The sequence below is a fragment of the Chionomys nivalis genome, chromosome 24 (genome assembly GCF_950005125.1).
Source record: "Chionomys nivalis chromosome 24, mChiNiv1.1, whole genome shotgun sequence".
NCBI lineage: Eukaryota > Metazoa > Chordata > Mammalia > Rodentia > Cricetidae > Chionomys > Chionomys nivalis.
This window is the reverse complement of record NC_080109.1, coordinates 15,601,713-15,890,070: the sequence shown is the minus strand read 5'-3', so window position 1 is coordinate 15,890,070 and position 288,358 is coordinate 15,601,713. Positions and strand designations below refer to the sequence as shown.

General features: G+C 41.9%; 2 protein-coding genes and 2 non-coding genes across 14 annotated transcripts; 2 read left to right on the top strand and 2 right to left on the bottom strand.

Annotated features, from left to right (window-relative positions):
- Positions 1–2,285: 2,285 nt before the first annotated feature.
- Positions 2,286–5,487, bottom strand: Strit1 (small transmembrane regulator of ion transport 1). 2 transcript variants are annotated; one of them, XM_057757390.1, is made up of 3 exons: positions 5,363–5,487; positions 2,470–2,565; positions 2,286–2,376 (listed from the first exon to the last, which is right to left on the bottom strand). In XM_057757390.1, the coding sequence occupies exons 1-2, from the start codon at positions 5,373–5,375 to the stop codon at positions 2,474–2,476; spliced, it is 105 nt and encodes a 34-aa protein (XP_057613373.1). In that variant the 5' UTR covers positions 5,376–5,487; the 3' UTR covers positions 2,286–2,376; positions 2,470–2,473. The 2 variants fall into 2 exon arrangements, with proteins under 2 accessions (XP_057613373.1, XP_057613372.1); XM_057757389.1 differs by having other exon boundaries at positions 2,470–2,568; positions 5,363–5,428.
- Positions 5,488–10,107: 4,620 nt separating this feature from the next.
- On the top strand, positions 10,108–10,213 carry LOC130866140 (U6 spliceosomal RNA). The gene has a single exon (XR_009056315.1). It is a non-coding gene; the product is annotated as a U6 spliceosomal RNA (small nuclear RNA).
- Positions 10,214–142,181: 131,968 nt separating this feature from the next.
- Plch1 (phospholipase C eta 1) lies at positions 142,182–286,766 on the bottom strand. 10 transcript variants are annotated; one of them, XM_057757014.1, is made up of 24 exons: positions 286,423–286,766; positions 226,377–226,523; positions 223,978–224,221; positions 214,901–215,030; positions 211,200–211,370; positions 197,310–197,403; positions 195,297–195,500; positions 188,805–188,925; positions 185,342–185,513; positions 180,042–180,149; positions 170,829–170,990; positions 168,718–168,789; positions 165,416–165,510; positions 160,215–160,312; positions 156,885–157,064; positions 156,681–156,788; positions 155,482–155,606; positions 153,227–153,311; positions 150,918–151,064; positions 150,220–150,299; positions 148,659–148,718; positions 147,838–148,195; positions 145,820–145,842; positions 145,338–145,515 (listed from the first exon to the last, which is right to left on the bottom strand). In XM_057757014.1, the coding sequence occupies exons 1-24, from the start codon at positions 286,463–286,465 to the stop codon at positions 145,471–145,473; spliced, it is 3,072 nt and encodes a 1,023-aa protein (XP_057612997.1). In that variant the 5' UTR covers positions 286,466–286,766; the 3' UTR covers positions 145,338–145,470. The 10 variants fall into 10 exon arrangements, with proteins under 10 accessions (XP_057612991.1, XP_057612993.1, XP_057612992.1 ...); XM_057757015.1 differs by having other exon boundaries at positions 145,338–145,512; XM_057757017.1 differs by having other exon boundaries at positions 145,404–145,512; positions 145,820–145,847.
- LOC130866137 (U6 spliceosomal RNA) lies at positions 212,830–212,936 on the top strand. The gene has a single exon (XR_009056312.1). It is a non-coding gene; the product is annotated as a U6 spliceosomal RNA (small nuclear RNA).
- Positions 286,767–288,358: the final 1,592 nt, after the last annotated feature.

Sequence of the window (288,358 nt, the reverse complement as noted above, 5' to 3'; positions counted from 1 at the left end):
GCCTTGCTGGAACACTGTCAGCGCTGTTACACTATCTGTGGACACTGACATCATCAAACAAGTCACTTTCGGGGTTTCCCAGCCAAACTAGGCAAGGGGTTCCTGACTCCTTTGAAGGAGGTAGTTCTCTCGGACACAGAGAAGTGCAGGAGTTCTTTCCTAGTAAGTTTCTCAGAGGTCAGAATTAGGGTAGTCATTTACTTTACAGAAGAAGGAAAACAAAGAGTGGATTCGTGCTAAGATTTTATATGCAATTTTAGTGTTACAAAGTGCATTTATTTGGCATTAGTACTGATGGTCTGGCTTTCAAACCAACAATATATGTATCATTACTTGAAAAAGATTCACTGCATGTGATTTTTTTGTTTTGTTTTGCTCAGGTTTGTTTTGGGTTGAGTTTTTTTTTTTTTTTTCATTTGCTTGTGTGAGGGCTGGCTGTTTTGTTTTTGTTTTGTTTTGTTGAGACAGGGTCTCTTTATCTCTGGCTGGTCTACACTCACAGGGATCTGCTTGCCTTTCCTTCCTAAGTGCTAAGATTAAAGGGGTTGCACCTCGCCCAGCTGATTGTGGTTTTAACTTACCTAACCCATAAGATACACATAGTAAAAACCATATATTGTGTTTTCAATCACTTGAAAGATTTATTCTCTCTTTTAGATTATATTGCTGCGGTGGTTTGGATAAGAATGGTCCCAAGACAGTCATACATTTGAATGTTTGGTCAGTTGGGAGTGGCGTTATTTGAAGATTACGAGTTACAAGTTCTGCCCTTGTTGGAGGAATAATATGTCACTGGGGGGTGGGCTTTGAGGTTTTCAAAAGCCCAAAGTCAGACCCAGTGTCTCTCTTTTCTTGCTGCTTGCAGATCCAAATGTAGAACTCTCAGCTACTTATCCATCACGATGCCTGCCTGCATCCTGCCATGCTCCTTGCCATGATGAGAACATAAGCAAGCCCCAATTAAATGCTTTCTGTTATAAGAGTTGCCTTGGTCACGGTATCTCTTCAAAGCAATATAACACTGACTAAGACAATTTCCAAACTGATGTTATTAGGTTACTTTCAGCTTGTTTTCAATTTGGGGAGATTATTAATATTTCTTTTTAATTTATAAAATATTCATATTATCCTAAAAATGAAACACTATAAAATAAAGTACATGCAAAAATATCTAGCCTCCCTGTTTGACTGTGTGTGTGGTAAATTAGTCACCTGAACATTGGTTAAACTCCTCCTTTGCTTATACAAATGGAAGTAGATATACCTGGCCTTTTTAAATATTTCGTTATTTTTATTTTATTTTACATGGTTGAGTATTTTGACTGCATATACATCTGTGTACCATTTGCTTGCCTGGCACCCTAGCAGGCTAGAAGAGGGTATTGGATTACCCAGGACTGGAGTTACAGATATTGTGAGCTGCCATGTGGGTGCTGGGAATTGAACCAGGGTCCTCTGTAAGAGCGGACAGTGCTATAAACTGCTGAGCCATCTATCCAGCCTAACTAACTTTTTCAGGTAATATCTTTATGGAAATTACATCACATCAATATTTCAAGACCTTTCTCATTCCTTTCTAAAGCTGCATTGCTCTAACACCATGTGTTGATTCTGACGCCTTTTGTATTTTTGGTGCTATCTTTGTGACATATTCTTGGAAAACAAACAACTGGTTCAAAATAAACATATGCCTTCTAGAACTTCCACATCACCCCAGAAAGTTATACCTAGCCGGGGGAAACAGTACGCATATCCTACTACTGCAGGAGCCTGAGGAAGGAGGATGTCTTAAATGCAATTTGGACAACAGAAAGATGGCCTCCAACAGGCAAACGACAATAAATATTCCCTTTGGAGTTTTCAAAGACAGTGTATGAAAGCGCTCCTCTACCACAGCCTTACCAACACAAGTGACGTCAAACATTTTTATCTGTTACACAATTGTAAGCAAAGGCCTTTCAGTATGGTTTAAATTACACTTCTTATTATGAACCAGAGCTAAGATGCAAGTTTTTCAGTTGTTCTTTATCTTCTGTTTATTTTTTGTTCTTTAGTCCATTTTTCCATTTTGGAAGGAGGCTACAAAACATTTTTAATCTAATTAAATTATCATACTCAACCCTGCTGCTTCATGTGTTTTCAGCCATAGTGAAGCATATATTTCCTACTTTCTTGACACAGAAAACTCCACCTGAATTTTCTTGTATTTTATATCTGTAATTGGATCATGTTCCTAAGATATTCTTAGGCAAACAAATTCTAGCTTCCAGAAGATACAAAACACTGCAGCTGTTTAATATGAGACACCTTTAATGATCAATCATGTTCATGTTTTTCTTAGTTCTTCTAAGTGGTATCAGCCTGAAGTCTTCTTGCCTGAATGACAGAACATTTCATTAGCAAAACAGAAACAATGAGTGCTAGAATAATTATGCCACAAAGAAAACCCTTCATTGCTACAACCCTTACTTTTCTAAGAGAAGACGATGTAAACCACGATGATGCAGCCTACAATCCATCCAACCAGGAGAAGAACGGGAACCAGAAGCTGTGGCGATGTTGACTCTGCTTAAAAGCAATGAAAACAGATTAAATAGATCTTTCCGGCATCAAACTTTATAAAGAAAAACAAAGAAAGATCTCTGGGGGAGCTAAGAAAAAGCGCATTCTGGTCAAGATCAGAGTTGAGTATTTTTTGTCCTGTTTTCTTCAGAAGACACCCCGCCACTGAATGATAAATACTGGATATTTGAAACAGAAGTCTCAGGTTCAAACCACAGATCACCTTTTTAAAGTTCCTTGACCTTGTGCAGTTTTGAATTTGAACTTTCCTGCTAGGTCGTGGAACTTGCAATATTTACCACCTGGTTGCTTCCTCAGTTAAGTGATAAGGTGTGTGCAAAGCTTTATAAAGTTAAACCACTCTGCCTGTGTTGACTGGATACAGAACCTACTCAGGAGTTTGTTTGGGGATGGGTCTATCAGCTGTTTACATAACAGCAATCCAATATAACTGTTAGTAATTCCCACTAAAATGAATTTCCCATAACATACAAGATTAAATTGTTTTGAGAATTGCTCTTGATCTCAATAACTGACTTTCATCTTAAATTTCACAGGAAAAGGAAAACATCAGACCTTACATAATCATTATCAGGGAAAAAAAAGGGAATTTATTTCTTTAAAGTCGTTCACTATCACCACGAGCACTGAGCTTGACTACGGGCAATAATAATCCAGCACACATCAAAGACACTTGTATAATGTCTCATTTCCGGCTTATACCTCATCTGGAGAAAAGCAATTTATAAACATAATTTTCTATAATACTTATCGCGCATATCCCATACAAAATACTGAAGAGCGGCACAGAAAAACATGTTATAGAATTAATGTCTCTGTGTTATGGACTAAGATATAGTCTCAGTTGGAGAATACAATGAGATCACACGCCGTTAGCTAAGAGAGTGGATTTTCTTAGCAATCGCAGTCCCGCTACAATTCCATCACTTCAAATATGAAGGGTGCTTAATGCTATTAAAATAAAGATATCAGGAGATGAGGTACTTCTAAAATTAGAAGATACTTTCAGAATAGACAACTTTCTGAAGCTTAAGTGAATTTTAATAGTTTCAATGTTCTTCATGAAATGTTGAAGCCTTCCTTATCTGACAAAAGGGGATTTTCTTGCTTCTCCTATTTGTGACCTTGAACAAGACATAATGCACAGAAGGGGGAACCTCCTCCTTACCTGCCATGTGGTGTGGCTTTAACAGTAAAGCAAAGATTATGAGACATACTTTAGTCTCATTTGGGAGAAAGCTTTTTTGTGAATTAAGATACCAATAGAATGAAACTATGTGACGGTATTTTTTTTAATTATTCATGTAAGTGATACAGTACTTCCGACAGCTTCAAAGAACTTGAAAATCAGTAGATATTCCAACAGAATATAAATGTTTAATGCAAGTGTACTTTAATAAAATTTTATACTACCTAATTTAATAAAATTTGCATTTCTAGCTCTAAGAATAAATAACCCTTTATTTACTATTCCTTGTAAAGCAGTACAAGTGAAATAACCCTTTATTTACTATTCCTTGTAAAGCAGTACAAGTGTCCAGACATTTTAACCAAGCATAACTGGTCATCTTCTAACTCCAATATTTTCAGCTCTACCATCATCTGATGCATAATTTGGAAAACGTATTACGTGAAACCCAATGTTCTTCCTAGATCACTTAGATCAATGGCACAAATAAAAATAAAAGTTCTCTTTAAACACAAGAGCCTTTTCAAAATGCTTTACTGTTTGTCCAGTTCCCAGCTTACCAAAGTGGCTACCGCTGGGAGCATTCTTAAGGGCACTTCACTGTGGAGCAACACTGCCCAGGCCCAAGGCCTGGTGCCACCACATCCTGGTGACCATGGACACATGCCAAATTTTGTTATGGCTCCGTTTCCTTAAGTGAAAAATTGGGATGATAATATGTCATGTCTCACAATGTTGATTGCTATCAGGGTTGAAAGCAAAGATTGCCAGGTGTGTATTTAAAAACTGCTTCTCAGAGCTAATGATAATGGCACTGGGATTTGTCTCTACTGCATGTACTGGCATTTTGGGATCCTATTCTATTTGGATGCTCACCTTCCTAAGCCTGGATATAGGGGAGAGGGCCTTGGACTTCCCACAGGACAGGGTACCCTGTCCTCTCTTAGGACTGGAGGGGGAGGGAGGGAGGGTAAGTGGGGGAGCAGGAGGGAAGTGGGAGAAGGGGGAGGAAGTGGAAATTTTGAATGGTATTTTTATAAAATAATAAAAAATTATTAGAGAAAAAACTCCTTCTCAGAAAAATATATATTCAGTCTGTCTAATCATATTGGAATCAAGTATTTTATAGAACCATATAAATATGAAGTAAAGTTTAAGAATTAGAAACAATAGTTCAGATAGGAAGCATGTCAGAGATGATTAATCTCAATATTCACATTTGACAGATAATACAGACTGGAAGATGTGGGAAGACACTCCAAATTCACACAGCCATCCTGCAGAAGACCTCATCTGCTCTTACTACTGGTCCCACCCCAAGATCTCAGACACAGTTCAACACTGAGAAACAAATAGTCTATAATTCACCTTTCCCCAAAAAAATCAGGTATGAAATTATTCTGTTTCACTGATCCTTTCAAAATTATTCATCTTACAAACATGGGCCAAAAACTGCATATTTAATAGCTTTTTGCAGCCACTGGTTCTTTAGCAGAGGAACTACCTTCCTCGGGATCAAAATGCCAAGAAACAAAGTAAAATAGGCGGGAAGCTATTTCTGCCAAGAAACCCCCTCGCCTTACAGCTTACCTTTTGCAGCCATTATTTCTATTGTTGGGTGGCTTAGTCAGGGCCACGCGGCTTCCTTCCTTATTGTTATCCTGTGCTTCTTTGAACTTTAAATAGAGAGAGATCTGCAGAGCGTGGCAGCTGCTGCGCTCCCGCTGCCAATTGTCTACAGGGTAACAGTAGTCATTGGAGAGCACAGCTCCTCTGTCTCCCATTTAACCTTTATTGTGGAGGAAAAAGGAGGCTATGTATTGTGTGTGTCCTAAACAAGTCAGTAAGCTGAGTTTTCCCGACGCACAGGTGTGCAGATTGCTTATTCACTTAATGCTTCAGACAAGAACAGAGTGTTCGGTGAAAAGGATATGCAAATTAAAAATGAAATTGACAGTGTACGTTCTATCCAAGAAGGAAGGGGGATGAAATATTAGTAAGAAAAGACTTGGCAGTTGGAGAGACTTGGGTTCAGATTATAACCCTACAACTTCTGTAGTGAAGTCCAGGCTCCTTAACCAAGGTACCAGCTTGATTTCAGTGGCAATAACAATAGTTACTGTAATGGCTATTCTTGGTTGTCTCACAAGCAAGTTACATGAAGAAATTGCCTAAATTCCTATGGTTTATACTCCAGTTACAACACTGTCTGCTGCCAAGTATGTGTCTATGGACTCCTGGTGTTTCCCTATGATTGGTTGACTGAGAAGAGACTAGGGACTGATTCATTGATGGTTCTGTATGTTATGCAGGCACCACCCAAAAATGGACAGCTACAGCATTACAACCCCTTTCTGGGACACCCCTGAAAGATATTAGAAAAGGGAAGTCTCACAGTGGGCAGAACCTTGGGCAGTACACATGGTATTACAGTTTGTTTGGAAGAAAAAAAAATGGCCAGATTACAATTGTTAACTGACTCATGAGCTGTAGCCAATAGATTGGCTTGATGGTCAGATTCTTGGAATGAGCATGACCAAAAAAAATGGTGAGAAAGACATCTGGAAAAGAAGTTTGTGGGTAGATCTCTCCAAATGGGCAAAAGATGTAAAGGTATTTGTGTCCCATGTAAAAAATGCTCATCCAAAGGTGACTTCAGCTGAGGAGGAGTTCAATAACCAAGTAGATGATGGGATGACCTGTTCTGTGGACAATCTGCCTGTTTCTCCAGCCATTCCTGCCTTTGTTCAATGGGCCCATGAACAAGGCGACCATGGTGACAGAGATGAGGGTTATACATGGGCTCATGTAAGGACATGGACAACATCCACTCGCCAAAGTTGACCTGGCTACAGCTGCTGCTGAGTGCCATATCTGCCAACAACAGAGATTAACAGTAAGCTCCAGATATGGCAGCATTCCCCAGGGTGACCAACCAGCAAGTGGCAGGTTGACTACATTGAGCCACTTCATCCATGGTCAGGACAACAGTTTGTCTTTACTGGAGTAGAAACGTTTTCTGGTTATAGATTTGCCTTTCCTGCATATAATGCTTCTGCCAAAATCAGCCCCTTTGGACTCACAGGATGCCTTATCCAATGTCGTGGTATATTACACTTCACAGCCAGAGAAGTGTAAGATTGAGCCCATGATCATGGAATCCACTGGTCTTACCTTGCTCCTCACTAAACCTGAAATAGCTGACTAGATAGAAAGATGAAATGGCCTTTTCAAGACCCAGTTACAGGACCAATTAGTTGGTGTCTGCCTGGAGGACTGTGGCAGGGTTTTCCAGAAAGCAGTCTATGCTTGGAGTCAGCCACCAATATATGGTCCAGTTTCTCCCATGGCCAAAATCCACAGGTCCAGTAATCAAGGACTAAAAAAAGGAATAGTGTCCCTCACTATTGCCCCTAATGACCCACTAGGAATATTTTTTGCTTCCTGTTCTCCCTACCTTAAGTCCTGCTGACCTAGAAGTTTTAGTTCCAGAGGAGGGAGTGCTCCTATCAGGAGCGACAACATTCCATTGCACTCGAAGCTCAGACTTCTCCTGGTCACTCTGGGCTTCAATCCCTTTAAACTAACAGGTTAAGAAAGGAATAACAGTGTTAGAAGAGGCGATTGATCCAGATTACAGTGGGGAACTGGTATTGCTTCTCCACGATGGAGGTAAGAAAGATTATGTCTAGAGTGCAGCTGATCATTTAGGGCATCCCTTGGTGCTACAGTGTCCTGCGATTAAAGTCAACAGAAAACTACAACAGTCTCATCCAGGCAGGATGACAAGGGGCAGAGATCCTTCAGGAATATAATTATGGCTCAATTCTCCAGGTAAATAGCTAAGACCTGTTGAAGTGATTGCTGAGGATGGGGGTAAACACAGAATGGGTAGTAGAGGAACATGGTTATAGACACCAGCTAAGGCAGTGTGACCAGTTACAGAAATGAGGGTTATAGTTGATATGAGTGTTTCTGTTATATTTTGTTAAGAACAAGTTTGTACAGATATTTGTGTCTTCTTACCTCAATTTCTTTATCATGTTATGTAACATCAATTATAAGAGAATGTCAATGGTTATCATCTTTAAGTTTGAAATACTAAAAGAATACCCACAAAGGGACATTCCCACCTATTCCAAATTTATAATGCATTTACAGTTGTGTGAGAGATAGTTATAATATATTAGGCATAACTTTGATCTAAATATATAACGTGTCTGCAATTGTACTTGGGATAGCTGCACAATGTTTTGGCATTATTATGACCTGGTTATTGTTCTCATTTGGCAATTACGACACAATTAATGATTGTGTGTCAAATTGTAATGGCTATTTTTATTTGTCAACTTGACTACATCTGGAACCAACTAAAACCCAGAAACAGAGGGGCAAATGTGTGTGTGGGGGGGATTTTTGCTTAATTTGAAATAGTAAGATCTACTTCTAATCCAGATCTTGAGTTGTGAAGACACATCTTTAATCCGAATCATATGTATTGGGAAAATCCCCTCTAGTGTGGTGTTCTGCTGGAAGCCTAGATAAGAACATGGAAGACGGAAGCTTTTATTTTTTGTCTGCTTGCTCTCATATTGCTAGCAAGTCCATTCCTTCATTGGCTTTAGACCCTGCTTCTTCAAGATTATAGCATTATAATTATAGCATTATACTGAAGACCAGCTGAGATACTCAGCCTTGGGAACTGAGCAAGCCAGAAAGCAGTACTTCTCCAAGAACTCTACCTCATCTCTGCCTCCAGGATTCTGCCCTGTTTAAGTTCCTGTCCTGAAACAGAAATATGGAAGTGTAAGCAAAATAAATCTTTTCCTCTCCAACTTGCTTTTTGGTCACGGTGTATCATTGCAACAATATAAACCCTAACAAACACATGCACCAAGGGAATTGCATAAAAGTGATGTAAAAATACTGTGAATATAAACAACTCTTTCTTACCATTGCAGAAGAATAAATCGAATGATTCCCTTTTTCTTTAAACCCCTCTAAAGCCATAAAGTGCTCATCTAAATGTACTAGGAGCTACAACACTATGCCAATGCCTAACATTTTCAGAAAGCAGTCACAAGCTTGATATTATTAGCAATGTATAAAAATAGGGCATTTCATTTTCCGAAATCCAACCTGGTTTATGTAATATGGCCCAGACCATCCTTGAGATTCTCATCAGAATCACTTTTGGAGTCCGGATGGAAAGTTTTTGCAAAGTGACCCTGTGGCTAATTCCCCCAATCTCCAGTATGAAATTAGAAAAGTTTTCATGTAAAGAGACAGGTCTTGCCTGACCAAATCCATTTCCACAGAGCTTTGAGAACCGTGTTTCCTTGCAAATGACAGGTGCAAGGCCTGCTGGGAATGCTGTGGTTCTCCACTTGGGAGAGAATGTGACCCAAATTCTCTGTTGCACACACTAGGGAAGCCCGATTCCTCTACTCTCAAACTTCCAGTGGGGGCTCTGTCATACTTCAGTCCTTGATGTTATGTAAATCCACACTTTTCCCACCTTGCCAAGAGTCATGGCTACTCAAGAAGATCAGACAGAAAAGGTGTAAGCTCGAGGGAAGCCTCATTTTAAAATAAAACATAAAGGGGCTGGACGATGTTATGTTAACCAGTGGTGGAGTCATGCCCTAACATAGATAAGGCCCTGGGTTGGACTCCCATTAACCCAGTAATAAAGCATGACACATATACTCCCATACATAGGCGATAAAAATGTTTGACTCTCTACTTTAAGCAATATATAGAATATGGAACCACAAGCATGTTTATGCCATTTAAACTAAATTTTCACATCTCTATGTCTCCAATTCAACACTGAAAAAAGCATCTGCCTATGTCAAATAATATATGTAATGAAAGGATTTTCTAATCAAGTAACCTCAGGAATATTTTTTCCAATACATTAAACAAAAGTGAAATCATGCTTAAAAAAAAGAAAAGCAGAAATGAAAGCCTGAAGAATGATCACTGAACTTTTATAAATATTATTTATTTATTCATTTTCATGAATAAAAGAACTATAGATATTTCAAAGGTAGACTATGATGTTCTTGTAAGTTAAGATACTGTGGCATAATCTATCCAGAATATTCAGATTATGCACAAATGTAAATATTTATAATTTCAAATGAAAACATGTTACAGAAAGGAAAATACAACATTCAAAAGAAATAATCAAGTTGCCTTTACCCAAAGGACACAGATAAACACATATGCAAGGACAAAGTAATTTGTTTTAGTTAGATAAAAAGAGGATTGTGAAAGTGTCCACATTTTAATTACCTATGCTTTCTTTTGGTACAAGAGATGGTGCTATTGTGTTCACTTTGGCAGCATATCTACTAAAATTGGAAAAACACACAGAAGTCTAGCATGGCCAGTGTGCAGGACGATTCATAAATCCCAGAATCAGATCATATAATTACATGAACTGAATGTATAGAAAGTTCATTCAACAAAATTATAGCAAAAAAGTCAATGATAGAGAAAGAAATGGGCATCCAAACCCAGAGGCATTTAGGACCCAAAAGTCTGACGAGAGAACCTCTATATGGCATGCTACATAATCAAAATAACAAAAACAAAAAAAAAATAAGCTCTATTCAAAGATATAAGGTAAGACACCTATGTAATTATAAATATAGGCACATAAAAATAGTATAAGATTTCTTGTCAGCAACCCTAAACACCAGGAAGCTATGTAAGGTATATAGCAAGTCCTTCAAGTAAACACTAGACATTGCTATGTTAAGCAAATCTATCTTTTAAACTTGGTAGAGAAGGATTGGAGAGATGATCTAACAAGTAAAAGCACACAGTGTTCTTGAAGAGTACCAGAGTTTGATCCCCAGCATCCACATCAGGCAGCTCACAGCTGCCTGTAGTTCAATCTCTGAGAGGATGTATCACTGCTGTCTCCTGAAGGCACCTGAACACGCACACACTCACACACATGCACACGCACACACATACAATTTAGAAATAATAAAAATAAATCTTTTTTAAATTGACAAAAAGTAAACTTATTTCGAATTAAGCACAAACTAAGGGAGTCCATGACTTCAACCCAGCCAGTCCTGCAGAAGAGTCTCTCAGGAATAAAATGTAAGGGAGGGAAAAGGCATTTCAATTACTCCAGCACAAGAAGGAACACATTTTGTCAGAGAAATAAATGAACAAGTGAGAACTGGAAGAAATCTGTCATGTTTATAATGCAATAAACCACTAAACCCCTTATATGAATTGAGGAGAAAGTAAAGATCAAGCAATAATCCAAACAACCAGAAAAAAAATCCTCAAAACCTCAAGAATTTGTATATCTCTCTCAACAATAACCTTAAATGTAAATGGCCTCAACTCATCAATCATCTGCATCTCTTCAGATGTAGCAACAGATTATGCTAAATTACAAAATCGAGATATTTGAAGTCTCCAAGAAACACACCTAAATCAGGCAGTGGTGGCTCACACCTTTAATCCCAGCACTCAGGAAGCAGAGGCAGGCGGATCTCTGTGAGTTCAAGGCCAGCCTGGTCTACAAGAGGTAGTTCCAGGACAGGCTCCAAAGCTACAGTGAAATCCTGCCTCAAAAAACAAACAAAAAAGAAAAAGAAGAAGGAAAAGCACACCTCTCTGATATAAAATGTCCATAGATAAAGGATCAAAAGATGAATGTCAATCTGTCAAGGAAATGGAAGTGAAAAGCAAACTGGAATAACGATTCTGCTGATAAAGCAAACTTAGAGCCAAAATTAGTCAGCAGAGATAAAGACTGCCACAACATATTAATAAGTGGAAAAAATCATCAAAAACATACAGTAACTATAAACATATATGCATTGAACATTGGAACACCACAAGATTAAATTCTAAAACGACCCTGAATTATCCAATCAGCAAAAGACCTAATGAGCTGAATGACAGTTCTCCAAAGAGAACATACAAGTGTCCACTAATATGCCAAAATGAGTTTAGCATCCTTCCTCAGTCATCAGCAAATGAAATTGCGGTGACCTTCCATTTTACCAGTCAGAATGGCTATGACCAAGAAAACAAATGACAACCATTTCTGGCAAGGATGAGAGGAAAGACGATTCTTTATATATTACTGGTGAAAATATGTTCATATGATTTGACCATTATAGAATTCTATGTGAAGGTTCTTTGAAAAACAAAAATAGAACTACCACATGACCCAGCTATAGCATTCCTGGGTATATATTCAAAGCACCTTGCTACCATACCACATAGATGCACACACATCCATAGTTGTTGCTGAGGTGTTCACAATAGCAAAAAAAAAAAAAAAAAAAAAAAAAAAAAGAGAGAGTCAGCCTTGAGATCTACCTACAGATGAGTAGATAAATAAATATAATATATATACATGGTGAATAATTTTCAACTCTAAGGAAAAATTAAATCGTACATGGATATTATGTTAAGGAAAATAAGCCAGACTCAGAAAAAAACATTTTCTCTCGTGTGTGTGTGTGTGTGTGTGTGTATGTATGTCTTGGTCTGTGTGTCTGTGTGTCTGTGTGTCTTTGTCTAAATCTTTGAATTTGAATGTATGTGTGATAAACTAAGAATGGGGCTCATAAGATGGGAAGAAAGGATCTTAAAGGAGGGAGGGAGAGAAGGAAAAGAAGCAGTTGAATGTCTGTGATATGAAAGCAGAAGACGGTTACTACCTCGGGGAAAGAAGAGGATCAGCAAATGGGTACAGAGCAATAGGAGTAGACCATGGGGGAGGGGACTGAATAAGAACAAAGTATTATAAGTGTATGAAAACGTCATAATGATACCTATTTTTTGTATGTTGACTTTAAAATTAATAAAGACAAATATACTTTTAACATTATTGCTATCCTTTTGGAGTTTGGAAGGGATTATTTTATAATTTATTATTTTTCTTACTTTGCTATCTAAACAGAGCATGGAGATGGGATAATAAAATAAACATAAATTGTCTAGACTTTCGAAAGAGCTCAGTCTAGAATCTCATTTCCTTGGAATCTCATATGTAATATCTTTTTTATTTCCAGAAAAAAATATTTTATTCATCAACAGACTGGTTTCATTTTGAGTTCATAAATTGAAGGGCCTGTATTTGATCACTTTCAAATCTTTTCTCCGGACATGCTATTTCAAAATATTTTCTGTTTCAACTTTACATACTCTACTAAATCTTTAACTATTAATACTTTTATTCTCTGACATTAGATTCTTCTAAGTTACATAAGCTAAAAAGCTCAAGGTATTTCATTCCTTATTCGAGATAAATCATAAACCCTTACTTTCAAATATTTTAACTACCAATCTATTTGATTTTATTAGATAAATCTGGATGTAGCAGATGACAAAAATATCTTGACTTGGTGAATGATTGATTGGCTGGATGGGGGTGCATGGGTGCATAGTTGCATGGGTAAAAGGATACATGTGTACATGGATGCATGAGTGCATAGGCGAATGGGTACACAGGTGCATGATTGCATTGGTGAATGGGGTGCATAAGTGAATGAGTCCACTGCTGCATGGTTGCAAGGGTGCATGGATGCGTAGGTGCATGAGTACAAAAACCAATAAGGTAGCTTATCTTACTCTGTACCAAAGGATTTATTTATGACAATACTTAAGGAAATAAGACAAAACTGGTTATTACAGCCACATAATATATGCTCTTGAAAATGATACTTTATCATCTACTTAATTAATGACAGCATTAGAAAAAATCCATAACTCAAGGTGTGATCAAAAGGAAGAGTGAAATCAGTAAAAAAAAAAAAAAAATGCCTTTCTAAAATATCTCTTCTTCATAAAGGCAACCAGAAAGCTTGCTAGAGTTTAGGTGTCATGTTTTTATAGAATTCTAGAAACTGGAGAAAGTTTTACTGCAGGTTGAGAAAATATTTCTTTAACGAACCTGCCTGAATCTCCGTAAGAACAGGCAGGCCTCGCAGTCATTTCATTTGGCCTACTCCTATCTCCAGCTCTGTAAGTAAACTTGAAAATGAAACCCAACATCCCACAGAGCTGTGAAACCAACAGAGCTGTGAAACCAACAGCCTGGCAGCCGCCACAGGGCACAGAGCAGGCACCTTCTGACTCATTCCCAGAAAACCATCATCTTTTAACCTGTCTAGTGATTGTCTAAAGACCCACTTGTAAGGTGTTTACTTGACCAGACTCGAAGCTTACCCAGTATGAAGCTCCTGAACAGAGCATTTGACGAAAACACATTAAGGACTGTAAACTGGGGTTCCCAGGAAGAAGCTGAACCCAGAAGCTGAGGACTGATAGACCTTCCATGACTGTAGAGAAATGCTGTCTCAGGTCCAGACTTAGATTCATGGACCACTTAACACCTTCCTAGCCATTGCCTGATCACCTCTGTGTCCGGTCTAACATCCTGCGACAACTGCATGAAGCATTTAAAGATATAGCAACTAAAGAGACCACTATTTTCCACCAACCCAAAAACTGAGAGGTCTTTAATGGCATTTGAGGCTTGCAGCCAAGGTTTCCCCAAGCTGAAAAAAGCCTCCCCTCTTGATGTTCACACCAATGTATTATTTTAAAGAATGAATTTTAAAATGAGGTTTTATTGATGACTCTCTTTGTTATGTTAATGTTAAAACTTTATGACATTAATGCTGTGTTAGAGCATAGAATTTAGGATAACTTAAATCCATGTTTACATGCCATGGCTCCTCATATTTAGCTTCAAGATAAACAAATTCTTAGTCCTTTTGAGGTGAGAGCTGTGTATCCTGAGATGTTGTCTTTTGTTTTTATTTTTTGTTTTGTGTGTGTGTGTAGTACTTTTATTATTGTTATTTACATTGTTAAAGCAATTATTTAACATCACAGCAAACCACAGGCCCATATAAAAAATTAAAAGAAGAAACTAATGAATAAGATATCTTTGGAGGCTTTGAAAGTACATATAACTATACTCAAGGAGGCTACAGGTATAATCCGACTTTACGGAATCACAGCTGTGAGTCTTCAGATAAAAGACCTGAGGAAGACTACAAGCTCTGCCCTATGGCAAACCTCAAAGCTCAAGGAAGAAAGGAAATGGCACAGCAGCCTTAAAGACCAGCGCATTCACAGAGCCCATTGTCAGAGTCTGGGTCTATCTGGTTCCAGGCATTTAACCTCTGTTCAATCATCAGCTGACAAGCCAAGTGAGCAGAAACTTCTGTGACTACATACAGATGGTATAAAAAAAGTTCAGAGCGTTACTAAGCAAACAACAGTAACAGCGACAACAAACTCTTTGAAGAATCTGATTAAGAGTTGCCAAATTAAATTACTCAAAATACCCAGGGTTTTTTGTTTTGTTTTGTTTTGTTTTGCTGTTGTTTTTGTTTTTCAAAGAAAAAGTTATGAGACATACAAAAGGACAAAACCGTTTGACCCAGGCCTAGAGGTAAAGACAATCAGAAGTTAAGTCACTCTTCAGATTCCAATGGGGTCATGTCCTAAATATCATTGTAAGTTGAAAAGTTGTCAAAAAAAAGCCAGGCAGTGATGGTGCATGCCTTTAATCTCAGCACTCTGAAGGCAGAGGCAGGCAGATCTCTGTGAGTTCGAGGCCAGTCTGGTCTACAAGAGCTAGTTCCAAGACAGGCTCCAAAGCTGCAGAGAAACCCTGTCTTGAAAAACCAAAAAAAAAAAAGGAAATTTGTCAAAAAATGTATTTAAGTCAATGGAACCATTGCACCATTGCAGATGAGCAGCATAGCTTACCTTAAACATACTCAGAACACTTAACAATAGCCTTGGGTAAAGACATATAGCACAATGTCTGTATTACAACAAACACTATCCCATCTATGGAATGCTCCACTGAAAGCCTATGGGTCATTGTCTCCCACTTCTGATGCGACTTGAGAATATCTGATAATAGGGATTGGGACACTGAAGCTTAACAAAGGTGTAATAGGCATAGTGTTCTTGAGGAAGGTATCAGGTTTTGACTACAGAGTTTTTCTCCTTTTTGTTTTGTTTCTTTACAGTGAACGAGAGCATCCCTTACCTGCCTGTTGGTTCCTGATAATCTGTCACTGGCATCCATTTTTTTTAGCAACCATATCCCCACTGTTGGTATCAGAAGATGCCAACCACGAGCTTCATTAGCTTGAACTTCTTCAATGCCTCAGATACATATTATCAATCCTCTGCCTCTCTTCTTTACTTCTTCCATCACTGGGTTTGATCTTCTCCTTATTGGAAAGATCTTTGGCCACTATAGGGAAAAAATCACGACTATCCTTTTTGTCAATGCCCAGCTCAAGTTGCTTCTTATATCAACTCCAATAATCTTGGTTAAAGCATCTGAATATGTCTTCAAAACTTTTATCAAATTGCATTTATGGGTGAATTTTGTGTGGTTCCTTCAATTCTGTGGTAACATTTTGGGTGGAATTTAGAACAATAAACCTGTCCAAAGTTCTCAGACCATTTCAATAACCCACAGAAACACTTGGCCTACATAGCATGTTTTGGATAATAAACTGACATTATTCAGCCTTAGACATTGTTTGACTGAATGTAGTTGTTTCCAGAAGCAAATACACATCTTAATGTGAGTACGTAGGTGATTGACATGCTGTGAAAGCCCAGATTCATTGTCAAAAGCCAAAATAATCTCAAAGAGGTGTCATTTGCCCACAGTATTTTCTTGCTTGTGGAAGGAAACAATTAAAGGCCAGTCTTCAATGTAGATATCACCTAAGCTTTTATGTTATGGAAATAATAAAGTAAGAATAGGTAAATGTCACATTTCTTGAAAGGTTTGTTCCCCCCAAGTGCTAAATTATTAAAAAGCTTTCATTTGAACCTTGTAACATTTTGACCCTAAAGCAGCATGGCATAGTCTTTGAATGCCTTCCAATTTAAAACTGTCTTGGACTATTGATGAATGTATAAATGCTGTAGCAAATGCTCCAAGAGAACGTGGGGGTTTTTCCTTAATATTAATTGTTTCTTCTGGCAGGTAGTTCTTATTTACATTTATCCTATGAGATCCTTCTCAAAGGCTTCTGCTCCTGCTTCCCCAACGACCTCTGTATTATAGACTAAGTGCCATTTGAAGCATTGAAGCCATTTATGAAGCTGTGAACATTAACATTTTTGTTAGATAATCAGTATGCTCTCCTAGTGCCTTCAAAGGCCCTGCCACAGCCTAAATTATCACCAGGATAAGTAATATTCATTATCTCTCTGACCTTCCATTCATATGACGAGGGATTATTTTCTCATCATCAGTTGGTACAGCTCTTCTCCACGACATATGACGAGGGATTATTTTCTCATCATCAGTTGGTACAGCTCTTCTCCACAACGACAGTAGTGGCACAGACGACTTTGCTGCACTGCTGATTCAGTTCTCATCCTTGAAGCAAAGCTCCCTAAAATATGGGTTGTAATCCCATACGGATTCATGTGCAGTTACAAACCTTGGCTGAAGGGGGGTGGGTCATAAAAATTGGTCATAATCATAACTTCATTCAAAACCCAATGCCTAAGTGGGATGAATCTCATGTTATTTCCAGCAGCACTCACCCACGATGTCTTCCAGGACTACACTGCAGTCATGGTTCTGTTCTCAGAGCATGCACACTCTGCGTTCATCATGTCCTCACACTGTCAACACCAACATGCTACCTAAGACAGCACAGTTCAGATTCTAAAAGACTGTAATGATTATTTATAATACATAGCAAGTTTTCTGCTCTTCTAGAAAATAACAGTAAAATTAGAGGAAACAAAGACTTGATGCTCTCCCACTATCGATCTTTGGTGTGTATCGAACTAGTTGATATTAGGATTGTATTATGTTAAAAGGTTACATTTAAAAAAAAATCACTGCTTGAAAAATTGAGAGGAAAGGCACAGGGCATCCCTTATGTCTCATTGCCCACTCCACTCCTCCACAAATCCCTGTGTTGTTAGCATCTTCCATGACTGGGTGTAATTTTAGAATTGATGAACCATCATTGATTTACTGTTATTAACTAAATCCCATCCGCTGTAGCAGAATTCACTCTTGTTGTTGTATATTTTACAGATCTTGACAAACACACGGTGGCATGTATCCATCATTATAATATAATATAAGGTCATTTCACTGCTGGAAATCTCAAGAAAATCATCCCTTTTACACTTCATCCCTCCCCCTCAAGCCCAGCCCAGCCCCCGGCAAATACTATTTGATTTTTTTTTTCTATTCCATAGTGCCATTTCCTGATTGTTCTGGGCAAAGCCTGACCTTCACTGACTTGCTGACCTGCATGGTGATATGTAATATGGTTCTTTTATATCTTTCCATACTTTGGTAGCCTTCCATCTCTCCTTCTAACATAATGATCTGCATTGTCTAGACCGGTGACTATTTGCTTATTCATTACTCGACTGAAGAGTACCTCAATTGTTTCTTTGCATTCATCATGATAAATAACTTTGTACAAAGAAAACAGGTGCTTGAGTTACTCACTTGGGTTTCTTCAACAATCCTTTCGTGAAGCCTGACTTTGGGTTACACAGAACGTATCTGCAATGGCCATAAACATGCCTCTGTCATTTTTCACTAACTGCATATGTATGCAAAGCAATGTTCTCAGCAATGATGATTAGAAAATCAAAATATCAGTCAACTCTGGAAAATGTTGACTATGTCTTGTGTTCTATAGTATTGAATATTTTTCCAAGATTTATTTTTACCCAAAGAAATAAATCTTATTGGTACACAGATTTCTTTTCACCTTTAGTGAAGGGCAAAAACAGGTGTGCCCCTAAATAATTATTTTAACTAAATGTCTTTATCATTTATGATCAGTAAATGCTTGGCTGACATATCTATTTTATATTCCTGGAGTCACACAAAACTTTCTTAGGCACAAAAGGAGTCATCAAAGGTAAGAATTGAAGAAGTCTTACTTTAGGTTGCTGGAGGCTGTGAACTGTAAAACTCTAGCTAGCGTTTGATGGCTGTTCTTGGCTCGATGCCTTCATGGCGGGCAATTATCTTGAGCTTCATCTCAAGAGTAATTGCCTCCCTCTTTTCCTTCCCACTCAAAGTAGGAAACACGGGTGAGCGTGATGGGATGTGAAAGCAGAGCACACAATATCTCCAAGCACTGGCGGTATTATAGGGTGTGGGTTGTTCTTGGTCATGCTTGCCTGGTTACCTGAGCACCTGTGGCTGCCCAACAGTGTAAGACAAAGCCATAAAGCAGACTGCCAGGCCAGGAAAAGATCAGAATTTAAAATACAATTTCTGCTTAATGCATCACTTCTGCATTATTGTGAAGTTTTAAATATCCTAATTCGGGAACCATCCATGACTGTTCCTGAGAAAATTCACAAGGCTGACCAAAGTTAACAGAATTACCTTGTGACTGAATAAATGCATTCCTAGATATATACTTAAAAGAACTGGAGATATTTTTTCAAAGAAAAACTGCTCGTAGCAACATGATTGAATGATGGATTCGTAACAGCAAACAAAAAGACACGAAACAAACAGAATGCCTACACATTAATAAATAGATATCCAAACTGTGGGATAGCCGTATAATACTTTAGCCCAGTCATGAAAAAGAATGAATTAGTTATACACTCCAAGCTGAGCCTTGAAAATATACTGAGAGGCATCCCATTACCTTGCATAATTCCGTTTGTATGAAATGCTGAGAGCAGACAAATCCATAGAAGTGGAAAGCAGTGGCTGTTGAGAGGTTGAGGAAGATGGAAACAGAAAGCTCAGGACTGCTCCCCTGGAGAGTGATGAAAATATTCTGCAGTTGATAACGATCACATAAACACCAGGATCCTATGCTGTGCCACGCTGAATATTATGCTGCATAAAGTTACATAACAAAACTTTAAAGTTCCAATAACTCTTGTAGAAATTTCTAGCCAAAGGCTTCTAAAATTTCAGACAATAAAACGAAGGGGCGTTGAACAGAACTAGAAGTACCTAGGAAAATAATAACAATGTTGAAGTCGGTCTTTTAAAGTATTTATTGAGCACCTGGTGTGTACTGAACGCCATCCAATGGATTTGAGATGCATTAACGAATAAAGTGCTCTGCCCTGAAGGAGTCAGGAAAGGGATCTGAGTCAGGAGAATAAGCACGGCCAGCTAAGGCTCCTAGGGAAGTTAATGCCAAGGCTTACTGTTTCTGGAAGAACTGGAGAAGAGAGAGAAGTCAGCCCTGTGCACTGAGAACACAAAGGGAAGAGGAGAGAAAGTTGAGCATAACAGGCATCATAAAGATGCTGTTTCTTCTGAGTAATTCCGGGTGAGAAGTGATATGATCTGACTTACTGGGGAAGGAAGGGATTTTTAACTCGTGGGGTTTTTTTTTTTTCCCAAGTTATGTATTTCCTCTGTTTTCAAGCTTGGGCTTTTATGATTTGTCTTTTATTTTTAAAGTGCCACCCAGCTCCTATGGCTAGCAGCAGGGAGAGAAACAGAGACCTGTTTGAAGACTCTTGTAATAGTTTCAGGGAGCTGCCAGGAATATGGCCTGGGATGGTGCTTCATTACCGTCAACAGGGAAACTATCCCTGAGACCAAAAGAGGAAGCCCATTTATGATGGTCTGACTAACGTAGTTTTGAAGGCTGGGCGGGCTTTTTCCCCATCTTAAGCTTTTGTTGAGAAAAGTGTAGAGAAATTTGTGTTCAGAGTGGGAGTTTAGCAAATTACCCTAAGGGTTTATTCATAATGTGGACAGCTGAGACGATTCAGCAGAGAGGCAGCTGCACACTGCAGACTGATTTTCCCTGATGACTCTGCTTTTACGGCACAGATGGGAGCAAGGGTCTCAAGGAAAAGGGCAGTGTTGTGATAGAGGAAGGAAAAGCAGGTCAGGATCAAGTTCGCAGAATCCACATCTTTTTCTTTATCAGAAAACGAAAGCAATCACTTTCAGAATTGTTGAAAAGTAAAAGATAAGCTGGTTGAGCACCAGCCTCAACCATAATAGATTCCTTGAAGAAGGTATTATCAGTAAGTATCAGGAAGGCATGAGAGATGGTTTGAATAGCAACAACTCCCTAGGTTCATAGATTTGAGGAACTGGTCACCAGGGAGCGGCACTAGTAGGGGGTAAGGCTTTGTGGCCTTGGTGGAGGAAGTGTGTCACTAGGGGTAGGCTTTGAGATTTCAATTGTTCAATCCAGGCCCAGTCTCTCTCTCTCTGTCTCTCTCTATCTGTCTCTGTCTCTCTCTCTCTCTCTGTCTCTGTCTCTCTCTCTCTCTCTGTCTCTGTCTCTCTCTATCTGTCTCTCTCTCTCTGTCTCTCTCTCTCTGTCTCTCTCTGTCTGTCTCTCTCTCTCTCTTTCTTCCTGCTGCCAGCCATCCAGATGTAGAACTCTCAGCTCCTTTCCCAGCACCGTGTCTACCTGCTTGCTGCCATGCTTTCTGCCATGACAATAATGGACTAAACCTGCAGACTTAAATAACATGGTCTGTGAAATTGCATCTGCAGTTGATTCTACTTTCAGTGAAAAAATTAAAAATGGAGTTGCTACTTCAAGACATTGTTAAACACAATGATGTCCTTAATAGCTGCTCAACTCATAAGAAAAAAGCAAAATAATGACAAATGAGATTATATCAATATAAAAAGATCTGCACAGCAAAGACCATAATAGCAAGGTGAAAAAAAAGTCTGTGATTGGACATAGAGTTAATATTCAGGTTCTATATGGAATTAAAATATTTTTAAAATGCTTTTTAAAAAAATTCAGATAATAAAATTTAAAAACAGGCAAAATACCTTTATCAAAAGCTGCTCGGTATCATTAGCCACTAAGGAAAAGTAAATAAATCCACTATGAAATCACATTCAATCCCAGTAACAGGGGCTATTCCAATGTTGGGGCAGATAGAGAAGAAAGAGAACTCCAATGTACTGTTAGTGTAGATGCAAATTCTTACAACTTTTGGGAGTACAGCATTTGAGTTCCTCAAATGAACTAAAAATGAATTTGCTGTGTCATGCAGCTATCCTTTTCCACATCCAGCTATCCCCATTTCCAAAGGAAATAAAAACCCAGAGCTGTCTGAATACCGCATCATTTGCTGCAGTGTCCACCAATCTAACCTACAGAATTTCCCTGTGTCCTCCTAAAGATGTGCATGTACACATGCGATGCATGTGTGCATAGTATATAAATGTTGTACATTATATAGTGCAACATTTTCAGTCAGAAAGAAGAATAAAATTCTTCCATTTGTCACAAAATTGATGGATGTAGATGTGTTTGTATTCAACGGAATGAAGCAAATACACAAAAAGACAAGAGCAGCATATTCACTCAAATATAAAAGCTAAAAAATGTTGAACTAAAAGTAGGATAATGACTATGAAAGAAGCAAAGGGTGTGGGAACAGTGGAAAAGAAGCTACTGAGTTTGATTAATTCTATATGGGAAATATCATATAACCTCCATGGTATATCTAGTTGAAACAACAATAAAAATCAATAAATGAAATAAAATTGCAAACCACAAAAATCAATAGTTAATCAAGATATTATTAATATAATAGTTAATCAATATTATTGCACATTTTTATAACTGAACTATAGTAAAATTATAACACCAACAATATTACTTCCTGAAACTAAGCTTATTTTCAGGTTTGGAGAATTCTGCCAGCTCTAACCTGCCTCACAAGTCACACAAACACTAGCTACTGCTACCAGGCATCAGGACCACAACTATGTTTTCTTAGGTAGTTAAATAGTTTCAAAGGAAAAAGTTTTATAATTTAGGATATTTAGTGTTATTTTCTTGTTTTTCCTTTTTGAGGAAAGCATGACAAATGTTTATTGTTTTTCCACTGAGTCCTGAAAATCATCTCTGATTTCTTCTTTAAGGGAGGAAGAGGAAGTGAGCAGGAAAGTTGAGCCCCCCCATGTCTCTTCCTCCTTAATGTCCTTAGTTACAGCTTCTTCCTTCCATTTCCATTAAATTTGGGGCTGGGGTGCTAAAGGAAAAATTTGGAAGCTTCCCATCCAGCTTAGCTACACATGGAAGAGAAATCAAATAAAGCACAAAACATGGAGTCACGTGTCTAATTTCATGGTCTGTCTCATGACTCCCAGCCTCCCAATACCATGCCACCTTCTCCTTATCATCATGGTAATATCATGTATCCTGAATTTAAATGTGATTGTGTTAGTTAGGATTTCTAATGTTCTGAAGAGACACAATGATCAGAGCAAATCTTTTAAAGGAAAACATTTAACTGGGGCCTGACTAAAAATCTCAAAGCCCACCCCCAGTGACACACTTCTCCCAACAAAGTCACAGCTATAACAACAAGGTCTCACCTCCTAGTAGCACTCCTCTCTAAGGGCCTATGGGGCTATTTTCATTCAGACCACCACAGTGATACATGACAGGATGCATCTAGTAATTGTGATTATATATAAGGCAGTATATCTTTAGAGTTTTTATGAAATGTGTGACATGATATATTTAAGAATTATATATAACATATGCCATGATATATTCAAAGTTTATACCATAAATCATTTTTATATAACTCAGTTTGGAAACATTATTATCCTATTTTAAAGCACAAAAATATTGAGAGAGGGTGACAGAGAAGAGACAAAATGTAAACATCTCCTTATTTCTTTTTCTAAGTGATGTTTCCTAAACTTCAAGGTATCACTACCAATATTCCTATTTTAGAAGGCAATTTAAAGAACGTGATTTTATCCTGGGCCTTCTGTTCCTCAATGCTCTAAACTGGATGAAATCAAAGGTAGAATACTGTGCCCCTTCATTGCCACTCTCAATGCAGTGCTGTGCTCTTCAAGTAAGTCTCCACCTCCATAATCTCCAGTGAAGCACAACAAAAGTTATATTGTTCAGATGACACTTATTGAATGAGTTGTTTGGTTTGCAATCCAGAGAATCCTCCGCTTCAAATATGCCTTGCCCAGAGGTGAGAACTGTCTGCAAAGACCTGATAGATTACAACATTTTTTTTTAATTGGTGTGGATTGGTGAGTGGGATATTGTTCCGTCAGTACGGTGTTTGCCAGCTCAAACATGATGGCCTGAGTTCAGTCCCTAGAGGCTGGAGATGTGACTTATAAACCAAGAGTACCAACTGGATGTTCTTCCAAAGGAGCTAGGTGTGATTCCAAGTGCCTACATGGTAGCTCACAACAATTTGTTACTCCAATTACAGAGGATTTGGCTTTCTCTTCTGGGCTCTCTGGGCACAAGGTACATACCTGGTAAACAGATATATAGAGAGGCAAAACATCTATATGTTAAAAAATGATAAAATCATAATATTATTATTTTTATCTCAGATGATCCATTTTATTTTCTCCCTTCCCTGCACAGTCTCATCTCCTTTCCTAACAAAAGTTTTAAGGTAATTTCAGATAGATCTTTAGAATGATTATTTGTCACGATCATTGGCACAAAAGAAACAAGACCAAAGACAATCAACCTCCTCTTCTATTTTTTTCTGAAATTAATATTCCTAAATCCAGGAATAGCAGTGACTCTCATAATCTCAGTGTGAGCAGGCAGACACAGGAGAATGCCTAAAGCTCACTAGCCAGTCAGTCTAGCTAAATTGGCAAGCTCCAGGTTAAATAAGAGAAGTTTTCTCAATAAAAAGGTGGGGAGTGACCGATGAAGATTATTAGTGTCAAGCTCTGGCCTCCACATGCAAATGCACATGTGTGTGTAATGCGCACACACACAAATAAAATATTAGAACAGAACAAAAAAGTTAATGTAGTGTCCATCACTGCTCCTCAGACATATTGTACATAGGGCAATTTTCTGTTGCTCTATAGAACTTTGTCCAGCAGAAATGTCAATAACTTTCATCCAGTAAGAACAACCCCCAAAGCCAATGCTTGCTGGCACAAACTCCGTCTTATATGTAATAAATTGCTGAGAACCACCCTGGCTTCTTAAATGCTCTTTGAAATGATCTTAAACTCGTTAGCTCAAGAACACAGTGAAACACTCCACAGGTATCCATTTTATATTTTACTAACAGTCCACAATATTTTCCTTTCCAAAATTATACTTTGGCATAACTTAACTCACTTTGCCTGTGGTCTTTTATTTGCAAAATGTAGACATATACTTTGCTGAGTTGTAAATATTGAGTCAAGGTGTGTGAAGGACTTCACGTGAACCGTAAGGCTGTGCGTGTGCAGTTAAGTGGGTGTCTCACACTTGAAACTAGGGCTGTGATTGATCAGTCCACAGCGGTAGGATTCAGCTCCTTCCTACTCACCTGTATATAACAGACTTCGCAAACTTGCCGGCAATGTCTTTTCAGCTGCTTCTATCACATTCTTTAAAATCCTTCCTGACCTGACTCCATTCTAATTATATATCTCCTACCTCATGGAAGTAGTGTGCAGTGGGAACTACATGTCAAAGTCCAAGCGAGGTGACCTTTGCCAACGGAAGTTTTCCGGTGCTTGTCTCCAGTAGGCTGCAGCAAACATAAGCTTTTAAACACCTCCAGCACTATCAAGTAAGCAAACTGACATCTAAAGATAAAGAAAGTCTTCCTGCTCGACCTGGTGGCAAAAGTCTTTAATCCTAGCCCTTGGATTGGGGCATAATTATCATTACATTACAGTTAAGATCCACTTTCAAGTGAGTACATACCATGTTTATCTTTCTGTGTATGAGTTACCTCACTCAGGATGATTTTTTACTAGTTCCATCCACTTGCCTATAAATTTCATGATGTTATTTTTTTTTTTGAAAGCTGAGTATTACTTCATTGTGCAAATTTACCACATTTTCTTTATCCATTCTTTGGTTGAGGGACATCTAGGCTCTTTCCAGTTTCTGACTATTATGAATAAAGCTACTCTGAACATAGATGAACAAGTGTCATGCAGGAGGATGGAGCGTCCTTTGGATTTATGCCAAGAGTAGCATAGCTGCTTTTTTAACTATGGATTTCTAATACAACTTGAAATCAAAAATGATGATAGCTCCAGCAGTTTTATTGTTCAGGATTGTTTTAACTATTCTGGGTTATTTCTTTTTCCATATGAAGTTGATTATTGTCCTTTCAAGGTCTATAAAAAAATTGCATTGGAATTTGTATAGGGATTTTATTGAATCTATAGATTGCTTTAGGTAGGATGACCATTTTGACTGTGTTGATCTTACCAATCTATGAGCACAGGAAATCTTTCCATCTTCTCATATGTTCTTTAATTTCTTTCTCCAAAGACTTGAAGATTTTAGCATATAAGTCTTTCACTTGCTTGATAATATTTACCCCAAAATGTTTCAAATTATTTGGGGCTATTGTGAATGTTGTTGTTTCCCTGACTGATCGTAATGACCAGTGATTCTTAATTCCTGATTCATTTTGTTTTTATTTTTATGGGGTATTTTGTTGTTGGTGGTGGTGGTGGTAGTGATGGTGGTGGTGGTGGTGTGTGTGTGTGTGTGTCTCTTTCTTTTGGTTTTGTTGCTATGATATTATTTTTTGTGTTTTCATGGGTGTGGTTAACAACTGTATGTTGGAGTTTTCCTTCTAGTCCCTTCTGTAGCACTAGATCTGTGAATATTGTTTAAATTTTACTGTATCATGGACTATCTTATCTTCTCCATCTATGGTGCTTGAAAGTTTGACTGGGTATAGTAGTCTTGGCTGTCATCTGTAATCTCTTGGAGTTTACAGAACATCTGTTCAGCCCTTCTAGATTTTAGAGTCTCCATTGAGAAGTTGGGTATAATTTTAATAGGTCTTTCTTTATACATTACTTGGACTTTTTCCTTGCAACTTTCTATATTCTTTCTTTGTTCTGTAAGTTTAGTGTTTTGGTTATTATGTGCTACAGAGACTTCCTTTTCTGGTCCAATCTGTTTGCTATTCTGTATGCTTTTTGTGCCTTTATAGGCATCTCCTTCTTTAGGTTAAGAAAATTTTCTTCTATGACTTTGTTGAAAATATTTTCTGGGCCTTTGAGGGATTCCTCTTCTTCTATTCCTATTATTCTTAGGTTTGATCTTTTCGTAGTGTCCAAGATTTCTTAGATGTTTTCTGTAAGGAATATTTTATATTTAACATTTTCTTTGACCTATGTATCTATTTCTCCTATCATATCTTCAATGCCTGAGATTCTCTCTTCCATCTCTCATATACTGTTGGTAAGGCTTGCATATGTAGTTCCTGTTCTCTTAGCTAGATTTTCCATCTCTAGGATTACTCAGTTTGTGATTTCTGTTTTGCTTCTATTTCCATTTTCAGATCTTGAACAGTTTTATTCACTTCCTTCCATTGTTTTTTTTGGGGGGGGTTGTTTGCTTAATTTGTTTGGTTGCTTGGTTGGTTTGGTTTTCTTGACTTTATTTAGGGGATTTATTCATTTCCTGTTTAAGGAACTCTATTGTCTTCATAAATTTGGTTTTAAGGTCTTTTTTCTTGTGCTTCAGCTGTGTTGGAATATTTAGGGTTTGCTGTAGTAGGATTACTGGATTCTGGAGGTAGCATGGTGTCTTGACTATTGTTGATTTTGTTCTTATGCTGGTATCTAGGCATCTAGGTTTGTGGTGATTATAGGTCTAGGTACTGATTTCTAAGTTTGCCTTTGTTGAATGGGTGTTTTCTTCCTTGGTTTCTGTGTGATCTCCAGTCTTCTAGTCTGAGTGCTCTGTGGTTGAACAGGGGCACTCCACCCAAGTTAGGGCTGGACTTCTGGTGGCCAACTTAGCCTTTGGTGGAGCAGGGTGTCTCTGCCAGAGTTGGGGGCTAGGACACAGCAACAAGGAAGGGAGGGGGATTAGGAGCAGGATAGGGGAGTTCCGCTGGCTGGTGGGTGGCTTCTGGACTAACAGCAGGCCTCCACCCAAGTTGGATCCCAAGGTGTTATTTTCAAAAAGAGATTGCTGAAGCAATATAAACATTCTGTACACTATTTTCTTTATTGTGTTGTTTTCTCTCAAAACCAGAGTTCTCATACATTTGAATTTAGTCTTTCCATTTTGCTAACCAAATATATTCACCCTAAATAAAAGGATCCTCAAGTTCACCTGTCAGTGTTTGGGTTCTTCTGAGAAGTTGAATAATTCTGGTTCATTTTCCCCACATGGCAGCCAAACTACTTCTGCAGGAAACCCCTGTGAGTATCCTGAAATCCCCAATCTTTGAAGAGAATATTAAAATAGCACTCTATCCCTATTCCCATTCCTTGCAGTTCTTGAGAAATACAAACACAGGGATGATTAACAGAAAACTAGCAACACAGTTAAGTGATAGCACTCGAAGAATGTCTCAGAACTCCTACATAAACTATCACAACTCCCAACATGGTTACCTACATGAGTGACCTAGTAGAAAACCCCAAGAAGGCAATATGAACTTTTGCTGGAAAAGCCACAGAAGCTTTGGTGGATTTTTCTCACAGTCCTAGGAATATGCACACTGTCCTAAGGACCTGTCCTCCACTCTTCTTCTGCTAGAGAATGCCACTCCCTCTAGGAGACTATTACCTTACACCGGAAAGATGCCCAAGTTCCCATGAGTCTCCTCCTTTAGACCACCCAGAGACACTCCAGGATCTGAGATATTCACCCCAGGGCCAACCCTATGCCATATGCCCAATCCTGCCATTCCAGTTCTTCGAAATTATCATGGTGGGGAGTCTTTCTTACTGTAGCTAAAGTTATAACTTAAAGATTTGCCCTTTCATCATTTTGGCAAAAAAAAATTTCTGTGTAATTGAATAGTTTTATCTAACATTTTATCATGGAAATTTCAAGCAGATGAAAAAATAATTTTACAAAGCTAAATAATTTTTATCTATATAATCTGCTAGCCCTCATCATTCCATCTTATCTTGCAGTATATTTAAAAATTAATTGCAGATGCTAGCATATTTCTCTTCAAATACTTCAGTATAGATACTACTGAACAAGAGCCCAAAAGAAATTCTTTCATTTTTCTTCAAGATAAACTTTATATGCAGTGAAACATATAAATTTAAACTATGCAGTCACTTATTCTCAGCAGGTGCATACTTTCATAACACAAACTCTTAACAACATAAGAAATAATTGATTTATCTGGCTTCTTGACCTTTAATTATCTGTCAACTCAAATGATAGTTATGTGTTTTAAAATCTATATGTTTATTTACAGTCTTGTGTTTTCAGAATTAGCTTTGCATGTTCTAATATATTCAGCTTTGCTCTTAGATTTCGGAGTGAGTGAAATGCAGTAAGGCTCAGGTCACCATAGTCAAATGGCTTCTACATTCGTCAGTTGTATATCAGAATCTTCCTCCTTAAATTCTTGTGTATTTCTTTACTTTATTCCCTTTTAAACATTTTGCTATTATAAATCAATTTTCCCAATTATATTTCATTTGTTTTTTTTTTTTTTTTTTTTTTTTTTTTTTTTTTTTGGTTTTTTTTTTTCGAGATAGGGTTTCTCTGTGGCTTTGGAGCCTGTCCTGGAACTAGCTCTTGTAGACCAGGCTGGTCTCGAACTCACAGAGATCCGCCTACCTCTGCCTCCCAAGTGCTGGGATTAAAGGCGTGCGCCACCACCGCCCGGCCAAAAATAATATATTTGTATTTTTATTGCATATATAATACAGTTTTTATTGCATATATAATACAATCATATCTAACCTCAGTTACTCCAGCAACTTTCTTTAGGCCCTACCAACATTTCTACCTCCCAACTTCATATTCTTCTGCTTTGTTTTTTATTTTGGGGGGTATGTTTGTTTGTATTAATAGTCTATTAATTCCAGTTAGTTCTGCTCATATGTACATGGCTGCAGGGCTATTGATTATAACCCTCCAGCAGCCACACCCTCCTCCAGCAGTCATCAACGGCCAATAATTTGTCAGCTAAGAGTAGGGCGCCCGAGAGCCCTGTTCCCATCCATGCTAGAGTTTTTATGGCTTAATCTGGTGCAGGTAAATACAGCTGCTGTGAGTTCAAGTATGCAATGGCTATAATATCTCTAGAAGACAGCATTTCCCAGCTCCCCCTCCCCAGCCTCCTTCCACCCTACCCCCCACACTCCCAATTTACTGAAGAGGTCTAGTCTAATTCCCTTTTCCAGGAGGATCCATGCATGTCTCTCTTAGGGTCTTCCTTGTTTCCTGGCTTCTCTGGGGTTGTGAACTGTAGATAATGGTGGGAAAACCCACAAAAACAGCTGACACAAGTTAATGGGAGCTCACTGACTCTGGACTGACATCTGGGGAGCCTGCATAGAACTGAACTAGGCCTTCTGAATGTGGGTGACAGTTGTGTGGCTTGGGCAGTTTGTGCGGCCACTGGCTGTGTGAACAGTATTTATCCCTAGTACAAGAACTGGCTTTTTGGAGCCCATTTCCTATGTAGGGATACCTTGCTCAGCCTAGATACAGGGAAAATGGTTTTGGTCCTGCCTCAAGTGATGTGACACACTTTGTTGACTCCCCGTGGTAGGCATCACTCTTTCTGAGGAATGAATGGGGAGTGGGGTGGGGGAAGGTCAGGGGAGTAGGAGGAGGGCAGGGAGAGGGAACTGGAATTGGTATGTAAAATGAAGAAAGGTTGTTTCAAAGAAATAAAATTTTAAAAGTTTTAAAAATTATTCTTTTACCTCAATATTATGTTGAATGAAAGCCATTTTTCCATTCCTCCCATATAATCATTATTTCCTCGGTCTCATTAATTACTTATGAAATTATATTTATCTCCAGTTAGCTAGCTTTGCAAAGTTATGTATCCCATGTTAGGGCAGCGTTTACACTGCCTCCTGTTTAATGTTTTATGTACGCACTTTTATCCATTATAGTACATTTTAAATTCATATATACATATTAACTACTAGGTACAAACACTGTAGTCACTATAAAATCATTTGGCTGACTCTTTTTTAAGATATCCTCCTTTATAAGAGAACTTGAAGTTTCAGAGAAATTAAACAAACATTAGGTCAGCATTGAAATCATAAATTCAACGTATCTGCCCAAGTTTGTGCTATTCCAAAGCCACATTATTTCTACCTCACCAAACAACATCATTAAAGCACTGCGAGAAAAGAAAGTACATATTATATGCAGTCAGCCCTCCAAAGCCATAGGGGATTGGTTCCACAAACCCTCATAGCTACAAATACTCAAGCTACTTATATAAAATGGCATTATATTTACTTACAACCTTCATCCATCCTCCTGCATACTTTACAGTCTGTAGATTGCTTATAATTAAGCAAACACAATGTACATGGTTGTTATACTGTGTTGCTTAGGTATTAAGAAAAAATATCTGTGCTCCTGCAGTAAAGATTGAATGCTTTTGGTATTTTCAATCCATGTTTGGCTTAACACATCAGACACCAAGAGCTGATATATATAATGCATAGATAATATATATAAAACATATTTTCAGAAAATTAATTTTGGATGTTTGAGGTGCCTAATGAGGAATATAAATATGTTGTTTCCTATTTCATAAAAATACAAGTATTTTGCAAGATTTCAGATATAGAGAATGTGCCAAGAGAATGATCACTCTGATTTGCCGGTTCCTTTGGTTTATAAGGTATTCCTCTAAGAGATCCCTTTTAATATTCCACCCTTACCATAAAGAAATCCCCTGTTATTTGCAACCTGGTTACCACATGCTGAGTTTTAAGCTGTCCTCCCCCGCCTTTGGACACGGAGAGCCCTTGGTTCCCACTTTCTGTATCATAAACTCTTATACTTGAATTCTACCATAGTGAGTATTAGTTCTGGGATAAATAACAGTAATTCTTAAATAATATAAGCCCTTTACTTTTTAAATGTTTTCTAAGAATGTGGCTGCCTTTATGCCTAGAAAGAAAGGCAATGTGCATGTTGCCCCATTCCTTCTAGAGGTGTTGACTGTTAGTTATGCCAGTACATCAAGTCAACGGAAGCCAAAGATGATCACTTTATGGTGTCCATACATCATTCACACTTCCTGAATCTTTAGGCTGAGGAATAAGATGCTGAACTTTTTGTTTTCTTCAAATTACATCAAAAGTAATTGCTTTCAAGGAAAATATGAAGAAAGTGTGTGAACAGCCAAGGAATTTGAAGGATTTTTAGTATTTTGTGCATAGTACATTTATTCTTATTCTAAAATTTATATGTTTTGGATAGCATAGAAAGACATAAAATTAACCCTTAAGATCTATAATAACACAATGAACATTTTTATAAAGCTAATTCATCAAAAGCTTTTCCTAGGGGCTGAAGAAATCACTAACCAGTTGAGTGCTTGTTGTTCTTTCAAAGGACACAGGCTCAATTCCCAATACCCACATTAATTGCCACCACTCATAACTCCAACTCCAGGGGATCTGGTGCCATATTCTAACCTCCTTTCAAGAACCCCCCCCCTCCCCACATACATACATGCTTTAAATCTTTTATTTTACTTATTTATTTGTTTATCCCACCACCACCACCAGTTATGTTTGGTTCTACACTAGGTCTCTAGACTATCCAGTTTCCGGTCCTTGGTCAGGCAGTGTCGGGCATGGGCTCCCTCTTGTGGTGCGGACCTCAAGTTAGTGTACTCATTGGTTTCTCACTCTCACAGACTCTGAACCACCATGGCCCAGCACATCTTCTAGGCAGGACAGGTTGTGGATTAAAGGTTTCATGACACCGTTGGTGCTCCAGTTTCACAACTGGAAGCCTTGCCTGGTTTCAGAAGGAGGCTGGTTCGACAGATTCTGTATCCTCCATTACTTGGAGTGCTCACAAGGGTCACTCTTATAGGTTCAAGAAGTTTCCACGGGGGCTGGAGAGATGGCTCAGTGGTTAAGAGTATTGCCTGCTCTTCCAAAGGTCCTGAGTTCAATTCCCAGCAACCACATGGTGGTTCACAACCATCTGTAATGAGGTCTGGTGCCCTCTTCTGGCCTTCGGCGTACACACAGATAGACTATTGTATACATAATAAATAATAAATAAATATTTTTTAAAAAAAGAGAAGTTTCCACGGAAGTGGTAATCATGAAGCCTACATGGGTCTGTACTAGGTCCTTTGCATACACATTGTGATTGTTTCATTTGGGGTTTTAATGAGAGTGGGGTGTCTCTTACTCTTTTGCCTGATTCTGGGACCCTTTTTCTCTTACTGGATTCCCTCATCCAACCTTGATAGGAAGATTTGTGACCAGTCTTACGGTATCTTGTTATGCAGTATTCCGTTGAGATTCTTGGGAGGCCTCCTCTTCTGAATGGAAATGGAGGAACAGTGGATATGGGGGTAGGAGAGGCAGAGTGGGGGTGAAGGGACTGGGAGGAGTGAAGAAAGAGGAAACTGTGGTGGAGATGGATTGTATGAGAGAAAAATAAATAAATAGTTTTTTTAAAAAATCTTTTTTCTTTGAAATACAGAATGAGTTCTGAACCATTGGCCTCATTAGAAACCCTGAGATAATGACAGAAATCTAATCACATGATAATAGCAGACCAAAAAGATGAAGGGATTTATTAAGGTTGAGTTACATTATGAAAGAAAGTATAATAAATATGAAAATAAGTTATATCAAGTATAAAATCATCAAAACCCATAGAAAACTGTGTAAAAGAATAAATTCTATGAGTGTTGAAAATATATATCATAAGAGAGCATGAATGTCAAGAATAATACTGATGTCAAGAATTGTCTGGATATAGCACACATTAGCTCATTTAATTTGTCCAACATCCTAGCAAATGGGGTGCGTTACCCTGGTTTAAATGCTAAGAAAACTGATGTTAAAGGAAATTAGCCTACAGGACATTCTCAAGATTTGTAGCACATTTTGAATTCTCAAAGAGGTAGACTGACCACAAAGTCTTTGCATTCTGATTAGTAGAACAAACGGTGTATTATCAAAAGATGATTTAACCAAGAACTGAACTGTTAAAGCTACTTAATCTTCAAAACTAACCATTCTTACAGGTTCAGAGACATGAATTTTAATTACAACCTTCTCTTGTTCTCCAGTCACAGGTATGATTGAGAGAGTGTGCTTGTGGGTGGATTTTACAAGAGGATCTTCTATCAGATAAGTGTGCCGGCTAGGATCAGAACGTTCTGGTAAGCCTCTCTGATCCAATGCACTCGGGTTCACATGCTCCTGCTGCACTGTTTGTTCTTTGCACTGATCATTGTTCCACTGTCCTCTTCCTTTCACAGACTTATTTGAAATATATTATTTATTCTTTGAGAATGTCATATACATGTACAACATATTTTGATCACATTCACCTCCCCACTCCAACTTTTCCTAGATCCCTCTTCCCATAGTCCTCTCCAAACTCCTGAATCTAATTAGTGCTGCCCACACATGTATGGGTGGAGGGCCATTGACTGGAGCCTAAAGAAATCTGATTCTGGGGACTGAGGAGATGGTTCAATGGTTAAAGTGCTTGTAAGCATGAGGACTGGAATTGGGGTCACTAGAACAATGATGACTGTGCTTCAAGACCCTCCTGTAATAATAACTTTAGAGAGGAGAAACAGGTGATTCCCAGAGCAAACTGATCAGAGAAACCAACCAGATTAGTGGGTCCTGGGTTTGAGTGAGAAACCCTGACTCAGTGAATAAAGTGGAAGAGCAATCTAGGATGCTATTTCCCCTATTATCAACCTTGGGGCTCAACATTTATATACTTACATTTATGTTTATACAAACACACATGCACCTGCCCACACATATGTCCCCCACACACAAACGTGCATACACATAAGGCACACGTGGAAAAAAAGAATATTGACTATCCCCAAACAGTTATCAGCTATCAATATCTCTTCAATGAGGGGCGGGACCCATCTTCCTTTATCTTTATATCACCAAGTATCCAAATCAGCAATGTTTTCCAACAAGCAGCAGCCAACAGAGGGTTTCTCCAAGCAAGTGTTCACCTAGGCCACGGAGCAGTGAAAAGTATCTTAGTCCTTTGCTAAGATCAGCCACCAGGAGCAACAGTGAATGCTAAGGTTGAAACCAAATAAGAAGTCCAAATAAACCAGGCAGTTGTGGCTCATGACTTAATCCCAGCACGGAGGAGGGAGAGACAGGTGACTCTCTTTGAGTTCAAGGCCAACCTGGTCTACAGAGTAAATTCCAGGAGATTCCGGAGTTTCAAAGAAAATTCTGACTTCTACACATCCAAAAGTGTATTTTGTACTATTCTTATAATAAAACCTTTTAAAAATAAATGTCTCCCATTTCTTGTCATTCCTATTGCCATCTCAACACAAATATTTGTTTAATTATGCAAATTATTCTAAGACTTTTTTTCTAGCTCTAAAAAGTGAATGTAAGCTTGATACAAAAAGCATAGACTTTTAAACTGTTCCGGAGATCGAAGTCATGCTGCATGCTGTCAGGTGAGGTCAAAAAGCCTGGGTTCAAGTTTGAAGAAAAATGCAAAGTATGTAAATATATAAAATTGCTATAGCAACATCTTGAGCCTTTGCTACTAAGTACAGAGGTAATTTACATCGGTAATCTTATGGTTCTTTGGACTACAGTGCTCCTCATGCAAACATTTTCTTCAACTTTCAGATAGTTAGCATTCAAAAGCATAGGGTATAAGAAGCTTATTGTATATTGTATAAAAATAAAAGTTGTATGATCTTTTGGTATTGTTAAATAAATTAGGGGACTCTGTGTAGAACATTCAAGAAAAAGAAATAATCCTGCCTTAGCCAGGGATCCTCAGTCAGGGGAACTTTCCCCCAAAGGATTTCTGAAATATCTGAACATTTTTTTTATTATGTTGATGGGACAAAGGGTGCTACTGGCACTGACGAATGGCCGTAGATGCTTCTAGAAATTCTAAAATGGACAGGTTAGCCCTGTAAAGGCTCATCTTGTTCACCACATAAACAATGCTAAACTTGAGAAAACCTCACTTAAGAGCTACTGTCTTGGGGTTTAACATACATAGCATGTGGTCCTTTGTGGGTTGCTGATGGTCGCTGTGCTGCCCGCACCTATTCAAAAATCCAAGTTTGATTTACCCACAAGCCCTGGGAAGCTCAAGGGCTTCTGAATCTTCCTCTAGATTTTCAAAGAAAACAAACAAAAACCTTTACGGAAATTTATTCCAGATGTTTGGGGCTTTCCCTGGCAACGGTATCAGTTTCATCTATATTCCGATGGCTGTAGCCAGTCAGAGGCCTGTATTGAATGCCAAGAAAGGCCAAGAAGTGAAGACTAGCAGTGATTTCAAAAACTACAGATGTATTCTCTGAATATCACGCAGTCCCAAGCCCCATGTCTTAGATATCCTTGTGACCAACAAAATATTTTTGTGGGTAGTTAATAAAAGTTGATAATCTCAATAAAAACAAAGTACTCTATAGCAATATCAAGCACGAGCTCCTTTAAAATAGGAATTATAAGAATGAGAAATCAACATTCAATACAAAACCTTCTACAAGTTGTATTGGGACCTAGCTCACCATAATTAAAATTTCCAGGTGGATAACTAGCTTTTTAGGCACCACTTCTAACTCACAGGTGTTTACATTGCTTAACAATGATTTCATATTTTTCAAACCCATCACATGTCTTATTAAAATAATTCTTTTCTAATTCAGTTTTAAGGTAATTTTAATTGCTTAAAATTTAAATTAAAATCCCATATTTTTATACAGGCAATGAAATCATTATTTGTATAAAATCAAACAATAGCTTATGAAACCAAATAGCATACAACATTCTTATAATGGAGGGATACAGAACAGCAACCAGGCAGATGATGCTAGCATTCTGGTCTTGTAGAATCTTTTAATAAATAGTCTAAAGCAAAAATTTCCATGTACTTTATTTTAAAACAGTGGAAGTGAGGGCAGCTGGCTTAAAAAAGAGATTACTTTTTTTTTCAAATATCTAATATCAAAGTTTTTCAGGATCAAATAAATTCCTGAAAGGGAGAAATAAATGCCTAGTGGCATCAGCGGATAACTCAATCAGTACGGAACCATATTGCCAGCAACCTACATTGGCCCTATGCTGAAAATAACGAGTGGTTAGATTTAGTGTAGCAATAGACAGCCTACTGTTCAAACCAGACTCAAAACCAATTCTTTCTTTCTCCTTTCCTGAATGCGAGAGTTCCTGTCACTAATGAGCTGGCTGGAATATGCTAAGCAGTTCATCAGCCGTACCTGTAGGCTATCGGGGGAGAGGGCGGCTGGAGGAAAATAGTGCACCGCATGGCAGAGGTGATAAAAATGCAGGGAGCCTCATAAATCTCTCCAACCCATTTACCGAGAGGGATGGAAGCTTCTGAAATCTCTCATTTAAAGGGCATTCCAGCTCAGTCTATTCTATTATGCTATCCAGTAGCCTTCTGTGGGCAAGTTATTACTGGGAAAATTGTCATTAGAACATTGGTATTAGAAATTTCCAGCCATCGAGCTAGACTATTTACAGAAGAACTAAGACAAATAAGCCAATTGTGTTCCCTCTGATATTCTATTCTAGTCAGAGTTTGTGTATGATCTTGGTCTTTGACATGCTGAGATTAGTAATGTCACAAATAGTCTAACGAGAGTTTGCTTTATTTAAAGCGATTTATTAAAAATATGACATAAAATTTTTCTAGACATACACAAGAGGTTTCCTGGAGGAACTGAATATATCTTAATTAGGTAGAACGTCACATTGTACCTCAAGAAAATGCCTCACGAGACACCCAGAGATATCCTCCCACCTTGAATACCTTTCATGGGTATGGTAGTAACACACTTTTGCTGATTTGTATGGGCGTTCAGAAACTTATAACACTATCATATATGTTTGGTGTGCATCTAAAGTGGGCTGCAAGCTTACCCACATAAATATATATTTGCATCTGTTAACATTTGGAACCAAATATCTTAGGTTATGATAATGACTCTAGCCTCAGGAGCTGTGTAGCCTTCAGCAAGCCACACAACAATTGTGTGTATATTCTCATGCTCTATTTTTAAAAAGAGACAATAAAAAATATCCACTTTGAAAAGATGAAATAAGCATTATAAGTAACATCCTGAAAACAGATCTGCCGTGAAATAAGTCCCCGGGAAATATTTGCTCTGACATTGTTGCTCTCATATTTTGTTCTCCCACAAACAGCATTTAGATGAATATTGGCGCCAGAGAAAGCAGTATGTGTAGATTTGTTGATAAAAGCTGCCATGGTATCTTTTCTGTTGTTCTAGAGACGTTCAGATGTAACATAGAACAGGAAGAGGAAGAAAGAAGTCAGAGAGGATAAAAATAAATCCAGTTAGGAACGAAATGTGATTTAAGTCCCAGTTTTCCCTTCTGTAAATGGTTCCAAGAAGATTCTTAAGTTATCATTACAAAAGTTGGGGCAAATATATGGGGAGCATTGGTGAAAAAGATGATTGGCACCCAACAATTGGTATGGATTGCCAATCTGTACAAGACAAGGCCTTCCAAGTGACACTGGCATACAGACCCGGTGACGCATCTACCCGGTGCACCCCACTGCCGGAGACGAGGGAGGAAATGGGACATGATTTCTCTTACTCACAGTGTGTGAATTACTAGGACTCTTAAAAGATGATGAATTTTATATAAAACACAAATTCTCAAAGGTGACCAAGAACAAATGGAAAAATAGAAACCGGGATTGATAACCAATTCATCTCAGACCTCACCCAGGCCTACTCCATCATAGCTTTGAGATACACACAGTGAGGAATTTAAAAACCAGATTAGCTGATGGGATACCATATAGGTATTGGGTGGCTTGACGGAGTGAAGTCTGACACAAAATTCTAAACTGAAACCCTAGAAGATATGCTAAGTGAACACAGTTTAAATAAATGTATACCATGTACCTTGTGTTCTGACATGAACTCACCCTCATCGCCCAGCAGAAGGAAACAGCACACTCTGATCGGAAGAGGGCTTCTCCAGCTCAACATAACTCTTCCCCCAAAGATCTACTGAGGCCATGAAATGAGAGTAAGTCCGTGTGAAGAACAAGGGCAGAGTTCAGAGTCTCAGTTTGTTAACCCCTCCATCCATCCTGGAATCCAAAAATCCCTGAGCAGAGCTATAAACCCACGAACACTTGTCCCAAGTCCCTGTTACCTCATGAGGCAGCCAAGCAAGCAAAGCGTTAATCCTACTTCAGAAAGTCGTGTGGCTGGCAACTTAACTGCTGTGGATCTTTAAACACAGGAACACTTGGTTGTCTTGCTTTCCTCACCACAGAAAAAATTTAAAGAGGTACAGATTGTCCCCACAAGGTAGCAACTTTCAAAGTGATGGATGGTGTTTTGTGTTTAGTTCACAAATAAATAAACTCTTTTCAAGATGTTATAACCAGCTGCAGCGGGAAGATTATCTTTTCTCCAAGAATAAGCCCTCCCAGGAATTTTCCTGATCTCACGTGGACAGTCCTAAACACCTGTGCACACAGACAACACTAACTAGACTCGGCAGGGTGTGAGTGTGTGTGTGTGCGCGCACGCGCAAAACGTGATATTATAAAAGTAGAGGTCATGAATTCAAGAGGGTGGAGACACAGAAGGGGGTGGAGACACAGAAGGAGGTGGAGACACAGAAGGGGGTGGAGGCACAGAAGGGGGTGGAGGCACAGAAGGGGGTGGAGGCACAGAAGGGGGTGGAGACACAGAAGGGGGTGGAGACACAAAAGGGGGTGGAGACACAGAGGGGGTGGAGGCACAGAAGGGGGTGGAGGCACAGAAGGGGGTGGAGACACAGAAGGGGGTGGAGACACAGAAGGGGGTGGAGACACAGAAGGGGGTGGAGAGAGGAAAAGGTGGATATGGATATGATGCAAATACAGACTAGACCTATATGAAATTCTAAAAAATTAGAATAAATTTTAAAAGAAAGTTATAAACAAAACCTAAACTGTAGGTCAGCATTTCTTTCACAGTGAAACTATGACCTATAAGCATCACTTGCTAACAGATATTAGTGAGTTATGAATTGTATGCAGAAAGGACTCTGATGAATAGCTTAAGCCAATGTTACATTTAGAACCTTTCCTGGAGACTCCTAATACATGTTGATGTACAAAGTGCAAAGATGTTCTAAATATATGAAGTAGTTTATCTCAGCAGTTCCCAAGATAATATTATAACCTAATAGTCTACAAATTAGGTTATGTTATGTTTTAATTTTATATTTGTGGTTCTCGTTCCTTTTTCGTAGCCCATAAACTTTGTTTTTTCAAGACAAGTTTTCTCTGTACAGCCTTGGCTGCCCTGAAACTCTCTCTGTAGACCAGGCTGGCCTCGAACTCAGAGATCCACCTGCCTCTGCCTCCCGATTCCTGGAACTAAAGGTGTGCACCACCACTGCCCGACACCCACAACTTTCTAAAAAACAACAACAAAACGATAAAATTATGAAACAGTAATAACCGTCTCAACACAGAAAACTCTCGAACCCTATGAAGACAGATTCGGACCACATGCCCAATGGCCAGATAAGAACGGTGCTTCGGCAGTGCTGCCCCAATCTGACAGACACTTGATTCTCCACATTCATTGCTTTGTTGTTCAGCTTTTTCAAAAGGTGGTTTACTCTTATCAGCGTTAGTACAATTTATATTACACCCCGCTCCCCCACCTCCGCCCCTGTTGGCTGTCAGACAGATGAGCTTTGGAACACCTGGAACTAGCCCAGGAGAAAGGAGTTCACCGACCGAGAGCAGAGGATAAACAATGAAATGATTTCCGGACATTCTAAATTCTGCCCCTTACCTCTGACATCCAAGCAGGAACACTGAGAAATAAACATGGTTCCAAGAAAAGTTTTAAGAACCCAGTAAAATGCGTTTACAAGGTCGTTCCCAGACTCTGTAAATAATACATGAGCCTCACACACAGTTTAGTCACTACCTCCTTTCCTCAGGCTACGGCCATGGTGCCTTCCGACTATATCAACAACAGCAGAGAGATGTTAGGTTAACGCCAGTGTCCTTGACCCATGGGAACTGTACTAGAACCTTGTCCTGTCACCTCATACAGACGGCTTGTGTCTCATAGACTATCCATTAAAACATACTAGTGAGTTTTGAACACTGTGCACTTGGAATAAGCCAAATTGAAAAATAAAAATGTCCAAGTGCTTCATTCAGTTCATAAAATCTGGGGAGCAGCAGGCAAAACAAATTTTAAAGTGCATGTTGATTTCAGTTCTGTTGAGCCATGATTTCTTTCCATAGAAAAATAACACAAAGCTTTGAATTCCATACTTACCAGGAAAATAGAAATGGTGTGTCATATATATATATATGCATTGCATCATAAGTATGTGTATGTCAGTCAAAATGTCTGAGCGTCTTTTTAACATAAAATCTATTTTGCTAAAAATAATTTCTAATTCATATAGGTCTTAGTGATAAAAATCTAAAATCTCCAAAAAGATATATCAACAACGTCAATCAAATACCTCTTTGGATATGATTAAAAATGGACAAAAGTTCACTGGTAAACAGAACTGGGGCATGGGTGCTTCAGTTGGGATTAACTAGGCAAGTCTAAGCTTCAATTGTTTCAGTTTCATTTTGTTTTGTTGTCATGGTCATGACCTAAATCATAGTAATATAGAATTAAATAATTTCATTACCCCCCAAAAATTCTAGTATGCATGTGTTCTGGACTGCCACAGTTTGTATATGAACTGTCCCCCACAGACTCACGTGTTTGAAGAGTTGGTTCCCAGATGGCAACACTGTGGGAAGTTTGTGGAAGATTTTGGACAACAAGCCTAGCTAGCAGACTCCATAGGACTACAGGGACAAGTCTTACAACTGACAGCCCAACCCTAGCCTCATCCCAAGCTCCCCCACCACCACCCCGCCCCCCCCCCCGCTTCCTAATTCTGCTTAAATGTGACAGGTAGCTGCTTCACCCTGCTGCTACCATGAAGTCATTTCTTCTCTCTTCCCTTGCATGGTGACCCTATGTAGACACTGGAGAATCTCATACCACGAAGTGGGAAATTGCCCTGCATTTTCTCTGTTCCTGGGAGATAGACTCTGAAGCTGAGATTAGCAAGTAGGAGGCTTACTGGAGAGGTAGCACCTATGAGGTAGTTAGGGAGTCAGGGTGAGAAGAAATAACCGTGATGTGATTCCGACCGTGATCATAACCAAACTTTAGTGACTCCTAACGGAGCCACTGAAGAGAGAAAACCCCTCCAAGTTGTTTGCACGTGTAGCAGGGGACCAGACCTTTATTCTGTAACAATGGCCTACTGCTGGACGTGGAGCACCCTTGGGAGTTGATGGAACCTGGGCCAAGAGCGATACCCGGAGGACTCAGCAGTGGTGTGTCAGAGGGCAACCCTCAAGGCAGCAGCGGGAATGAAGGAATGGCAGGTGGCGTTTAGAACACCCACTCACAGTCCCTGGAGTGGGGACTGTTGCTAATCAGAGATATTGAGCCGCAGGCGCTCCTGACATTAGGCAGATGCAATGAGAAATTCATTTCATGCTTTTCTGCTCAGGTAAAATCCAAAGAAATCCACCTTGACAAAAATAAAATAAAATCTGAGAACAAGCTTGGGGGAAAGTAATAAATGCAACTCGCTTGTGAGATAATGAACATCTGCAGATGTCTCTAAGTGTGAATTTAGATGTGCCCTCGTGCACATACGCACCTACCTTAGATGCTAAGACTTTGAAATTTAGGCTAGCAATATCTGGGGCCAGAGAAAGTGGCATCACCCTGATAAACACATATCAAATGAAGGATTTTCCATGCTGTCCCCTGCTTAAGACAAAATAAAAGGGATGCACTTGCAGAGAAGAAAAATGAATGCATAGGAAGTTTGGTTTGACAGTAACATTTTATTTCCTTCCTATTATAATGTGTTGACTGTGGAAAAGATCCTGTTCTAAACCCCCAATCTGAATAAAATGTAAAATATTCATCCCTTTTTCTGTATTTCTCATTATCTTCGCTGCATCTCAGCTGGAATATTTTGTCACCATCTCATATTGAAGATGACTCATGCCAGCTTCCTCACCGAATTCACTCCCAGCTTGTTGCCAGAGCCGTAGCTACTATAATACAGGCTTCACAGACACAACTGACTCTTGGGTATATTCCTTAAATACATCTAAAAAGCAGGACATTTTTATGATCTTTAAGTCAAAATTACAAAATGATAAAAACATTAAATGATTTTCATTCTGATTTTATTTGAGGTACACATGGCAAATAAACATGCATATATTTAAGGTAGGCAGCATAATTGCTTAGGATAAGACATGAATATAATAATATAAAATCTTATTCTAATCAAGCTAATTAAAGTATCCATCACATCATAGAATTGTCATTTGTGTGTAGTGAGAACCTTTGCCATCTCTTAGAATTTTCAAATACACAGTACCATACCAACTAAAGTCAGCATACTACATGCTTGAGCTGGAGAACTCCATCCCTCCTGAGACCTTGAAGCCATTAATTGACATTTCTCCATTCCCATATCCTGTCCCCTACTTCTAGCCCCCACCATTCTGCTTTCTGGTTTTGAAAACTTGTGGGACTGTTTCAGATTCCACTCACAAACTGTCATGGACTATTCCTGCAGCTGTGCTTGCATTATTTCTCTTAGCACACTGTCTACAAGTATCATCTGTATGGACATTAAAAAGAAAGAGAAAGAACATATGATAATTATTTTCACTTTATTGATTTTCACTGCTAGCAGCTCACTGCTCCCTGTACTTGTCCTGCAGAAGGCTCTCCTAAAATCCCATACTCAAACAGGGAAATTGATGTCACCAACAAAGGTGCTGTGTGGATTATGAATGGGAATGAAATCAGCTAGGAAGGCTTACCTTGCTAAAAATTTACCCATGTTGTCACATGTTTGTGTATTCCCTCACTCACCCAGAGAATGGCACTGGTTGACCCCATGGTTGGCCTATTGTGCACAGGGCTACAGTAACATTGAAAGTGCCACTATTGTTTCCAAGACACTAATTTTATTTTTTTAAAATATATACCCAGAGGTGGGCTTGCTGGGTCCATTCTTAAATTCGTTAGGGCCATCATACTGTTCTCCATAATGTTTGTATCCATTAACATTCTCAGCAATAGAATATAAGGGTTCACTGTTCTCTATATCCTCATTAACACTTGTTTTGCCTTTTTGATGTCTTCCTAATTGGACTGAAGTAAAATATCACTTTAGGTTTAATTTAGATTTCCATAGTGATTAGTGAAATGGACCACATTTCATAGACTTGATGGCTCTTTGTACATCTTTTTTTTATATAAATGTCCTTCTTCTTCTTCTTCTTCTTCTTCTTCTTCTTCTTCTTCTTCTTCTTCTTCTTCTTCTTCTTCTTCTTCTTCTTTCTCCTTCTCCTTCTCCTTCTCCTTCTTCTTCTTCTTCCTCTTCTTCTTCTTGTTGGTTTGGTTTTGTTTGGTTTAGTTTTCTTTCAAGACAGCATTTCATATCCCTGGTTGTCCTAGAATTCACTCTGTAAACCAGACTGGCCTTGAACTCACTCAGAGATCCATCTACCTGCTGGGATTAAAGGCAGGTGCTACCACTACTTGACTATTGCCCATTTCTTTAAAATGGCTGTTTTGTTATTGTTGTGTTGTTGTGGGGTCAGAAGGGGTGTTGGTTGGTTGGTTGGTTGGTTGGTTGGTTGGTTGGTTTGGGGGCATTGGCTGCGTGGTGAAGGTTGTTATGTTTAGTAAGGCAGAGTTTTTGATATATTGTTTACAAATATTTTCTCACTCTGTTGGTTGCCTTCCTATAGATTTTAAGTGGCACAATTTGGGGTTAGAAATGTCAACCAATTATAAATCGTGCATATTTTCCTCAAAAATCTAAGTCATACACTTAAAATACACTGAACAAGCTATCATAAATGAAACACATATTGAGAGAAAAGTCTCAAACCATCACTTCCAATCTACCCATTTTGTAGATAAGGAAAGTGAAGCAAGAAATGTGAAACCAATCAACAGAGCTCCTAGAACTTAATCAGTACCACAGCATCACAAGTATCTAGTTCCCAAAGCAGAGAACCTTATGTGTTCCTATTTTCTTCCTTAACCATAGCTAATAAATATTTACACCATTACAATTCTTCATGTCATTGCTAACATTGATGTTAAATGAGATTCCTGCTCTGGTGTTTTGTGCACGACACAATGCACTGTGGCCATTTTACATCTTTGACTGACCTGATTATATATTTATTTTCTGCAGCCCTTGAAACAGGTAGATGCAGTTACCTGCACACAAACATAAATGCATAGGAAGGATAAGCTCTTTCCTTGATCCATGAGCTGACTCCAGAAGAGCTGTGTGCAGAGGAAACGGGAGACTCAAACAACCCAGAAATATGCTGCCTAGAAAGAGGTTTCTAACTTGAGAGGATGCAAGGCCTAGAACCAGTTCTGATTGTCTGGGATAAAAAAATTAAAACCAAAATATGGTTTAAATCTGTAAAGCATTTTGATGTTTGGCTGACATAGCAATGCAATCTTCATTGTATTTTCCCTCATTTTCTTCAGAGCAGCATTTTGTATTAAGCTTTGAAAGAAAAAGAAATACAAAGCAAGAGAAATCTATAACCATGCCCCCTCCCGCACTGAAAGTGTTCTTTATTTGCCTCTTTTTTATTTTATTCTAGGTTTCACATGTAAAGATGTATATTTATTTCTTATTTCATATAACATATTTCACGTAATTTCATCCTCAATTCTAGGCATGATACACTGCTGCCTCACGTATTTGGCATGTTATTTATGGCAGATTAGCTCATTCTATAAGTATGAAGCCAAAGTGAAAAGTTCATTTGCAGTGAGAACCAATGTACTTTCCATTCTGATCTGAGGAGTGTTCTCAGATGTTATCACAAAACCTAACTACCCCTCCAGGAAATGAAAGTTTAAGACAAACAACTCAGATAATGCATGAGTTAAGGGCTCTCTGCTGGCAAGTCTCTTCTGACATACCTTTCAAGACAGGGCACCTTCTCCACCCACACAGGGCCTGTCCTGGCACTTCCTAAAGCCGACCACTCTGCACGCTGCTAAAAGAGGAATGTAAACACCAAACCAACCACAACCCTTTGTCTACAAAAGTGTCCTGCCTAGAGATACAGGGGTATAATAATGGCACAAAGTTTGTGGGAGTGGCCAACCATTATCTAGTTTGACTTAAGATCCATTTCACAAGATGAAACCCGTCCTCAACACTGCTTGGGTGACCAAGAATCTGAGACTAGACAGGCCAGGGACCTAGAGTAAACTCAAACACTGCTGTTCTAAAGGGGGTGGGGGAGTACCAAAAACTGACTCCTAAATTACATTCTGACATTCTGCTATGATCATTGAGTGCCTTGCTCAGTCATCATTAGAGACGCTTCCTCCTGAAGCAGATGGGAACAAACACAGAGACACAGAGAATGAGAGACGCTGGAACACCCAGTCCTAAATGGATGTCTACATCAAATCCCTCCCACCCAGAGCTCAGGGAGCCCTGTGGACATGGAGGTGTAGAGCCAAAATGACAGAGAGCAAGACAACAAAACCCTCTAAATCGACATGATCGAAGTTCATATGAACTTACAGATATGGAAGGAGCATGCACAGGGCCTGCTCAGGTCTACACCAGGTCCTCTGCATATATCATCATATATATATATGATGGTTTCCAGTTTAGTGTTTTTAAGTGATTCCTGAGTGTGTCTCTGATTCTTGTGCTTTTTCTTGGACTCTTTTCCTCCTCTTTGTCTCTTCCAACTCTGATGTGATGGTTTTTATTTTATCTTAATATGTTTTACTTTGTAATAAAACAAAGTAGTAAAATGTATTATTATTTTAAAAATGCAAAATGAGATTTGCATGGTGACATATGTCTACAATCTCAGCACTTGGGTAGCAGGAAAAGGAGGATGGGAATCAGGCAGGAGGAGGATTGCTATGAATTCAAGGCTAGTATGATCTGTAGAGCAAGGCTAGGCCAGCACAAGCTACACAGTGACACTCTCCCACAGTAGAAAAGTTTGTGTTCTATTTGGAAAATAAATAAAATATTACTCCCCCCCAAAAAAGGTGTAAAATAATTAAATTTTAAATGTTTATAGTGCCAAACAGTCAACCCTGAAAACATACATATAAGTAGCATTTGAACTGAGCAGGTTATATTTAGAAATATATATGTATACATATGTACATGCATGCCCGCAACAGCAATTGGTGAGAAAAAGAATTTGAAGAAGAACAGGGAGGGGTAAGTGGGAAGACTTGGTGGCAGAGGAAATAAAAAGGAGAAATATTGTAATTATAATCTCAAAATCAAAATTTTAAAAAATGTTCATAATTTTGTTTAAAATTATTTCATAAATAACATTATAATTGCAGAAGATATTTGGATATAACAATAAACTTCTTTCCTCAATTGTTTTATTTAAAACTTTTTTTTAAAACCGTCTCTACAGAGTTCAAATCTCTGTGTCCTAAGTGTACGTGCAGTATCTTTAAAAATAGGAACTTCAACCTCTGAGAGACAACCAAGGGCTATATCAATAATCTATATTGTTTTGGGAGACGATGAACTACTTTGTTGAAAGGAAGCTACTCCTGTCTGTTTAGGGTTATTCCTAACTTTATTTAGGGTGTGTGTGTGTGTGTGCATATATGTATTATTATAACTTTAGGCCAATTTAAGATAATGTGATTCCTTGAGGCTTTTATCAAGCAACTTTGGTGTTATTTGTCCCTCTTTCCTCCTTCTTAAAACTATTATTTTAATAAATCTGTGTTTCATTAGTGAAAAATAAATAAAACCATCTCGATTCCACTTACCCTTGCTTAAGAGATGTCAAAATGAGACAGCTGGACCTGCTCCTGCCGCCTTGGAACTGGTTTCTAAATTCTGCTTCTTCCAGGAACTTCGTGTGTCTCCACCAATCTTCATTCCTTCATTCTCTGAGCTCGTAGCACCAAGAATGGATCAATAACTGGCCAATATAGTCCCCTTTATGGTGGTAAACATCTACTTTCCTGCTATTCGCTGCTGCAACACTGGCAGTCTCGCTGCCCCAGCTGGATTACAAACGTCTTGAAATCAACTCGGTTTTTTAAGTTCTCCGTTGCAAGTAACACTTAACACAAGAGTGGTCTATTCCATCTTCTTGCTTTTCTGTTGCCCTTTGACAGCTGAAAATAACATTAAAAGGAAAGAAAACGACAAATTGAAATTCTATCAGGACTGAAGATGCTGACCAACACATGAACTACTCAGTACCACTGTTACCAGACTTAGCTCAGTTTGTCTGTCCCACATTCTGACGACCACTGAAACCACAAGTAATACAAAAGAAGAAATGTTTGTTTGCGAAGTGCCAAGTGTAGTGAGAAGGGAGAAAATCTCAAACCACCTCCTAGAGGACAGGATTTGTTGATACTGTGGGCTGAGGCATGAGGATGGTTGAATGGATGAAGCTTCAGCACTTCCCACAGATGGAGGCTTCGTCTCTCATCAACTAAAAGCAAGAAACTAGGAGCAGATGGAGGTAGATTCTGGAGCACTTGTTCTGAAACAAAAAGCAAGCCGGTTTTCCCTCCATTTTAACATATTCATACACAAATACTTAATTCACAGTTACTATATAATAACAAGTGAAAAGGCAAATCATCATTAGCATACATGCATAATATGATCTGGACACTTAAATATTGGTAATCCGTATGAAATCATGGGAGATACTGTCATTTCCTCAGTAATTTTCAATTTCCAATGAGTTCATATGGTTGAATGTAAATTAATCATTCTTGTCTGTCTATGGCCATACCACCCTCAACACACTGGCTCTCATCTGTCTAAATTAGTCCTGCTTGGTTCTATTCATGGATAATACTGGTACATTGATACTCTTCATGTTTAGTGGGCATTTCTCTATTTTCCTTTAGTGATTACTTTATTTGAAATTATAAAAATAGAAGCTATTCTGACCTTCTAAATATTTTAATAAGGAATCCTTTTGTAATGCTTATTAAAAAGATAGTTTAGCCACAGGATGCCTGTCTCCCTGCCTTCCAAAGACTCAATCAGCTGGCTGCAATCTGTACAGCTCTGCTGATCTCAAAACAGCAGCTCCTTAGCTCCTAGCCCCCTCTAGTGAGCAGTGTGCAAACTCATTCTTGAACACTCTTGAAGACAGAGGACCTCCGTAGCCACAGCCAACCCTCAATCAATAACAGCATTGCTCCAAATAGGTTTTAATTACACAAATAAGTTGCAAGCAAGCCTTCCTAAATGGGCTCCATTTTTATTTTTCCTGGACCAAATGACTCCAGTGTTTCTTCTACTCGTAAATCCAGCTCTTTAATTCAACTTAAATTACAAAAACACAAAGTAAAGAATGCAGTTCCGTGCTTACAGCATCAGGTGCTAATTATGTCTTCTGCCACCTTCCTAATTTCAACACAAGGAGTGTCCCCACTGAAGATGGCGTAGCCCAGACATACCTGCATGAAAGAGCCAGTGAGAATTAAATATTGGAAGGCTGAGGGTGACAATTCAGAGCCACAACAAGGGAGCTCAGGGCCTACACAATTGGCTCTCAGTGTTGACATGTATTCAGAAATTGAATAAATCTCAGTCCTTTACAGAATTTCAATATAGCCAGTTGGGACTTTACATTTTAATTAGATGTGACTCTTCTGTTGAACTTATGCCATAAGTTTTGACTTGCACAGTTTTCAATTTGGCAAATTGAATCAATAAATGAGCATCGAGTAATATGCATTCATTTTAAACTTATGCATTATTCATTTCCTAAATGTTTTCTGCATTTTAAGTGTCTCTGGAGGCTTGGTTGGCACTTTCAAAACTTACCTCCCCTTTGCCGGGAAGGTCTTCAGCAGCCATTCCACATGTCCCTTTCCCTAGACCCTGGGCTTTATCTGCTGGCTCTAAGCCTCAGTTAACACATTCTCAACCTTTCCTATGTTTGCTGGTTTGACAAATATTTACTATGTTCCTATTAGATGGTCACTGTGCTTTGTCCTGTATAAAGAACTTATCAAAGGGGGAACTCAAAATTTTAACAGATTATCCACCCAGGATAGCTGATGAGCTGGCCCTTCCTGTCTGCCCTCAACTCTGAACTGAGGCGGAATATGAAAAGCATTTCCAGCTCTGGTGTAAATGAAGCCTGTGAAGCCGGGCGGAACAGCTTTAAAAATGAGAGGACACTTGACCTGGGTGTTAACAGTCAACCCCAAAGCTTTTCTCTGCTCATCCCTACCCTCGGTTTCTTCTGTTACAACCTTCTCCTTCAAATGTTTTTCTTGTTTGTTTGTTTGTTTTGGTTTCTTATTCCCTGATATACACATTAAAGTAAGGTAAAGAACTCAGTCAGATGCAAAGAAAATGTTATACCTAGAAAATAGAGACATAAAAAAGCAAGAAACAAAAAAAAGGATGGAAAGACAAACACATTTCACAGGCACAGGATTCACATGGGAGCAACAGATGCCTACATCCTGCCCCTGTTGTAGAATGTTTGGTGCAGCCCAAGAGCAAAGATATCAGTTGTGTAAAAAGACATTCACATGCCAAGAGTGCAAGATAAAGACAGTCTTTCTTTCTACCAGGCTACGGGGTAGGAAAGAAGAGCTGCCTCTATGCCTTCTGCCTCCTGCCCAAAAAGAGCAGACCACACTCCCTAGAATCCCCCAGCAAACTGATAGGCACGTACTCACGGTCACTTGCTGCGTGTCATGGTGTCTCACACAGATTCGAAGACAAGGAAAAGATCCATCCTTCTTAAAACAAAATAAGATGGAATTTTCTTTAGTGTCTCTGATAATTTCTTGTTCGATTAAAAGCAAATTAAGGTAGAATAGATGGGAGCACACAGTCTTCTGGGGACATGAGCCCATCTTACATCCCTCATGTAACAGGGGAAACCTGAATGGATCAAAATACGTGGGGAGACAAGTGCTCGCAGATCTTTACAGCTAATCCCACCAACTCTTTTGAAGTCTTACTCAAAAGACATGACTTTCCCTTTTCTTATTTCTACCTCGCTTTTGTATTTTGGCCAAAAGCTTTGCCTGAAACCCTGGGCTTTCTTGGTGTTTTTCTGAAAACACTTGTTTGCTGACTTTTGTGCCTAACTCAAGAGGCACGACTTCCTCTCCTCTTCTCTATCCCCTTCTTCCCAATAACAACCAACACTGGCGGCTTCATCTGCACTGATGTTTTTCTCTCAAATTCTAACAAAAAAGAGAGAAGGTGAGGAAGAGGAAGAAAAGGGGGAGAGGGAGAAGAAGACAACAAAGTGGAGAATAAGCATCCTCTTCCCTTGTTGACACCCTCCTTTATTTCCTTGTTGACACCCTCCTTTCCTTCCTTGTTGACACCCTCCTTTCCTTCCTTGTTGGCACTCTCCTTTCCTCCCTTGCTCCTCTTTGACAGACACCTATCTCTTTTGCCCCTTGCCTCTCCAAACCTTCTGGAAAGGGTTGGACTTAATCCTTCTAATAGAATCCAGGTGCCATTTAATCTCAGCTTTCCAGTTCCCTCATCTATAGAGTGGAATAATAATGCAGCCGTGTATCTAGCAATGATGAGGACCTGTTAGGCAATTTTGTCATTGTGTGAACATCATAGGGTACACTTGATACACTTATACCACCCTGCATGATCTAGGTCATCTATGTTAGATAAAAGAAGAAAAACAGGACATGATCCTTATTTTCAGAAGAGCATTCAATTTTCTCTCTTTGTCTAAAAACAACATCTGAAGGTCAAATTTATTGATTCATTGACTCAAAACATCTTAAACATCTTCTGTTCTTGCTCTGAGCAGGACAAAGCAAGGTCTTCTGAAAGGGGACGCTGAGAGCATCCGTGTACGATATCACATAGTAGCCCACAAGACCAAAAATGTGCAGTTAGAGTATCCATGAAGGCCCCTCATAAAGGACTGCCAACCAAAACTGAAGCTGTGAAATTATGGAGGGTGCTGAACCAAATCTGCGATTCCAGAGCTGGCTGTGTATAAGTCCCTCGTCCAGATACTCTGATTTACTACACTAAGCAAAGGCCTGCGAAGTATGCCTTTCTAAGCTTCCCAGTGTGGATCTGATAAGCCTCATCTCAAGTTTTCAATTCTCTGACCATCTTTAATGCCCCCTTGGTTCCTCCTTTGCCTCCTCTTTACCATCCCCCTCCTTCCTTGGTGCTGTGAGCTGACCAGAGAACCTTGGGCTTGCCACACTAGGGTTCTATTACCAAGAGACCCCTCAAGCCTTTCAACACCAAAAGACCCACTGACTGAGAAAGACAACCAAGGGCAAGAGAGCCAGGACTTGCTACCTGGTTCTTGGTTCAACTGGACCCAGAGCTGAGTCTTGAAAATTTTGAAAATGTATGTGGTGTCTTCATTCTAAATATGGAATTTTAAAGATGTGTGTGTGCACAAATGAATACACGTATATATCGCATACGCATGCAAGCATTATAATGTCAAGTATTATAGACATGAGGACTTTAAAAATTATTTCCAAGCAGTATCTACTGTTCAGACTTTCAGAAAACAACACACAATGAATGATTGTTTTGAGAAACATCTCAACATTTATAGCTATTGAACAGAAAATAACATGTGGCTTAATATTACCATGATTTTGTTGAAAACACTAAAACTAAGCATTAGTATTCAGTCTCTTTGGGGGGAACCAGTTTAAGAGCCAAATGGATAGCAAAAAGCTTCACATTAGATGGAAATATTTATTATAACTGTCAAGAACAACAAGCACTTAAAAATGAAATTCATCAAATGTACTTCTTCTTGTCATTTGTTTATCCATATTTCTCTGGGATATGTGTGTGTCAATTCAGAACTAGCAATTTACTATGATATTTTGTTTTAAATAAAAATGTCTAAAATTCTTGAGGGGAATAGCCTATTTGTATCTGAAATAAAAAAAAAAAAAAGAACAGTGTGCTCCTGTTGATTACCTTCAGATCTCTCTTTTGTTTCATTTTGTTTTGTTTTTATTTAAATCCCCAAAAGAATCCAGGAATGTGCTGTTTGTACAAATTTCAGAATAGCAGTCTTTATGGTGGTTAATCTTGGCTGCCAGCAAGACTCAGAATCACTACGGAAATGGACTTCTGGGCATGTCTATGAGGAGTTTTCTAGATTAGATTAACTGAGGCAGAAAGACGCACCCTAAACACGGACGGGACCACATAGGCTAAACAAAGGGAGAATTAAACAGAGAAGAGAGTCAAGCAGCAGCTCTCCCCTCCCTGCTTCCTGGCTGAGGATTCAGTGGGACCTGCCACCTCGGGGTCTTCCTGCCATGAAGACCGTACCCTCAAAGTCAGAGCCAAAAAAAGCCTTCCCTTGCTTAAACTGCTTTTGCCAAAAATTTTGTCACAGTAATGATAAAAAAAAAAAAAAATGCAGACTTTAATCCCAATACTCTGCTGCTGGTCCTTGTAGCCTCCCCACCAATACCATTCCTGTGATACATGCTCTGTATTTTTATTATGTACTTACAGCCAACTCACTCAGCTTTCTGTCCTGTTTTGCTTTGTTTTGTTTAATTCTGTGTGAAATATTTTCTGATACACACAAGCACAAGATCAAAGTTGACATTTATTTTCAGATATAGGAACTATCATTCTGATCTTGGACAAATAGAAGAGAAGAATATTAGACAGAATCATCTGGGTTTTTGAATACCCTCAATGGGTCTAATCCATATGGAAATTGGTATAATTGGTTCAATTTCACTGTGTTTGGCACATACACTACCAGCTTTGAATCCTTGACTTGTGTGATGTGACATCATGGTAGAGCTGGTCAAATGGAAGCTTCTGGAGCTGATCCCAGCCAGAGGAAGAGAATAGCACCAAATGTATCAATACCGAGAGGAAGGGGGTAGCCAGAAGTGATGGCATTTTGAGGATGGATAAGATTCAAGGGTAACAGTCTCCATCACGTCTTTATTTAATCCCCCAATTTATCCTCTGCAGAAACCAAATAGATTCTAGAATACAATATTGAAAATCCATCCCCACAAAAGCCCCAGTTTCAGCTGTGGGATCAGATGCGACATTTTTCTCTACAGATTCACACAACCTCAGGCATATGGAACATGGCCACAGGTTTGTCAAATGTCATCTTTTTTACTCCAGCCAGAAAAGAGGATCAGAAACCATTTGCATTCTCATGAAATAGACAGCAGGTTCCATTTACCGTTCCCCAGAACTGTGTCAACTCCCCTGCTGCTGGCAAAATTCACTCCAAAGCCATATGAATTGGACATAACACATTGATTCATTAATCCTGTAACACTGCAGTGATTTGGGCTGAATGAATGAGAAACATTGCAGGCTGGAGACCTTGCTAAGCCTTACAAAGGCTTTTAAAGGCCATGTCAGAAATTTGAAACTCTAACAGGGAAAAGCATACCAAGTAATGCTCTCCAGAGGGGAAAAAACAAATTCTCACATCTTTTCTTCTATCCTCTTGTTAGAGAGCTTTGTATTGATACAACAAATACCTAGGATATTTTTTTTTTTTTTTTTTTTTTTTTTTTTTTTTTTTTTTGGTTTTTCAAGACAGGGTTTCTCTGAAGCTTTGGGACCTGTCCTGGAACTAACTCTTGTAAACCAGGCTGGTCTCGAACTCACGGAGATCTGCCTGCCTCTGCTTCCCAAGTGCTAGGATAATTTATATAGAGAAAATATCTCCAGCTGATTACACCACCGTCTTGATCTGTGGAGGGTGTAAGGCACACCTGTGCAAAAGACAGATTCACCACAAGCCCATAGGCAAACCAGGATTCACACAGTGCCCATCAGTTCACAGGGACAAAATCCAGATTCTCTTCCCATGTGAATAAAAACAACACAAGAGGGATCTAGCAACCCATTAAAGAATAAGCTCAAAAATGAGCCAAACATGACACACAACAAGTAGACCTTATTCCACTTTATAAAAGCTTCCATAGAAAAGGCATTTTGTCTTATGAAAATGAAGGCAAATGCACAGTCATTTTAATTAGGCCATATTCAGAAATCTATAACAGTCCTTATTTTTGTGCCACCACAGAAACTCAGTTCACTGCACGCTTGTCTACATTTTCCTGTCACATTTCAGGACTAATGACTTTTCCAGAACAACCATACTGACAGGGATCACACCACTTCGTGGCATGCTGTTGCTAGGCTGCAGAATTTCTTCCCATGTCTGACATGTGTTGCTTCCTCTGGCTTACTCATCTTACCTGAACCTGACAAGGACTACATGGAACTTTTCTGCTACCTGTCTGAGAGGGAACACACACCGTAAGGCTAGTTTAAGAGAAGCTTACGGGTGAACAAAAGTTGTAGCATTGACTCAGAACAATCTTTATATTCTAAAAATTGACAGTCTGTGTCAGAACTAGAATGTGAGGCTCCTGCAGGGACACCTAGCTAGAGGTCAGGAAATTATTAGGTGGAGTTTCATTATGACAATGTACTTTGCCCCCAAAGAAGTCATTAGCTATTTTAATCAGCTTGCCCTAGAAATATAAAATCCCAAGTCTCAGCTCTTCTCATGTTTACTGACCTTCTGTTCTCTTTGATACTTCTCTTGTTGTTTATGTTTGTTTCTTCTGGTACACAGCATCAGTTTGGGGTCTCATCCAAACAACAGCTGGAGCTTGGGAAACAGCAGAGCGAACCAAGAGCCTGCTGTGCCAGGGTGAAGACCTGACTTTGGATCCACAGAACCCACGTAAAGTCAAGTGTAGTAGCACACATTTGGAATCACAGTGCTCCTGCAGAGAGATGGCAGATGGTGGAGAGGAGAAACTATGGAAGCTGATAGGCCAGCCAGCCTGGCAAGCACAGCTACAAACAATAAGCAACCTGTCTCCAACAAGATGGAAGGCTAAAAATGAAACGTAGGGTATCCTGGCATACATGAGCACTCACCCATTCACTCACTCAGAGAAACACATGTGAGCACACTGAACAAACATGCACACATGCACGTGCACACACATACACACATCACATATATGCACAAAGTTTTTTAAAAGATGGCTAAGAATAGCAATTATGCTAGGTATTTAAAAATATAGTAACTCAAGGACTGGAACACCAAAATTAAATTAACACAGAAACAGGCAACTACAGTAACTAGTTCTGTGGATCTGGGTATAATAAGAAAGAAATGATGCCACCAGATGCCAGGCATTTAGAGAACTGCACCTCAAGAGGCAGGTGCTCCATCATCCATAACTGTAGCTTTCAGTTCATGCCTCATAGTTAAGCGGTGTCTCCAACTACAAAAGAACAGTCACATGGTTATTGCTAGTGATAACTCCTAAGAGGAGTTATTACTGCTAAAGAAACTAGCTCATTTAAAAAAAAAGAAGAAAAGAAAGAATGAAAGAAAGAAGAAAGAAAAAGAAAGAAAGAAAGAGAGAGAGAGAGAGAGAGAGAGAGAGAGAGAGAGAGAGAGAAAGAAAGAAAGAAAGAAAGAAAGAAAGAAAGAAAGAAAGAAAGAAAGAAAGAAAGAAAGAAAGAAAGCATTTAAAAGTATTGTAAGGAAGTTCAGGCTTCCTTCTGAAGGTTCAGAAACTGAGTTCAATGAAATGGTCAGCTGAGAAAGTCATAAAGACATCTCAGGAGACATCTCAGATATGAAGTCTGAAGAAGGGTCAGAGAGTTGAATATTAAACACTCTCCTAGAATAGGCTTTTTGCACAGCTATCTTCTCTGAACAGAAACATCCCAACAGTACCTCAAAACTCAGGAAGTAAACAAAACAGAACTTAAAAGTCTCAGGAAGGTCCTGAGATTTAGAGAGTTCCCAAGGCCCCTTCCTAAGGTTATGCGAGCAGTAACAATTGCTGGAGAAAGGAGGCTCTCAGTTGCACCCAGCTTTCTTCACATCATGCAAAGAGTTCCAGGGGTGAATTTTTCTTAAGTTGTTGTCCATGGTGGGATGGGCTTTGAGTGACTTTGAGACACCCGTGCTCCTCTCAGGGACACTCAGCCTTGCTCCTGTAACTACTGGTTCGGTAGTTGGACTTGGATCATCGTTTTCAGCTTTATATGGAGTGTATAGATATGTGATCCCTAGAAAACGTCACACAACAGAGACGAAAAGAAAGGATAAGGCAATTATAGAGGGTAGTAAATTCCTTTGGGTGAATTAAATGAGCTGCTGAACTAAAAAAAATCCTGAGACCTGGAGGTGAAGTGTGATGCTTGAATTTTCGGTAGGAGAATTGTGGGCAATTACAGAGTTCCTGCTTGGTGGATCTAGAGAGTGAAAAGAAGAAAGTTCTGGAGACAGGCCCTCCCTGTGCGTCAGAAAGGAGGTTCGAAGAGGAGTTCAGTTTGAGGAATGGCCAAAAAGACTCCGATTCTGAGACTGTTTTTCCAACTCAGTTTGTCAAATGTCATCTTTGGGATGTCATTTTTCTGTGCCCCAGGAAAAATACAAGCTATTTTTTATAAATTTACGATTTCAACCCTCAACATGGAACACTTGCAGCCACCAAAATGTATGGATGCTGTCAAACTCATACAATAGTCAGTGTCCACCTGGTGTCCTTCAACTAAATTCAATTCTAACACTAACTGGAATTAGCTCAGGAGCTGCAAGCTAAAAGTTGAGGTCAACTGACTTTCCTGACCTTAAGCACAAGTCACAAAAGTAGCTCTTTGGTTATCCACAACTTCTGTCTGCATACCAGTTTCCCAAAACCCCTTCCTAGGGTCTGATCATTTTCCAGACCAGTTCACAGAACTAAAGAAAGTTCTTCAATCCTGTTCCCCAGGTATTATAAAATAATACACCTGAGGGATAACCACAAGCATACTGGGCAAAATGTCATAACCTAGGTCTAATTGCGGCTTGTGACTAAACATAATAAAAGGTGGATCCTTTAGAAATATTCTGTAACTAAGATTGCTTACACAGACTTTTTCTCCATCCCAATTTGTCTCAATGACTAATGTCTAGAGCAATAAATCAAAACTATTATTATTGTATTGATTGTGCTCCACCTTGTCTATCACAAATATATAGCAGTTTAATCTGTAAATGGTTCTATTATCTCAAGTTTTATTATCTCCTGTTTATCAATTTATTTCAATATGAAGTAAGCTATAAAGTTCTCATTCGCATAACACAATTTATTTATGGTGTTAGGAATCATTATTCCCATTTTAGAGATTAAGTAGCTGTTCTGTAAATTTCTATGACTCATATCCACAGAAGATTCACACTATGGATTACAGTAGTCACCTCTGTCCTTTGTAGAGACAGAATGGAATAATGTTAAAATAATTAATCCCAAGCACACATGGCAACAAAAATTATTCAAAGTAGAGTGAAGGGAACATTTACATCACAGCTGTGGTAACATCTGTGTCTGCCACTCTCATTATCTCCACGGTGTGTGCATCTGTTTCTATTAGCTGACTTTTTTTCCCCGAATAGAGGACTGTTTTCCTACTCACCCACATGCCTATATTTTACTTTTTTACTTCACAAAAAGCTATGTTGAAGACAAAACACCTAGTACTCCAGAATGTAACCTTAATTGTGAAAACATAGAAGCTTGGGTTAAAAGGAAGCCATGTTGAAGCAAGTTGGGTCTTTATTCCAACGTGATTCTCCCTGTAAGAAGAGTGGAGAGAAACACACAAGAAGAGCATCATGGTGACAGCAGGTGCAAAGAACAGAGAGCTGAGACTACAAACCAAACAAATCCAAGGGTGAATAGGCACCACCTGCAGCTGAGCAGCGACAAGGAAGATGACTCAGAGGAAGCTTGACCTGACAGCTTCCATACTGTGGAAAGATGCACTGCTAATGCTTTACCACACCTACTCTGGGGCAGATTACAACCTCTCCAGGAAACTATAGACCTAGTCATTTGGATGAGATGATGAACATTGTGGATTTTATATTGGTATGTGGTGAGTTTCATAGCAGTACGGAAATTTGTTCTAGCATGTAACTAGACATTGTATTTTTTCTTTAACTTGTCTTTTATTTTCCTCAGGATGGACCAAAAGGAGATATTAGTCTCAGACTAGCAAAAATGTCTGACTGGGTAAAGACACCTGCCACCCATCCTGATGACCTGAGTTTGATCACTGGAATCAACATGAGGGAAGAACTGACTCTCACAAGTTATCTTCTGACTTCAACATACACACTGTGATACATGCGCACACACGCACACAAACACACACACACACACAAACTTTAAAGAAATAATTTTAAATTTTTAGGGAAAAAGGGAAGCTGTTAATCTGAAGCTGGAATGTCCTATGAAAGCAACACTTCTTGGAGCTCTACTCGGTGCTCAGATCTTACCAGTTTCCCCATCCCTGATGGAACTAGAGACACAGGACAGGGTGGGCTCCAGAAACAACTTGGATCAAGCTTTCTGAAGATCTTTCCATGGACTCTAGTACCTTCTCGTGGCTGTGCAGAGTCCTCAGCAGCAACTAGAGAAGGCTGTGCACATCTCTGGAGCCATGTGTTCCTGCTTCTCCTCTTGTGCTCTATCTCATGAGTTCTAGGCCTCTCCCCACATCCCGTCCTTTCCCTGTATCTCACCTTCTCCCTGTATCCCATCTTCTCCCCAAATCCTATCCTCTCCCCAAATCCTATCTTCTTCCCACATCCCTTCCTCTCCCCCACATCCTTTCCTCTCCCCACATTCCACCCTCTCTCTACATCAGTAAGACATCTGGGCCCTGTCCTGGAAGCTGCGTTTAGACCGTAAGCTCGATCAGCTAGAGGATTCATTTTATTGATTATCCTTTTCTAGATTACACTCACCTACTTTCTCTTATACAAAGTCTAGAAACCTCTATTGCATATAGTTTATGTATTTTGATGGCACCAATTGGTTTTTCTGTAATATCTCTGAGGGAAAAAAATACCAAGATTAAAAGAGAGGGCCTGGAAGATCAGACCCAAAGAACCCAATCTAATAACATCTTGTGTTACTGATGACTGCTGGATGCATACTGATGACAGGAACCGCATTCTGCTGTATAAGCAATTTCATCCGCCAAGCAGAATGACAGGCGCCCAAAAGAGTCAACAAGCACAAGTTTTTCTACTCCCTCCTCTACACAATTTTGATGTTCTCAGAACTGTAGTGAATTAGAGCCGAGTGAGGGAGACAGGAAGCCTTCAGATGACAATTGAAAGCAGATTTCTTCTGTGCTGTGGTTTGTGGTACAGTAATTAGAAGCCAGGAAATTCACAACAAATAAACTGGGCAAAAATTGTCCTTTGTACTAAGCATATGCTAAGCTACATATACTAAATAGCATGTCAAACTCTAATGGTTACGTTGTTTTTAGCAATTTGTAAATTATAAACCATTATCACATTTGTTTATTTCCTTTAAACTTGCTCTAGCCTGACACACACCCTCTCTTTTTCTCTCTGTCTCTCTCTCTGTCTCTCTCTCTCTCTGTTTCTCTCCTTTTCTCTGTATCTCTCTATCTCTCCTTCTCTCTATCTGTCTGTGTCTCTCTCACACCGACAGACAGACAGACACATCACACACACACACACACACACATATACACACACGCATTTGGTCTCTCTCTTGCAGAGACCCTAAGTTGTTAGCCAATCATTGAGAGTCTAAGTATAAAACTGAGCCAGATTCCACTCTTCTTCACTACTCTCTGCTCTGACAACCATACTTTGCATTCTAACCATCACCTCCTCTGAACATGTTTCTAAGTCCAGCACCACCAGAGGCTGTGGCTCACTTCAGGAGCCTCTGACTCACGCCGCTCAGGCACCTTTGCATAAACATCAAAACTAGCAGGCTCAAGCAAATGATATCACCTGTTCAGTAACAGATACCTTAAAGAGCAAGCACAAAGGAAGATGGAGGCTTACAGAAGCAGATGCTGGGTTTGCACCTCCACCCCTTCTTTTCATCACAAACTGCTCGAGTGGAGAGGTAATAAGCTATGGAACAGCCAGTCTGACAAAGCACATTTATCTACTTTGTATAACTCAAAGTTCTGGTACCCTGGATCTTTTAGATTTCCTAAAAGCTCCCTTCAGGCAAACATAATGATACGCCAGAGTATGATCTGTCAGCCTAAGAAGCAGTATCTACCAATCAGAATCTTATTAAACACATGGAACATTAGACCACTTAGGGACTGAGCTTGGGGATGGAGGAGGGCGCACTTTCCTACGTACATAAATTACAGGCTTTCCAAAGGTTTCTTTCTTATCTTATTCTCACAAGGGGTACAGCCTGTGATCATATCAATACTACCACAAGTTTCATTAGGAAGAGCCCATTTAACATTCATTATGTAGTCGGTGTGTCCCTGTTCTTCTCGCTTGTGGCATAGTACTGACATTGAGTCCTCTGTTTGTGACACCATTGGTGTGATCAACATAATAACAAACCGATAACAGCCCAGTCTTTCTGGGGCATGCCAGTGACTCATTGCCAACGTGCTGCTCAGCCTCCATTAGAACAAGATTTTAATGTGAAAAGGTACACATTATTTGACATGAAATTAATTTGACATGCTTTATCAACAGTGACCAGGACTCCTGAAGTAGATAGCAACCAGTTAACTGACACCTCCATTGAGGGGAAAAAAAATGTTGCCTCTCTTGTTTCCATTGTAGCAAGTGTCAAGACAGAGACTTTTCTTGGCAGAGTTTTCTTCCCCTTTTTGGGTCCTTTTCACAGTCATATTGTTGATCAGTCCTTGGTATCCTAGAGCAAAATATGTGGCAGACACTGAAAACTGACTTGCTAAGAAAGAATTGAAAATTCGGGTGCTATGGTTGGGATAAGCGTCCCCCAAAGCCGATTTGCTCTGAGGTTGTGTAGTATTTTTAGAAAGTGTTCTGATTTGTAAGTGGGGATCTAGTGAGAGCGAATAAGGCTGTTTCCTTGAAGGGGACACTGTACTCTGAGCATAATTAACTGCCTCCCTCAGGACTCCCCAACATAAGCCAGTCAACAGTGCTCTGAAACCTCCCAAACTTTGAACAAAAATAAACCTTCCTCTTTAGAAGCTGATTGTCTTGTGTATTTGTTACAGTGACAGAAAGCTGATCGACACAAAGAAAATAAATCAAAATTTCATGAATATGAGCAACTACCCTCTTGCCACTAACTCTTTGAGAAAAAAAGTTTTTGTTTTTTTTTTTAAAAAAAATGGTCTTTTATAAAACCAGAAAATTGGTAAGCTAGAACTTAATAGTAAGGGCAATACAAGTCCCATGTACCAGCTACTTACTCTTCTCACATACTTGGCAGGTGACTGATTACTATTTAAATGGTTCTATTATGAGTACAGAGTAATTGGAACCTGTTCCATAAAGCAATAATTAGTTTCTAGTAAAAAGGCTAGATTTAAAAGTCCTGCTCATCATACACCAGCATGTTTTTTTGTTTTATTTGTTGTTGCTATTTTTCTGGGTTTTTTTGTTTTGTTTTGTTTTTTAAGACATGTTTCTGAAGACAGACGCTAAAAAGAAATCCCTCAGTAGCTCAGAATTGAGTATAGTAAAGGGTTGTTTATTTAGGGGTAGACTCACAGATCACAGTCCTCTGCTCGAATGGGGAACAGCAACCCAGTCCCGCAGCTGGAAGAGAGAGCAACCACATGCTTTACATCGGCATTTATAGTATAAGAGGCCATACCCAAGTGGGCAGGTAACTTAAAGACTACTGGCTGTAGGAGTTTCTACAACACTTCCCTCCTTTTGTTTAAATAAGAGAGTTCTAAGCCTAATTAAAATTATAAACAATAAGAACAAATATCAGGTATAAAAATTAGAATTACAACCAGCATAAACAATATCAAGCAAGAAACAAGTGATAAATGTTTCAATAATTATCCTATCCTAAGGAGTTTAAGTCTTGTATTATAAATAACTTGGCAAAGTCATAAGAGAAAAGTAACTACAACTATCTAGTCTTTAACCCCATCGAAGACCTGAGAAGGGAAATAATATTACTTGAGTTAGCAGGAAGTACAATCTGGCAACTTCCAAAATGTGCAACAAATGACAGATGCTCCAACAAATGTTGGAGCAACCAAATTTGGCTAAGGCCTAGAGTAACTGACAGACCATTTTCAGAGGCAGAAAATTTTTTTTTAATGTCTTACCCTGTCTTGGCAAGATTTGACAGTCTTTTTTCCTGTATCCTGCCTGCCCCGTCCAAACATCATGCAATTTGCCAGTGGTGGATACACGGGTAGTTCCTTGTCCAAAGGCCAGTTTTGCCAAAAAGAAAATAAGCTCCAAGAAGAGTGTCTTCAGTGCTCAACATTCTCTGGGGAATAGATTGGTGATGCCAGGAACAATCATGTCTCATGTCAACAGAACCCTGTTATTTAAATGCCATGTTCTACAACTCTTTGAAGTGATTGAAGATTACCTATTTATGCAGAATACAATCTCTGTCTATCTAAAGAACCTGATTAGTCTACCAGAAGTATGACAAACATGGATGGCTATTGACCTATAATTCTTAATACCTATATAATTTAAAACTAAGACTTCATATTAGAATATTAAACAATCTTTAAACGACTATGCAAGAAATGAGAACAATGACCTCAAAATGTAAACAGTGTATAAGTATCTTGATCAGAGGTAGAAATGTATATTGCAATATGATAAATCTGTCCTAAGATTGTATCAATATACAAAATGTCTTAATCAGAGGTAGAAGTATGCATGCAAACATTGTGACAAAATAACTTTTCCTAGGTATATAAATATTGTAGATGAAAATAGGAACATATTCAATATAATTTAAGATTGTATCAATATTCAAGAAAGGTTTGCTAGTTGCTTTGTGTTCTTGTACAGCCTAAATGGCTGGTGACCTTTGTGTATAGTACCTTATAATATCCTTCCCAGAATTATGAGGAATGTTAATCTGGGTATTTCATTGCTGTAACAGGTCACAACCCCATAAAAAAATTCACTGCATTATTAGCCACATATGGCCTCAGCCTTCCTCTGTGTCCTTCTGGCCCTGTGCATTCAACTCTTCTCGTGCTTTGTTTCACTTGAGATAGGGTTCCAATTCCAAGGAATTGAACATCTGCCTCTTGAAGAGGCCAATTTAGATGCCAAGATTCTGAAATCACTATACCTCCGCACCCGTGTCTATCAAACCCACAATTACAATGCCATTTATACGCACTCTTGGCTTTTGTCTTTGATCATTTATAAAAGTCTGACAGAATATACGTTTTTTATTTCATATTGAAATTTTTTATTCATCCTCCAAGTTTATTCCATCATCCAGAACAGTATGGGTTTTTACAGAAGGCTCTGGATTTTTTAATTTCCCTGGTGAGACATGTCCTCCACAGTGACTGGAAATAACTGGACCACTTTTGACTTGGGGCCCTGTAAGAGCCCCCCCTCCCCGGGGAGTTTCCCAATGGTATTGGGTTGCCTTGTCTGTCTTTTGTTGATCTGCATTCATTGATCCAGTATTGGCCTTTACCACACCTTCTATATAATCCAGAAGATTGATACCTTTTATTTTTGCCATTCCCAGAGGAGACATTATTTCTGGGAATTCTTTGTCTACAATCCCTTCTCAGATGTCCTATCCTACCATAATTAAAACATTTGACATTTTGATGTCTCCTCCTACCTTTAGAAATTGCTTCTCCTATCCAAGATTTAATATTTTAGTCAAAAGTCTCAATGTTCATTGTATGCAGGATCCATTCATCTATTGGTGTTGATCAATGTTCTATGAAGCATGGTTTTTTCACAACTGCTTGAAGCAGTTGCTAGTGCTGAGGTTTATGGAAGAGAGGAGGTGTTTCAGAAGGTCAAGGCCAAGTTCATCAAAATACAGAGGAAATGTTATCAGATATTTCATTTAAAAATGTGATGCCCTTGCATTTGGAGGACAGATATCAAGAATTTGAAGTGTCACCTTAGTGGATTTTTCCTTTGATGAGTATTAATTCTCCTTCCCTGTCTCTTTTGATTAATTTTGGTTTGAAGTCTGCTGAGAGCTGCTGGTAGCATTGGCTTTACCACAGGCCACTGAAAATATACAGCAGATGACAACTGATATACCCACCAAACAAACAACTATCTGATGGAGAGAATTTCATGAAGCAAGGCTTACAAGATCATTGCCTATAAAGAACTGTTTGCCTCTGTCTGTAATTTTTCTCATGTGCACACATTCCTTCCCTAATAACAGCTATGGGTTATATAAAGAAAGCTTGCCAAAAGAAAAACAGGATGAGGAGGGGAAAAAGAAGAAGGGGAAGGAGACAGGGAAAGGGAGAGGGACGCAACAAGGCAGGGGCAGACACTGGAAGAAACAGTCAGTCTCCTTGCTTGTGAGGCCTTGCTGGTGAGTGAAAGGGGGTCTTAGAGAAATGAGAAATGTGTGTGGTGTTTGTTTGTTTGGAATCTGCTTCAGAAAATTGCTAAGCCTTTGCCTTCTGACTAAGCAGGTTTATATCCACTTCCTGAGGATGTGGATTATAATTGAATAAAATACATACTTGTCTTGAAAGGAAGAATGTAATAGCGAAACCTCTCATTGCTTCAAAACATACTTCATGAACAACTAACAGAAGGAACGGGTTGTTTTGTGGTTTTATCCACAGTCCTCAGCTCCATTGACTCTGTGCCTATGAGACATAATCAAAGTGGGATCATATAGTCTGTAGAAGCCACCTACTGCACCACAGGCAGGAGACACACAGAGACAAAAAAGGACATGACTCCTCTAGGTGTACCCACCTCTTAATGCTGCCCCTTCCTTGCTGCAGAATAATGCTTTTATGCACGGTAAAGATTTGTCACTCATGATAAAATGCTGATTGACCAGTAGCCAGAAAGAAAGTATAGGTGGGGCAAGAAGACTAAGAGAATTCTGAAAGGGGAAAGGCAGGGATGCAGTCGCCAGCCAGACACAGAGGAAGCAGCATGAGAATGTTTTACTGAGAAAAGGTACCAAGCCACGTGGCTAAACATAGACGAGAATTATGGTTTAATTTAAGTTGTAAGAGCTAGGTAATAATAATTCTGAGCAATAAGCAAACCAGTTAATATAAGCCTCTGTGTGTTTATTTGAGACTGGATGGCTGTGGGACTGAGTAGGACAAAAACTTCCATCTACACTTCCTCCAAAACGCACACCACCAGTTGATGCTGAGCCTGTGGGGGGACATTCTTATTCAAACCACAATGAGTAGAAGCACTTATATGTCCAGCAAACCTGACAACCTGAGTGTGATCACCAGGAAGCATATACAGGTGGGAGGAAAGAAAGAAATAACAGACTCCACAAGTTACCTTTTAAGATTCAGAGACACTCCATACTGTGCCTCTCTCTCTCTCTCTCTCTCTCTCTCTCTCTCTCTCTCTCTCTCTCTCACACACACACACACACACACACATCACACAATAATAATAATAATATAATCAAAAATTTTAAACCCTATGACTAAAAAAAATTAACGTCTTCTGAAACTTAGAAAAATCCTAGGAAGAGCATTTGAAGGGTCCCGTGCCAATATTACAGATGTTTAGTGGAAAATCCAATCCATGAGATTTTTATGCCTGCTACTCTTGAAGGAGTAAGAAGAAACTGCTCGAAAAAGCCAGGTACAGTCTTGCAAGTCTTCAATCTCAGCACAACAGAGGCAGGGGCAAGCAGACCCTTGTGAGTTCGATGCCAGACTGCTCTACAGAGCCGGGACAGCTAGGACATAATAGAGAGAATTTATCTTCAAAGGAAAGAAAAGGGGAAAGAAGAAGAAGGGACGAGGAGTGGAAAGGAGAGGAGAAGAAAGGGGAGGGGAGGGGAATGGAGGGGAGGGGAATGGAGGGGAGGGAAATGGAGGGGACGGGAAGAGAGGAAAGGAGAGGGGAAGAGAGGGGAGGGGAGGGGAGAGGAGGGGAGGGGAGGGGAGGGGAGGGGAGGGGAGGGGAGGAGAGGAGAGGAGAGGAGAGGAGAGGAGAGGAGAGGAGAGGAGAGGAGAGGAGAGGAGAGGAGAGGAGAGGAGAGGAGAGGAGAGGAGAGGAGAGGAGAGGAGAGGAGTCACTTGCATTTTTTAATTTATGCCACTAGATGGCACATGGATACCTATAAACCAAGGCATGCCTGTAAGGGTAACAATCACAGCATCTGAAATGGAGAAAGAGCCCTTGCAGAGGAACACCTCTGACTCCCAGGAAATCATCCCCTTGGCCATGATTCCTCAGGCTGTAACCCACCGGAGCAACAAATCAGCCTGTGCTGAGGGCATACCAGAGAAGACTGATGGGTGTGGGTTTACGTCTATAGGAAGTCGTTATTAGTTGGCCAGGGACTACAGTGGCTTTCAGAATCCAGTGTTGCCCCAATCCTTTCCCAGGGTGACCTTTTAAGCACAAAAACCATGTCCTGGATTGACATTCTTCAGTTAACAGGAAGAGTTAGCCAGAAGCAGAACTACAGAAATAAAAAAATAAGATTAGTGCATTTAGAGACTTCTCCAGAACTCCGGGCTTTGGTGGATTAGGCATTTGTTTTCATTTTGGCACATGGATCTGTCTAGATGGTGAGTTTTACAACCCAAATGGTACTTCCATCATGGAGTCTGTTGTGCTAAGGTATCAGGGCCTAACAAAGTACAAGGGCATTAACCCACAGTGCCATGCCCTCAGGGTTGTTTCATTCTTACCTATGGTGAGGGGTGGGACTAGCCCTCTTGCTGTAGTGGCCAGAGAGAGGTAAGTCCAGCTTTCCCAGGGTCAGTTAAGGGCAGGCCCAGTTCAGTACCGCCCTCTGATTTAATCTTGCATGGTTCCTAAGGCCACCTGAGGTGACACAGGCCACAGATATCAATACAGAGACCAACTGCAGCTGGACCACAGTCCCAGATATGGCTTCCATAGCAGCTTGGACCCAAATGACATCCTGGCTCTGGGTGGAAGCAACAGCCACTCAGGTCGGAATGGTCCTGATGGCCTCATGGCCACTGAATGATACCAAGGCCTCAGTTCGCAGCCTCAACCCTGGGTCTCTATGTGACCTTTGGTGCCAATATGGGACTCAGACTGAAGCACAGCCCCCAGCCATAGCAGGACCATGGGTCCAGACAAGGTCCTTGGCAGGAGCTGGCTCTGGGTATCACCACTGCCCCTCGGTGGCAATGTAGGTCACTCAGATTGGCACAGGCCCCAGAGGCAGTATGGCCCTCAAATACCAACATGGCCCTCCTTCTCAGGTGTCTGCATAGCCTTCATTGGCAACAGGAGCCTCGGACAGCAGCACAGACCCTGGCTGCAATAGGGTCATTGACCATGACATGGCCCTCAGCTGCAGCTCTGGCCCAGATGTCACCATGACATTGAATAACAGAGCAGGCCACTCAAATCTGCATGCATCCTTACCCTTGAACACCAACCTGGACTCAGGTGACTGATCTGACCCTGGGTGGCCTCATGGCCCTTACTGGCAACAGGAACCACATAGGTCAATCCAGACCCTGGCTGCTATAGGCCACAGACCCAGACATGGCACTGGCGAGCAGCCTGGGCCCAGATAATGCCAGGGCCCCAAGTGGCAACACAGGCCACCCATGTCTGTATGGCCCCTGATGTTGTGCAGCTCCCAGACTCCAACCAAGCTGTGGGCTCCAACCCATATCTCCAACCTCTGTGGCAATCTGGGCCACTGACTTCAACACAGACCTCAACTGCAGCTTGGCCACAGACCCAGACATGGCCCCAGGTAGCTCGACCTGATCAACATCCTAGCTCCAGGTGGTACCCCAGCCACTCAGCTCAGAATGCCTCTGAGAGCAGCATGGCTCCTGGACACCAATAAAGTCACAGGTTGCAGCCCACTCTCCAGGCTTCATGTGGCCTTTGGTGGCAGCGTGGGTCATGGACATCAACAAACATAGACCTCAGTTTCTGGAGGACCATAGACCCAGACATGATCCTGGGCAGCAGCCTGGGTCGAGTTGCCAGACCATAGCAACTCTTATGAAGGAAAACATTTCATTGGGTGGCTTACAATTCTTTGGTTCAGTTCATTAGCATCATGGTGTGACGTGGTGGTGTGCAGGCAGACATGGTGCTGGAGAAGCATCTGAGAGTTTTACATCCTGCAGGCAACAGGAAGTGAACGGAGACACTGGGTGTGGCTTGAACATATATGAGACCTCAAAGCCCATCACCACAGTGAATCACCTGCTCTAACAAGGCCACACCTCCTAACAGTACCACTCCCTTCGGGGATTATTTTCTTTCAAACCATCAAAGTGTGTGAGCAGTGACAAGCAGGTTTGGAATTGAGAAATACCAAGATGGCCACAGTGTCCCTAGGAGGTTAGTCTGGAAGTGTCTACAGCCTAAATTGTTCGTCGCCAGCTTTCTGGGCTACATATACTGGGATATTTCAGCTTTAAGATTAGCAAGCAAACCTCCATAAACATGGCAATCTTCTCAAACAAATCAGTGCTTCCCTTTAGGGATCTGGAAGACTGGAGAAACAGTGAGGGTGGCTTGATCACGTCTCTGGAACTGCTTGTAGTCAGTGAGCGCACAGACCTTTCATGTATATTTTATGTTAAGCAGCCTTTAGCAAACTAATAATTATACTCCAGGAAGATTCAGTTCAAAAAGAAATTTTTTTCTCTAAGCAAGCTTCTTGATTATTTTCTCCCCATATTACAAAAAGTGTTTATTTCCTTTTCTGCTAAAAATTCACGAAACTTTTCCTAACCTCACAGCCCCAATCCCCGACTGCTCATCATCTTCAAACCCAGAACCACATGGGAAACTCCTACGCATTACCAAGTGCAGCTGCCAACAGGAGGTACAGCCTTGGCAGCCTCAGGATCACTGCTTCTGTGTGTCGCCTTGAGAACATTTTCCAGGAGAGTTCACCTCAGTAACACTGGTCTCTTCTTAATCACCACTAACTTCTCAGCCCCAGTTGACCAGCATCGATTGTCCCAACAAAGCAAAGGTCTCACGTCAGTGATTCTGATTACAGCTGATTCTTTAGCTACAGCTGATCCAAACTACAGGTTTTTCTTTGGTTGGTTGATTGTTGCTTGGTTGGTTGGTTTTTCTGAGACAGGGTTTCTCTGTGTAGCTCTAGATGTCCTGGAACTCAATCTGTAGACCCAGCTGGCCTTGTACTTACAGAGATCCTCCTGCCTCTGCCTCCCAAGTGCTGGGATTGAAGGAGCACACTACCACCTCTTGACTCTAATCAGAGATTCTTAATTTAAAATACTGAACAGCCCAATAGAGTCTTTAAGGGGCTCTCAAATTTCTCTCTGAGACTTCACAAGCCAGACCACCATCATCTGCGCTGCTCTCGGGTTTATCTTCTTAGCTCTGGGGTGTGTGTGTGTGTGTGTATCTGTGTGTGTCTGTGTGTGTCTGTGTGTGTATGCGTGTGTGTCTGTGTGTATATCTGTGTGTGTGTCTGTGTGTGACTGTATGTGTGTGTATCTGTGTGTCTGTGTGTCTGTGTGTGCATTTGTGTGTGTCTGTTTGCATGTGCATACATGTATGTGGGTGTATTAGTGCTCCAGTGCACATGTGCAGACTGATCATAGTTGAAGTCCATCATCTCCTTCCACCACGCAAGCCCCAAGGATTAAACTCAGCTCCTCAGGCTTGGTAGCAAGTGCCTCTACCCACTGAGTCATACTATAAAAGACATTTCTGTTCCTGCACACACTTGCACGAAAATCATTAGCTACCCTCTACCAACCTTAGAGGTTGCCTCCTGACGCCCTGTATCCAGCAGTCATTTGTTGCTCTCAAGCACAGTTTGGAGCACATTTTCTGCAAATGCTACCTCTGAATTCAAGAACTGAAGGTCAAGATGTTATTTAAATACTTTAAAGGCTCAAATCGGGGGCCTGTAACTCCGAGTCTGTGGAGCCCCGTGTATTCGGACAGAGTTTTATTTGGTTGGTTGGTTGGTTGGTTGGTTTTGGGTTTTTGTTTTGTTTTTTGAGGCAGGGTTTCTCTGTAGCTTTGGAGCCTATCCTGAAACTAGCTCCTGTAGACCAGGTTGGCCTTGAACTCACAGGGATCCTCCTGCCTCTGCCTCCCAAGTGCTGGGATTAAAGGCATGTGCCACCATTGCCTAGCCCTTGGACAGAGTTTTAAAGTCGAGCCTTAGCCTTGCTGCTCCTGAGGCATAACCCTGTGAGAGGACTCAGTTTCCTTAGCTTTGGGGGTTAACATGAGTAACAAACGAGTTAAAAGGTATGTGGAAATAATGAAAATAGTATTTTCTGGGAATTTTTCCGAAGGATTAAAAGACACAAAACCTACGTAGTAAAGAAAACTATAGCTATGTATAATAAGAGAACAGTTAGAGAAAGTCCGTCATTTTGGCTCATTGGAAGATGAATTAAGTCCCTGATCCGTATGCATTGTCAGTGAACTGCACACTCTCAATGAGCCACCAGGGGTCACTGTTTGAGCTGTTTGGCAAAGAACCGAGAGGCTGATGCTAATGAAGGTTAAGTGGGACTTTTCCGGTTTCCAAGTGCGGTGGCGCAGGTCCAAAGCACAGGACAAAAGGCTCTCTTCTCAGTCTGCAGAGCTGACATCTGCCTGCAGCTGGTGAGGACAGCAGAGCCTAAAGGCTTGCTACAAGCCGGCACATCAAGCCCTGACCCCGAAACATATGCCAACCTCCATTAAGGGTAACGTATGGAAAGAAGGGATCTCGTTTAGGAGAGCGCATCATCAGAACGCACAGGGAAAGTCCAGGAAGGATGCAAAACCATCAATAGTGCACAGAACTAGACAAGCAGCACTCAATGCGCTGTAAAACTCGGACAAAAGGTACATGCGAGCCATGACTACATAGGGACCCACAAGAGACCACACCATCCTTACAGGGATGGGCCAAGCAAATGGTCTCTACCAGCTTGCATTCTTTCCTATGCACAGCAGTAAGTTCCGCTGGGTGATCTCGAGAATCGGTCCTTCATGGCCCTTTTATAATCATATTTACCCCACACTGAATCATGTTTTCTGTTCCTTCGTCTCTAAAAGCACACATAAATGGGTTAGAGTTTTAGTTCACAGGCGTGCGTGTGTGTGTGTGTGTGTGTATACTCCTTTCACCTCTACATTCCAAGCCTTTCCACAATCGCATCTTACAGTGTAAAATTTAAGTCTTTGCCATTTTCTCCCTTTAAAACTCGGGTGTCCTTTGTCCCTGACCATTAACAGACATCTCTTTGGGGTGGGGGAGAAGGGAGCCACTATTGCATGTATGTTCATAGAGTTGACATATACAAATAGAATTAGATCTGGGAAAACAAAATAGAAAAGTGTGTTCATGTAAACACAGGTCGAGTATTAAGATGATTCGTATTGTCAATGTGATGAGATCTAGGATCACCCAAGTGGCAAGCCTCTAGGAATGTCTGTGAAGGATTATCTTGGTTAGATTAACTGAGGTGGGAAGACTCACCCCAAATGTGGGCAGTGCTATGCCACAGGCTGAGGTCCCAAGGTGAGCAAAAGGAAAACGAGCTGAGCACTGCTGTTCAGAGCTCCACTTCCTAAGTACAGCTCTACTGACCAGCTACCCCAAGCTCCTACTGCTGCGGCTTCCCAGGCATGAGGAACGGCACCCTTGAAGACTGAAGTTGTTTCTGTCAGGTGATGAGGAAAGTAACTAATACAAGTACCTAACAGCAATCTACTGCAACTCTAGAAAAGACAAAATGTCTGAGGCTTATAAAAAAGCCAGGGAATCCACAGATACCGAGGCTCGCTGTATCTACGACACCAGTACAGTGCATCTCCTTTGTAAGACAAAATCAGTCATCTACAAGAGATAAAAGCCTACTAGTGCACCCTACAGGTCATTTTCTATATTAACAGGTTTTAGTTGTACCATCCTTGTGCCCTACAGGATAAATAAGTGATAATAACACCACAGCTCCCTGACTCTTCTCCCCCATGACCCTGCCATACACTCTTTTAAAAATTAAGATTTTATATCTTATGAAAACAGACACATTCATAAAATCTGAGTGCAAAAAATGCAAAGGAACAGTGACCAATGTTTCTTACACTTTCAATTGTCTAGACTTTTACATAAATACAGGATAAAATCACTCCATACAAACAATTGTATCTATTCTTTTGTTTTTATCTTTATACTGTATCACAAACGCTTTCCCAGCATGGCATTAGAATTTCTTTGGAAGCATCACCCACGAAGTTTGCATGACAGTCCATTTCATCATGATCAGGAAATGAATCTAGGCGTTCAACATCCAAATCGCCTGTTTTCCACCGCGGAAGCTTGCGCTGATCATTCGCCTCCCTGTTGTCACTGTACCACACCTGTCACTCATTTCCCTTCCTCCTTTGCCCAGTGATTCCCGCTTACCTGTCAAGGTCTGGCTAGAACGTCGTTTGTTCTGCATACTAAACCGTTCTCCAAGTAACTGCCCAGGGTGAGTTACGGTTGATTGGAAGTTTTCCCATCACAGGCCATTTTCACAATACATCTAGTCTCCCATGTTAAGATGTTTTAGCATCTCTTTCACTACTATATGAGCTCCAAAGCTTTTGATTTTCCTTACTGTAACACCTACAATGCTTGTCACAAAGTAGGTGGTTAGCAAATATTTGAACAGAATTTCATAGATTCAGCCAGATTTTTGAGATCCAATAGTACATTTTCCAAAACTTCAAACCTATGTAGCATTAAAACATTAAGTCCATTCAATCTTTTTTTCCCATCTATTCTAGCAGCAACATTAGCAAGAATAATATGGATGACTACAATTGTATCCCAGGGCTCTTCCAAATAAACCAAAATTTGTTCATCCAGACTGTATACCAACAGGAGATCAAATAAATAATTCCAATGTTCCTGCGTGAGTGCCTGCAAGCATGTGTGTGTGTGTGTGTGTGTGCCACATGTATTTCTGGTGGCCACAGAGGCCAGCAGTAGATGTCATATTCCCTAGAACTGGAGTTAGAGATGGCTATGAGCACCAGGTCGGTCCTGGGAACTGAACCCTAGCCCTCTTTCAAGAACATCAAATATTTTTTAACCACTCTTTTTTGATGCCATCTCTCAGCCCTGGGAGCTAAATCTTTAACGTGTAGGCGAATGTTCTTCCTTTTTTTTTTTTTTTTTTTCTTTTTTCTTTTTTGAGATAGGGTCTCCATATGGCTCAGGCTTGTCTTGAACTCTCCATCCTCCCTGCAGCTCATATGTGCTGGGATTACAGGATTGCACGCCACACCTCACTGCCTTTTGCCTTTCCGATGACCTGTATCACTAACCACCCCCTACCTCAAAAGAAGTAAAAGACAGCCCCAAATATGCATCATTTTCTCACCACGGTTAAATGTGACTCTGTTACTGGGGTGTCACCGTTTCTGGGCAATGACTTCCCAGCTTTATTGACGCCTCCTCTTCTCTTGGACTTACCTGGGAAACATGACTGTTCTCAGTTAAAAAGCTCCTGCTGTAACTATGACTCTTCAGAGCCCCAAAGGACCCGCTTGTCACCATTTGAGATAAGCTCACCTTGTGACCACCTAGAGAATAGACCAAGAACTTTCTCTCCAGGATTTGCCTGCTTAATTTAACATGACCTTCAAGCAAGTTCCACAGAAGAGACACCCCCCACACACACCTTGTTCTATTGCCTGATAGGAAAAAAATAGAAGTTTTCCATATTTCTTTAAAACAACACAAGCAGAATGTGGTTCAGTCAATCCATGGAGACTTTAATAAATATCGCACAAAAAGACTGAAGTGGATTAAAAATAAACCATAAAAATACTGCCTTTTTTCAGTCACACAGTATTATCTATGGGCACTTTCATTGTCACAGAATCTAGTGAAAACCCCACATAGAGGAACCACAAGGACAGTCACCTCTGGGTCCCAACATGGGTGCCCATAAACATAAGAAACAATGGTCATCTCTATTCCAGTCGAGTAGGCAACACAAATGTTCAAACTGTCGGCTTCTAGGTCAAAGTAAACTTAAATCCCTTCCTTAATAATCCTACCCACAGGATTTGCCCGTAAGAATAAAAGCTATTTAGTCAAGGCTAATTAAACAGTTAGTGGCATGGTGTTTATCTCATCGTTATTTGGAACGGTGTTCTGCATCATCTGGAAATGGAAAAGTGTCTAAGTGAGGCCAGTATGGTTAAGTGAATGAGAGTGAAAATTGGGATGTTTGCTGATTGGGAATAATTAGGAGGGGTGCCCTTGTTGGAATAGGTGTGTCACTTGGAATAGACTTTCAGGTTCTTGTCTCAAGATGCAAGCTCTCAGCTACTGCTCCTGTGCCATGTCTGCCTTCCTGCTATCTTGTACCCCAACATAATGGTCATGTACTCTAGCCTGCCAGAACCATGAGTCCCCAAATTAAATCCTTCTTTTATGTCCGTGGCGTTGTATCACAGCAACAGAAAGGGAACTATGACAGCCAGAAATGTACAAGTCTAGGATGTCACACACTAATTCCTGAAGTCACAGGGAGCCCAAGGTATGAGAATGTTTGATAGAATTTCCCACATATCTAGCAGGAAGAACGGGCTGTTGCATTAAACACTACTTGACCAGAAAAACACTCGTTTTTACACATGCGTTTGTAAGTGTTCATACTGTTTGTGGATATTTCTAGTTATTCTGAGAACTGAACTCAGGGCCTTGCACGTATTACATACAGGCTCTTTCACCAAGCTAACCCAAGCTAAGTCTTTCTGCGTGAATGATGAAAGCCTTGTCAGTTAAAAGCAGGACCTGGGAAAGGCCAGAGATAACGGTGGGTTGCCGGAAATCCATGAAACAAGGAAGTCGGAGGCCGAACAACAGGCACAAATATTTTCCATCAAGGCAGTGCCCTGGAAATGTAGGGCACTGAACAAAGAGGTCCAGAAGACACGCTGACTGCAGTGCTTAGCATCCAACGTGCGATCAGTCTGGCCAGGAAGCTGACACGTGATAAAAAGATCCAGCGAGGAGCAGGGAAAATAAGAATAACTGCTTGCTGGTATAATGAGATTGGCTTTTCTCCTTAGAATGCCTTCCCACATTGACATTATTGCATAATAAATATTTCAAAAGTATGCTACCAGACCTTTAAACCATGCTGTGCCCTGAATGATGAACAAACACGAGGTACTGTGCATTTATTTACGATGTGGATCAGAAAAAAGCTCCTAGCAGCAAGGACATTTCAAATGTGCAGTGGGCAGGAAAGAGAACCTTTTCTGTAATCAATGATTGCAATATCCCTGCCTCCCTCCCTTTCCACAACACAGCAGCAGGGGAAGTGTCTCTCATTCCTCATCCATTTCCTTGTATTATTGCCTTTTGCCCTCTACCCTAGTATGTCACAGATGGCCTTTGTAATGTGGTCCTTCGTCAAATCCAAATAATTATTTCGGAACACACTTAGGCCAAAGTACATAAGCAAAGTCCAAAGCACACCCAATGTTTCTGGGGATCCAATGTTGATTCTTTCAACACTTAGTCTTCTTCCCCTCTCTAAAACTACCTTGATGTGAAAATGAAGAATTCAATTTAGTTCCCATGGGTTTTATGGTAATATTGTGAACTCTAGGAAATAGCCATCCAGCAGAATGATCATTGAGCTAGAGCATTTGTTAATATTAAAATTCATTATGTATATGCAAGTTACTCATCCAATAAATATTCATTGAAGACCTGTCATAGGTGCTGAGCAGTGACAGAGTCAGGACTAGGACCTGGCTTCCTTGCTCAATAGCTTCTGTCCTTTCACCCAGGTGCCCTGTGCAAACTCAGACGGCACAGAGCTGCCCTTTAAAGTTAGAAGGATAAGCAGAGCTGCATTCTGCAAACTTAAGGTCAACTTTGACGCAGTTCTTCAAAATTGCAGCCTTCCCAGCCTCCCCCAAATTTCAGTACGACTACTCCTCCCCCTCCCACCCTCCACCACTTGCACCCACATCTCCGTTCTTAATTCCCTTGTGTTTGGCTACAGCTAAAAGGCTCCCTTTTGAGGAGGTGTTTGCAGCTATTGTGCTACGTACTTGGAACTTATTTTTGCTAAACCAGCAGTATGTCTCTCTTCCCTACTGAGAAATTGACTGAAAACAGCATGAACCTGACAGGCAGGTTTTTGTATAGTGACCAGACAGAGCTTTAAAAAAAAAAAAAAAAAACTGGCATTTTTCCCTTTTTTTAACGTAAGGCATCTTCCAATGCATCTTTATTATTGTCATTATCATTCTCATTATTCACCAGAAGCATTTGCTGTCCAAGAGGATAATTCAGAGCTGGAGGATTGTGTCCCCCAATTGTTCTTAAATGATGCTCTCCTGGGGAAGACTTACACTTTAAATTTAACATTAAAATTGCTTCTTGAAGGATAGAGTGAGAATAGATCTTCTTATTTTCTTTGCTCATTGAAGTCAGCTCAACCCAGAGCATTTGGGGTGTGGGGATGAGTACACCTGAGATGTGCTTTGCTCAGAAGGAGGTGTGCCTTGCTCAGAAGGAACAGAAAATGCAAGGCTGGACATGGAGCTTTAAAATAGCTTAAATAACAGAAGCAGACACAAACCCAATGCCGTCTTATACACGATGAAAGAAACATTATTTGTGACATTTATTGAAGACAGTAAGGCAAACTTGGCTGGGAACCATTGTGATCGGTATACAGAGTGCTGTCATGGGGTTTTGTGGCTGGGGAGATGCATTCAGCTCAATTATAGCAAGGAAGAAATGGGAGCTGACAGCCAAAAGCGGGGGCTAAGGGTCATCAGTGAATGGAAAAGTGCGAGAAGAAACAGCAGGGGAAGGGATTAAGGACTCTGTATAAAAGGCAGGCCAGCGTGATCAGCAGTGAGCCAAGAGGTGGTAGAAGATGGGCAACTAATCAGATACTGAAGATGAACAGACTGGGGGATTCTGGTGAAAATGATGCAGCAGGATGCTTTCTGCAATTGGACGGTGCAGTGGCAAAAATGGAAACAAAGTCAGAGCCAAATTGAGAAGAGGGCTCGAGGGGCCAGGTCAGAGTTTGTTTAAGGAGAGATTCACCGCCACGCTGAGTGTAGTAACTGCGACACGGGAGGGGCTCAGCACAAGTTTTCCCAGTAAAGGAATGCGTGAGTGATGTTACATGCAGCACCAGCTTCTCTGAACAGGCAGAAACACTCACTGGACATTATGACCACTCTCCTGACCCCGCCCAGCTGAGAGAGCAAAGACTGGCTTATGGATAAAACATCTCACCACAAGTTAACACCTCCTGGGGAGTCACCGCAAGAGGAATTGGGCTAGACATAAGAATCTTCAAAAAGCTATGTTCAAACACAGATCCCAGGTTCCCTCTAGAGTTTTAGAAGCCTGGAGTGGTCAGGCGTGCCACAGAGGTCTGATACAGAGCATTTTATACAAACCCCCAATTCAAGCCGTTGACCTTGCCAGAGGCATGCTTTACCCCTTGTTGGCCTCCATACCAGATTAACTGCCTGTGTTTCCAGGCGTACCCCACTCTCCCTCAGTGCTGAACACCCCTACTTCCTGAACAGCTTGATGCTTTTGTGAGTGCTGTGTCCTGTGGCCAGCATCTTTTACAGTGTTTTGGATGTGAAAACCACTCAGTCTCCAAGAACCTACTTAAATGCCATCTCTCCTGACAAGAAAGCAAACTCACCCAGAACAGGTGGAGTTCCAAAGAGCCCCGTGCAGGGCTTCAGGCAACACTCACAATTGATTTGTTGTTTTCTGTTACTTTGCAGACACTGCAGAATGCTGGGAGAAACTTCAAGATCCCTGGCTCCTACTGTATTGAGAGGAGACTCAAAGCAGGTTTCCAAATTTAGTTGCATCCCCTGGGAAATGGGCAGCAGAGTTGAACCCCATCCGCTATTCCAAAAAGCCTCAGCCAGGCCAAAGTCCACCCTGCCTGTATCCTAATTCCTGGAAAATTCTCTTTTGTCCCTTTGCAGATCTTCCTCTTGTCCTCCCTGTCCCTTCAGAGGCATATGTCTTATTTGTGGTTTCTATTGCTGTAAAGAGACACCATGACCATAGCAACTCTTATACAGGAAAACATTTAACATGACTACATGCAGGCAGACATGGTACTGGAGAAGGAACTGTGAGTTCTACATCTTGATCTGAAGGCAACAGGAAGTGAATGGTCTACCACACTGAGCATAGCTTGAGCAAAGGAGACCTCAAAACCCACCCACCCCACAGTGACAAACTTCCTCCAATAAGGCCACACCTACGCCAACAAAGTCACGCCTCCTCATGGAGCCACTCTGTATGTGTGTGGGGCATTTTCTTTCAAACCACCACAGCATATGAGCACAGGATTCCCCGAGCTCCAGCACAGCCATCTGCAGCACAGCCATCCCCAAGGCCTGGGCATTGCAGTACCTTTTCAGAGCAGGGCTGAACAGAGCTCTAAAGCCCTTATCCCATCGAAAGAGGCCCAACTGCCAAGAAACCTAATGAGATAACCCTGGGCAGGGAATCCAGCCAAACACAAAAACCTGTTTCAGAAGAGGAAACCTTTTGTGTTGGAGATGTCGGTGACTTGAGTCCTGCTGCACAGAGCGAGCAAAGCTTTGGCTCCTAGGAGACATTATCTGTTTCAGAGGCTTCCTGGCATCCCCTGCTGCCCCTCCTCCCGCCCTCGCCACCTCCTGGAAGCTTTCAGAGCCCCCACACTCTCTTTAAGAACCATTTGAATCCGTACTTCAAACCCAAGAACAGTTTCGATGTAAAAAGAAAAAATGTTTGATGTAATGTTATAGCCTTGGGCTTCACCCTCTAGAGAAGGAGGGTGGGGAAAGAGAAGAGACTGCACTTCCTCCTCACAGACAGCGGCATCTGCTAGTGGTGGGAAAATGCCCAGGGCTTCGCCTTTTCGCACAATTATTCCTAGGGAAGGAAAAGAAAATCAGCTCTCTCTTCCTCCCCAATCTGCCAGCCTTTTAACATCTCTGAAAATAAGCCCTGTGCAACCCGGCAACTTGACAGGCTGTCCTACTCCGGCATCACGGTCATAGTGCCGGGTGAAGGGAAGCCTCTAGGGCAAAGCAGGAGCGATCCGTACAGCTTGAAGTGGGCACCAGACGGACTCTGATAAGCTTGAGAGTGTCCTGCAGGTGGTTCTCCAGGGTAGGCATGTTTCAATGACTGTTTACCAGCATTAATGTCATGGGTGTTTTTTTGTTTGTTTATTTGTTTGTTTTCTAAATGCATGCATCATGCAATGACGAGGATAGGAGAAAACAAGGCCAAGTCAGTGTCACGGAAACTCTTCATCAACATGAAGTCCTAGAAATTCCAGCACCCTCCACGTGCCCAGCTGATATGGAGTGGAGTTGTGAAGAGGGCAGAGGAAGAGTCAAGGGACTCCTTTGTGTCACGGCAGACCACATAAATCACTGGAACCCCAGTCTTGAAGACCACAGTCTGCTGGAAAGATGAATCCCATGAGTCCGTTTGGCCTTCACCAAGTGAATCAGATCTCAAAGTGAAAGAATTCCTCATTGGCCTTCCCTGTGATTGGGAGCAAGTGCTTTGTGGTTGGGGTAGATATGGACACTAAATGGCTACCCCGGCTGACCACCAGGCCCACTGCTCCCCCAGGGGATTCCAACCACACTCACGCCACAACCCTCTTATCAGCTAGTTTGGCTAAAGTAACATGCTGGCCATAAGAGCTGTCTAGGAAGTGGTCTGGCCTAGGAACCCTTCCAATCAGGCACACTCACAACCTACCTGAGTTGATCCAACCTAACTGCTTAGATGGTGTGGAATCCCAGTATCCAAGGAAAGAATCAACAAGCTGTTAAAGGGAACACAAACATTCTGCATACCAAACAGCCGACAAAGCTCATGCCTTTGTGCCAAGGTACCATAAAACTACCTTTTGTCGTAGGACAAAAGTAAAACTTTCTTGATTCATTTCTGTATTTCCTTTATATTATTTACACTAGCTTTATCTCTGCTGAATATATTTTTAAAGTTTATGTTAATATAATAATATTTAACATGCATCTTAATTGAGTTTGCAGTGTACAGTACTTTCTTATTGTACTGTAGATCTCTAGAAGGGGCCATTGTCCCTCTTAGAAACTTTATCTTTACACAGCATTTATTTTGAAACTCAAGATAGATACAGATTTTCTGTCCTGAATACTTGGGAAAAGGTAAGGTCCTTTGCTGACGTTCACTAACCTATGGAGATCTGTGTCTGGGAGACCTGAGATTAGAGAACCTGAAAGAATGGGGCCGACTATAGTCTAATAATGTAGACAACCTTACTTCAGGACAAGTGTACTATACACAAATGTAACAGAAAGCAACAACCCAAGGAAGGTTGAGTTCAGAAAAAAACATGATCAGAAAAACATGTCAATAAATGTCAATGAGCACACACTAAATATTGACAGAGCAGCCTTTCCCAGAACTTTCTCAGGACAGACCAATTTAAACACAATTGCCTGGCACGGACTATAGATTCCATCTGGGAAAACACGAAGCAAGGCAGAAGGCCATATCCAGACTCAGAGTACACTGACCAGGCTGAGTGCTATAGCTGTATTCTGACATCTAACAAGAAAAAACTTGTCTTAGAAATTGAATGTCAGTGTTTGTCACAGAAGGCATGAAATTGCATCCAAGAGCAATCCAGGGAACAAAATGCACCTAAGGTGAAAATTTCTTGGTCTGTTTCCCTGGAGCCTCTCTCACAGTTCCTCAAGACCTTGTTCACCCCGTGTCATTCTTTTGTTCCAAGAGTCCTTACAGGAAGGCAGGAACGTTTAACTAAAGGAAGATGGTACCCTGCAGCCATCAAATGGGGTAGAGGTAGCTATAGATAAGACGCTTGTTTGATGCCCCAGGATTGTTTCTCTTTAAAACATTGAAAAGCAGATTGGCCACTTTAATAGACAGGAGAGGACTCTACAATGTTCTAGTCATGCGGTCTCAATTTAATTATCTATTCCATTTCTCTTCCATCTTTTCAAAAATTAAATTTATCACTTTCCTGGCAGTCAATTTTGTTTCTGAGTAACGAGATCACATTGACAAGCAAAACTAAGACTTAAACCAACAATTTCATTTCAGCCAAAGAGATCCAATTTCTCCAGCAAATCTTCAGTAGCTAGATCTTCTGGTGGACTAAATCAAAGGAAACTAGAGATTAAAGGAGACATAAAAAGATTCGAATTGTATTTGTCTGGGCTTTAGGCTCCCGTATAATAGAGTCAACCTTCTGGTTGGTCACTTTGCAATCAGATTAAATTGATTTACTCTAGCAGAGAAATTAAGAACCTCAACACCCCCGTGGCTGAACATGCTAACATTTTATTTTGCTACTAATACTAACTCCAAGGAGAGACTAGCTATTCCTCAGAAGGTGTTTCCAGGTTCTGATGACTAAAAAGGTCTCTCCATTGTGCACTGTAGAACACGGGAGATAGGACAAGCATGCAAAGACTCCCAGCTACTCAGAAACACCTCTTAGCAAACAAGCCACACAGCCCTTTTAATAGTCTGGATGCCTAATCAAAGCATGTGGCTTCCGTTAAGCTGGGGGAAATCTTGGACTATTTAAGGAGTATTGCTTCCTTTGCTGCAGATAGAGTATGTAATTTTACCCAAATCAGGCTTTTCTCTGATGCTTTTGAAGCCTAGCTTCTGATGGACGTAGATCCCCCAGCTTCCACATGCCAACATTCAAGAACTTTTGGGGGGATATGCTTAAACGACATGTCTCCCTTCTTTCTAAGAACACACACTGCTGTGTGTTGAACTGAATGCTGCAAACAAGTCAAGATCTCACTTATGCTGAAGGCATGCTTTTAAAAATGGCAGCAATACCAACACCGGTGACAATCATAGTCCTAGATGTAGAGAATGTCATGTACGACGGATAGGACTCTGGGTCTGTAAGCTTTCCCCTGGATTATATGCACAACAAAATATAAAGACTTTCTAATATACCACTGTTTCCCCTCCAAATCACAGCCTTAAAATCATCCATGACCTTGTGAAACTAGAAGACAGTCTACTTGTGGAGAGTTCATTTTCTTTTCCTTAACTAAGTGAACGGAACTTCAGAAAGAATCAGTCCTCGCCATGGAAGTATACTGAGTCAAACCTCCACACGAAGGGAACAAGGAAACCTGTCTCCTAGTAGTGTTGGTCTTGGGCAAGTCTTCATCCTTGGTTTACCTGCTGGAGGGCAGCACTCAGAGGAGAACTATAGGAAATGGTTTTGTCATCTCAGCAGCACCTACAGGCGCTACTTTGTCCCCTTCCCTCGTCCCCCTCCTCCTTCCCCCTCCTCCTCTACTTCTACCTGGCCCCCCTCCTCTTCTGCATCTTCCAGTTCTATGGATGAAGTTTTAAACTGAGAAGATGCCAGTCTTGCAGTTCAGTTTACTGTTCCCACAATACTCTCGCTCTATCCACCCCTGCGACCCATTTTTGGACATTGGTGTCTGCTGTGGAGGTAGTGAACTTGGTGTGTGTCTGCTGCTTTTTAAGAAGAGGCAAGAGGACTCTCTGTCACAGTGGCCATCTGCCAGACTGCTCTATCTTTTCGAGATACTTGGTCCCCCAAATGGAAGGGCTTTGCATTCTAAGACTTACTGGAACTATGATTTCAATACTCTGTTCTAGTAGCGGAGGAGAGCCAGGAAGGGTTTCTGACTGGTAGGACCAGAGTTCTAAATCTGTTACTAAATAATTACAAATTAATTGCATCTATACATACTGGGGGACATGTAGCATTGGATAAAGAAATCATATGAAAGTCTGAAGAGAGGGCTCAGTAATTTGAGAGTACAGACTGCAGAGGACCCAAGTTCATTTCCCAGAACCCATATTGGGAAGCTCATAACCACCTGTAACTCCTGTTCCAGGGGATCTGACGCTGTCTTCTGAACTCGACAGGAACCTGCACAATCATGTACATACAAACACATAAACATATATATATATATATACCTATATATATAGGTATATATAAATATATATTTATATATATTAAATTAGGTATATATAGGCATATATATACCTAATTTAAAAGAAAAAGTAAATTGTTAAAACTAAAATATTTAAAGAAATCAGTGATTAAATGCCAGTACCTTGCAAAAACAAACATAGTGGTACACAGAGTACATAGTGAGCACCCAAATTCATGTAGTACCTTTCTAGAGGGAAAGGGATGTTGGTAAAAATCCTCATAAGCCTTTCATTGCAATACTGGAAGACCTTGTCTTAAATATAAGGAAAACGAAAGGAAGAAAAAGAGGAAGTTGTAATCCATGTACTGTTGAGACTGTTTTAGGTTAAGAATTCCAGGACAATAGCATCAGCCTCAATCTAATCTGCAGAGATAGATTAGAATGTCCATAAATCCTAGAAGACTCAATTTACAGCAGATTCAATGAGAAGAATTTTATTAACTGCAGGAAGGATAGATAAATCATCCTAAGACTGAAATTTAAATGAACTCTTGAAGCACAGTGCACGGGAGAAACTGGCGACCAAAGTGAGCCGAGAGGCTCTTGCTCAGGCAATCTGCATTTATTTGTCTTGAGGATGTAAAGGTTGATGAGACGGAGGTGGAATCTGGGCTGGGTGGCATCATGTCAGCTTGACACGGGCTGTAGTAATCATCGGGGAGGAGGGAGTGCCAACCGAGAAAATACCCCCATGAGATCGGGCGTATGGCAACCTGTAGGACATTTTCTTAATTAGTGCTCCATGGAGAAGGGCCCAGCCCATTGTGGGCAGTGCCACCCCAGTTGGTCTTGGGTTCTATAGGAAAGCAGGCTGAGCAAGTCGGAGGAGCAAGCCGGTAAGCAGCTGTGGTAGTTTGAATGTAATTGATCGCTGTAGTCTCATAGGTAGTGGCGCTAGTCAGAGGTGTGGCTATGTTGGAGTGCGTATGGCCTTGTTGGAAGAAATGCATCACTGTGGGGGCAGGCTTTGAGGTTTCCTAGGCTCCGGATAACACCCAGCATCTCACTCAACATCCTGTTGTCTGTAAGATGTTGGATTCTCACCTACCCACATCTGCCTGCACACTGCCCATCATGGTGGTAATGGATTGAACCTCTGAAACTATAAGTGAGCCATCCCAATGAAATGTTTTCATTATGAGAGTTACTATGGGCATGGTGTCTCTTCATACTAATAGAAACCCTAAGACAGTAGCACCCCTCTGTGGCCTCTGCATCAGCTCCTGCCTCCAGGTTCCTTCCCTGCGTTAGTTCCTGGCCTGACTGTCTTTGATAATGAACTGTCAAATGGAACTGTGAGCGAAATCACTGCCTCCCCCTCCCCACATTGCTTTTGGTCATGGTGTTACACCACAGCAATAATAATTCTAACTAAGACAGAGTTGCTTATAGCAAACCTCAACAAAATGAAGGCAGAAGAAAGGGCTCTTGTCTACTGTAACCCAATAAAAACTTCACATCAACTAGCTGAAAACTACTTATAAAAAGGCCACCTCAGTCAGGACTATTCCACCACTGAACTGATATCATCCTCCTTAATCCTTGTACCCAGAAATAACTGTTTCCTAAGACTAATTTATGTTTGTTTACTGTCGCCTTAAAAACCTTGCTTTCCTTTGCTTCTGTGGGTGTTTTAGAGTCTACATGACCACAAATCCCAGATTTGTCTGCTGCTGTCCCCAACAAACTCTTGCTTTGGAGGGCCAGTGTCTTCGACATTCATTTTAGGCTGACTGTTATTATTCCATCGTCAAGGCAAAGCATCACCAGCTAACAACCTGTGTTTAGCCTTAACGGATCAAAATAAGCAGAGCTTGTGCCTGGGAGAGTTCCTAAGACCCTGGCTACTGATAAGGTCAGGATAAGAAGAGGCTCCTGAAATCTTAGTGAGGGGATTCTCACCTGACCATGGAATTAGTTTGTGTTTGATAATGGTACAGTCAGTTTGATTTTTTTCCACATTGATTTATTTTGTGTGTATGCATATGGTAGAGATGAACATGTCACAGTGTGAGAGTAGAGGCCTATGGAAGTTGGTTCTCTCTTCCACCGTGTGGAACCCAGAGCTGGAACTCAAGTCTTTAGGACTGAGAAGCACTCTGATGCCTTGAGTCAGTTCACCAGTCCACACGGTTAGCTGTCTCTTGGTTAAAAGCAGATCTGGGAGGCCCTTTCTTTTCAAGTTAAAGTGTAAAGTCAAACACCTCACTCAAGCTTTGGGAATGCGGTGCGCAGTGAGCTGGAGAACTGTCAGCAGTAGGCACAACAGACCCCCTAATTTTTACTCTGAAGCTGTGAAAACACAGCAGGGTGCCCTTCCATAGCTGCAAGTCCCTATAGGAAGAACCCCTTCCTTCTGACAAAAAATTGTGAGCAGAACTCCGCTATGGAACACCTTCAGGCCAGATCTGCTGTCTCAGGCCCAAGACCATCCTCATCTTTGTGAACATCTTTGGCTGAAAGCAAGAAGAGGAGTAGAAAATTAAAATTATTTCTTAGCATTTGAAATCAGGAAAGGCAGAAAATGAAGAATCCTGTAAGTATCCTCTTATCATTAAGAAAAGAACATGGTGAACGTCTAACCCTGGTTTCAGAACATGCTTTAGCTTCCAGAAACTCCCGTGACATTTCACTTGCCAATCAAATCTAATAACTGCTAATGTTCCTTGCAGTTCCAAAATGCATTCGTGCGTTGGCTTTATACATCTAGTTATTAAACAATAGCAAAAGCAAATGTTCAAAGAGTATGGAAGGAACTCAGTGGGAATAGCTTCAGCATCCAGGCAAAGGGGAAGCCTCAGACACTAGATGAATTTCTCCCCTTGTGAACTTTCCAGCAGGAATCCTAATAAGGACTTAATGGTTTCCAGCATTGCTTGGTGTTTATTGTCCCCTTCAAACCCTACGTGGACAACACTGTTGGCTAATCAAACCAGAAAGCAATTTGAAAAGTATCTCTGCTGTTTATAGGGCACAGAGCACCCCGCAGGTACAAAGCTGTCCAAACAAAAGAAAAAGGGGACAGAGGTGTCTGAAGTATTAGCTTTATTCAGCTCTATCCATTATGACTAAAACTTCTTCAAAAAAGTTATAAAAGAAAAAAGCCAGCTTCAAACTAATGTCAATGATCTTAGCCCTAAATAAGTTAGATTTTGAAAGAAAAAAACAACAAAATCACTAGCTTAAAAAGCAAAACAAACTTTAAAGAAGCTCAGGGAGCTACTTTGCATTTAAAGTGATAAAGCTTTGTCATTTAATATAAAGCAGTGTGATGTTTATACGAGCACCAGAGGTTGCCCGCCATCTAAGAAATTCTAAGAAAATTCATTACCACATACTGTATGATGGATTATACAAAATGTCTTCAGTAAAATAGCAGAGATGATGCAAATTTGATCCCTGAAACTAAAAGGGAAGAGGCACCTTTGAAAGAAGTGCTTTTAATAAGTCTCTACTGAAAATAACTCAACTGTTTAATTTTGGAACATTTGATCACTAAGAAACTCTAGGTTGAAGGGCATTTAGGTTGTTTCCAGGTTCTGGCTATGACAAACAATGCTGCTATGAACATAGTTGAGCACATGTCCTTGTGACACGATTGAGCATCCTTTGGATATGTACCCAAAAGTGGTATTACTGGGTCTTGAGGAAGGCTGTTTCCTAATTTTCTGAGAAATCACCACACTGACATCCAAAGAGGCTTGTACCAGCTTGCATTCCCACAAGCAATGGAGGAATGTTCCCTTTTCCCCACAACCTCTCCAGTATAAGTTATCAGTGTTTTTGATCTTGGCCATTCTTACAGATGTAAGATGGAATCTCAGAGTTGATTTGATTTGCATTTCTATGATGACTAAGGATGCTGAACAATTCCTTAAGTGTCTTTCAGTCATTTTAGATTCCTCTGTTGAGAGTTATCTGTTTAGGTCTGTACTCCATTTTTTTATTGGATTATTTGTTGTTTTGATGACCAATTTCTTGAGTTCTTTGTATATTTTGGAAATCAGACCTCTGTCTGACATGGGGTTAGTGAAGACTGAAGAATGGATAAGGAAAATGTGGTACACTTACACAATGGAGTACTACACAGCAGAAAAACTAACAACATCTTGAATTTTGCAGGCAAATGGATAGAGCTAGAAAACATCATTTTGAGTGAGATAACCCAGATACAGAAAGACAATTGTCACATGTACTCATTCATAAGTAGTTTTTAAACATAAATCAAAGAAAATCAGCCCACAAATCACAATCCTAGAGAACCTAGACAACAATGAGGACCCTAAGAGAGGCATATATAGATCTAATCTACATGGGAAATAGAAAAGGACAAGATCTGCTGAGTAAATTGGGAGCATAGGGACCTTGGGAGAGGGTTGGAGGGGAGGCGAGAGGTAGGGAGGGGAGCAGAGAAAAATGTAGAGCTCAATAAAAATAATAATAGTAAAAAGAAACTCTAGGTTGACAATATCAAGTAGCACAAGAATGGCGCCTGTCCCCATATTATGGCGTCCTGGCACCCAGCCCAATGGAGCTGCCTTGGCACCGCCTCTCTGGTACACCAGCCTGCTCTCCAAAGATTCTAGTGAACCACACTGGCACCGAATGACCTGGAAATGTCTAATCTAGCTTTTGTCAGAATAAATTACTGGAGTAGCCCCATGTCCCTTTAGGAACTAATTTATGACTGTGTGCCTTGTCCTCTGTAAAGCAGAGGGCCAAAGCTGATGCCATGTCACCTCTGCATGTCGCGGATGCTGTATGACGAGGCATCCATCCAAAGGTGGCAGGAAAAGGAGCGTGGGAAGTAAAATTGCGGGAGTCCTGGAGATGCTTGCCCTTCTCTCGGCTGGCTGCGCTCTGCTGTGTTGCTACTGAGCCCACACAATCACTGCAGGCAGGCAAGCACTAATATGGCACTTCTAATGCTTTGTAGCAAATGATTCTTATTGCATGCAGAATTCCCCAAGAAAGCTTGAAAATCAAGTTGGAGCTGACAACAAATTGTCTGCTGGGTCAGGCTCGGGAGTCCAAGCATCTCTCATCCTGAAAAGCCTGGGCGGCTTGCATTCAGACTGTCCCTGGGCTGCTCCAGCCATGGCGCGAAGACTATTGACTTGACTGGTCTTCTGCTGATGCTGGCTTCTTTGAAGGTTTCCTTTCTCTTTTGAACATTAGATGGAGCACATTGAGTACAACACCCTCCAGATTCAAGCTCTCTGTCACCAAGTACTAGCCTTCCCTTGTGTTTCTATGTTTTCCCACCATAACTGACATTTATTTTTTCCCCATGTTCCAAAGGTATTAATTCAAATATATTTACACTTGAAACTGCCACAGACTGGAAAATATATGAAAGCGATTTCTAATTATATTAATAATGTTGAGCTATAAATGTTGTTAACTATTTTCTTTTTACTCAAAACTAAAGTATTACACAGTCTTATATGTATATCTATATACATAGCCCGTTGTTTCAGTCTCTCTTGGGAACCCAGTAGAGGCAACACAGACTGGAAGTGTGTATCTCATTATACCAAGGTATCGAAGGTCAAAAGCAGGCTATGCTTCTCCTATGCTCAACCTATATCAATTTAAAAACTCATTCTATGGTGGACATTTTAATTATTTTGTTTGAGAGACATCTATAAGTGTAATTAATTTCACTATTGAACCTCTCCAAATATTGAACTCATTCGATTCAAAGCCCTCATGGTCAAGGTTTTGGTTTCAGTTGGAGTTTTCATTTCACACATGATTTCACTGGGTCATCACTTGGCTGTGACTGTTTTTGAAACCTTTTTTTACAACCAAAATCAAATATCTGGTACCGGTACAGAACTAGAACGAGGGAAATGAGGCACAATATTATGTGCTTTTTCTGGGTGTTCATAAATAAAAGAATGTATAAAAATGTTTGTGTCTTCAAAGCCTAAGACCTTTGCTCTTTCTTTAGGACATTTACTAATATTAGCCTGCTGTGCAAATTTCTCCACTGGACTCTGACCTCTTAGACACATTCATCCACCTAAAGGGCACTGCCCAGCCATCACCATGAGATACGTTCTTCCCCCACAGGGCTGCGACTTAAGATGAATTTTTGTGTGTACTTTGAGGAGATCTTCAAAAGCAATTTCTTATTGTGTTCTGTCAGTGTTTGATTTCTTCTCCTTGAAAAATTTGAGTGGATTAAAAAATTTTCGTTCATACTGAATCTGATAGTTCACTTGTGTAACTTCAACACTTGAGAGGGAAACACAGAAGGACTGCCATGATTTTGAGGCTAGCCTGAGCTACAGTATGAGATTTTGTTTCAGAAAAACTCAAAAAGTAGTTTTGTTCACTTAAGCCAAAGTACAGTTATTTTGTTTAGTCTTCTATGGGACTTAGTCCAAGTTGATCCAAAGATGTAGTGGCTATCAGGTGATTATCTAGTTCATTATCAAAACTAAAGGAGTTGATACTTTTTTTTTTTTTTTTTTTTTTTGATTTTTCGAGACAGGATCTCTCCGTAGCTTTTGGTTCCTGTCCTGGAACTAGCTCTTGTAGACCAGGCTGGTCTCAAACTCACAGAAATCCGCCTGCCTCTGCCTCCCGAGTGCTGGGATTAAAGGCGTGTGCCACCACCGCCCGGCAAAGAGTTGATACTTTACATGAGTATATTTTACTTCCTTTTTGGCTTTTTATTTATTTGTGTGTTTATTTTTGGTTTCTGCTGTTTAGTTTGAGATAGGATTGAGGCTGGCCTCCAATTCACCAGATATCCTTAGATGACCTTGAACTCCTGGTCTTCCTGCCTCCACATCTAGTGCTGGTGTGACAGGAAAGTCTTCCTTGCCACCAAAAATCACTAAAAATTGTTGTTAAAAGTCACTTATATAAGGTACTGTGTTATTATGCTTTCAGGAAAAATCAGAAAGACTTTTTTTTCTTTCTTTTAATCTAAGGGCTCCAAAGGTAATAGAATTTTTCAAGCAGGGTCCCAAGTCCACTCAGTAGCAGCCTCTATTCCCAGCGCAGGCTAGCTGCAGGAGACCCCTTTTAATTATGGCCTGCAGTACCTGCCAGCTCTGTGCTCCTAGCCAAGGAGCTGAGGGATAGGAGGAGAAGAAAGAGAAGAGGAAGACTGGCCCCCCAAACTTGAACCTGTCCGTTCACAAGGGGCTTGTTTCCTTCTCCAGAAATGTTTTTATCCCATGACCTACTTTTTCTGTGAGCACACTGCCAGCTATGAGGTTAGCCTCAACTGAGCCCACTTCATACTCATACTTCATCTTCATGCTTGGTGTGGGGAGGGAGCGGGGATGGGAGGCGAGATCAGCCATGCTTAACACTCTGTACTTTCCCAAAAAGGCACTGAAACACTTCACAAAATGTGAAGTCAAACCCTTGGAAACACATTTCAGCAGGTGAGACTCAAAATACTTCCCCATCCGTGGGAAGACTGAAGAGGGGGAAGGGCACTATCTGTTTACCCTGCAAAGCAAGCAAAAGCAGACATCCGGGGAGACAGGAGCTGGGGTGGAAATCATGCTGAACTGGAATTCAGAAGGCTGTGTGATAGCCTTAGCTCTCTCTGCTGTGATTTTAAGGAGAGCAGTCAAGTATCTCAGCGCCTGTTTCCTCAGGAGCCTATTCCAGCACTTCCAAATTCAAAAGACCTTTCTCTTGACCCCAGTTGACCTTTTCTGCTAAAGCCGACACCCTTGGAGCACTCTGTTCATAATAGAGATTCAAAAATCGACAGTAAATGTTCAAGGGCATCCTAATTAGGGAGGCAGTGGGGTTGTGGCTATTTCTGATATAGCTCCAAGGCCCTTGGAAAGGCCTTCTGTCTGCCTCGAGCTGTCAGTGTGCTAAACAGCCTTTGCTAACTGAATCAGCAGCAGCAGCAGCCATATGCCTGTCAAAACTCCAGTGACTCTCGCAGCAAGAGCAGTTACTGTAACAGGGCCCCAGACCTCAGTAAGCACTGAGACCTTAGCAAAACTGACTCTATGGTAGAAGTACCATTCAGGCTGTGAAACTCAGCATGTAGACAGCACCACCTGCCAAAACTAAAACAAAGACCTAATCCATCAAAAAGTCGCTAAATGTACTAACCTTGCTTTTTGGCTTCTGTAGTTCTGTTTCTCGTTAACTATTCTTGCTAACTGAAATGTGTCAGCCTGTATTTTTGTGCTTAAAAGCTGACCCTGAGAAAGACTCAGGGCTACACTGGTATTCTGAGCATCTAGTGCAGTCTGACTGATAAAGACTTTCTATTGACTTAAGCCCATGCCAGAGCAGTCTTCTCTAGTGAACACTCTCAAAATAGCTACTACATTTTATTCCACCTATAAAAGGTTTGGAGATTCAACCAGTTTCTTTATAAACTCCAATGGGTGCCCTTTCCAAAATTGTTTCCAACAACTTTTGGAATCCAAATCCAAATAAAAGCTGAGCCTAGAGGTTTGACACCAATGGCACAAGCAGCTAGACCCTCCACCTCATGAGACAGGGCTCATTTTAACACTTCTCTGTCCCTGGACTCCAGCACCACAAAAGTAAAACCACCCTCTTCCGAACAGGAAGGAACTAAGCCCTGTTAACTCCATGTCTTTTTAGAATTTATCTACCAAGAGAGGGCACAGCAACACAGGTCTGTAATCCCAGCACTAGGGAGACACAGACAGAACGGTCATTACTGGAAAGACAATCTGGACTATAAAGTAAAATCATGTCTTAAATAAAATAAAATAAAAATAAAAATCCCTACTCACTAAGGTATAACTCAATAGATTTTAAAACTACGATTAATTTCCAAAACAATACCTACTTTGACCCAAGTTAGAGTTCAGAAATTTTATGTATATCACAAAGAAACATGGATTGGTCCTGAGTTGTGATGTTGGGTTCATCTCATCTGCCAATGACAGGAATGGTTGGCACTGTAAGAACAATCCAATTTCTAAGTCACTGTAGCTCAATACGTGAAGTAGCATTGAAAAGCATTTGTTCATTTATTTTCAATGTAAAATTGCTGAGTGAAGTCAAACTGAAAATGAAGATCAGTTTGTCAGGCCGAGACCCTAGCTGACTAATGGAAGTGACCTGCTGAAGGAAGTCCCCGCTTAGAAGAGCACATGCCTCTTTTGAGCTTCTCTCTCTCCTTATAAATCCACAGACTCTTAAACTGGTATTCAGTCTACTTTAAAATGATATGAAAAAAATATCTTTTAATGTTATAAAAACCACTTATTTTATGAATGCTTATCACAAATGTTAAGATTTTCTTTCAAATATATTTTAAAGGTATTATGTGAGACTTTAAAAATAAAAATATATGTCTCTTTAAAAATTTAATTACATTTTACTTATTTAGTGTGTGCGTGTGCGTGTGTGTGTGTGTGTGTGTGTGTGTATAAGACTGAAGAGCAATTCCATGACTGGCACATGTATGGAGGTCAAAAACCAACAACAGTTCCCTCCTTCCACCATGTGGGTTCCAGGGATTGAACTCAGGTCATCAGACTCGGCAGGAAGGGCCTTCACCCACTGAGCTATCTCATAGGCCATTCCCCAGGCCACTCATTGATCTTTAAGACACATTTCTGACTTTGGATAGTTACTTATTGAAACAAGTATGTACTAGTATGGTTTTGTTTTCTTCATTGTGCTGAGTCTTAAAAATAGGCAATTTTATTAGTATAAAGTAACTTTGTAAGAGTCCTCAACTGTGGAGAGAAAGAATTCTAGCTTTTGATTAGTTTCACCAAAGCTTGGGTTGGTTTTCTACTTATTATCTCCATTTAAATTGTTCCCTGTGCAGACGTCAGAAGAACGTCAAGTCTGCTGGAATTATTTGTGTGGCTTGGATCTGCTTAAAATTCCTTACGCACCTGTGGCTCCAAAGGCATCTTCTGATTTGTCCCCGTGACACTTCCTGGTTCCTTCCCTGCTCTTGTAATTAAACGCCCTGAGAGAGGCCATTTAGGGGAGGAGGCACTTATTTGATTCACAGTTCAGGATACAGTCTATCACGGAAGGGTGTTCAAAGCAGCAGGAACTTGAAGTAACTGGTCACACCACAGTCACGGTTGACCAGAGAACAATAGACAAATGAACTCATGCTTGTACTCAGTTGACCTTCTCCATTTTATGGATAAATGCTCTGGAGTCCCTGCTCAGGGAATGGTCCCATCCATAACTAAACTGTGTCTTCTCACTTTAATTAACTGGATCAAGATAATCCATCACAGATATTTCCAGAGGCTCCAGTTAATCTAAACAGTTCCTTACAAGTTTGGCCAGAAGCCTGCCTCCTAGACGCCAAGTTGACAATGAATACCATCACAATATCTGTGGTTTACAGTTTGGCTTCCAGACTCAATAAGCGTGGATAGAGACCCTTATTCAATAGTTTATATGATGTGCAACTTTAGGGAGACTAAATGGCCTCTCTCAATCTGTTTCCTCATCTAAGTCCAGGACCAAGAGCACACTGCCTCAGGGAGGTGTAAATGGAGAGACCCGCTGTGGCACCAGGTCACAAAGCCCGAGTCAACACTAGTCTCCTTACTTCTCTTTTCTTTTTCAACTAATATCCTTTTTTCTTTATTATATTTCTAGTGTGGACAGCCCCCATTCTTTTATAACTGTTGAAAGATGACTGCCTCTTATTTAACAACGTATTGTATGCTAACAAAATCTAGCATGGTGTTTTATTCTTCTAGTTTATTTAGAACAGTGTGCGAAGTAGCAGCTGGTCTAGGGAGCAGCTTTCCTGGAGGTGTTGATATGAACATCACTGTTACCTCTGTTGATGCCACGTCTGTGCGCTTTGGATTATTTGCTTAAAATTTTAAAAATTGCAATGCTTTCAGACAACATAGCAACTGAGAAAACAGATGTCATGTCTTTGATGTAATAATTATACATAATTATAATAAATTTATCACCCTTTAAGAATATATTTGGAAATATGTTATTTTAAAAGTATTCATGTGTTATACAGTTCATGTATCAGTATTTAAATCATGCCCATGTTTAAAGAGGTCATAGATAAATTTATGTATATATATATGTCATGTATATAGTTGTATACATACTTAGTTTTTTTTATAATTTTGTTTGTCTAAATATTTTCCCCACTGGGTGAGTTGGCATAGACCTATAATGGCACCATTCAAGAAGCCAAATTGCAAAACAAGGGATAAATGTTCTATTTTTTGCAGTCAAATCTATACACTGAAGTACTGGAAGATTCATCATTCATGCATTTATTCATCCAGTGAGTATGTGTTGCATGCTAGGTACGATGCCAGGCACTAGAAATCAGTGGGGGACAAACTGGCTTGGTCTTTACCCTCAGCAGAGGTTCTATTCCATCAGAGGAAGCAGAGTTTCCTGCTCCTCCTTGGAGGCTGATATGGCACTGTCACAGAATGAGCTTTCTCTTTTACTTTCTCTACTGTGCAGGTTCTATCCCAAGGTACACGTGACTGTTCTGGGGCTGAAACAGATTGTGAAAACAGTCCTGGGGTTCCTCTCGGCCCAGATAAAGCATATTTCATCCAGTCTACCTGGAAGGGTTAAGCAGAGAACCTGTGGCCAGTCTCAGAGTGTTTACTCTGAGCTGTCTCTCTCTGTCTATGACTGAGACCTGAGGTCTGTGTCTTACTAAGGTACACAGCAATTATATTAGACTTTCAATGGCCTAGCAACTAGTTTTGCTTGTTTTTTTTTTTATTTGTTTTTTTTTTAAAATAAATCTATTTGTTTTACCATCCTGGCCATAGTTTCCTGATGTGGGATTTCCCTCTGTATACTGTGAATATGTTTTTATTACCAATAGTTAATAAAGAAGCTCCTTGGGCACAACTGCAATTTATATGCAGAATGCCTAGGTCAGCCACATGCAGGCTCCCTGGTTGTCAGGCCAATCTCTGCAATCCCCTGTGAGCCCATGTTAGTTGATTGTGTGAGCCTTCCTGTGATGTCCTTGAGCCCTCCAACTCCTTCAGAACTTTTCCTCCTATTTTGCAGGATTCCCTGAGCTCTGTCCAATGTTTGGCTGTGGGTCTGCATCTGTTTCCATCGGTTGCTAGATGACTCCTTATGGCATTTGGGCTAGGCACCAATCTGGTCAAAAGAGATGGCCAGTTCAGGCACCATATCTGCTATTGCTAGGAATCTTAACTGGGGTCATCCTTGTAGATGCTCCTCAGCTGATGAATGGAAATAGAAAACGTGGTACATTTACACTATGGAGCAAGTACTCAGCTGCTAAAAACAAGGACACCAGCAAATTGAAGGCAAATGGATGGAACTAGGAAAATCATCCTGAGTGAGGTAACGCTGACTGAAAAATACAAACATAGTATGTATTCACTCATAAGTAGATATTAACTGTAAAATAAAGGATAATTGTGTTACAATTCAGAGATCCAGAGAGAACAGGTAACAAAGAGGGTTTGTGGGGGGGACTCTGAGATCTTCCCAGGAAGGGAAGAGATTTCATGAGTAGACTTAGGATGGGTGGGGATGGGAACATGAGCAATCAGGTTGAGGGCTTGCTTATGGGAAGAATACCGGACGAGGCTACTGGAAACAGGGAGGGACATTTCAGGTACAGGCAAAAACCTGGCATAAGGGAATCTCCCAGGAATCTGCAACTAGCTTTTTGTTTGGTTTTATTTTTTAAATCAGCTGTAGATGCCGATACTTTAAGGTCACTCTCCTCTGCAGCTACATCAGAGAATAAAAGCATCAGTGTGCAGGCTCTTTCTGTGACTATAAAAGTGCTGTAAGCATTTAGACTCAGAGGCTCACTCCCCTCCATTATGCTCCTGGGCAGGAAATGGCACCCTAGAGAATCTCCTTCCCAGGGGATTTCTTGGGTTAAAAACAGGTGTATTGACTCAAAGTCCTGAAACAAAATTCCATAGGTACTATGTAACAAAAGACATTTCTTTCCCTTGGCTCTACAGGCTGATGAATTCAAGGCCCAGGAGCTGACCAGCAGTTCATTTCCTGGCGAAGTCTCCTTCCTGACCTAGAGAGCTCAAAAACAGCACTTCGCCAGACTGTGGTATCATAGCACATACTCTTGGGTGTTTGGCTCTCCAGTCGTGGTTCATGACTTGTGTGGCCTTGCTCTTTCTTAAATGGCTAGAGGTTAAAGTATTTGACCCTACTCCCTTAGTTCCAGAAGTGGCTTCAGAATAATAAAGATGGAAAAAGTCTTTTGTTATTATATTAAAGGTTTAGGCCACAGTAAACAAAATCTCTCCCTCTGACCCCTGTCCTCCTTTCACCCTTCCCAAAAATAGACTACAGAACTAATTCTTTCCCTTGCTCAAAGCATGCCATAAAACTAAAATTATTCTCTCCATCCCTTGTTTTTCTGGCTATAAAAAAAGTATCATAAAATATCCACCTCACAGAACCATCCCTCACCCCAGCCTCCCTCTGAAAGGGGCCTTGCTCCTCGCCTCATGGATCCCATAGCCTCCTCAGACAATAGCAAGAGGCAAATGTGGAAACATATGGCTTATTCATATGTGGGCATGGGAAATACCCTCATAGTACAGCAAGAAGCTCAGCAATGGGATTATCATGCTTTGGTACCCTAATCATAGCTACAGGAACTACAGGCTGGAGGAGTAGAGGCTTGCTGGTTGGAACAGGAGCTGTGACTCAACACACACACACACACACACACACACACACCTCCCCCCCCCAACACACATACTTCAAAAACGACTGACAATGTGGAGCTAACAGGTATGCTAATTAGCTCAAATGAGACATCATTTCAAAATATACACACTCTTTAAAACATCAAGTTACACACCTTAAATAAAATTTCATTATGTTAGAAATCTCTTAATAAAATTACAAGATCTCATTTCCTAGCCTAGAATCCAAAGCAGAATTTTAATCACATTTCTAAGGGAGTTTTCAAATGCACACTAAATCTAGAGAAGTGCCGGCGTAAGGCAATGATTTTTCAACTAGAGCAGGCACCAGAACCATCTGGAGGCTTTATTTAAGCATGTTTTCCTGGGCACTGCACAGATGGACTCAGTAAGTCTGGAGTGAGATCTGGGCAATGCTGGGGGCCAGGAGAGCCCTCACCAGCAATAACAGAAGACAGAAGTCTCGAAAGTGGAAGAAAGATGTCTGATGTTTGAGGTACCTGTCTATCTACTATTATGTGAGCTAAAATGGACTTCCTACCAAGGATCGACATGTTACTTTAACAAATGCTTAATAACATAGATGAAACTTTGTAACTGAGAGGCGGGCCAGAAAGGTTTTGAGGAACATTCTAGAAATAGCCTGCCTAGGATAGACCACTGTGGGGAATATTGGTGGGCTAAAGGTCATTCTTTTAAGATCTCAGGAGGAAGAAAACCAGGCTATTGGAAACTACGGGTAAGTCCATCTTTGTTGGAAGGAGGCAAAGCACATGGTGAACAGTGTTCAGGTTTTTTTGTTGAAGGTAGAATTTATAAGTAAGAAAATTAGATATTTAGCTGAGGAGATTTCTCAGCAATGTCAAAATGAGTGATTTGATTCCTAATGGCTACTTACAATAAAATATGAGAGTATAGAAATAATGAGGATTTTTAAGGAAAAAAAAGATCAAGAGCTTCTTTATAAAATATATATATATATGTATGTATGTATATACACACACACATAAATAAGCATGTGCTCAAGGCAAAGATGAAAGCACATCTGTTTGATGAAGAAGCCATGTGTGTATGACATAGTCATTTCAAAAGAAGCCAGAAACACATAAGGGGTCTTATCAACCGAGATGGTGAAAATAAAGTCTGGAATGGTAGGTGCCCTATTCTTGAACATTAGGCAGCAGAAATAGAGTTATCTAGATGTAAACATGCTTTATCATCCAAAGGAAAAATGAAAGAATAAAGAGTACTTGAAGATGCAGGTGATTTCTAGACCACGGGAATCACATCTAGAAATAGCCCAATGGACAAAGCTGATTCCTTCTTGGTTTGGGAGGTAGGACCTTCTCAGAAGACAAGAGTGGTTCCCTATGGAGCCCAAGTGAGAGCCAATCCACCAGCACTCAAGAAGACCAGAATACGGGTGGAAGATCACTAGAAGCCTTAAGAGCTGATGGAATTCCTCTTTGCTTGGGGCTTGGTCGGACCCATTACTCTTTTCTTCCTTCTAGATAATGCCTGCTCCCTGCTCATTCACCACTACACTTGGGAAGCATGGAACCTGTCTGGTTTCACAGGTTCATACCTAGAAAAGAATTTTACCTTGAGATGTATCGGACCTCAAGTCTCAACGGATTTGTATGACACTTCTTAAGACTTCAGATGTTAAACTTCAGAGCTGAGCTGATACTACAGTGTGTGGATGGGAAATGAAACATATGAGTAGAATGGATATATTTTGCACATAAGAAAAATCTGAATTTTAGAGTTCAGGGAGGAACTTAATGAAGGATATCTATGGTTCACAAAAATGTGTATTTCAAGGCCTCCCTGCCTCATATTTATACGATATATGTGATAGCATATTCAAATGAGGCCTTTGGGAGGTAATTAGAATTATATGAGGTCATGAGGGTAGATCAACATCTTTAGTTTTTTTTTGTTTTGTTTTGTTTTGGTTTGGTTTTGGTTTTTTCGAGACAGGGTTTCTCTGTGGTTTTGGAGCCTGTCCTGGAACTAGCTCTTGTAGACCAGGCTGGTCTCGAACTCACATAGATCCGCCTGCCTCTGCCTCCCGAGTGCTGGGATTAAAGGCGTGCGCCACCACCGCCCGGCCAATCAGCATCTTTATAAGAAGAGGAACAGAGAGCATGCATCTTCTCTCACCCTGCCTTCCACTACTGTTCCCATTCTCACTCTGGCTCAGCACCACAGCTACCACTATATGAGGAGAGAGTTAGGAGGCTGTTAACAGGGGGAAGATCTGGCATCTTGATCCTGAACTTCTGATTCGTGAGAATTGTAAGAAATTTAACTTCTGTTGCTTCAGTCCCGATCGATGGCGGGTTTGTTATGGCGGCCAGAGCGAAATAACACAAACATCTAAGGGGGGCTTAGGAGACAGTTCAGTGGGTACGAGTCCCCGTTGTAAAAGCATGAGGGCCCAGGTTCAAATTCCCAGCACCCGTGTGAAAAGCCGAGCACGGCCAAGGAGCATGTGTAATGCCAGATGTTAGGGGGAGACAGCAGGATCACTGAGACTGGCTGGCCACCAGCCTAGCTTCAGATTCAGTAGGAGACACAGTCTCAAGGAAATTAGGTAAAGAATGTCAGAGCAGGACTCCCAGCATCCTCTTCTGGCTTCTGCACATGGATGTGCACACCTGCGTGCACACACACACAGGTAAATCTCTAATATACACATATACACCACACACACATACACACACACACAATTAGAATAGGATACAATATAATATTTAATATAGTATAAAAATAAAAAAGAAATGTCCGGCCCCATGCCTCACCTCATACCCAGTGAATCAGAAGCTGTGTGACTGCAACCCCAGCAGTCTGTGTTTTAACAGCCCTTCAGGGTTCTCTTAAGTATGCGTCCAAAGCTCAGAACAGTTTTTATTCTTCCATGTTCTCCACCAGGAATAATTTGGGAGAGTGTTTTTTGTTGTTGTTGTTTTTTTTTTTTTTTTTTTTTTAATGAGAATTTAGCTTTGGCCTCCTTAGAACTGAAAATGCTCCTGCCTCCCTGAGCAGCAGGATCGCTGCTCTCCGTGTCTAGCTCATGAATACGAAATGAGACCACTGCCATAATGAATGCTAAATTGTTGCACCTGGTTAAAAACGCCAAGTCACTCAGTAGGCTTGCTGTAGCTGCAAGATTTTCAGATGCATCCTTTTGTTTCCATAAAATGTTTACTCTATTGTACTTCCATCTTGTTTTAAATTATAGGGGAAAGGTCTCAGAAAGGAGTTGCTAAAAATCACATTTAAGACCGGCACATCTCTGATTTATCAAATTTATATTCATGTCGGCATAAAATTCATAAGGCGATATGACAACAGCTTATTGCTTTAACCTTTTTTTCTTGGCTTCATGGGACAGTCAAGCTGTCTCCATAGTAATATTTAAATGACAAGACATGGGAAGGAGATGTTCTATAAAAATAATAGTCACAGCGCTCATTCCGTTATCTACAGCATGATGTGTTGCCTTGTATACACCGGAAGAAGAACAGCAAAGCGTTCGATGCCTTAGTATGTGTGCGGGCAACTCTTCACTTACCTTGCTTGCACTTAGCCACCACAGAAGTTTAAGGTTGGCATTGTTATCCCCCTTTGATGATGCTGTTTACATAGGGCACTCAGCTAGGCACTATGTGCATGGGAACTTCAGGACTTGAACCTAAGGTCACCTACATTAAGCGAACCTATTATTTCCCTTGAACACCTTTCCAAGACCTCCCAACACTTGGGAAACTGCATTGTGTCTTTACCATGTGGCCTTCTCTGGGTCAGTACTTGTGGTGTTGAAAATACTTAGACCAGGCTGTCATACTGTTTGCCGTATTTACCCAAGAACTTCCTAAGGCAGGGCAGCTCTCTAGCCCAAGTTTGACTAGGTTTCACCACTAGAATTAGTCCTCTGGAAAATACGATCAGCAGGGACACCACTCTCTCCACTAAACAGCTGCCTCTCAGCCTTCCTCTGTGTTCTCAAGTGCAAACTACACAACCACCTGCTCTTAGAAGCATCCCTGACTGTCTGGTCTGAGTGCATCCCTGCCATGTGTCCTGATTCTTCTGTCACAGCAGCTAGGTTGTGCTGGGTTTGTCACTTAACCAGAGGCTGTCTGGAGTCACATCAGCCCACAAAAACTAGACATGGTTTACTGGTGTGGTCCATTCCTGCATCTTCAAATTGCCGACCTGAATTCTGCTGAGGGCGCCAACTTAGCACATTTTCTCAGAAGCGCTTCTCTTCACCAGGCCAGCTGCTGAGACTGTTTCACTTTGCCCAGGGGAACTCCGAACTCCGTCCCTGCCCCTGCACAACCAGCGCCACCTTGCTGTTCCGCAACCATCACTTGATGCCTACTGCGCATAAAGAACGCCTGGTGTCCCACTCCAACCACCCATCAGCCTTCCTATGTGACCACAGCACTTTCTGTGACGCTTCATTTTTCACTGCCTGAGCACCAGCCAGTGGACATATAAGGACTGGACACTTTTCTTAAAGTCTCCCTTGTATTAACGATAGTGGCACCCTTTATACTGTCCCAAAGTGCATCTCTGTGGCAAATCTTAAAGGAGTTACTCAGAAACTGTAGACAGATTTTTTTTGAATGATGTTTTTACATGAAAGAATTTCCAATTATCTATATAAATAGAGCATTTTCTCTCTGGGAATCCTTTTTATCTCTATAAAATCTCAGGGTCAGTGGGATATTCAGTGGGTAAAGATGATTATGCCAAGTATGATAACCTGAGTTCCAATCTTGAAACCCACATGGTAGGGGAAGAGAATCGATTCCTGTCGCATGCCTACATGTGTACTTGGGCATGAGTGTGCTACCCCACCCTATATGAACGAAGGAAGGAAGGAAGGAAAGAAAGAAGGAAGAAAATTTTTTTAAATCTGGGGAAAATACAGGAAGGATTACTGAGCAATATTATCTGCATAATCAAGTAATATTTGTTGGCCTCACGTTTCTCTCTTCAGCCTCGCACAGCCCACAGCCTCCTTCCCCTTGAGGAGAGCCTAGCCTGTTGTTTTTGTTTTTTCTTGAACTCAGAGCAATCTACAAACCTCAGCCATCTGGACCTTCTTTAAGGCCCATGCTTTGTGCCTGTCTCTTATGCCCATAGACATAATAAATTGTCTGAATCTTTCTATCATGAGTTCATTTCCTAGACTTAAGTCTTACTTCATTGGAATTCCAGAGGAAAAAAGAAAAGATTTAAAACTTCCCTACCTGGCGGAGGTTATAAATCTAGGTCTAGCTTATCTTGACTCTTTATCCTTCAGGAGAAGTTCTTCAGTGGGGTTCTCATATCCACGCATTGATAAACTCCAGATTGCCCTGTCCTCCCAGCACTGGGCTTTCTCAGAAAGAGCCGGTTCCAATTTACTCACTATTCCTCACTCACAAGTTTAGCTATGGGATTGAAGCAATCATACAATACAGTCATTTTAACTCTAAACTAATGATGCTATCATAGTGGAAATTTGTTACAAAACAGAATATATATATATATATATATATATATATATATATATATATATCAACCCCTCCTCCCTCTCTCTCTCTCTCTCTCTCTCTCTCTCTCTCTCTCTCTCTCTCTCTGTGTGTGTGTGTGATTCTCTCTTGAGCTCAGTTTGTTCAAGGTTCTGTATAGGTGAGGGTTCTGGTCTTGGTTTTTGCTAAATTTAGGGAGGTAGTAAGGTGGCCAGTGGTTAAACCTACCTAGGGAAAAGAAAAAAAAACAGATGCTATCCTTTCCAGGAGCCCTCAGACAGCATAAAGTCTTCCTGGGACTAACTGCTCCCTCAGGGTGCATATTCCTTGGTAGAGATTCTATCTCCTAAAATAGAAAGATAAGAATTTGGCCAACAGTCTCCAAAATTATCTGCATTTTTAAGAAGGAGATCTAAATAGCCTTCTTTCCCTTCAATCTGGTATTTTGCTATATCAAGAACATATATTCTATCTTGATGAAGCAAAATCCTGAATAGAAAATTCTACTGAGTGTTCATAAACCACAGAACTTATCTGGCAAGGTAATTAGACAGTCTAGTTGTCTATTTGTCTGATTTACTAAGAGAAAGAAGTGGAAGGAAGGCTAGCGCCTAGTTTTTAGAAAAACAAGCACATCTCTAGTGTTGGAAGTGCAGCTGTTGCCATGGTATCCAGCCAGCCAAAGCTCGGATGTTGCAGAGGTTCCACAGAGACCAGAGCTTCAGAGATGAGGGCAGTCAAAAGATGCAGCCACTAATTATGTATTAAAGCAACATGAAACCCTCTCTGACATGCTGCAGAGGATGCTGTGCTCTCGGGTAGGCTTTTGGTGAGAACAGATCTGCCATGGCTAAATTCCATGTTTGCTCTTCAAAAAGGCATAATACAGGTCACGTCTGGGGCAGCAAGCCTAGCTTATGGAGCACTGAGAGTATCTTTCTCCTTTGGTGGCCCCTGCAGTGCACACTGTAATTCTACTACCACTTCAGTGTTCCTTAACTTCCAGCACATGAGGACGTGATCTGTGTTTCCAGTTTATAATCTTTGTATTTACTTACTTGATGTCATCATTTAACGGACAAGGGAATTCATATAATGTATATTATCTTTTCCTTGCCTACATGGCTAGCAAATGAGAGATCCAGAATCTGAACCTGATATTAACTGATTCTAAACAAAATCCAGGCTTTTCATCAGCCGTCTACATTGCTTCCCCTGGATGAATGTAAACTAAGTTAGGTCCTGTGTCAATTAGGATGATTTCTGGTTTTAAGTAACAACAAAAGCTAAGAGTGTCTTAGATGATAAAGAAATGAAACCTGGACCTAGACAGTTGCAAACTGATTTAAAAACCAGCTTAGAGTCGGGTTCTTTAATATCTTTGCAATTCTCCTGAACTTCCTGAGAACACAGACAGCTATGAAAATGTAAACAGCAGATCTATCTGAGCATGCCCAAAGTCAGCTCTGTGGTCACCTGCACATTCAAGGAGGAAGGTAGAGGAGTCACTGGTAGGCTGCTCTCTCTCCTCATTTCTGTACTCTCAGCCCACACACCTCCCTCTCTCCACTCATGACTTTCCTTTCTTTCCTCTCTTTTAAATGATCAATTAATATCTTAATTTGTTTACTTTGTAGCAGGGTATCTCTATATAGCACAAGGCGGCTCAGACTCATGATCCTCATGCCTCCCCCTACAAAGACTGAGATTATAGATGCGAGCCACCATGTGAGCTCACTTGACTCCCCGTAAGGCTCACTGGCAGAACCAGGTTCACAATCTAGCATACCTGGAAGAAAGGCTTACAATGTAAATGCCTGGCATTTGAGCCTCTACAGCAGTTGGAAAGTAGGAGAGGAGAAATAGGAACAGTCAGCACAAAGCTATCCCCCTCTTGTCCTCTCAGCCTCCCAGAGAACCATTTCTTTTTTTTTTTTTTTTTTTTTTTTTTTTATTTTTCGAGACAGGGTTTCTCGTGGTTTTGGAGCCTGTCCTGGGACTAGCTCTTGTAGACCAGGCTGGTCTCGAACTCACAGAGATCCGCCTGCCTCTGCCTCCCGAGTGCTGGGATTAAAGGCGTGCGCCACCACCGCCCGGCGAGAACCATTTCTTTACAACAGCTCTCTGGTTCCATAATCATAATCTTTTCCATAATCTTTTCCAGCATTACATTTAAAAGCCTCCTACCTGATGCCTTGGCCCTGATCTAGCCCAGTAGTGAAACGATTTGCCTGAGTCCCAAATTGTCTTATTCATACCCTGAAGCTTTTTGCATCGCAAGACTGAACTAACCATCCATGCAGGTAATACACAAGCACTTTCGCAAACTGCTGTTTAAATCTTCTGTTCTATGCGTAATTGGAAAATACTCCCAACAAAAACACAGCAGAGGAATCTGCTACGGTTTGGGTGTCACTCAGAGTCCCGTGTGTTAAAGCTTGATCCTGAGTTGCAGTGCTGCTGGAAGGTGGGAAAGTCTTTAAGAGGTGGGACCTAGGGGCTGGAGAGATGGCTCAGTAGAGATGAGCACTGACTGCTCTTCCAGAGGACCTGGGTTCAATTCCCAGCACCCACATGGTAGCTTACATCCCTCTGTACCTCCAGTTTCATCTATTCCTGCATCCTCTTTCATCCTCTGTGGGTGTGCAAGTGGCGCACATACATACACGCAGGCAAACACTCATACACATAAAATAAGAAAATGAATCTAATAAATCCTGACCATGAGGTGAATGACTTTGATTGGATGCTACTTTGCCGTAGACCCCAAACAATGGGTCTACTGGCTATGAACTGAAACCTCCAAAAGATGACCCACACTGACCCCGTTGTCTTACTTTTCCCCCTTCCTTTACTCCTACCATTCTTGTTCCAATTAAACATAGGCCGTTTCATCCAGGCAATGGTAGCACGCACCTTTAATTCCAGTACTTGGGAGACAGAGGCAGGTGGATCTCTCTATGAGTTCGAGACCAGCCTGGTCCACAGAGCGAGTTCTGGAACAGGCTCCAAAGCAAGACAAGAGAAACCTTGTCTTGAAAACACACACACATACACAAAGGCTGTTGCATGTGAACTTTTCACATCTCTTGCTGTGACAAAATACCAAAGAAAACAAGGGAGGGGGCTTTATTTTGGCTTGTGATTTGGAAGATGTCACTATACAACAACAACATTGCTTACTTCATGGCAACTAAGAATCTTAAGACCAAACAGAGAGGACAGAGAGGGTATCAGGACAAGGATGCGCTACCAGTGAACTGTTTCCTCCGACTTGGCCTTGCTTCTAAAAGTTCCCGTCACCATCAAACCCTGAACCCACCAGTGGTGAGCCGGGTCAGAGACGTCACGTTCCAACCACGTCTCAGTGGTCAGATCCATCATCTGGGGACAAAGTCTTCAACACATGAGTCTTTGCAAGGGACACTTAAACATGAACCAAATAGCAAACAAACTTGAAATTCTGTCTGGAAAATAATTATACATTCATGCACATGCACACACAGGTGTACACACACACACACACATACACACACACAAAACTAAAATAAAAGGGAAGATTTTAAATTACCTGAACATTTATGAATTGGCTACATAAGGACTTAGAGATTTTTTTCTTTATTTTTAATGTAATATTTTGATGTTGCTACTGGCTTTCAGATGTATTGCGATATTTTATGCTTATTACTTCATAAAAGCCCACACTTAGACAACTCCATTTTTAGAAGCCTGAGGACTTGATGATTTATTGTTTTATCTGCAAACAAGTTGGAATTATATACCGGTTAAAAAAAAAATTATACACCGCCCCCTCCGCAATTCAAACGTAGAAGGGAGCCATTCACACTGTCCTATGTAATGGAGCCCCTGGAGCGGTCCTGATGGTAGCTGCTCTGAGAAACAGCAGATGGCACATCGGTTAGCCTGAGTGCTAACTGTCTAAGCCCTCTGCTCACAGTCATAACCAGTCTGTTCAGCTTCTCCCAAGCACAGTGCAACGCCTAGAAATTGTTGCCACGCCCACATACAGCCCCAGGACTGCACCTGAGCAAGCAGAGCAATTCCTTCAGCTTTCCTGAAGTGGGCCTTGGCTTTTATTTTTAAATGTTTAAAAGGAAGTCAAGCCTGGTGCCGCGATTCCCCCTCCCACCCCACACCCCCGGTATAGAATAACAACATAGGATAGAATAGAGGAATACGATTCTGGAGAGGGACAAAATGCCAACCAAAGGCTGCATAAAACTCAGGGGCTAGAAGAGGTACATGCTGGGTTGCAGAGGAAAGATGTAGTCTTTTTTTTTTTTTTTTTAGGACAAATGGGGTAAAAAAAAAATAGTGCCAATTTGAGGGTAGCGTGCGTTAGCATTCAGAGACTGAAACTGCTGCATGAAGTCAGCCATTAGGGAGTCAGGTCTGAGAGGAAGGCAAATGGAATTTTGATCCTGATTTTCATTCATTTTAATCATTTATCAAATATGCATTGTGTGTTTACTGCCCCAAACTCTATGTCTGTATAGAACTGAGAGAGGCAGACATGACCCTTGGCCTTGGGAAGCTTACAATACCGAGGGTAAAGTATATATTAAACAAATAATACACACATCAGTGTAGAGTTAGAACTGTGCACGCATTACAAAGGCAAAATCCGGAGTAGCAGAGGGAGGGGAGGGAGGCATCCCTAGACTGAGGATTCTGCCTGTGTCTCCGGTGAAGTGATGCTTGGGCCTTGAAGGATGAATGAGCAGTCAACCCGTCTGAAAAGCAGACAGCATTCCAGGCAGAGGACTGCACACATGGAGGAAGTGGATGTTAGAGAACTCTGTTGGCTTACGGACAGACAAAAGAGCAGCCTAAGGGAGGCAGCTTCTCAGCTGAGGTTCCCTCTTCTGGGATGATTCTACTGGTGTCAAGCTGACAAACCACACACACACACACACACACACACACACACACAACCTAACCAGTACTCTTGACCCTTTGGACTTTCTTACTCACCGTCCCTCTACCAACCTCCACTGCTAAACATTTTCTTGGACCTTAACTCAGAAGACTTGCTCTCTTCCTCCTTTTCATCTCCCTCCTTCAGCAGCCGCCAGGGTTTTCAGTTTGCTGACCCTGATGTCTTTATTTTAAACCCTAATGAAACTATCCTCAAGCTTCCTTCTGAGTCGACGTGTAAATTACTTTATTAACAGGAATAAGAACCAAACTAGAACCCCAGTACTTAGTTAGTATTCCTGTGGCTGTGACGAAACACGAAGACCAAAAACAACTTGGGGAGGAAAGGGGTTTTTTTTTCCCCCTCACCGTTCCATGTAACAGTTTGTCATCAAAAGCAGTGAGGGAAGGAACTCACACAGGGAGGGAACCTGGAAGCAGGAGCTGATGCGAGGTCAAGGAAGGGTGCTTCTTACTGGTTTGCTCTTCATAGTTTGCTCAGCCTGCTTTCTCATAGAGCCCAGGCCCACCAGCCCAGGGATGGTACCACCTACAGTGAGCTAGACCCTTCCCTATCAATCACTAATTAAGAAAATACCTTATGGCCTATTGACTGAGGTTTTTCTGTCCCACCTGGTCCTACAGCTGTTAAGTCCCAAAGAATCACACAGAGGTCTACATTAGTTATAAACCATTTGGCCCATTAGCTCAGGCTTCTTATTTACTAATTCTTATAACTTACATGAGCCCATAATTCTTGTCTGAGTTAACCACGTGGCTTGATATCATTCTCAGCGAGGCAGTCACATCTTTCTTCTTCTGAGGCTGGGTTACAACTGCAGACTCAAACTTCCCTCTTCCAGAATCAACAACAGCCTGATCTTATAGAGTCATTTTCTCAATGGAGGTTCCCTCCTCTCTGATGACTCTAGCTTGTGTCAAGTTGACATAAAACTAGCTAGGACACCCAGTTTCCCCAGGGACAATATGATCAAGAATAATACAAGAGAGGTGTGCTGAGATTCAGAACACAGTGACAAAGAATGGCACTTTGACATGCTGAGAATGAAAGAAACTGGAAGCCTTCAGAGCTGCCTTAGAATCAAAGTTTCACTAACCTTCCCAGCTCCTCTCTCAAGCATGGCAACTAGGAGGGGTTTTCCTTGCAGTTCCCTTATCTGATAGAAGAAGGAAATCCCAAAATAAATGTAAGTGTTATAGATGCTTCCTTTAAACTCCCGTTAACAGGGTTAACGATAGATAGATAGATGATAGATAGATAGATAGATAGATAGATAGATAGATAGATAGATAAATAGATAGATGATAGATAGATAATAGATAGATAGATGATAGATAGATAGATAGATGATAGATAGATAGATAGATAGATAGATAGATAGATAGATAGATAGATGATAGATAGATAGATAATAGATAGATAGATGATAGATAGATAGATAGATGATAGATAGATAGATAGATAGATAGATAGATAGATAGATAGATAGATGATAGATAGATAATAGATAGATGATAGATAGATAGATGATAGATAGATAGATAGATAGATAGATGATAGATAGATAATAGATAGATAGATGATAGATAGATAGATAGATAGATAGATAGATAGATAGATAGATAGAGCCAGAAGCTCTCTCCCTATTTATAATGATACAATCTAGTCTTCTGAGGCTATTACAGAAAGACCTTGTCTTAGTAATTTTCTATTGCTGTGGCAAAACGTCATGCCCAAGGTAACTTATGAAAGAAAATATTAAATTAGGGCTCACGGCGCAGAGGTCCATGAGCATAACGGTGGGAGCATGGCACTAGAGCTTATACCCTAAGACAACTGCGTGTGCGCGCGCGTGCGTGCACGAAAGAGAGAGAGAGAGAGAGAGAGAGAGAGAGAGAGAGAGAGAGAACGCTAAAAGCTACCCTCCAGTGATATACCTCCTCCAATAAGACCACACCCCCTAATCTTTTCCAAACAGTTTCACCAGTTGGGGACCAAATATTCAAACTATAAGGGTACTTCTCATTCAGATATTTCTCATTCAAACCGTAGCTGAGAAATAAGGCAAATTCTTAGCAATGCCTGATCACCCATGCCTTAATTCCAGCTCAAGGAAGACCAGGCCTGGAGAATCTTGGGGTCTGAGGCAAATATGAACAGCAAGACCCTATCTCAATAAAGTTAAAAACAAAAAGACAACTTCATTTGTTAGTAGAGTTCTATTCTTCACCTTTCTCTAACTTATTACCATATTCCTCAAAGCTGAGAAGAATTTTGTCCCAGGCTACTATATATTCTTTGAGACCATTCACCAGCTCTAGAATTTATTTACTATCCCTTCTAAAAGTGTCTGCAATCCTTTCTACGATGTTTCTCTCTGTCTTATAAAGCTTGGAGGACAGAAAAACAGCAGAGTAGGTAGCGCCCTGACCAGTATATGTTGGTAACATAGGCAAACACCTTTGGGTCTTTATGTCATAATTTACTAAGTTTACAAACTGTCTGTAGGGGGTACTCTTGATTGCATTACTTGAAAGTGGAAGACCCACCCACTGTGGGTAGTACCATTCCCTATGAAGGAGATCCTAAACTTTATAAAAATGGAGAATGTGAGCTGACTATAAGCATGCCTGCATGCATTCACTGTTCTCTGTTTCTTGGCTAGGGATGCAATATAACCAGTTGGCTTCAAGCTCTTGTTGTTTTGACTTCCCCATTCCCACTATAATGACCTATGCTTGAACCTGGAACTAAAACTATCCTTTCCTCTGTTAAGTTCCCTTATCAGGGTATTTTTTTGCTGTAGCAAGAGAGGAAACTAATACCCAAGCTAAACCAATTTCACTGGCTGCTATTCACCAGGTACTCTTGACTTGCTTCTCATAACCATTGACCACACATGGTTTTTAATTCCACTATATTCTAATACTATATCAATAACTCTCAAATCACATGTTATGCTTCAAACTGTTATAGGTGTCAATCAAATTCCATGGGGCACTTTTTGAAATTTCCAGATTTTGGGGACTTGGGACAATGAATTGTACAAAGGGAGCATAATTAGTAATAAATACAGAGGCAGTTGATTAAGTATGGGAAAAGCACTCCCAAGAATAAGACTAAATCATCAGCCCTCTGGTGGCATGGGTGAGGAAAAGAATGCTCTCCCTCCCTTCACCCCTTGCCACCTGTGGCACAGAGAGTGCTGGCCCTGGAGCCATGAGGGTAGAAGAACTGGCCCTGCTCCCCAACTGCAGCACACAGGAATGGGGGCATGGCGTCTGTCTGGGCAGCACACTAGAGCCATGGGATAACAAAGGTAAGGGAAATATGCCCTCCCCCACCCCTTGCCACCTGTAACAGGTGGAGGAGCAGACCTTGGGGGCAGAAAATGGAAGAGTTGGCCCTGTCCATCACAGTAGAGCTGGCCCTGGTGGTGTGAGTGAGAGTGAGCTGGACCTAGGGTGTGAGAGCAGGAGAACTGGCTGTTCTCCTTCCTGTCTGCTACATTGGGTGAGCATGGCAGGGCAGTTCTGGAGAACTTGCCTGGGTGGTGACAATAAGGAAAAGTTGGCAGGCTGACCAACCCTGCTACCACTTAGGCCCAGAACCAGGAGCACGAGGTAGCCCACCCCAACAACCGCCTCATCTAGGAACTGCTGGAGCGTGTGAAGGGGCCAGACCTGCAAATCTAAAGCTACAGGAGCTCTGCAATGCAAGGCAACAATAGGATATCCAAGAGGCTTCGTAGTGAGGGCCCAGTATCAAGAGTGTAGCAAACATCAGAGGCCTCGAACCGGACCTTGAGCTAGACCTCAGCCAGAATTCATTGTAACGAACACTTAGAGGTCAAGAAGTATAGACTAAAGGGTATCCTGTGTGACTCAATGGGACTGCAGCTTCCATGCTGAGAATTTTTTATTATTCGTTTGGTTCAGTTTGGTTTGGTTTTACTATTAAATTGTGTTTTGGAAAAAGGTTGCAAGGGCAGAGGGCAGAAGCAAGGGAGTGGGGAGATGAGTAGGATCAGGAAACATGATGTAAAATCCACGAAGAATCAATAAAAAGGTTTTTTTTAAAAAAAAAAGAATAAGTAAACTTGTGGAATAGGTAATGGCATTCAAAAGCTTTTATCCACAGGAAAAGGAGTACCACAACCTTCTCTAGGTCATTTAGATAGTATTCATCTTCTCCTATATTTGTGAATCATGGTTTCTTTCCCTCCTTCTTTCTTTCTTTTCTTCCTTCCTTCCTTCCTTCCTTCCTTCCTTCCTTCCTTCCTTTTCCCTTGCCTATTCTGTTCTCTGTAGCCCAGGCTGGGAAAGAACTTCAATCTAGTACTGTTAATTTGCTTTTTTATGAATTAATCTTTTTTTAAAAAAAAAAGTTATTACATCTTATCTGTAGTGGGAGCACATGTGATTTAGCCCTCACTGGAGTGAAATGGAACAATAAAGTTGCCTCAAAGCTCCATATTGCAAGTTCTGATCTTTTATTGGTCATCTATATAGCACCCACCTTCTCTGAGAGATCTCACAGGCACACACACACACACACACACACACACACACACTGCTATGTGAAGCCCTTGCTTGGTGGGGAACTCCACTCCTTCTGTCTACTGGCTTATGTCATAGGATAATCCTGATGCTACCCACCCCATCTCCTGCCACATCAGCGCAGTGAAATCTCTAAGGCAAAAAGCCTTCTATACATCAAGCATGGGCACATTTGGAGCTGTATAGAGTGTAGAATGAGGGCAATGAAACTTTTATCCATTTCCTGAAAAAAAACATGACTATTCAAAATGTCAAAACTTTCCCCAGAAAATAAATGAATATTCAAAGTCTTGCCCATAAAACAAAATAGGCATGTCTGTTCCAAGATGTTCTCCCTAGGCAGTGGCCTGCTGTCCTTTTTGTAATAACCCTTAGCTTTGTTCTTTGCCCCAGAACTGGTTTACATCTGATTTACATCCTGATATAAACAAAGAATCCACATAGCCAATGACAAGGCTTTAGCGATCTGGCTCTTCTTTGAATTTTGTATTCTGTGTGGTTCCTGTATTCATGAACAGAATAATAAATTTATTTGCCTTCTTTCCTAAGATGTCTATCATCAGTTGATTTCAACAGATAACCAAGCTTTCAGGAGGAAATGTGATCTTCCTTCGTTTTGGATGGAAAACAAGGCATAGAGGCTTTTAGAGAAAAGAATCTTCTCTTCGAGTCTAAGGTTCAGTTTTGCAATAGTTTCCCACTGAACATTCATTGCCTTAAAACTTCAACTGAGTGAAATTTTTTACACCCTGAAGTAATCCAGGCATTGAGTGGGGCAGCTCAGAGCAGACCGTTGATCTAATTCCTTGTATTTGAGGTCGCTAGGGCCTTCCTTAAACCACACATTGGGAACTGCCAGTATCATCAAGTAGAAGACCTGTGGGGACTCTGCCAGGTTAGTTGCGCCCAAGTCGTTCCTCCACGGGGAACCTGTTTTTCTTGTTTTATCTTCTTGCAGCAGAAGCGCACAGTCTGAAGCAGCATGGCCTTGCATTTTTATATCTCTTTAGTTTTCTTTTCTCACATTTGGAAAAGGGAAGACATTTTTAGAATCTGAGTTTTCAGTCTTCTAATTGGTCAAGTTACTTGTTGCACTGTAAGCCCTCTTTAGGAGACAAAAGATGAAAAACGAAGGCTTTGAAAGAAAGCTGCAGTCTTGGGTGTTGCTTCCAAAGGCAGTTGATTACCCCCAAATAACAAGGAGGTCTCCTGCGAGCTCAAATTTGCATTACAAATTCCTCACCAATGTTGAGGAATGAGCAGTCAATTAAGGAACACAGGCCTGTGTGGTTGAAGTTGGCATTCATTAGGAAAATCAGGGGTGGTTGAAGTTGGCATTCATTAGGAAAATCGAGGTAAAGGATTCCTCACATTCTAAAATCTAGACTTGGCAGTTGATAGACGTCTTCCACCCAATGTTTTCCTAATACAAAGTGAAAGCAGAACAGAATAGAACTCTTCAAGTCTGTGTACTGTGCGACTCCTCCAGAGAGCTCTGGAGCATTTGACAGCAGAGGAATGTGAGTGATCGGCGCAGTTCTGATCTTCTTAAAAAAGAAACGAAAACCAAAACAAAACAGCACTCGGTGATGAAAGAAAAGTATACACAATGACAATTGTGGGGCCAGCCATGATAAGCTAAGTCTGGGCAGGTCACCCGAAAGAAGTTCTTTACTTCCAACCATTATCACCTGCCAGAGTAAGACTTGGCCATCAGTAAATTTAATAAGAGGCCTGAGTCTCAGTAGTTTACTCTGAGGCAACACCTGGTTGCAGAAAGAACTACAAACTGAGATTACCTGAGCACCACCCAAAAACAGACCATCCAAAGGAAATGCCTAACATTCCAACTGCTGTAGATATGACCACCTGTCAGTATGCACCCTTAGACAAATGTCAGCCAATCCGGAGTCCTAAATCTCAAAAACCCCTCACCCCCACCTTTACTGCTATAAAAACCCAATTCTAACTGAGCTCGGGGTTCTCCGTTTATTCCAATATGTTGGACATGCAGAGAGACCAAGTTTGCAAACTCGATTAAAATAAAGGCTCTTTGCTTTTACATATGGTACTCCATCTCCTTGTTGGTTTTTGAGGGGACTTCGCGGATTTGGGCATAACAACAACAGACAGATCATATAGAAAATAAAACTCTGACCCAGCTAGCAGTGAAAGACCCAGATAAATCCAGATCCCTCTAGCAGAAAGAATAGAGCCAAAAATCCAGCAGGAAAAATAGAGCCAAAAATCTAGGTTAGCCGGTTCAGTGACTCTGTTCCAGGAACTAGCTGACCATAAAGTTAGATTATAATCTTGAGAAAATCCCTTGTGATTATCACTGGTATTTTCAGAATTTTCCAATGACGCCCTCCTTACCCCCTTTGGCTTGTGGTTTCTTCCCCCTAAATAACCCCTCTCTCAGCTACTCGGGGTCGAACTCCTCTACCCCTGCGTGGGAAATGAGTTTGGGCCCCAGCATGATGGTTTCTGTCAATAAACCTCATGTGATTGCAGCAAAGATGGTCTCTCGTGAGTTCCTAGGGGGTCGTGTTGTGAGTTCCTGGGGGGTCATGTTATCCTTAGACTTGAGTGAGAGTCTCCCCACTCCGGGAGTCTTTCAGCAGCAGTCAGATGCAGACATTAACCTATAATCCACATTACCCAGCCCCAGAAGCCAGCCTGTTAACATATAAGTCAGACTTCTAAAAACTAGACAAATTTATCTACCAAAACCCAGGAAGCCAAGCAATAACACTTGAAATAACTAGTTTCTCTGAGATTTTGTTTCTGCTTCCAGTTTAGGGGCTGGGATGCCTGCTACTGCTTTCCTTAATCTTCACAACATGGCTGACTAGGAACCAGAGCACATCAGAAATTAGGGGCTAGGCATTAGCATCAGAGGCCTGCTTTTAGTGACCTACTTCCATCATGTAGGCCCTCCAGAAGTTGAGAGCTCTTTCAGAGGAACTGAGGTCAGTTCCCCGACCCCTAACCACCGGTAACTCCAATGCCCTCCTGTGGTCCCCGCAGGTACTCATGTGACAAACACACACCCCTAGAGACACATAAGTAAAAAAAAAAAAAAAAAAAAAAAATCTTCAGAAAATACAATACTGTCAGCTAGACAAATAACGGAATCGCTGAAACAAGTTTTCTTTTTCCCACAGTATAATGTTCCTGTTCTTCTGTCTGCCTATTATCCTGCTAAAATACACACCGTGGTGGCTGAGTTCTTTGCTCTAAGCAGCTCAGTCAATAGCCTCGGCTTGTTCTCATTTGGTTAGCCTTTATTTACTTACAAAGCAGGATCCCAACACTTCCTTGGATAATTAATGTATCCCTGATCCTCCCTGGTCTTCAGGTTCCTCTTCTAGTAAATGTGTCATCCCACCAACCCTTCCTTCCTTGCGGAATTGTAAAGAAGTGATTGCATAATGAACTGGAAAATCCTAATTGCATCATAAGTCCACACCGCTTTAACACAATAACCGCATTCGACCAGAACATGCTTCACTGGCTAAATTGGCAGTGACTGTATTTGACTCTAACAATTAAGGAGACAAATTAATTTTTGCTCATGGGTTCACAGGGCTTCAGTCCATCATGGTGGTGAAAGTCCGGTAGAATCGTTTGGTTCGTGACAATTGGAAAATGTGGTACAGACTGCTCACAACTTGACAAAGCCAGAGAGGGAAGCAAAGAGCAGGGAGAGTCAGGAGTTATGTACAACCTTCAAAGGTCTCCCCTAGTGACTCTGCCAGCTCCGAAACAGCACCTCCAGCTGGGGACCAAATATTCAAAATGTGATCTTGTAGGGGACATTTAATATTCAAACTGTAGCACTCTGCCTCTTATCCCCTAATGCTCATAGCCATCTCATCATACAGAGCATGTTCGGTCTCATTTCAAGAATCTCCACGCTCCTAACAACTACGTCATTTACATTTCTAAGGGCAAAATCTCTAAGACTTAAAAGACTGCCCCTTAGCTACAAATCCCTGAAAAATAGAAAAGAACATTACCTGCTTCTAATCTGCAGGAGCACAGGCTAAGCATTCCCACTTCAAGAGGCAGGAATGGGGACGTAGGAAGGAGAGATGGAACGAACGGAGGATTAGCCCAACAGAGCAAGTAGTACATGCTGAAGCTTCATGGACATCCCTTAAGCTGGCATGATGTAAGCTCCAAATGACTCAGGTGTCCCTGCCTCTACTGCGGGTGTCTTAGGGTTACTAGTGCTGTGATAAAACTCCAGACCAAACACTACTTGGAGAGACAAGGGTCTATTTCACTTCCTTATCATAGCTTATTACTGAAGGGAGCTGGCAGGAACCTAGAGACAGGAGCTGATGCAGAGGCCATAGAAGCATACTGCTTACTGGGTTGCCCCTCATGGATTGGTCAGTCTGCTTTCTTTTCTTTCTTTTTTTTTCTTTTTTGTTCCTTCCTTCATTTGTTTGTTTGTTTGAGACGGGGTTTTGCATAGCCCTGGCTGTTCTAGAACTCACTCTGTAGACCAAGCTGGTCTCAAACTCAGAGATCTGCCTGCCTCTGCCTCCAGAATGCTGGCGTTTAAGGTGTGTGCCACCATTACCTGTCCAGTCTGCTTTCTTAAAGAACCCAGGACCAGTCCAGGAGTGACCCCACCCACAAAAAAAGAGGCCTTCCCACAAAAATCGCTAATTTTTAAAACTGCCCTGCAGACATGCCTACAGTATGATCTTTCGGAGGCATTTTCTCATTTGAGGTTCCCTCTTCTCGATGACTCTAGCTTGTGTCAAGCTGACATAAATACTAGCCAGGACAGAGTTGCGTTTGGCATCCCACACAGCCACTTTCTTGAACTGGCTCCATCCAGTCAGTGCATAGAGCTTCCCTTGGGAGACACTCCCCTTATTTCCAGAGGATCTCCATTACAATTAGGCTGCATCCTCAGAACTTTACACAGAGCCCTCTCAGGGCCCCCTTCAGGGAGTCTGACCTGTTACATGTTGCCCAAATACTCATACTTTTTTTCTGGAATCTTGATGGAAGTCTTCCTGACTCCCTAACTCCTGCACTCTGTACGCCTGGAAACAAGTTTCACATGGATATGTTCACACCCCACTATTCGCTTGATTACTCAGTGACCCTCCTCTTGGATCACTGCAAATACTTTGTTTTTGAGACTGGGTATCTGATTGTTCTGGAACTGTAGGCTAGACTCACTGTCCAGTGAGGACATCTACCTGTCTCCACTTCTCTAAATGTGAGTTTTAGGGGTCAAACTCCTGTTATTTGTGTAACCATCCTAACAAGAACAAAGATACTGTAAAGCAACCTGTGTCCCCTTTTGGCTGTCAGACTGTTAAAATAATGGAACCCAAGAAATTGGGATTTCTCCATTGTCACACTTCAGCTACTGCTGCGGCCCCCTCTGCTCTGCTCTGCCTACCTATGCAGCTTTCTTTCCCACTATGGCTTTTGAAAGTTGAGCGTCTCTTCTCACTAATCTCTTTTTTTCTTTTCCTCCATGTTGATGGTCTTACTCTAAAGAATTTCAATGTTATAAAAGTTCTGTAAGCTTTACCTATTGGAGGACAAATGCCAGTGTGTTGGGACTGAGGACATTTGTTTTAAATATATAGATTCATTTCTTCCAGAGATGCCTTTATAGTGCTGGTTCAGAGAGGATGGGAAATGTGCTTTAATGGATCAGAATGATAATCAACCTATTCATTGCTTGGATGTGAATTCAGACTCACAAGAAGTGAGCATTTCCCTTGTTTATTCTCTTAATTCTGCTAGCAAATCTTATTTTCTTAAATGCATAAAATCCCATCACAAAGTAGTATCTATCTCCAAAATTAATCCCAGGGTCTCATATAATTGCAAATATTAATCCCTGGGACCAATGTGGTGCTCTGTTTATTTTCTACACATAATGACTGGAGACCTGTGTTGTCACAGCACAGGAGTATGTGTGACCTCCAGAGATGTTGCCAGCATGATGGTGCCAAAACAAGAACTGAGACAAGAATATTCCTTAGAACTCCTGGAGGACTCTGAAGCATGCACCCCCCCACACACACACACACATTGCACCTCTGAAGCATACCCCCACTGCACCTGGGCCTGAATCTCTGAACTGCGTGGGAAGGTGGGAGGCCTTTGCTTTTCTAAAAAGCTTTTGATTGTGCCAGTGCACAATCCGGAGACCAGGCAGCAAGAACACCTAATTTCAAGGACTGGAATAAACCAGAGCCCTGTCAAATCAGTCCTCACTAGCAAACACTGCCACATTAAGAGACTTAAAATGGGGACTAAGTTTCTCTTTCAAAAAAATAAATAGAAAAAAAAAAACCAGAAAGCTGGAAGATGTTAACACTCTTAGCAAAATTTCAGTCTACAAAATTAGCATTAAAACCTCAGCAGTTCTACTATAAACTAATAACAAAAATTCCAAGGAAGGGGGAATCAAAAAAAAAAACCACAACTCTATTCATACTGACAGTGACCTCAAAAATTAACTAATTTTAAAATACTGTGGAATGCATTTGACTAAGTAACTGAATGATTTCTATGCTGAAAACTTTAAAATACATGTGCACAAACACACATAAGCACACACACATACACACACAGAATCGGAGAAGACTCTAGAAGATGGGAAGATGTTACATGTATATGAATTAGAGGAATTAAAATGGGTATCCACCAAAAGCAATCAACAGATTTAATGTGATACCCATAAAAATATTCCAATATTATTCTTCACAGAAATAAGGGGAAATACTAAAATTCATATAAACACACACACACATACAAAAAAAAAAAAAAAAAAAAAAAACTCGGAGACCCAAAGCAAGGTTGAACAAAAAGAAAAACTCTGCTTCCTCAATGACTAAGAATCTCGAGTGTGTTTTCATGTCCTAACTGGATCTGTGAACATGTTCTCTGGGCAATGTGTACTCAGGCATTCAGCTTATTTTAAAATTAAGCTGTTTGTTGTTATTGCTTTGTATTGTTGGTCTTTAGTCTGAATCCCAGAACCTTATCAAATATGACTTGCAAATATTTTTTGGCAAACAAAAGACAGTGCTGGTGATATCAACACACTGCTAGAACACAGACCCTCTGAATGCCTATCTCAGAAACAGAACTCTACCCCTTGAAGTTCCCCTTTGATAGAGGAAGTGTCTCTCTTTCACAGACAGCTAAGAAGCTATGCTGTAGGTGTGGCCTTACAGCCCCTCCTCCTTGAAACTACAAGATCAGTTTATGAACCTACCCAATAGCTTGCTCCTTATATAGGCTGTGTTGACGACATCACACCATATGGAATTCCCCACCAGCTACCCCAAACTCAAGGCAGACATATTTTTGTTGACGGCATTTCTCTTTCAGACTCTCTGGTCATGTTGTTCATGATGGCACCGTCTCCTACTCTTTCACTTTAAGCCATCTCTTGCAATAAAGTTCTTCTCCAGGTTTTCAAGGACAGTCTTCCTTTCCCTTTAAGACCCTACCATTGACGTGATGTACTGTCTGTCTTACTGCTCTTCCACATCAAGGTCCAGTTATGGCCCTGTGGTCCTGAGACTCTCCTAATAAAGCTTATTCTGAATGGTCATTTGGCTCAGTTTTCTTTCTACCAAACCTGACTTCTGTTCTTTGTTGTAAGACATAAGCCAGTTTCCAGTTATATTACAGAGTCGTAGTAACAAAACAGCATGGAACTGGCACAAAAATAGACCCATAAGTTCACGGAATAGAGTAGGGATTCCCAATATACACCCATGCAGCTACCACCATCTGATTTTTAACGAAGGGACTAAAAATATGAATTGGAGAAAACAGTCTTTCAAACAGTGGTATCAAGGAAACAGGATATCTGCATGTAAAACAATAAAATTATGTCCCCATTTCTCACTCAGCAAAGAAATCAACTTTGAATGGGTTAAATATTTTATGACCAGAAACACTGAAACTGCAAGTAGGAAATGTAAGATAGGGGGACTTTTCCAAATAGAAGCAAAGAAAAAGAACTTCTCAATAGGACTCTCTATTTGTCCAGGAAATAACGCCAGCAATTTGCAAAAGGGATTTCAAGGAATTATAAAAATTTGTGTACCGGGTGGTGGTGGTGCATACCTTTAATCCCAGCACTCTGGAGGCAGAGGTAGACAGGTCTTTGAGAGCTCAAGGTCAGCCTGATCTACAGAGCTAATTCCAGGACAGCCAGGACTACACAGAGAAATCGTGTCTCAAAATACTAAAATAAAATAAACAAACAACAACTTACACTAAAAAATAGTTAATCAAATTAAAAAACAGCCTACAAAATTGTAAATATACATATAACAAAAGTTATTATCTATAACATAAACTCAACTCAATAACGAGAAACCAAACAACCCAATCAATGAATGTGCTAGCGAAATGAATAAACATTTCTCAAAAGATGAAAAACAAATGTCACAAAAACTATGGGGAAATAACATCATTAGCCAGCAGAGGGAGGCAAGTTTAATCTCCAATGAGATTCCTTCTCACCCTGTCAGAACCACAGTCACCAGGAAGATAAATAATACGCGTTGGTGCAGCTGTGGACAAAAAGGAACCCACAGAAACAGCTGTTAAAAATAAAGTTGTGTTACCACGAGGGCGATCAATATGGAGGCTACTCAGAAACCAAAAATAGATCTACCATATGGCCCAGCTATGTTACTTCTGGGCATTCACCCTAAGAACTTCAAATTGACATATTCGAGAGAGATTTACATATTAGTGTTTATTTCCGTTCTAGTTTCAATAAACTAGACCCAACTTAGGCGTCTATCAACAGAGAAATGGATAAGAAAATTTATATACTTGCCACGTTCTGATTGTAGGAAAATGAATGACATTGCAGTTAATTATATTAAGTGGATTAACTCAGTCTCGAGAAAACGAAGCACAGATGTTTCTCTCGTTTGTGGTTCTAAGGGTTTATGTAGATGCATAAAATCATGTATGCATATGTAAGAAAGGGCAATTGTGTAGGGAGCAAAGAGGACTGATGGGGAAATAGAGAGAAATAAATGGTGAGGGAGGATGGAGGAGTATGCTCAAGGTACATTATAATTTGTATAAGAACGTGATACGGTGTCACATACAATGAATACATGCTAATAGGAAAAAAAACCAAAACAAGCTCAGAAGATAATGAAGTGCTTGAGATCGTATAAGGGATGAGGGAGCCCACCCAAATAGTAAGACTAATGGTGGACGCAGGGATCTATGAGCAGGGAATCTTCCCTGCCATTTGATCTAGATACAACGTCTAAGACAGTCTCTCTCAGCAAGGGAAAGTCAGTCTCCAGCATCATTACTTAGAATGAAAGGGGAGCACAGACATCAGGGTGTGGCTAGAGTTCAGACCCTCAGCGCCCCAACCTACCAATCCATCAATTACCTCGTGGGCTGGGAGACTTCATTATTCTGCCTGTGCTTATCTTACCCAGAAATAATAGAACAAGGAATGGGGGAAGACTAATTTGAAAACCAAGTAAGCTTTTGTTTAAATGTTAAAAGTGAACTGGAAAAAATTTGCACTGGCTCACTTGACCTGGAGTTCTCTAAAAAGGCTTTGATTCCTAAGTATCATTCTGCAGAATACACTGAGCACAATAAGGCAGTAGAGCTGATTATAATTATGTTCTCACTTCTCTGAGCAGCCTACAGAATAAGTAAGAAAAAAAGTGCTGATGTAGTAAAAAGTGTTGATGTAGTAACTTCAGGTAGGAGGCCCTAAGAGGAGAAACATTAACAGGCTTGATGCAGAGTACGTGTGCTGGAGGGAGCCTTAGAGAGAAAGCTGAGTATCTATTGGCAGGCAAGCCCCTGTTCAGATGATGATATGATCTCAGGGAATGTTATTTAATGTTGAATAACAAACTGAGGGTCTTTTACTGGGTAAAATTATTTCTTCCACCCTAAGCATTCCCAAATTGCTTATACTTCTTTGTCTAGATTGAACCCCATCCAATGTTTGAAATCATGCCGCCTGCAGTGGTAAAACTGCCTCCAAAACTCACAGACTCCTAAAAAAAAAATTCCAAGCATATGGCGGTGCCTCCATTTCAGTTGTTGGTCAGAGAAGTCAAAGAGATTTCTCAGATAATATAGGCTATTGCTGTGGCTATTGGTTACCTCTCAGAACTTGAAGGTAAGACCCTATTGCTGAAGACACCGTACACTTGGGACATAATATTTTGAAAAAATTATCTAGAACTAACATGAAAAGCTTCTCCTTGAAGACTATCTGTCATAGTATACAAAGGTGCTGTACAAGCCTTCAAGAAAGGAAAGCAAACAGCAGTCCTACCCAGATGTAATGAATGATCCCCAGCAATAACCACCTGACAAGCTATCCCCAGGAATGCATTAGTGGTACTTTCTTTTGAGGAATACCCACAGCTGTCTAATTGGACCTAAGGTCTGCTCAGTAGGAGGGAATTCATGCATGATAATGTAAATCCAGCCAACCACCTATGGGTGGTGAGGTACTAGAAGAGAAGCCTCTTTATTAAACATTACATTCTAAATACTCATCCTTGTACCTTCAGGAAGGTGTAGCTCTCACAACCCATCAAGACATTTCTTTTTGCACTAGATGGGGACCATTACAGGAATCCACAACTGTCAAAATGCAGAGAACAACTGGCCACAAGGTGCCCAACCCCAACTGATACATCTACAATACAACCCCTACGCTGAAAGCTCAGGGACTATCACAGAAGTTTGGGGTAAAAAGATTGTAATAGCCAGAGGACCAAGATATCTATCTTCCAGGAGATCGTATCTTTTACATGACTGGGAAGCAGTACTCATGAAATCTCAAAACTATGGTCATATAAACAAGACTTGCACAATGACAGCACTTGTTGACAAGCCAACATGAATGGAGGAAATGTCACAGTGCCTTATCCCTGGATAAAAAATTACAGGCAATTGACGGCTGCTGAGAGAAAGCCAACCAGTCTTCTCCAGGGACAACCCTCCATCCCAGGTTACCTAAGCCCAAGTCCTCAGCCCAATACTCATACACATACAAGCAACACCAATTGGACTCCATAATTAAAGAAAAAGAGGTCATGAACTTGACAGGGAGGGGGCATGAGAAGATTTTGAGGAGAGAGAGGTAGAAATGATGTTAATATAGTACTCACATATGAAATTCTCAAAAAGTAAATTTTAAAAAGAAAGAAAAAATATTCACAAGGAACTTATTAAATATGTTCACAAATATAGATATTTTAGCACAAACTGGACGCCATGAAATGCAAATCTCTTTGTCTAACATAAGAAAGAATGACTACAGTCAATTTTTTTCTTCTGTGATGCTAAGGTTACTTCATTTTCTGTCTGCCCTACCGCAGCAGTCACAGGAGGTCGTCGCTATACCTCCTTTGTTCTTTGCAGCAATAAAGTAGCTACTTCAAGAATATTTTTCAAGACTAAAAAGAAAAGAATAGGATATTAAAGTTTGTAAATTGCACTTGGCAAAAGCAAAGCATAAATCAACATTTTTTTTGATAAAAGCCTGAAAATGCATTTAGTCCTTTATTAAATTCACTCAACATCCTGTATATGAATACACTCAGAAGAATAATACATTTTTAAAAGTGGCTCACTTGATAAAGATAATTAAATAAAGTGATTCCACAGGAACACAGGAAGCTCTCTACTTCAAAACTAATTAAAATTTCAACATAGGCATAAGGATCAGTTTCCCTAAAGCTGCCAAGGTGAAGCCAAATTTCTCTCTCTCTCTCTCTCTCTCTCTCTCTCTTACACACACACACACACACACACACACACACACACTACTGGTTTCTGGTGGGAAGGATTAGTGTGGATTCAAATTGCCACTCTTAACTCTTCAACCACACGCAATTCAGAAGCACATCTAATCGGCCTCTTTGCTCCTTTGTACTAGAGTGGACATTTGGGTCTTGGTTTTTGGCATAGGCACATGGCCCCCACCTTAGAGGCCACAGAGAAACTTTCTCTCACTCAGGTTCTTGACTCTATCTTGATCATTCCCAAGATTCCTTGACCCCTAATGGGGCTGCTCTTTTTCTGTACTGTTGGAACCATATATAATCTTTGTACAAATGGACATTTCTTCCCTCTGCCAGATACCATCTCATTAATTCTGGGACAGAATATTTTGGGAGGCAAAGCAGCCTTCACAAATAACCTTTTTGTTGTTGTTGTTGTTTTAGCTTTTGTTTTTTGAGACAGGATTTTACTGTAGCTTTGGAGACTGTCCTGGAGCTAGCTCTTGTAGACCAGGTTGGCCTCAAACTCACAGACATCCACCTGCCTCGGCCTCCCGAGTGCTGGGTTTAAAGGCGGGTGCCACCACCATGTTGTATTCTGCCATCTTTCCCACCTTGCTATCAAACATTCATTTATTAAAATGGCATTACCATCCGCTGTGTGTCACGTCATGTATTATTTTGCCCGAACAGCTTTACATGAAAATACTTGTTGCAGTGAGTCATTGATCTGGTTCAAGGTTTCTGGAGCACCGTAAGTAATGGAGTATCGCTGAGACCCAACTCAGATATTACCCAGAGTCAGGGTGATTCTACAGCTGGGCAGAGTGTCTGAGTGCAGTACACGTTGGAGCTCCAGGCCACTGTATACCAACTGCCCTGCTGTCAGCACAGGCTATCCCCCTGTCACCCTGGGCATGACCATCTTGATCACAGCTCAAGAGCAATGCCACAGTCCCACAGTCTCCTCCCTCAGCAGGGCAGGAGTGGGAGTGGTCATACCGTGGACTGGGACTGTGGGCCAAAGGGTAAGCCCACTTATCATGCAGGGTTAGGGCAAGGCAGGGCTGGTGGTGGTCTGAGCCTCCTGTTTACAGAGGACCAGACCTACTCAGCAACAACATGATCCTTTTCCGAAGCTGAGGCCCCTGTGGCTGTCCCCAACACTACGTCTTTAGTTCCCCTTCTCTTCGCTGATTGCTGGCTCCGTCAGCCATCTCTTCTTCCAATTCAAGAAATCACTCTTTAAAAGCATCTTCCCATAAGATCTGCCCTTTATACGTTGTTCTGGAGAGACTAAACTCTGCAGGTTCATCCTCTACCTGCCCATCTTCCCCCTTGAAACTTCCATGAGTCTCTCAGGCTCCTCAGAGTGGCCCTGAGACCACCCCTCCCCCATCTTGAATCTCTCACAATAATTGCTTTATATGCCCTCTCCATCACCTTATTCCTCAAGCCATAGCTGAAGCAGATGAAAAGCTGGGCGCACCGTTCATGCCTTCATTTGGCAGCTTTTGAGTGCTTTGTTCGATGGTTCACATACACAGGTGAACTCAATCTTTCTCAATCTGAGAGTCTCTGGCAATTACAGCCGTTGCCTCAGCTTTAGAGTGGCATTTTACTTCTCTTCATAGCCTTCTGTTGTGCTCTTTGTTTTTTAACATCTTTTTTCTCTATCTCCCCCCATTTTATTTTTTTCCTTTTATACTCTTCAGGTTTTGTTTAAGCATCAATTTCTTTTGTGTATTTGTTTGTTTGTTTGTTTGTTGTTTTTACATCCTGACGAGCCACATTTTCCCCTCCCTCCTCTCCTACCAGCCCTTCCCTGCCCCACCTCCCATTCATCCCCTATTCACTTCTCCACTTCTCTTCAGGAAAAGGCAGGCCTTCCTTGGATATAGCCATGGTATATCTATTTTAGTGAGTCCAGCCACCTCCTCGTCTAGTAAGACTGGACAAGGCAATCCAGTAGGTGTAAAGGTCCCACAGCAGGTAACAGAGTCAGAGACAGAAGCCTCTCTGATAACAACTAGGCTAGGCACCAACCTGTGAACTGCAGTGCCATTTCACTTGTATCTTAATAAATAAAATTTGCCTGAGGACCAGAAAAGTAAAACAGTCACACTGGCCAGCCTTACAGACCAGGCAGCAATGACACACACCTTTAATCCCAGTAGCCACACTAGTTTGCCATAGAAACTAGGCAGTAGTGGCACATGCCTTTAATACCAGAACTAGAGATTATTATAAAATGGGAGGAGACAGGTTTCAGGCTCAGTCCCATTTTGAGATTCCTGGAGGCAGGATCACCATTTCAGACTGAGGTCGAGGTAAGAGGCTGTAGCTGGCTGCTCTGCTTTTCTGACCTTCAGGTTGAACCCCAATATTTCTCTCTGAGTCTTTACTAATTGTGCTTCAATATGTATAGCAGAATATTATTAGAAATCCTTTCATTGACTTTTTTGCCTGTTATATTTGGTTCTGCTCCTGTAAACATACCCAACTGTGACAAAATCCCTTTTGATGAGCATGGGACTCAAACACCACCTGTTACCTAACCTATAAAAGCTGCAAGAAATTGCGGCAGATTGCTCTACCTTTCCAAAGCATTTGCCTGGGTTCCAGGGGGGTAGCAAATCAAGAGGAGTTCTTCCATCTCTCCAAGCTCAGGGCTGATTCTTTGCTGACTGGGATTACCATAACACCCCTAAGTTGACAAGCCTCATCTCTCATGAGTGAAGATGAAAATGTCACACGTTCCCTTGTAACCCAATTCTGACAAGTGGCACACAACAGAAAATCTGATGTCAGTGTTCTTGGAAAAGTTTTACTCCCAGGGAAGAGATAGGTGAGGGGAGAGAAGGAAGAGAGAAGGGTGGGGGAGGGAAGGGAGAGAGGACAAGAAAGTCCTATTCTACCTGGTAAAAGGCAAAGCAGCAGAGACCCCAATCTCCTCATCTAGACTTTGGGTACTGATGTAAGGGAAAGTGACACTGGGGTTGGTGCAGTGACTCTGTGACAAAAGGATGTTTCTGACAGATCAGAGATGCCAGATTGAAATGACGGTGGAGGATGGAAAGGGGTGAGCTCCGTCTTCCCCGTCACAAAGGTAAAATGAAACTCCCATGATAAGAGATACGTTCATAGAGAAAGTCAAAACACATTCATTTGATCATAGTTTTATGTGACACGGGGGAAAATATTTAGTTTATGCCTAAGTTCAACAAAGCAGGTGCAGCCACTTGGAAATATGATTGGACAAAAGGGATGCAGTTTAATGCTAATAGGAAGCCCAGCAAGGCCCTGTCCAGATCCTTCTGGACCTTTTTGAGTTGAGGCATCTATTCTTCTCAGCTCTGAGACAGGACCCCTTGGAGGTTCTTGTGACCTGTTACCAGGCAAGGACTGGTACTCTACGTAACCTTTATTGGCAATTTGATGGTATCTAGGATCTCCATGGGAACCATTCCTGGGCTTGTGGGTAAGGGATTAAGTATTAAAGGGATTATAAATTAACTGAGGTGGGAAGATCCATTGTAACTGTGATCAGTATCACTCCCCACATTGGGGGACTGGGCTAAACCAGAAGGAGAAAGCCAGCTACTGCAAGGATGGCCTGCTCTCTGCTTCCTAACTGTGGTGGCAATGTGACCAGCTGATTCATGCTTCTGTTGCCATGACTTTGCCCCCATGACCTCCCTACCAAGAGGGTCTGGATCCTTGCACTGGGAACCAAAACATACCTTCCATCCTTTAAATTGTTCCTTGACAGGTTTTGCCCACAGGCACATGAAATGTAGCTGATACAGTAAATAATTAATACAGTAAGTTATTCAGTAGGTATGTCAGAGGATTTCCTGTGGTCAGGGCTTAGAATGTTTAGTGATAATTATATTTATGACTGACTTTGGGGACGGTGGGCTCTAGATTTTTAACTGTCTTCAAAGAAAAAAGGAATTTTGCTTCAGGAAAGATTAGGAACCAACGATATGAGGTTAGGAGGGGACAGAGAGCTTCATTCTAATGCTGCTTTTGAGGCTTCTCAGGCCCCCAAGCTCAGAGCACTTAGCACGCCACTGTGCTTGTGCTCTGAGGCATTCTTTCCTGGCCCTCAACACTGCTGTCTGTGTCGGTATTGCTGAGTTATTGCAACAACCCTGGAAACATAGACCTCCAGACCTTCGGGGTATTGACTACCTCTGGGTGACGATATCCTGTCCCTCTAGACTGTTGAATGCCCTGAAACAAAGCATGTCTTTCTCGGCTACCTGACTTTAAGCAAACAAGGCTGTGATCCGCTGGACTCCCTACTGTTTTCTCCTGAAAAGGTAATCACAGGAACCTATGGCTGCTGACACTCATAAGTGAGAAATAAGATTCTGATATTGTTACCACAGAACATAGCCTGGCGGTACTTGATTCGATCTCTGTGCTTGAAAGACCCTCACTGATAGACCACAGCGACTTGTCATGAATGCTAGCTGCTTCTGTAAAACGAGAGCTGCGCTCAGGATGCAATGAGTATGATCTTTGCCTGCTCAGTCTCCAGTCTCCTTGCTATAGTTCAGCTTTGCTCAAGAAAACCATTCCCAGGGCCAGCAAGATGGCTTAGCAGCTAAAAGCACTTGCTTCCTAGCCTGGTGATTGAGTTGACTCTAATCACAGAGACTGCTCACTGAAAACTCCCATGATTCTCCTATGAGGACCTTTTGTCTGGCTGGGATGGCTGATCTCACACAGGCCTGAGTGTCGTAGGGCAAATGACCCAGAAGTCCTCAACACCTCCTATATGTGGTTGGAAAACAGTCTAGCCTCCATACCTGTCAAATGTTGGATGTAGGGGCTGGAGAGATGGCTCAGAGGTTAAGAGCACTGCCTGTTCTTCCAAAGGTCCTGAGTTCAATTCCCAGCAACCACATGATGGCTCACAACCATCTGTAATGGGGTCTGGTGCCCTCTTCTGGCCTTCGGGCATACACACAGACAGAATATTGTATACACAATAAATAAATAAATAAATATTTAAAAAAATGTTGGATGTATGTAACTGCACTAAGCAACTCCATCTAGAGTGGGAAATGCTTGGGGAAGCACATTATTTATTGACTGTTTGTCCATGCCTGCCTCTCTGATCCACTGCCTTACTGAAGCTTCTAGATATTTACTCCCACTTATTCTCTTCCTACAAAGCTCCATTTGATCTTTTTTGTCTGTTTTGATTTGAGACAGGGTATCACTATGCAGTTCTTGCCATCCTGGAACATGTTATGTATGTTAACCAAGTTGGTCTCAAACTCACAGAGATTCTCCTGTCTCTGCCCAAATAAGAGGTTACAAGGACAATACCAATGGGCATGCCAAAACAATAAGAACATAAACAAAAACTACATATCCTCAGCCCTACACAAAGAACTACAGGGAACCAAGGAATTCTGAGAGGAGGAGAAATAGTCTTCTCTAGGAAAGAACATACCAATTCCTTATCTAATACCAAACAGTCAGCTCTGAAAACATACATACAGTGACATTAGTGTTGTGTAACACTTTCCTCTGATATTGGAACTTTTCATCCTGTAGGGAAGCTCCTTAAACCAGAAGGTAAACAATTTAAAACAGCTTTGGAAACTCCCTGAAGCTGAGCAGATTATCTAGGTCTCTGCCTTCAATAGAAAGCAATAAAGATTGTTAGCTGAGTCACTCTCAGACAAGACAGGCTGCAAGGAAGACTTGAGTCAGACCAGCTGCCTGGAAGAAGCAGAAACCAGCCCAGCTGCTTGCAAGAGATTTAGACCAACTGAATCCTTGGCAAGGTCATTTTCCAACCTGTTGATCTGCCTATGGAGTGTACACTTTTGTGAGCTGTCACCCATGCTGGGGTGGGTTTTGGTGAGACAGCTGTCTTTGAGTCATTTCTGCTCTTGTAAATAGCTTCTCACTCATATTTCTGTAAGTACTCCAATAAAACTCATTGGTTCACCAAATTGAACTTTAGTGGTATCTAAACTCTGGTCTGTTGTGGGATCTCTACTTGTGGAGAAGAGACCTGTGTATTACATCCTCCCAAGAAAAGTCTTGTCACACAACCATTATACAGACTGGCCTGGTTATACCTAGGATTATATATGTCTATGATAAATAACAATCAATGAAAAAAGAGGCAATAAACTTGAAATAAAGCAAGGAGGGGCAATGGTGGGGGAAAGAAATGGAAAGAGGAGTGATGTAATTATTTTATAATCTCAAAAATAAAAGGAAAAAAAGTCTGGCTTCAAAACTGCTAGCTTCCCCCTTCAGCTTCCCTATTTCTGGGATTATTGTCATATAAATGTCCACTCCTGGTTTCTAAGTGAACCTAATCTTTTCATGGCTGTCAATCAAGGTCCACCACTTGTTTTGTCTTTGGTATTTGATTCCTGACTGGAGTCACACACTGATCACCTTCAGGGGCTTCTCAGAATCTGCTCGTTAGTCTCTCCTTGATGGGTCCATGCAGCCCCTTCTGAAGGATACCTGCCTTTTCTGAAGCAGATTTTTAGTTGTTCACCCTGTTCTATGGGTTACCACACATCCATAAAAGAAATTCATTTTGGAGTGAGAGAGCTAGAATCGCTTTCTGTGACTTGAAGTAAAAATAAAACCAATGAATATAGATGATATATTATATTCAGCTAGCAAGACTTGGTGATAAAATGAATGAGTTATAAAAAAGATGAGCTTTAAATGCTATATATTTGTTATTCATAAAATCAGTTCATAGAAGTTACTTTAAAATGTCAATATCTTCTGTTTTCTTCAAATTTTACTTTGAAATAGTTTCTCTGGGTGGTGAAAACGTCTTTAGGACATGGCAATCTAAGCCATAAGAGCTAATAATCCAAGTGGTTATTGATCCAAAGAGCAAAATAATTTGGTGATAAGAAGGAATAATTATGCCTGGTATTCTTATTTGTTTGTTTTTGATGCAGGGCATTCTGTTATAGCTATTAAATTATAATCATCAAATATAGCATCTTTAATTAAACTTTTTTCAAAGTAAAATGCTATTCCTTGCAAAGAAAGCTGTAATGTTGTAATCATAAAGAAATCTTGTTTATTTGCAATTATTTGTATAAAATAATATGAGAATTTATGAAGTAAAACTATTCAAATACAATTTTATACAATTTAAAGATGAACTCCTAGTCCCCAATCTAGGACAATTTGAACAACAAAATACACATGGTATGAGTTATAATCCAGGAAATAAAACATATCCATAATGATATGAACAATAAATAAAATAGTATAATCCCAAGTGAAGTATGGATGGAACTATTAAGTTATTATTTGGTGACAGAGTAATAATGATCTCACTCAGGCTAGAACAATCACTCCTGGCTCCTTATGCCTGGACAACTCAGCCTCCATAACCACATAAGTCAATCATTTATAATCTATCTATCTATCTATCTATCATCTATCTATCTATCCACCCATCTATCTAATCTATCTTTCTACTGACCACAGTTCTTTCAAGAAATATGGCAAATAATCGTCAACCAAGAATAATTGATTCAGACATTTCCAGGATTTTCTTTTTAGTGTATAGAGAACACTGACAGACCATGGCTTGTTCTGGTTGTAGAGATATCCTAAGTGTCTCCACTGGATAATCCTAGTTAAGCATGGTAAGAAGCAAGGAGCTGGGTGATCACATCTGGAAGTTTGGATATTTCTGGCAAGTGATGAATACAATGAAGTTGGCTGCTTGTTTCTAATGTCATAGGCCAGTGGTGAGAAAAGATAACAGCTCAGGCTTTATGCAAACTCCTACCTTGAATGCCTGATAAATGATCATAAGTCTAATATATGTGTCATAACACAAACTGGCAAAAATTAATGCAGAATCTTTCATTCTGCAATGAGCTCAGTTATGGCGCAAGCTGAGTTCCCAGACTCTTAGAGATGTACTTTAAAAGTTAGGGTATTGATTAGGAAATAACTGGATTCTGTAAACCAGAGTGGAAAAATCTGGGGTGAATGTGAGGATTTTGAGGCCCTAAAGAAGTCTGTCTTTGCCAATGAAAAGCCATCCTGTGACACTGTGTCAGATGTTCAAAATTTTGGCCCACAATGCACATCTTGAATTTGATTATGAAGAAGCAACTGGCAGCTGTATCAGTATCATTAAGGCCATGAAATGTAAGCAAAAGCGTTTGAACTTTCTCAGACTAGGGAAGACCCTGAAGACAGACATGTCAGTTAAATGCCCCATGGAATCCCAGATTAGAATCCGGTTTAGACAAAGGACAGTCGTGGGACAACTGGTGATAAGTTAGTTAACAAGACAATTTGAATCTTAGCTCCCTATTTTTGACTACCGTGTTACGGTTATGTACAATGTTAACATTTAGGAGAGACAGATGAAGGGTGTGTAGGAATTTGCTGGGCTTGTTTTAAACTGTTCTGCAAGTCTAAATTCATTTCCAAATGAAAACACTAAATGTACAAAATAAGCTCAGAGCACTATTTAGAGCAAATCACCCCAGCTCCAGGCACACAGCACACACAGCAGTATATATATATTCCTGTAGTCCCGGCTATATGGGCGGCTGAGCCAGAGAACTGTGAGCTTGAAGCCAGCTCATGCCACACAGGCAACAGCAGGATCCTGCCTTCAACAACAGAGCTAAGAAAACACAGAAAATCACACAAACATGCTGAGATAGCAACCAAACGTGGAAGCCATGTAAAGGAAGTATGTAAACTATCCAGAATAGTAATTATGTCTTCTTACATTGCACTGTGTTTAGAACAGGCCTTGCTATCATTGAGAAAAACAAAACAGAAAGAAAAAAAGAGATGTGAGAAAAAGAACCACAAGCCAGCATGAAAAACAGTGAAAAATGGCCACTTATTCAAAGGAACCTCAAGGTAAGGAACAGACCAGAGAAGAGGTTGGAAGTATTAAGAAACTTAAATGAAAGCAAGAGTTTGCACAAATGAGCAATTTCCTTTCTCTGTTAATCTAGCAAGAAAACACAGTACATGTTTGATGAACATAGATATTTTATTTCTCCTAAAGAATTATCACCTGTGACATATAAGTAGGAACTTCTTTCTCTTCTTACCACTAGGAAGGGAACGCTAAAGGGAACTGTTCACAAATCAGAAAAGTCTATAGAGAAAAATGAAATCATGCTCCAAAGAAAAATTGGGCATACACATGGATCCCAACTACTCAAGACGCTAGAGCTGGGGGATCACTTGAGCCCAGGCTTTCCTGGCCAGCCTGGGCAACACAGCAAGGCCCTTTCCTTGAAAATCAGAAAGAAACTAACGGCTGGTTACAGAGTAGCTAAGTGCAAAGGAGACTCAGAGTCCCATAAAACAGTAGTAAGGATGTTGGTGTGTAAGAACAGAGTGTGAGTACATGAAATTTTATTGGATATAAGAATTTCACATGTGAATCTATGTGGCACTCATCACATATGACATGGCAGTTGTGCTATTGTGAAAAACTGAAAGTAGCAAAACACAATTTGAATACAAGCACTTTGTTGTGTGTGGGGGGGGACTTTTAACCACAAGATTATTCTGCCTGGAATGTGCATGAAAAGATGGCTAAAGAAACCAAGGAGCTCCCCTCCCCCTTTGAGATGGTACTGCTAATTTATAGTGCTTCTATGTCTTAGTAAATGTAGCGCCTAACAATAGAATGTCTCTGGCATGAAGACAGAGAAAGCTAGGCAAGCTGAGACTCCCAGAGTGAAATTGGGGACAGAGAGGAGATGTGAAATCACCCACACCCCTTGTCACCAAAGCTGAGTGCAGCTCCCCCAAAACCAAGGCTCTTAAAGACATTGCACAATGATCCCTGCCATCCAGATACCACTTTATCCTCAGGAGGGACTCCTTCATGCAGGATGCTTGGAAAGTGATCTGTCAGGTGGAATGGGATTCTCTGCTCCAAATTGGCCACTGGGGAAAGTCTATGGAAGATGAGATGCAAATAAATGCTCCGAGTGTAGGTTTAGATATTTTAAACCATCTCTAGTTCATACAATCGGTGTTCAAAAAATAGAGACACTAGCATTCAGAACTCGCTGATATTAACTGAACAGGAAAAACAGTCAGATGGGAACATTGGAAATTTTTATTCTGGAAATAGAATTTGCAAATGAAAGTTGAGTAGGCTTAACTAGAGAGCCTACAGCAGACAGAGAAGTGAATTAATCCTAAAACAGGGTGTTGCCAATTGAGGAGTGAATTAATCCTAAAACAGGGTGTTGCCAATTGAGGAGCCTTTCCTTCCTTATATTAAACCCATAGAATAGTCTCTGCCTCAACTGGGGCTCTCTCCAATTCTGTTTAAAACACGGAGGCTATCTTTTGTTTTCTTAGCTTTGATGGAGAGAAAGAAGGACGAACAATGACATTCGATGGAACATGATGAAAAATGAGACCCCAAGCCCTAAACAAGAAGCAAAAAAAAAAAAAAAGTGAGAACACTGGAAGCTGGAGAAGGTTCTTAATATATGTCTTAGTCATTGTTCTTTTGCTGTGAAGAGACCCCATGACTGTGGCAATTCTTATAGAGAAAAGAATTTAATTGACACTTGCTTATAGTTTCAGAGGTGTTATCAGGAGGGGGAGTGTGCCAGCATGCAAGTGAATGTGGGTCTGGAGAAGCAGCTGAGAGTTCTCCATCCTGATCTGCAGGAAGAGAGAAAACTTTTGAAACCTCAAAGCCCATCCCCAGTGACATACTCCTTAACAAGGCACACCTTCTAATCCTTTCAAATAGTTCCACTCCCTAGTAACCGACCAATCAGATATATGAGCCTATGGGGGTCGTTCTCATCCAAAGTATCACACCAACCAAGTGAGCGAGACTCTGTGTACCTGCAATTTATTCCTGCCATTAGAATGTGGGCCACATTTCTTTTGTCCATTTATCTGTTGATGGATAGCTTGGCTGGTTATATTTCCTGGTGGTTGTGGTAGTATAGCTCTATGCATGGGTATGAGAGCATCTCTGTAGTATGGTCACACAGAGACTTATGAGGATATGCCCAAGAGTAGTGTACTTGGGTTACATGGTAGTTGCTTATTTAGGTTTTTCTTGTTGTTTTGAGGGCTCTCCATGCTGACTTCCATAACTATTGCACCAATTTATACTCACATCAGCATGCACACCTGTGAGCCCACCACCTGGGTCTCTTTTCCTTGGAGGACCCTTCATTAAAAAGTACACCTAACAATGAGGATAGAAGCATTACAAGGAACTTGCTCTTGACTGTCCACTCGAGCCAATGGTGGTACAGGAATAGCACAGGACTTCCTAATACCCTTGGGGAAGTAGGTATTCTAGCAAAACAGAAGCCTATTTGTGACCGTTACCACAATGAACAGTCAAGGTGCCTTGTCCCGTGGTCATCTCTCAAGATGACTAAAAGACAGTGCTTTCCTCAAAAGTACCACTAAAGTTCAAGACATTGAACCAAGGTTCTGCCTGATTTGTACAGCCAAAAATAACATTTCTGACGAGGAGGCTCCAGTCACTATAGTGAAAAGTGCAATTTCCAGTTACAAGATCTGGAACAGTTGATAAATCCTGAGCCCATGAATTGAAAGCGAAGCTTAGTTCCACAAGCCTGGCAAAGATTTTCCTACTATTGCTCAAGCTTGTCATGGAAGCATGCCCTTTAAAGGAACTCTGTAGAAGGCAGGCCGTTTTGTGTACTTTGCACAGTATACATGTAGAGACCTTGGACATTGGTCTATGCCTTCAGCCTTGTTAGAAGCAGGGTGTCTTTACCCCCTCATACACCAAGGTGACTGACCCACAAGATTCTCCTACCTCTACTTCTCACCTCCCTGTAGGAGCGCTGGGATAACTGAGGCTCATGCTACCATATCCAGTTTTTGCATCCCGGGAATCCAGAGTCACATCCTCGTGCTTACATGGCAAGTACTTTCCCTGATGGGCCACCTCCCATCCCCAGTCCATACTTTTGTTTTGGACAGACTATCACTATGTAGTCCAGGCTGGCCTAGAGCCTGTAGTCTTCCTGTCTCCTGAGTGATGTGTACAAACATCATGCCTAACATCTAGAAGTTAGTGAGAATGAGGTCACAACAGATACACATACTAGGGGTCCCAAAAGATCATTATAACCTCCTAGTTAGAAAGTACCTCTAACAGATCCCAGAGCATCAGAGAGGTTTCGGCTAAAGTCAATCTCACAATGGATCCAATGTACCTAAGGGTCCACCCTGTGGTTATTTTTCATATCTAGTTTTCCACACATAATAGGACAGATGTATTTCCAAGTTGGCTCTTGGTCTCCTGACATATGAATTAAATGACATTATGGTAGAAATGACTACTGTTAGTCTTTTAAAATATAATCCACTCTCCCTCCAGGCCAAGGCAGTGAAGCAGGAGCATTATCTCCTCCTAGGAAAGACTGCAGAATTTAGTACCGAGAGTAACTCAAAAGGATTTGGGGTGGTAATTCCCATGTCTCCCAGGTCATTCATCTGTCTAAGCTCTCCATGTAAAACATGGCTTATGGTCGAGATCCATGAACTATGTGATAACCAGAGGACTCCAGTTATAACTTCTGGACCAGATTAGAGTTTTATTGCAGCAAACCAACCAAACCTCTGGCACTTAGTTTGTGGCTATTATTTTGCCAAATCCTCTTTCATGGCTCCTATCAGTCGAGCGTACCCAAAGCAATTCATCTTTACATTTACAAGGCGGGCAGTATTCCCCACAGCTGTGCTGGTCCAGGATCTGTTTTTCTGCTACCCGGAAGGAGGCAATTGCAGCGAATGCAGCCATCTTCCTACTCCACAAAAATTCCACATATTCCACAATATAGTAGCCTTCTATATTGACTGACGTTCTTCTGTTTGGATTTAGTACAGAGACTATGGCACCTAGCCTCAAATGACCTGATAAGACTCTCAGTAGGTAGATGAGTGGGTACCTGATAATTAAGAGGACTGCGGCATCAATGACACTCTTAGGGGACAGTGGTCTCCATCATGCACAGACATCCTACAGAGCGAAGTCTGACAACCTATGGCATACCACGTAACTCTGCAGCTACAGCTGCCCGCAGTGAGTGTAGAATCAGTACGAATTGGTTGCGAAGTATAGGCATTCACAGATGGTTCAGCTGAGTAAACAAAGTGTGAACACCTACATTCTCATCCTGAGTGTATGTGGAAAGCCAGCTTCAGAGGTTGCACCTATAATCCCAGTGCCGGAAGACAGAAAGAGTAGGTTCACCGGGGCTGCCAAGCCAGGCAGCCTAGCCAATGGGTGAGCTCTAGGCTCAGGGAGGGACCCTGTGTCAAACCACAAAATGGAGTGTGTTAGATGAAGTCATGCCCCAGTGGCCTGACTTCCTTCTAATAGGCCCACTTCCTAAATCATCTTACCTTTTCTTAATAGTTCCCTAGGCCTGGGTACCACACCTTTAATATACAAGCTTGTGGGGAACATCCTAACCAGTGTATGGCAGGACTCATCCATATCAAGGATAAGGGACTGTGTTGAGCCACCAGATGGGAAAGTAAACAGGTAACAAGAGAAAGGCACCAACTCTGGCTATGGACCTGCTACAGTGGTAGGGATAACGGCTCAGTTTGATAATCTTGTTTTTGTTGTTGTTGTTTGTTTTGTTTTGTTGAGATAGGGTTTCTCTGTGTAATAGGTCTAGCAACTGTTCTGGAACTCACTGTGTAGACCAATGGACCTCGAACTCACAGAGATCCGCCTGCCTCTGCCTCCCGAGCGCTGAGATTAAAGGAGTGCACTGCCATGCCATCACCTGGCTCCATTTGCTAATCATAAAGGACCATCACCGTACTGCACTGGAGAACCAGCCTTTTACCTCTTCTCTTGAGATAGTGGAGGTCTCTTGTTTCCATATGAGAGCGAGTGCAGAAAATCCAGCCCGGGGAAGGGGATACACAGTAAACAAGAGCCAGGTGTGGTCACTAGCTCTTTTCATCCCATCCCTCTTGAGTGTTGGCACGGCTTTCAGCTAGTCAGCTGTTCCCACAGCTGTCGAGGCTGAATTACTGCAGCTGCCACCGTCATTGCCATCACTGAGCCGTCCGAGTTTGCAGCACCAGCTAAGATGGAGACTGGCACGCTAAGGGGCATCCAGCTCTGCAGGGGACGTCTGCAGGGGCTGCAAAGCGCAGGCTGGCCTCACACAAGTTAATGCCTCTTATGATCCCCTGAAAGTAATGGGAAGGATGCAGTGACAGATGTGAACTTGCCATCCTCCTTCCCACCTGTGTGCAGCTCTTAGGTGCCACCCATCACGTGACTTCTTTGGAGCCATCCTATAACCCTAACAGCTAGCGGGCTGACCTTTTGGTCAACTCAGTAACTTACGGCTTTGTATTTTCCTTCCCTGGCTCGGCATCTTTCCACCCCGTTCTCATTTCCCTGGGAATATTTCCTCAACTTTCAATAGTTCTAGCACGTTAGACTTTGATGGGGATTTTGAGATTAAGACGCTAGCTATTTTTGTTTCTAAAAACAACTTGTGGGCTGGGAAGATGGCTCAAAGGGTAAAGGGGATTGTCGTGCAAGCCTGGGACCCTCAGTTGGATTCCTGAAACCCACATAAAGGTGGAAGGAGAGAACTAATGACAAAGTTGTCCTCTACCTTCTGCAAAGGCAGTGACATGATCACACATACAAGGGACAAAATCAAATGGTTCAGATTCAGACATAGAGAGCATTATTGGCTTGTTTCCCTGGATCTTTAACTCCGACTCGTGCCGTTGTTAGTCGTATAGACACGAAACAGTACCGATCCATCTTATCACCTCAGCCAGCTGGCGGCACCATAAAGACAATCTTCATTCTCATTGACAGAAAACAAGAGCACTTGGAGCACCTAGAGTGGTTGCTACCCATGTGTCCGCTAAGGTCTTCTGAAAGGGCAATGTGCATGGGGAAGACGAATAATGCAAGAGATGGAACTCCCTGCTTAGCATCTTCCTACTCTACCAGGGCCTTGAGCAAATCACGAAATGAGACTCACTTTCTGAGCCCAGGAACTGGGGATAACATCACCTCTTCCCAGGACGACTGTGAGCACATCAGGTGCCTCAAATGTAAAAGTCCACTGAATGACATCGCTGTATGCTTTACAGAAAGCAACCAAGGAACCACTAAACTACAAGGGGACAAAAAGATGGGCTGGATAGGACCAGGGGAAAGTAAGCAACATGTCGAAAGATCAATGGTCATAACCACACAAAGCGTTTGGAACCAGGTCCTGTGCCCCCCGGGAAGGACAACAAGCAGATAGCACGCATGCTGTTTTCTTTCACACCTCCCTTAAGTTATCATCCGCCCATTTATCGAACATTTAATGGATGCATACGTGCTGGGTTCTAAACTAGGAACAGGTCCCAAGGCCTGGACACTGGCCCATGGCTAAGGGAGAAAAGAGAGGTGTGAGCATGTCAACCCAATACAGTGGGATCCGTGGTGCTTTGGAGCATCAATCATTCTAGAACTGAGCAAAGTTCTATGCAAAATTATGGAACCTTGTTTTGTGACAGGACCAGATAAAGGATTTTAAGTGGGAAACGTGGCTTGGTCAGATTCGTGTTAAGCCGTTTTGCTTCAGTCCTCTGAGGATGTTGTTACTGTTAACAGCTCGCCCAGCAGCCTCACCACCCAGACTTGAAACACGCAATGCAGCCTCTAACAAAAAGGTCGCAAGGACGCTTTGAGTTTCCGCAGGGTTTGTCCTAGGTCAGAGTGCAGAGACTAGCGGCTCCCCACACATTTGGTATTGGAAAGCTTGTGAATGTCCTGATTGAGACTTCCCTTGTGTGCTTTCCTTGGGATGAAGTCAGTCCTGTCTCTATCTGCTAAACAGGTGAAGTCTTAGTGAGCAGGGTCTGCACATCAGAGACTTTATGAACATGGAAGTTTTGCTACCTCTTCTTGGTTATCTCACAAGTCTCAAATGAATGCCATGCAACCGCTTTCCCTGATGTTCCTGTATTCTGTCGGTCGGTAGAAGATTATAGCACGTGTGTGGCCAAGAACGCAGACGCCAAGAGGACGCCTGCATTACCTAGCTGCTGGCCCCAAACATTCACGTCAGGACCAGACAGAGAATTTTTCTTTCCCATTTTTTTTCTTTTTGGACTAAAGATTCTTTAAATCATAAAAGGCAGCTAACGTCTATTCATAGCAATTTAATTTAAACAACTCTGTATTACATCACTGTCTTCTAAAATAAAAAGAACAACAAATGAGCCAAGATCTCAGGCTATAACAGTAGAGATTCGAAGATCCCGAGACAGAAAGAGTTCGAGCTCATTAAGGGCAAATGAATGGGTTTTGACCCCATTTAACTTGGTACTTCTGCCTCCAAAGATTTCGAGTGTGTGTGAAAAAAGACGACTCCCAGCATTAGGGAAAAGCTAAGAGTTGGCACTGATGACTCCCATACCACAAACATGCACACGCACACACATGCATGCACACATATACACATGCTCACACATGCACGTGCGTGCACACACACACATACACACACACACCAAACAGAACATCTCACTTATTTTCCCCATATGAGTTACAGCTACCACCACTGGACTAGTTGCCAGGAATTACTTTAAAACTTGTAAATCCATACCAAATGCACACAAATCATTCTTTTTGGTATCTATTTCAGTTACCTTACAAATATGCTCTTCAGTATAATGATGGGGCTTGAGAGATGGTTCATTGGTTAAGGGTACTTGCTGCTCTTCCAGAGGACCCAGGTTGTGTTCCTAGCATCCACATAGGGGCAGCTCACAACGGTCTGTTAATTCCAGTTCCAAAGGGCTTACCACCCTCTTCAGCCCTTCTCACGTGCCAGGCACACACATGCTGCATATATGCAAGCAAAACACTCATACACATAAAGCAAATATATCTAAAAATAAAAAAGCAAAAAATGGATATTTCTTCAATATAAAATACCCGGAGACATAAACTGTTGTATAAAGTCATCCCTGACAATGAACGTCCTCAATTCTGCTGTAAGAACATAGAAAGGAAGACATATCCAAGCACTCCTGGTCCCTCACTCGACAGTTAACACACAAATTCCTGCTTTGGTTCTTTTTAGACAGAGACAGAGACCAACATTGGAGCACTGGACTGAAGTCTCACGATCCAAAGGAGGAGCAGAAGGAGAGTGAGCACGAGCAAGGAACTCAGGACGGCGAGGGGTGCACCCACACACTGAGGCAATGGGGATGATCTATCGGGAACTCACCAAGGCCAGCTGGCCGGGGACTGAAAAAGCATGGGACAAAACCGGTCTCGCTGAACATAATGGACAATGAGGACTACTGAGAACTGAAGAACAATGGCAATGGGTTCTTGATCCTATTGCATGTAATGGCTTTGTGGGAGCCCAGGTAGTTTGGATGCTCACCTTAATAGACCTGGATGGAGGTGGGTGGTCCTTGGACCTCCCACAGGGCAGAGAAACCTGCTTGCTCTTTGGGCTGAGGAGGAAGGAAGACTTGATTGGGGGAGGGGGAGGGAACGGGAGGTGGTGGCGGGGAAGAGGCAGAAATCTTTAATAATTAAATTAATTAATTAATAAAAAAAATAAAATAAAAAAAAATAATAATAAATGAAACTACCAAGTGTTCAAAAATCTGTTTTAATTATATTTTATGAAGTCCAGGAAGAACATCATTGTAATTCATGGTACAAAATGCAAATGATACCTGAACATGCAATAAAAAATGGACTCACAATGAAAATAATATATGTCAGTACTAAAATATAGTTACTTGGTTCCCTAAAGGGAAAAAAGGTTTCTTTTAATCATCTATTCACTTGGATTATGAGAAAAATACCTTTTTTTTTTCCTTGAAATCTTGGGGGAAGTTTTCTGTTTGCACTACTCTGAGTTCTAAGTCTAATGTAAGTTTCTCTCTCTCTCTCTCTCTCTCTCTCTCTCTCTCTCTCTCTCTCTCTCTCTCTCCTTTTTAAAGGTCTTACTATGTAGATCTGCTTGATCTGAGCCTTGCCATGTAGATCAAGGTTGACCTCAAACTCAGAGATCCATCTGCCTGTCCTGGGATTTAAGACGTGAGCCACCATTCCTGGCTGAAGGTCTCTCATCCTGAAAGCCATTATTTTCAATCTATCACATCAGAGACACTTCAAAACCTCCTTCAAGAGTATGACAGAGAGCTTGGCAACTGGATTCTTGTTACATACAAAGCCATTAGCAAAAATATGTAACAATATTTATGCAAAAACAAACTATTTTCTCCTTATATACAGAAGTTCACTTTCTTCCTTACAGTCTATTCTAAAAGGGATTTGGGGACTGGGAGAGACAGTGTCCATTTTCATGGAATTCCCACTTTGGGTGGGGTGAGGAAATCATGAAGGACAAGGTAACTATTTTAAACACTGAGCTATAAAACTGAATCTGGGTCTTTCGTTTCAGAAGGAGAAGGTCGTTTCATATAAAGAATCCATTCCTTTATCTTTGGAAAAGTCTGCTCTTAATGAGCTCAACACTCAGTGAGTAAAAGTGACAGCCTCTGGGACTATGACCCAAGACACGAAAAAGAGCATTTTTGTGCAACATGCACACACTATGGCCCAAACTGCTGAGAAGTTTCACATCAAGGGCATGCACACATCTCATACTGACACAAGTTACAACACCTTGGGGAAAAGAGATCATGGGTTCCTGGGAAATGTCACAGATCTATATACAAACGCACGAAGTGAGAGAACGCGTGAAGTCAAAGGGAGACCAAAATACAAGTTCCAAAATACATTTGAAAATCATCTTAAAGCCAAGTATCATAGTCACTGACAATGGAAAAACTCTAACATCCTATAGAATATCGCGTAAACAATGAAAATGCAGCTTTGTATAGCTCACAGCCTCAAAAGAAAATAAATTTCTGGTTTATCATCACTGCTTGGCTCGGTCTGCAGAACTGAGTTATCTGAACAAAACTGGTCCACGTAGCCATACCGAAGGGCCGTGCATGCTCCCTCTGGGATGCCTCTGCCCTCCAGGCCACCAGCTTTCATGTTCCTCAGGTAGCTTGCAATGTATGAGCCCGTGGAGTGCCGGTTCACAGCCAGAGCGGGAGCCGAAGGTTTACTTCGAAGGACCACTCCTCCTCTAGCGCTGTGGGTCGTGGCTTTCTGCTTGCCAGCTTCCTGCTTCTCCTTGGCACGACTGGCAATGTTACGTACCCTGCTCTGACTTCTCGAGGACAGCTTTCTGACTAACGCCCTGGGATACTGACTGACATCCTGCTTTGAGTACAGCACTTGACAGCTGTCTTCTTGGTCAAAGGACACCAGCTTTCGGAGCTGTTCGGTTAGGGCATCTAAAGGCTCTAGTGACTTTGTCTTCATAGCCACACTCTTGTCCCTAATGCTGTTTGTCACAAAGCTCCTACTAATATATTGGTATTTGCTTTCAAAATTGCAGGCAATGTCCTCTGATGTTAAGTCCCCCAGACTTTTGGATTTGCATGGACTTGGCAGTTTCAAAGCAACCAAAGGAGCATGTGCTGATGGCATCGGTGTGGTGGCATGCATATCTGTAGCCCTAGGCTGCTGGGGCCCACAGATTTGGTTTGTTTTTGCATCTAAACTTGAGAAATGGTTATACACAAAGCCAGCACCCTGATAGGTTAGACAAGAAATACTTTGATTTTTGACACCTTGAATATTGTTGAATATTTCAGGGGCAGAAGGGAGGGGTGCCTCTTTACAGTAAACATTCCTCAAGCCTCTCGGGATGTGTTCCACCATCTCTTGGCTGTGCCTCAATTTTAGTGGAGAAACGATTTGAGTTAGACCCTCTCCCCTATGGTCACAGGTCGTTCGAGACAGGTTTTCTGATTCTCCATCGATTTCTACAAGGCTGCTTTCTTCAGAAGTTACACCAAGAGCAGGGTCTGCAATTAGATCTTCCAGGGCCAACTCAGTGGAAAGATCAGGGCTATTCATGACTCGTCTCTGGTCCTTTCCATGAGTGGGGCTTTTGGGAAAGTGGCCAGGAGAAGCATCGTGAGACCCAGGCAAGTTGCCTTCCATGACCCTTGTCTTGGTTTTATCAGAAGGGTCAGTACCTGGTTTGGACTTAGAGATGGGCAAGTCAGTCATTTCACAAACAAGTGTGTTATTTGCAGGCTTGGTGGTCTCTGCACTAGAGAGCTTGATCAGCTCAGGAGATGAGTACGAGGAGGCCTTGGGTTTCCCCTGGGAAAAACCACGCTTGGAGGGTGTTTGTAGGCCCAATGTCATAGGCAAAGGAGCACCTCCTGTGGTCACAGCGGTACCGAGGAGGTGAGAAACCACAGCAACGTTAGCCTGATGCTGGCTCTCTTCAAACTGGCCAATCAGTGCTGAGATCGAACTGCCCGGCTCATTCTCATTCGTTAAAGTAACATCATCAATGAGATTGGAAATCTCAGTATCCTGATGGATGGGCGTTGAGTGCAAATCCGGGATGTCAGAACAGAGCACAGAAACGTCGGACAGAGAGAAGGACGCTGCAGCTCGTCCTGTGGTCCTGCTGCCTTCCATGTTCTCCATCTCCAGGGCACTTGGAGAAAGAACACTCTCCGACAACATGCTTTTTCCTTCCCGTAAGCCCCCAGTACGACGCTTTTCAGTGGCTTTTACCCCAGGGAGATCTTGTGGTCCCTTCTTTGCAGGATCGAGTGCCAAATGGTGCCTCGGAGAGAGGAATTTGGGGGGGCACTGGTTTTCCTGGCTATCATTTGTCACATCTGGCTTGCTTCTCCCACCCTTTGGACCTGGTCCTCCACACTGTTCTGGCATTGATACACTAGAAGTTGAAATAGGGCAATCACCTCGGTCGGCATCTTTGCGAAGGAGGGCACTGGAGGAGAAGGAGAATGTTTTGTTGAAACTGGAAAACTGTGGGTCTTTTATAGTTGCCTCTCGCTGCTTTCTTCCGTCATCCTTGTCCTCTGCTAAATAAAACAAGAGCATTTTAGGTAAAGCACATCACTTGATGTAGGTGCTGCTGACACTCACGTTTGTCTCGACACAGACAAATGGAAAATGTAAAAATTTTTACGTTATGACACAATATAATTATGAATAAGCAGAAGTTTGCAACACAGTGTCTGTGTGATGGATAAATGGTAAAAAAAAAATAGATTTAGAGGAGCTTCACCGAGCTTCCTTTGGAATGTCTATTACATCAGCTAAGGATGTAATGTTCATCTTCCAGAAAATGTCAATGAGTTACTGTGCTTTCACGGTGAGGATTACCTTACGCTGCCTCCTATTCAGATCTGTACTACACAGAAGCATGGTGATAAAAACAGAACAAGACAGCTCTGTTAAACAATGCACTACGGTACCTGCAAACAAGACACTATCAGCTTGCAAAGTTATGCATGTATTAGCGACAGGTAAACCACAAACGATAGCATTTTTAAAGGCATTTTGGCAAAACATTTGATCTAGCCAATTAATTTCTAACACAGTTGGAAAGTACGACATACGTACAAAACTATTAATACCTATTGGCTTGGAGGGAAAAGATAACCAGTCATCAATCCAACATCACTATGTATAGTTAATATTCTGCTAATGATGTTTTTGGTTTCAGTAAAAAAAAAAATATATTACATTCTTCCCCATTTCACCTCCAATGTGGTTAAGATGGAACTTAAGGGAAAGTAAAAACATATAATTCCCAGTAACCTGGGATGATCATCCTATTTGATATAAGCTAAGGCAATGCCAAAGCTCAATTACTTAATTGTCTATTAACTCTTTCAAAGTCATGATATGTGGATAAAGACTGTTTTCACTAAAATATTTTCTCCTTGTTAAAAATTTAATCATCATAAAAAAATTTAAGCTTCCCAAATTGTATAGAATTAAATACCCCATGATATCACTTCAGAAACAGCCACTTTTGTAGAGAGACAGACTATTCAGAATTCTATATTCTGCCCTTCTCTACCTAATTTTTTTTCTATCAACTATCTGGGATCGCTGTAATGACTGGGTATCATTCCATATTTGCTATTTGTTTCTATGATTCATTCTTATATCTTTTCAAGTGTAGGAAAGAAACATTGTCTTGTGCTTACTGCTCAGCCCATCTTCTTGGCTTAGCATCTTCTGCAGTGAGGATCAGTTAGGACAGATTTCTATTAGACAGAGTTTTACTTTGCTGACACAGGCATTTAAGATAAATTTAGTGGCACATGTGTCCTCTCCTCTCTGATGTTACTCGTAGCAAAGCTTCAATCATTTTCCCAGTTCGGGGTAGACTCCAGGGTCTTGCAAACTAGGAATTTTCAAGGTTTGCTTTTCCTCTTCCTTCTAATAAAGTATTCAGAAACTGCCTTTTCTTTTCTCCCTAGAACATCTGATAATAGAAACCAATATATAAGCAAAACCACATTTGTGGGGAAATAAATCACTAAAATTATATTGTTTGGATAAAGACCAATTTTGCTAAGATTAAAAACAAGGTATTGCATTCTACTTGCTCGAGATAATTCCAGAAATCGTCAGAGGACACAGTTCTGGAATAAGAAGAGGAGTCACAGATTCAAGAGCTCTTTGTCACTCTGTGAAGTGCTCATTGCTCGTCATCAGGTTGCCCACATGAGCTCATCATACTCCCAGTGAAGGAAAAAGATGGCCCTGCAACCAAGCAAGAGCCATGGGCACAGCTCCTTCCCTGACACCGCACTAAGCAGGGAGTGAGATCGCGGGAGGAAAATGCTGCCTCGGCCACATCTTAAGAAAGAAAGTTTTTCAAGTGGAGTCAGCAACTTGCCTTTAACAGCAACCTTTCACCACAAACATTTCCAACCACACACAAAAAAAAATGTTTTAAATAGTGAAAAGTTATGGAACTGTATTCAGTCTCAGAAAAGCTAGGATGGGTATCTAACCTTGGGTCGATCTAAGAATGAGACTTCTTTAAAAACCCTTGCTCCTGATCTAGAAAGTTACCACTCAGAAAACCAACATACTATTTGTATATTGTAGGTTTCCTTTCCTTCTCAGATCTGCATGCCCGAGGTCACCACGCCTATGTTCCTCCACCTCCCCACAGAAAGAGATGTTATTTCAAGGCCACAGGAGAGGAGGAAATAGCTCACTTTTTACTTTCTTACCCAAAGTTTAAAATCTCCTTGCATAAACACTAGAAATTATTTATTTTTCAGAATATTTTAATTGCAGAATGGCAGTCATGTTGTCATGGAAACAAGGGACAAAAAAAAAAAACACGCAGCTGAGAAGAACTGAAAGCATCTTACCTGGAGAGTTTTCTTTTCCATCCGTGTCTTTCGCTGCTTCGCATATAGGCAGCGACAAAGCCCCCAGAAGACTCTTGTCAACAGGCATGGAGACAGGGCGTACTTGCAGGCTCCGTGTGGTCCTCCTAAGGACGCCGTCTTGATCTCTTGTGGCCTCAGAGACAGAATCTTTGATCTCAACCATTTCTTGGAAGCCCACTTTGCTTTTCTTCCTGCCTTTGGCTGGAGCACTGGCTGTACGTCGCAGAATTCTATCGCCAATCGATCGCTTTCTAATATAATGGGAGTTGTTGTTTTCTGAAGATCCGTGCCTGGGATTCTTATTGAACAGTCCCTTCAGACCTTGGAGCTGTCTATTCTGGGGAAAAAAAAAAAAAAAAAAAAAAAAAAAAAAAGGACCAACCACAAATTAAGCACATGCCGTCATACGAACAGCTTCAGTTTGAAATGGCAGCTGCATGAAGAGTGAATGTGAAGTGACATTTTGCAGCCACTGACTGGAGGACGTTCAGAATGCGAAAACAGCTCACAGTAGGGTCACACGATACAATGCACACGCCATCAACTTTATTCTGTGAGGAAGGCAGTCATTCAATTTCATGGCCAACCTTTCCAGAACTTTCCTACCCAGAGTTGATAAAATGATAGAAAAGTTTCCATGGGTAGAAAAGTTTCCACTGACAAAACTCCAACAGCCTTGAAGCAACAAATGTGTGTTTCAAAATGGTAAGCAGAAGATGGCGAGACACGAGGAGGCATGCTACCACAGCCGTGTGAAAAGATTATGCCAGTGAGAGGGCGGGGCCATGCGGAAAAACTACCTTTGTAGCTCCTAGAAAGTGCAATATGGTATAACTGGGGTTGAGGATTAAAGGGCTCCACTGCAAGGGAGAAAACAAAAACACAACAAAACATGATGTGGGCTCATTCAAGTAGCTGCCAGGAAACACAGAACAGAGTGCATACCTGGATAGCCCCTGCCTCCCACTTCTAATAACTCTTCATCTTCTGTTCATTCCTCATCCGACTCAACACTGTCATGTTATGGTAGGAGCATCCCAACCCAAACACACATTGAAAATAATAAATGTCTCCAAACTGGCCATTTATTTAGGAATGAAACAAAAGTTATATAAAATACTTTATTTGTATTTTATTTCTGGGCTAAGTTATAAGCAGACACTGTATGCCTTATTGTTTCCCACCACCTTGCTTCAAGTGAGAAAGGTTGTACAGTTAAACTGGCTTTCAAGAATTCAGGCATCATCTTAAAACCGTTTGTATTTAGGTTATTCCATTTAGGCTAACAGAAAGAGCCCAACAAGCTGTATGAATAGGGACTCAAGATTGAAAGTTTGTACCGTCAGCATTTTCAAAAGTGAAAAATCCTTCATTCCCTTCATTCTCCCTCCCGATACGAGGCTAAACCTACAGTCCCAGCTCAATGCCCAGCTGGACTGTGGCCACCATGATGCTGATATTTAACCAACAGTATGCTTGTTTGCTCCACCCCAGGCAGCTTTCAAAGAAAAACAAACTTACTTATGAGACCAGTACTATTTTTACTGCCCATTTACACATGGAGAGTGAGTTCACAGAGAATACCCGTACTGTGGAGATGCTCCAGGCAGCACAGACTATGGTAACAAGTAGTGCAGGGCAACCCTGGGCACTGTGCCCATCTATATACCCTCAGAGTCACATCTGGTCCTGAAAATCAGTAACAGGGGACAAGTCCCCAGCACTTGACATGACCAGAGGGTCACCCACTGGTTTGCAAAGCACCAGCCCATTCAACAGTGAAGGGAGAGACAGGCAGAACTAGATACCTCTTTGTGACATTGTGTCTCCCTTTCTTCCTACTTCACTTTCCCTATCTCTTCACCCCGTCTGTTTCCCCACTCTTTTCTGCTCTCCATTTCTTCTGTGGGTAGCTTTAAATCCATTCACACTTTTTCTTGATCTTCAATTTACAATTGTTCCACACGAATTCACCCTGCCTAGACCTGGCTGGAATCTTAGCTGGATTAGCATAGGCCATGCTTCAAAGCTCTGGGACACATTTCCTACTGTAGAAAATGGTCATTTTTAGAGTTACAATAAAATTCAGATTTTAACGGTCTTCATCATTTTCATAAAATAATTGCCTGAAAGTGTGATACTCTTCTCGATTCTATTAAACCTCAAGAGAACCTCTGGGAGGAAGAAATGAATTCAGCCCTGCATAGAGGTGGACGAGGACATCCCTGGAATGCTGTCTGAGCTTGCTGAGCGCCCCACAGACACCCACAAAAGAAAACTTTGTCAAATGTATGTTTCGTTAATGAAACCAATCACTTTTTTGAGGTCATACTATTGCCGTATGTCTATGATCCTGCTCACCTTTCCAAAGATCTCATTGATCGTTATGTGAACAAAAATGGATGCTTCTGTGAGTCCTTCCAGGTAGACATGCCGGTAGCCTGCAAAGGCAAAAAGAATTGGTTCTTTCAGTCAAATCTGCATTTGGCCTTCCTGAGAGTGCAAGAGAATTAGATCTCTGTCTTAATATCGTTCTTCACATTTTAAGCAGCATGCTACATCACATCTATTGTATAACACAATTTACAATAAGGGACTTGATAAGTAAATACCCTGGGTACCCCATGCCATGTATTAAATCTTCCAAAGAGAAACCATTAACCCAGCATATGCCAGACCCTCTATACTTCTCTACCACAAATTCGATCCTAATACATGAACTGGCTTTGTGGGAGCTTAGCCTGTTTTGATGCTCACCTTCCTGGGCCTGGATGGAAGTGGGAGGACCTTGGTCTTCCTGTAGGGCAGGGAATTTGGACTGCTCTTCAGTATCGAGAGGGAGGGGGAATGGACTGGGGGGAGGAGAAGAGGAGTGGGGATGGGGGAGGGGAGTGGGGGGAGGGGGCAATGTGTGGGAGGAGGGGAGGGAAATGGGAAACGGGGAGCAGTTGGAAATTTTAATTAAAAAAGAATAAAAAAAAAAAAGAAAAAAAAAAAGAAAACAAACAAAAACAAAAAGAAATAGTCAATCCGGAGAGGAAAGGTCAGCCTATACCTACCAGGTACTAGGCTGCTGAAGGTCACGGTTCTTTGGCCCACGAAGTCTCTTCCAATAGGATCATGATCCCACACCAGGAACCGGACTAAAGCTATTTCTGGCATGTGGACTGTAAATGTGAGGGTTTCTTCCCACACAGGGTTAAATCCTTAGAGAAACAGGAAAATGAAAAATCAGAAAAAGCAAAGGGCTTGGCTAAAAATGATTTAGCAGCAACGTCTGTAGAGCAGACAGTGAAAATTGCTTGTAATAGTCATTAAACTCAAGAAAATGCCTGAACCTCTCCAGGAAGCCCTGCTGAAGTAAAGCCTCCGAGTTTACCCCACTGCTCAAAAATAATTGGTAGGAAAATCGCCTGTAAATGATCACATCTATTTCTATTAATCTCTGATGCCCCATTGTATTAGGAAGCTTCTTAATTGTCATTAAAATGCTTCAATGAGCTTAAAAATTACAGTAGTGTTCCAAGAGTATCTTACCAGAAATATGACAGAAAGTTACCCCCTGAGGGAATCATATTTGTCATCTACCGAAGCTTTTCCTGTTGGAGTAACTAACCATATTTCATATGGTGCTCTGTAGCTTTCAGTTCTATCATGGACAAATAGTCATATATAATTCATATATAATTCCTACAGAAACCCTGTAAGACCTGTAGGAGTGACAGGGCAGGGACTTTGCTTGCTTGCTTTCTTTCTTTTTTTTTTTTTTTTTTTTTGAGACAGGGTTTCATTCACTAGTCCAGGTTGGCTTGGAACTCATGATCCTCCTGTCTCCACCTCCCATGTGCTGGGATTACAGACATGAGCCACCACACCCAGCTTGGTTTTATCTCAGCAAGAAAATCATCCGTATGTTATCAACTTTTCAAATTTAGACAAGTATCACATGCCTATACGTGTGAAAGTCCAAGATATCTGTTACTCATCATATAGTTTAGAGCATTGCTGTTCACAGAAATGTGCTTAAGGTCATACTGTGAGCAGGAGGGCCAAACTAGACTGCGCACTACACATTCTTAGTGGCTTCTCAGGAAGCAAGAACTTACTCTATTTCCATACACGTTGAACATGAATGACAAAACATAGGCCTTGGTTCAAATACCAATATGGTTTGTATGTAGTTTGGACCCTAATAATTTCCACTCTACTAAAAAAGGCCTCAAGCTCATTAAATAATGACAGGCTGAAAATCAGAGGCCCCAGTGCACAGAAGAGATGACCTTTTTTGTTGACTCTGTAATGACCCCTCAGTTACTTCTGCAACTAAGAAAAGAAGGGATAAGTTCTTGAGCCCTGAGAAAATCCAACATACGAAGGGCTTTCTTTAAGAATGTTATTTTCTCCCAGGTTCACTCTACTTATGAACAACTAACAATCCTTCAGGGACTCCCTATGAACCTCTGATTTCTCAAATGTTTAGATAACCATAATTTCAAATTACTCTAGACTATTAATTAATATAATTTAAGAAAATATGTATGAAATAATAGTTTTCAAAGATAGAACAAGCAAATATAATTTTATAAGATTATCCAGAAAAACATGCTAGACTTGGATAAAGGTAATAATGCCTTCCTGATACTATTGAAATGCTGGCCACTCACCATATTTAAGAAATGAATGGGCCAGAGCATTCTGGACTTATCCTTAAATATTTTTATCTTACAAACAAACAATAATAAAAGTCAAGAGTAGTTGACTAAACACATGGGTCTCACAAATGAAAGTTTCAAGAAGACTCATTTACGAGAACACATGAATCACATTACAAGCAACACACTAGGAAATATTTCCCTAGGTGAGTTTGGAGCCCAAGTCTTTAAATGTCTCCCACGCTTTTCAATAGAAAGATTTAGCAAGAGTCCCAGGGGTCTTGATTATAACAGCTTCATCAAAATATACCGGGTATCGATCCCAGTTCTTCAAAGGTTAGCCAAACCTTCTTTTCGTAGTTGCAGAAGTAACTAAGGGGTCATTATGGCATCAACAAAAAAGATAATCTCCTCTGTTCACTGTGGACCTCTCTGATTTTCAGCCTGTCATTATTTAATGGGCTTGCGGCATTTTATAGGGCACAGTTGTCGACTCTTCCTGAGTGCATGTGTTTGATAGAATTCCCTTTCCTTTTTCAGAAAGGAACCAGAAGCTTACAGAGTGGGTGAATCTTATCAGCGTGTTTGACACCCACGCGGACGGCAGCTAAGGAGCTCAGCCATCGGGTTCTTGTTAGCAGAACACTTTCCCTAGCCCATGCGCACCGCAGCTGCGGCGCATCTCAGGAGTGAGTGCCGCTGATCACCAAGCTTACCATTGTCATCCACCACACGAGTCTGATCCTTGCAACAGTCTACAGGCAGCCCAATAATTTCCACTTCGACGAAGGGGTCAATGATCTGTAGGAAAGGGAGGAAGTATGTCTGCTAATGTCACCTGCACCGGAGTGCTAATTATTCTGAGACTAAATGAGCCAAATGTTCACATTTCAATAATACGTGATGTTACTACATGCTTACTCAAAGATTCATAGAACCAGCTAAATCATATCTAGATATATGTGAAGAGTAGAATTAAAATGCTAAATTCTATTTGCCAGTATTTGTTAATTCAACACAGGTTTTTACTGAAAGAACATACAATTTCAGTTCCGGGTACATATCCAACTAAAGTATGAAGAGGGTCACCCAGGCACAGAAGCTCAGAGAAGCTGCGATATTATGGTCAAACACTGGAAACAACTTAAAGGTCTACCATGAGCAAGATGGCTACATGGTACCAATGTCATAAAATCAAAATAAAAAACCTGGAGAATGCCGGGCGGTGGTGGCGCATGCCTTTAATCCCAGCACTCGGGAGGCAGAGGCAGGCAGATCTCTGTGAGTTCAAGACCAGCCTGGTCTACAAGACTTAGTTCCAGGACAGGCTCCAAAACCACAGAGAAACCCTGTCTCGAAAAACCAAAAAAAAAAAAAAAAAAAAAAAAAACAAAACTGGAGAATTATTTTGTGCCTCAGAAGACTGAAGAAAATGGTAATAAAAAGTTGCATGTGATTCCATTGAAAAAGAAAAGATGATAGACAACTTGAGGATAACATAAAAAGATATAGACATTATGTTAGACAATATTGTATCTTGTAGTTTTGCAGGAGAATGCCTTTGTTCTTAATAAGCAAGTAGTGAGATGGTCACAAATGACTGCCAAGGAAAGCAAACCAATACCTCCAACATACATACTTACATACAACATACATACTTATAAAATCTGTATACATGAGAGGATGGCACAACGTGTGTTAGAAAACTTAATAATTGAATTAGTGAATTGAGGGGATCCATTGTACTATCCTTGCACCTTTTCTGGGGCTGAAGCCTTCTCAAATGAAAAACTTGAGAGAGACAAGAAATATGTATTCCTTTCTTCTTGTGATGGATGCTAAAGGCGTTCAATTAGATTGTTCCTCCGCGTCATGGCTGCCCTGCTGACACTGCTTTACAGTATCCCATGCTCTGGCCTTTGGGAACAGTGTAATGAAAACACAGCTACGGAAGTGTTGACAGCGAGTTCTGTCTTCAGACACAAAGAAATAAGCATAAACTTTCTGATGATCCAATTAACTACTGCTGCTGGTGAATGCAGAGCGGAAGGTAAAGGCGAGAAAGGGAAAGGGTTTGTGGGAGACAGCTGTAGCAGACACGAAGGCGATGGCCCTGGCTGATGCCTTCCTCTCTGATAATTGGGCACCGTGCTATCTGTTAACAAGTACAGAGAGGTTGGAAAGAGCCATTGTGAAGAGTGGGGCGACCCTAGGGAGCTGAGGGGTGGGTGCTACAGTGAGGCACTGCACCAGACTGCATACAGGTCAGGTCAAGTCACAGTGGTACGGACAGGCAGAGCTGGGTGGTCCTAACCACATATCAGATGTGAAGGTTGAGAAGGTGAAAGTGCCGAGAGCCTGGAGTGATGGGACAGCCCTGAGAGAAAGGTATGGACACAGGACTGACTGACCCATGGGGAGAAAATAAAAAGGCTGCTGCATCCTGCGACAGAAGTATAGCAGCAGGTGACGGCAGTCTGCATGTGGCCACAAAGCATGAGGCCAAGGAGCAGGCAGCAGTGAGGAAGGTTGCTGGACGTGTGGGATTTGGAAACTAAATACATGATTCGGGCCACGTTGCTGTCAATAATGCATTTAGCCTTTGTTCTTACCAGTATCATGCCTTCAAGCGTCCAAAACATGTGATAAAAAGCTCTGGAGGAGTAGGAGGGAAATGGGAGGATGGGAGGAGGTGGAAATTTTTAATAATAATAATAATAACAAAGCTCTGGAGAAAGTCTGTGTGACTGACAGGAAATCAGCTCATGTCTGATAAGCGGAAGTCAGCGCTCACTTAGAAACATACACATACACACACCATATGCATACACAGACACACAGACACACTCACATTCAAACATCTGTACCCCCCCCAACACACAGAAACATATATGCCCCTAAAGCCACTGAGATGAGTGTTTACATGCAATAAAATAATCGCATAATTGATAGACAGTAGGGTGTAGCTTACCTCGCCTCGGTCTCCAAACATGGAGTCAGGAGGTTTGGGAAGTTGTTGCCCGCTGATCACTTTCAGGATAAGCTGTTTTTTGGGGTTGGCAGGAAGTGGATCACCAGAGAAAGGGTTGAAAGTACCTAGGCCAAGTAAAGTAGAGGTCAGTAGCACAGGAACACACACACACGTGCGCGTGAACACACATGTACATACACACACATATAGACAGCTTAAGTTTGTCAAAGGAACAGTGGTGCTATTTACCACAGTGTTTGCTAGACCTAAGAAATTATCATGTAACCATCAACATAACTTTCAGCACTTCCATGCTTTGGACAATGGTCTTGTACTCTGTAAAGATTTGTCACTTGTATTATTTTTAATAAAAATCTGATTGGCCAGTAGCCAGGCAGAAAGTATAGGCAGGGTGACCAGGCAGGAAGTAGAGGAGGGGCAACAAGAATTCTGGGAAGAGGGAAGTTTCAGTCTACTGTAGTCCCTAGACAGAGAGGAAGCCAGACACAGAGCAAGCAAGATGTGACTGCCTCACTGATAAAAGGTACTAAGCCATGTGGCTAACACAGATAAGAATTATGGGTTGATGTAAGATACAAGAGTTAATAAGAAGCCTGAGCTAAGAGGCCAACCAGTTTATAATTAATGTAGGCCTCTGTGTGTTTCCTTGGGACTGAATGGCTGCAGGATGGGGGCGTGGGGCAGAAATCTCTGTCAACACTTCTATAGTTGTGTTTTCATTACACTGTTTCCAAAAGCCAGAGGAGGGGGTACTTTAAAGCAATGTCAACAGGGCAACCATGACACGGATGAACAATCTAATTGAACGCCTGTAGCATCACAACAAGGGCAGTTAGGTCAGAATCTGGTAATTTGCTAAGCTGTTTCGGGTCTAGAACAAATACAAGGGATGGAAAGAGAATCTGAAATTAAGAGAACGGAAACTCTACTGTCTAACTTCTACAAATCCAGTTCAATGAGTGGCATACTTGCCACAGAGCCTGAAGACCTGAGTCCTGAAGACCCTGGCACCCACTATGGTGGAAGGAGAGAACAGACTCAGCAGAGTAGTCCTCTGACCTCTACTAACATACATACAAACACACATGCCCACATTAATAACAATAACAATGAATTTAAACAACTTAAATAGCAGGGCACCACCTGCACTCAGACACAGCTAGGAAACTGGTACTTACCTTTGCACATTTGCTGAGGCTTGAGAATGTAGCCACAATTGCCGTTTGCCTTGAATTTTGCCCGATTTAACTGCATCATCCGTCCTTCCGACTGGTAGTTCAGAGCCACTGTGAACATTGGAGGTTTGAGAGGATTAGAAACAACTTACAGTTAGCAAGGTAGAGAGAGGAAGCAGAGGACCACTGCTCTCGGGCCATACAGACCTAGCTGGCAGCCTGCATTCCAATAGGGCAGAGGGTTGAAGTTACTGGAATCGATGCGGTAGGCAGAGGGGTAAATCCTTGTGAGTTGTTTTTGGTTGTAGATCATGAATTGCTCCGACTTCTGCTGGACCACTTGATGTGCTCTTGTTTCACTGAAGGACAACACGTTCCCTGTGGTCCCTAGCAGTCAAAGAAACAGGACACGTGACCAGTGTGCCAAAGCCAACACTCTCTTAAAAGGCTGGATAATGCCGGAGCCCACACATGGCCCACAGCAGAAGTAGATCCAGACTGTTAAACGAAAGACTCTAGACACAGCAAATCCAAGGACGTTTCACAAATAAAAGGTTCACCCCAGAACCAGAATGGGTTCAGAGGGGCTCACCCACTCTGTGGCAAGTTATACGTAGAATCGCAGAAAGGAAGTGTCAGAGACGCTCTGGTTGGTGGCGGCTCACGTGTGCTATCTGAACTCTCCTCAGAATGGGAGCCACCGTACCTGACTGAGATTCAGCTGCCGATCAGAACAAGAAGTTAAAGTATCTTTCCCTATCATTTCAGGCACAGTTTGTTAGAGACGCAGAAATATTTAGATAAAACATAAACAGGCATGAACAAAGTCATAGACCAAACTTGCCACTTAAGAAGCCGCAGTGTAAGCAGCTCCTGACCAAAAGAGACCCCGAGATTCCTTCCACTGTTGTCAATGCAAGGCTGAATAAGAACTTCATTTGCTAAGGTGTCCCATTGTGGGGTCCCATATTCTCCCAGAATTCAGCTGTTTCATTGATTGACGTCTGGTCAGCAGGAAGAGGCGGGAAGGAAAATTATTTGTAGTACATGACACAACAAGATCTTTGGCACAGACACAGGTGACAGGGAATGAATCGCACTGCATCCACAACTTACTCCTGACACCAGGAAGACAAACACTGATGATGCTTGTTAAAAATTCACATGTAGGGCAGGGGAGACAGCTCAGGGATTCTGCACTTGCCATGTAACTGTGAGGACCAGGGTTCAGATCCACAGAACCCATGTAAATGCCCAGCGGGTGTGGTGGTCTGCCTGTAATTCCCCCTTGGGGAGATGGAGACAAGGGAGCCCCACAGTATGCTAACTAGCAAGACTAATCATATTGCTGGGTTCTGGTTAGTCTGAGAGACACCACCCCATTGGCTAAGGTGGGAGAACAATGGAGGATTCTTTCTAACATAAGCCTCAGGCCTCTACATCCTCGGGACCCCATATGCATGCTCACCCCCACATGCGTGCTATACACATACAAACAAGCACATACATACAATAGCAACACATGCGCCTGAAAATGTAAAGGGTAAAAAGCACACGTGAAATACATGTGCTAGTGGACAATATTCACAGTCCAAGAAAATGAAGGAAAAATGCCACTTGGAAAAAAGAAAACTTGAGTTTGGAGGGTGATTTGATTGCTCATGAAGTCAGTCCAAACCTGTTTGGAAGAAAGGCAAGAGAGAGAGAGACAGTCCCCATGCAGTAGGCATGTAATGCCAGCAACTCAGGAGACCGAGAGGAAGATTCCAAGTTTAAAGGTTGTCTGCACTGTGAGTGACTTCATTGTCATCTCAGGCAATGCAGACACTGTCCTAAAATCAACATAAGGAAAGATGGTCTGGACTAATTCAGTAGTAGAGTACTTAACCAAACAGATACAAGGCCCTATGCCCAATCTCCAACAATACTAAGTAAACAGTAGTAAATATAGTACCAAATATTATACAAATATACATATATATATATAATAAGAGTACTAAAAATGTTTAAAGTAATGTTTTAGAAACAAGGAAGATTGTCCACCCAGCCAGGCTTATAAAGCAGAAAAGTGGAGAGCGCTCAACATGCATGGTGCCTGCACTTGGATTTCTACTTGGGCAACAAAATGTTGTCAGTCTAGAATCTATAGATTTTAGGGTCATGTGGAATAAAACTCCAAAGATCGAACATTGCCCATTTTGTCCCTATCCATCTCTTGACCCATCTCCACAATGCCACAGCTGTTATACACATTTACCAAAGCTCATATCCGGGAACCAAAGGTTTACTCGTATGTCCACAGGACCTGCTGGAAAAGGTCAGCGGGAAGGAAGAGCAGGCTTGCCTAGACTCTCACTCAGCATCTAACACTGAAGTTAGAGGTCAGTGTCTAAATCCATGGAGACAAAGAATGGAATAGAGGTGGCTGTGATCAGACCATGTCTGTCTGGCTTGCTTGTTGGCAATGTGGTCTGTCAGGGTACCTGTTGTCCTGGGAGCTACACTCCCTTGGGCATTAAAAGCTGGCTCAGTGACATTCCATAGCTGGAATTTGAACTCGTCATAGCTCAGGAGGAAAAGATGGGAGGACTATAGCTCTTAACCTAGTGATTTCTCTAGCATGGGCCTTTCCCTGAAAATAATTATTAATATATATTATTGACAGAATACATGAGCCGAGTTTATGCATCTCAACAAAACTAAAATTGAATGTAAGGGCAGGTTCTGATGGAGAATGTTTTGAACAGAGCTGGGGAAAATATACTTATTGACAAACCCAGTCATATGGAGTATCACTGCATTCAATATCTGGAGAGATGGCTCTGAGTTAACAGCACTTGCTGAGGACCTTGTTGGGTTCCCAGCACCCACATGGTGGCTAAAAGTCATCCGAAACTCCAGTTCCAGGGGACCTAACACCCACTTCTGGCCTCCGCAGGCACCAAGCACACATGTGGTACACGTATATACACGTAGGTAAGACACGCATAAACACACAATAAATAAATCCCCTTTCAGAAAGAAAAAAATAAAGGAAAATCCACGAGAACCGAGCTGTGCCTACTCCTTTTGTTAAAACTTCAGTCAGGAAAATAAACTACTTTAGTCAAAGCCAAAATGCTTAATGAGAAAAATGTGTTTTCTCCAGGGTATTGTCGTAGCTAATTAATCCACCCCTCCTGGTCCTTCGCACTCGAAATGGCCATCTGTGACCTGGTCATGAAGGTAGGCCAGGTCTCACAGTTTGAGTCCTGAAGTGAGACCTGACTCGGAAAAGCCTTTGTCATCTCATAATAATAGAAGACGTCTCCACCCTGTAGGAAACTTCTCTGACCCCGAGGCAATCAGGCACCTACAAATAATCAACACAGCCCCACATGTGAGCTCAGAATCACATTAGCTGTCATTTCCCTGACAAATGAGATGCCATACAGTCCCAGACATGGGTGGGAAAGATCCGATCAGTGGAAACATTAACTAGTAATGACCAAGAAAAGTCAAGAGTGTTGACAAGAACGAGAGACTCTTGGGTCTTACCGTCATCCACAATATCCTGGGCTGCCACGGAATTTGTGTATACCACCAAGTCCGAGAGCTCTCTGCAGAGTTTCATGGTCCTCCTTCGGCGGCCCAGCCTGAAGAACATACACTCAAATTAATGTGGCTCGGGCTGGAAGGGCTGGAAGCCTCTGGCTGCATCACCTCCCGTGGGGGTCCGTGGAGCCAGGGCTGGAACCCAGGTCTGGCTTTCCATTCAGCCCTTCTCCTGTGTCTATACCATCCTAAACCTTTGTTTTATTCAATCTCTGCAGGGTATCTGCCTTTCTTGTAGTTCCACAGCTGCTTAGCTAGGAAATAATCCCAAGAAACAGAGTTAGACTAAATAGGTATAGAAGCACGTAGACCACAAAACCTAAATACCTAAAAAATAAATGAGTCAAGAATTTCACAGTGATTTTTCTTTAGAAATATAATTACAAGTATTTTAGATAGTCTTTTAGTGACTATACATTGTATTGTGTAGAAGTTAGGTTTCCTGGGCACCGTCTGTTTTCTTACTACAATATTCTTATAGTCTTGACTATATCATTACATATTGAACCACTCTTCTTTACCACCGTAAAATCTCCACATGCCACCCCATTGCTGATACACACACACACACACACAGACACACACACACACACACACACACTTCTCCTCTAAGGAAAATTTAACATCAGACATCCAATGCTCATCACCACCACTCAAATGGCCAGTAAGCACACAGGATCATGCTCAGCCTCATCGGTCAACAGCAAAGTGCAAATGCACAGGAAGGCACCACGTCTCTTCTGCTAGGACAGCTATCACTGAAAAGGTGGGTGAGCGGAGATAAGGGGAAACTCACACACAACCTGGGAATATAAACAGTGCCGTTCCCATGGGAAATGGTTGGCAGTTGGTCAAGGGCAAGAGTTACATTGTTACCTCGTGTTTCTACATTGATGCAAAATCCTGCCTGTGCATATGCATGGCAATACTTTTTAACAACCATCGAAGAGAAAGCTACCAAAACATTCTCCAAGGACTGAAAGAATACATAAAATGTAGGATATTCATATGGTGGGCAGTTAAGCCATAAAATCGATTAGGGCATCCATATGCCACAATGTGAGTGAATCCTGAAAACACAAAATTGAATGAAAGAAGCTGGGTATTTTTAAAAGGTCAAATGTTGTCAAGTAAAAAGTCTACCCAGAGACAGAAAGGAGAGGAGGGTAGAGAGACTGCTGACGAGTAGAGATGTTTTCTTGGGATGATGAAAAGGTTTGAGAATTAGATATTAAAGATAAAAACTGAACAAATCAGTGTGAGAGCATGCTTAAAATTCACAAGTAAAACTCTGGAGACAGTCCATGGCACGGAGACATTATACATAAAGTTAGCTCTTTATATTTTTCATAACAGTAGTGAATTGGCTTAGTGAAGTCCCTAGGCAACCCAAGTTCCAGTGCTCAGGCTCTCAGAGGTATTAGGGGCAGATCTCTGACTCAAGAGCAGCATGTAACCTTATTACAGCATGTAATACCTGTAATGACATCTCATTTGCATGAATGAAGACTAATGTGTCTTTTTAAACGCTGTCCCTTCCCTGGCTATGCACCAGACACTTTGATTTAGAAATAGTTAGTAAAGGTCTTCTGAAAGGTGTCCCCATCTCTCTTGTATCTTGTAATGTAACTAATATTCAATTTTTCTGCACTTTTCTCTTCCACCCTCACTAACGAGTGTTTGATACATATGCATCCCATTAGGGCTTGAATAGAAAGTCTACCTGAGCACTAATGGAAAATTCCTATAAGGCCTCTATGACTTTCATTTCTGTGTTTAGTAAAGAGACAAAGTTGTGCATGTGCGTGCATGCGTGTGTGCATGCGTGTGTGTGTGTGTGTGTCCACCCACATCTATGTACCTACCCACGATATGGTTTATGTTCCTTTGTGACTCAGGAAGTCCTGATCACAGCAGGGGTCACAATCGGTTTCTGAAAACAGTCATCATGGATACTACACAGGCAAGAGCTTTAAACAGGGAAGCAGGGAACATTCCACGCCTAGTACCCTCCTCGATTTTCAGATCATGCTTTTTACTCTAGCCCCCTTTTTTGGTCTCCCCACCCCTAATCTCTGCACTCCTTTTTTGCTTCTTGGTCTCTACAGGTATTCAACACAATTTAAGTACAGAAATCTAAAACATTAAAGTGAGGCTCTGCCTATGAGAGAGAACACACAGTTTTGTCTCTCTGGGCCTAGGCTACCTCATCCATTGTAATATTTTCTAGCTACATCTGTTTTCCTATACATTTCCTAATTTCACATCTGTGTAGTGTTGAATTGTGTCTGAGCACCACATTTTCATTAACCACTCATGTGAGCCGATTCAATGTCCTAGCTATTGTGAATAGAGCAGCAACGAACATGGGTGTGTAGGTATCTCTATGACAGGCTACATGGAGTCCTTTGGGTATACGCCCAGGAGAAATGTGACCAAGTAATACGGAAGCTCTACCTCTAGTTTTCTGAGAAATCCCATACTGATCTCCACTGTGGCTGTACCACTTTAAATTCCCACCAACGGTGAATAAAGCTCTCCTCCTTGCCATCATTTGTTTCCTTGATAATAGCCATTCGGACTGGGGTGAGATGGGTCTCAAAATATGAAAATGTCTTCATCTGCATCTCCTGGGTGGCTAGTGATATCAAACACCAGTGTTTATTAGTCATCTCTATTTTTTTCCTTTGAGAACTCTGCTCGGTTTTTAAATTAGGGTATGTAACATTTAAATTTTTTCAGTGTCTATTATAAGTGTTAAACCTCTGTCCATTGTATATCTGGCAAAGGGAGAGAGGGGAATACTAGGTATAGAAATATTTAAAGAGAGATGGAATCGGGCATCAAGAGGAGGGAGAGGGTTGGTAATAGAGAAACCCACTGCTTTTGGCTGCCAGGCTCAGTGGGTAAAGGCATTTGCTACCATGTCTGACAACCTGAGTTGGAATGCCAGGATTGACATTGCGGAGAGAAAGAAGTAACTTGCACAAGCTGTTCTCTGACCTCCACATACAAGCTGTGACATGTGCATGCATGCGTGCATGTGCATGCACACACACACATACACACACACACAGAATAATTTTTAAATCGTTTTAAAGAAACCTATTTTATAAGTTAACTAAATAATTCTATTTTAAAAAGGAGTTAGTAGGGACATGGCCTAAATGGTAGATAATGTCATATCTAGAAGCCAAGAGTGTGTAGGCGAAAACGACAGTCCTGGCTGCGGGATGCCTTCATGTGAACTGTTGGCTAAGGGAGGCCCCAGAGACTTCCCACACAATACAGGCTCTTGGCGCTTCTCTTGGTTGTCTGCCCGGACTAGAGAATAAGACACCGTTGCTGAGGACACCATACACATTGGTTGCAAGAAACATACATAAAGCTGGAGTGGAGTAGGCATTTCCTCCCAGTCAGCTAGCTCTCTCAGTGCTGCAAGGGGCGCTGTACAGGTTGCTGGGGGAGAAAAGGTATCAACGGCCTTAGGGTTGTGAGCACTAAGAACTGTAATACCAACGTGCCTAGCTAGGTGCGCCCACTATGGGGGTAACCAACTGCCGTTTGGTTGAAGTTGGGACCCTCTCAACAGGAGAGAATCCATGCATGGTACTGTAAAACCAGCCCAAACCAGGCGGCTGGTGAAGTCATAGACCCTAGGGAAGAGTGTACTACTGTTTTTTAGATAAAATGACATAGCTCAAAACTGCCTTCTAATTATCTACATTTATACATAGACAGAGGCTATTCTCAGCCTTAACCTGAGACGCCTCTCTTTGCAGTGAATAATGAAGAATACAGAGACTCAAGGCTGCTCGAAGAGTTGAGAGTAAGTGATGGTTTGGTGCTCAGTCCTAAATAAGACATTTTGACCTCCCAGTCTAAGGTTCAGTGAACACTGCAGAAAAGGAAGAAACTGGAATGTAAGAGCCAGAAGATAGGGAGAAGACTGAGATGCCACCTTCTGAGTCTGACACAGCCCTTATCATCATCATCATCATCATCACCATCATCATCATCTTCATCATCAGCAGCAGCAGCAGCTGAGGGTATCTGCACTGAGCCTGCACAAGACTGGCCTGATCAACAGTCAATCATGGATGAGGGAGGGGCTTGTGGGGCCTTACTACTCCCTGTTGAACTATGGCTACTAATAGATTCTAGGAGAGGAGTCATTGTCTTCGGTCTGTACTCATTAGTGAGCCCACCGGGTTCTAATTGCTAGTTCTAAACCCTTGATGATCCGGATGGGCCTGTTTAAACTCAGCAGATCACCAAACAAAAGGATACAAATGTGGGAAAGAGATTTATAGGGAGAAGGGAGAGCAGATGGGGTGGAAGGAAAATAGGAGAGGGAGGGTAGGGAGCGAGAGCACAGAATTCATTATAGACGTGAATGGAATTGTTAGAGAACAGGTTTAATTAATAAAGAAATAAAGGTAAAATTCAAGTATTACAATTAATATAGATTTCTGTGTGATTATTTTAGGAGTCTGGGTGGCCGGGAACAAACAAGCAGCTTTCTACAACACTAACCCTAATTCATCTCAGTGGGTCCAAAACAAAGATGTGAAGGGATGTGGAGGAGGCCACGTTGGGAAGACATAAGTGAGCAGGATCAGGAAAGGAACAAGAGAGGGTAATAATGGGTAGATACAACCATGATACATTGTATATGTGCAAAGTTGTCAAAAATAATAAAATAGGAGCTAGTAGTTTTGATAATTTCTTTAATGGGGTTGGGACCTATCGTGCTAATATGCAATTTAATTCCTTTAATCCTTTCGTGACCCTACAAGATGGAAAGTTCAGTTTGCTCAGTATTTACGATGGCTGGTGGACTAGTAATAACTGTTGTCTGGCTCCAGCTACATGCTTATCCTGTCCTTCCAGCCCTCTGCCGGTCCGACATCTGCATAGCCCTCCCCTTCTCTGAAGACACCTTCACCTGACAACTCCTGCCACTAGCCTGTGTTCAGCCCCTCACTGACGCCATGTTCCCTCTATACAGTATCTCTACTTGGTCTTCACATTTCACTCCAGGATCCCTCCCAGTCTCCAGACACGCACAACTAAAATAGCTAGGACCACAGGATGGAGAGGCCGTGGGAGTCAGAGCAACAAACACGGAGATGCTTTCTTACCTGTACAGCTGGCCTCCCTCCTTGCCAGGATTCTGAAATATGTCTTCCTCGTCGTCGGTACTATAGGATTTAGAACGTGACTTTGTAGTTTTCTGCTGGAAGAGTCATAGTAAATTTATTAATTCACCACATTAGGCACATTCACAAAATAGAGAGATTGGGCTAGATTTTCATATGCGCGCGCACACACGCATACGCACAGGTGTCTGTGCACGTGTGAGCATGCATAGAAAGAATAATCAATAACAATCATTATATTACATTAGCAATGCAAAACTTAGTTTCATGCCTAAAATAAGCCACAGAAAACTGACATATTAGAAAAATTATATTAGTTGCATACTTTGAAGGTGTTCACAAGAGAAAGCCAAAATTAAAGTATCTGTTTAAATAATTATAAGGGAAAATGTCTTTTTGTATAGAAGCTTACTATTGATAAGGGATAAAAGGCAAATTTGGTTTTAAAAAAACCTAGCATTCTACCTTCCATCAACACATTCTCAAATAGTTATTATGTAAATCAAACTGCTGTTTTGAGTTTATAGCCCATTTTACATTCTAGAAGTAAAATAAAAATTGCTATTCATAGCACATGAGCTTAAAGTCTCCAGAATTAATCTAGCATCTTCTGGACAGATTTTTTTCTTGGGGGGGCGGAGTTCATTCTCACACTGGAGACTGCTCATTATTTAGGCAGCACAAAACCCAACATAACAAATGATGGAGCCCCCAGTCATTGCAGAAAAACTTGAGACCAAACATACAGCTCCTACCAAGGTTAGCCATCTAGACAGTATACTTTGGACATCGGAGGAAGGTGACCCTGGAAATGAACACTGTCCCCAAGTCATCACATCGTCACATCAACTTCCAGATTTTCTCATCCCCCCAAACTGAAGACCAGCTACAAGATGCCCACTGCACCAACGGTGATGAGTGACTTTGAACCTTCTCAGGAATTGCTTTCATCCTGAGAACTCAGACATGGAAACCCTACTGTTCAAACTCTCACTCTAGGTTAGCTTTTCACCAAGCAGGTCAAGTCGCAAGTCCCATCAGGTTTCCTGCCATACCTTAAACGTATTGTGTAAACACTACCATTCTACAGGGTTATTATTATTATTTCAATGATTAAATGAGAGACATACAAAGCCATTTTGTAATCCACTGACTTTAACTTTGTATGTAAATTATTAGTGGTACTTACTAAAATAATTCATAAACAACCTCACGGACAGCCTACTGTTATCACCAGATGTGTGAAAATGTTCACTCTTTGGTAGCTGAAATTCCTCTCAAATATTTTCCTCAGAAGATACATTTTTATTATAAGTTATAAAAAGAAGTTAATAGCTAAAGGCAGTGTTTTGGCGCACATCTGTAATCCAAGCTCTTGAGAGGAAGAGGCAGGAAGTTCAGTGGGTGTGTAAGGCCAGCCTGGGCTACACAGCAAGATGCTTCCTCAAAAACAAAACAAAACAAAGAATGATTAATGTTGATAATTTTTCTGACACAGTTTTGATACATGATATATATGAGGTTATAGCATTCACACCCAGACTCTATTTTCATCACACTGTTTTGTATGTTTAAGATCTTCAGAGATTAGCCCCCAGCGGCTTCACACCTGCCCACTATGCAAGTGAATCAAGGCTCGCTTAATCACTGTTTAGACTGAAGTTGGTTTATTTTTTATCGCTGTAACTAATGTCCCTAAATTATCCTACTTATGGACATGAAATTCCAGACAGACCATCCCTTACAATAGTAGAAAAGGTCTCTCACCGAAACCCTCAGATAGCATTACACTCATCACCTAATAACCAATCTCCTTTATTAATTTTTAAAATTACATTTAGTTCATGTGTGCATGTGTGTGTGGATGCACATTCACACACTTATGCCACGGTGCACAAGTGAATGTCAAAGGACAAACTGTCAGAGCAACTTGAACTTTTTCCACCAGGTAGGTCATGAGAAACCCAGGTCACCAGGCTTGAGACCACACACTGGATCCGCTGAGCCGTCTCACTGGCCCGGTGACTGATATCTTATATAAATTTTTCACTGCTTTATTGAGGTGGCACATACTTCTGCACAAGTACGCAGTTTTGTGTGTACCAAATGATGCCTTCCACAAACTGAAAGCACTCCAGTGAGGAAGTAGAATCCTGCCTGCTTTCTAGAATCCTCCACATCCTCCCATTGGTCCTTACTTTCCCCTCAAAGGTAACAATGACCCTTAATACCTACCCGGATTTCTACGCTATAGCATTTTTACAGGGTTTTAAATTTAAATACATAAAGATACTCTCACTGCATGCTCTCCAAGTTTCTTTAGCTCAGATCATGCTTGAAAGAAAATACCATGGCACATAGGTATAACTGTGTTCTTTCTGTGGCATGCTTGAAAGATAATATCATGGCACATAGGTATAACTGTGTTCTTTCTGTGGCTGTTCAACAGGCCAGATGTGAATTTGCCACATTTTAGTTGGTTCTATAGTTAAGGAGCATTTGGGCTGTTCACTACTTGTCCCATTGCAAATGCCACTGTTAAACTGTTGTTTCTGTCCTGGTCATAAACCCAACAGTGGAGCTGCTAAAGGTGAGATGGTCATACCGTGTGCCACGTTGGTTTCTGTACCTCGGCAGAAGGAGTACATGTTGCTCGGCACTGAAATGCTTGGTCTCTGTGTTCTTTTTATGCAATTTTCACTTCCAGATAACTCCAAAGGAGAACCTCACTTCCTTGCCAAGTGCCTCTTTCCTATGCTATCTGCTTTTGTAATGGGCGCATTTAAACTTTTGGTTGGTTTTGTTTTTTGGAAATTTGAACTGCCTGTCTTCTTACCTGTAGAAATGATTCAAGTATATAGAATATGAGTCCTTTGTTGGATATGTGTATTTAAAAAGCATCTAAAATGCAACTTGATTTTTGATCAAATTAACAGCGGTTCTAAATTTCAAAGTTGTTTAAATTTCGAACTTCTCAGCCAGGCGGTGGTGGTGCACGCCTTTAATCCCAGCACACGGGAGGCAGAGGCAGGCGGATCTCTGTGAGTTCAAGACCAGCCTGGTCTACAAGAGCTAGTTCCAGGACAGGCTCCAAAACCACAGAGAAACCCTGTCTCAAAAAACCAAAAAAAAAAAAAAAAAATTCAAACTTCTCTCCTTCAGAAGTCCTTTCAACAAAACCTTTAACCATCTCAAGGTTATTTCAATACAATGTTACCCTTTTACTTATAGAATCTTTAAATTAACTGAATACCACACATTAACGACCATCACTATGTACATACCTTGTGTTTCCCGAAGTTGCTCATCAGCGATCGCCCATGGGACTTCTTTCCACTTTCCTTCACGTCCAGGTTCTGCGTAAATAAAAAGCATAGTGTAATAATTTTTCTTTCTTTTCATCCTGCTTAGCTCTGGCAGGTGCCCTAGGGACCCTCTCTTCTCTTTCCCTGGCTCATTTCTTCCTACTTCACACCTCTGACATCTCAAATATGACTGTGTCTGTCTGATGCCAAAAGGGGGACACCGTCAGGGATGCCAGAATACAGCATCAGCCCATGGCTTCCATCCCTATTCACCGTGTGCCTAAGCCCAGGAAGCGGTGCTCTGAATGTCCCAAGCAGAGATGATCATTTCTGGTTAAGAGGAGTTTTAATTTTGGAAAATAGCCACTTAACCTTATCTGAGGGTTTCGGTGAGACCTCTTCTACTACTGTAAAGGATGCTCTGTCTGGAATTTCATGTCCATAATTAGGATAATTTAGGGACAGTAGTAACAGTGACAAGAAAAAAACCAACTGTTCAGTCTAAAGAGTGATTAAGCGAGCCATGGTTCACTTGCATAGTGGGCAGATGTGAAGCCACTGGGGACTAATCTCTGAAGATCTTAAACATATAAAACATGAAACAAAATAGCATGATGGAAGCAGATTCCAGGTGTGATAGCCATAGTTTCATGTATAACATGTGTCAAAACTGTGTCAGAAAAATTATCATCATTAATCATTTTTTGTTTTATTTTTGAAGTAGCATTTTGCTACTTTGTATCCCAAGCTGCTAAATATAGAAAATGCTCACACTGAACACTGTTGTTGGGGATTTTAAAATATTATAAATAAAAGCCAGTCATAACACTTTCATTCATTTAAGGAAATCATGTGATGCATATCTGTGCATTGAAAGCATTGCCCTGGTGGTTAGCACCAGGGAGTGGAATTTGAGCCTCTGAAGACTCCTCACGTGGGTTCATTTTTCAGGCAAAGGTGGTGAGCAAGTCTCCTCCTGTGTTAGCCCACATGTGGAGTGGGGGCAGAAATGTCCCCTGTTGAAAGGGTTATTGTCCCTGAAATTCATTGTGGGGAGACCTGCAGACCCCACCCACCAAGGATTCCAGCTAAACAGAGAGAAACTCACCAATAGAACAAAGCTAAGTAAGCAAGCCCCTTAAAATAAAGAAACTGCAAGAAGTGTCTGCTAAAGCCGTAGACGGATGATATCAAAAGTAATTCATAGAAGAGATGGCAAGGAAGAACCGGGAGATGACTGGTATAAAAACCCACCCAAAAATTGGTGAGGGGAAGCCGGGCGGTGGTGGCGCACGCCTTTAATCCCAGCACTTGGGAGGCAGAGGCAGGCGGATCTCTGTGAGTTCGAGACCAGCCTGGTCTACAAGAGCTAGTTCCAGGACAGGCTCCAAAACCACAGAGAAACCCTGTCTCGAAAAACCAAAAAAAAAAAAAAAATTGGTGAGGGGTAAGAACCAGGGGCTCATGGGGGGACGTTGACTCACCCTTGACTACTTTATGTGTGTACATTGCCTATGAAGACCTAGTAATCCTGACCACTAACTGTTCAAAGCGTATGGATTAGGAAGGTAGCTACACTGGATATTGGTCATAGAATTGAAACTACTTTATCCAAGCTAGGAGAAACAGTACTACTGCCAAAGCCATGGCTCTTCTCTTGGACTCCATTTTCTCATCCGATAAACAGGAGAATAGCGAGCCAGTTAACCTGTGAGTTCTTTGGTACTTCTAAGAGCCCATTAATTGGTAGGAGGACCCTGTCACTTATTGTCCCAACTAAGATGATTTAAGAGAGAAACTGGGCATATTTAGCTGGACACCAGGTCAACAGCACACAGCAAAGCTGTCTCGGGCAATCTGAGATCAAAGTCATTGACCTGAGTTGGTACTTTCTGTGCCCAGGACAATGCTAAGTGTGTTGCACACATCCTCACTTACTTTGCACAAGGATGTTTTTGCTCAAACTTTACAAAGATAGGCATAGACATCTGAGGAGCATTTCACAAAGGAAAGGTGCTTAGAAACCGAAGAGGAGGGTCCGTTTTTTTTTTTCCCTTGGCGAGGGGAGCATTCAAGAGGAGATTGTTTACCTGCTTCAGGTGGGTGTTTAAGCCTTCATGTGTGGCCTTGAGTAGAGCCCTCACTGTGAAACTGTCAGGATCTTCTTTGTCTCGAATTTGAGACTCCCTCAACAATGATTCCAGTTTTTTCCGTATGAAAGATTCTACCTGGTGCTCAGTGGTCCCATTACTCTGAAAAAAAGAATAATAATAATATAAACAATCCCCCGAGAAACAGACTCCTGTAGAAGATGCCTTCTGCCCAAGACAACACTGAGTTTATAATCTCATGATCTCTCGGTCACCTGTAAAATAGTAAGATACTCGTTGAACAATTTTGAAACCCCTCACCAAAAACCCCCGTCTCGGTCAGCTGCCCTTCATTGGCTGCACGTGTGTTCGGCACTGTTCACACAAAGTCTTATTCTAACTTTGTTTCAATGATGTGGATTCTGAGGCCTTGAGAAGTTAAGCAAGTTGTTGGAGGTTTACAGAGGTAGCCAGTAAGTGAGAAAAGATTTTAAACCATTCCCTCTTGATGCTCCACACTTTCCCCAGAGGGCAAGCCAGGAGAACCTTCAGGAAATGAAGCTTTCTAAACCTAACATAGTTACAATTGAGCAAAAGTACTATTTTTAAAATGGACTTCCTTCACTGAGAGGCAAAAAATTGCTAAGGGAGTTTCCAAGGTTGCTGACAATTCTGAGACAAAATTTCTTTCTGATCTCCAACACCTTGACATCATTAGTGGGTCCACAATATTGACTTGGGCTATGACCTTTGATTATGATTATTTTAAAAATCACAACCAATTTCAAGGCTTTCAGGGAAACAAAGCAATGCCAATACCTCACATGGAATCTCACACAGCCCCCGTGTCCTCTCACAGACCAGTGGCCCCAAGTTGTGTGCACTGCCCTCTGCTGTTTAACTGCCTTGGCCTCTCCCTTTGTCCAGATCTGCTCCACAGATTATTCAACGGGTTGCCAAAGACCAACCTGCCCCAGGCATGCAGGGGGTTGTACCATTCCACAAGAACAATTCCCACACTATTGTGGAATATTACTAGGAGGCCCATCTATCTGACCCCTGCGGAATAGATAGCCCTCAACTTCTGAATGCATTTCACAAAATCCTATAAGAGCAAGGCAAAATAAACATAGAAAATTAAAAAAAAAGAAAAAAAAGAACACCTTTGCCAGGATGGATTGCTACATTTCTCTGTACTTATAAAACCTACATTAATGTGTTTAAAATGTCCAATTAACAATGCATTCCACCCATGATAGAATCAGGCTCTGAAGGAGACACAAAGAGCTTGCACTGGAGTTCAGAAGTGAACAAGCATAGCCCGCCAGTCACAGGGATGCTAGGAAGGACACGCCATTCCTCCTGGGTAGCAGAGATGGTGCCAGAGACAAGGTCCGATCAGAGAGCTAAGTGTTCGACAGTGAGGAAGGGAAGGGCTTCCCTGTGGTACCCAGTCTAAACAAAGGATTTAAATGGATCAGTCATGGCCTAGAGCAGGAGAAGTTCAGAGGAAAGGCAAGGACTTTGGGGACTGAAGGGATTTGAAAGCCAGAAGATGGGGCAGTCAGAATTCTGCATAAATAGTACTTTAGGAATAACAGCAGTCGGTGAGCATACACCAAAGGGGGCCAGGAGTCTGCAGATGAAAATCCAGGCACAGAGGTTACCGTGGAATTAATTAGTACACAGGCAAGGGTGCTGGGGGCATAGATCACAGAGAGTTTAGGGGGGAAACTCATTTTGATTAAAACAGACTTGTACCGAATCTCTGCCATATGCTAGGTGACACATACTAATAAGGATCAACCCACTGTCACAGCCCTTGGTGCCATGGGGAACTATTCAAACAAGTCAGTAGAGTCAGGCCTATGGGGTACCACCGGGGCACAGAAGAGGACAGGCCACCTGCCTTGGGAATTCAGCTTCTTGGACTGAAGAAGCATGAAGCAATATATCTTAAAAGAAAAGACCATCGATTTCCTGTGATAGCTGTAGGAAATGACTCCAATTTAGCAGCTTGAAACAAATTCATTTTCTCATTAGTCTGGGGGACAAAAGTTTGGAGCAAAGTAGGGTCACGGTCCCTTTGGAGCTCTGGGTCCTGGCCTCTCCTCACTTACAGCAGCTCCCTGTATTCCCTGGCTTGTGAGAGCACAGCTCTCTCTACCTTTGTATTCACATCATCTTTGCCTATGTGTACCCATCTGTTGGCCTTCTCCTCTTCTGAGAACACTTAGCACTGAATTCAAGCCCACCAGAAGCCCAGGACATTCTCCTCTTAAGACCCTTAACAGAAGAGAGTTAGGACTTCACCCTTATTTGGGCTTCAGCATCCAGGAATGTTGAGGCTAGTTTATCTTTTATCCAGACCACTAAAGCCTTGTACGCTATCAGCTGTAGGTCGGCTTCACTTTTTCCCATTTGTGTGTTTACTGGAGTAGCACCTTTAATCTCCTTCACCTTTTCCTTTGTATTGACAATTTGGCCAATTGTTTAGCATGGGAGGCCTTGCCTTCAGCCGGCCAGTGTCTGTCTGCCTTTGTCCCTGAGAGTCATCCTCTCCAACGCTCCCTTTTGCCTGAGCAGCTGGGGGCTACTGTAAGGCCATTGATTAGCCTACTTTCAATACTGTTCTGAATCAGGGACTGGCAAAGACCAAGGGTAAAAAAGAAAAAAAAAAAAAAGAGCTGAGGAATGAATGGCAAATTAGTGAACAGATCAGAATACACATATTAACAGATTAGGTGAGTTTATGGAAGTTCCCCTCCCCAAACAATGAGAAAACTAACATCAAAAATCAGAGATCGCCACATATAATGACAATATAATCATAAAGCTTAACGTATTGGGGGAACACGAAACTGTGCCAGACACACAATATGAGCACATGTTGTGGAGAAAAATCGAGCTGATGTGCTTTTTCAGTTCAACACCGCAGCACACACACAGGCTGAAAACGCAGTATCTGTCAAATGTAATAAGTCAAAGCTCAAGCAACACGGTGCGCCTGTCTGGCAAGCACAAGCGTGTCTCTGTGCCAGGCCACCTTACAAAGCAGTGGCCTCCAGCAGCACGTTATCAGAACCACTCGACACCCTCTAAGGGACGTATGAGGACCTGTCAAGAACCACTCGTAATGACACAGACCGAGGAAAGACTCGGAAGCTCATCCAAGCACGGCCCTAGGAATCTGACACAGAGACGAGCCGGAGCACTTCTCCAACAATGCAGCAGCCATTCTTTCACACTGTGGCAGAAAGGGGTGAATTTTTGGCATCTGGCTGATGCTGAGTTGGCTCGCATTCTAAACAACCGCCATTCCTATTGTAAAACGTGGAAAATAGTCTGAAATCTCTCTGCAGGAAACTTGAGTATGTTTCACTTAAGGCCATGAGTGGAGCCCACAAAAGAGCTGTAAGATCTCTTACTCCTAGCTTTTTTGATCAGTTGCTCCTGGGCGTGGAGGGGAGGACCTGTGGAGACGGAAAGAGAAAGTTTGCAAGAGAAAGCTTGCTAGAACACCTAGAAGGCCAGAGCCAAGCACAGAGCCTCCCTACACCACTTCTTTTCCTTGCCCAGGGCCTCGCAGGAAGCGGAACACGATGAAGAGCTGAACTGTGGGCACATCAGAAGAGCAGGGCTAACACTACGAAGTCCAGGATGGCTGGGGCTGGTGGAAAAACAAGCGCCTGACACAGGACTTAGTATTCCCGTCACATCCTCTAAAAGTGGGGATTTGCCAAAGGAATGAGAGCCCTGCCTGGTGATCTCTTCCTTCCCTTTCTCTGATTTTCATTGCGACAAGATTTGCAGCCACAAAGAACAAAGGAGCCCGCAGCTGAGGTTTCATTCCTGTGTTAGCATTCAGTTCCAGACTCCAATAGCACTCACTGAAAGACAGTTCAGACAGGCGGCTGACCTCAAGACCTATCTGCCACGTGCGGCTGCACTAGAGACAGGAGCTGAGAGTCCTGTGTGTCTCGTCCTTTCGTTCCCTAGGCCGGAGGGAGGGGGCTGCTGTGGGAAGAGGAGAATCATCATTTAACATGGTCAGCAGCGGTTTCTCCCTGATTCGGTTTTCTGAGAGAATGAGTGAGATCTAGGAAGCTCTGTCATCCATCCATCAATCAATCAATCAATAAATTACAAACACATTCTCATCCCCCCCCCCCCAGCACATTTTCACTATAGCACCATTCAGAAAAAAGGCTGCCCCACACCAGTCTAGAAAGGAGCTGAAGACACTAGACATTGGAGTCACCAGAGCAGTGGGCAAGACTCCCAGGCAACACCGGGACCAGTGTCACAATCTCTGAAGGTGTTAGCACCCCTGAAAGCTCCTTGCCATACTACTATGCAGCTGAAGTTGGGGGCCTTCTCTTTGAAAACAAAGCCAGAAAACAAGATACGGGGCCATCTCTACATCCCTCAATGTCTTTTCTTCCCTGTTTAGTACTGGACTTTGGCAACAGGAAGAAAATATATTAGCTGCCCCTTCGATTGCCTTATATAGCTTCAAGCCTATTTCCTGAAGGCATGGGGTGAAGGACGCCTGCTTTTCAGCTGAGTCTGCATTCACTTCGCCCTTCTCCTGCAACTTCATTTACTTCTCATTGAATGTTCTTCTGTTCAAGAATCGTATCACAGTGTAGAAAGAACTGGAATCTCGCACGCCACCTCATCTAGTCCTTGTAATTTGTTGCTAGGATATGACCTGCTGCTTGGCACATGTCATTTCATCTCAGAGTGGACAGAGGAGTAGCAAGACCCCAGAGCCCCAAGAGGTAGCTCATCCGTTCTGTGAATGCTGTTATGTTTGAGACTAATGACATTCACAAGTCTTCTTAAAATGTCTCGAAGGAAAGATGATGAAGTTGCAACAATAGTTGCGGGGAGGGGAAAATGATTAAAATGTTCAGTGAGGGCCAGAATGGATAATAGTGTACAGAATAATGGGGTACAATGGGCTGTACTGGGGCTCAATTGGTGCTGGTAGGCTTGGTGTTTGTGGGATGAGCTTCATGCAAGAGAGAGCTGCTGTTTGTGCCCAATAGACTGGCTAAACACAGACTGAGAGAGTTTTTTTAAAAAAAAAAAAACTCAAAAGCTCAACAGAAGGAGAAAAAAATAACCAAGGGAGTTGAAATTCAAGAGTGCGAAGTCTGGGCCGCCCCCTGGCACAGGGGGTCCCATAACTGTGAATAACAATGATCGGGCTGCCTGGAATCAAATCTGCTAGATTACTGTACTGCGGCTGGGAGGAAATTGTCCCTTACGTCGCTGAGCTGTGATTCTTGGGTCACTGAGCACACTGGCTTTACCCTGTGGCTTACATATCATGAGCCAGATTTTCTCTGTGGCTGAGGCTACAAAGTAATACAAAACAGAAGCTTAGACGAGCCAAGCATAGCAGAAGACATTCATCGCATAAGCAAGAAACGTCATGGGGTTTGAACAGCAGATGGACTAGGAGAAAGCCTGCATCCTGCTCAGTTGGGTGAGCCGCTATGCCTGCCCTACTCTTTCCCTTGGGGTTCATTCTGCCTAGAACTTTCTCCCCATATATTAAACTAGGTAATTCTTTTTTTCTTCAGATATTTAGTTAAATGTAACTTTTAAGGAAAGTTTTATGTAAACATCCTCTCTAAAAATTTAACCCACATCACTTTTTCCTCTAGCACGTATATCTAACATACCATATATTTTACTTGTTTGCCTTGTTTCTTATCTGTCTCCTTTCTCTTTCACTAATGTTTAAACCCCAGGAATATCTTCAATCTATTTTATCCACTCCAGTGTCATCTAACACCAACAATGATGGTGCAGCTCCAACAGGAAATGCCCAGTAAAAGCTGGTGACATGCATAAACTATCTTAATAAGATCATGAAACTTTATGGTCTAGTGTCCATGAACTGGGATAAAAAGCTTTCAGTATTACACTGATTTAGATATGGCTGATAAACCTAACCATGTACTTTCAACTTACAGCTGAGATAAAGGACTTCCTTTATAGAAATGGCTTTGTGGGTAATGACTGGTTCATACAACCAACCAACACTGCACTAAGTTTTATAGGAATATGATCAACCATCTTTAAATCTGCTACGTTGATAAGATAATTAAACTCCCTGCTTCTCAGTGGAGTATAAACTGACTAGTTACAATAAAATACTCTCAAATTCTAAATTTTCTTTTCTTAGAGGAGTTCAAAAATAGAGAAATAAAGGTTGTATAATAACTTTATATACTTCTACTGAAAATGTTGAGTGTTCGTGTGTGTGTGTGTGTGTACATGTGTGTGTTAACACAGTTTCTTCTTCAATGTATGACAAGGAAGTCTCTGTAAAACCTTTAAAATGGGGTGTTCTGTAACTCTACTCAGTTCAAATGAATGGTCATGACTCTCTTTGTAGAAACACATTCTAAAACATTGATCCATACCAGAGCCTAGAAAGCAGCCAGGAGACTATGGGCATAAACAGAGAACCCTGGTACAAATATTATTCTGTTTTCACAGAACTGTGTCTACAGTGAAATGTCATAACCACAGACATTTATAGAAAATAAATAAATTTATAGACATCTATATAAAATAGAATTTTGTCAACCATGGTGACGTAAGCTGATATCCCAACTATTTCAGAAGGATCAGTAAGTTCAAGGCCAGCCTTGGCAACAAAGTGAGGCTGTGTCCCAAGATAAAAAGTCAAAAGAAGCCTGGTGACACAGTTCAGTGGTAAAGTATTTGACTTTACCTGGATTCAACCCCGAGTACAACAAAAAAGTCTCAATGGGATCAAAAAAAACTGATACAGCCAAGTGGGCCTAAGAACTAGATCAGCTTTGATTGCATACTGCAATAGATGTCTACATTTGTCATGGTAACAGTAGTTGAAGCTACCACCTCCCAGTTTCCCAGAACAGCATTCCCCACACAGGTAATATGCACGGCTTCTGCATCCTCCACAGATGGTAGACTATGCAGCTAATAACCCAGAGATCTGAAGAACCTAGAGGCACAAGAAAGGGAATCAGAAAAGCTAGGTTTATTAAATAAGACTTAAATTATCCACAATCAGAAGATACCAGTTACAAAGATAGCAAATACCTAGAAGAATATATTTTTTAAAAACTAATGTAGTTAATATATTTTCAGTTATAAAACTATGTAGGTTTTTGTGACCTATTAGTTACAGATATTTAACTAAAACTACTAAGAGGGAAGGGATGAATTCAGATCATAATTTTCATTCTGTTCCAGCTGAATCTTCGCCATTTTCCCTTTTCAAAGCATGTTAAAGCCATGAAAGAAATGTCTATGAAGTCTTCAGCTGTCATTAAGTTCTTGTCTCCTTTGAAAATAATGTCAGTTCCAGCTGCCACCTCAGAGGTGAGGCATCAGAGTGACTGTAATTTAGAAGATAGTGTCTTGTTGTAACAACATAATTGTTGAATTCAGGATAATCGTGTATATTAGGAGAGATTATACAAAATATATCTGGGGACAGAATAATGGTTCTGATGTCCACAAAGTGCCACTTTTCTGTGGAAATGAAACTACACAGCAAAGCCTGCACTGCTTTGGGCTTATCATGTGGCACCAGAAATCATGTGACTATTGACAGTGACAGGGACAGCATTTCTTCAAGCCTTAGAATTCTGCAGGTTCAAACTGCAACCCCTCCCTCACTCCCACGAGTCAAAACACTGATCTTCTGCACAGAGGTTCTTGCGTGTAAGAAAAAGTCATCCCAAGGCTAACTTCAAATGCCACTCTATTGAGGATGTGGCCAATTAAACACCCAGCCAAGCATCCCACTCTAGTAAGGGCTTCGAAATTGAGACCAAGGTATACTTTGTCAGTGAAGGGTTTTACATCTTAAGAAAGCAGACCTAGGTGTGGCTGGGGCCACACCTATTCATGTTCCTCAAGAAGACTGACAGTCCAACCACAGTTTAACTCCCAGACCTATTATAATATGTGGGTTTGTCCCTGGAAAGAGCACATTCGGTGTGGTGGTTTGACTGAAAATAGCTCCCATAGGCTTACAGGGAGTGACACTCTCAGGAGGCATGGCCTTGCTGGAGTAGGTGGTCACTGGGAGTGGGCTTTGGGGGGTGAAATGTTCGAGTTCAGCCCAGCTGTCTCTCTCTCCCTCCTGCCTGCGGGTGCAGATGTAGAACTCTCAGCTCCTTCTCCGGCATCATGTCTGCCTGTGTGCCACCACACTTCCTGCCAGGATGAAAGAGACTAAACCTCTCAAATGTAAGCCAGCCCAAGTTAAATGTTTGCCTTCACAATTCCCATCAGAATCCCAGCAAAATTCTTCACTAATCTTGACAGAACAACACTCAACTTCATACGGAAAAACAAAAAACCCTGAATAGCCAAAACAATTCTCTACAATGCAGGAACTCCCGGAGGAAGCACCATCCCTGACATCAAGCTCTATTACAGAGCGACAGTAATGAAAACAGCTTGATTTTGGCATTAAAACAAACAGGTAGACCAATGGAATCAAATCAAAGACCCTGATATTAATTCACAAGCCTATGAACACCTGATTTTTGACCAAGAAGCTAAAATTATACAGTGGAAAAAAGAAAGCATATTCAACAAATGGTGCTGGCATAACTAGATGTCAGCATGTAGAAGAATGCAAATAGCTTCATATAGATCCCCATGCACAAAACTCAAGTCCAAATGGATCAAAGACCTCAACATAAAGCCAGCCATACTGAACCTCATTGAAGAGAAAGTGAGAAGTAGCCATGAAGGCATAGGCACAGGAGAATGCTTCCTAAATATAATACCAATAGCACAGACTCTGAGATCGGCAATTAATAAATGGGACCTCCTGAAACTGAAAAGCTTTTGTAAGACAAAGGACACAGTTATTAAGACAAAACGGCAGCCTATAGAATGGGAAAAGATCTTCACTAACCCCACATCAGACAGAGGACTGATCTCCAAAATATATAAAGAACTCAAGAAACTAGATATCAAATTACCAAATAATCCAATCAAAAAAAATGGGGTACAGATCTAAACAGAGAATCCTCAACAGAAGAATTACAAATGGCCAAAAGACACTTAAGGAATTGCTCAACATCCTTAACCATCATGGAAATGTAAATCAAAATGACTCTAGGGGCCCCCTTCTTCCTGGAGTACGTGAAGGGCACAAAGGGCCCTGAGCTAGCAACTCACATAATGTAGCTTGAACTTGCACTCATCTTCAATCTCATCGGCGCTGTCCTCGTCAGACACTTCTCCTTCCTCCGCATCATCCCCAAGGTGATACGGCAACTTCTTGCCCTGAAAGAGATCAAAACATCCTATTTGAAAATGTAAATACATTCATAACAGCCCCAAAGTAGAGGTAAACTAAGTGTCTGTTGAAAGATGAATGGACATACAAAACCTGCTCTTCTCATAGGGAATATTACTCAGTCCTTTAAAAGAACAAAATCCTGATACACATTATAACATAGCAGAAAAAAATAATGACATCTTGAAATTTGCAGGCAAATGGATAGATCTAGAAAACAACATACTGAGTGAGGTAACTCAGACCCAGAAAGACAAGTATCATACGTACTCACTCATAAGTGGTTTTTAAAAATAAAGCAAAGAAAACCAGCCTATAATTCACAATCCCTGAGAACCTAGACAACAAAGAGGAGCCTAAGAGAGACATACATGGATCTAATGTACATGGGAAGTAAAAAACAACAAGATCTCCTGAGTAAATTGGGAGCATGGGGCCCATGGGAGAAGGTTGAAGGGGAGGGGAGAGGCAGGGAAGGGAACAGAGAAAAATGTAAAGCTCAATAAAATCAATTTTAAGAAAAGAATAAGTATCCAGGGCTGGGTAGATGCTCAGAGGGTAAAACACTTACCACACAAGCATGAGGATCTGACTTTGGACCCCATTAGCTTGTGCCTATAATCTCAGGGCTTCTATGTCAGGATGGAAGATGAGACAGGGGAACTGCTGGAAACCCACAGGGCTACCTCAAACAAGATGGAAGACAAGCGCCGACACTTGTGTTTATCCTCGGACCTCCACCGTGTCCCACAGGCACACACACAGATGCACATGTGTGCACATGCATACACACACACACACACACACACAAAATTAAGAGTAAGTACCTCTATGGGCTTTGCCTCCCTCTTTTATATTTCCCAATTTATATTCAGAAAAAGTTAAATAAAAGAAAAAAGGCAAAAAAAGGCAAGGCCCGGGGTCTGATAAGAGAGAGCTCTAAGGTAGCTCTCTACATTGGTGGGCTTCTGCCTTGAGAGCAGAAGGAATATTGAGAGGACATGGAGTCATATCCAGACTATGATGTAGGGAAAGGGTGATCAGAACCAGGCTCTGAGGCAAGTGACCGAGGCTGTTGTTGGCAGCCTCCAAAGTGTCACTAATGTCTCCTGGCTCTTTTCTCTACCCTACTACAATGCTCTCTTCTTGAATGTGGGCTGGAACTAGTGACCACTTCTAAACATGGAGCAAAATGATAGGTAGGGTGCCCTTCCTGAACTTAGGTTCCTACTTTTCCTCCCATATCCAGCCACCTCCCTGCCCCCACTCCTCTCCCCAGTCTGCCTTGAGGTAACTGCAGTTCCCCGTGACTCTTTCACTGCAGGTGATAGAACACCCAACAGGGACTTGCTACTTCAAGTTGCTAAATTTGGGGACAATTTGCTATGCAGCCATAGACACCTAATATACTCACAAATGGAGTCACAGGGGCAGAACTAATCCAGCGAAAGTACCCTTTGCAAAACAGTAAGTGACGGAGAGCATTGCCTATAACCTCACAAGCCACACAGTGGCCTCAGGAAGTGTTGGCAGAAAGGCGTCCTCAGTAGGACAGGCTCAGTTTGGACCCCTTCTCCTGTTTTGTCTTCAATGACAGAGGAAAGCCCATCTGATGGGTCATTTTTAGGCATCATGCCCCCCCCCCCGCTTTTAAGAAAGGCTAAAAAAACCAAACAAATATCTAACATTTTTAACTCAAAACTGAGATAGGACATTTTGAAGTACTTCGTAACTGATTGGTGCACATCAACGCTTCTCAGATTGCAAGAGGGAGTTCTGCCCCTGTCCAGGACGCCCCTATACACCCAAAGTCTTGACCCTAGCCTTCAGCAACATGATAATTTCAAAATGATTTTATAAACATGTAATAAAAGTAAAGCCTGCATTCAGATAAAGCTTTTAGGATTTGGAGACTTAAATACGTTCTTCAACTTACAGAATGGCCTTTCTGGGACTGACTCAAATGGTCAAAACGAACTTGCGCGTTGTTTTAGATGAGGTCTTATATATCAGAGGCTGGCCTTGAACTCATTTTGCAGCTGAAGATGACCTTAAGTTTCTGATCCTCCTGCCTCTACTCCTTAGTACAGGAATTACAGGTGTACAACAGCAAAGTCCAGTTTAGGTGGTGACAGGAATTGATCCAAGAGTTTTACACATGCTGGGCAAGCATATTCCACTAAGAGCTCCACCCCCAGCTCCAGTTATAGCAGGTCTGCTCAGAATTAGAAGGATCAAATATATATAAATATGATTTTAGGTATTATCTATGTAGAATGCCCCCAGAATATGCTTTATCCAGGCAGGAAGAAAAGCATTGCAAAAGGACGTTGTTGGTTTGGTTTTGGTTTTGAGACAAGAACTTGTTCTCTGTAGCTCAGTCAGGTTTCGTGCTTGCAATCTTCCTGCCTCAGCCTCCCAGGTACTGGGATTACATGCATGCACTACTGTGCCCTGCCAAGAGTGTCGCCTTAACGTGCTTTGGTCACAGCTACCCGTGGAGAGAGGGAAAGAATAAAATTAGGACCTTGTCTAGCTTGAACCTGTGCAGGTCCTGAGTGTGTTGCCACAGTCTCTTATGTGCACCGGCCCTGCTGTGTCTGGAAGACCCTATTTCCTTAGCGTCATCCATCACTTCTGGCTCTCAAAGTCTTTCCATTTCCTCCTCAACAGAGTTCCCTGGGCCCTGAGGGGAGAGGTTTGATAAATACATCCCATTTAGGACTGACTGCCCCAAATCTCTCAGCATGGGTTTCTGTGTTAGTTCCCATCAACTGAAACAAGTTTGTACAATGATGGCTGAAAGGGGGTCCAGGTGGTGAGAGGGGGGACTGGACATGTGCCCCACCTCTAATCAAGAAGCTATCTACAATTGATACCCTGTTGCAAAGGGAAAAACAGTTTAAGGTAGGCTCCATACCCAGGAATAGTTGATCAACACAAAATGAAATCAATGTGTTTTTGTAAACTTTTTATCTCATATTGCTTTGTTTGGGTACTTTTTTTTTTGTCTTCTTGGTCTTTTACTCATCTATTTTGGCTTCTGTTTTTGTGGAAGTGTGTGTGTGTGTGTGTGTGTGTGTGTGTGTGTGTGTGTGTGTGTGTTGAGACAGGGTCTTTCTTCTTAGCCCCGGCTGCTCTAGAACTCACTATGTAGACCAGACTGTCCTGGAACCCACAGAGATCTGCTCACTATCCCTTTGCTTGCTTATAAGCAAGTAAGTAAGGGTTTGCTGTTAGGTGAGTAGGGAGATGAAGAAGATCTGGGAGAGTTGAGGGAGAGGCATGTTAAGATTATATTGTTATGAAAAAATTTCAGTTATAAAACATAAAAGCAAATCAAAACATAAAAGGAAAATGAGGTGAAATGCTGTGTGATATAAATAATCTTAGTCAGAGTAAAGATGTAAATGAAGGATGATCCAAGTGCGTCCTGGGAGGTTTTTTCTCGTCTGCATACTATTTCAGTTACACTCCAACTTGAGTTGATTCATATGAAACATGGAAATATTATTGGACATCCCTCAGCTTCAAACTCTCTGCTGTGTGGTACACGGCAATGGTAACACCCTTGTGATCCCCTGTACAAGTGGAGGACCTCAGAGCAGAGAGCAATCCCTCCTTTTTGCAACAGCAATTAGGGGAAGCTGCTAAATGTTATATTTGTTCCAAAGCAACCTTTTGCTTATTTTTCGGGAACATACATATGTCCCTTGTAGATATAACTGTTTCTATGCTTCTGGTTGGTCAACTTGTAGACCTGCTGAGTGGTAAGTAGGCTTCCCACACTGCCTTTGGGGTGGAGACTCTCTTTCTGCCAGAGCAGTGCTGCTTTTGCTATAAAGGGAAGCATGCTGGAACACATCAGCCAGTCTTTAAATTTTATTCGCCTTTATATTCAGTCTTTACTTTCTTTTAGATAGAAGATCGCACAGGTTGCCTTTAAAGTTATAGTCTTACTACCTCTGACTCCTGAGGTTGGAATTAAAGATATGCAATACCATGCCAAGCTTTTTCTTTAACCTCTAAGAAACATTACCAATAGTGAGTGAATCTCAAGTGCATTTGGGATGCCCATAGCTCGTGATGCTGCCACCCCTGCCAAAGACTGCCTCAGACTTTTTACCTAATTCATTCTGGTACCCAAAATCCTGATAATTGAGTAAGGAGTGTGGAGTATTTACATATTATAAAGATAGCACTTCAATTCTGAATGCAGAAACCAGTTTTTAACATAGCAAGTTACCTCTTGCGTAAATTGATCTGAATATTACCTGTCATGTTATGAGCACCTTTTATTCAAAATGCTCTTACACAAGAGCCTGATAACACCTTCCTGATGGACTCTGCATCTATACTAATGATTGAATTGCTAGAAAAACAGTTTTGATGGCTCTAAATAGCTCATTATCTTTCCTAGAGTTCTACCCTACAATGGGCTCTTATTTTATCTCTCCACCATGGCCCTACTGCTCTGCTCTTTACCTTTTCAAACTCTAAGACAGGTAACCATCCAATATTTTAGTCCAAAGAAAACACTCACTGGTGATAAGTGACATCGTAACGCTGGAAATCCAAGAACTCAAAAGAACTGTCTTTCTGACCATCGTTTGCATTAATGATGTTCACTACAGCAAGTTTCCTCCTTAGAAAATCTGCTGATAAAACGCCAGCCACTCCACTCACCCCCTCTCCTCTCGCAAACACAGGCCCTGGGGGGCATTATGTCTGTGCCCATGTTCCTGTCTGAAGTGAGTGCTTCTCACACACATAACCAAGACCAGCCAACCATGAAGATTTTTTATTCCCTTTTGACAGACAGTTATTGGAGCCTGAAATGGAAGAAAAGAATCTAAACAGAATGCCTTCAGACATGAAGTCAGAGAGCTTTCTCCTCTCTTGCGCTTCACTCTGTCACACACACCTCTCTGTGGGAACTCTCTCTCACTAAAATAGCTTGCAGGGCAAGGACAGCCAGCAAAACAAATCCGTAGCACCCAATCAGCCATAACTTACCTCTGAGAGTGTGACTATACATTAGTATAAAATGCACAGACAGATACATTTCATTTTGATTTGATTGATTCTAATCATTTCCCCTTTATTTATTTACTTGTTTATTTATTGTCAATAAAGAGGAAAGACTTAGTTGATCATTAATGTCTGGGAATGTCGTTACCTTCACTAGGATTTTGCCTTTCAGACTCTGAGGGCTTGGAAGCTGCCTGGCCTCTCCTGTGTCTACAGATGACAGGTCCAGCTTGTCCTGGAATATTCCTTTCAGGTACTGAGCAATCTTCCTCTGCTGCTGAATACTGCAGTGGTTCTCAATAGACAGAATAACCGGAAACCTGAGGAAACAGCGATTCCAAGGGCGTTCAGTACAGCCAGCTCTCAGGGATTGTGGAGCCCTGGAAACAGAATCTGTATGCATGGTGTTCTTAAAATCCCAGCCACCAAATGGGCAATACTGATGGATAATGAGTAAGATGCTAAAAGAAGAAAGACTAAGGGTGCACTGAAAAAAAAATTTCTCAAAGCAAATACATCCTGCCAGGTACCACGAGTAAACAAATATTAGTTCTTGCAGGGTGACTTAATTTAATGTTAGGCAAAAAAAAATGAGGTATAAAAGTATATATATATACATGTGAAGCCTAAGGAAAGAAAATTCATGATGTCATTCTTTCGTATTTATTCACAAGTGTAAATGAACCAAAGAGACTATTGCATATCATTAAAGATAGTTGCTTACTCTAAAAATATACCTGTCCCAGCTTGGGAACTAAGGGGAAAAATAGCATCATGCAGCTTTATTTTAAACATCAGTCCTCCCCAACATTATTTTTATGAAAGTGAACACCAGTATTCAGTTATAAAAGAAAAAAAAAGCTGGACCAGTGAGATGGTCAGCCTCAGCCAGTAAAGGCAGTTGCTGCCAAGCCTCATGGCCTGGATCCGATCCCTGGCACCCACATGGGGATATGGGTGAAAAGAGGATTCCTGCTAGCTGGCCTCTGTCACCCACATGTGCAGTGTGACATGTGAATACATGCTCACACACACACACACACAAATGTCTAGAAAACTCACTATCTATTCTAAAGCACGCAGGTTTCCGTACAGGAAAGGTAAGGTGATTCCCAAAACCAGTCTGAGAGGTTGGCAGCCAAAGCAGGAAAACCAAAACGGAATTTAGTTTTCTATCATGTAGCTTCAGAAATAATAGGTGAGATTTTCTTTTGAAATACACAAACTGATATTTGAATTACCTAGTACATCTATATACAAAAAAAAAAAAAGATTTCTTTGGGCAAGCACAAGCTCCACAAAACAGCCTATGACCTCTCCAAATTAAATTCTGTTGATTAGGAAGCCCTGAGGCTGAAGTCCCTAGGCTGGTGCCTCCGACTGATAATGGCTTACTTTCCTGACTGTGGTCTGTCATCTGGCTGTGCCCTCGCATGGGTTTTTAATCCGAGAGTGTTATGAAGAGAAATCGACAGGAAGACCCCTGAGAAGTCTTGCAATCATGTAGGTTTTAACGAAACTCATTTTAAATTATCAATTCACATATAAAGAGCTCATGAGTATCTAGTGGTGCCAATAATAAGGCTGTTCGCAACCGGGGAAGGGATTGTTGAGCCTGCCCTGCTGAGGGACACTTGTCAATGAGGAAAGACAGTTTCTGGTGGGCACAATTTAGGGATGCTGCCAGCACCTGGGTGAGCTATAGCTGGAGATGCGACAAAATGCTTTACAGTACACAAGACGGCTATACGGTCTTGCCTCAGATGTGCATAGTGTCAAAGTTAAGAAGCCCTGGTAAAAGGAAGAATTAAAAATAGAAGGAAAATAAAAAAGGCCAAAATTTGTTAATATCCTAAACAAGTCAATGATATTCTCGTTAAGGCATTTCCTGTTTTAAAGATTTCTTATTTTCTATTATATTGTGTGTATGAGTGTTTCGTCTGAATGTATGTGCACTCCCATTGCCCATTAAAGGCCAAAAGAGGGTGTCAGACGTCACTGAACCTAGAATTAAAGGTGGTTTTGAGCCAACTATGTGAGTTCTGGGAACCAAACCCAGGTCCTCTGCAGAAGGCACCAAGTGCTCTTAGCCACAGAGCCATCTCTCCACCCCTAATGTGCATTTCATCCAAGGAGTTGTAAGCATGAAGTCAGCATCCTAGGCACCGGAGGATCTTCTGAGGTTTGGGGGTGGCACCATTTCATACAATGGAAAATACTGACATGTAAGATTCATAAAAATCAGGACTTGAAAAACCAAATTTAGCACGAAATTCCTCCATGTAAAAGATGCCAAAAACTAAATTTGCTATGCAACAAAAATCTCTTATTAGAAGAAAGCATTTCAACCTCATGGTTAATTAATAGGACCAAATATTAGAAAGGCTACTAAGCTTCTAAAATAGTAATTTTATGCAATCACAATTTTAATTTGCTTCCTTAATTTAAAAAGCCTTTCTCATATGCTCAGTATATTGATGGTACTTGCTAAACAGAAAGAAATCAATAATTATTGAAATACAGTTTCATATTTTCAATGAGTTTACCACCTCATACCTATAAAAGGAAGGAGGATATCACCTTTTTATCAGGGTATTACATGTTGTGACATGTTCATGTAGCTAAGTATCAAGAAGAAGAGGGTAAGTCAGTTGCAGGTCAAGATATGCTTCCCACAGGTTGAAGTACGAGGGTGACATGGTACGAAGGGTACTTGGGACACAGAATAGCATACACAAGTTCCAGGTTAGTGGGGGAAAGTGACGGACAATCATTGCTCGCAGGTGCCAGGTTTCTGTGGAGCGATGATGAAATAGAGAAGGAAGTAGCCACATGTGAAGGGCATGAAGATATCCTGGGTGCTGAAGAAGTTTTAGAGAGATCCCTAAGACAAGAATTACAACAGCAGAAACCACAGCATCAGGACACAGTTTAAACCAAAGGGGAAATGAGAACTGAGAGAACGCAGTGAAGTCAAAGAAATAGTGGGTCTTCTCTGTTGGATGTCCTTGGTATCCTGAAGTGTCTGACAGTCCACATTTTATTAAATTATGATGTAGTGTCAAAACACTGTTATGGGGCTGGAGAGATGGCTCAGAAGTTAAGAGCCTTTGGTACTCTCCCTAAGGACTAGGGTTCAATTCCCAGCAAACATATAGAAGCTACAAATTGTCTATACTACCAATCCCAGGGGATCAGTGCCTTTTTCTGGCCTCCACAGGCACTTCAGTCACATGGTGCCAAGACATGGATTCAAGCAAAACACTCATACATGTTAAAATGAAGCCTCAAAATTATTAAAAACTATTTTGTATAATACTTTGTTTCCAAGCTTTATGGGTTTAGAAAAAAATGGGAAGTCATTCCTTGTTCGGATATTTTCAAAGAGACGGGATGAGAAAGAATGGGATCAAGTGGGTCGCAGGAATCCATAAACTTGGAAGCCATTGTACTTGTTTCCAATCTCTGCTGGGGAGAAGAAAGGAAGCCAGGGCAGTATGAATGAAGGAGAGGGGTCCAAGGAAGAGTGCTTGCTTCTGTAGCTGCGTTAACTTGTGCTGAGCTCCCAGGTGAAGGGGTGGAGCTTAGCTCCTGGGTGTTGCTGTACTTACTCATTTTTCACGAAGGCATGCTTGTTGATGGTCTCCACCACATCTCTGAAGAGAATTTTGGAAGTGAGAGTATAACCATGGTGGACCACTGGCTCTCCATCTGGGCCATCCCAACAGTCAACTGCCAAAACCAAAGTCACATCAACAATATAATGTCTGAATTCTTAATATCTCTGGAAATACCAGAAACATTTGTGATTATATTACTAGGACTTATCCATACTACAATTATGACGAAGATGTAAAGACAGAGAATTGAACATTCTGGCATACTTACCAAAATAAAGGGTTAAAGATGAGAAACGATTTGTGTGTGTGTGTGTTTTCTTTGTTTTGAGTGTCTATAGTTCACAAAGACATCATGCTCACAAGTAAACTAGCATTTATCAAGGTTTTTCTTGGGAATATAGTCTTCTAAAAAATTCTTTATTAACTAAAATAAATCGAACAGATAAATTTGTGTTTCAAATCATAGCAACAGAAAGCAACTAGGACACGTGAGTTCTGCCTGAGCTTGCTTTGAGCTCATACAACTGAAATATCACCTTTAACCAAGGTCTCTGGCTAAGAGTTAGTCCGTCTACAGAGTTCAGACTTGCTCACCTCACAACTGTGTGAACCCATTTCTTAAATGCAACCAACTAATCCCAATGTATCTTTCTTACTCTAATTTACCAGTTCTTTACTGGTGAAGCTTAATTAATACAGGACCCGAGCCCACCATACACTAAACGCTGGCTGGTCCTCTATCAGAGCAGAAAGTGACTATAACCACCGAGCCATCTCTCCACCCTGAAATAAATATCTCTTTCTTTTTATTATTTATTTATTTATTTATTTATTTATTTATTTAGGCAGAGTTTCAATATGTAGTACAGGCTGGCACTGAACTTACAGAGAGATCTGCCTGCCTCTGCTTCCCAAGTCCAAGGATTCAAGGGGTACACTGCCATTCCCAGACTAAAGTGGACATTTCTATATTCTTGTAGCATGGCATCTTGTAGTGATGTCTTAGCATAAGACATTCTTCACATGTTAAAGGCATTACTGGTGTAAACAGATACACTGTACTTTCCGGGGTACAGAGCATAGCATTGTACAATTGGGTCTGGTACCTAATGGTTGGTAATGACAATGAATAACCATGCTATTGGTTCACAGGCCACTGTGCCATGCTTTGTATCATTATTTCAGAGTACACGCTTTCAATTTATGAAAAAAGTTTATTAGGAAACAATATGCTATTTTCCGTAGGCAACGGCTTTAAACAGATCATGTTTACTGTGTCCCTTGATCGCATTAAGGAGTCATATTGGACTGACCCGCACCACTTAGATTTGTGTAAGTGCACTCTGGTATTTGGCAAAATTGCCTGACACATTCCCTAGACTGTATCACCACCATGAAGCAGTGCATGACTGTGTGTAATTTCAACACCTCTAGCCCTGACTCACAGTCCCATTTTAGAGGAGAAATGATATAGGAGATAATATATTAATACCTTTCAAAGAAATAATGCAAAATATAAAAAGCACGTCGATGACTGATTTGCTTATCATATCAACATGCTTTAGCCTACATCAGCAATGACACAGTGTTCTTTTGCTAATAGGCAGACTATCAACAACTGACATGATTATTTCTAATATTTTATGTCTGAATTCATTGAGTTTCTGTTAATTGAGGATAACAACACGCCCAAATAGCACTGAGGCCCTGATAGCCAGATTCAAGGGAAGTTTCATGTAAGGCTAACACTGTGTTAGGGGTATTGGCAAAACAGAAATACTCTAATAGCCAGGCGGTGGTGGTGCACAAATCCTAGCAGAATCAGGCAGATCTCAGTGAATTTAAGGCTTTGCCAATAGACACCCTGAAGGAGAATATTATCGCAGCTGAACTAGTGAATATAAAAACCCACATCGTCAACGCAGACAGTTGAAAGAAGGTAGACTCTTGGGTCACAATACTTTATAAAACAGTCCACATAATCATCATTCTCCACTGTAAAGTATCGCCCCCCAGCAGAAGCTGGCTAAGAAAAATATCTGTAGATCTCAGCATCTCTGTCTATGACCTGCTACATTCTAGGATCAGATTCTTTCTGGGCCAGGTCCATTTGCACTAAGGTGGGTGAGTGCCACTGGCACATAAAGACCGGGTGTCTCCATGCCCAAGTTGTAAATGTGAACTAAGAACTTCAGGTTATATGATAAAAAGAAATTGCTGAAAGACTGAGAGATCGTGTGACCAGGTTTTGAGCCTTCAGAGACAAGTAACTATTGGAGAGCTAGGCTTAATCATGAAGGAAGCAAGTTCCCCCTTTCAGTGCTAGGCTTCCACTGTGTCTAGTCATTCTCTTGGAATCTGCTAGTCTGTATTCAGTCCCTCATAGGCAGGTCAGAAACGGTACAGGCTTCCTGAAGAATACTAGATTGAGTCTCCAGCTTGCAAGTATATGAAGATGAGCATGGGAATACAGTCAAGCTCAAAGAGTGTGGTTTGGATGAGATTATCCTCATAGGCTCATGAGTGCCTGGTCCACAGTTGCTGAACTGTTTGGGAAGGATCAGGGGGCGTGGTCTTGTTTGAGGATAATAAGTGTCACTGGGGGGCAGGCTTTGTGATTTCCAAATCTCATGCCACCCCCAGTTAGCTCCACTCCACATTGTGGTTGTGTATCAAGATGTAAGCTCTCAGCCATGCACTCCAGTAATATGCTTTCCTGCCACCACACTTCCTTGTCATGATAGTCATGGACCCTAACTAACCTCCTGAAACTGTAAGTCCCAATACCAATAAATTCTTTTTTCTTTAAGTTGCTGCACGTGGGATACCGATTGTGCATGGGTAAGCAGAAATAGAGATGACTTGGTTCTGAGGGGCCAGAGAAGTAAAAGAAAGTATAGAAAGGAGACAACAGCAAGTCACAATGCTGTCTAGAGTGGACAGTTACTCCGTGAAGTCACTGAATGTCATTTTCATACTTGGCCTCCAAAGAAATGTTGGCATTTAAAATGAGCAGCCACCGTCAGCATGAATGCAGTGAGGCTAGGTGCACAGGACATGGCTATAATATCAAACACAGAAAATTATTGAGGGTTAAGTGACCAAGGGGATGAATAGTTGAGAGCAGAAAGCCACTTCAAGACCTGTTACTTAGGTTTTTTTCCCCACGTTATTACTTTGAGCATCTTGAACATTCAGCTATTAAACCACCTGACTTAGTCATTATAATGTCAATACGTAGTCTTGCAACTATTGTAAAAAAATATTGTCATAAAATAAAACAAAAGTCTACAGAACCACTTTGAGGTAAGATTGTTTTTACATATAAATTGCTCAAACACCTAATGCATCAAATTGTCTCATAAGAAAGATATCCAGCCATAAGCCCACCAATTTGCCTATCTATATTTGATTTTAACTGCCGTATCCATAGAGACTTATGAAACATTTATCATTCTGGATCCTTCTGTTAAGTTCAGATATTGTTATCCAAATGACAGAGAAAGACAGGGGTTTAAATGTTTTAAAAAAATCACTCTCAACTCGGGAGTAGAATTGCACTTCTCTTCTGGCTGCCCACCGGATTTCCATCAGCATAGATCAACACCATCATCCTCTCTAGCTTCCTCTTCATCCCTTCCACCCTTCAGTTCTCTCACTGAGCTCTCTTGGGTTTATCTCTTCACCATTTAGTGGCTGTTTACAGTACCGGAGATCGAGTCTAGAACCCAATGCGCAAACTCCTCCATTGCAGCTGATACCACCCATCCTCTTTCCCATTTTTATTTTAAAACAGGGTCTCACTGGGTTATCCTGCTGGGCCTTGCACTTGAGAACTTTCAACCTCAGCCCCCCAAGCAGCTGTGGTTAAGAGGCTTGCACAATCAGGCCGGACTATTCCAATATTTTTAAGTCTCCCTTTAAACAATAATAGGAGGTGTCCCGCCACTCTATTGGATCAGTTAACACTTCCCCTCTTCCTCTACAAACAGACATTCTACTGAGTGGGTCAAGCTACACCTACATAGCACTGTCTAAACTATAAGCTGGGCACTACACCTGCAGCCTATTAAACCCTTATTTAGGGCTCCACCTTCCCTTTTCTCTGCCTCGTAACGCATGGGGTGAAAAGCCAGTACCCTTAGGTTACTGCCACCACGACCTTAGGCTGCTCTTCAGTGCTTTCTTATCTGCACCCACAAACCTCAGAGCTCGGTGAGATAAACTCCTTCCCCCTTAAGGGGCTTCTTATCAAATATTTGGTCAGAGTGGTGAGGAAAGTAACCAGAAGAGAAAACTGGTTTGATGCACCTGACTCGGAGGCCTCTGGAACCAGCTTGTAGAAGTGTTTCCAGAGGCTGTGGACTAGAAGCTTGTGGTGATTTGAAAGAAAATGGTCCCCAAAGGAAGAGGCACTATTAGGAGGTGTGGCCTTGTTGAAGTAGGTGTGGTCTTGTTAGGGGAAGTGTGACACTGTGGAGGTGGGCTTTGAGGGCCCTTATATGCCTAAGCCATGCCCAGTGAGACAGATCACTCCCTGTTGCCTGCAAGATGTAGGACTCTCAGCTCCTTCTGCAGCACCGTGTCTGCCTGCATGCTACCATGTCCCACCATGATGATAGTGGACTAACCTCTGAACTGTAAGTGAGTCACCATGGTTAAATATTTTCCTTTATAAGAGGCGCCATGGTCATGGTGTCTCTTCACAGCAATAGAAACCCTAACTAAGACAAAGCCACAGAATGGTAATGGGCTATTCTGCTGTAGGTTTGGAAGTCCAGAGTGCTGACAGAAAGGAGAACGGTTGAAATCAAGAACTCTATTCAGAGGTTGTTCATGGAACACTCTGGCAAAGAATCTGATGCCTGTGTCCTAAAACATAAGTGAAACTGGATCTAAAAATGGATCAATTTATTCGGCAGAGGAAATCTGAAGACAGTGACATTTATGGTACGCCATAGTTGCTGTTGTCCCTTACATTTACCCAGATTCACAGTGAGACACAGCAGAAAGTGGAGCACAGAGATATGAAAATATGCAGTACAGTGAGAAAATCAGCGTTTTAAAGACGTTAAAAGCGAGCACCGGGCAGGTGGGAACAAACCAACTATAATTATAAAAGAAGTTAGTATCACTAGGCTGGGGTATGTCATTAGCGTGCCTAAGGATCTGGGTTCAAACCCTGGCAACTGGGGGAGGGTATTAAGGAAAAAATTGGGACTCTGCACTTGGCAATAAGAAAGGTGATTTGAGGGCAAGACACAAGGAGTGCGCAATCTAAGGCTCACAAATGAAACAATTCAAACACATTTGAAAACCTTTCATGCTCTTGACAAAAAGAGCTTCAGGGCATCTTGATTGAGTCAGGCTGCTGAAGGAAATATTTTCCCAGGTTCAACCATAAAAGAACAGAGGCCGCAGCAGTGATGGTCCAACTTGGCCAGGCCACATCGCAACCAGCAGCAGAACTCAGCAATAGTTCATGGAGCTGTGTTTGCATGAATGCAAGACGCAAGAGTGAGGAGTTGTGGAACCTGCACCAAGATTGTAAACATCCTTTGAGATCAGGCAACTTGTGGCACAGTAGGGTTCCCTAAACAGGGCTCAAGATGAAGATAAAGAGAAGTTGAACTGAGGATAAAGGACCCGCTCAAACATGGATGATGTCATCCCATGAGCTTGGAGCCAGAGTGAATAAAAATGGGGAGAAATGAGAAAGCCTGATGACCAGCCAGCACTCCTCTCCCTCTGTTTCCTGACTGTGGATGCAACGTGTTCAGCCTCCTCATGTTCATGCCTTGCCTTCCCCCATCATGATGATCCAGTCCCTTCAAGTAGCAAGCATAAGCCAAAGGGGAAGAATTCCTTCACTAGCCCCCAAATAAAAAGTTGAACCTAAAACTATTATGCCTGACCCAACTCTGCTTGATTACTTAAATTTCACCTCACTGTTTGCCTATACTGAAATTCCTATACCATGCATGCCTGTGACTCAGCCAACAGAATCCTTATTTCTATGTACCCCATTTCTATGTATGTGCTTGCTCACAATCTGTGAGCTCTTCAAAGTCAAATACCACATCTTACTTATATCTGTGTCCTCACTGCTGAAACTGATGAGCAATTTAATAAATGGGGACCATGAAGTCTCTACAAGATAAATAGTTGCCCGGAACTACATTTGCCATTTGCTGTTTTTTGTTTTAAAACATCTTTTTAAGGCAATTGTTACTTTTAATTTTTTTTTAATAATTCAGTGTATGTTTCCCAAATATTTGCCTCTCTCTCTCTCTCTCTCTCTCTCTCTCTCTCTCTCTCTCTCTCTCTCTCTCTCTCTTTCATGATGATTGAAAATAAGGAGACAAGGAGGAGAATGTCTTTATAATGACCAAATATATGTAATTAGTATAGAAAAAGCTTTTGGCCTGTTACTTAAATGGCCTATTAACCAATCCCGCCTAAGTTCAGACGAACTCCACTCACCTTCCACACACCGACAGCCCTCTTGTAGAACCCGTGCATACATATCCACCTTGGACTGAGAAAGGAGCTGGTCCCCCGTCAGGTATGTGTTGTGAGATGAAGCAATATAGTAGTTGCAGAGGGGCTGGTCCATGTCCTGGTACACTTCGTGGTGCAAAGGGTTAAACACGTCACAAGCAGGACTACGCATGAAGTTCGTGAAGCCTTCAGAAGAAAGAGGGAAATGCCGCCACAGCTTGCAAAGAATAGCTACTTAACCGATGCCAAGAAAGACAAAAAGCGGTCAAGAATGGTCATAAGCAAGTATTGGGACAACGTTCATGGTGACAACTGGAGCCAAGAGAAGTTTGTTTGATGCCAGAGTAGCAAAAAAATAGATGACTTTGGGGAGTCGCCACTTAAATACATCCCATAGAAAAACGAATTGGCATGGTCATGACAAAAGCATTAATTAACTACCAAAGTCAAGCTGTTTGTGTAGCATGACCCCAGGAGTGACCAGTGTTGCCTTAGAGCCATATTTATACATCAATCAAGCAGGAACTGATAAGTTGTTATGTTCTGGAAAACAGCACCTGGCAAAGTATAAGGCTAAACCTTTCAGCATTGCCTAAATTCGGAGGGTGACTAACCGTGAAACTGGCTTTGGGGAAAATGCTGCCAATGGCTTTCACATAAATAATTTAGAATCAGTGCTTAAAAGTTAGTGTAGAAAATCTACCAGTTTCCCTGTAAGCCTTCACAACACAAAACGTGAGTAGAAGTTGCCAGCACTGTCGTGGGTTCATGAATTGAGACACGACTGACCAGAAGTAGGCACCGCTACGATATGTTGTTTCAAGTCTTGGAGACTCGTTTGGTAAAATCCAATCTGTAAATACTCTGAATCTTCAGAATTTCCTCATCATGGCAACCTTTATGTTTAAAGACACCACATCTAATTGCCATCTTTGGGGGAAGCCGCAAGAAAAAAATGTTTATATCTTAGTACAGTCTTAAGAGGCCCAATTTAGTTTGTCTTCTGTTCTAAAATAGTTTTAATGATAGAAAATTTGAAATAATTCCCCCTCATTTTAATTCTCTTCCGCCCCCTGGAAATAAGTTTGCAGCATAAAGATTCTTCATCAAGTCATGTGTGGTGTTATGTGCCTGACTGCTTGAGACCAGAAGTTCAACATGAGGAATCTAGTGAACACCAGTCTCTTACACACCACGCACGCATGCACGCACACAGGCACGCACGAACGCACACATACATGTGCAATCTGTCTACACTGATACTGGTAGCTGGGGGAATACTGGAATTCAGCTATCAACTGTGACTCTGCCTGTTCTTAGGGGGTGTTGAGATTCCCAGTACTCTCCAGTTAAAATATCTCTTCTACTTGGGAAATCGCACAGCCTATCATTTATTTCTCTGCATATGTTAAAGGCGTGCAGTTTATGCACACAGTGACTATATTTATACCATATTATTTACGTATAAATCCTCGGAGCTAGATTCTGAGTGCACATTGTGAGTAAATGACGTCATTTCTGTTGGTCTTCCTTTCTCTAGCTGTAAACTGAGGTGGCACTGGTAACAAGGCTTCCATGTGTGACAATCTCCAAAATGTTGCCAATTGGGAAAAACAAATGGATTTTTAACATTTTATTTTTAAAATGTCTATTTTCAAATCACAACTTTTGTAGATTCTTTGTTTGGGGGCCAAATCTCTCTTCCTGCAATCATCAGGACATGCCTATTTCTAAAAAGAAAGATTATCCATTTGAGCAAGATCCAAATATTTCTTGGCATTCATCACACACAATGGTAGCTTAAGGAATACTGCAAAAATAAGGAGAAACCAAAACCATAGATTTGGCTTTGCACAAAAATGTATGCTTTCAGGCTTTATCTTAATTACCTAAAAGTCCATGAATATTTCCCAATTTTGCTTCCTAGAAACTGTAGTAAAATTTAATGTAGTAGATGGGAGACACAGAGAAATGCAAATTAAGACCTCTGGTTACCTTCAATACCAAGGACATTTTTCACTTTGTTTTCTTCAGAAACTTCAAACTTCTTTATGATGTCAAGACAATAGTCCACTGTCACGTTACTCATCTAAGGAAAACAACAGAGAGAAAGCACAGCAACTTCATGAGCTGTGTCCCCTACACTGCAGCAAGATGGGCTGGCTAGGACCCCTCGCTTGGCAGGCATCCTTTGAGTAAAGCCCATAATCATGACCACACCACCAGAAATATGGTTAAGTACACAGAACTGCAATGTCTCCAAGGAGCTCCAGGGATCCAGAAAGCAGTGAGCTTGCCTACTATAAGCAAGACTTAGCACACGTAACCTAAACGGTAATTTCTCATAATATAAAAAGAACCACACCACGGCCAGGCATGGCGGTGCACATCTTTAATTCCAGCACTCAGGAGGCAGAGACAAGCTGATCTTTATGAGTTCGAGGCCAGCCTGGTCTACAGAGTGAGTTCCAGGATATCTAGGGTTACACAGAGAAACCCTGTCTCAAAAAAAAAAAACAAGAAAAGAAGGAAGGAAGAGAGGGAGGGAGGGAGGGAGGGAGGGAGGGAGGGAGGGAGGGAGGGAGGGAGGGAGGGAGGGAGGGAAATCACACTGATAAATTTGGTTCACTTTGCAATTTTTCTGCTATGAGGGCATTTGTTCTGAGGTACAGAGGCCTCAGGTAAACCACAAGGAACCCATGAGATCTAAAGCAAAGCACAAACAACAAACCACCCATCATTCTAGGGTAGAGGTGATGGTAGATAAGCAGAGAACTCATTATCACCTCAAGACACAAGGCAGTAGATTTTTTTTAAATCATACTTGAAAATTAGTTCACCAAACTAATGAAAATATTAGTAAAGGCTTCACAAAACTAAGAGATTTCTACAAATAACTTTCTAATGTTTACCGTGTGCCGTAAGGACTGCCTGTTTAAAGTCTGCTGATGAGAGCCGAAGTTAAAGAGTGAATCTGCTCCCATCCTGCCCCATTGTCTTCTCATGTAAGAAGCGGCATCTCAATGGCATGACACTTTCCATTTTTAAGCCTCTCTTTACGATGCCTTTTATATTTGCATATCGATATCATGCAAAATAGTTATTACAACCTATTTTATTTTTATATGTGTACATTGTGCACAGGTGTCTGCTATAGACGCCTTGAGTGTGTGGAGTCCTGAGTCAATGTGTGCTGTTGATGAGGCATGGATATGTCAAGGACTCCAACGACCCTAGGAAAATTCCAGTGCTTTCCTTAGCTGGGCTCAAAGAAACGGCAAAGCCTTCCTCTGGGATCTGAGTGCTGGTGTTGACAGTGTGTGTGAAGATGTCCACTTTCTCTTCCTAGATATTTGTAGCCTTAAGACGACAGGAACTGCTCCTATTGAGATTAGCTAAAACTATCTCCTTGATCCAGCTTAACACCGTAGACACTTCCTTCTTGACGATCTGTATTACTAACTCTGCCTCCTTGTTCAGCAATAAATAATAACCCCACCTCCTTGTTCAAATGTACATAATAAACACACTGAGCTTCCAAGGGCTGAGGCTCTCCATCGGAAAGTCCAGTCCACCATCTCCAGCTAGTTCTTCGTGTCTGTGTCCGTGTCTGTGTCTGTGTCTGTGTGTCTCCTTTCTTCCTCCCTCACTGCTCCCCGACAGGCCTGCCCCTGGACCCATTCAGGGACCTGGAAGCCTGCAGGGGCTGAAAGAGGGAGTCAGATCCTCTACAGCTGAAGTTACAGATAGCGATGAGCCACCCGAAGTGAGGACTAGAAACAGAACTCTGGTTGTGCCAGAGTCGTATGTGTTCTTCATCTCCGAGCCACCTCTCCAGCCCGTACAATTGTCATCCAAACTTAGTGTTTTCTATCTCGGTTTACTGAGAAGAAAACCCATGCAGAGAATAGCTAAGCAGTGCCACCAAAGTCCCCAAACTGTAAGAAGCAGGGACCAAGGTACAAATTTGGACTTCCTGGGTTTTAAGTCTAAACATTTTGCTTTCTTAAAGATCTAATCCCTTGATGTTTTTTCTTCATTTCTACTAAAATATTTGAAGGATGTAGCTGAAATTTATGAATTTTTGAAGGTGTTACAATTTTAAGTCAGTTACTAGAATCTGGCTTCTTGCTTGATTTAAAACTGGACTCTATTCTGCTCTGTTAACTACTCTATCTTAAAATCATTTAGAAGAGAAGATGCCCTCACATTATAGGTAAATACACACAATACAGATGAGTTGGAGAAACCAGCAATGTATCTGTGAAAATGATCCACATTCCAACCCTGCTTATCTTCCCAGTAAGTGAAATCTCAAGACAGAGTCAATGGACTGAAAGATTACATTTCTCATGGTCATGAGTCCCTAGCACATCAAACACAACCGAGACAAAATTTGCAAATTTTAATACTGCTGAATTTATTTTTATTCAAATAACTCAACCCATTATTGAGAAAGTCAAAATCGCAGTGTTTAAGACTAAATACAATTCCCTTTTATCTACTCAGAATCCAAAGGCCACAAAGCTGATACTTACATTTCTTTTAGCGTGGACCCCCACACTCCTCTTTGTGTTCACACTGTTTTTTCATTTTATACACTTACCTATTGACCTATTATGCTAAACATTATGCAAGCTTCATATACTATAAGCTCTTTTTGAATCAACAAAGTTTTCCCACTTTGCTGGTCATCCCACTATGCATCCACATAATGCTTACTAAATAATCTGTTGTCTAAATTATTCCAGCTATGCAAGCACCGAACACTAGAGAATACGCTATGTGGGAATGTGCTATGCATTCCCAAAGTTTTTTGGTGTTATCGATTGCTGCAATCTCTACTGATTGAGTTTTAATAAGTCACCACAAATAATTCCCATGATTCTAATGGCTTCTTGGTATATTATTTTCGCACAGCAGAAAGGCAAGAAATGCCTCTGAATTTCATTGTCCCTTTTTGAATTCAGTGCCCTGCCTCTTCTCCTACACTTGTCTGATTCAGAGCTTTGATGAGCTTCTGCCTCGTCTTCACTGTGTGACAATCACAGCCGAGCTCAACGGAGGTCAAATGTCTGCATTTTGCAGGTGTTTTGTATAGACTCGGTGATTTTTCTTCCACACACACATTTTTTTTTGACAGTTTATTGCAGCAGAATGCTCTAGGTTGGAATTGTTGCTCCTGGTTTCTCCGCTTCCAAGTAGCTTTGGGAAAGTCCTGAGGTGGTGCTCATGCCAAGCCTGTTTACACATCCTGCCTCAACTTAACTCAGTTAGCTTCGGTCTTCTCTATCCTCACGTTAGTTTTACAATAAAGAGTTTGAGCTGCAGCTGAGTGGCTTGTCTTCCATGGTGTCAGGGCCCTCAACTGGCTTCTCTAGAGATCCATCTCTTTTTATTGCTTGATAATTCCTTGATAATTCCCTCCCATCTACTTACCGTTTTCTATTTTCGGTTCTGTCTGCTCTGTTTCCTCCACTTTATAAACCTTCCATTGTGGTTACCGCTCTACTCTTTAAGCTTCTCTGAACTCTTTTCCCCTTCTGAATCTTTTCTCCTTGTGTCTCCTTCTCAGTTCACGGCTGTAATTTCTTACTCTGATGACATTAACAACCATTTTCTGATGTTTCCTTCTACCTGCTTTGCCTCTATTCTACTTCCACCAAGCTTCTTGTTTCTATTTATTTCCTTGTTTGGGATAGTACAGAATTTCCTCAAACACATGGTTGGCCTTGGCAGTGTTAAGGTTTGAGGGTTTAAGATGGGGTAACTGTACAAGCCAGAGAAGTAGAAAACGATCACTAGGGAAGGAGGAAAACAAGTGTTCCACTCTCTACAACAGTAGAACATGGGTGAATGGGGAAACGGGAAAAACAGAAGGGAGAATTTACTGGGGAGGAGGATGGGATGATAAAATGAGGGTGAGGGAGAAAATGACGCCGAGGATCTTGAAAATTATTTAAAGGCACAAGTTAAATAATATTATTAAAACCAAGTCAATAATAAGTTGGGACAGAAGATCATTAGCAAAGCTGATTCCTGGCTTCACTATAAGATTCTTGGGTCATGCTCGTGTATTTGATTTCTGATAGAAGTTAATATCTTAGGATCCCCCACCATATACACACCTTGGGTTGTTATGTTAGATCTCTAAGGCTACTATACAACAAGCTGGTGACTTTAAACAACAGAGACTTATTCTGCCATGGTTATGAAAGGTAGACGTTTGGAACAAAGGTGTCAGCAGGATTAGCTCCCTTAAAGTCTCTGAGGGCGAGCCTGTCCCTACGTCCCCTGTGTCAGAAAATGACATGCTTCCCTTGTGCGAGGAGTCCTGCTGCCTCCATCTCCTTCCTATGGCCTTCTTCGCATGTCCTTCCTCCTTCCTATGACCTTCTTCCCGTGTCCTCCCTCCTTCCTATGGCCTTCTTCCCATGTCCTTCCTCCTTCCTATCACCTTCTTCCCGTGTCCTTCCTCCTTCCTATGACCTTCTTCCCGTGTCCTTCCTCCTTCCTATGGCCTTCTTCCCATGTCCTTCCTCCTTCCTATGACCTTCTTCCCGTGTCCTCCCTCCTTCCTATGACCTTCTTCCCATGTCCTCCCTCCTTCCTATGACCTTCTTCCCATGTCCTCCCTCCTTCCTATGACCTTCTTCCCATGTCCTCCCTCCTTCCTATGACCTTCTTCCCATGTCCTCCCTCCTTCCTATGGCCTTCTTCGCATGTCCTTCCTCCTTCCTATGACCTTCTTCCCGTGTCCTCCCTCCTTCCTATGACCTTCTTCCCGTGTCCTTCCTCCTTCCTATGGCCTTCTTCCCATGTCCTTCCTCCTTCCTATGGCCTTCTTCCCATGTCCTTCCTCCTTCCTATGACCTTCTTCCCATGTCCTCCCTCCTTCCTATGACCTTCTTCCCATGTCCTCCCTCCTTCCTATGACCTTCTTCCCGTGTCCTCCCTCCTTTCTATGACCTTCTTCCCATGTCCTTCCTCCTTCCTATGGCCTTCTTCCCGTGTCCTTCCTCCTTCCTATGACCTTCTTCCCGTGTCCTTCCTCCTTCCTATGGCCTTCTTCCTGTGTCCTTTCTTCTTCCTATGACCTTCTTCCCGTGTCCTTCCTCCTTCCTATGGCCTTCTTCCCGTGTCCTTCCTCCTTCCTATGGCCTTCTTCCCATGTCCTTCCTCCTTCCTATGACCTTCTTCCCGTGTCCTCCCTCCTTCCTATGACCTTCTTCCCATGTCCTCCCTCCTTCCTATGACCTTCTTCCCATGTCCTCCCTCCTTTCTATGACCTTCTTCCCATGTCCTTCCTCCTTCCTATGACCTTCTTCCCATGTCCTTCCTCCTTCCTATGACCTTCTTCCCATGTCCTTCTTCCTTCCTATGACCTTCTTCCCATGTCCTTCCTCCTTCCTATGACCTTCTTCCCATGTCCTTCCTCCTTCCTATGACCTTCTTCCCATGTTCTTCCTCCTTCCTATGGCCTTCTTCCCATGTCCTTCCTCCTTCCTATGACCTTCTTCCCGTGTCCTTCCTCCTTCCTATGGCCTTCTTCCCATGTCCTTCCTCCTTCCTATGACCTTCTTCCCGTGTCCTTCCTCCTTCCTATGTCCTTCTTCCCATGTCCTTCCTCCTTCCTATGACCTTCTTCCCGTGTCCTTCCTCCTTCCTATGAACTTCTTCCCGTGTCCTTCCTCCTTCCTATGAACTTCTTCCCGTGTCCTTCCTCCTTCCTATGAACTTCTTCCCGTGTCCTTCCTCCTTCCTATGACCTTCTTCCCATGTCCTTCCTCCTTCCTATGACCTTCCCATGTCCTTTCTTCTGCCTATGACCTTCTTCCCGTGTCCTCCCTCCTTACTATGACCTTCTTCCCGTGTCCTTTCTTCTTCCTATGACCTTCCCATGTCCTTCTTCCTTCCTATGACCTTCTTCCCATGTCCTCCCTCCTTCCTATGACCTTCTTCCCATGTCCTCCCTCCTTCCTATGACCTTCTTCCCATGTCCTCCCTCCTTCCTATGACCTTCTTCCCGTGTCCTCCCTCCTTTCTATGACCTTCTTCCCATGTCCTTCCTCCTTCCTATGGCCTTCTTCCCGTGTCCTTCCTCCTTCCTATGACCTTCTTCCCGTGTCCTTCCTCCTTCCTATGGCCTTCTTCCCGTGTCCTTCCTCCTTCCTATGACCTTCTTCCCGTGTCCTTCCTCCTTCCTATGACCTTCTTCCCGTGTCTTTCCTCCTTCCTATGGCCTTCTTCCCGTGTCCTTCCTCCTTCCTATGACCTTCTTCCCGTGTACTTCCTCCTTCCTATGACCTTCTTCCCGTGTCTTTCCTCCTTCCTATGGCCTTCTTCCTGTGTCCTTTCTTCTTCCTATGACCTTCTTCCCGTGTCCTTCCTCCTTCCTATGGCCTTATTCCCGTGTCCTTCCTCCTTCCTATGGCCTTCTTCCCATGTCCTTCCTCCTTCCTATGACCTTCTTCCCGTGTCCTCCCTCCTTCCTATGACCTTCTTCCCATGTCCTCCCTCCTTCCTATGACCTTCTTCCCATGTCCTCCCTCCTTTCTATGACCTTCTTCCCATGTCCTTCCTCCTTCCTATGACCTTCTTCCCATGTCCTTCCTCCTTCCTATGACCTTCTTCCCATGTCCTTCTTCCTTCCTATGACCTTCTTCCCATGTCCTTCCTCCTTCCTATGACCTTCTTCCCATGTCCTTCCTCCTTCCTATGACCTTCTTCCCATGTTCTTCCTCCTTCCTATGGCCTTCTTCCCATGTCCTTCCTCCTTCCTATGACCTTCTTCCCGTGTCCTTCCTCCTTCCTATGGCCTTCTTCCCATGTCCTTCCTCCTTCCTATGACCTTCTTCCCGTGTCCTTCCTCCTTCCTATGACCTTCTTCCCATGTCCTTCCTCCTTCCTATGACCTTCTTCCCGTGTCCTTCCTCCTTCCTATGAACTTCTTCCCGTGTCCTTCCTCCTTCCTATGAACTTCTTCCCGTGTCCTTCCTCCTTCCTATGAACTTCTTCCCGTGTCCTTCCTCCTTCCTATGACCTTCTTCCCATGTCCTTCCTCCTTCCTATGACCTTCCCATGTCCTTTCTTCTGCCTATGACCTTCTTCCCGTGTCCTCCCTCCTTACTATGACCTTCTTCCCGTGTCCTTTCTTCTTCCTATGACCTTCTTCCCATGTCCTTCTTCCTTCCTATGACCTTCTTCCCATGTCCTTCCTCCTTCCTATGACCTTCTTCCCATGTCCTTCCTCCTTCCTATGACCTTCTTCCCATGTCCTCCCTCCTTCCTATGACCTTCTTCCCATGTCCTCCCTCCTTCCTATGACCTTCTTCCCGTGTCCTCCCTCCTTTCTATGACCTTCTTCCCATGTCCTTCCTCCTTCCTATGGCCTTCTTCCCGTGTCCTTCCTCCTTCCTATGACCTTCTTCCCGTGTCCTTCCTCCTTCCTATGGCCTTCTTCCCGTGTCCTTCCTCCTTCCTATGACCTTCTTCCCGTGTCCTTCCTCCTTCCTATGACCTTCTTCCCGTGTCTTTCCTCCTTCCTATGGCCTTCTTCCCGTGTCCTTCCTCCTTCCTATGACCTTCTTCCCGTGTCCTTCCTCCTTCCTATGACCTTCTTCCCGTGTCTTTCCTCCTTCCTATGGCCTTCTTCCTGTGTCCTTTCTTCTTCCTATGACCTTCTTCCCGTGTCCTTCCTCCTTCCTATGGCCTTATTCCCGTGTCCTTCCTCCTTCCTATGGCCTTCTTCCCATGTCCTTCCTCCTTCCTATGACCTTCTTCCCGTGTCCTCCCTCCTTCCTATGACCTTCTTCCCATGTCCTCCCTCCTTCCTATGACCTTCTTCCCATGTCCTCCCTCCTTTCTATGACCTTCTTCCCATGTCCTTCCTCCTTCCTATGACCTTCTTCCCATGTCCTTCCTCCTTCCTATGACCTTCTTCCCATGTCCTTCTTCCTTCCTATGACCTTCTTCCCATGTCCTTCCTCCTTCCTATGACCTTCTTCCCATGTCCTTCCTCCTTCCTATGACCTTCTTCCCATGTTCTTCCTCCTTCCTATGGCCTTCTTCCCATGTCCTTCCTCCTTCCTATGACCTTCTTCCCGTGTCCTTCCTCCTTCCTATGGCCTTCTTCCCATGTCCTTCCTCCTTCCTATGACCTTCTTCCCGTGTCCTTCCTCCTTCCTATGACCTTCTTCCCATGTCCTTCCTCCTTCCTATGACCTTCTTCCCGTGTCCTTCCTCCTTCCTATGAACTTCTTCCCGTGTCCTTCCTCCTTCCTATGAACTTCTTCCCGTGTCCTTCCTCCTTCCTATGAACTTCTTCCCATGTCCTTCCTCCTTCCTATGACCTTCTTCCCATGTCCTTCCTCCTTCCTATGACCTTCCCATGTCCTTTCTTCTGCCTATGACCTTCTTCCCGTGTCCTCCCTCCTTACTATGACCTTCTTCCCGTGTCCTTTCTTCTTCCTATGACCTTCTTCCCGTGTCCTTCCTCCTTCCTATGACCTTCTTCCTGTGTGCCCATTTCTACTACTTGTCCATGAAAAGTTTCACTTTCAGGTTTAAGGCCCACTTCAAATTAATATCTTAACTGTATCCATCAACACACCAACACTCACTTTAGCTCCAGTACATTCACAGGTGCTAAGAATTAACACTTAAATCTTCGGACATCAATATTCAATTCACTATAACTGGTAATGTTACCCTAAGGTAAGTTTCTAAATTTCTATCTGCTGAGGATGAATCTGGAGGAAATAAGACTCTGTCATGGGCAAGTATTTGATTTCACATCATCCTCGATACTACCTGTGACCAGCAGTGGTGTTTCATTTTACAGCTGAGTATATTTTAAAAGATGAACACTCTGGAGTCTGTAAGCAATTTTATCTCTTAAGAAGATATTGAGTCAGTGGCCCAGAGACCAAAATGCCTCAGGTTTGTCCCATTGAGCAAATTCAGTTTCAAAACTCAAATGCTGTCAAGCTCTTGTTTGTCTAATGATCCTCTTACTGCACACGTTAGGTTGTCTTCAATTTCTCTTCTTTACAAAGAAAGCCGAAATGCACAACTTTCAAACATTTTCTGTATATGCTTTTTGTGTTCTTTTTTCTATAGCTACTTCTTTAGGACAAATGAGTAAAGGTAAAATGGATCAAAGTTTATTGATAAATTCTGAACAGTTTCAGACTAGCAAAACTGCTGTAGTGAATAATTAGACCAATTACAAGCTAAAGTAGATACCATGTTTGTTAATGTTCACTAAATCAATGGGTTAAAATAATAATCTTTTGGCTTAATTTTAGATTTCTTTATTACTAGTAAGGGCAGAGTATTTCCAGATGCAATGACCCAAAAAGCTTTTCCAATGAAGGGAACTCAGTATTATATTGTATCACAAATATTTCCCTACCTTGTGATTCAGTTATGTAGTGCTTGAAATAGCAAACCTTAAAATATCTATACATTAAAATGTTCCTTTGCAGTTTTTGCCTCTTGAGGTACAGTAATACAGATAGATTGGATTAGACAGGTGATAGATAGATAGATAAACAGATGGATAGATAATAGACAGACAGACATTGTTTCAAGCCCTACCCAAATGTCAATAGCTTCAAGCTAATTTTGAAATTAAAGTAGGTACAAATCTGCCAGGGAAGACTTCACATAGCACTGGCTTCCATTTTCCCCAAACCAGAAAATTCACTGGCAGAATTTCAGCATAACCAGAGAAGGGGAAGAAATGCATGCCCATTAGCAAGCGATATGCACTACTGACATTCAAATGGGCTGGAGTGATTCCACCAGCCTAGATGAAGTTAAAGTCACTAGATTTATGCATTTTAATTTTAATTCTTCACATTGCTGCACTTCTGAATATCTCAGTCACATTCAAGACCAACCTTAAACTTGACATTGTGAGGTGGGAAGAGTGGGTACCAGTTGCCCTTCGCATGGAAAAGGAGGCAAGGCTGAAAATCAGGAAGAACGAGGGTGAGTAGATAAAGCACTACCAGGAGGAAAAAGGAACTCGAGCTGGACAAACCAAACGACTGGATTCTTGCAGAAAGCCAACCAAGACGCTTAGGCATCGACTAGGGTCTGGGTGCAGGTAACAGGCTGATGAGTTACGGAGTTGAGCATGGGAATCCTGGCTAAGAAAACAACATGATTTTTTTTTATAAAAGCGGCTTATTAAAAATGAGGCTGAGACACAAAAATTTGGGAGCAAGGGAGCAGGAGGTAGAAGGAAGGGGAGAAGGGGGTTGAGAAGAACTTGAAGGAATGGGATAGTCGAGATGGAGGAAGGACAGATATGAGAGCAAGGAAAGAGATATCTTGATTGAGGGAGCCATTATGAAGTTAGCAAGAAACCTGGCTCTAGAAAAATGGCCAAGAACCCACAGGGATGAACCCAGCTAAGACCCTAAGCAATAGAGGAGAGGGTGTCTGAACTGACCTTACCCTGTAGTCAGACTGATGATTATCTTAAATATCACCATAGAACCTTCGTCCAACAACAGATGGGATCAGAGGCAATGACCCACATTGGAGCACTGGACTGAGCTCCCAAGATCCAGGTGAAGAGTGGAAGGAGTGAGAGTATGAGCAAGGAATTCAAGACCGTGAGGGGGTCATCCACTGAGACAGTTTGCCTGAGCTAATGGGAGCTCACCAACTCCAACTAGACTGGGAGTGAACGAGCATGGGAACAACCAAGCCCCTCTGAAGGGGGTTGACAGCTGGGACAGACTGAGGGCCACTGAGAGTGACACTGGGATTTGTCTCTACTGCATATACCGGCCTCATGGGATCCTATTCTCTTTGGATGTAAACCTGCTCAACCTAGATGTAGTAGGGAGGGCCTTGGCCTTTCCACAGGGTGGGGTGCATGGCACTCCCTTAGGGTTGGAGGGGGAGGGAGAGGGTCTATGGAGGGAGGGGACTGGGAGGAGGGGAGAGTGGAAATTTGGATTGGGTTTTTTTTTTAAGTAATAGAAAAAAATAAGGCTGAGAAAAGTGCCTGCCTATTAGGAGGGCTCAGAGGAACCTGTTTGGCATCATCAAGGGGGTAGCTTTAAGCTGTTCGCCTGACTCTGTCATTCAACAGAGTGGCTCACAGAGGGCCAGGGCTTTCCCCCCACCCCAGTTATCTTTGCATAATAAATGACAGCTAAGAAATAGACAAAAGAACTGCACAGAAGCGGAGTGGCTGTAGAGACCTATGGCCTCTCCAGACATCTTCCCTTCAAGGCACCTGAGTGTGTTCATTAAGCCTTGTGCCCCAGGGCATTTCATTTATGGAGTGTCTATGATAGAAGTAAGATGGTACAGACTGACTATATCACTGACCAAAGTTACTGATTTAATCCCCAGCTCCCTCTCCCTTCCCTACGCTCACAGCCTCTCATCACGTGGTTGCAACTATTCAGAGGTCCAATAAATTCAGATCTGAAGGGGACTAGCTCGCTAGAAGTAACAAAGTGATCCAATCACTCAGGAAGTTCCAAGGGTTTTAATGGCTCCTTATCAAGATCAGGGGACAAGGATCACATACCAAATTACTGTTATTATTGTTATCCTCCTCATCATCATCATTATCATCATTTTATTACAACATGGCTAATGTGGGAGTGATGAGGCTCAGTCTTAAATTATACAGCAAATCATACAGAGAAAACACATGTATGGACAGGGTTTGCCAAAGTTTTGCTGTTTTTTCTCATTCTCTCTAAAGTAAAAGTCTGAAGAACCTAATTAGCCAATTCATCTGTCCATAAAATGAACTTCAAAAATTGCACTTAACTATCCTAAAAAGTACCTGTTCTGCTTGCTCAGAGTAGATTTGAATTAGTGAAACATTTCACCATTTCTGAGCCTGTAAGCAGCACTAGCCGGCTCAGATGGAAACATCAGACGAGTTTGGGGCTATGACAAGTAAAAGCGGTATTTTTCTGGTCTAAACAGGAGAGAATTAAAAAAGAAGTCTCAAGATCTGGAACACTGGAACAGAAACAAGTTCACTTCAGCTGTACAAGCCTTCCTTCCCACACACAACTGGAAAAAAAATTTTTTTAGAAGTCACTGCAAAAATTTAATTTAGGGTACATCATAATGGCTCAATGGTAAAGATGCTTGCTATACAAACCTGTCAACTGACCAGAGATCAATCACTGGGAACCATGGAAAGATGAAAGGAGAGAACCAACTCCCAGATATTTTCCTCTAGCATCTTCACACATACACACTCATGCACACACTGAGGGTAAGAATATTTTAATTCAATTTAATTCAAATTAGTACCAAAACTAAGTGAGAATGATTGTGTGTATATTAGCGATGCATTAGCATCTTGGCAAAGGCATTTTTTTCATTCATTTATCTATTTATTTCATATGTTGAGTGTGCTGGCTAATTTTATGTCAACTTGACACAAGCTAAAGTCATCTGAGATGGGGAAAACTCAAGTGGAAAACAAAACAAAAAAAAAAGCCCGCAAAGATCCATCTGCAGGCAGGCAAGCCTGTAGGGTATTTTATTTATTTATTTATTTATTTATTTATTTATTTATTTATTTTCCTTTGGTTGGTTGGTTGGTTTTGGTTTTTTGAGACAGGGTTTCTCAGTAGCTTTGGAACCTGACCTGAAACTAGCTCTTGTAGACCAGGCTGGCCTCGAACTCACAGAGACCCACCTGCCTCTGTGGATCTGACACCTTTGACCTCTGTGGTTACAGGTGATGTGAGAACCGAATGTGGGTGCTAGGAATCAAACTTGGGGCCTCTGGAAAATCAGTCAGTGTTTGTAACCACAGACTCATCTCTCTAGCCCCGCAAAGATACTTTGAAAGGAAGCAATGATTTGGGAAAGCAATACAACAGCATTATTTTTTAATTCATAATTAATTTTATAAGCTTAAGAAGGGGAACCCTTAAAAATATGCTACTTTTCTCAGCCACACAAGAACCCTGCCCCAACACAACAAAAATAAAGCATGTTGGTTCACTTCTTGGCATTCTTTAATTTTATCATAGACTCTGAAAGTTATAAAGTATCAAGAAATAGCTCTTTTATTTTGAGAAATCTAAGGATACATTTTGCACATTCCCGAAACTTAGCACGATGTCTTAGAAACGGACTCTGAGTTCACACATGGCAATGAATTAAACTGAAATGTCACAAGTCTGAGGGTCCACCTGTGTTTGAGATGTATATATAAAACCCATTTATTTCTCCACTGTACTAAGAAATGGACTTTAAATAATTCTAAGACAGCCATATAAAAAATTAAACTTGTTGAACATAAATTACTCTATATTATATTTAAAATTTAATGTTCTCCTTTAAGTAGATTTAGGAATTCCTACCCTAGGCAAGGCCTAATTTACTAACCTTTGTACATAAGTAGATGCCAACTTCCTGTCTGAATTATCAGTGTTCACAGTGTGATCTAAGAATTATGTCATAGTTAATAAAACACAACTATACTATGATTAAAGATCAATTTATATTTTACTAATATTAATTTATACTGACATAAATGAATAAAAGCTCAAATTTATAGTTTTACTAATGCCTCACAGTATAAAGAAAATATTACCAGTGAGTTAACTTTCATTTCTCTGTAGGCAAATACACATATCCATATTCAACACAGACAAAAATAAAAAAGTCATATATGCTAGGTTTCAGCTTGTCACTGTCCTTCAAAGCTACTACATAGGTGTTTCAAATGATCCATTGGTATGATCTTGATAGCCTATATTTCTCAGTGCTATTCATCAGTGTATCCTGCATGTAGCATATACGTACATCTGATAACCGACAGACACCCACTCTCAAGCACCAGCATGCACACCCCGTCCCGCAGCGCAATGGTACCTTTTGCTCCACCTTCAGAAACTGAGCCAGCTCCTCCACTGTCAGGTGCTCCTTCTTGTCGCTGTAGCTCAAGAGCAGCAAATAAAGGTCTCTCCTCAAAGACATCATTTTGTAAAACACGCAGAATTCTTCGAATGTCAGGGTTCCCTGATTCTCGTCTGTGTCAGCTTCCTGGACAAGGTATAGGAAGGCGGTAAGAATTGGGAACAGTGAGGAATTCAGAATAAGAAAGGAACATTTACCACAAAAGGGCCAATACATAAATCACAAAAAATACATTTTTAAGCACACATGGAATATTATATAAAAACAATATTAGGCAATCAAGAAGGCATCAACAAATTGTAATCAACATTACATAAACCAATTTCTTTGACCATATAGTACATTTATAAATTAACAGAAAAACCTTAAAGCAGAACAATGAAATAATGCTTCTAAATAAGAAGGTAAACAAAAGGAACAACTCTAATTCAAATCTGTATGACACTGAGGCTGAAGAAATGGCTCAGCAGTTATGAGCACAGCACTGGCTGTTCTTGCAGAGAACCCAGGTTCCGTTCTAAGCACCTACAATTCAGCCTACAACTACTTGTAACTCTGGTTCCAGGAGATGCAGTGCCCTCTTCTGGCTGCCTTCAGTACTGCACACACAAGGTACCTTCCATGCACACAGGCAAAGCACAATTTTTTTTAAATTAAGCTCAATTTTTTATGACAGCCCCACATCAATCCTAGCATCAGAAATATAAATTACAAGCAAACAAGCAAACAGTAAAACGTTAATGATACAGATAAACCTTTAAAGCAAAGCTTGAAGCTCAATTTGTTAGAATGTGTCATTTGAAAACAAAACCTGAACTGCCTGTAATTTCTGCCTTCTGGAGGATAAAGCAGATGGATGGTTAGTTGGAGACCTGCATGGACTGCATAAAGAGACCTTGTCTCAAAGACAAGATAAAACAAAAAAGCTAGAAATTCAAATAAAAATCTAAAAAGCCAAAGAAAACAATAAACAAAACCAAAGGGCAATGATAGGTTTGTTTTTTTGTTTTTTTTTTTTTAAATGACTATCTTTAAAAGGAAGCAAGGAAGCCAACAGCTGGTCTTTGAAGACACCAATCAAAAAGTCACCTTGAGCACAAAGGATGAAGGACGAGACAGAGGTGGTGCTTCGAAGCACAGCATAGACACTTGTCTCTTGCTTGCTTCAGAACTGTACTGTAATTCCTCCCCTAAGACAATCTTTTCCATGACCCATGATGCCTCTGGGCTCTTGCAGCCACTAGAGCTACTATCCGACTTTTTCTTCCAAGGAAAAGTCTGAAGAGCTCGTGCAGGTAGATGTCTGCTTTATTTGTCCCCAATAATTATTGGACAAGAACTGTTCACCACGGATCCTGAGCTGGGCTGCGTGGGTCATCAGACTGCCAGGGTAGCAAACTGAGCCACCAAACCGTTTACAGGATCGCATTCATTCACGGTGAACACAATCGTGAGGAAACCAAAGCTGGCAGGAAGTGAGTGGCGCTCTGAAGCCTTGGGTTTGGGGAATTACACTCAGCTATGAAACAGACTTAAATACAGCCTTGAAAGGCAAAACACTCATGAAAATTTTGCTTATGTGCGCATGCTCACTTCAGGGGCACATATGCTAAAAATGGAACAATGCAGAAGATTAGCACGGCCTCTGAGCAACGACAACATGCAGATTAGCATAAAGCATTCCAAATTTTTAAGAAAACTTTTGCTAAATGCTAACTTTAGGTTAATTAAGTGCCTCTCTGGGAAGGTGATTACTCCTACCTTGTCATTTTAAATGTGCGTGTAGATTTTTGATAAACGGTTTTGATATATGGGGCCTAATGAAGAGTCCTTGCATCTAAGAGACTGAGTATAGCGTTCACTTTTCTGTTATAGTTTTAAATCGGTACGCTTACTCCTGCCAGGCATGAGCATGCACACCTTAATCCCAGCATTCAGGAGGCAGAGGCAGGCAACTCTATGCGAGGTCTAGGCCAGTCTGATCTACACAGTGAGTTCCAGGTCAGCCAGAATTGCATAGTGAGACCCTGTTCTTTAAGTGTGTGTGTTTGGGTTTAATCCTATTTAGGCAGATATATTTAAGATTTCTGCTTATGGGTACTAAAATATTCCAAAATCCAAAAAATAAAATCTTAAATCCAAAATACTTTTGGACTCAAGAATTTCACATGAGGGTACTTAATCTATATGGAAACTCCTGAATCTTGCATTCCCAACATAAGCCTTTCTTTGCAGACTCCTTATAGACTCAGGACCCCGGTGGACATATTTCACATATAGCGGGCATATGTGTCTGGTCATTTTCTGTCTTAACACATTTTAAAATCTAAGAGCCTAAAAAGAGACTCTGAATTCTCTTTTAAACCTGTCTCACCACATATACAGTGGCTTACTATCCCAAAATAAGGAGCTGAGGCAGAAGGAACTCTAAATTCTGAGCCAGCCTGGCTAAATAGTATGACCCCATCTCAGGGTTTACAAAATCATAAGGAGATAGAAAAAAAACTACTTGGGGCCACAAGGGTACAAGTGTGTGATGGGGGCAGGGAGGGGAGAGAATCAACCAAAGTATGTATGAAAAGGCCATAACGCAACCTGCCATATATATCTGCCAATTTAAAAAAGTAACCATTTAAAAAATAATAAACTTGTCTGATGAATTTACATTTTCTAGTTTTCCTGTGTTTCACTCCTTCCTCTTTTTTTTTTTTTTTTTGCTCATGTTGTCCTCCAGTGCAGTAGAACCAACCCCCACCCCAAGTCCAAACCATCCCTAAACAGGAGTGTCTCCTAAGCAGGACCACCTGAGGGGATCAGAGAAGGGAGCCAGCCTCTGGCTTCCATTTGCTGTTGGAACGCATGGCCCTGCTAGGAGCAGCAAGATGTCAAAAATCAAAAGCTCCAAACACAGAACATTCAACCTTTCTATGCTTATTATATGTCTAAGATATAGACTTAATCACACAGAATTAAAAGTCTTTATAAAACATGGATTCTGCATATGATTTATCTACAAATAAGTACCATTTTGTAATTTAACTTCTGATCATTACTAACAGTGCAGTCTGGTCTCTGCCCAACACTGCTCATTTCCAAGCACAGCCCAGCTGGATGCTGCAGAATAAATTCCAGTCAAGGATCTCCCTCAAGGATTGAGAGGCAAAAACATCTTGTCTCACACACCAAGAGAGGTTTGAACTCTGACGACTTAGCACTTCTAAGCCTAGTGGATTTTCAACCTTAAGTTCTTCCGAAACAAGAGACAACTCTTGGGGCTCCTGACACTTGGTCTTTACTGTAGCCCTCACAACAGCCCCCCAGCCCTGCGGCAGGCAGATGAAGCATTCTCATCCCTTCAGAAGCACTTGACCAAGTTCACGCCACAGTTCAAGTACCAGGAAAAGTGTTTATAATAATAGCTCTCTGGAAACAGCAACGGCAAAGAAGTATTCCAGGGGGATGAAACCGAATGCTTCTTAAGTTCAAGAATTTTTCCTTTGATGAGACATCTCATTTTTCCTTTGATGAGACATCTCTTTATCAAAGAAAAACAAAAACAGCGTGGAGCAAGTAAGACCAGCTTCTCACGAAATAAAAGATTTTAATGTGCTAATTATAGCAGTCATTGCTGTGTTTTGCCAAAGGTGACCACATACCTGGAACATTTGTCTGACTTTTCTCCGGGGCAGATTGACATTTAGTTTATGCATCAACTGGTGAATCTCTTCGATGTTCAATAAGCCGTCGCCATTCTTATCAGCCTCCTCAAAGGTCTGCTTCACCCACGTGAGGAAAGGTCAAAGAAAAGTTTTCATAGAAATCAGAACTGCTCTCCCGCTGAACGTCACGGGGACACAATCAGCAACAAGGAATCAGGAGAAATGCTTTGGAGGAGACCCTGCGATGCGCAGGCTCTGCTGAGCTCTTGATAAACAGCAATAACAGAAGAGAAGGGGGGTGTGCACGTTGGGGGCACCCTCCCCTGCAAAACCCGAGGCATGCCAGACTGCTGAAAGGTGTAATGCAAACAGTCTTGCTAATCAAAATTAAAAGTCAAGCTTTTTGTTAAAAAGCACTGTATTCCAGCAGCCGTAAGGACAGCTACGTCACTGGGTCCACTTTCCTTAGCCTCCATGAACAACACTACAACACGAGTATATGAATTCACGTTACCCTTTTTCTCCTGTCCTGATTTGCTATGGGGGCACATTCTGCTCCTTCAGCCAATAGCCTTTAAGATACCAGCCTACTTGGGCGTGGTCTCTTTTGCTTCCGGCTCCCGCTTGTGGCTGCTAGACTCTGTTCCTGTTCCCTCAGAGGGCTGTTGTCTATAAGTTTTTCCCCTTAAATAAATAACCCGTTTGTTTATCATAATTCCAAACTGCTATGGGATTGTTTTGTGACTTACACCTTCACTGACTTCATCTTCTCAATAATTTTTCTCCAGCACAAAGGGTTAGAGGTCCTCATTTGTGAGATGCAGAGACAGCACCCAGCAGGAATAGCCTGGTTTAATGGTCTAGCTCTCTGTCCAAAGAGCTCATGAGGATGAAATTTCAAATATAACCAATCTGGCCTTTATCTTCTCCTGTGCCCTCTCACTTAGTATGGTTTTTGTTTTTGTCATTCTTCCAGTCAAGAGCTCCACTCTCGCCGGGCGGTGGTGGCGCACGCCTTTAATCCCAGCACTCGGGAGGCAGAGGCAGGCGGATCTCTGTGAGTTCGAGACCAGCCTGGTCTACAAGAGCTAGTTCCAGGACAGGCTCCAAAACCACAGAGAAACCCTGTCTCGAAAAACCAAAAAAAAAAAAAAAAAAAAAAAAAGAGCTCCACTCTCTTTTCTGTCTCTTACTCTTCTATTTAAAGATGAGGCCATCTGGCTGACCCTCATCATCGCCGGGAAAGAGAGAGTCTTTGGTGAGAACAGGAAGGATTCTGTAGCCTCATCCTAATCCCATGACTCTTACAACCTGACCTAGCATTCATGTTCTGTGCACATTAGGCTGTTTCTAGCCCACACTCCTCCTTTATCGCCGGTATGACAGTGGTCTCCTACCGATTGCAAACTTCTAATCATAGTAAGCTCAAGTGTGAGACTCGGTGCTGAGACTATGAAGCCGAGTTTCAATATAAAGGATTCATATCATGTGTATTGAGACTTACAGGATCCTCAAATAAGTGGGCAGATTAAACAGATGCACGAAAAATTCCCAATTAATGCACAGCATTTTAATATAACATATTTTAAGGATGGTATGCATGCATAGAATATTAAATTGAGCTTCAAAGCTTAAATGAAATTGGAGAGGAACAGAATGAAAGCAATTTAAAAAAAAAAAAAAGAATGAATCCAGAGAATCAAACGCAGAGAAAGGGATAAGTTTAAAAACCAAGAAATGACTGGGCTAGAGAGAAGGCTCAGCAATTAAAAGTACTAGCTGCTCTCCTAAACAACCCAGGTTCAAATCCCAACACCCACAAGGAGGCTCACGACCACCATAACTCTAGCTCCAGGGGATCCAATGCCCTCATCTAGCCTCTATAGGCAACAGGCATACATGCAGAAAAAAAAAAAAAAAAACACCATACACATAAAATAAATATAAATTAAAATAAAAGAAAACCAAACGGGCTGGAGAGATGGCTCAGTGGTTAAGAGCACTGACTGCTGCTCTTCCAGAGGTCCTGAGTTCAATTCCCAGCAACCACATGGTGGCTCACAGCCATCTGTAATGAGACCTGGCGCCCCCTTCTGGCATGCGGGCGCACATGGAAGGAATGCTGTACACATAATAAATAAATAAATTTTTTTAAAAAGAAGGAAAAAAAAAGAAAACCAAACAAGAAGTGGGAGAATAGAAGTGAAACAGCAGAGGGCCAGTGGATAATATCACCTTACCAAGCAGGTAACAAGATGAAAATGTTTTCCCCTACCTCAAAATATCAACCAACCTCCCAGTGGCAGCAAAACGTGCTTAGATTTCCTCCATGAGTCAAATTATGACTGTGAAATATTACTGCCTTAGAGAGTAAAAGGCATGTGTGTGAATGAATGAATGAATGAATGATGAACACAAGAGACCCCATTAACTTATACAATTTACATGTGCTAATCACCAGAAACTTAAAAAACCAAACTAACAACAACCAGAGGATAAAATCTGCTTTCCTTCCAGACCTATTTCTCAACAGAAGCAACACAAAAACCCCATCTCTTTCCACTTTTTCTTGCAAAGCTCAGTCAGGAGCTCACTGTATATTCTGCCTAGAGATTAAAGGAGATCAGACCTAGAAGAAGAATAAGCAAAGAATTAGAAGGATGATCAGGTACTAGTAATTTATTTTGTTTCCTGTCCACACAGAACCCCTCCCTGTGGAGCTCTCCATCCTTTTTGATTGGACACGCCTCTGTGCCCACAACATATGCAGCCAAAGTACAGAGAAGTGAGAAATGGATCCAATGACAGCAGCGCTTCCATCTTTTTGTCCTACAGCTATCCATCAAACCCTCTAAATGACCTGGGAAGAGACAAGGGACAGCACACCTTCAGCAGGAGCACAACCGGCAGATACAACCTCGCTGGGCTGGGTCTACAAGGCTTCGTACATGAGCTGGCCTTGGCACCTGCTTTAGGGGACAGGGGACTGACTGACGAAGCGCACACAGAATGGAGTCAGAACAAGAAATAAACACTGGCCCTGATTCTACAAATGGGACTGCCCTGTTACCACGGCTCACTCTTGTCACTTCTTGGCTTCAGGAAATCCAACTAGAGAACCCTGAGCTCACGTGCAATTTCCACATTCTATGAAAGGAAAACCCATTATTTCCAGCGACAGGTACACATAGAAAAGCGGGTGAAAGGTTCCTGTTATCTTCAGGTTGTATTCTATAACCAAGATGTGAGTATCCGGACAACCCCTGACCTGATGACTCATTACCACACACAACAACAACATTAAGAAGAGCAAGTCATTCTACAGAGGAAAGGGGAAATAAATATTATTATTATGCTTTGTGTTTTCTATGACAAAACCATAGCAGGATGAAAAATATGTGGTATTATTTCACATTGGGGTGAGAATGGGCAAAGTTTCTGGGAAGCGGCTGACAATCAACCATTGGTAGACGACTCATCTCAGTTATGACCTCTCCATGCACGGGACAGCAGCCTGATGGGAGGCAGCAGGAGTGTGCACAGCTGTGTTGCCAGTAAGACTTCGCTTGCACACAATGAAGTTCAAATTCTAAATAAAAACGTTATTGTTCTTTCATTCTTAGCTCATAATCCTAGCCAAACCCAGGCAGCAAGCTGTATTTCCCCCAAAGCCTGAAAGAATAAAATTCTCATTTCCAGCACATGTAAGGGGGTGCCTGCAAGTGACGGCTTCCTTTAGAGTGTCAGGACAGGCTGAGTGGAGAAAGCAGAGAACAGGCTGATAGAATTAACGCTGAGGCTATACACCACCACCATCATCTTTGCATGGGTGCAGGCACTGAGATTTCAGAGTTCATTCCGAAGGAAGAAGGAAGAGACTCGCCAGCTTCACGACTGCAGCGGCAAGCAGCCTGTTAACAATGTGCTTACCCAGTAGTGGGCAGTGCTTACATCAATTCCTTTGCCCTGCTACACCCTCCCTGAGCAGGCACCAGTTTTATCGGCACTGACATCCTACAGACATAGACCACGAGACAAAAGGGTAGAATCTATCCAAACCACAATGCCAAGCAAAATAATTCATGCCCTAGGTGGATGGATTTTCTCTTTCGGCCACTTGAGATTCATTGTATTTATTATTTATTCAAGAAAGTTTAAGGTCGGGCTAGAGAGATGGCTCAGTAGTTAAGAGCATTGCCTGTTCTTCCAAAGGTCCTGAGTTCAATTCCCAGCAACTACATAGTAGCTCACAACCATCTGTAATGAGGTCTGGTGCCCTCTTCTAGCCAGCAGGCATACACACAGACAGAATATTGTCTACATAATAAATAAATAAATAAATATTTTTTTTAAAAAAAAAGAAAGTTTAAGGTCTAAGTGAAGTCTAATCGTGAGCGTCCTGTATCATTTCTCCCTGATTAAATATATGCCCAATCAAGAAAGTCAGTCTGCAGCAGGAGAGATGATTCAGTGGGTGAAGGGCCTTGTTGTCAACCTTGAATGACCTCAGTCCAATCCCTGCATCTTACAGAGTAGGAGAGAACTAATTCCCTAACTCCGGCAGGCTTTCCTCTGACCTCCACAGTCACCTTAGTAGGAACACAAACAGTCATGTGTTCCTACTCATACACACGAGGAAATAAATATAAAAAAGAATTAATGCCAGCATAGTATGTAAGACCTTGTCAATTCTGAAGAATAGTACCCCTGCCTCAACCTGTTTTTCACTATTTTTCTTTTTTTTAATTAATTAATTTATTTATTAAAGATTTCTGTCTCTTCCCCGCCACCGACTCCCATATCCCTCCCCGTCCCCTAATCAACTCCCCCTCTCTCATCAGCCCTAAGAGCAGTCAGGGTTCCCTGCCCTGTGGGGAGTCCAAGGACCTCCCACCTCCTTCCAGGTCTATTAAGGTGAACATCCAAACAGCCTAGGCTCCCACAAAGCCAGTATGTGCAGTAGGATCAAAACCCCGTGCCATTGTTCTTGAGTTCTCAGCAGCCCTCATTGTCCGCTATGTTCAGTGAGTCCGGTATTATCCCATGCTTTTTCAGACCCAGTCCAGCTGGCCTTGGTGAGTTCCCGAAAGAACATCCCCATTGTCTCAGTATGTGGGTGCACTCCTCATGGCCCTGAGTTCCTTGCTCATGCTCTCTCTCCTTCTGCTCCTGGTTTGGATCTTGGGGTTGTAGTCTGATGCTCCAATGTGGGACTCTGTCTCTGTCTCCTTTCATCGCCTGATGAAGGTTAATATCCAGGAGGATGTCTATATGTTGTCCCTTGCTCTTGGATTGGGAGGATCAACATAGTAAAAATGGCAATTCTACCAAAAGCAATCTATAGATTCAATGCAATCCCCATCAAAATCCCATCAACATTCTTCACAGCCCTTGAGAAGACAATAATCAACTTTATATGGAAAAACAAAAAACCCAGGATAGCCAAAACAATCTTATACAATAAAGGATCGTCTGGAGGCATCACCATCCCTGACTTCAAACTCTATTACAGAGCTACAGTATTGAAAACAGCTTGGTATTGGCATAAAAACAGAGAAGTCGACCAAGGGAATCGAATAGAAGACTATTTTTCTTACTATTAATTTTTTTTCCCTTTTCCTTCCCTTACTGGCACAAACATCACCTCTTTAAGTGTCTTACAAGATGGCTTCCCTGTGCAGTTCTCAGGTGCACTTCCTTTCCAGGTCACCTGTGTCCAGAATATGAAATGTCTTAGCCACCACACTGACTAATTCGATGACAAACACTTTCAAGTGACAGTAAAGGTAAATGCATTAAGTTTAAAGAAAACAGAAAGCCCCACTGTCCACTAAAGCAAGCAGAGGACCCTACTGTCCCTGCCCGCCTCTTACCCGTGTGTCAAGGGTCATGACCCTGATCTATGGGCTAATGGCTCAGGGATGTTCAAGTGGATCCTAATTGACCAGGTGCAGACCGCAGCTTCCAGAACTGATCGCTTCCTCTGTGACCATTGCTTTCCCTTGTTTTGTACAGAACCTCAGCTATACTAATGTATCCAAGGGTCACGTGCTCTAATTGTGGTCAGGCACTGAAGGGAAAGAGGTGAATCTTGGACCTCATCTAGCCACCCTCAGAGTGCCTGCCTGAGTGTTTCTGATGACATAGTCTCCAAATTTCATAAGCTGTCTGTGTGCGGCTGGATGTTCTTTCATGTACTTTAAGCCAACATATCACTATAGGCTAAGCACAAAGTAAACGTGGAAACTCATATGCTCTCCTGCCCAACATCGCAGAACATATAAGGTGATGAAGCAACAGATCCTTCAAGTCTGTTTGCTTTGGAAAAATACAGTCATTCTATATTATATTAAATGGAGTAAAAATTACTATGATTTTTACATAAATTGACTATTTTTCAGTGCTCAGGCTTAGCTTCTTTTTTTTTTTTTTTTTTTTTTTTGGTTTTTCGAGACAGGTTTTCTCTGTGGTTTTGGAGCCTGTCCTGGAACTAGCTCTTGTAGACCAGACTGGTCTCGAACTCACAGAGATCCGCCTGCCTCTGCCTCCCAAGTGCTGGGATTAAAGGCGTACACTACCACGCCCGGCTTCAGGCTTAGCTTCTAATAAGACGAATATCACTATATACTTTGCGTTAGCAAAGCATCATGGCCGGTTTCAAGCAGTAATGGATCTGCAATAGGTATTCTCATCAAGGACAAGAGGTTATCTCTGGAGAGACTTCTAGAAAGGCCTTCTGTTTTTCTCCTCTGTCTCATTTGCAACATGAAACTCTGTCCCCCTGGGCAGGACTGTGTTTGACACTGCCACCTGCCCCCTGCAGATACTACACCTCCTTTGGCCAAGAGGTAGCCAGCAGCTGAGGGACCACACCCACATGTTAGGGAAGCAGATTTGGGTCTCTGATGATAGCAGAGCACTGAATTAACCCCACCCTAGAAATGCCCATTTTTGAGCTCTCATTTGTGAGAAAGCACATCTTTATCAAAAGCACATCAGAGTGGCTGTTGATGCTTGGACCACATGTGTTGCCACTGTTCAATATTGTTGCTCGCTTGGGTTTTTCTTATTTCTTCTGCTTCAGCAAATGTCAAACCAACAGACCGAGGCAGAAATAGTTAGCCATGTGTTTAAACTCATTCAGGAATCCCACCTGCGCTCATCCGCTTGCTGTGAATAGAGAGGAAAACCTTGTGGCTCACCAGCTCAGATTCACACAGTTGAAATCACTTCCTGAGCTAACTGGTCCCGTCCACTTCAACAGCCTCCTAAGCGTGGATCTATACAGCTGATGAGTTTAAGTTTCTCCACACTCCTGCACATAGTGATGACGGTGGTGGTGACAATGGTGGTGGTGGCAAGGAGAATGACAGCAGGGATGTAACATTCTCCCTCACAGAAACATGGGCACATATATTTTTAAGACCATCGAAGGCATGAATCAGGGAACCATAAACCTGAACTAGCTAGATACCCTCACTGTACAGGCAGAGGAACTGAGGTCAGAAAGACCACAGGACACAATCAACTCTACTCTGGCAGAAAGGTGTCTTCAGAACAAGTGCATTCATTGTGTATCTCATCAGCAGGGCAGAACCACAGGAAGGGTTTTCACCAAGAATCAGAAAGGGTGGCAAGATACATTCATTGAGGCTATAATGACATGACTGCTTTGTAGAAGCTATAATGGCATGAATGTTTGGAGAATAATCAACTGTTTCTGATGGGACTGAACGTCCATTCTACAAGACAAAACTCATGCTTGGTACTATTAAATGGAGCAAGAACCTGTGACTTCCCTAGGGAAGAACCAAGTACTATTATTCTGCTAAGTTGACATGGTATTGAACTTTCTTCTAGATGTCTTTATAGATGAGTGCATTTCTCATCCCCATCAGAGAAGCTTCTTTTTGCACTAGGTGGCTATAAATTCAGAGCCCAGCAACTGATCAAAATATGGAGAATGTGGAGCACTCAGTTTTAAATAGGACTCCTATGGCACATCCTCTTCCCCCAAGCCTCCTCTCCCATTTCAGAAAAGGGAGTGGGAAGATTTTAAGAGCTAGCAAATGACTTGTGAAACAGTGTTTTCCAGGCATGGCAGGGCCATTGCACACATGCATTCACAATGGCGAGGGCTGAATCACGAGTCCTGTGCAAGACCAAGCCAGCAGAAATGCAAGCATAAATGGCATCCCTATCCACACCGAAGAGCCACTGGTGACTGATGGTTGTGGGAAGGGAGAAAGAGAGATTTCTTCAGATGTGGTCCAAGAAGCTGCCCATGTACCAGTGGATAACCCTGCACGCGAGTACTCAGCAGCATCACCCAAGGGGCTCAGTGGATTTTAAAAAGGAATGCATGAAGTTTGGGGAGGGAGTAGGGAAGTATGGAAAGAATGAACAAGTTCATCAACACACATATTCATGTATAAAATTTTCAAAAAGTAAATGTACAAAATGTAATTCCTAAATTTAAAAAAAAAGGAACAGATGGGGACTCTCATTTTTCAAGCACTTTCGAGAGGGTAAGTGGGATAAGAAGAAATAAATCCCTTCCTCCCTCTACAGTGCTAACTGCTCAGGGCCCATGTTGTGAGTTCAAAGAGAAAAAACAGCTGAGAGGCAATTGGTATGAATGACATGATTAGAACACCAAAAAGTATTTGCAAAATTCAACTGAAATTATGACAAGCCAGGATTTTCTTATAATCCAAATTAGTACTCCCCCAATTACAGCTCATGAACATCTCACTAAAAAAAAAATGCAATCATCTCTAATAGGGACCCTCTCTGATTGTGGAGCTACATGCAATTTTCAGAATTCTGTTCCTGAGCTCACACATGTCTGTGTCTCTTTGGTTTTACTTATTCATGCCCTGGGAATGAGAGCACAAGGGACAGAGGATAGTTCAAGAGACAGAAAAACAGACAGCAAAGAGAGATGCTTCAGACCTCACAATTATGGAAAAAAGCAAAGTTCACTTTAATTCTCACTTTGTGTACATGTACCACACACACACAGGGGCACACACAAGCATACAACGCAAACACGGCATTCTAAGAAAGGATATTGGTCGTGGGTCCTCTGCCTCTTGGCAAGGGAGTCCTCATCACTGATGCCAGCCATCAGATACTTGAGGCCTGTGATCCAGGTGCGTGCCTCCTCTGGGTTGGAGGTAATGAGGTCCAGGGACTCCATGTGGTTGCCATGGTAGATGGTGAAGCAGCAGCTGGGATCGAAGTTCCCCTCGGCCTGTCTGTGGAAGATTTCAGACTGCCTGCCCTCTGTGACTTTGTAGATGGAATCAATCAGTACTGTAAGAGAAGTAAGACACAGTTAAATGGCAGATGAAGACATTTCGCTTTAGTGACTAGGAAACAAGACTTGTAAAATTATTGGAAGCATTCTAAAGAATAAAAAAAACATTGCCGATAAGTAGTGCTTTTTAAGACAAAATGTGCAAAACTGGCCTCAAAGAATTTACCTTTTAGGGGCATTCTTGACAATGTCATCCCAAGGCAATCACTCACAGTGTGTTGAGACTTACAGGAAAGAAACAGAGATGCCTATCAAGGCAAGAAGACTAGTAGAAAAGGTGGCTAATAAATAGTTCAAATGTAGTTTACATATTTATGTAGGGAAATATGCTCAAACGGAATTGAAAGTTGTTTTGCAAAATATTTAAGATGACCATAGAAAGAAAGTAGTAGAATTTGATGTGACTCACGGGGGAAATATAGGGACAGTGTGGCTTGGAAAAGTGGGAAGGAAGAAGGGAGAGGCAGGCAGAAACCACAGCCCATTGCAAGAATGCTGGCCTAAAATGCTCAGAGATAGAATAAAGGGAGATGAAGCTGGAAAGGTAGACAAAGGCTAGATCTTAAGGATCAACAGGCAGAGAATCACATAATCCGGGAAGATTAACAGAAAGACACTTAAGGACTGCACCAGAGAAGAACTATTACTTACTATACACGCTGCGTGTATATTTTAAGGGAATGATCAGAAATGTTCCATATCCTACTGACTGCCGTTTACCATACCCTTCACTCTGCCTCATGGGCTGGGTTCTGGTTGTACTTCGGTATCAACTCATTCCCTGCATGACACACAGAGAAATCATCTGATGTCCAAAGGAAAAATCCTGGCAGATCTAAGCCACTAAGAGGAGAAGGAAGAAGAGAAAGAGGGAGCCCTATCTATTTTTAATTAAATTTTTAATTTAATTAAATTTAATTAATTTTTAAATAATTTTTTTGTGTGGTACAGAGTAGTTGAAGTCATGTTACTAACGCTTTGATTGCAACCTCAGCACCAGGGAAAGAGCAGTGACCAGTACAGGAAACAGTAAGAAACGAAACAGCCCACACTTGCTAAGGGCAAAGAGATTTTCAACCAAAGGCGTTAACATTCGATGAGAGCAACTGCAAGGAGATCCAACACGAACTTGGTGCTCAATCCAGAAGGTATAATAACAATTAGTGCCAACATCTCGATAAAGAGATGCCCAGATACCAAAGACAACATCATTGCTGGGCATGTCTAGGGGAGTTAGTGTGAAAGAAATTAGTATTTGAATAAATGGCCTGAATAAGAAAGTCATGCTCACCCAACAGGAGTGGGCCACATCCAATCAGCAAAGAGCCCAGATAGAAGAAAAGGCAGAAAATAAAAGTGAATTTTCTCCCTCCTGGAGCTGAGACATTCATCTCCTGTTCAGTGATATGAAAACTTCATGGACTCGGGCCCTTGGACTATGGGACTTGGATCTACAGTACCCAGGGAGCTCAGGCCTTCACCCTAGAACTGAGACTCACACCATCCCTTCCCCTGGTTGCAGGTCCGGAGACTTGGGCTGAGCTGTATTGCTGATTTCTGTGGTTGTCCAGCAGGCAGTGGGCACATACGTTACATCGCGGTTTAACCACCAGAAACGCGAGTCATTTCCTCTTATTAATCTCATCTGCCTATGTTTGCGGAAGTAGCTATCCGTCTATCAGTCTGTTTCTCTAGAGTAATACTGGTACTATAGAGAGCACAGATAGGAGAAATAAACTGTAACCATTTAAACGCTGTGGCTAAGTCATGGATTAGTTGATTGTTTGGAGGAGTATGCAATAGACTCTGAAGTCCACTGGATTGATAATATTCCTTACCTTTCACGGGAAAAAGTCTCAAACCATGACACTTGATATCCCAATTAAAAGAAAACATGGCAAATCTCCAACATAGGAGAAATATTAGCATTTACAATGTTTATGGACAAGAAAGCCTTCATGGTTTTCCAATCCCCAAAGATCATTGTCACTTATTGTTTTATGATCAGCTGACCCCAACCTTCGTATCCACAGATACGAAGCGTCCACAGAGCCTACTCAGCACCTCCCATATTATTGTCCCTCCATTATGTGCACTATTATGCATTATCCATGTGCCAATCAAAGCAAAGAAATCGAAGGTTGGTTTTACTTTTTGCCTTCTCGCTCTTCCGAGAGGGGCGCCATCGGAGGCGGGTCCGGTGCTCATCCAGGTAAAAGAGGCGAACGAGGCCTTTGGAGCCACGCTTCAGCTTGATCATCTGTGTCCCAGACTGCATTACACTCATGCATCTTTCAACTGCAAGAGATGAGAGCACATTCAGCTGCACACAATGCAAAGGCATACCAGCATGTAGCACTTACGGTCAAAAGAACTTCTGATTCATTCCAAGACCCCAAGGATCTGACGATATGTTTGGCTGAAGTAACCTGAAACAGACTTGTTAAGGAACCTATTCCTCACGCTTACACCAGTAAACGAGTCTTATGACAAAAGCAATTTTTTTTTGTTTTTTTGGGATAGGAGTCACACACGGTAGGCTAGGTTGTCCTGGTATTCCCCATGTAGCTTCATGGTGGCCTTAAATTCACAACGACCATCTTACCTCAGTCTCCTGAGTACTGGGATTACACATATGAGCCATCACATTGGACTTGGATAAGAATTATGGTTGCTGTTGCCATTTTCTGTGCATGTTAAATGAACACTCTAGCCTGGCTCTTTAAAAATAATAAATTCTATTTCCAGATAAATAATGTATTGCTGTTGCACATAGCTATCTTTTGTTGTCTGTGTAAGACAGATGATGGACTGACATCTGAATTTATATTTCTAAAGCAAGCTTTCAAACAGGAAATCTCGTGAGTTTTTATTCAACCAGCTGTATAAAACACCTATAAAAGTACTCTAAAATGGGACCACAGAAACAGGATTGACCCAAAGCCAGTTGTGAGGGTTGGATGATGATTCCATATGTATTCCTGTCAGATTTCTGTGTGTTTGAAAAGTCAAATACACGTCTTATGTAATCAAGAAACAAATTTTCACAACTGTTGGTGCATTTGGGCTGCTGAGATTTTTCCATCTAGAGGAATAACTCAGTACTTTGATTTAGGCAATATTCAAACCACTTATGGGGTACCCTCAAGTTCTTATTTACACCTAGGGTGCCTTGAGATCAATTTCCCTGTAAGTAGACATCTGCTCTGTCCTCCTTTTTCTTTAGAGACACTCCTCATGGATTTTGTGTATCTTTGGTGGCCTGTCAATCATCTCGCCAAGGAACAGGCAGCTAACTTAAGTTTAGAGCGAATGGACTTTTTTGAAGAACCTCAAACCTCGAGTGGATGATTGACTAAAATGGCTTTGGTCATTTCAACAACTGAGCTCTGCAGGATGCCCTGATTGGTTTCCCACGCTGCTACAGATGTCACGTTTCTTGCTCTAAGAATGATAAGAAACTACATCATGCCCTGACTTCTACAAGTTTCCCAATATTCTTCCAAATTCTCCTTTTCTTTGTATCAGTCAGAAACAGAGTACTTGACGTAACTAGCTGAATTCCTGCCTTATCAAACAGACACTGTTAGTAGCAGATTTTTTAAATGATGAAAACAAACCTCAGAAATGTCAAATCTAAGCTCTTGGAGGTAGGGAACAGAGAGTCTTTACTTGGAAAAAAATGATGTGATTCAACAGCTTTAGGTTGCATGCACAAAATATCCATGAAAGGTATCTTCAACACACCCACTTTAACCCAATGGAACCAAGAAAGTATCACACAAAACTACAGTTTTGGGGGTATATGATAGTGGGAGGAGATGAAGTAAGAGAAATATTGTTTAGGAAAGCTAGCATGGAGATATAGTAACAGAATATTTGCCTATTACACTTAGATAGACAGGGCGCTGAATTAGAGCCCCAAGAGAGGATGGGATAGAGAAAGGGAAGGGAAAAAAAAGATGAGAAAGAAAAGGAAAACCAACACAGAAACGTAAACTGCACACCATAAGGCAAAACACCAAATGTGAGGTTTGGGTCCACAGAAGTCACTAAGCCTACCTGCCATCACATCACATCATGTGTGCCAAAGGAGGCTAATGAGCTAATTTTTTTTTTCCTCGCCAAGACAACTTCTATTTCTCGCGTTTGAGAATTGCACACATTGCATGACCTGGGTTTAGACTTAAGCTCTCAAGCAGAATTATATTCTTAGTAAGAAGCCCGTTCCATCCAGGATCCACTATGAGCACACAACTAAATTACAACATTTATATCACACCTGGCATCTGAAGAAAAGATACGCATATATTTAAAATTCAGATTTTATAGAACTATTAAAAATTCAAGTAACACAAAAATTAAAAACTATTCAAAGTTTTCAGAGCATTCCTGTACGCACCTATGTTAGAGCCTATGCAATGAAATCTGCACTGATAAAATACATTCCTTTATTGGACACGTTACCTAATTATAGTAATCTGGCAGTCCCCAAATCAAATGTTGTTCTATGATGGAGTATTAATTTGTAAGAAAACCAAAAGCCAATTCTGCTATCTCCAAGGACAGCCATTGTCAGGAACTTGAGGTATATGCTAAGTAGTGAGTTGTGGCAAACACTGATTTGCACACAATGATTTGACATATTTTTCAATACATATGTGTGTTCTTCTGGTTGTAGTAACTCACTGTAAAGCTACCTCAAAGTGCAAATAATGAAACTTGCCCAAAAGAAGGCTACATGATGACATTTCAGATGTAAGAAAATATTTACAAATTACTAGAATATGCAACACCAGCTATAATTTGCTAGAGTGGACATGCCCAGGCTTAAAGACATGGGTGGAACTGTCTCAGCACTGGGGACTTCAGAAAGCTTGTGAGGATGGTTATTGGCCGAAGAACTCACGGTTTGGCTCATGCTCTGTAAGTTTCCTGTTTGTTTGGTCAGGTGACTGTGATAGTGTGGAAGGAAGGGGCCAGACGGTTGAAGGCGCGGTACTGAAGCACTCTCTGGCTTTGACGGTAGAGAGAGTGGCGCAACCCTGGCAATGAACGCTAGTAGCAATGCCAGGAATCTTGGGCTGGTACTCTCGAATTCTACCTCGATTCACGCACTGACCACTTCGTACCAGGCATTAAAAGGACTTTTAATTAATTCATTCACAAGAAGTGGACATTTCAGAGAATCAAGACAAAGCCATCAAGTCAAACCAACCAACACAAACTCTGGGGGCAGCTTCTGAGAAGCTCGCTGACAGCAGTGACAGTGACCACCAATCATGGCCATAAACAGAGGCTCCAAGAGGGAACGCCTATTGTGAGCTATCATGAAACAAACGCCTATTGTGAGCACAGGGCTATCATGAAACAAAGCAAAGGAGGAAAAGACTCTGGTTTCAGCCATTTCAATTTTACCATTACAAAACATTTAGGAAGATGTTTATTAACGAGATTTAGAACTACCGTTAAAAACAACAACAGCATCTGCCCTAAGACAGACAGCGCAGCTCTGAAAACTGGTACTCATGTAACTTTAGAAGTTGCTCAGACACCCATGCCCTCTTCTCTATATGGCGTCTAATCATAACATTTATTTCTCAAACTATGATGAGGACTGAATGAGCTGATGTGTGTGAACAGTACTGAAACACTGCCTGGCACATTAGAAACCCAATAGACGAAAACCTTTGTTTGAAGTGCAAATATTTCTTGTCCTAAGCCCAACTTGAGGATGTTTAGAGATGGGACCTTTGAGAGACCCCTGAGCAGATGAGGTCTTGAGAGTAAGGAAATTTGTGTTCTTAAAAGAAGAGGGCTTCCCCTTCCCTCATTCCATTCCTCCTCACCATCCCTTCCCTTTGCCTTATAAAGGAGACAATGATAAGACAAGAGCCAGGAAGCCAGTGGTGGTGGCGCACGCCTTTAATCCCAGCACTTGGGAGGTAGAAGCAGGCAGATCTCTGTGAGTTCGAGGCCAGCCTGGTCTACAAGAGCTAGTTCCAGGACAGGCTCCAAAGCTACAGAGAAACCCTGTCTTGAAAAAACAAAGCAAAACAAACAAACAAAAAGAGCCAGGAAAAGAATCATGTGGTGTAGCTTATTTATTCCCTGTGAGGCAGCCTGTCTTTGCTAGAGGGAGGGAGGCTTGCAGGTTAAGGTAACTTGGTAGACCCACAAGGCTTTCCCCCAAAGGTAATAAGCGCAGAAAATGATCAAGTAGAAGAGAAGAGGACTCAATGAAGCAGCCTGCATGTGGTTGTAGGAGACCCAGCAATAACTGCTCCTGTGAGCCTCACTCACGCTGGGCGGCCTTTTCAGTGAGTCAGCCTCTTTTGATCACTGATGCTTCCGAAAGTAACCTTCAAAAATGCACCAGTTCACTGAGCTAGATCTGGCTGAAATCGTTTCTTTTTTTTCTGCTCTCAGTGCCCTATGTGGGATGGATGGATAGCTCTTCACATCTCCCAAGGGAAAGTCATACAAAATCTCCCCAAGAACTTGTCAGTTCATCTTGGATTTTGCAAGCCCCTGCACTGTAAAACCTAAGTGTTTGTGGTTTAAGCCACTTTACGCGATGATACTGTGCTACGGTATCTGAGCTAAGGCACGATCATGTCTTTAAACTCTTCAAACACAAAGGTCAAGTCAGAACTAAAAGAGCAACTCTGGGAAAGCTAGAAAAGAAGCAGAGTAGGCTGGGCTGGGGGGAAGCGCGATCAGTGGAGAAAGAGGGGAAGGAAAGTTTACTCCAAGTTACTCAACCTTTGGGAGAGTAACTAAGAAGACAATTGGTAGGTAAGGCCCTCCACCTGCTTGTAAGGTGAGGCTGCAGGGATCTGGGGAGGTGGTAGAAGATTCGATTCACCGGCAACATTCATCAACTATTTCTGAACAAAGAATTAGCAAAGAATTAAGAAGTCTGTCTCTCTGGGGATAGAAAATGTGTTGTTTATATCAGAGTGAAGATTTGAATTATTGTAGCATCCACACATCTGTGCATCTGACTCAATGTCCACTATTTTCTACATACCATTTACTGTTATTGTTTAGATTAAGTTTTACACACACACACACACACACACACACACCCCGGGGTGAGGTGGAAGACGCATTTTTTAAAGTCTTGGCTGCTAGCATCTAGCAACTATTTGGGGACTGGTGGAACCTACAAAAGGTAGGGCCAAGCAGGTCATTGAGGACACACCCCTGATGAGGTCTGTAGGTCCCCATCTTTTTCTCTGCACTCCATGGCTTGTGATGTGCACAGGCCTTGCTCTCCTATACTTACCTGCCATAATATGCTGGCTTGCCGGGGGCCAAAACGAAGGCCAACCAACCATAGACTGATACCACCAAACCTGCTAGCTAAGTTAACCCCACCCTCTTTTGAGACTATTTGACTACAGCAAAATAAAACCAACACATTGCCCTTTCTTTCCTTCTCCCTTTCTGTCCTCAGCAGTTTGCCAGAAAAAGCCTGTGGATTCAAGAGCAGATTCAGTCACTTCTGCCAATAAATGTGCCTGTTTCCCCCTGAGCAAGTATCACTCAGGCAAACCCAACATTTTGAAAGTTGAATTCAGTCTCTCTCTCAGTGAGGGGTGTATGGGCACAATACATTGAATGTTCGCTTAGCTTTGGATTTATCTACTCACTCAACTTTGGGTGTCCCATGAGCTAAGAAGGCTGCAGTGGACATATGCATGTAATGACAAAGCACTTGACCATCAGACCCTGAATAACATAAGACTTGAATTGCCTGTATAACTGCTTTATGCTGCTTCCCTGATTGTTCCGTATCACCAGAAACTGATTTGGTTAAAGTGAAATGGAAGGAACAGCTCAGTGAAGTCTTAGGAGACACGGTGCCCTCTTCTCTTTTCCCCAAACCTGGGAGTGCACACTCCTTTGCAGGTGCAAAGCTAAGCAAATAAGGAATACTCAATCATGATTTGCAACGCATCGTAGTGAGAACAGGTTACCAAGGATGAAAACAAAAGATTTCCTTCAGTCTTACCAAAACCACGTATATATCCGCGTATACCAATCTCCATGTTCTGCTTTTAGTACAGATGTGTACAACAGTTACCATCCTCCATAAAATCAGTCTCCACTCGTGCTAGATTGGTGGAGAACTGAAAGAGGATTGCAAAGACCTTACTTGGGCAAGAAAGATGGCTTAAAGTTTAAGAGCCCTTGCTGCTTGCTCCTCAAGAGGACCAAGGTTTGGATTCTGGCACCCAGCTCACAACTGCCTGTAACTCCAGTACCAAGGGATCTAACACCCTTCTCTGGCCTCTGAAGGCACAGGAACACATTTGGTTGACATACAGATACACATAAATAAAAATCAAATAGCTCTTAAAGAAAGAGAGACAGAAGGGAAAGAGGGAGAGGAAAGGAGGAAGGGAGGAAGGGAGGGAGGAGAGGAGGGAGAGAGGGAGGGAGGGAGGGAGGGAGGAAGGGAGGGAGGGAGGGAGGGAGGGAGGGAGGGAGGGAGGGAGGGAGATATAGAGGGTGGGACAGATGGGGAGAAGTGGGGGGTAAAGGATATGCAAAGGAAGGGAAGGAAAGGGAAGGGGAGAGGAAGAGAGGAGACGGGAGGAGAGGGGAGGGGAGGAGAGGAGAGGAGAGGAGAGGAGAGGGGAGGGGAGGGGAGGGGAGGGGAGGGAAGGGAAGGGAAGGGAAATAGGGAAGGGAAGGGAAGGGAAGGGAAGGGAAGGGAAAGGAAGGGAAGGGAACAAAAAGAGACTTTATTGCAAGTAAACAAGGGTTGCTGCCTCACTGAATACATTTCCAGTGCTGGAGACTCCCCACAAGTACCTTCAAAATCAGACCATAAATTGAGGTAGCTACCAACATATGAAAAAAAAATCTCTTTGATCCTATACAGTAGAGCTTTAGTAGGTTTAGAAAATATATTGGGGTTTTTGTTGTTGTTGTTGTTGTTGTTAATAAAATCCAGCATCAGGCAGGGATATTGAATGAGAAATGTCCACAGCCCCTTGCACCAAGTCCAGTTTTTATCTGCTAAACTCCACATGCTACTCTGGTTGAAATCATGGTAGTTAAGCCGTTTGGCACTCTGCTTTAGCATTTGTATCATAAACAAGCTCTCCATGTTACTGCAGACTTTATAATTATCATTTTAATGGCTGCTATAAGTTGCATAAATATTTAAAGAGCAGAAGTGACAAGTGGAGGACTATCTTAACTTTATTACATAATTAAGAGTTTTAAAACTCATAACAAAGTCTCAGCTGTAAAATGAAAAGCATAATAATCTTTTAAAGTACTAAATAAATCCTTGATGGGTTGTCAGTTCTCTAAATCCCACAGCAGAAGAAGCAAATAAATAAAAGAACTATAAGGAATATACATAAAAGAAGTATAAACAAATACTACTTCTAGCCAGGTGTGGTGGGGCATGCCTATAATTCCAGCAACTGAGAGGTAGAGAATTTTGAGTTTGAGCCTAGCTTGGGCCTCACAGTAAGACTCCTAAACAACAATGAAAATGCATACATCACTGCCCTCGTGGCTTAGAGACATCCATGGAAGAAGAGGTAGGAAGACTGCAAGAGCCAAGGATGGAGAATGACGTCAAGGAAACGGTGGCTAGCAGACACAACAGGGCAGGTTCACAGGTGAACTCACAGTGACTGGGACATCATGTAAGAGATCATCACAAACTTAAGCCAGGAGAAATTCCAGAGGAGGGGACCAAGAAGCCCCACCCCTAGCTGAGGAACTACTGGGACCTGGCAGCTACCAAGAAAGGGAAAACTTAGTTTTCTGTAATGGTGTGATCTCTGGTATGCTAACCATACTCCAGGGCCGGCCCTGCACCCAAGAATAGTAGGCTGGTGCAAACTGGACTCAACAGGTTAGGGTGGTGGGAGGTGGGTGGAGGACGAGTTGGAGGAAGCGATCAAAATTCACTGCATGAAATTTTCAGTGAACAAAAACATTACTTAAAAATCCATTTTTGATTTGTGCATTAAAGTAACACAGTGGTGAGGTGGCTCAGTTGTTAAAAGCATTTGCTTAGTAAAAAGACGGACAAGAGTAGGGATAACAAAAAATGAATTATATATGAAAAGCTATATCAGAACCTACAATCTTGCAACTCAACTAAAAATAAATAATAAGAGTAGATGGCAAAACACATTATGAATAAACAGGGAGGTATACCAAGTGCTAAAGGTTTAAAGATAGAAATGGAGGGGGCGGGATAAAGAAGAAATAGGAAGCAGATTAACCAAACCGAAGAATGTGTAAAGAAGCCTTATGAAAACCCACTAGTTTTTAAGATAATTAAAAGCATCTTTTAAAAGATGTTTGAACAGTGGTGTAATGATTTCAGCCACAATAAGGCTGATACTTCTGGGTTCTAGGGGTTGCGCATGTGCAGAAAGCCCTTAGGCAGAAGTGCCTAATGGCTCCCTGGATGTTAGAAGGCCCCACATGACCCACATGTGGTGCGGATTGCAACATCCACGTATGACTCAGCTAAGCCCTTGCATGTGTGAGCCCTGTCATCTGCGTATGATGTAGCCATGTCAACCCCCTATGCGCATGCACTAGGCAGCTTTTAAAAGCTGGACGCACCATCTTCCTCTCTCTCTCTCTCTCTCTCTGAACACTGACTTCCCCAGGCCTGTACACGCACCCTCTAATAAACTCCTAAGTGGGTTTGTTGAGTGTTCCGTGTTTCCTTCTCACTCAGGCCATGACTTGGATGAACAATGCTGCTGTCAGAGGCATGGATTATTAACTGAAAAATCTCAGGGTCAGAGACAGGTTACTTCCTATAAGTTATTGGTCTGAGGGGGGCGGGGTGTACCCAGAGGCACTCAAAACATCACTGAAGACACCACACACTTCAGTTTTAGGATACAGAGAAATCAGTCTGTAGCCAGGAAACTCTCCCTGCTGGCTAACTTTCATACCACTCGAAGATGCTATGTGGGATACTGGTGGAGAGAAAGACATCCTGGTCTTACCTCGCAATTGACCCTTCTCGCTACAATTTGGATCTGCAATGCAAGATCCTCACTGCTGCAATGGTGGCCAGACTGTCCATGGGGTTAAGCAATGGTTGTCCTGCTAGATCTGAGTGCCACTCCACCAGAGGAATATGATGTTTCATACCACAACCATCAAAATCTCTGGTTAGGGAGGTCATAGGTCTTAGCTGGGGGTGCGGGGTGTCTACTATTGTTTTGCTAAATCGTCATGCTGTCAAACTGCCTTCTAAATATTTCTGTTTATATCCATAGATTTGTGCTGCTTTCAACTTTAGTCAGAGAAATGTATTATACTGGGTAATCATTAATGGGAGACTCATAACTAGTCAAAGTGTTGAGAATAAATGACTCAGAGTGCTTAGCTGTAGATGACCAACCTGGCTCAGAGAAAATGAGGAAATAATAGAAGAGAAGGCAGAAGGGATGTAAGAGCAAGAGGATGAGGAGGTGTGCAGTGAAATGTTGTCTTCTAGACACGACACAGCTAATGCACTCACCAACTCCCAGCAATGGTGACTTGCACAAAATAATACCAGCTAAAACGTCTAGCATGGAGAAGAGAGGGACCACCAAGGAGAAGCTGAGAAGCTACTGGCAACTGGTGATGACTGAGACAAAAGGAACTGTTCTTGTAGAGGGGTACTGGTAGGTTGCCCATGCTCCATGATGATCCTACACCCATGGGCAGCACTAATTGGTTTGGTGGATTAAAACCACAATAATGATGGTGACAATATAAAGTTAAAAGAGAGATATGTTGATGGGGAAGTCCTAGGGAGAGATTGGAGGGGAGACTGTGGGTGAATATGACCAAGATACATTATATACATGAAGTTATCAAATAATACATTGAAATATTTTAATGTTGTTAAATATTGTTGTAGAAGCACAATGACCTAAGTCGGATCCCCAAAATTCTTGAAGGAATCAATCGGCTCTGAAAAGTCCTCTGACCTCCAGATAGATGTACACTGTGGCACAAATGTGCCCACATTCACACGTATCAAACACATACCATAGCAACAAGCAAATATCTACATACATAATACTAATACAATTATGAAAATTTATCATCGGGAGAAAGAGTTCCAAGAATTTCAATGATGCATGACAGCTAAGAGTTGTACTAAGGTATAACATAAGTGATAAAATTCACCTGATTTAAATATGTAATTCAATGATTTTCATATATGCAGAATGTGTGACTATATAATACTTTTATTCTGTTTGTTGTTTGTTTGTTTTTGAGACAAGATCTTGCATTGTAACCCCGTCTGGCCAAAACTTGCTATATAGACCAGGCCGGTCTCAAACTGAAGAGATCCACCTGCCTCTGCCTCCTACGTGCTGGGATCAAAGGCGGGCACCACATGCCTAGAAACAATATAATTTTAAAACATTCTGCCATCCCAAGAAGAAACCAGACCATTATAGTCATTTCCTATTTTCATATACTGACAACAACTACCCTGATTTGTGGCTAGATGCTGTTCTTTCCTGTGTATTTTATACACAAAGTCAATTTATACGCAGAGTCATGTCATCTTTATTAGTGCCTAGTTCCTTTCACGTAGCATAATGTGTCCAAGAAACTTAAGACGATGATGCTATGTCTTGTCTTTTTGTCCTTTCTCCAGGGTACCAAGTTCACATTAAAGCCTTCTATTGGCACTTAGGGTAAAATGACCCTGAACAGGGGGAGATTTGGACAAATATCATGTACATTATAGAGAACTGTGTAAATACAAGACTCACTATGAACTGGAATGAAGCGACCCTTAGAAGATATGAGCAAGGGCGAGCATGAAAAGCGGTAATGTATGTTAGCTTTGTTCCAGAAAAAAAAACATAGAGCCACAAATATATATATATATATATATATATATATATATATATATATATATATATATACAGTTATATAAGTTGAGGATGGTGGCACAGTCTACAAACCCAGTACTTGGGAGACAGAGAATTAGGGATTCAAGGTCATTCTCAGCTACTTAGGGAACTGGAGGCCAGACTGGGTAAAGTGAGACTCTAAAGCACACACACACACACACACACACACACACATCTTTGTATAGTTACAGTTGTATGGTTATCTATTCATTGTTAGAAGAGGGGAACACAATAAGCCTAAAGTAAAAACAAAAACAAAACAATGGAACCCCTTAGCTGTCTGTAAGCTTCTCTGTTACTATTCTACATATTTAAAATTAAAATCAAATAGAAAGGCAAGAGAAGAGTAAATACATATTTATGCACACGCACAGAAAGAACTCTACACACATGTCCACGGTTCTGTACGCTTTCATGTTTATATGCTTAAATATATTTATCTCTGTCCTTTGCCAAACAGCAAAGTCATCTCTGGTCAGTGCTCACCTTCAGGCAGATTTGTACACACACAAAGTCATGACCAAATCTCACTTCTCTTCTGGCAAACTGACCATCAAACTGCTTTTGCAGGCAAACAGAAAACAAACAAAAACAACAAAAATCCCAGGCCTTGTGCAGAAGAATCTTTTCAGCCAAAAAGCACATGAAAAAAAAAAATGAGTTGATTTCTTGCCAAGTTTCACAGATTAGAGTAAATCTCAGTCACTGAAATAGATCGGTTACGAAAACAATTTCATTTCCATGCAAAGACATTCCCCAAAATGCAGGCAGCGTCCTGAAAAAGGAAGAAAGGAAGATTTCCTAAAATCTTTGCAAAGGAAGTAGGAGGCTTATTTATTGAATTCTCGGCACAAATCACAACCCTATTCTAATCCGGTGGGCGCTGGGCCATGGAGTTCACAGGCACCGTAGCTGCCCACAGGGAAGGGTATCAGGGGGAGGGCAAAAGGGGCTCTCCTTCCAGCTTGGCCACTAAGTGCCTGTGTGATTTTCCAGAAGGTCGTGTTGTAGCCTTTCTTGAATCTAAAAGAGCATTTTCTTATAAAACAGCTGAGCTCTTTGTGTAAATGTTATTTTCTTCCAATCAGAGTTCCATGGTTTCTGAAAAGCTTTTAGAATGATTATGAGAGGTCTAGAGGGGGTGAGGGTGGATCTGGGTGTCTTAGTAGAGACTGAGTTTCCAAATGAGTTTTATATGTGAAATATAATAGCTCTTCATAGGTTCCTTCTGGGAGCTGCCCCCTGCCACTAACAGGCCTTCTCATCGACAGCCTAGGAATACCTGTGCTCACAGCAACCAAGAGGAGCTCGGCTCAAGGCAAGAGTCTTCCTAGCAAAGAGAAAGCAATGTGAAGTTCATCGATCTCCCGTCCCCTCGCCCCCAGCCAAATGCCTTGGCCTAATCACACCTATGGAGAAGATAAGATTGCTCTAAAGCCTTTTGCAAACTAATTGGTCATCAATAATATTGCGGAGTTTGTCTGTGAGTCTTATGTGCATAGAGTGAGTGGATAAATACCTCTGAGATTTAGGTCAAAGAAAGGAATTAGTAAGTAAACCTTAAAATGGCATAACTTTCCTTGTTTCCCTTATGGAAACTGTCCACCTAACAGTTTGCTTCTTAATTGGGTCTATTTTATATGCAACAATTGTCCTGTTCCATGGTTTTTAGCCCTGAGAAGCAAATTAAAAACTAATCAGAATGCATTGCATTATAATTTTGTTTTTATTTAATGTTTCCATGGGGGAAAAATAGATAAAGATTATGGAACATTACATTTAGTTCCAACTGACATGTAAAGTGGGTTTTTTTTTATTTGAATATAAGATCAGAAGTGACCCAACAATGTGTTTTTTTAATATATGCTATTTTTAAAAAGAACCTCAGACACTGTTCTACCATTGTTAGGTGGCATGACGTTGTTCTGGGTATTTGAGGACAAAAAATTCTCACACCACGATAAATATTGGCCTTGCATATAAAGAACATAAACATCTAACAAGGCATACTCATGTTTCTCACACTTGCTGTGTACACAAATCACAGAAAGACATTCTAAAATGCATTAAACACAAGCCCCTAGCACATGCCAATCACATCAACATCTCTTGGGATAAGCCTGAGCATTGGATATGTTTGCAGGTTGGTTTATGCTTCCCTGAGGTCTGCTGTGTACCCAGAGTGATGTATAAGCTCACTTACTCCTAATAAAACCTCCCTTTCCCAACCCCTCCCCTTTTGCTGAGGGAGCAGATAATCCTGCCTCCTCTAGGCTGTGTCTCTCTTTCCATATCTCTCTCTCTCTCCTCTCCCCCCTCTCTCTGTCTCTCTCTCTTCTTCCCCCTTCTCCCCTTCCCCCTTTTCCCTTTCCTCTCCATAACACACTAAATAAACTCTATACCCAAACTCTCTCTCTGCGTGATGTATCTGCCTGTCTCTCACCTGCCGAGGTCTCCCATCCACCAAGGTGGCCCACCAAGGCCTCAGGGGACTCACCAAGGCCTGGGAGACCAACAGAGGCCTTGGGTCACCCACCGCTACCCCTCATGGGACCAGCATATGACCAGCTTTTTCCCAGACCTCCACTAGATCTTTAAAAAAAGAATAACAGTAGGAGTAGCTGCTAATCCTACATCCTGCAGGCAACAGGAAGTGGTCTGTCACTCTGGATGGTATCTTAAGCATATATGAGACCTCAAAGCCCACCTCCACAGTGACACACTTCCTCCAACAAGATCACATCTACTACAACAAGAGCACCACTCCTAATAGTGACAGTCCCTTTGGGGACTATTTTCTTTCTAACCACCACAGAGGGATCCCTAAATCAAAGAAGTAGAGGCCTCCTACTCAGTTTCAAATATAAAATTAGCCCTGCTTCCCCACCACTGATAAGAGATGAAATACCCTAGTTTAAGCAAGGGCTATAAGGAGAATGAGTCCTGCCATGCATTACCCACCAGCCATCATTTTTCTACGAGCTCACATATCCTTGGAGGCTGTTCTGCATCTCACATCTCAGGTCTTACTTGGGCATCGTTGCTAACCAGGAGTGGGACACTCACTGTCTGCTATAGGCCCTAATGACCAACAGTCATGGTGCCCGACTTTACCCACACCACACCTCTCTGAAAATAAAAATTCCTCTTCAGTAGTCAAACATGGTACATTACACACACCAAACCAAGATGAATTTAAGGTTATTACTGCCAACTTCATTTCTCCAAGTCCCTAAACTCTTTTCGGGTGCCTCCTGTCTTTGTTTAAATTACATTTGAAAACAGAATGCCTGTGGGTGTCCCAGCAAATTCATACCCTCTCAAGTAGGTCCCAGTTATTAATTTGAGATCCTATTCCTTCACCAACTGTGGGACTACGGAGCTGATCCTTTTGTGTCAAAAACAAAAATAAAAAGCCCAAATCAAATCTTAACTAACTTCACGCAAACTGAGATAATGTTGTGCACAGATGTCCTAATTCAGCATGCTTTTAAAACTCTTTACCAAAGAGTCAAATAACTGAAGATTGAAGAAGAATTCATGCTGTCCCTGATGGGAAAGGCCACAGCTTTCCTTTTCCCACCCTTTATTGCTCTCAGACCAATTTCTCCCTAGAGCTGGGGGTTATGGAGACAACCTGCTGTGCGGAATGAAGCCGGGCTGACACCTTCTGACCATAGTCCTCAGGAAAACAAGTTCAGAGGCATTAAAAGCAGATGTCTTTCCAAAGCAGGGGAAATGCACAAACTCTCCCATAGATTGCCTTTTAAAACCAAGCCCAGCACTTCGTTCTTAATAACAATCTTTCTTAAAAACGAAATGCCTCAAAAACATCACTGAGTGATGAGAATTATCACAGACTATTTGTGGATATCATCTCAAATTGGTTGTACTAGAAGTCTTCATATAATTTCTAAAAATTAGTAGAACTTTCTAAAAATGGGAAAGCAGATAAAAAGTACTGCAGACTTCTTATAAGCAAAGTGTGCAGATGCAATCAGAGCAGATGCTCTCCCAACAGTCAGTCTCAGGGGAGGGCAGCATCAACTCTCAACCCTCTGCTACAACATTTCTTGAGTCTCTCTGAATCCAAATGTCATCATATATACTAACACATACACAGCTGGCACACATTCAAATACACCCTAAGCAATACAAAGATGACCATCTAAAGAGGATGAAGAGACCTAGGGAAAAAGAAAAACGGTTATATGATGGGTGGGCTAAGTCAAGTGAAATGATATACAGACACACACACACACACACACACACACACCAAACACTAAGAGGACTTTTATGGCTTGGATATGAAGTACTCCTACACACACCCGCAAAAGGAAATACACATTGAGAAGTCCTCTATTTAGAGAAGTTCTGCAGACTTTAGGAGGTGAGCCTAAAAAGGGGAAAGATGAAGGTCACTGGGGGCATGCCCTTGCTGGCTCTGTCTTTGTCCTTGCCCCCACCCTTCCTGGCCACCACGAGATAAGTAATCTTTTCTATCACATACTCCTCGACCACCATTATCTGTGCAAGAGCATGAGGCCAAGTGACCATGCACTAAGACCTCAGACAGTGAACCAAAGCAAGTGTTAGTTCCCTTATACGGCTTGTGTCAATTATGAGAATGAATCCAGGGAAAACAGGGAATACTTAACACCATGACAGCAAGGCTAAAGAGCAACAACAACAAAAAAAATCCAACGGTGAAGATGATGGCTAGCCCATAAACACCACAAGATAAGAGTTGCAAGCCAGGAAAAGGGGGGAATAGCATAGGAAAAGAGATGAACCCTGAGGGACACCTCAAATGTTCTTGGCATTATAAACTTGGAAGAGGTGTGATGCTGGCTGCTCAGCAATATGCAGAACATCCCCATTAGCCATGCACTTCAGAGAAATAACATACAAGGATCTGCCTGTCCTCCATGGTCCTGGTCCAGAGGAAGAATTCACTCATCTCCTCAAACAAGCAAAGTCAGAAGACCTGTTTTTTTTGTTTGTTTGTTTTGTTTTGTTTTGTTTTTGTTTAAGCACAGGAAAAAAAACTGACAAATAAAAGTGCAAAAGAAAATGCATTTGTAGGTTAAAATATAGTAAAACAGTATTTCATTCCATGTGCAAATATTTCAGGACTGCATAAAAAGCCATCGTGGGGGCTGGAAAGATGGTTCAGCCATTAAGAATGTATGCTGTTCTCGCAAAGGACCAATGCTTGCTTCTAAGCACCAACACTGCATAGCTCAGAATAGCCTATAACTCAACTAGAGGAGAAACCTGATGCCTCTGGCCTTCAGAAGCACCTTCACACATGTGCACATACCTACACACACACAGACACACACACACACATATATAATTTTAAAAATGAAAAAAAAATCATTGTGGACGAAGTTTGAGAACTGTCAATAAATAAAATGTAGGTAGGTGGCCAAGAGAGAGAGCTTAGTGGGTAAAGTGCATACCTTGCAAATATAAAGACTTGAGTTTAATCCTAGAGCCAAGGTACGTGTATGATGGTGCACACATGTGCATACACAAAAATATTTGCAAACTGAACTGGGAGACATTTGAATCCATTTGGCAATATCTAAGTTTAAAATAAGCATGCATTCTGGTCTTGCAATCGCATCACCAAGGATGTCCATGATGCTCAATTAAATGAATGATTAGTTAACCACAGAATGAAATATTAGGATGTCACTAAAAGGAATGTCAAATCTATGACTAGGGAGATGGCCCAGTGGTTAAAATACCTGCCGTGCAAGCAAGAAGACAGAAGGAGTTCAGACCCAAGAATCTACATGATAACTAGATGGGCACTGCAGGTCACCTGTGGGCAAAGCATTTGAAGGGGTCAGACAGGGAGAAGCAGGTTACCTAGCCAGACTAGCTGAACAGCAAGCTCTGGGTTCAATAAAATGGCCCTGCCTTCATATATAAGACAGAGAGTAACTGAGAAATACTCCCAAACTCAACCCTGGCCCTACTTACATGCACATACATACACACACATCAGTATGCACATTGTGTGCCACACACATTTGAACACATACAATAAAAAAAATGTCATGAATCTAAATTTGTCCCCAAAAAGGAAAACAAAGATGTTTTAAGTAAACCAAACAGAAAACATATCCAAGTTAAAGCTCCATGACAGAACTCTTGTTTCGCACGCACCAAGGCCTAGAATTCAAGCCCCATTTATGCATACACAAGCATACACACAGAGAGTTAAAAAAGCATTTATAGCATGACTCTGTTTGAATTGTTTAATCCACAGGTTTTAACATATGTTGTGTACTGACAGAATTCAGGACATGCTGTCCCGAAATCCAGCCAACAGTAGAAGCAGAAGGTGCTGGCTGACCGCTCCTGCTCTTGCCCCACATAGAAAGCCATAAATAAATGACTTGTCCTTGCTCCAAAATGGGTCAAGTGACATTCATTCCAGAGGTGCCTTCCCTAGAGGAACGCAGCCTCCTTCCGCATGAAGACACAAGGGTATCTAGAACAATCTGACCTACAGACCTTGCTAAGTTCCTTCCTGCAGCCATGACAGAGCATGCCCTTCTTCTCCACCCAGTCTTCACCAGATCCTTCAACACTTCCCCTGTTCTTGGTGTCTTTGTTCCTAAAGGTTCTTGTTACTTAAGACTTACACTAAATAGACTGGTCACTTGCCCATGGCTATCTCGGTCTTAGACACAACCAATGAGTAAGGACAGAAACCTTTTACGTCCCACAGTAAGCATGGGAATGTGTTGGAATTTATGGAAAGGGAACGTACTTCTTGAGAAAAGAAACCTTAAAAGATTCTATATTGTAGGACAGGGAAGCAGAGGGCAGAGTAGAGAAGGGGGTATGGGGAGGAATAAGCAACACTAAAGACCTTTAGAAGAAGACATATAGGAACCTAGTACTGTAGAAGCTAAAATACAAACACACACACACACATCCACACACACTCAAATGTGTGCATGAGTTTAAATGGAGGTACCCTGAAATAGTGCAGCAATGCCTCCACTAAACACCAGAGGCTAACAAATAAAAAGCCCAATGCCAGGAATGGGTAAATTCTTTGGTAGCAGTTGACCACTGGGGTATTAGAGACCCCCCCCCCCCCCGCATGTGTTACAGACCATCGTCATTGCTCTTGATTGCCCTTCAGAACTTGACAGAAAGACGTTACGGGTGAAGACACCACATAGAACACACTGAGTTGAGTCATAGAACATGATGAAATCAATCTGGTGTAGACCAGGAAGTTTCGTCCTTACTGGCTAACATTCAGAGTGCTGGAAGATGCTATACATGCCATGGAGGAGAAAACCAGTCATCAATCGTACCCAACCTTGAAACCTGGGAGTTACAACAATGGCTGGCCTGACAAGACAAGCCCATAGGGGCAACAGTGGCATGAACATCATGGGACTAACCAACCACTCTCTGATTGGACTTAAATATAATTCCATAAGATGAAACCCATACCTGGCAATAAGAATGTATACCTGGACAGGACATGGGACCTTGGAGAGAATCTATACTATTATGCTGCTAAATAAAAACAGCATTAAGTGGACTGCTAATGACATATCATTATACCCTCAGATCAATGCATCGCTCAGTCTTCATCTGAGAAGCTTCTGTTTTCGGAGACTAATACAGAAATCCACAACTGACCAAAGTGCAGAGAATGAGGACTAAAGAATGCTCAGCCCTAGGAACATATACACCTCATATAATCAACTTGAACTCATGAGAACTTAATTCGGGTGACCTTTCTTAACCCTCGGGGGATAAATTGTCTGATGTTCTGAATAAAGTTGGATATTGCATGAGACTTGAATTCACCTCATTCTTGGGCCCAGCTCTCCCAGGTTCACGCCACTGGCTAGAGAGGTGACAGAAATGATTCGCATTCTTTCTTTGCTTCTTACTTTGCTATTTTCTTGAATAAACAAGTCACATCTTACTTGAAATTTTTATTTTATCAACTTTCTAATATGATCTTTGCCCATATGAAATGAAAACTAGAAATGAAACTGAAATCTGGACACGGTGGGAAATACCTATATTTCTAGCACTTGAGAAGAAGAGGCAGGGAGACCCAGGAATTCAAGGACATCCTCAACTGCCTAGCAAGTTCGAGGCCAATCTCAGCTATGTGAGACTCTTGCCTCAAAAACCAAAGAGGTGTAGGGTGCGGGTAGGAGGAGAGATTGATTTCATAGAAAAACACTAAAATATTTCAACATGCTTACAAAAAATTTAGAATTTAAAATACTATTTTGTCACTTATTAATAAACAACACTACTTTAAATTTCTCATCACAGGAGAAATCTTTTGTCTTACTTATGAAAGTTATTTATATAACTCTGAAATTCTGACCCAAATTTTTATTAAAATCAAACTGGTTCACCTTTGGGTCACCTTCACCTAACTTAGAGTCAGATATTTACATAATATAGAAAGCAATTCTGGGAATTTTGATAAATTCCAAAAGAAAAAAAAAAAGACACGGTCGTTCAGCAAACAATTATCAGCTGCAAAATTATATCTGGTGATTTGACAGCAGCCCCCAGGCCATCGATAAGACCGTGCTGAAGATGAGCTATGTGAAACAAGCTGCATCTGAAGGGACATAAAGTACTCTGTAACATCCAGGAGATGGGCAAGCTTCGCCAGGACTCCAGCTCTCTCTGCCCTTGACCATCGGAACATTCCAGACAAGAAGGAACAACATTCAGAACCATTCGTTGTCCCTGTGGCTGCTTCCCGGAGGGCCTAGTCTCAGGACAATTATGTCCCTTGCTATTTTGAACTTCTGCAACAGCCTCATTTACTCCAGTCACTGCTAGATGCTATAATCACAGCTCTGTCCCCTCCAGCCGGAGCAAGGGCAATTGAGACATCAGAGTCTAACACAATCTAAACACCCAAAAGTCATGCTAGGTCCATCCTTCTTAAATCTCAGAAAACATTTGCTCTTTGCGAGGCAGTGAGAGTCTAATGGTAGAAGAAATTTCTGGTGACAGCCCAGAAGCATCGGTGGGCGTTAGAACTCAGTCACCACCACTGGTCACTTACAAGTCTACCCCTTGGGTGAACAGCGGACCAGAAGGACTCTGTTTCTGAATACCCAGGGCAGGATGGAAACCAAACAGCAAGGTCAGTGTCACTGAACACACCCCTGACAAGTCCAGCCTTGCTATGTGCTCGCAAAGCGGGGAGCCAGGGCTTCGGGCTCAAGCCAGGCTTGGCACTGTGACTCATCCAAGACAGCTGCAAGCAAGGTCACAATGGCCATCAGCTGCCAGAAGTAGACATGGCTCAACAGAGCTGTGCCAACAAGTGATGATTACTGCGTTTGAACCGACGTATTCTCCGGTGGTGATTTCTCCAGCTACCCAAGGGATAGAAGTGGAATCCCAAAACCAAACCAATTTTAGCCACAGAGTCCCTATTCTGACCCACACTGTGCCCTGGACCTGCCTAACAACAAAAGGCCGGGTCTTCTCCCTATTAGTTACTATGCTTTTATCCAGAATGGGGAATTATTCAGGAAGCTGAATCAAGCATCTATTACCGCGCAGCCATCGTCATATCCATGAGCAAATCAGCTGCAAAGCAGCTTATCTTTGGAGATCACCTGTCTCCCGGTTCCAAATGCACTTTTTAAAACACAGTTGTCTGCTTTCTATTCCGTAAGCAAGGATGACAAGGCTTAAATCAATCTAACGGTTTCTCCATACGCCCACGTCCACATGGAGCCTTTAAACGATCTACCACAGTGACTTTTAAGGTCTTACAAATGAGTATCCAATAAAAGATAATTCCTGACATTTTGTTGTTTTCTTTTTGTTTGAGACAGGGTTTTACTATGTAAACCAGGCTGGTCTCGAGCTCAGAGATTCCCGTTTCTGCCTCCCAGTATTTGAGTGTGTGCCACCAAGGCTGGCCCAGCTGTTTATATTTAGTGGGAGATTAACTTCTTTATTCTTTTTTTTTTGTTGTTATTTTGCTGCTGTTTCTTTGTGGTGTATGTATGTGTGTGTGTGTGTGCGTGCGTTATCAGAAACTGAACTCAGAGCCCACCCCCCACCACATGCTAGGCAAGTGCTCTACTACTGAGCTACACTCACAGGACAAGCTCTGTAAGCATTCCACTCTGGTTTGTAGAATAACAAACCACCTGTGTAGGATACCGAGCGCTCATAATAATTGTGTTGGAGAAGAAACCCTCGTTTGAATTTTTATATCAATCAAGAGCCCACTCCAACATGTCAGACCCCGAGACGGTCCTCCATTTGGCATTGCACCTGAGACTCAGAAACATCAAAACTCCTTCCTGGAGAATAAAACCCCAGTTCCCTTCTACTGCTCACACTGCCTGTCGGGCTGGGGGTCTATTTCAAACACGCTTTTCTTCCCCTCGATGGGAAGGACTCTTCAGAAGAACTCTTATTCTTCACTTCTGCTGAGGTCCCTGAAAGGGAGAAACGGGGGTAGAAGCTGCTGTGGGACACAGGAAGTCCCCTCGGCTGAGAAGTCACAACACACATTGCTGTTTGATGTTCGGGGTACACTTTCTCAAACACATCAAGGTTCAAACAGGGATCTGCCCTGTGAAGTCAAGCACTCTAAATGACCTGTAAGTTTAGGGGTGCACACCGGGGATCCTCGCATGTGGGAGGCTGAAGCAGGATTGAAGGTCAGCCTGAACTACATAGAAAGAGTCAGTCAAAATCGCCAAAGAAGATAGATAAGAAGATAAATAAATAATCTGTTGTAGTCGTCGTTGGATTGCTGTTTTAAGTGCATCTATCTCCTTATGCCCTGGTTATATGCTCCTTGAAATAGGTTAATTTCTTTACATATCCTTCACTGTTTCATTTTTTTCCTCAACACTTGTTATCTAATATTTTATATGCATATAAAATTCTTCATATACATATAAATATACATAATATTATGTTTATAAATATGTATATCACACAGAGAGAGACATCCAATCTCTTACTCATTTTTAGGGTCCATCTCTATATCCCTTCAGTGAATTCTTTCTGGGAACAGTCTCATAGACACATTCAGAAATGTGTTGTACTAGCATCTGGGCATTTCTCACTCTAATCAGATTGACAATCAATATGAACAAGCACACACAATATTAACAGTTTATCCAAGCAATAAACATGTAGTGTGCTGCACTAACCTGCACGCCTGCCGAATGAGTGAAGAGCAGATGTGCTGAGCTTCCCTATATACAAATAGGGCTTGGCATGAGAATCCTCTACATTCAGGGAAACAAGTAAACAAAAAACGCTGGGGGTGAAGAAAACGTTGAGAAAGTATGTTTCTGTGACGGATGTACATAGCATTGTGAACACACATAATACCACTGTGCCTTACAAATTAAAGGGACGAAAACAGGTAAACTGTTATATTCATACCACTCAGAAAATATCCATTAGTAACAGGAAGGGATGGAAGGAAGAAAGGATGCTTAGAACAGTACCCTAGACATAATGACACAGAGTCTTAAAATGCTATTAATTTAATAGTTTAAAAAAAAAACAAAATCCCAGGCTGGAGAGATGTTTCGGCTGTTCAGATCATTTCCGCAAACTCATTCCAGGCAAATCACAACTGCCTACGACTCCACCTCCAGGGAGCCCACTGCTCTCTTCTGGCTTCTATGGGTTCATGTACGTGTGTTCACGATGCATAAACATACATGTGTGATAAATATAAAATAAAACTTTTTTAAAAAAATTAAATCTCTCCAGGTACCTTGCCGACTACACTGAAACGGCATTATTTGGTCCGTATCTCTTTTCTCCTTCCTATTCTTTTCATATGCTCCAACTCCCCAGGTGTCTAGCAACCATTGTCTTTATATCCCTAGGTATAGTACTTCTCAGACCCTGCCGCTTCTGTCTTCATCGGCCTCAGCGTCTCCATGAACTTTAAAGGCTGACAACACAGTGCCCAGGAGGAAACGAAACGCGCAGGTCCTCGCTCAGTCAGAGCCTCTAGCAGATATCGACAGACCAAATCCTGCAGCTCGCTGGGAGGATTACATACACTGCACTCCCGCCCCCTTCCACGTTCAAACGAAAGACTCAGACTTGAATCGACCTGCACCACCTCAAAAGTTAGAATTACCCAACATCTCAACGCAAACCTTATTACGACTGTGGCAAGTTCGGTTTCTTAAACACTGACTGGCAGAACAGATTCTACAGCCAGTTTATTCCTTTTGTAGGTTTTCTGCCCATAAATGTAAAGGTAGCTGCCTCTGATGAAAAGCCACTCCTTGGGGGTAGAACGCTACATGAGAAATCGATTCATAATCATCTGAGCAGTCATTGAGTTTTTTTAAAGTCTGAACTCATTAAAGTATTGTACATATTAATTGGTAGGTTACTGTAGAGGTGCTCTAGGCTACAGCAAAGAAAAATACGCTCAAATGAGTTACATAAGAAAATAAGAATTTCTTATACCACAGAATAGAATATTAAGAAGGCAGTCAGATGTTAGTTTATTTAACACTTCAAGAATCCATTTAAAATCCATTGTTTTGTAAGGGGGGAAGGCTCAGCAGTAAACAGGACCTACTGCCCTCGCAGAGGGCCTGGACTCAGTTCCCAGCACCCACATGGTGTTTCACGTCCTCCGCAAATTCCAGTCAGTTTTAGGGAATCTGATTGCTTCCTCTGGCCTGCACAGGCACAGCACACATGTGTCACATATCCATACATGTGGGCGACACACAGATAAAATAAATGTAAATAAAATGTCCCTTCTTCCATTTTTCTATTATGGTCAGCAAATTACCAGAAAGGCTAACGCAGATCTGCGTATCTTAGCTTCAGTTTATTTCATTGCACTGTTTGTAAGAAGAAAGAACCTCCCTCTCTCCCTCTCCCTTCTCTCTCTCTCTCTCTCTCTCTCTCTCTCTCTCTCTCTCTCTCTCTCTCTCTCTCTCTCCAACAGGAGACAGAATTGGTTTCTTTGAGACAGGATTTCTCTTGCTTTATAGACTAGGCTGGTCTGGAACTCAAAGAGATCTGTCTGCCTCTGCCTCCCAAGTGCTGGGATTAAAGAAGAAAATGTCTCAAGCACCAACATTTCCTGCCTAATTGTCTCACTACACCAACCATCATCAGGAAGCTAGAATAATCAAACTGATCACAATGTCAAGGATTGGGCAATTAACACACCCTTCCCTGGAACGGGACCAGTCGTTGGGGCTCTGTTAGGAAATGAGATGCAGTGAATGCCTCATTGTCATTAAGAAAGTACACCAGCGAAACACGTAAATCCAGATAAAATTTGAGAAGTTGTTCAAATGGTTTGGCTTTTCAACTACAACTAAATAAATACATTTGATATCTCAAAGGATAATCCCAGGATTTATGCCAGTCTGCAAACTATTTATAATGGACATAAGGCCAGAAGAGTAGATTTATTCAGAGGAATAAATAACTTCGAACAACTCAGATTCTTTCCTAACAATTCTATATTTGCTTGACTAAATAAAAACTGGGGGGGGGGGGCGGAATATGGTTTTATATACCTTTATTCTCAATACTTGGGAGGCAGAGGCAGTCAGATCACTGAGTCTGAGGTCTCCCTGAATTACATGATGAGACCCTGTGTCAAGAAAAAGAAAATGAAGCTTCCGTTTTTATGTCTTGATTTCATATCTTTAATAATCAATTTTAATTTTATTATGCAAAAATACCAGTCTGTTGTGGACTAGAAATTTAAAGCATCAAAACACCAGAAGCCGATTAAAAACATGGTTAAGTCCTTTCCTGGTGTAAACGACACAATCCTGAGGCTGACCAAAATGTCACTTTGCTGAGGAGCAGATTCAGGGTCTATAGTTTGTCCTTCAAATGAGAAGTGCTGCCTATATACAACTAGTGCTTTTACCTGATGGATATGGAAACTGTGCTTGGTAAACGACCTCCCATCTCATTATTTTTGATTTTTAGCTATCAGATCATATTAACCCCTGCATGTCTGCAGTGTAAAAGCCAGATCATATCTGAAGACCAGATTACCTTTGTCAGTTACTACGAGTCAGCCAAATTCTCCACACATCTGCTTCTGTGAACTCAGTGGACTTTAAGTGACTTTTCAAACCACTCGCTTCAGAGACAACACGCACCTTGAAATTTATCCAAATTGGGGTTCTAGAGGGGATTATCAACATATATTCTTTTTCTGAAAGGAAGACCTCCCTGAGAGTACTAGCCAAGCAGAAGGCGGGGAACAAGGGACTCAGAGGGGACACAGCTTCATGTGAGAACATTTGCTCAATGTGCTTGATGTCCCTTGTTCAAGCCCCAACACGAAGCAAAAGCCCTTCTGAGCTTTACTGATGACACTGTTGATGGACTGTGCTGCTTCTCTTTACTCTTATTATGGATCCACTCTCCGAGTGATCTGTAAGTATTCCATCTTAGGAATACACTGGGTCTGGAGAGATGGCTCAGTGGTTAAGAACACACATTGTTGTTGCACAGGACATGAGTTCAGTTCCCACATCAGACAGCTCACAACTGTCCGTAACTGCAGCTCCAGATGTGATGCTCCCTGACCTCCTCATACACAGACATGCACATGTGCACGGAAGTAAATAAGAATAATTCAGACATATTTAAAAAATAAAAAAAAAGAATGCACCATGAAGCATGTGCCCTACTTCACTTCATGTGCTCAGCAGGTATGTTCGGCTCCAGGCCTCCCTGAAGGAGTCTGCTTTTTACCTTCAACAAACACAGGAAAGAGACGTGACTTCAGCCCTTCACAGCTTTAAAACTCTGCCACATAAACCACCAGCCAGTCACATGGCATCAGTCCCCACAGGGAACAAAATTTAAGCAGACAAAAAACGAGACAAAACCTTTTAAACAATGCAGCACACACTACTGACATGCAGGACACCTGGCTTGGCTCACAAGGCTAATCTCTTTTTTTTCCTGAAGCAGCCAGCTGGGATGTCATTTTGGAATCATACGATGATGTTTCCAGTTTTTCTTTCTGCATGTGATTGTTTATTCGTGAAGTCCTGAACATTGAGCTCCCTCCAGGACCAGAGACTATTCGGGCAGGCTGCCATATTCATAATCATAAGGCCTCCAGCTTCCCAGATTACACAAAGCCCATCTCTCACTATTTAATTAATGAAAAACACAATGTCACGCAACACTGCTGCTGGAAAACTTCTATTTTTCCAAAATGTCTAACCCCTAGTTAGTTGCTGCTAACTAGAATCAATAAAACTGATGAATAAATCACAGGCATCTATACAGACAAATGATTAAAGTGGATGACTGCCTGACATAATACTGAAACAAAATCTGGGGGAAAATATTAGTGAATAAATTATTTTGACCCTCGAAAAAACAGTAACTGACACTTAAATACTTAATGTTTCCTAAAAACTTAAATTCAACTTTAAACTACAAATGATAGTATATCACATGTAGTTTGTAATATTCTTAAATAATCTAAGTAATCCATAAATATTTATTAAACAAGTAAACAGAACCACTAAGACGCAGAGCCCACTGTGAGGTGGCTAGGTAGGTGTTATCGCCACCAGGGAGTGAGAATATGGCTCCTTTGTTCCTGCCACTGTGGGTTGTTTGTAGAAGAGAAAGGCGAGTCTCTCCCTCCCTCTCTCTGCCTCTCTTGCCATGAGCTCTCTTCCTCTGTGATGCCACCTGCCAGGAAGCTCTCAGTCAAGAGCTATTCTTCCTATGTATCTAGCTTTGATATCTTTCTCTGATACCTTGCTTCAGGTACTTCGCTAGAGCAACAGAAAATATACTGAGATACTGCTTTTTTCTTCCCACCTTGCAAAGCAACAGGCTGCTCTCCCAGCCAGTGCCCACAGTCCCAGGTCAACTGTGCAGCTTGCCCTAATTGTACTCTTGCCTATCACATGAACGGCAGCACACAACGCTTGTCTGCACTCTGTGCGCTATCATACAGTTTGCAAGCTTCGGGCAAGGGGCTGGAGGTTGAAACACACAAAGACACAGAGACAGACGACAGACAGACGGACCTCTAGTTACTGGTAAGAAGCCCTCTATTCAATAGCCCCACGGAGGCTTATATACCCAACAGTCAAGTGGGCCAACAGGTGAAAACCTTATCCTCTGATCTTCAAGGCCAAGGCAACACATGCTCATGAAGCGGAGCTGGTAAACAACTTTGTCACAGCCTTTAGTAACTCAAATCAGAAGGAAAGACTTCCTAAAATTCAATGAAAGTGACTACACAGCATGCCCAAATTTATGGGACAAAATGAAAGCAGTATTAAGAGGAAAGATCATAACAATAAATGTCTACATTTAAAAAAAACTGAAAAATCCTATATTAGTGAGTTAACAGAACACCTGAAAACTCTAGAACAAAAACAAGCAAACTCAACCAGGAGGTCTAGAAGGCAGGAAATAATCAAATTGAGAGCTGAAATCAATAAATAGAAACAAAAAAATACAAAGAATCAATGAGACAAAGAGTTGGTTCTTCAAAAAAGAAATCACCAAAACAGACAAACCTCTATCCAAACTAACCAAAAGGCACAGAGAGAATATCAAAATTAACAAAACCAGAAATGAAAAGGGGGACATTACAACAGAAATGGAAGAAATCCAGAGAATTATCATTTCATACTTCAAAAACCTATCCTCCACAAAATTTGAAAACTTAAAGGAAATGGACAATTTTCTGGATAAATATCACTTAGCAAAATTAAATTCAAGACCAGATAAGCAAATTAAACAGATTACTACTGCTAAAGAAGTGGAAAGGTTAACATAAGTCTCCCAACCAAAAAGAGCCTAGGACCATATGGTTTCAGCATAGAATTCTACAAGGTTTTCAAAGAAAAACTAATACCAATATTCCTCAAATCTTCCACACAAGAGAAACAGAAGGAACATTGCCAAACTCTTTTTACAAGGCTAGAATTACCCTAATATCCAAACCATACAAAGACATTACAAAGAAAGAGAATTACAGATCAATCTCACTCATGAACATTAATGTAAAAATGCTCAATAAAATGGGGCCAATCAAATCCAAGAACACATCAGAAAAATCATTCACCATGACCAATAAGCTTTATCCAAGATATGCAGGGATGCTTCAACATACAAAAATCTGTCAATGTGATGCACCATATAAATAAACTGAAAAAAAAAAAAACATGATCATCTGATTAGATGCTGAAAAAGCCTTCGACAAAATACAACATTCCTTAACGATAAAGGTCTTGGAGACAGCAGGGATACAAGGAACATACCTAAACATAATAAAGGCAATATACAGCAAGTCAAGAGCCAACATCAAACTAAATGGAGAGAAACTCACAGTGATCCCACTGAAATCAGGAACAAGACAAGGTTGTCCACTCTCTCCATATCTATTCAATATAGTTCCTGAGGTTCTAGCTAAAAGCAATAAGACAACAAAAGGAGATCAAGGGGATACAAATCAGAAAAGAAGAAGTCAAACTCTCACTATTTGCTGATGATATGATAGTTTATATAACCGACCCCAAAAATTCTACTAAGGAACTTCTACAACTCATAAACACTTTCAGTAATGTAGCAGGGTACAAGAGTAACTCAAAAAAATTCAGTAATCTTCCTTTACACAGATGATAAACAGGCTGAGAAAGAAATCAGAGAAACATCATCCTTCACAATAGCCACAAATAGCATAAAATATCTTGGAGTAACTCTAACCAAACAAGTGGAAAACTTGTATGACAAGAACTTTAAATCTTTGAACAAGAAATTGAAGAAGACACCAAAATGTGGAAAGATCTCCCATGCTCTTGGGTAGGTAGAATTAACATAGTAAAAATGACAATCTTACCAAAAGAAATCTACAGATTCAATGCAATACCCATCAAAATCCCAGCAAAGTTCTTCACAGACCTTGAAAGAACAATACTCAACTTCATATGAAAAAGTGAGAAACCCAGGATAGCCAAAACAAGCTTGTACAATAAAGGCATTTCTGGAGGCATCACAATTCCTGACTTCAAACTCTACTATAGAGCTACAGTACTGAAAACAGCCTGGTATTGGTATAAAAACAGAGAGGGGGACCAATGGAACCAAATCAAAGACCTGGATATCAATTCACACACCTATGAACACCTGAGTTTTGACAAAGAAACAAAAAATAAATAAAAAATAAAATGGAAAAAAGAAAGCATATTCAACAAATGGTGCTGGCATAACTGGCTATCAACATGTAGAAGAAAGAAAATAGATCCATATCTATCACCATGCACAAACCTCAAGTCCAAATGGATCAAAGACCTCAACATAAAGCCAACCACACTGAACCTCATAGAATAGAAAGTGGGAAGTACACTTGAACACATTGGCACAGGAAATTACTTCCTAAATATAACCCCAGTAGCACAGACACTGAGAGAACTAATAAATGAGACCTCCTGAAACTAAGAAGTTTCATACTAAGCAAAGGACATAGTCAAGAAGACAAACAGCTGACAAAATGGGAAAAGAGCTTCACCAACCACACATCAGACAGAGGACTTATCTCCAAAATATACAAAGAACTCAAGAATTAGATACCAAAAGAACACATAATCCAATAAAAAAATGGAGTACAGACCTAAACAGAGAACTCTCAACAGAGGAATCTAAAATGGCTGAAAGACACTTAAGGAAATGTTCAACATCATTAGTCATCAGAGAAATGCAAATCAAAACAACTCTGAGATTCCATCTTACAACAGTAAGAATGGCCAAGATCAAAATCACTGATGACATCTTATGCTGGAGAGGATGTGAGGTAAAGGGGACACTCCTCCATTGCTGGAAGGAGTGCAAACTGGTACAGCCCCTTTGGATATCAGAACAGTGATTTCTCAGAAAATTAGGAAACAGCCTACCTCAAGAACCAGCAATACCACTTTGGGGTGTATACCTAAAGGATACTCAATCATACCACAAGGACATGTGCTCAGCTATGTTCATAGCAGCATTGTGTGTCATAGCAAGGACCCAGAAACAACCTAAACGCTCCTCAACCGAAGAATGAATAAGGAATATGTGGTACTTTTACACAATGGAGTACTACACAGAGCAAAAAAATAATAATGTCTTGAAATTTACAGGCAAATGCATGGATCTAGAAAACATCATATTGAGTGAGGTAACCCAGAACCAGAAAGAAAAATATAATATACACTCACTCACAACTGGTTTATAGACATAAAGCAAAGAAAACCAACCTACAGTCCACAACCCCAGAGAAACTAAACAACAATTAGGACCCTATGCGAGACATACATAGATCTAATCTACATGGAAAGTACAAAAAGACAAGCTCTCCTGTTTAAATTGGGAGTGTGGGGATCAAGGGAGAGAATAGAAGAGGAAGAGAGAGAAAGGAAGGGAAGCAGAGCAAAATATATGGCTCAATAAAAAACAATAAATAAATGACTATATGCAAAGCACTCATACATAAAATATAAATAAATAAATTTTTGCAATAAATTAATTACTTATTTCTCTGGGTTGGTTTATGATAAAATATCTCAATGAAGCAATGAATCACAAGGAATGTTACAAGACATATCTACAGTGGCTTTAAAACATATCTACAAAGTCTCTGACACCCTTCCCTGAGGAAAATCTGTTTCTCCGCCACTTCGATATGGACTAGCCTTGGTGACTCAATCCTCACACATAGAATGTGTCCACAGAACAGATGCAGATACAGAGACAGGGTTTGTGGCTGTATAGAGTGAGCTATCACCTTCATTCTTGATTTCTACCTCTTTGCCACAGAATCAAAAGATTTGTATTAATGTTATATCACCCAGGGCCAAACACATTTGCTTTTCCTATTCAGTAGGCTGGGGATGTGAAAGCATAGCTAATAAAAAATGCATGAAATCTTAACCTAAGAGTCAAAACATAAAATGAATGCACTGCCCTGCCATAAAAAAAAACAAGCATTTGTACTCAATTTAAAGGACTCCCTACACATGCTTTAACGGTGTCAGGATGAAAGACCTTGTCACTGCCTCACTCAACAGCGCCTAATAAAAATATTCCTGAGGACAGTTCTATCACGCCAGCACACATTTCCTGAAGCTGGTTCTTCCAAACTAGGAATCTTTTAGCGAGATCAAAAGACACAAGTAGCAGGAAATTACATTTTCTTTGCATGTCAACAAAGCCGTCAATTTAGGAGACCAGAGAGAACAAAAGGCATACACAGAGCTTAGGCAAAGCCAGCGTTCAGAGGCTTCTCTGAGGGAACATGCCCAGACAGAGTTGGTTGTGGAAAGGTTTAAGCTAAAGCCAGCAAACACTTAAATCTATACCACACCCTCACTCGGAAACTAATTTTTTTGCAATAATCTTTCAAACAAAAATTAAAATTTCTTTAAAATCTGAGGTGGAAGATGTCTTCAGGTATGGGAGGCACACAGCAAGGACATGCAAGCATTAATATCCACGGTCAGACTAATGCCTCTCCTGTGTGCTTCCATTCCCTCAGTAGTTCTGCCATGACGAGACATGGACCACTCTGAGGGAGGAAGTCTGTGGGGTTTTACCTGCCATATTTACCTCAAGTTATTAAAAAAGGGATTCTTCCATGCTTCCCTTGAGAACCTGGAAGGTATGAAAATGTTGCTCTTGCTGGCAGAGCAGGGAGGGAAGCATAATGTAGAATAGTGATGCTGTTATGTTAAAATCTCCAGCCCGTGGTGCAGCCAAGAGGGTCACGGCTTATAAATTTTAGTATCGCCAGCTCCAGGAAGGAACAATGGAGTTGTGGGAAGATATTTCAATGATCATCTGCAGATTCCTCAAAGCCACCAAGTCAGGCTCAAGGGAAAGAAATGGGCGGGAGAGCCATCACCAAATGATGCTGACAGCCCTGTACAGAACTCTCGGGAACACGACCCTGCCTGAGCAGGACCCTTGTGGTCTCTGCCTGCTTCTTAGCTTCTGGCTTTGGTGTTCTCCCCAGCAGGCTTCTGCCCACTCCGGTGAATGCCAAGCTTCCAGCTGGTAGGAGGGCCTGCTCGGCTCACACCTCAATTTTCTAAAGTGTCAATTATTCATAGGCACAGCCAGTCTCTCTGCTTCAATGAAATAGTGAGTGTTTAGTGTGTGAGGGGGGTTATTCCTGGGGGCAAAGACAGCACAGTGAGTGAGTGAGACAAAATGAATGTCTGTCTCCATTAGGCAGACATGAGTGACCTAAAACAACAAATTAGGCAACAAAATGTCGTAACATTTGTCAGAGTGCCCCCAAAATGTCCAGCAGGACAGAAAGACAAAGCAAACGATAACAGACTTCACGCAGGCTCCTCTGTAGAAGTGGTCTGATGTCTGTGTTCTGAGGCCAAAGAGCAGACAGGCAAGCAAACACAGGGTCCCACAGTTCCTTACCAGGCACTACCACTGCTGAAGGAGCTGTGATTGGGCATGGGGAAAGGCAGGACCCCTGGAGCCTTTCAATCAGGGAGGCTACCAGAGAAGCTGGGCTTTTGTTTTGCTGGTATTCATTGGTTGATTGGTTGACCGGCTTTTGAAATGAGATTGTCTATATCCCAGGCTGGCCTTGAACTCACTTCAATAGCTAAGAATACTCCTGAACTTCTGGTCCTCTTACCTCTACCTTCCAAGGTGTGGGACAAGAAGCCTAGGTCAGGAGATGCTGGGGATGGAACCCAGGACTTCAGGCATGCTGGGAAAGCACTCTGCCAACTGAGCAACAGGACCAACCTTAGGCTAGCCTTTTTCTGAAGATCTGCGGTTGTAGCTTAGGAGGGCAAGAGCTAGGCTAAGAGGACAGCGGGGGCCCAAGCACACAAGGGCAGACGCAACTAGAACAGACGTGGGATATAAGTGAACTCATGCTTGGATACCGACAATTAGGACATTAGCCTTAACTTAAAGATGTGACTGAAGCTACCTGAGAGCAGTAAGACCAGGAAGGCCCCAGGAGGCAGCTCCAGCTGTCCCTCCACTCCCCTCCACAACTGCATAATATCCTGATCAAAATCAGTTCAGGCTCCTCTGAGGAGCAGTACACAATTATCTCCATCCTGCTGCTCCCATGAGGAAGTGTGAGCCTCCAGCTCATGGAAGAGTCAACGAACATAAACATGGGCTCTCCAAAGGCTCAGAATATCTTTTTGGTTGTAAGCTAAAGGCCTACAAAGGTCTTAAAATGGGGAATGGTGAAACTGAGCACCAGTATCACTAAGAAAAGTCAGTTTATGGGCTGGGGTCAAGAATGAGTTACACTGTGGAGGCAGAAGCAGTGAATTAAGAAGGCAGTCCAGTTAAAGTAATACTAGAGACTCAGGATGTCCGTACAACACAACTTCCCTTTCTGGCTTTGAAACGACACTACCTGGGGTCCTAAGGCTGAAGTGTGGTTCAGGGACTGTGCATATTAGCAGACAGTGCCTAGTGGTTGGAGAGGAGGATGCAGAGTCAGAAGAAGATGACGAGAATGAAAAATACTTAAGCATGTCTGGGAAGCAATCAACCCTGGAATAAAAGAAAAAAATGATGTAAATGATGATGATTTTGACGAAAAAAAAAGCTCCAGTGAAGAATGTGTGAGATACTCCAGTGGAAAAAAAACACCTAAAAATCAAGCAAGAATGGAAAAGATTTAAAACCATCAAACCAAGACCAAAAGATCAAGAATCCTAAATTTAAAAAATTCTTAAATTCCCAAAGTACCTAGTTCTGTAGAAGACATTAAGGCAAAAATGCATCAAGTATAGAAAGAGTGATTCTCTTCCCAGAATAGAAGCTGAGTCTATCAGTTATGTGAAGAACTACTTCCAGGTAACTGACTAGGAAGTTACGCGAGACCACTGGCAATAGAAGAAGTCACTTGGAGAAGATGGTTTATGCCTGCCCATAGCAGGATGAGAGGCTTAGGGTTTTTGGCTTGGGCTCTGGTGCTATTCAGGAAAGCTGGTGTCTGGGCTCCTACCTAAGAGAGGTGGAGTCGACACAGGGAAGGGGAGGCAGGACGTTTGCACCAGGGCCGCTTCCTTCAAATGGTATAGACAGGGGCCAGGCCTGACTGCTGGTGGCCAGTGATTCTGCCGCAGAAGACAAGAGTTCTCCTGACTGCGGCTCCAACCCGAGAGCCACTGGGCTCCGTCCCGCCACGGGCATCTCACACAGATTCCTGTTGGCCACTGCCATGTGTGTGACTGTCAATGGAGTCGTAAGTTTTGAAGAAGTGGATGAATAATTTGCAACATACGGGGCTGATGATGCCTTTAGCTCCCATGCACTGAGCTCTGATGAGACAAGAAAAAGACAAACCCTTGGGGCCTGCTGGTGTGTACCTGTAACCACAGTATTGCGGGAAGGGACATGAGGATCACCCCAGTCAGCCTGGGCTACGCGGCTGGATCCTGTCTCAAGAACCTTCAGTAATATTAATACTAATAACTATTATATATAAATGGTTACAGCATAGAGACAACGCAGAGATGAAGAAATTGCCACTAAGCATGAAAACATGCCCGGGGGTGTTATTACTCAAAGCTGAGGCAATTAAACAATAATAGACTATTGCTAACTAGATTTAAAAGATTGACACAGTCTGCTGTTGGTTGGAATGCGAATAAACAGCATTCTCATGCACACGGGGAGCACGTGAGCAACAGCTACTAAAAATTTAAACACTAGAATTTGACAAGTCTGTGGCTTTGATGCATGTAGCATATGAGGTGGGGACTAATGGGGTACAGGGGTACAGAATGAGAGGGAGGGAAACATGAGAAGCAACTAAATTTTTTAATGCCATAAGTAATAATATATATTTACCTAAATTACATATAATACATATAGGTATATGAGTATGCATATATAGCTTAAATGAATCTATGTCACCTGGGCTGACAATGGTCTATCCAAGCACTATAAAAACCCCAGAACCAGACAAGAGACAGCCCTTTTCAAGTGGTCAGGGGAGTCCAAGAAATTTCCAAGTCAATATAGGCTATTGCTATTGTCTTTGGTTGCCTCCTAGAGGCTGGAGGTAAGTCTCGACTGATGAAGGCTCTGTGCACTTCAGGCGTGGCACTAAGAAGACCCCTTGAAGCTGTGTCTGACTTAAAGCCTCCCCCCTGAGGACTAACTTTCACAGTACCAGAAGCTACTGCACAAGCTTCCAAGGGAGGGAAGCGACCAACATTCCTGCCCAATTGTGACTCCTGTGAACCACAGTAAAGACCAGCATGGCAAGATAGCCCAAAAGATGCAATAGTAGTGGCATCCATTGGTTGTAACCCACAGCAGCCTAACTAGACTTAAGTCCTGCTCAATAGCAAGGAAATCATTCATGTTACTAGAAACCTAGTTGTACTAGATAGTTTTATGTCAACTTGACACAGGCTACATCATCTGAGAGGAGGGAACCTCAATTTAAAAAAAAAAATGTCTCCATTAGATTGAGCTTTAGGCAAGCCTGTAGGACATTTTCTTAATTAGTGGTTGATGGAAGAGGGTCAAGCCCATTGTGGAAGGTGTCATTGCTGTGCTGGTGGTCTTGGGTTCTATAAGAAAGCAGGCTGAGCAAGCTATGATGAGCAAGCCAGCAAGCAGCACCCCTCCACGGCCTCTGCTTCAGCTCCTGCCTTCAGGATATGTTTGAGCTCCTGTCCTGACTTTCTTCAATGATGAACAGCAATATAGAAGTATAAGCCAAATAGCCCCTTTCCTCCCCAACTTGCTTTTTGTCATGGTGTTATATCTCAGCAATAGAAACCCCAACTAAGACACTAGCCTGTTGCTAGCGAGATCATAGGCCTCACTATGAATTAAAGAAGAATCTAGCTGGGTGGTGGTGGCGCATGCCTTTAATCCCAGCACTCGGGAGGCAGAGGCAGGCGGATTTCTGTGAGTTCGAGACCAGCCTGGTCTACAAGAGCTAGTTCCAGGAGAGGCTCCAAAACCACAAAGAAACCCTGTCTCGAAAAAAAAAAAAAAAAAAAAAAGAAGAAGAAGAATCTACTACCGTCAGTTTACCAAACCAGCATCATTCTTAACTGCATTCTAAATACTTATTCTGATGCCCAGAGATAAATGCTGCTCTCAACCCTCATTAAAGAAGCTTTACATTGCAACAGATGGTAACCATTACAGAATACCACACCTGGTCAAAATGCAGAGAACAAGTGATTATGGACAATCCCTACACACACAAGGCTCAAGGAACATTAGATACAAGGGGATGGGAAGATTACTAAGAGCCAAAGAACCAAAAAACCTTCTGTTTTGGTTTTGTTTCCTACAAATGCCAAGGAATCTTCACCCATGATACCTCAACAATATGGCTGTCTGAGCAGGACCTGAGTAAGGACAGTAGCAACAGGCATGCTAATGTGGAACAGGGAATTCTAGGGGCCCCACCCCTAGAGAAAGAACTACAGGCACCTAAAGGATGCAGACTGTGTAACAAGAACATCTTTCTTAAAAGGCTATAAATTTCCGGCGGAGCCGGGGCTGGGGGAACATGAGAGGGGTTATGGGCATCTTCATGTTGAAAATATTCTGTATGATAAATTTAATGTGAACATAAATGTGCATAGTAAACAAAGAAAACAAAACCAATTAGTCAGACATATTATATAACAACATAGGTTTTCGTTTTTAAGGTACAGTATAATTGCCTGTGCATAAAGTAAGGAAGATACAAACCAAATGTCAACCACTAACATCTATAAAGCATGGGACACAGGCAGGGGCTGCGACTTAAGAGGACTTTTAAATTTTATTTCACAGGCTTCTGCCTATCAAATGTTCTAATAAGCATACACTAACGCTATAATCTTTAGACCAGTAAGAGTATCTTACCACGAAAAAATATCTGGAGCTTAATATTACTAATCAAGGATACTGGGAGATAAACGCCCTCCATTTCTATTCCTGTTGCTTTAGCGTTTCAATAGGAAATTACCATCACCAGCCTTTTATGGACATTAATATAAGGAGCCCCTACTTCTTTCTTTCAGTTTTATTTACAGGCAGATCAGATATTCCAATCATTTTCTCCAAAGTTGTTCTCAGAGATGAAATTCTAGCCCAGCATAAACTAAAAGAAACCCTGGAATACCTACTGGTTTTCATTTTTCAAACCCTAATTTCCAGGCTCTCTCCCTCCAGGAGTCTCTGAAATTATGTAAGGGACCTCAGTGGCTTTGGATCCATGTGGTCAAGCAAGCAGAACAAGCTTATTAGTTTGATTTTCTGGGTGAGCACAAAGATCAATTAGATCGTGTGCACAGGAGGACAAAGTGAGGTCCTAGTCAGACGTTAACATTTATTTGGCTTTTGACCTAACCCTACCTCTTCTCTCATTTTTCTCTAGGAGACTTGCAGGAGCAGGAAGCTAGTTAACTTCAATCATTCAAGCAACTGCATCCTTCAAGAAGCGGCTACAGCATTTAGACCACAAAGCCGTGCATTACACTTCCTGGATCACATCATTGGAGAACTTGCCATTGATGTATACATCTGGGCTGTGCCATTTGTCTCGTGCACGTGAAGACGGCAGTATCACACACAGTCAGATCCAGCAAACGTACCCACTGTTAAAGCAGGTTGAAACTCCCCTCAGATCAGCAAAAAACAAAAAGAAAAACAGCGAGAAAGAAAATAGAAAAAAAAAATCCATTTTGATTGTAGAGATCCCATTGAACACACTAATATTTTTCAAGCCTACTTTGAACATAGTCTTACAATTTCAAGGTTATTAATTTGCTAAACTGTAGCACTGGGCACCATGTATCATTTGTTGAATGTTAGTCCATGCAATGAAGGTGTCAGGCATCTTAACTGACTTCATTGGCTCCCCTGCTGCTGCTTTGAGACCCCTCTTCTCCTTACCCCTGAAAGCAAAGGTGCGGACAGATTCACTCTCGAGTCCCCTACAGCCTGCCTCACCGCTGTTACAGACCACACCACCAGAACCCCCCTCATTCATTGATTTTATAACCAAGCTCCCCCTCACCACTGAACAGTATTCCCTAGTGACATGGATTCAGAATTGGGCGGTGCTCCGCGCTCTGGCCATTTCATTACCGCTTCTTATGTAATAACTTCAGTCGCCTCAGCCTCCCATTAGGTTAGGTTAGGTCCCACCCTAACCTAGAACTGCGGCTAGCTATGTAACTCTCTAGCGCCACTGCAAGATTTCCACTAGAAGGCCACCATCTCATTCTTAGCTTTTCTTCTCTTTCCTCCAGTATCGTATTTATCCAGCCCCACCAGAGAGTTCCACCCTTTGGCTCTCTTTGTTTAAGCATGTGCATGCTTGCTGGCATGCACGTGTTTACAAACACACAGCACACTGAGCCTGTGGCGGTCAGAGGGCCAGCTCTCCTGCATCGGTCCTCTCCTTCCACCAGGAGTATTCCTAGAATTTAACTGGAGTCGTCAGGCTTGGCAGCCAGTGCCTCTACCCCTGAGCCATCTCGCTGGCCCATCCATGGCTGGTGTTTTCACCTGCCTACATGCCCCCAGCCTCCACTAACGATGCTCCAGAGTTTTACGCATGCACTCAGCCTCACCCAGTCTCCCTTACCAAATAACCTCCTATTCTCTTCGTTTCTGTGTCTGCACAAAACACGGGGACGTGATTCAATTTGCATTCATCTTCAATCTTTCAAATGAGCAGCCATCCCCATTATCATCCATTGTATCAGAAATAACTTCTATATACATTTTATCTTCGAACCTCCACTATCCTTCCCACTCCGTTGATAATTCTGCTCCCGATTTTAGCTGTAGGTCACTCAGAAGGACTTTTCATCCTCTTACCGCTTTTATCTTTCCTTCTACAGTCTGCTTCCTGCTCTTCCCACTCCAGCTGTTTCTACCCTATTATCTACAACAGTCTTCAAGCCACTCTTAAAAATTCTCCAGTCCCTTTAAAGCAAAGACGTAGCAGTACGCACGTGTTGTCCTAAGGCCGCAAGTGACAGCCACAGAAGGAGGCTTTGATCCCCGAAGTTCAGGGCTGCAGCATGCATAGCAATAGCAAGCTCATGCCTATGAATATTCAAGCCAGAACCACACAGCAAAACTCTGCCTCTTAAAAACTGTCTTCATCCCCATAGCCTTCACTTAATCTCTACTCTGTAATGCTATAATATCTTATAGAAAAAGTCCCTCAAAACCAGCTGTCTGTCTCTCTCCACTGCTTTCCCTCTAACTCTCTCTCTTCAGTTCGTACATTCCTTAAGATGCCTACAGAAAAGTCTTACCAAGGTCTTTAGGCAGCTTTCTATATAAAGTGCTCACCTTTAGTTTCTAACTAAGATATTTAACCTTAATTCACTTCTTGTTTCAGCAATTTTACTTTATTGGATTAATCTTTCCCTTTCAGACTCTTCATGCAGTAAGAGATGCTGAAATCCAAACCTTTCTAAACATCCACTGAAACAAAGTAAATAAAACCATTTGTAACACATAGCCCAGGTATAACCTGGGCTCAAGAATACTAAAAACTGGGCTGGAGAGATGGCTTAGCAGCTGAGAGCACATACTGCTCTTTCAGAGGACCTGAGTTAGAATCCCATAACCCACATTAGGTGGCTCACCACCACCTGTAACTCCAGCTCCAGGGGAATCCCTGCCCTCTTTGGGCATCTACACCACACGCACATCCCCTCCACACATAGACACATGATTAAAATAAGAAAAATCTTTTTCAAAAAAATAGCAAAATTTTCACTTTACATGCAAATAATAAACAGCCTAAACCAGCAAAGCCAAACTAGAAGTAGACTACATTAACTATATGGAAAACAGAAAGGGTTGTGGAGACCCAGGACTGGGAGAATACAAGTCTTTCCCAGAAAGAAAGGGTCACATCCAGAGGACTAGCAAACCAAGAGAGCTCACAAAAAGATATCAAAGATAAAAATCAAAACCGAGAGTAACATGACTAAGTAAACTTGAACCTCAGATTCTTGAGGGGAAAACCAACAAAGTAAACAAAAAGATAGCAGCAAACCTATTGAGAAATAAAATGAGAAAGCACAAATAAACCAAATAGAAATGGACCATTGAAATATAAGCTATATTTTAAATACCGAAAGAATCTTTCACCAGCTCAAATACACTGAAAATCTACATAAAGAGATAATTTTCTTTAAAAATATTTCCCTCCTTGATTCCAAAGCAGATTATCTGAAACATTTTCACAGGACAAAGAAATGGAGACTATTATGCCCCCAGATAGAAATACCTTAAACTAATGTGTTTTTATAGGAGGAATTCAATCAAACCTTCAGAGAATAGATGAGCCCTAAGCTACTTACCTGCCATTCGTACTGCTTCAGAGCCTAGGAAATGTTTAAACTGCCATCCTTTCTGTGAAGCCAATATAATTCTGGCACCTAAACTTGATTTCATAACAGATTGCGAAGGAAATAACTACATGCAAACCTTACCCATGAATGTTGCTGCTAGGTGTGCATACATACCCACACATACACATAAACACATACACGCACTCATACACACCAATCACACGTAGCACAGCAGCACATTAACTAGAAAAACTTCTACAGAACACAAACATGTTTCTTGTCTAAGAAACCTGTGAATGCAATTCATTATTTACCAGATACCAAAAGGGAAAGCATGCAATTATCTCCAGAAATGCTAAAAGGGCCTTTGAGAATTTAATATCATTTATGAGTTTTTAATTCAATAAAATTGAAAATTGGGGTTTACCTCAGTGGGCACAGTGCTTGCTTTGGCCAAAGGTTTGATCCCCTGCACTACAGGGGGTGGAGGGATCAGAAAGAAAGCAATGACTAGTTCTGGCCATGTGCACACATAAATCCCCCTTAGGCAAAGCTAGCATCTTACTTAACCTGAAGAAGATACAATGGAAGAGAAATATTTGAAATGCAAGAGCAACAATGGTAAAAATTTTTGCACAATATTTCTTCTGAAACTAAAAGAGCTGGTCCTTAAGTACACAGAAAAATGAACATATAAGAACAGCTAGGAAATAGGCCTTCTGCTATGACCAAGACGGAATAACCCATCTGAAACAAATACTGGATGAAATACATGAAACAACAGTTTTAAGACTTAAAGATACGAACAAGCACAGAACAGTATTTCCCGAGAGACAGGAATCATGACAGAGCCTTGTGATTGCTTCAACTTAATGCCTGAAGAGATTTTCCAGACTCTAAAACTGTACAGGAGAATTCAGAAAAGAAGCACAGCGAAGAAAGTCAGGGAATTCAGATCCACAAGACAGATTACGGAGAAATGTGAACCGCCCACAAGAACAGTCCAGGGGTACACACACCTCCTTCTTCCAATCTTAAGTAATGATTAGAGATGGTGTGTGAGAAACTACCTAATACCAGAAAGGAACCATCCTAAACTATTACTAGAAACAGTCAAAGATCATTGTGTAATGTTGGGACCATTTGGCGTCCTAGCCTCCAGCTGCTCTTCCCTGCTAGAGATCTTTACTTTCCTTCTGATTTGAGTTACTGAAAACTGTGTCAAAGTTGTTTACCAGCTCTGCTTCCCGAGCACGAGCACGTGTTGCCTTGGCCTTGAGGATCAGAGTATAAGGTTTTCACCTGTTGGCCCACCTGACTGTGTTGGGTATAAAACCTCTATGGTGGTATTGAATAAAGGGCTTCTTACCAGTGACTAGAGGTCCATGTCTCTGTCTGTGTCTTTGTTTGTTTCAACCTCCAGCCCCTTGCTCAAAGCTCGCGAACTGTATGGTAGCGTAGAGAGCACAGACAGGCTTTGTACGCTGCAGTGTAACTTCAGGAATAGCAAGTTGTTTACAAAGTATTTAACTGAGTTATAAAACCTGAAACTGTACTTCTGAGGAGCTAACAGACTCCCCTCACAGCTCTTTTAGTCCATAATCTTTGCCAGAAAAGTATGAGTTATTCACATAGCAAAGAATATACCGCAAAAATAAATAAATAAAATTTGTAGCTGTGCATGATGGTATACTCCTGTAATTCAGCAACTGGGAGGTGGACGCCAAAAGAACAGAAGTTCAAGGTCATCCTCAGCTACTTTTGTAAGTAGCTATAGCCTGAGCAGGGCTGTAGGACAATGGTTTGTACCCTGTCAATTGTATTTTAATAAAACGCTGATTGGCCAGTAGCTAGGCAGGAAGTAGAGGCAGGACAACCAGGAAGGAAGTAGAGGCAGGACAACGAAAACAGGAGAATTCTGGGAAAAGGATTCTGCTTTCTGCAGTCGTGACCCAGCCACAGAGGAAGCAAGATGTAACTGCCTCACCAAAAAAGGTACCGAGCCACGTGGCTAACTCAGACACGAATTATGGGCTAATGTAAGTGATAATAATTAATAAGAAGCCTGAGCTAATGGGCCAATTAGTTTATAACTAATGTAGACCTCTGTGTGATTCTTTGGGAATTAACGGATGCAGGACTGGGTGAGACAGAAACCTCGGTCAACACTGAGCTACATAAGACTCGATTTTAGAAATGAATAAAGGGCAATAATAGCCCACACTTTTAATGCCAGCACTCGGGAGGCAGAGGCAGGCAGAGTTTGAGGCCAGGCAGGTCCATAGAGAGAGTTTCAGGACAGCCAGGTCTACAGAGTGAGTTCCAGGATAGCCAGGTCTATAGAGAGAGTTCCAGGACAGCCAGGGCTACCCAGAAAAACCCTATCTCAAAAGGAAAGAAAAAGAATAAAGACAAATTTCTTCTAAAGAAGCTTTTATCTGGGCCAAAGATGGCTCAGTGGTTAAAAGCACTTGTGGAGGGAGTAAGCTCAGTTTCCAGCACCCACATCTACCTGTAACTCCAGCTCCAGGGAATCAAATTCTTCTGATCTCCATGAACAACCATGTACAAGTATATATGTTCACACAGACATATTTTTAAAAAGCATTTTTTATTTATTGCTATGGCCTGCTTCTATAAATCTTCAATTCAACTATTTCAGTGTATCCTGAGCCAGTGTTCAAACAACCCTACAGATCAGTATGTCTTTCATATCTAGAAAGAAGCAGTCACGCCTTAAACAGCACTCTTCCTCCATGGATGACTGCCAAAACCCATCACGGTTCAATATTATCACTTCCCCTTCAGTTGTAATTAAGGAGCTAATCTAACTTTGAAAACATCCTTACCCAGCAGACTGTAAAACCAACGTAACTACTGGTGGTGAGTGAGAGCTCAAAGAGCCAGGATCATATTCAGAGACAAGAACAAAACTGTCTCCTCGGCTGTCACGTCACCGCCCATCAGTCACTAGAAACCAAGCATTTCAGCATTAACACATCGGGAACAATGGATATGAAAGATGCCAGGTACATTTCCGTTCCCAGTTCATCATAGTAATGGGTGCTGTCTCAGTAGCCGAGGAGCCATCCGACCTCAGGAGATTCACTTACAGCTACTGACCCCATGCCGGAGAAGATATGCCCATACCCTCTTGATCCTTTTCAGCAGCATCATTAAGAGAAAGAAACTTGCACTGAAGGTATGGCTCAGATGATAACAGTGTGCACTCTTCTTGCGGAGGACCTGAGTTCAATTCCCAGCCTCCACCTAAGGTGGCCCGTGACCACCCATAACTCCAGCTCCCCTCATAGTCTGGCCTCCTGGGCATCTGCTCTCTTGTGTATGTATATACAGAGAGAGACACATATATAAGTTTTTAAAGAAGAAAATGGAACTTCTGCTTCATTTGACACAGAGTGTATTAAGTTCCCGCTGTGATTTCTTTTACTTAACTTGGAAAGTATCTGTCACAGAGACCCATCACCTATTTCCACAAACGGGAAAGCCACACAGCTAGAATGGATGCATCTTCTGCTGGAGGGTTCGTCCACACCTGAACAACAAAGGCAGAGGTTCCCTCTGTGGGCCAGTCCTCAGTAACTAACAGGCCGGCACATGGAAACCAGACTTTCTCTAAATAGCACACCCATGGCTACTGGACACTCTAGCTGAGAGAGCTGTATTTCTGGGAGTCAGCAGCTTCTTTTACCCCCACCCCTACCCCGTCTCTCCCTGAGCAGGCTCCAGGACAAAATTTGGAAGCTAAGAGAGCTCCAGGAATGGAAGGAATCTGAGCCTGAGATGGCAGCAGCGTTGACGCCAAGGCTGCGGCTACCCAGCCATGGTGGGTCCTACACAGTAAGGATGTTTCAGTAGCTCATAGCCCCCTGGAAACCTGCAGTGGACTCAGCACTAAGCTAGAGTTGGAATTCACGGAGGAAGAGAACTATTTCTCCCGCTGAGAAAGACATAACCCTTTCTAGAATCCTAATACTGAGGTGACCTAATTGCAGCGGGCGTCTGAACTTCAGCTAACTTATTTCCATGACCGCACAAGTTGTAAAGGATTCTACGCACTTTCTCTCACCGGTCTCTCGAGTTTTGCCCCATCTTTTGTACATTTAGATTTTACATTATCAGAAGAAAAATCAACAGGTCCCCCTTTAAAGAGAATCCCTTGATGGAAAAGAAATTGAGAATTTTCCTTTCCTGTGTACCTTAGGATGAGTGACCTCCCTAGAGTGACTTCATAGGTAATTGAATTTCTTATGAAATTTACTGAATAAAAATATCTGATGTGCTCTGCAAAACATCTCATATAGCCAAAACCTGCCTACCAGTCTGAAGCGTTCAGACAGAATGCCAAACGGAGGACTGGCACATTGGAGAAGAGGTGCATTTCGTCCTCTGCCCACATAGTCCATATTGTCCACAGCACTGTACCAGAAACACTGGTTAATCCAATCTTTCAACAACCATATAGGTCACACAGTACAACCTACTTAATTCCTGGCTAAGGAAGTAAAGGCCCTCAATCCAATAACTGGGTTCAGGCAAAGAGAGACTGATAGAGCCTCAGGTCAAGGACTCCTCGCTTTGGTCCTGAAGCAGCTCCATCTTGGGATAGGAGGCAGGCTTCAGTCAGCCCATCTATGAAGACATAGTGTAGCTGGTTGAGAGGGAGGGGCATGCCGAAGGCCAGGGACTAAGTAGCAAAGTCAATTTGTAGCTAAGATCCCAAGCCTATGCTCTAAATTCCATCAGTCTGTTCCTCCAGATCTATCCCTTCACCTGTTATACCAGGGTTCTCAGGGTCTGTTTCTTCCTATATCTCCAAAAGAACATGCTTTAAGGTAGAAAATTTAAATGGGGGGGAGGGGTGGAATACCATGTGTATTTGCTATTAATAAACATATCTCTAGACCACTTCAAAGAAGGGAAAGGGGAAATGTGCCCAGCAGGTCTGTCACATTTTTTTTCCTCTGACATTTGGTGATTACTTCCAACCTCATTCCAAAGCCAGAAAGACAATCTACAAAGATGGGTACAGAATTGAGTGAAAAGAGCTGGGGGTTGAAGTCCATTTTTTGAGAGGTTTCACGACCATGCCAGGATCACTCTGGCGATTCTCCTAACAAAGCAAAGGTACCAGTCTCAGGAAACAAGCATTTCCTCCTCCTTCCAGGGCTGAACTCAATAGTGTGCGAATCTAATGGTTAGCAAAGCTTGAAGAGTTTGACTGTCTAGGAAACCCTCTGAATGTATGGACATCTCAACAGCTGACCTGGGATAGAGCTGCAGACTTGAGCTTCCTGAAAGGGAGGGCCCATCACCTGCACAATTCAACAAAACTTCCTGAAGGTACTGCTTGGGGCAATCTCACGATGGGGCCAGGCATTAGAACAAAAGGAACTAGCTATGTGCTCTGAAAACTACATGCACATACATACCTAATCTACGTGCGTATTTTATCTTAACCCTGAGACTAAAATGAGGATTTAATAGTAATAAAGAAAGCAGTGGGCTGGAGAGATGGAACAACCATTAAAGGCTAGGCTCACAACCAAAAATATAGGAGAAAGTAGTGCACCCAATTCCCTTAGCCCCAGCAAGGATACTAACTGTTGGCTATCTTTGACTTCTGTGTTTATATCTGCTCCTCCACACACCTTTTCTCTTTCCAGTGGCTAAAAGTTAGACTAAATCTTTGCTTCCAACAGAAAATCCCCAGTGTTTCACCAAAAATAATCACTGAGCATAAACTCCATGTGGGCACTGCTGTTGAATTAGACATCAAAGGGAATTAAGCACCATTCCTGTTCTACACGCTTCTCAGGGGGAATAGTGTTCTGATATTCTCGGTGCCTGAATCCTAAAAAGGATTTCTGTACACATCCTGTTGCCTCCATCCTTTTAAAACGTGAGTTCCCGAAAACAAAAAGGCAAGAGAAAAATCACTGAAGTGTTTGCTGAGCAGATCTGCAAAAGCAGCTCTTCCGTGACCTGACTTGATCCATCTAGAAAACTGCTTCTCGGGCTACATCTAGACAACTGCTTCTCGGGGCTACATTTGGGTAGCAAACACTGTGAACAGAAAAGTAAATCCTGACCCAATTCTAGCAGTGGTTAATTGTTAAAGCCATTTTCATCGGCTCTTCTCCCCCTACCATCCATGTGCTGGATAAAGTATTCGGATTATTTATTTCAGTGGAAGAGGCTACAATTTCAGATATTAATGTCTATAGAAATACTATCTCTAGGGCTGGGGAGGTCATCCCACAAATAAAATGCTTGCTGCCGGGCGGTGGTGGCTCACGCCTTTAATCCCAGCACTTGGGAGGCAGAGACAGGTGAATCTCTGTGAGTTCGAGACCAGCCTGGTCTACAAGAGCTAGCTCCAGGGCAGGCTCCAAAGCCACAGAGAAACCCTGTCTCGAAAAACCTTAAAAAAATAAATAAATAAAAATAAAATGCTTGCTGCACAAGCTTGAAGACATAACTTTGGACCCCTAAGCACTCATGTGCAAAGCTCGGGGAGGAGGCATCTCTGCAATCCCAGCACTAGGAGGTGGGGACAGGAGGAGCCTAAGGACTGATAGACACCCAATCTAGCCAATTAAAGGTGAGTGCTACATTCAGAACAAGACTGTTTCAAAAAATAAAGTGGAGAGTAATAGAGGAAGACTTTTGGTTTCCACATGCACACACACGTACACTCACAACTACACCCACATGTACACAAACCACTACACCACATGCACTCATACATACAGCTACACCAAATTCACACAAACATACAACTATACCCACATGCACACATACATACACACCACAAATAAAATCTCCTAACAAAACCTATCTCTGAGCAGTTAAGAAGGCCTGCACATCCCCTTGGTATCTTCTCCCACTAACCTGTACATGCCTTGACCAAGCAGAGACTATGGTTTATTCATCACTGGTGCCCAATATAACCTATGATATCCAGCAGCTCCTAGTAAGTCAGGAAACGTTAGCTCAGTGAACATCCTTCCCATCACACTGTCTTCCTAGCTCTGCATGCCAAATCTTACATTTGTACTGCTGGTTGATGCTAACAGCTTGCCCATCATTAGGGGAAGAATTATCAAACTTGTAGCATTATTGCTTTTACTCTTAGATGTTCAAACTAGCCGCATAAGTGCACACATGATCAAGACGGTGCACTTGTAATACGAAAGCAGTCCTCAGCCAGCTGGTTTTCACTCTGCACTCTTCTCTTAATAGCCGCCAACCGTAATGAGTTAGACATTGATGTGCCCTACGGTCTGAGAATTGCTCCAACTGTAAAACTAAGGCAGAGCAAGTGCTCGGGCTCACAGAGACTCTGGCGAAGGCAACGCGGTAGAAGGGATTCAGCTACGAGTGTTAAACTCGGGTGCCTGATTATCTCGGCTACTTGACTATTCAGAGAGCAGTGAATGTTCAGTGCTCACTCACACCAGAGAGAAACATCTCTTTATTAAAATTACCTCCCAGCTGCATAATATCTGAGCTCCAGAAAGATATTTTAGCCCTTCACTGAAGATTTCCCAAGCTGTATCTCAGATACTTGTGCTAATGACCAAGTGAACAAAACCTCGCACACTTGTGTCTAGTACAAAAGTCAACAAATGTTCTAGGCAGGCCAGCCTATACAGTCCTTATGGCAATCACTCAGTTGTGAATGCAGAGCAAAAAGAGACTTAGCAGATATGTTCACCATTAAATATGGTTACGTTCCAATAAATCTTTCTATAAAAATGCCAGCTGGCCAGATTTGACACACAGGACACTGTTAGCCAATGTCTGGTCAAGGTTACCAATCAAATAATTCAACAAATTATAAAACACAGGCTGACCAGATAGCTCGGTAGTTAAGAGCCTTTGCTGCTCTTGGAGAGGACCTGGGTTCCATTCCCAGCACACAGGCAGCAAAATAAAACCATCCGTAAGCCTGGTTTCAGGTGACCCATTACCTTCTTCTGCCCCTCAGAGGCACCAGGTGACACCTGAGGTACACACATGAGGCACACATGCATACATGCAAGCACACTCTTATGCACAGTAAATCTTTTAAAAACTAAAACCGTGAAAAATTGTCACAAAACTCCCTGTGCTCATGTAACATTTTACAGTTTGTGGAACTTGTTTATGCACGCTGGCTCACTCTGTATACTGTTACATATTCAAGCTGTTATATACACTGTCTCACGTGTGTCCTCTGAAGCCAAGAGATACGTGATGAATGAATAAAGTGGTTTATGTAAGAACTGAGCAAGGATCTGGGCTTCTACTTCAAGACAGAGAGTACTGCATGTTTCTCTTCTACAGGGTTCAGGGCCAGAGTATATTTCCCAGGTGCCTTCTGAGGTTGGGTGTGGCCACGTGATTTAGTAATTTTTTTGTGGCTGAGACAAAAATGTCATGACCAAGGCAACTTATAAAATAAAACACTTAAAAGAAACAAAATAAAGCACTTGTGGGCTTCTGGTTTCAAAGTGTAAGAGTCCATCATGGTGGGACATAGGCATGGCCACAGGAACAGCTTGAGAGGTCACATTTTGATCAACAAGCAGGAGACAGAGAGAGGCACAGTGGGAATAACCCATCTCCCAGGACACACCTCTTCCAACAGGGCCTCACCTGCTCATCGTTCCCAAACAGTTTCAACAGTATTCAAACATAGGAGCTTATGGGGATGAATGTCATTTAAACCATCACAGCATCTGACTAGGTGCTGGACAGTAGAATTGGGGCTCATGCATTAAAATTTCTTCATTAAAATCTGCTTTTTGGGATCCCCCGTTGTCTATCTCATTGCAGTTGGCTGAAAAGGAGATACTGCTAGGCTCTACCTATGTAAGTCATATGTTGACCCCAGCAGAGTCATAAGAGAGTAGGAATCTGGGCCCCTGATTTACCATTTTGATAAAACTACCCAACTCATAACACCTGCATCAGAAAGTTAACACGGTAAGCAGTTGGTACCTGGCCACTGAAACACAGACCCTTATCTAAAGCATCACAAAAAAAAAGTCCATGGTAAAAGATAACCAATGTTAACTTGAGGTTTTATTAGTATTATAATAAACCTTTTTTTGAGACAAGATTTCTCTGTGTAACCCTTGCTGTCTGTAGACCAGGCTGGTCTCAAACTCACAGAGATTCTCCTGCCTCTGCCTCCCGAGTGCTGGGATTAAGGGCATGCACCACCACAGTCCAACTGTATACCCCTGAGCTTACGTTATCTTTAAGCAGCAAGAAAAATGGGAATTTGGTATAATATTTTCCACTGAATGTAGCGTAGGCACTTTCTCCCAGCATCTGCATCTCTCCATCCCCCTTGTGGCTGTGCTGCTTACTGTGGTATGGATGTGCTACCTGTTAAAAATGAGTTCATCATTGAGGTTATGACCCTTTTCTTGCTTCCTCTAATGTGTCTTCCCAGAAGTCCTTTTACAGGACAAATAGGCAGAATCTAGAACTGCTAGACCAAAGGCTGGCCTATGAAACTGCTCTCCGGGAAGCCGATTCTAACCCAGACTAACAGCGCACACAAGTGCCCATTTCCCCAGCTCTTTGCCAACACTGTCGCTCTTTAGAAACCTCCCGCCAGCCCGATAAAGCAAAATAACCTGCTTCTCATTTATTGAACTTTCTCAGTGCTGCGATTGGAACCCGAGGTCTTGCACATCCTAAGCAACGTCCTACCCCTACATCACATCTCCAGCCTTCATTGCGTCTTTGAAAGCACCATGGCGAAAGCCCACCACCCTGAACATGCCCAAGCCTATATAAAGGCACCATCAAGCCATATTTTAGCCTACTTCCCTTGCATTTTTTTAAACAAACACTCACCCTGTTGAATCTACAGCAGATCTGGAAAATTTTATCATTAATAAGGTGACCTGCGTTTAATTTATACAATTAGGCTAAGTGATAAGAAGCAGAATAACTTGTGGATTTCAAGGACTTCACATGAAAGCGGTTGGTACAAATGGCCCGATGTTGACTCTCCTCATAGGGTACTGAGCACTGCAGAATGAGTAGGATTGTCAGAACTGAGGGAACAATCTGTTTCTTCATATGTGCATACTAAGTAATAGCCTATGTGCTAATTAAATTTTAATTTACTGCCTTAATTTGCCGCTTCCTTGGAGGTTTTTCCTGTCTCACATGCCTGACTTATTTCTGGTTTGGACTACACCAAAGGTAGGTAAACAAGCAGGTACAAGAGGAGACTTAACGAAGACACACAAGTAGAAACCTGAGGCTGGTTGTCAAAATTAGGAGAAGAGATGAAGCACAGACAAGGCCCGTAAACTCGGAGGACAAAGACTAAAAGTGACAGCTTATGTTGCTGGTGGAAGGAAGTGACATCGTCTGAAGGACGAGGTACTGAGCACTAGACAAAGGAAGAGTGCTCACTTAGCCGGGTCTCAACCCCAGTGCCACCCCCCGCCCTGCACACACTTAAACAAAAAATGTCATGCCACCCAGTAAACAGAAAGAGAATGTGTGTCAGGGATGTAACACTATAGCAACAGTTATCAACTCAGATTTCATCGGATTGTTGCTATGGTGATTTGAGTGGGAATGAACACACATACACACACACACACCACTAACTCACAAGTTTGAATGGGTGGTCCCCAGTTAACAGAACTGTTTGAGTAGGACTAGGAGGTGTGGCCTCATTGAAATAAGTGTGGGCTTGCTAGAAGAGGTGTATCCCTGGGAGTGGGCTTTGAGGGTCCTCTCTCTCTCTCTCTCTCTCTCTCTCTCTCTCTCTCTCTCTTTCTGGATCAGGATATAAAACACTCAGCTACTGCTCCAGTACCCTGTCTGCCTGCTTCCCACATGATGATCATGAACTTACACTCTGAAACTGTAGGCACGCCCTAATTAAACGATTTCTTTGATAAGAGTTACCTTGGCCATGGTGTCTCCTCACAGCAATAGAACAGTAACTAGACCATTGTTCTCATGCAGTTCAGGGCTGCTACCTAGCCTGCCACTATCTGCCTCACTTTGCTCTGGTTAGTGACTAGACACAGCTTAAGAACAACCCACTTCTGCTCACAAAGAGTCGACAGCAGGCTCCAAGGTCTTAACAGCTAACTCGGCTCAAAGCCAGCGTGGCCCCAATTACTGATTACCTTCATGGATCTGCGTTTAGTTCTATAAACCAAATGTCACTACATTTTATTTTTATGACCAAATAATATAGACCGAGAAATCTAGTGAAAAGGCAACAGCAAAAAATAGAAGAGCCCATGTAAGAGAGATCATGAGACAAGAACACGGATGCCCAGAGAGAAAGAGAGAGGCATGCAAGCACGGGGAAACGGAGAGGCTTCAGTCTCTACCCGTCACATTCTCCCTTTATCCCCTGGTGCATAGGTTGCTCTTATATCCACTGCTTCTTTGAGAAGAAACACATTTAAGGATTTAAGCAGATAGAGAATACAAAAGGGGTTGGGAATGGCTGCAAAGGAGGGTACACCTGGATAAGGGGAGGTCTGGCCAAATTTTCATTATTTTGCGAATTAAGCGGTAAATAAATAAGAGCCAAGACTCCTCTCCCGAAGACCCATTGCACCCCGTATACTGCGCCTTACTCTGCTTTCTGTTACTGCCTTCCCTCACTTTCCTGGTTAATGGGGTACAATTTCAGATATTTGAAATGAAATAATGAATTGAAAAGACGCATGGAGATGGATGAGCTTAGAGAAAAAGGTTCAAAAAGAAACCAAGGGAATAAATGGCAGGGTGGTCCCGTCACACCTGCCCTTCCGGTGTCACTTCCCTTCTCCACGGATCTCTGAACCTACATTTAGTGAGGATGAGACAGGCCCACTTACATGGCCTCTCGATTTTGTCTTTGTCCACACTCCCTGGATAGACAGACGATACATCAATCTTAGAGAAAAACAAGAAGCAACAGGTCACTGGGTTAGGCAAAAGCCTTATGTCACACACCTCAATTACTGTGACGTCGCCTTTAAACAGATCAATGGAAGGAATCATTTACCATTCTTCAAAGTGACATCTGAAGTAACTCTAGCTCACTCATGGTAGCTCCTGCTCTGTGGACTGTAATTAGAGAAGTAATGGATCATTTGTCAAAGCCTCAATGACTAGGGTGCATGACCCTGATATGCCCAGACCAATTTCTCCAGTCGACTACAGGCTCCTTCCTCAGCTTTTGCCTTTGCTTTTCTCTGTGCTTTTAGATTTTTGTTTCCTAAAGTACTCCTTTGATATCACCTATTTATTCCAAAGTTTACCATCTTCCCTCTTGTCTCTCAAAGTCAGTCAAAGTCCCCCGAGGCATACCGAAAATCCACATCCTGCTCATTTTTACCCCATTGCTTCTCTGCACAGAACTCTATGCAACCCGCTATGTGCCTTCCTGCCCCCCGTTCAGGGAGTGCCCATTAACAAGCATGTGAATTCAAAAGAATGTCAAGCAAATCTTTGGTGGTGGGGAAGAAGGCATCCACAGAAAAAGCTGAGATGTCTTTAACAAGATCCTAGTGAGCTCTTTTTCATGGCACCTCTTCGGTGGTCTTCCATGTAAGGATGAAGCTGAATCTCTTCTTCCCAGTCAGATGAATGCAAGCGTCACACTTTCCAGAGAAGCACATGGCTGCAGACATATCTCTGAGGCTCTTGGTGAAGAGTGGAAGAGTGTGTGGTCTGATCAGTAGTGGGAAGGACAAGAAGGTTTTCCCATGAAGCAAAGTGTCTTGACCCACAGCAGAGTATGCTCTTTTTTGTTTGTTTGTTTGTTTGTTTGTTTGTTTGTTTGTTTTAATTTTCGAGACAGGGTTTCTCCGTGGCTTTTTGGTTCCTGTCCTGGAGCTAGCTCTTATAAGCTAGCTCTTATCTCACAGAGATCCGCCTGCCTCTGCCTCCCGAGTGCTGGGATTAAAGGTGTGCGCCTCCACCGCCCGGCTGAGTATGCTCGTTTTGGAGTAAAGGAAATTCTTGTTACAGACCAGGAACTGGAGAGAGGAAGTGCAAGTCAGCTCAAAGATGCATTGGGAATGCCAATCCGAGTGTTCTCAATGTGGTGATTTTTTTTTGTTGTTTATTTCCCAGATAATGTCACCCTAGAACTCACAGAGATCTGCTGCCTCTGCCTCACAAGTATTGGGAGTAAAGGCATATGGCACTATGCCCAGCTCAAATGGACAGATGTTTCTGTGCTTTGGTGGTTAGGACCCAAAAGAGCTAGCAGGATTCTAAAGCTCTTCAGTCTCTCTAAAGATGATGATGTCTGCCAATATGCTGTCAGAAAGCTCTTAAACAAAGAAGGTAAGAAGCCCAAGACCAAACCATCCATGATTCAACATCTTGTGTCCTGCAACACAAATGTCAACATATTGCTCTGAAGAAACAATGCGCTAAGAAAAATAATGAGAAGGCTGAAGGATGTGCTAGACTTTGACCAAGAGAAGGAAGGCAGTCAAAGAAAAACATCAGAAACAGATTGCCAAGAGATGTAGTCTGTCCTCTGAGTGTTTCTAAGTCTGAGTTCAGTCAAAAAGTCTTTTTTTTTTTTTTCTGGTGGAAGAAGCATTTATTTAAATGAGTTCTGAAAATACAGTCACCTGAAGGGACCGTCAGGCATATATATATGACATCCTGTGGCTCTGCTGGACATAGCAGAGAGCCCACCAGTGGCTGTCCAGCCAAGCCTAGAGTAACCACATCAGTCCCTAGCAAGTGTTCCAGGCTGGCATGTGTAGATCCAGCCAGGGAATTGAAGGAAATTTAGGATGAGACGTCAAACCCTGACCCCCACCCAGAGAAACTGCTGCTCAGCAGACTGAATTTTCACATTCCAAGCCTCAACCATACTTCAGAAAGCTCAGGGGCCTTGCTGTAGACTGAACACTCTTTTTTTTTTTTTTTTTGTTAAAGATTTCTGCCTTCTCCCCGCCACCACCTCCCATTCCCCCCCCCCATCAAGTCCCCCTTCCTCATCATCCCTAAGAGTAATCCGGGTTCCCTGCCCTGTGGGAAGTCCAAGGACCACCCACCTCCATCCAGGTCTAGTAAGGTGAGCGCATCCAAACTGCCTAGGCTCCCACAAAGCCAGTACGTGCAGTAGGATCAAAAACCCATTGCCATTGTTCTTGAGTTCTCAGTAGTCCTCATTGTCCATTATGTTCAGCAAGTCCGGTTTTATCCCATGCTTTTTCAGACCCAGGCCAGCTGGCCTTGGTGAGTTCCTGACAGAACATCCCCATTGTCTCAATGTGTGGGTGCACCCCTTGCGGTCCTGAGTTCCTTGCTCGTGCTCTGTCTCCTGCTCTTGATTTGGACCTTGAGATTTCAGTCCGGTGCTCCAATGTGGGTCTTTGTCTCTGTCTCCTTTCATCGCCTAAATGTTTTTCTTTGGGTTCACCTTCTTAACTAGCTTCTCTAGGATCACGCATAATAGGCTCAACGTCCCCTATTCATGGCTAGAGGAACAAATAAATGACCAGACCTTGAACCACCAAAACCAAAAGAACGGGGAAGATTTTACAGAGAGCACAGTCAATGGCTCTCAGCTGTCTACATCTCCAACAAAGCAGCAACGTCCGAAGACAGGAACAGGGACTGGAAACCCAGGCTACAAAGCCAGGCAACAGGATTAAAGTGCCAGCTCCACCAATTATGGTGTGACCTAGGGAAAGTTCAGGTTCTCTCTCTGTGTGCCCACATGTCAGGTTTGTCATCTCAGAAACAAAGATAATAACCACACCTACTTCACAGAGGTATCAAGAAGAGTGCTACTTATCAAATTTGTATAATGAACTTGATTTATCATTTGCTGTAGAAATCTCCATCCTTTTCCTTACATACCATCCTCTAAGGAATACCATTCCTTAAGTAATTTAGCTAGCTACTTTGCTCTGTGGGCATAAGATGTATGCAAATGACACATACAATGATGTAAACTCTGTCTCTTGAAATCAAATTTTCAAAATCAACCTGTGATCAAAACACAGGAAGATAATTGTGAGCACAGAAGAATGGAAAACACTGAGAGATTATAGGAGGACTTTAAAGAGGCAAAGAGAAAGCTATGGCCATTAGATGTCTTAGACAAGGGTTCTAGTTGCAAGAACAGGACACAGGGGATGCAGAGGATCCGCTCAGCAGGCTGCAGGGCCTGGCTCAATCCCAGCACAGCAATGAGAGTGCAGCAAAGTGTTAAAGGGACAGAAAGGTGGCCAGTGAAATGGCAGAAGGGACGTGGCTGTCTGTGAAGTGACTTGATGGATTTGTCTAATTAAAAAGGATAATATCTCTCCTCAGCTCAAAACCTTAAATTGCCAAAAAAAAAAAAAAAAAAAAAAAAACAACTGAATTCCTTACCCCGGGTTACCAGGGCTTTATTCTAACACCTGGCCTTGCCTCTTCTTAAACTCTAGAGGGGGGCAGCTGGTTGCCAATCCACTCCACCCACAATGGGGTCCTGGGCTGGAAAGTTTACATCAACTTGACACAAGCTGAAATCATCCAAGAGGAAGAAGTCCCAATTTTAAAAAAATGCATCAATAAGGTCCAGCTGTAGGCAAGCCTGTAGGGTATTTTCTTAATTAGCGATTGATGGGGGAGGGCCCAGCTCACTGTGAGTGATGCCATCCCTGAGCTAGAGGTCTTGGCTGAGCAAGCTAGAGAGAGCAAGCCAGTAAGCAGCACCCCACCATGGCCTTTGCATCAGCCCCTACCTCCTGGTTCTAGACCTGTGTGAGTTCCTGCCTGACTTCCTTCAGTGATGGACTAAAATGTGGCAGAGTAAGCCAAATAAACCCTTTCTTTCAGAACTTGCTTTTGGTCCTGTGGTTTCATCACAGTGACAGCTGCCCTAATTAAGGCAGGCTCCAAATTGCTTTCAGGCTTCTTTCTAAAACTAAACTCTACCTGGGTATCTTTATTCTGATACCTGGCCTTCCCTACTCCTCAAACTTCAACCCTTTCTAGCCACCTGCTGTGATCTTCCTTATTCCTTATTTTTTTAAAGCTCAAAACCCCTTGGGCTGGAGAGATGGCTCAGAGCCTAAGAGCACTGGCAGCTCTTCCAGAGGTCCTGAGTTCAATTCCCAGCAACCATGTAGTAGCTCACAACCATCTGTCATGAGATCTGGTGCAAAGTATACATGCAGAAGGAACATTGTATGCATAATAAATAAAAAAAAAAATCTTGCGTTGACTTTTCCACACTCAAGAACCTCTGAAAAGGTCTCCTTCTATCACAGGGCTAAGAGCATGCCTGTGTACTGGATCAGGGGTCACTGTAAGGGCAAATAATTTGATTAATCTCCATGTCCCTAACCAGTACCTTGTCAAGTACTCAGCGTGTCCCTATGGATAGCACAAATTCACTATTATCAGTTAATAATTTTATAAGATAACAAATAACATTTAAGGGGAAAAGGGGGCTGATCAAACAGCTCAGAAAATAAAGGTGCTTGCCTGATGGCTGACAACCTCAGTTCAGCCCCTGGATCCCACGAATTGACAGGAGAGGGCCCAAGTCCTGGAAATTGTCCTCTAGAATCACATGTGTGCCATGGCATGCCCACATGTCTGCACTCGCATACACAGACACCGGCATGCTACTAAAAGTAAAGAGTGTCAAGAATTCGCTAAGGTGCTCCTCTCCCCGCTCCCTAAACAGCAGTTTGGGGCTGAGAGCTTAAACGGTGTTAATATAAGTGATATCTCAAATATCAAAATAACTCACATCTCCTAAAAACCAACAATTGGTACAAGTGGAAAGGGCAGGAATAGAAGGGCTAATATAATACATGTATTACAGTTATAATACATGATAGGAACTGGAGGGCTCAGGTCCAGCTGCAGATCTGCTCTGTGTGTGCAAAAAAAAAAAAAAAAAAAAAAAAGCCCGTGTAGCATCTGTGCCTAATATTTCTCTTTATGACAGAGTAGCAGTGCTATGGTTGATTCTGACTCCAGAAACCTAAGACTTGCTCCAACACGGACATCTGCCCTTTTGTAAGGCATGCTACCCAGAGTGCACTGTTGGCAAGCAAGCTACTGAACCACAGGGGGATCTAGCAGACGGTACCCAAGTTCTAGGTCAAAGTGCTTTTGACACCCCCAGGATGAATTCGGTTTCCTGTCCATTAAAGTAGATGAGATAGACATGATTCTTATCTCTTTATTTCTTTTTACACCCTCCCCCTACTTCTCGGGGGGGGGTGTATGGGTGTGTGTGTGTGTGCACGCGCGCGCATGCACCCAATAGTATATGAGTAGAAATCAGAAGACAACTTCCAGGAATTGTTTCTTTCCTTCCACCATGTGACTTTTGGAGGTCAAACTCAGGTTGTCAAGATTGGCAGTCGGCACCTTTGCCAACTGAACCATCTCATCTCCCCAGTTGCCTATTATCCCAATTTCTAATGATACTGTGTTCTCTGTCTACAGTTCTTTTAGAGATATTGCACCATAACCCTCCTTATCACTCCACAAGGGTAAGGGAGTTTTCTGTTGTCTTGTTGCTAAAAGAAGAAGTGTAAGATCATAGATATCTTGAGCTTATAAAAACAAGCTGTACCTGCCTCAAGCTGTTCTCTGTCTGATTCTATATTACAATGAGGCCCTGTTTGAAAAACCATTGAGATGATTCTCCAGCTTGGAGATTTAGCAGGTTAAACCAAAATCTGAGGCTAATATAGCAATAATTTTCTAAGCATGCAATAAATACAAATATATTTACATAAAATATACAAATGTAAAACAAATATACTTAAAAATACAAATGTACAAATCCACATTTTACATTTAATAAGACAGCTTCAAGTTCCACCAAAACTTGGGGTCTCTTCGATCTTTCTGCCTGTGAATGAAAATTTCTCAACTTTGGAACCCAGTGAACTGAGCCTCGTCACTGATGTCATTATTCAATAATACAACTTAGACGTCACGAGATTTAAACTCTATCAGCGTTACACACTCTGCATACCCCTAGGAGATCCTTGTCAAAACTGGTCTGGAATTTATAAGAAATAGTTCTTCAAAAATGGCCTTGCAGCGGACAATGAAGGCTGATGAGAAGCCAAGGACAATGGCACTAGGTTTCGATCCTAATACATGAACTGGCTTTGTGGGAGCGTAGCCTGTTTGGATGCTCACCTTCCTGGACCTAGATAGAAGTGGGAGGACCTTGGTCTTCATGTAGAGCAGGGAATTTGGACTGCTCTTCAGTATCGAGAGGGAGGGGGAGTGGACTAGGGGGAGGAGAAGTGGAGTGGGGATAGGGGGAGGGGAACAGGGGGAGGGGGCAATATGTGGGAGGAGGGGGAGGGAAATGGGAAACGGGGAGCAGTTGGAAATTTTAAGTAAAAAAGAATAAAAAAAAATGGCCTTGCTACCAACAGAGAAAAATTTAAAAACAGGATGGATTCAGCGAAGAGTTTTTTTCCCAATGAAGATAGATTATTAAAATAAATCAAAGAAAACCTGTTATATAACACACCGAAAAGCTTAATTTAAAAAAAATTACTAAGACTATCTATATGTGAGAACACCTAGCCTGAGTGACATTTTATTTTATCTTTTAAAGTTTATATATAACTGGCAAAGATAATTCAGATCTCTGTAATTTTTAGGAACGAGAGTTTATTTGGACTTCAGTCTTAGAAACCCCATATGTGGTGAAAGGGAAGTTTTTCTCGTTACTTCCACGGCAGTATAAAGTACGTAATCCTGGCAAGGTGTTACACAAAGCCACTAAGTCCTGCACTCGGCACATAACAGATTTCTGAACACATACACTACAACTTTACATGGGAATCACTGTCACGGCCTCTCTGTCAAGGGAACTAAATCCTTCTCTATACCTGGAGAGAGGTTGCTTTCCAGACTCGGAAAATTCAGGGATACTAAGGAAATCACCTGTGGTACCGTGTCTGTGTTTGAATGAACAGCATGACCGGGGCTGTACTGTAAGCACAGCACGCTGAAGTGGCTTCCGCAGGCCAGCGACAACCTGCAGACAGGTTCTCAAAGGGAGCCCTGGCTCAGGAAAGTTACATCGGAAGAAACGCACCTCAATGACCTGGGTGACACACGCATTGCAACTTGAAGATGAGCTTAGAAGACATGGCTCGACATGTCATCTGTGCTGTCTGAGCAGGCAGCAGCTTCTTCTCTCAATACAAGAGCAGTCCCCACACATTTCACATGCCCCGTTCCGAATTCATACTTTAGGATGCTTTCCTAGAGCTCTTGGAGCCGACAGGTTCTCCAGGCACAATACGTGGGTCTTGCTTCCATTTTATCTATGTGGAGCACGCGTGCCATTTCATCTTATAAAGCTAATTCTTTCCCCTAGCCTGACTGCCTTTAATGGACACATATTAGAAACCACCCCTCTGGATTATTGTAGAAAGTTAAAATAGGACTCTGTTCATCGTGATTCAGAGTGAATACGATTTGACAACACTGAAATTAAAACCTACTGTTTGCATCAAACAGAAGACATTTTTAACATGCCTGTGTCCTTGATTTATAGTCCTTGGCTATAACCCAAGACCCCACATTATTGTCCCACAGACCACTTTATTATAATAATGCACTATATTACAGTGATGCATGACTTGTCACCAACCACAACTGCCATTGTACAAATACACATTTACAAGGAACAAACACCTTGACCCAATCAAAAATACCTTTTCAGTTAAGATTAAAGTATAGTATCTCAAATACGTCAATCAACAATCACATAAATCTTTAATTTAATGTGAAAATAAGAAAAGCTTGCCACCTTTTACTATTTAAGCTATCAACTTACCTTAAAACTAGCAGCATAGGTCTTACCTTTTTCTGGACTTAAGTTTTTATACACTTCAAGGTCTGCCATCAAATTTAATATTGCTACACATTATTGGCCAAAGCGATAAAAATTTTCTCTAAAGGCAAAGCCTTTTTCTGCTACACATCTCCAAGAGGGGCGGGGAGAAGGCAGAGAAATCCTTAACAGCCCCAAGAACTTGGCTCATGCTGCCCCTGATGGCATGATGACATCTTCACAGTCCAGGCTTTATAATGGAGGGAAAATAAATCCATGAGATGATTGCAGAAGTTTGTCCTAAAGTGAACAGCGCAGCCAGAGAAGCACAGTGGAAGGAAGCATCTGCTGTGGCTGCCGCGACTGTGGGAATGCAGGCGCTGTGGTTAGTTAGGCTATGAGACCTGCATGCTTAGCGAGAGCGCAGGGCTTAACGCCCTGAAGGCAGTATGCACATTTAATGCCTGGGAACTGGAGGTCTTTAGCCATCAAAGAAACCCTCCTCACCTACGGGGCTCACTGAGAGATACTGATTACCATAGGAGTGACGCAGGCTGAATGCAGAAAATGAACATGCACACACAGAGACACACAGAGGCGCACACACGGACTACATGCACGCTCTTAGAAGCAAACATCACTCCATCAGAGGCAAATGCTCCCATTAAGAAATAATCCGCATGCCATCTTCTGTACCGTAGGCTACTTTTGTTCCGGTTTGGACAAGAGCACATTTGTTCAAATGGTTGAGGCTTTTTTTTCCTTGTTCCACACAACCGTAGCAATGATCACAAAAATGAATGGAATGTTTCCAAATTAGAAGGAAAGAGGATAGTCTCAAAATGTTTATTCGGTGGGAGCTATGTCCCTGTCTTGGGGGAAAGAAATCACACCCCTATAAACGAGTTAATAGCATGGGTCTAAAGAAATCAGTTTTTTGTGAACAAGCTATTATTGCAGCACAGTTTTCCCTAAAGTATATATCTGAAACTTAATCAACTTCTTTGAAGAGATACATTGCTAGACAGATTCCGAGGCTGATAGAGCGGAAGCAATTTATTATTGTCTTGCTTTCAAACATTTGAATTGAGTCTTGCTGCTCTGACTATTAACCTGGTTACTCTCAGAATTCTTTCTAGTGGCTAACCCCTACTCTCATGTTTTTTTCTCCCTAACCTAGACTCACCCCACCCACCTATGGCCCCCCAAGACCCTGAACATCTCCAGTATGCAGAGGACAAAGCCAGTTTCTGCTAGATGACCATCGGGGCCATCCAGCCCAGACGGCTACACCCCATCACCACCACCTCTTTCTCTAAGCTGCTACACTTGTTTCATTCATTCACCTGTTTTCCAACATATAGGTCACTTCCCCAAGTCCGTGAATCTCACTATCTGCTCTTAAATGCTCTTAAGGATCTCATTGGAATGTTAAAGGTATCTGGGGGCTCATATTTAGAATATACTTCTTGCAAGACTCAATCTAATATACCTCCATACACATTATTATACAAGCAGTGAAGATCTTAGAGATCCTCTGTCTGTGTACAATCCCTCCTTGCCACGAACGAGCTGTGTGACCCAGAAAATTACCTAACCTCTTTGCTCCGTTGGTTTCTTAATTTGCACATCTGGTGTGCTAATACACCCTACATCAATATGTTCGAGTAAGAAATTATCCATAAAGAGCTTAGAGTAGCAATATTAGCATCACTATTATTCCACTTGAAAGCCCATCCTGAAAAGCACTAGACTCCAGGGTTTAAACTAATCACAAGTTTGAACACGGGAGGCATCGCAAAGCTTAAGATGGCTCAGACATAACCACGCTACTTAATTAATTAAAATGTGGAACACTCTCAGGTTCATCTTACACAAAAGACAAATGAAGACCTGGAGGGACGCGTGTTTCCATCCAACAGCTGCTGAGCAATTGCTGAGAATAGTGACAAGGAGGGCTTGTCA

Excerpts from the sequence above, each read along its gene's own strand:
- Plch1 (XM_057757008.1), bottom strand. The coding sequence starts at position 286,465 with ATGGCAGACCTTGAAGTGTATAAAAACTTAAGTCCAGAAAAAG. Across the intron at positions 157,065-160,214 it reads CCAGGATATTGTGGATGACG|GGACCACAGGGAACGTGTTG; the intron begins GTAAGACCCAAG and ends TTTGACTGCTAG. Across the intron at positions 148,719-150,219 it reads TCAATGAGATCTTTGGAAAG|TGGAGCCCTTTAATCCTCAA; the intron begins GTGAGCAGGATC and ends TCTCCCTTGCAG.